General features: G+C 52.5%; 11 protein-coding genes, 1 non-coding gene and 1 pseudogene across 24 annotated transcripts; 7 read left to right on the top strand and 6 right to left on the bottom strand.

The window, feature by feature from the left end:
* Nucleotides 1-27,646: 27,646 nt before the first annotated feature.
* On the top strand, nt 27,647-32,443 carry RGS19 (regulator of G protein signaling 19). The gene is made up of 5 exons (XM_066561281.1): nt 27,647-28,613; nt 28,750-28,886; nt 30,300-30,374; nt 31,360-31,594; nt 32,135-32,443. The coding sequence occupies exons 1-5, from the start codon at nt 28,302-28,304 to the stop codon at nt 32,321-32,323; spliced, it is 948 nt and encodes a 315-aa protein (XP_066417378.1). The 5' UTR covers nt 27,647-28,301; the 3' UTR covers nt 32,324-32,443.
* Nucleotides 32,444-35,560: 3,117 nt separating this feature from the next.
* On the bottom strand, nt 35,561-50,697 carry TCEA2 (transcription elongation factor A2). Its single transcript, XM_066561282.1, has 10 exons — nt 50,517-50,697; nt 48,082-48,144; nt 47,369-47,474; nt 46,216-46,306; nt 41,107-41,240; nt 39,642-39,698; nt 38,826-38,980; nt 38,334-38,480; nt 36,419-36,490; nt 35,561-35,858 (listed from the first exon to the last, which is right to left on the bottom strand). Exons 1-10 carry the CDS (start codon nt 50,583-50,585, stop codon nt 35,850-35,852), a joined length of 903 nt encoding a protein of 300 aa, XP_066417379.1. The 5' UTR covers nt 50,586-50,697; the 3' UTR covers nt 35,561-35,849.
* A 15,296-nt stretch (nt 50,698-65,993) lies between these two features.
* Nucleotides 65,994-69,927, top strand: SOX18 (SRY-box transcription factor 18). Its single transcript, XM_066561550.1, has 2 exons — nt 65,994-66,574; nt 68,162-69,927. Exons 1-2 carry the CDS (start codon nt 66,172-66,174, stop codon nt 69,010-69,012), a joined length of 1,254 nt encoding a protein of 417 aa, XP_066417647.1. The 5' UTR covers nt 65,994-66,171; the 3' UTR covers nt 69,013-69,927.
* Nucleotides 69,928-86,442: 16,515 nt separating this feature from the next.
* On the top strand, nt 86,443-87,837 carry LOC136564050 (ammonium transporter Rh type A pseudogene; annotated as a pseudogene).
* A 5,560-nt stretch (nt 87,838-93,397) lies between these two features.
* Nucleotides 93,398-100,154, bottom strand: C17H20orf204 (chromosome 17 C20orf204 homolog). The gene is given in 7 exon segments (XM_066561871.1): nt 93,398-94,122; nt 94,931-95,083; nt 95,180-95,242; nt 95,484-95,632; nt 98,565-98,620; nt 98,622-98,954; nt 100,126-100,154. Coding segments are annotated over 7 exon segments (939 nt in total). The 3' UTR covers nt 93,398-93,966.
* A 314-nt stretch (nt 100,155-100,468) lies between these two features.
* PRPF6 (pre-mRNA processing factor 6) lies at nt 100,469-125,179 on the bottom strand. The gene is made up of 21 exons (XM_066561658.1): nt 125,017-125,179; nt 123,857-124,025; nt 122,624-122,742; nt 122,047-122,125; nt 121,226-121,402; nt 120,280-120,435; nt 119,563-119,657; nt 118,708-118,864; nt 118,334-118,496; nt 115,375-115,493; nt 114,522-114,740; nt 113,081-113,203; nt 112,110-112,231; nt 110,869-111,007; nt 109,627-109,746; nt 108,183-108,359; nt 107,259-107,392; nt 106,692-106,783; nt 104,590-104,704; nt 102,459-102,585; nt 100,469-101,726 (listed from the first exon to the last, which is right to left on the bottom strand). Exons 1-21 carry the CDS (start codon nt 125,085-125,087, stop codon nt 101,574-101,576), a joined length of 2,826 nt encoding a protein of 941 aa, XP_066417755.1. The 5' UTR covers nt 125,088-125,179; the 3' UTR covers nt 100,469-101,573.
* An 8,944-nt stretch (nt 125,180-134,123) lies between these two features.
* Nucleotides 134,124-146,476, top strand: SAMD10 (sterile alpha motif domain containing 10). Of its 4 annotated transcripts, none has more exons than XM_066561804.1 (5): nt 134,124-134,221; nt 139,515-139,711; nt 143,283-143,451; nt 144,789-144,929; nt 145,208-146,476. In XM_066561804.1, the coding sequence occupies exons 1-5, from the start codon at nt 134,191-134,193 to the stop codon at nt 145,270-145,272; spliced, it is 603 nt and encodes a 200-aa protein (XP_066417901.1). In that variant the 5' UTR covers nt 134,124-134,190; the 3' UTR covers nt 145,273-146,476. The 4 variants fall into 4 exon arrangements, with proteins under 4 accessions (XP_066417901.1, XP_066417900.1, XP_066417898.1 ...); XM_066561803.1 differs by lacking the exon at nt 134,124-134,221 and adding an exon at nt 137,197-137,266; XM_066561801.1 differs by lacking the exon at nt 134,124-134,221 and having other exon boundaries at nt 137,657-139,711.
* A 7,963-nt stretch (nt 146,477-154,439) lies between these two features.
* Nucleotides 154,440-184,167, top strand: ZNF512B (zinc finger protein 512B). 3 transcript variants are annotated; one of them, XM_066561483.1, is made up of 17 exons: nt 154,440-154,504; nt 158,352-158,474; nt 159,472-159,551; nt 160,313-160,441; nt 160,791-160,963; nt 161,128-161,381; nt 162,176-162,247; nt 163,817-163,951; nt 165,235-165,359; nt 167,778-167,870; nt 168,673-168,771; nt 169,510-169,680; nt 170,369-170,560; nt 176,767-176,868; nt 177,855-177,917; nt 179,864-179,962; nt 180,328-184,167. In XM_066561483.1, the coding sequence occupies exons 2-17, from the start codon at nt 158,354-158,356 to the stop codon at nt 180,619-180,621; spliced, it is 2,202 nt and encodes a 733-aa protein (XP_066417580.1). In that variant the 5' UTR covers nt 154,440-154,504; nt 158,352-158,353; the 3' UTR covers nt 180,622-184,167. The 3 variants fall into 3 exon arrangements, with proteins under 3 accessions (XP_066417580.1, XP_066417578.1, XP_066417579.1); XM_066561481.1 differs by having other exon boundaries at nt 169,510-169,797; XM_066561482.1 differs by lacking the exon at nt 168,673-168,771 and having other exon boundaries at nt 169,510-169,797.
* Nucleotides 184,168-185,212: 1,045 nt separating this feature from the next.
* Nucleotides 185,213-206,894, top strand: UCKL1 (uridine-cytidine kinase 1 like 1). Its single transcript, XM_066561585.1, has 15 exons — nt 185,213-185,294; nt 192,937-193,130; nt 193,629-193,735; nt 194,101-194,271; nt 194,512-194,583; nt 196,029-196,218; nt 196,456-196,517; nt 197,808-197,824; nt 203,919-204,017; nt 204,336-204,429; nt 204,728-204,790; nt 205,105-205,227; nt 205,543-205,650; nt 205,822-205,978; nt 206,523-206,894. The coding sequence occupies exons 1-15, from the start codon at nt 185,245-185,247 to the stop codon at nt 206,597-206,599; spliced, it is 1,584 nt and encodes a 527-aa protein (XP_066417682.1). The 5' UTR covers nt 185,213-185,244; the 3' UTR covers nt 206,600-206,894.
* Nucleotides 206,895-216,030: 9,136 nt separating this feature from the next.
* LOC136564006 (corticoliberin-like) lies at nt 216,031-217,096 on the top strand. The gene is made up of 2 exons (XM_066561735.1): nt 216,031-216,052; nt 216,492-217,096. Exon 2 carries the CDS (start codon nt 216,516-216,518, stop codon nt 216,906-216,908), a length of 393 nt encoding a protein of 130 aa, XP_066417832.1. The 5' UTR covers nt 216,031-216,052; nt 216,492-216,515; the 3' UTR covers nt 216,909-217,096.
* Nucleotides 217,097-218,720: 1,624 nt separating this feature from the next.
* Nucleotides 218,721-249,390, bottom strand: DNAJC5 (DnaJ heat shock protein family (Hsp40) member C5). 2 transcript variants are annotated; one of them, XM_066561892.1, is made up of 6 exons: nt 249,376-249,390; nt 234,810-234,877; nt 229,900-230,036; nt 227,470-227,683; nt 226,249-226,420; nt 218,721-225,526 (listed from the first exon to the last, which is right to left on the bottom strand). In XM_066561892.1, exons 3-6 carry the CDS (start codon nt 230,004-230,006, stop codon nt 225,423-225,425), a joined length of 597 nt encoding a protein of 198 aa, XP_066417989.1. In that variant the 5' UTR covers nt 230,007-230,036; nt 234,810-234,877; nt 249,376-249,390; the 3' UTR covers nt 218,721-225,422. The 2 variants fall into 2 exon arrangements, with proteins under 2 accessions (XP_066417989.1, XP_066417986.1); XM_066561889.1 differs by lacking the exon at nt 249,376-249,390 and adding an exon at nt 240,422-240,544.
* Nucleotides 249,391-249,753: 363 nt separating this feature from the next.
* On the bottom strand, nt 249,754-249,825 carry TRNAE-CUC (transfer RNA glutamic acid (anticodon CUC)). The gene has a single exon. It is a non-coding gene; the product is annotated as a tRNA-Glu (tRNA).
* Nucleotides 249,826-251,966: 2,141 nt separating this feature from the next.
* Nucleotides 251,967-267,876, bottom strand: TPD52L2 (TPD52 like 2). Of its 7 annotated transcripts, none has more exons than XM_066561316.1 (10): nt 267,772-267,876; nt 267,197-267,336; nt 265,999-266,147; nt 265,126-265,185; nt 263,601-263,660; nt 259,491-259,592; nt 255,589-255,615; nt 255,173-255,214; nt 253,903-253,951; nt 251,967-253,689 (listed from the first exon to the last, which is right to left on the bottom strand). In XM_066561316.1, the coding sequence occupies exons 1-10, from the start codon at nt 267,788-267,790 to the stop codon at nt 253,594-253,596; spliced, it is 744 nt and encodes a 247-aa protein (XP_066417413.1). In that variant the 5' UTR covers nt 267,791-267,876; the 3' UTR covers nt 251,967-253,593. The 7 variants fall into 7 exon arrangements, with proteins under 7 accessions (XP_066417413.1, XP_066417415.1, XP_066417416.1 ...); XM_066561318.1 differs by having other exon boundaries at nt 267,197-267,309; nt 267,772-267,850; XM_066561320.1 differs by lacking the exon at nt 251,967-253,689 and adding an exon at nt 253,700-253,821.
* Nucleotides 267,877-279,123: the final 11,247 nt, after the last annotated feature.

Genomic DNA, 279,123 nt, shown 5'->3' with positions numbered 1-279,123 from the left:
CTCTAGAGCAAGGATCTCACTTGTCTCATTCTTCCCATCATGAAAATCTGTGTTGTTTCACCTTGGACCACAGGAATACCAGGAGCTGACCTCCACTTGGGAAACTGGATAAACACTGAACCTCAATGTGCAACCATTTATGGAATTTAATTCTCACAAAGGCCACTTCCAGCAGCAAAGAGAAACCTTGAAACTAAGAGAGCCAAACAGCAGGTGGATCTTGTTTATTAGGCAAAGGTGCTTCTTTCTCCAGCATATTTTGAATTTTGTTGTGTTTTATAAATTACAGGTTTAAAATGTGACTACATTTATTCCTTCTTGTCTTGTCCAGAATATTTTCTCACTGATGAAAAAGCTGTCCCTTGCTTTGCTGCAGAAGTCAGGGGTTGAAGCCATGTTTTGCCTGGAAGACAGAGGCACACAGCACATTTCACATTTCACATTTATAAGGAGAGGTAGGACATGTGCCACTGAAGCAGGGACCCTTTGAGCCACACAGCTGAGAGCTGGGGCTTTTCTTTCTGATATTCATCCCTCCGGTGCTTGGGTGACAGCAGGAAAATTTATTTCAGTTTTGTAGCAGGAGCTGACAGAACTGATGCATTACTGTGTTAGGAGATTTAATACACACGAACAGGCACTGCTAGATCTGCACTGGATCTGATTAAATTAAATACTGTGGAGTCAGCCTCCTGAATTTCTGTTCACAAGTAACAAACAACGTGGAGGTGGGAACCTGCATTTTGTTATAGGCTCACCAATATGATGCTGTGATGAACCATTTATGAGCAAGCCTTATGAATAACTGGTTTACTCTGGGTTTGAATTTAAGGGCTCTGAGAGAAATTTAAGATTTTTCAGCTTCATGCAGCTACTGACCTGAACTCAACTGCTTAAAAGCCGTGTAGATTAGCTGAAAAGAATCTGAGCTACAGCAGCTACACAGGAAAAGAAGCACAGACTTAAACTCTGCAGAAATACACAGGCAGCTTCACTGAAAATATGCCAAATTGATACAGATGTAGATAGATAGATAGATAGATAGATAGATAGATAGATAAATATAAAATATATATGTATATAAATATATAGATAGATATATAAATATATAGATAAATATAGATAAAATATATAAATATATAGACTATTTATAATATATATTCTATATATAGAGAATATATATTAAATATATAGATAAAAATAAATATATATAAAATATAGATATTTAGATATATAGATAGATATATAAATACATAAATATATAGATACAGGTATAGACAGATATATAAATATATAGGTATGGATATATAGATATAGATATAGATATAGATAGCTATAGATATATAGAGACAGATTAGATAGATAGATAGATAGATAGATAGATAGATAGATAGATAGATAGATAGATAGATAGATGATAGATAGATATGGATATATACACTCACAAAAATTCTGTCAGTGCACCCCTATGTATTATTTTTGTGCACGGTTATTTTTAAGCATATTCAAATCTGTGGCAAATGAGTGTCTCGAACAGAAACTGTTTTCATTTGCAGCAGCACATGTGATGGCAGCAGTCACACGAGGCTGTCGGCTGACAAACCCCCCTGCACCTCCTGGGGAGCAAAGAGCTCTGCTGCTGCCTTTGAACCTGCACACCACATCAAGGAGGAGAGGAAAACAGCACGCCAAGGACCTCAATAAACATGGATTATCTTGTTTGCTGTGATCAGCCCAAAATGGCCCAGGCAGGCTGCAGTTCCCCAGGACTGGAGTGCTTTGCCCTGTTTCTATAATGACACCTCCTCCCACAAGTGTCCCCACGAGTGTCCCAGGACTCTCATGAGCTGGGGCCATCCTCAGACACCCCGGGAAGGCTCCACAAGTTTCAGTTCCTGAGCAGCTTTTGCAGCAGCCCAGCAGCGCCTGGAGCCAGAGGGGCTGGGGCTGTTTGGGCTTTGGCCCAGGGGGTGCTCACAGGGCCCCCCAGGCTCTCCATCCCCGCTCAGGGTGGGACTGGCAGGAGCACCAAACCCTCCATGGGAGCCCAGCACGGCTGGCAGGGCTCAGTGTCATCCCCAAAACCACTTCCTTCTGCTCGTCAGCACATCCTGTGCGATTTCCTGCGCTGTTTTGTAAGAGCAGCACAAATGAAAGGATTCCTCATTTATAGAAAGCCTTTCTCTGTCTTTAGCAGCTTTTCTTTCAAATCTACTTACAAAATCCCTCTTTAAAGCATTTTTCTACCAGGTTTTCTTGTTTCTTTTCTTCTTTTTTTTTTCTCTTCTTTTCCCTTGGAATTCAGAGTATTTTCTCCACAGTCAAAATCCTTTTCCTCACTTTTTTCAGTTTTATTTTTTTTAATATAATTACTGTTCAGGTAGAAGCCCCAAGATCCACAATTTCTGTTACAAAACATATTTACAGCACAGCAAAGCTTTTAGGTCATGCACAGGAACCAATTTTTCACTGAAATCACTTACTGGTCATAATAACCACAAACATTGTTGGCTCTATTTCAAATAGAAATTAATTTCCTTTCCATCTTCATCCCAAAATCCACTGTGAAAAGCTAATGTATTCTGAGTCATTTGCAGGCACCATGCACCACTCCCACTGTGGTTGGGATGCCGCTCCCTCCCACAGGAACATAAACTGCTGACTCAAAGGCCCAACTTGAACACTGCTTTGATGGATCCTAAACTGAGATAAGTTGGAATTTTCTGGCAGAAATTTAACCTCCTATACACTCAATTAGATTATTTTAGTCTCAGTTAAATCGCCATCCACCTTCCATTGTGTGTTATAAACCCTCCAAACACCCTAAACTTTTTTTTTTTTCTATTAATACACAAATTCAATCAATTTACCTCCCTGCTAGTCATGTTCATCAGGTTGCAGCTCTAAGGAGAGCCCAGCTGAGGCAAAGGCAGACTGTTTACACTCCACAATATTCCTCTGCTCACAACATGTTATTCTTCATGGCTTGTTGGCTTCTCTGCTCAGAGTCAAAGCCATTTACTCAGTCACTGTTGTTATTGAGAGCATTGCCCATGTAATAATCCCGAGGGTCTGTGAAGCACAGACAAATTCAAGGTTTGTTCACACCACGAGGATCCAACACGTTTGTTCCTCCTGACCCGCAGCGTTTCCTGTGATAATAATAGTTTCTGGTTACCACAGACTGCCACATCTTTACTACAAATTCCAGTTTCTGAGAACAAAATAAGAGCTGCCTTTGTGTGAAACTCGACAGGTTTGGTTCACATGACGTGGTGGAAACAACCCCAGCTCCCAGAGTTCATCCATGGGTTTGTACTGTTCCCCCTGTGTCTTTCACCTCGCCACATTTCAGCCATAATATCTGTGTTTTACCCACCCCGAGTATAATTTTCACCAGTGGCCACCTTGTTTTAACCTGCAGTCAGTTCTACCCTGAGGGCTGGAAGCAGGAGTGAACTGCAGGGTTTATTCTGGAACACTGCTGAGACTCCAAGGAACCTGTGTCAGGAGCAACAAGCTAAGTTCAACAGCAGCTTCTGTTTTACACAGCCTGTTCCAGAAGCTGGTGGCCTCACCCTGCCTGTCTGTGCTGTGATGACACCCTGCCTGTGCCTGTGTGACAGTGCCGTGCTCCAGAGCTGTGGTTGCCCGTGCTGGGATGGATTCAGGGCTCCCCAGCTGCTGTCCCTGCTGCAGGTGTGTGCCAGGCATGAGCAGAACTCCCTGAGCCCCAGGCTTAATGTGGGTGCTGACTTTGCACTCCTCAGTCAGCTAATTACTATTTGTGGCCTCAGTGAAATGAAGATTGAGTTATTTGGGATCTTCCCAGGCCTTTTACAACAATCCCGTGGTTAATGTTTGTGGAACCTTAGAATATGCATGATACTTTTTTAGCATCATACTTGTATAAACATATATGTATGATGCTAAAAAAACATATGTGAGTATATATATAAATATATAAAGATATATAAAGATATATAAATAAATAAATAAATATATATATGTGTGTGTGTATATATATAAAGAATATATGTTTGGTTTTGGGTTGGTTTTTTTTTTCCTTTTTAGGATCCTTCAATGCAGTATTGGGATTTCTTGAGCAGCAGATATGCAGTGGCTCATACCCTCTTTGCTGTTTCCAGCCAGAAGCAAAGCACACACAAGGCAGCATCTCTGTGCTTTTCATACTTGGCAAGACCATGGCAGCCCCTCGTGGCTTTGACTCATGCCCTCAGCTCACAGTGCAGCTGGGATGGCCACTGGCAACCTCAGCACGGGGCAGGGATGGGAGCACAGCTCCAGGAATGCTGCCTGGCCCAGCTTCCCACTGCTCTGGGCTGGGGAGCTGTGCTGACTTGCTCTGCCCAGCACCTGCACACCCAGTTCCTGCCTTGGATTTCGGGCTGGTTTCAATTCCTGCCTTGGAGCCGAGGAGGGCTGTGGATCTCTCAGGGTGCACTTGACAAGCTGACATGGTCTGAGCTAGCCAAACAACCCCAGCCATGGCAGACTTTCCCTGTGGTCCCTGAACATTTCCAATCTTCTTGCTTCACTGGGAGTGAAACGATTCCCTGTCAATTGTGCTTCTGCTGCAGATATTCTGCTTCCACCCAGAGAGAGCTTTTCCCAGAACTTGAAAGCATGGCTCTTTCACCAACCAGATTGGACTTTGAATCTCATGAGTGGCAGGGACTAAGTACACTGTGCCTGTAATGCCCCATCTGTCTTCTCTGAAGTTGCATAGTGCACAGCCAGAGGACCTTTGGGCTCATGAAAGCTGAACTAAAAATAGTAATTACTGGGAAACAAAGGGGACAACCTGACCCTGCAGCTGGCAGCCTCAGTACAACAGCAGTGAGCTGTAATTGCCTGCATATTTCTGAACTACACTGGGGAGCAGCTTCCAGGAGCTTCCAAGGAAAGCTCCACACACAGGTCTGACAGATGGTTCCTCCTTGCAGGAGAGAGGGCTCTCCAATCCCCATCCCAAATACAGACTAGGCTCTCTGGAATATTGCAGCTCAACTACCAGCAAAACATCCCAAGTGGGCCAGACCTGACTCTATGCCCTGACAGCAGAGGATTTGAAGAGAGCAGTGAAGCTCTAAATTACCCTGATGAAATAAGACTGGGTCACTGTAAGAGTAAAGCCCTATGTGGTGGAAGAAATCCCAGTGTAGATCAGGGTCCTGTATTATTTGGCAGTGAATGGATGTCCTGCAGTTCTTGCAGAGAAAATGGCATAGCCCAAGAAATGACAAAGATTTGAGTTTGTGAGGGCTGAAGGACAGATCAGCATCAAAGCCACAAGTGTTGTCCATCTTCTGAGCCTGACAGCAATACTTTAATTCACTGGCTGAATTGAAGAAGCTATTGACACCCTAAATTAGCACTAATGTCAGTTAACCTCTTCTATCCACTCCCTTGGCCAGATGACCTTTGTATTTTATCATGTAGTTCATACCAGATAATTCAAAAAACCTCTGTCCTCATACACAAATATCATTTTTCCATCTTCTTCCTCTCTTTTTCTCCTTTAGGAGAAAAACACATTCCTTTGCAATATACAGGTGCAATAAAGATGACTTCAAGACAGAGAATCTCACACACATAGAGGATTATTGCTAAACCAAAAGCATCCCTCTGTCTAATCCAAAACAAGGTATATGATGTTTGCAGAGCCCACTGGTGAGAAAATGAAAACCTTGCTGGCCTCCCACACCTTTGTGGTGGAGAACAGTTACTTCCCAAGTCAAGCCCAGAACAGGTAAAGAGCAAAAGAAAGAGGCTGGGGTTGTCAGGCTGCTCAGAGCTGCAGAAGCCCAAAATCTCCTTGAAAGCTGAGATTCTGCTCTCAGGATCTAAGTTAACCATCACAGGATCTCTCACCAGGGATGCAGCTGCAGCAGTGAGAGGCAGGGCTAATGAATGCACCAGACTGGTTCAGACTATCCCAAAATGTGACTTTTCTGATGTTGTCTGCATGAGCAGAACCAGGAAGAGCAGAAATAAAAAAGACATTTCATTTTTCACAGTGTGTTCAAGTTAATCCACTGCTTTCCATGTGGGGACTCCCTCTAATCCAACCCACTACACTGAGGGAAAACATCCCAATGGTTATCCCAGACATCTGCATGGGGCAAAACCCTCTTGCCTGGCGTTAGAGAAGAAAAAGAAATTTGAAATGGAATTTTATACCACAATTCTATGGTCCTTTCTGCCAGGTTTGAGCACGAGTGGATCATTTAGCAGGACAAATTCAATCCAGACTGTGCCTGGGCACACAAGGAGGTTTCTATTGGATCAGCCAGGGCTCACAACACAACATTTGTGCTGGCTGCATGCCGGCAGCAGGGAGAAAGACAATATCTAATCTGGCATACAGCCTACCAATACAGACCTCATGTCATAACTTCTTGAACAATTTTGAATGGGATCAGTGCTTTGGGTTGTGTGGTCTAGGATTTTGTACCCAGGAGCCCTAAAGCCAGGTTTCCTGTTTTATCAAACTATGACCACTTTTTGCTGTGCATAAAATTTTCTTGTTATGAGAGACCCTCATCTCATTTGAGTGCTTTCTCTAATTCATGACAGTGCTGTACTCTCTAAAACATATATTCAGGATGTCCCTCACAACAGCCTTTCCCAGTTGCTCCTGCAGATCTGTGTGTGTGTGTGTAATTGTGTGTAAATTTTGTAAAACAAACATCCCAGCTGTTTGCTCCACTGGGCCCATGGATGCCCACGAGCTGGGACTGCTTTGTGCAGTTCCTCCAGTGCTGCCCACACAGCCAGGGGAGCCGGCAGTGCTGGCCTCTGTCATGATCATTTCTGAAGAGCTGGGGTTGGAAAGGCTGAGCTTGCTCCCATTCCCGGAAGGTGCTGTTTTCTAAGAAAGCTGACAGAGTGCCAGGCTGTCATTCCCTGAGGAACTTGGAAGAATCTGCTCTCTGAGCAACATTTTACCTGCTGACACTTCTCATCCAGTCAGTTTTACCAGAGTAATCCTCCTAATTTACGGCCACAGGCTGGTGTTTGTGTAGTCTTTGGGAGAAAACTTATACTGGAAAAGTTGCTTATTTTAGAACCCACAGCCTCAAGGAAGATATTTTCCCCTAATCCTAAACTAAATGATATCATACTTGGCTAGTGCTGTAACCATGGTACTGCAGTTATTTATGACTCTGAAATTAATGCTATAGTTAGCAACACTGGAACAGGGTTTCTTCTATGCTACTGTCCAAGTGCTTTCCTCCCTCAGCCCAAGGCTGCACTGGAAAGCAAGACAGAATGTCTCCAAAGGGCCTTTAATTTGCAGTAAACAATGTCAGCCTCTGCTGATTTCCAAAACTTGGCAACACACGAGTGGATATGTACAAAGATGCGTCTTCTAAGCAAAACAAAGCACTTGGCTATGTTGTTATTGATCTTGTTTTGTGAGGAGATTTATTTGGGTTTTGTTTGTTTTTAGTTCTTAAAGTAAATGTTAATTTCTGTGAAAGGACCTGGAACTCCAGTGTGCAGAGCCAGGGCTGGCGGGAGCAGGGAGAGCTGGGCTGGACACTGCTCATCAGCTCCACATCAGGGAATCACCACGAGGGCAAAGAGGAGAGGTCAGCTCTTATGCCTGGGACACTCTGGAAATCACCTCCTGGAAATGGATAGCCTGGGTGTACAAAATATGTGTGTACAAAATCTGGGGACCAACCGACATTATTCCAGCCTGATCCCTCTGCAAAGAAATCCCAGAGAAAGTTGGGGAGAATCCAGCAAAGTAGAACAGAGGAAACACAGAAAACCACAAAATGCTGAATCCCTCCTGGTCAGAGATCAGGCAGTTCCCTGATTCCAGATCCCTGCCAGGAATACTCAGGGCCATATCCTGAGGGTCAGATGGCAGCCTGGGGACCCAGGCACCTCTCTCTGCTCTTGGAGGGGACTCGTGCCAGCAGCAGTAGCTCCTACATGCCTTACACAGTGCATCACCCCTCAGCCAGGGAATGAGGAGAGCCATAAAACAAAACTGCAATGAAAGCACTGAAATAGAAACAGAGAGGGCAAAATGCAAAAGGGAAAAAAAAAAAAAGGGAAGGAAAAGAAAACAAAGAAATGAGAGACAGAGCCAAGTGTGAAGATGTGATGGGTTTGTGCTGTGGGATGCAAAGGCAGCTCATTCTCTGATCCACACCTGGGGGCTGTTGGAGTGAATTTGAGGGAAGGAAGCTCAGGTCACAGTGCAGGGAAGTGCCCATCCTCAGTGCCTGCTCTGGGACAGCAGCCTGAGCTGGGGATACAGCACAGCATGGCTGCTCACCTGTGCCACTACCATTTGATGTAAGGGTCTGACTTCATGTCACTCTGCTACCTGGATTTACCTTTTTATGCTGCCTCTGAACAGCAGCTAACAGAGCATTCTGGTTCTGCTTATGCCAAGAATAAGGAGGATCCAAGTCATTACCCTCAGTTGAGGATTTTCCAGACTCTCTGGCCTTGGGCCCAATCTGATTTACAAGTTGGTGGAAGAAAGTCTCAGAGCCTTCACTGAGAAGCAGATAAGGCATTCTGGGAAAATTTATTGGGTGAGAAAGTAGCATTTATTTGGGGTTTCAGTTTTATTTTGGTTTACAGTCTAAACTTCCAATTCCCAGAGCCACAATTCTCCCATTGCCTTCATGGGATTTATAGTGGAGTCACTTGACCGGGTTCTGCTATGTCTAACATGTTTCTTTATTTTTTCCTTTTTAAATTTTTTCTCCTTTTGACCACAGGCAGAGCAAATAAATCATCTGACATCGTGCCAGCAAACTGCCACAGGCACTTTGAGATTGGAGGAGTTTCTCCTGTCCCAAAAGAGTATTAAAAAAAAAAAACTGGCTGATAACTTGGACGGGGTTCAGGTATGCTTGTGCACATACCAGCAGTTAAACTTATTTCTTTTACTATCTTATCTGTCCATTTCTGGTTTTAAAGGGGAGGAAATTTGGCAGGCAAGTTACTCTTGGAATGCACTCAGTAAACCATGGGCAAGAGAAGTGAAGAGCACAAACAGAAATAACCATAGGTACAGCAGCTGGGAGCCTGACTGCTGGCTTCTATTCCTGGCTTTACCCATGACTCAGTTGGTGACCTCAGACAGCCACTTCACCCCTCCATTCTCCAGCTTTCTCACAGGCAAAATCACCCAGCCCACAGGTCACCCCAGCCAGAGGGACCCTGTGAATTCCAGATGGGGGGGTAAAAGCACTGAAATAGGAAAATTCCTTTTTTTTTTTTTTTCAGGAAAAGCCCCATCCTACTCCCTCAGCTGGCCCCAGAGCCCTCCACACACAGGATCAGGACGTGGTGCCTCCCTCCCTGAGGGGAGCTGGCAACTTTACCCGAGTGCATTTTGTGAAGGAAAAGCACTATAACAAAATGTTGCTAATTTTAGCGTGACAGCATACAACACATTCCTGCTCTGGACAGAGCTCTGCTATCAGCCAACTTAATTATCCAGTACCTTTGCCCAGCTTCTTCCTTATTAATTGTGCCCAAAGCACTCAGCAAGGCCAATTTGCTGCTTGCTCTCCATTTCTCCTTATGCAAGACCAATTCCTTGACAGCCTGGGCCGTGGGACTGCTGTGCTGGGCAGTTCCTGTGCCTTTCCCCCCCACCCAGCAGCTGCAAACAGGGCTCTGCACTTTGTTCCTGCAGCAGATTCCTGGGATGTTAATGCCAGGCACAGCCCCGCTCCGGGATGAGCAGTCCCATGGCTGGGGCAGGATGGAGCTGTGCTGCAAGAAAATAAAAATAAAAAATTAAAAAAATAAAAGAAAAATTAAAAAAAAAAAATCGAAAAACAGCCTGGAATTCACCCCTGGAAAAGCAGACTCTGGTTTTGCAGGAAAAGCTTCTCCCTGGTGCTTGGGAACCTCCTGCACCGCTTGGTCGGAGGGATGGAGGGGAATGGAGGGATGGAGGGGGATGGAGGGATGGAGGGGAATGGAGGGATGGAGGGGGATGGAGGGATGGAGGGGAATGGAGGGATGGAGGGGAATGGAGGGATGGAGAGGGATGGAGGGATGGAGGGGGATGGAGGGATGGAGGGGAATGGAGGGATGGAGGGGGATGGAGGGATGGAGGGGGATGGAGGGATGGAGGGGAATGGAGGGATGGAGGGGAATGGAGGGATGGAGGGGAATGGAGGGATGGAGGGGGATGGAGGGATGGAGGGGGATGGAGGGATGGAGGGGAATGGAGGGATGGAGGGGAATGGAGGGATGTCCCTCCATCCTCAAACCCGAGGCCTGTCCATGGGATGCAGCCAGGAGCATCTCAAGCACCAGCAGCAAAGCCGAAATAACACAGAGAGAGCTCACGGACAGCCTGTGTGTGCATCGGGACCGGCAGCCGCACGGAGGCATCTGGATCTATCGAATTTCTGTATAAAAACAGGAAACTGCCCCTCCCTTCGCCACGGCAGAGGGAGAGCCGCGTGGCTCGCATCTGTCTGCCCGAGAAAAGGGGCGGGGAAGGAGCGAACTGCTCCCTTCCTCCTCCCTTCCTCTCCTCCCGGAGCGCGGCAGAAAGGGGATGATGTATCGGTCGGTTTGTTCCTGGGACAAGGAATTCTGTCCCCAGGACGGGCCTTAGAAAACAGCGAGAAGATTTCAGAGCTCAGACGAGACAGGCTCAGACCTCTCCTAACACCCATTTCCAGCAGGAGAAGCAGAGTGGGGGATTGGTACCGGCAGCAGGACAGGGGATGTCTCCCCAAAACAGCCTGGGAATTTCGGGTGGTTCAAGTTCAGTTTGGGCTTAGAGCAGCTGAACCCCAGTGTCACCTTATCTGAGGGCTTTAGTGACCTGCAGGAAATGAATCCTCACACACAAACCTGCCTGGCCTCCCCTCCTCCTCCTCGTCCTCCAGCCTCACAGCAGGGAAAGCCAAGATTGATTCAAGACTGAGCAAAAATAAACCCTTTCCCTTCAGAAACGGTGCTTCCCCCACTGAACCAGGCTTTGTGAGGCCCGGGGAAGGCTCTCACTTCTGACACTTAATTCTACAGAGAAAACATCTTAAGAGAGCAGGGATGTCAAATAATACCTGGCCTCTGCCCCACATCCACTGCAGAAAGAAGAGGGGAAAGTGAGAAAATATCTATATTCCTGTCATTATTCCCCTGGACTGAGGGAAATTTACTATCATAACTTGGGAACTCATGTATTTTCTCAGGGCACAGCACCCTGCTCTCCTTTACTCATCATCTCACCAGGTCTGAGTGATGTAAGACACCAATATAAATCCTGCAGCTCCACTGTTTGCTCTGGCATTGCAGGCAATGCAAATCAGGCTGAAATCAAAGCCTTACCCATTTCAGTGTCAATGAAATCAATGAGAAATAGGGATTGTATGGTGTTAAACCAAAAACCACATTCAAACATCATTGCTCTACATGTCAAAGTTGTTCTCAGCTTAGCATAAAAGTGAGAAACCTCAAAATCATGACCAGCTTTTCCTGACAATGACTCCTGGACGTTGCTGTGTTCAAAAGGAAATATCAGGGTGATATTTGTTCACACACTCATAACCATCAGTTGCTTTTTCTGCTGTCTTGCAGTCAGCAGGTCATGAACTCTGTGTACCAAATGATTTAGAGATGAGGAAGCAATGGGGAGATGCTTTTCATGCAAGGAGAATAAAAAAGGGAGAATGTAGATTCTTCTGGGGGTAGATTGTACAGCTGAGAGCATCTTTATCTTCCCCTTTTGGGCAAAGAATTTTCTTTTCATGATAGACACTTGGCTTCTCAAACCTTCCCCTCAAATACACTCTTCTCATCTCTAAGCATCACTTTTCCCCTGCAGCCAAAGACTGGAGACCTCCCATGGGCTCTCCACACATCCTCAGGATCAGCTCCACCTGCTTGGGAAATGTTATACAGGGACCAGACCAAACCATGCTCATTTTTACAGCTGGAAGAGCTCCAAAGTGTCTCTCAATTCCTGTCTGTTCCAATCTGCTGTGAAAATTCCAAAACATCTGTGACTTTTTCAAATGTGGTCCAGCTTTTCCCGCTGTCCATCTTGTAGTCAAGGAAAGGACACATCTGCTCAGATCTCCCCTGCCTGGCTCAATTTCAGAGGAGTCCAACCACCTCAGTTTTGTCCTTATTGTCACCAGTTCTCTCTGACATACCTCATAATGAGTGTTCAGCCACCTCCCAAACACTGATGAGAGTTTGAGAGAAGGTCTGTAGGTCACTGAGAGGCTCAGGTGACAACTGTGCCCTCTGCCCCACATCCACTACAGAAAGAAGAGGGGAAAGTGAGAAAATATCTACATTCCTACTGTCATTATTCCCCTGGATTGAGGGAAATTTACTATCACAGGGATTTCAGTGCCCTCCAAGGCCCTATCAGAGCTGGGCACTCCCCAGCAGCAGAGCTGATAGCTTGCAGTGACTCCTTCAAGGGCAGCATCTTTACACCAGCACAGGCAGGCTTTGGGGCCTTTAGCCCCAGCCTGGCACACCAGCACTGGCCCTTTTGGCCAAGATTTCTGCTAAGCTCCTTCTCCCTGCCCACCCCCTCCCAGCTTGGCACCAGAAAGCAAACAAAGAGCTCTGGGAGCTGCAGGATCTGCAGAGTCTGGCTTTCAGCAGGCTGGAGTCTCTGGGGGGACAGACCTGGGTGCCTGTGAGGGCACAAACCCTGACTGAAGCTTTTCCCACGGTTTGGGCATCAATCAAATGTCAGCTCCAGTGGATTCTCCAGTGTCTAATAAGGTCTGACAGCATGTGTTGGTTTTTCTCACAGCTGCAGCCCTGGCAGGGTCATTCTTTGCCCAGCTGTTTGTAATGGCAGGAGCTCAGTTCTAACCACTCTCAGTTTTTGATAGAACTGGACAAAGGGTTAAAAAGATATTGAAGAGAATAATTTTGAGGAACGTGAGTGGCCTGATATACAATGTGATTGCATAAGCCCTGTTACATTAGGAAATCAAAATAATCGACCCTTTTCGCTCTAAACGGGATAAAATTTAAAGACTAAATGCTGAGCCTGGTAGTGCAAAATCCTCTTTTAAACTTTGCTCCATGACCTCCAGACACACTCCAGAACTTCAAGTTGCTGCTTTATCGTCAGCAGCAACGTGAAGATTCAGTACAGGAGAGGCAATCTTTGCACTTCAGGTCCCTGTGGAAAAAACGTGGCCCCCACCAGAATGGCTCTTGAGTCAGGCTGCGAGCAGCCCTGGGGAGCCACAGAGATATGCAGGTTTGTAGCACACCTGATAGCCAAGGCAGGGACTGGGACTGGAAACGTGTCTCTGACATTCCACAGGAAGCTTTGAGGCCTTAACAGAGTAGAAAGGCTGTGAAGGCTGCACAGGTACTTCTCACAAGGAATAAATCAGCTGTGATGAGGCTGCACAGCTCAGACCGGGTATTCTGCAAACACAGCTCCACCACTGAGATTCACAGGGTGGATTTATGCCCTGGAGCGGGGCTGGTCCCCAGAGCAGCTCTGCTTCCTGCACCCTCACGTGCCAGCTCTGTGCACACACAGGAGCATCACCTCAGCGTGTCCCCAGCTGCCCCCAGCACAGGAGCTGCACGTTCAGGGACAGGGTGAATGTGACCTTTACAATCTCAGCTCTGACAAGCACTTCCTGCAGGGTGACAGCACAGAGCTGCTCCTCCTCTGCTTCTCACATGGGCCGTAGAAGATCAAGGACTGTTACTTCCTCAGAGCCCAGTGCCAGGAGCATCTCTTTTGGTCATTCCAGTCTGAACATGCTCTGCTGCTTGGAAAGCTTTAAAAAGCCCAGGTAGCTGGTGGGGGAAAGGCTTTCCTAAAGCAAAACCTCTCTGAAGCCTTCATCCATCCAGCTTCATCACCTGCCAGCCTCTCAAGGGACACACAAGCTGAAAACACTCTGGAAGGGATCAGCCCATTCTGCTGCTGCAGCCAGGCTGATCCTGCAGAGCACTTTGGACATGGCATTGAGCAACTGTTGAAGGATTTCTCCAGCAAATTGTGCTTTGCAGACCCACTGGGAACCTTGCTGTATCTCAGTCCTGACACAGGCTGGCTCATCTCACATATTCATCAAAGGAGACCTCCTGCTCCTGAGCATCCTGCCTGGAGTTACTGGAGTTCTCCTTGAAGAGGAACAGCAGCTCTGCAGGTGCTGCTGTTGTGCTGTATTCACAGCTCCCTGCAGCATATGGCAGAGCTCACCTCTGCTCACACAGCACCTTCCTAAAATCACAGAATCAGAACGAAACAGAATTGTTTGGGTTGGAAAAGCCCCCTAAGATCATCAAGTCCAACCATTACACCATGGCTGCCAAGCCCACCACTAAACCATGTCACCAAGTGCCACATCCACGGGGCTTTTAAATCCCCTCATGGATGGTGGCTCCACCACTGCTGGACAACCTTTTCTGTGAAGAAATTTTCCCTTATGTCCAACCTAAACCTCCCATGGTGCAACTTGAGGCTATTTCTTCTTGTCCTGTTGCTTGTCCCCAGGGAGAAGAGATCAATCCCCATCTGGCTACAACCTCAGGCAGATGTGGAGAGTGAGAAGGTCCTTCCTGAGCCTCCTTCTCTCCAGACTGAGGTCCCTCAGCTCCCTCAACAGCTCCTTGTGTTCCAGGCCCTTCCCCAGCTCCATTCCCTTCTGTGGACACCTCCAGCCCTTCAATGTCACCTTTTCAACCAAACACCGGTTTTGAGGTGTTACCTCAGCAGTTCCCAGCACAGGGAGGGCAGTTGCTGTCCTGGTCCCGCTGGCCAGGTCTGAGCCTACTTAGCAACAAAAGAATTAGCAGAAAATCAGGGGAAACACGGATGAAGTGCCCAGCTCTTGCTATCAGGACTTCCTTCCGATGTGTCCGTCGGGTACCCCAGGAACCGGCAGCAGCTCCGGGGGATGGTGCGCGGCTGCCCCGTGCTCCTGGGGCGCTGCAGTGAGTGCGCTCCCCGCTCCCCGCTCCGCACAGGCTCCTGCTCCCGGCGACCGCGGGGGGCAGGGAGCAGCCAGAGCCCCGCCGAGCCGCCGGGAACCCCCGCTCCACCGAGCTACGGAGACCCCCGAGCCTCCGGGGATGCCCGAACCGCCGGGACCTGCCGGGCTCCCGCAGCCTCCGGGGATGCCCGAACCGCCGGGACCTGCCGGGCTCCCGGAGCCTCCGGGGATGCCCGAACCGCCGGGACCTGCCGGGCTCCCGGAGCTCCGGGGATGCCCGAACCGCCGGGACCTGCCGGGCTCCCGGGCCCCCGAGCCGGCGCTCCCGGCGGAGTCGGGCGGCACCTGCGGGCAGGTCCCGCTACTGCAGCGGCGGCCGCGGGAACGGCACGGCCGGGACGGCTCCGGTGCGGGAACGGCCCCGGGCACCGGCACGGAGAGCTCCGGGCAGCGCCTCTGCCCCCCGGGTGCCACGGTTCAGCACCGACACGGCTCGACCGAGGATGCCGCTCTGTCCGCCGGTGCCTCCGGGTGCGGCAGGATGCTGCCAGTCCTTCCCCGGGAGCTCTCCAGGCTGGCACGGGGGCAGAGCAGCTTTCCAGCCCCCAGCAGTGTTCCTGGCTGTCGATGGCAGCGTTTCCGATTGATGGAAAAGCTGCGAGGCCGAGCTGCTGCACCCTGGGCAGCCAAGCGTGCGAGTCTGGCTGTTCACTGCCAGCCCCATGGAGCAGGGGGTTTGGAAGCTCCAAGCATTTCCTCACAATCCACACTTTTTAAAGAAAAGCCATGATTTCTCATCATCATCTGAAGGGATAGACTGGATGGAGAATCATAAAAAATCACAAGCCCAAATCATAGAATCCTGGAATGGCATGGATTGGAAGAGACCTCAAAGCTCATCTCATTCCAGCCTCCTGCCATGGGCAGGGACACCTTTCAGTAGAGCAGGTTGCTCCAAGCCCAGTCCAACTTGGCCTTGAATAATTCCAGGGATGGGGGGAAATATTCATGGAAATCTCTAAAAATCTCAAACACACACTACAAAGCAGTTCCTGAAGATGTGGGAGCCTTTATGGGCATTTGTGAGCTTCCAGTTAAATGAATTGCTAAAGAAAATCGTGAGGGCTGGTGGCCCGGTCACACAGCAGGAGGGAGCAGCCTGGCAGTCACAACTCCACACTGGAGCTGCTCTGAAGATTTGCACAAGTTGCAGGCAGAGGAAGGACCCTGCTTTGTCTGCAGAGGTCCTGGGGCAGGTCCCCCCTGGGTGAGAGCTGTGGAGATCCCACTGTCGTGAGGATGGGTGAAAAGAGGAAAATCCAAAGTGCTGGACAGGGCAGGCTGAAAATGTGGGAGGCACTTTGAGTCTGTCTAATCCCCCAGTGCAGAGGCAGAGGGATCAGCTCAGTGATGCTGCTCACATGGGTGGGGGTCAGGGTGGAGTTTTCACTGCAGGAGTCACATTTGGGGCCTATTTTAAACACGTCCCCCACGTCGCAGAGTGCACGTCTCGAGGATTGAAATAGATGGCGGTTTGATCATTGTCTCTCCCAGGGAAATGGTTTTTAATGAGGTTTTAAATAATAAAGTGGGATAATTTCCCTGGCTGGCAAGATCATGAAATTTTTATGCCTCCTTTCTCTCCCAAAGTTTTATCACCCTTTATTTTTAGTGATGTATAATCCCCACTTTTGAGAAAAGAAACGAATAAATAAAAAAAAAAAAAAAGCAGAGAAACCACTGACACAGGGAAAGCCACTCCTGGGCAGGGAGCCTTAGGTGGGAAACAGTCTGGGGGAAGCTTCACAGACAGCCCTTCCTCATCCCCTAGGGATGGGAGAACACCCCAGAGGGGCAGAGGGGATCCCCAGTGTTGGTGCAGGGTGCCAGTATTGGGTGCACGACGCTGGTGCTGGGTGTCAGTTTGGGGTGCAGGGTGTGAGTACTGGGAGCCAGTGCTGGGAGTGTGATGCTGATGCAGAGTACAGTACTGGCTGCATGGTTCTGGTACTGGGAGCCAGTGCTGGGTGTGTGATGCTGGTGCTGGGTGCCAATAGTGTGTGCATGGTGCTGGTACTGTACCAAGTGCTGGTACTGGTTATCAATAGTGGGAGCACAGTGCTTGTCCTGTGTGCCGATATTTAACACGGGGTGCTGGTGCAGGGTGCTGGTAATGGGTACCAGTGCTGGTACTGGGTGCCAGTGCTGGTTCTGTGATGCTGGTGCCGGGCACAGCCGTGGGTGCCTGGTGCTGGGGGCAGGAGCCGGGGCCGTGGGTGGGTGTCGGTGTGTGAGTGTGCGTGTGTGTGTGCCGTGAGGAAGTGCCAGGGCTGCAATCGCTTTCGGAAGTGGCCGGCGGGGCCGGGCCGGAGCCTGCGCAGTGCCGCCGCCGCCGCTCGGCTCCCGCTGCCGCTCCCTCTCCCTCCGGTGCCCAGCCCGGCGGCAGCGCAGCGGCGGCGGCCGGGGGCGGCGGCGGCGGCGGCGCGGATGCCCGGCCCGTGAGTACCCCGCGCCCCGGCCGGGGGCTGCCGCGGCTGGGGGGGACGCGCTGCCCTCGCCCCCTCCCTCGCCCGCTGCCCAGCCCAGCCCCGCTCCCCCGGCGGACCCCGCTTTGCCCACCCGCTCTCCCTCCCCCAGCCCCTCCGCACGCTCCCCCTGCATGGACCCCTGCCCCGAGCATCCTCCCTCCCGCACCGCTCCCCCCACACGCGCCGAGCCCCGCGGAGGATGGAGAGCCCTGCCCGTGCCTGTCTGTCCGTGCGTCCGTGTGTCCGGCTGCCGCCTGTCACCGGCCCCGTGTGCGAGCGCTGGGGCGGGGGGATGCTCCGTGGGGACCGGGCGGCGGGGCGGGGGGACCCCGGGCACCGAGCAGGAAGGGGGAACTCCCCGCCGCATCCCCCCAGGGGAGGGCAGGGCTCCTGCCAGGAGGAGGAGGAGGAGGATGGAGAGGGGGAAGGAGGGGGGCACCCTCCAGCCGCAGGGCCGGCTGCGCCGGGGTTTGCCCAGCCCGGGGCGGGGGTTGCAGGGAGGATCCCCCCCGGAGGCCTCCCCGGCTCTCCTGCACCCACAGGTGGGTGCCAGGGCGGTGCCGGAGCATCCCCGCAGCGGCTCGGCCGGGCAGAGCTCCCTGCCCGTGCAGCTCCCCGGGCACCGTGCGGAGGGTGCCGAGCCTCGCCCGGGCGAGGGGCAGCGCTGAGCCGGGCTCGGGCAGCGCCGGGGCTCGGGGAGGTTGCCTGAGGTCAGGGCAGCCTCGGGCTGCGGTGCCCGCGGGGTTCTCCAGCAGCGGCACGGCCAAGGGCCGGCTGAGGGACCTGCCTCGGGGGTGTCGAGGACGCGGCTGTCCCCAGAAGGGACGTGACATGCGACTGTCACCCAACGCGAGCCCGTCACGTGCGCGGCGTCGCGGGATGCCGCCGCTTGGCGCTGGGACTCGGTGGCCAAGGGATGGAGAGGGACAGCGCGGCCACCGCGCCCTGTGCGGGTCACCGCGCATCCCCCGGCACCCAGAGGCTCCCCGGGAAGCTCCCTCTCCCCGCTGCTTCCATGAGGCTGCTCTGGCACGGATCCATGGCCTTATTAAAGAAACTAAACAAAACGTGTGAAGCGAGTGGGAGGGATTCCCCTGCTGCGAGGGGAGTTCATTCCCCTCTGGATGCGTCTCCATCCCCGTCAGTGGAGATGCTCATCCCGTGTCGTGCTGGGTGAGCGGAGCTGTGGCGTTTGCTGGCCTGGTGCATGGCATTTTCTTTGAGAAAACGGGTCACCCCAGTGGGCACATACTTCAGAGTATCTCCCAAGGGAGAGCGCCACATCAGACTTCCCTACAAGGATTTTAGCTGCTCCGCGTCAGCCCTTCCCCACAAATGACTCAAGCCACTGATCAAAATACAGTCATGTTCTTCAGCAATTAAACAACCTCCACCTCACAGGATTGTAGTGGAGAAGCAGGAGTTTAGTGACACGAATATATCTCAGTCAGGGTGCAGGCACCCGTTTTGATATTATTATTTAAGAAAAGAAGGAACTGAAGGCAGATAAATAATTCAAATGAAACCCGGAAAGGGTAAGGGAGAAAAATACCTTGGCAGGGTTGTTGGTTCTGAGTCTGCCCAAGTCTGCTGGAGCGGCCCATCTCAGCCCATCTCCTGAAGTGCATCCTCTCCCATCTCGGCTGAGCTTTGGTTCTGGTCTTTGCTTTTAGGCTGGACCTGGGTTTCAGCTGGGCTGATGTGAAGTGAGTGGGTGAGCTCAGTGCTCAGAGCTCTTCCCTGTGAGCAACAGGTCAGGAGTAGCAAAGCAGCCACTGTGTCACTCCTCAGCCTCTGCAGAGCATGAGCTTGAGATGCTGAGGCTTTTCCTCTTTTTTTTTTCCCCAGATTTTTATCCTCTGGATAAAAATAATTTTGGAAAGCTCATGAGGAGGTAAGAGCCACTCTGCCTTTCCCCCCCAGCTCCTCCTGCTCCTCAGATCAGTTCATGCACCAACCCCTGGCCATGCCTGAGCGTCCCAAAAACGAACAGGCAGGGCACAGCAAGGCCAGCAGGCACCCTCACTGCCATGCCACACTCTCAGGGCTCAGCAATGGGCTCTTGCCTGGAATAACAGCAGGTTCTGAGTGATCTGGTGCCCACGGCCTTCACCCGAGACTTCCTATTGCTCAGTTCCTTATTCATCTGCACATCCCTCTCTGCATCTCCATTACAGAAGCTCTTCAGAGAGGGGGGGATCTAAATCCAGCTGGTTTTGTACATTATTTCATAGTTGTCACTTATTCTGGGAGAAGAAAAGATCCTGGACCTTATCAGTGATATTTTACATCCCCCCATGTGTTACAACCTGGGTTTCACCTGTGGGGAGGACAGGAGAGGGAAGTGTCTGACATCTTCCGTGGTGTGAGAGGGGAAGGAGCTGAACTCGCAGGGACTCCAAACACCCTGTCACAGAGGGGAAGCAGCTCTGTGGTGCCATCACTGCCCCAGCTCTGGCAGCTCAGGGAACGGGCATCCAGCCCCAGCATCTCCCTATTCACTGCCCATCCTGCACCAGCACCACTTGAGCCTCCTCCAGCTCATTCCCATCACTGCTGGGCTCAGCCTGCCCTTTTCCATTCCCAGTTGCCACTCCATGGGTTGCCCCATGCAGCACAGGGAGGGTGACCTGCAGAAAATCCTGAATCCTCACTGCCCTGACTATCCAATGGGTATGATGGTAACTCCAGTAACACCACTGGCCAGCTCTCCCCTCTGCTCCCACGGGTTTCAGGACTTCCAGAACTTCTCACAGGGATCAAACATCTTAAATCCAGCTGTGCATGCTCTGCAGGAGCTGTTGGCTGTGCCGGTTCACAAGCCCTGGGGTGAGTTCCCTCTGCAGCTGCCCAGCCTTCCTCAGGACCTGGGGACACAGGAGCTGGTGGCTTTGGGGTAAAACTTGTGAAGGCAGAATCCTGGCTCCATCCAGATCCTGAGCACCGTGTAAAACAAGGCAGCAACCCCAGAGTTTTGATCAACCTTTCACCCTTCTGCGAAAGCGCTCCCTGGGAGCATGGAGAATTATTTTATTTCTGTTATTTTTGGCTGGAAGTCCACTGGGTTCCTTCTTCAGAGTGGACCAGTAACAGAAACCTCCTGCCTGTGATTTTCCTCCTCCCCAGACACTGTGCAGGGCATGGAGGGTGATGCCTCAGCCCATCCCATCATATTTTCTGGATCCATAGGACCTCAGTCATTCTGAGTGAGTGCACCAGGAGAGGCAGGGAGTGCTCTGCCACTCACCCATCCTGCAAAACCTTCTGCCCTTGGCCATTTCATGAGAGCAAAATTTAACCAGCAGAAGGGTGGAGCAGCAATGAAAACAACAACAAAGTTCTTTGGGGTTCAGCTTCACCATTCATCTTAGACATGGAAAAAAGGGGGTTTCCTGACAGCAGGAAAATGTGTGGTCGAGTTTTCGAGCAAGCCGCCCTTCCAGTTCTCCGAGCACTTGGAACCAGCCTCGGTTGACCTTTTGAGGGCTCTCTGCTCCAGCTGTGGAAACACGCTGGGCTTGGGGGCCCAGGTTTGCCACACTCCACTCTCACTTGTCAGCACTTGCCCACTCTGGAGGCAGAAATGCTGTAAAGCCTCCAGGGGAGCAGCGGGGTGGGCACGGCAGAGCGGGGCTCGCGGCATTCCTGTGCATGGCTGTGGCTCCATGCAGGGGACAGGCTCTGGGTGCATTGGCACTGGAAGCACTGCTGGTTCAGCCTAAAGGGGGTCAGCAAAAGGGTTTGGGGCAAGAGTTTGGGTTTTCCAGCTGCTCCCCCTCCTGCTGGTTTAACCCAAGCAGGGCAGTAGCTTCCTCGACAGAAGGCGAATGCCCAAGCAGCGCTCCAGGGCAAAGGGCAGGAGAAGAACAAACAGGTACATATTGGCATTAGTGGGCAGAAAGCTTCAAGGTAGACTGGAAAAAACCCAACAAACCCAAGGGAAGATGCTGCCTGAGAGCCTGGTGTGGGTTTCACCAGGAGGAGAGAGCTGGCAAAGCAGATTTGGGGGTGCAGAAATGTATTGAGGTGACAGCAGCTTGTGTGCTGTGATGGGACCCGCACCCTGCAGCATCCTGGGGCTCAGCAAAGGGCATCACCATGGTCTGTCAAATCAGGGTCTCACTGAGATGCCCTGCAAGGCCCACTCCCACCATCTGAGCCTAGAATGCCTGCAATGGGCACTCACCATGGCCAGGGTCCTGCACCCCAGCTGTGCCTGCCCTGTCTGGCAGCAGGGGGATGCAGCAGCTGCACTGCCAGACAGTGTCCCAGGGCATGGGGCCACACAGGGTGACAGTGCTTCCTTCCTCCTCACACTGCCAGCTCCTCCCTGGGGTGATGGAGCTGAACCCAGCCATCAATCTTCCCCTTAGGTTGGGGTTTATACCACCAGGGCAGCTGGATTCAGAGGACAACAATTGCTCACCCTGATCCCTTCTGGTGGCTGGAGCAGGGCAGAGCCTCCCTGCTGCCCTGGCACCATGACCACACCACAGGGGTCGCCTGTCACCCTTGGGATTCTCCAGAACTTGGGCAAGGCATTGGGTCACCAGATCCCCTTTTCCATGTGTGTTTGCCTGCAGGATGAGTCCTGGGGGGCTCATTCCTCAGTCCCTCTGTTTTAATGCAGGACTGAAGTCTGATGTGGGAGGAAGTTTTGCTGGTACAAGTGACAGCCCAGCTCTGAAAGCTGTCATCCAGGGACCTGATGCTGGGGACATGTCCCAGCCCTGGTACATATCCAGCACAAAGTGACATCTGCCTGAAGCCGGGCCTCCAAAGGCATCTGTCATGGCTGGCAGTGTGCAGGCAGCAGCACTCACAGCTGAATAAACCATGCTGGGCAAATGCCCCTGTGTGCAGCATTTGGGGTGTGTTCCCAGCTGTCCCCAGCTGCTGGTGTGGCCCTGGCCTGGCTGGTCCCACTGCTGGTTGAGCCAGGCTCTGCCCTGCCCTGACCACATCAATGCCATGTGGGGCCATGCTTTGGGCAGGAAGTGTGGCTGGAGAGCAGGGCCAGACCTGTCCTCAGCATGGTCACACTCACCTCCTGCCTGTGCCAGCACAGGCTCCCAAACCTCCTCCTGCACCTCCTGGTGCCTCCCATGCAGGGCTCTGCATGCAGCCACTGGGGTTTGGTCTCATGCTGGGGCTGGAGGAAGAATCATCCCTCAGGTGTGTTGGGAGCTCTCAGAGCTGTGCTAAGCCAGCCCTTTGATCCAGCATTGCCCTGTGATGCAGTGTTCTTCCTTTTCATCCCAGTCCTGCCTTGGTTCTCTGTCTGGTTCCTCATTTCCTTGAAGGATGCTACTCTTCATCCCTCAAATTGCCACTGTCCTGTGGTCCCTGGCAGCTTGCTGTGAACAAGGAGCACCTCACCACCTGCCCAGCTCAGCTCTTCCCATGGTCATGCCAGTGCCTTATCCCCCTCCCTTTCCTCTGATCTTCCCTTCCATCAACCCACAGGCTCCTCCGTCCCTTTGGCCCCTGCTGAGTATTGATCACTGATCTGTCTCCTCCTCTCCCATGGATCATTACTGAGGTCAGAACAGGCTCCTGCCCTAACACCACAACACCTCTGGTAGTAGAAACAACTGTCAGGGCTTGCCTTACTAAATCCCCCAGCTGATTGGCATGGGGCTATTTTTATGCTATAAACAATTGACTCTGTTTCAGTGTTTCAGGGTCAGGGGGTGGGTGCTGGCAATGCTGTGCCTGTCCTGCTGTCCAGCAGCTGTGGTGCCAGGACAGAGCCATGGGCCTGTTCTCCTCTTCCCAGCAGGTGCTGGATGGGTTCATGTGGTCCTGTTGGGAGGGCTTATGGTGGGATTCAGCTTGGAGGATGCTCAAGCAGAAATACACTGGGAGCACAGGAGATAGCTGGTCTGGAGAAGGACCCTGGCATTGTCCTCATCCTGGCAGGAGAGGGGCTGTCAGCTCTTGTGGTGTCAAGGACTGGGGAGGTGTTCAGACACACTGAAGCATCTCACAGTTCCCATCAGCAGGATTTGCCTTTCCAGCCTCTGGGAATGGCAGAGAAATCACTGCAGGGCAGAGGATGTCCCCAGAGGTACCTGCTGGCCACCGCTGCCTCAGCCACGTGTGCGGGCACATCTGCGGCGTTATCAGTGCCCTGGGTTCCTTATCAGTGCCGTGGGCTCGCAGGGCAGCGAGGACACGGCAGGGTGCAGCCACATGGGCACAACCACGCCTTCATCCCAGCAGAGCCCACCCAGCCCCTGCCAGGCATCACTGGCACCTCTGTGCTGGTAGGATTGGGCTCAGCCCAGCCCCATCCCGCAGAGCCAGGGGGCTCAATCCCTCAACCTCTTTAATCTTTTTCTGAAAGATTGCTAAGGGGTGGGGTGGGGGGATTGAAAACCGAGTCTAAAAATAACTCCTAAAACTTCCTGTGCTGCTGGCAGGTGGCTGGGACAGGCTGCGGGGGCGGGAGGCAGCTGTGGGGCTCGGCGGCCGTGCCTCGGCTGCACCGTGGGGTAGCCCTGGCAGAGGGGTCCCGGGGGGTGCCAGCCCCCTGCCACCCACCCCAGCTGCCTGCTGGGCTGCCTCGCCTCTGGTTGCACTCCGTGGCTGGTTCCAGCCAAATTTGGCAGAGATCAGAGGTGCTGGGACCTCCTGGGAGAATGCCAGGGAGGGGGTGGGGAAGCTGCAAGGCTGTGCTGAGCCCTTATTAGACACTGGAGAATCCAGCAGCACGCCAGGGCTGCCAAGCTCTCCTTGTGCTGATCCAGCAGGGCTGGTCTAGCAGGTGATGGGTGTTTGCTGCTCCTCCAAGGCATGGAGAGGGCTCAGATCCGGTGCTGCTCCTGGCTGAGGCAACACTGGGCTATGACAGGGACTTGGACAGGGATGGTGTCTCCGTGGCCACTGGGGGTTTGTTCATTGCCCCCACCCAAGTGATCCTTGTGGGGTTCTGTGATGAGCAGCAAAGCTGCTATCCTGGTTTTGACCCATAAAATACGAAGGGAAGGTCCTTCCTGGGGTGGAGAGTGACAAGAAGTGGCCAGAGAATAAAAATACTCTCGGTGCCTGTGAGCTGGGGTGCCAGAGGCCGTGGGAGCATGGCTGCATCCTGACAGTGCCAGCTCTCTCCCTGCCTTGCAGCAGCAAAGAGAATCCTGGAAAACCATCTGGGGAATAAATGAGGTTCAGGTGCCCGGAGAAGCAGCGCCCGGCTGAGCCCCTGGAGCGCCCGGGGGTGACGGCAGAGGAAGGAGCTGCCCAGGCCGGTGGTGGCTTTTGGGTGACAGGAGGGTTTCCATCCGGATGCAGGGGCTGGGGGCAGCAGCAGCACAGCCGCGTGGGGTTTTGTGTGCCGGGTGTGCGGGCTCGGGAGGAGGGGAGGTGATAACGCGTGTCCGGGGAGGGCGGCGCTGGGATGAGCCGGTAACAGGCACATGGCGCTGCCCCAGGGGAGCGGCGGTGGCTGCCAGCATCCCTCCTCCCTCCTTCTCCCCTTCTGCCCTTCTTCACCTGCGGTGAGACCGTGCCACTGAGGGGCAGTGACCACAGCCAGCAGAGACCACAAGAGGTGTTGGTCGCTTGTGGGCTGGAGCCTCCTCTGCCCACAGCAGTGCCGAGGGTGAATTTAATCAAGAAAACGGAGGTTGGCGGCTGATTCCTCTGTCTCTCTCTCTCTCTCTCTCTCTCTCTTCTGTTTCTATTTTTCCTGAAGAGGAAAAAAATCAAACAACTTTGTTTGTGAGTCACTCTTGGCCGAGGGAGCAGGGCTGCGCTCCGTGCATCAGGCTGGCACATCCCACCTCGCACGGACGATGCTGCCGGGAGGCACCGCCGGCGGCTCTGACTCAGCCCACCCTCCGCACAGCCCCTTGCCGCACTGCCCACCTCGCTGCCGCTGTCTGTGCCCTGCGGGCAGTGCTGGAAGCCCGGGCACATCGGAAGCACAGCGTGGCAGAAAGCACTGTCGCTTTGAAGTGGCCTCGGCTGGTCACCGAGGACCTCGGTGCAGCCTGGGGACACATCCTGCCCTGTCACCCTCGGCACAGCCGCTTCCTCGGCCGCGGGGTGGTTCCAGCACCAGCGTGCCCGGGCTGTTTCCGAGGAGCTGCCATCAGTGCCAGTCCTGGCTGGGGAGCCCCATCTTGGTAGCCCTCGTGCTTGCATGGATCCAGCCCTCCTGGGAGGCAGGAGGCTGACCTGGCTCAGCCCCTGGTGGGACCCACTGTGCCCCTCCATGGGGCAGCTGGCCCCGTGATGGAGCAGCAAGGAGAGCGTCTGGGCCAGGCTGGGGCTTTCCCAAAAAAGGCCTGAACTCTTCAGTTGAGTTTGCCACTTCCCTTACCACTCCCTTTCCTGTGAGAGGATGTGTTCTGCCGCTTTCCTTTTCTCTTTCTCTCTTCTTTTCTCCCCCACCTCCCTGCCTGCAGAGCCGGCGGTCCTGGCGATGCCACGCACCCCCTGAGCCAGCCGGGGTCACCCTGGCTGGTGCCATGGCCAGGCTGCAGGTATGGACACAGCACAAGAGCTGCTCCCACACCCCCCAAGTCCTCCCAGCACCCACAGCACAGGTGGGCACGTTGAAGACAGCACAGGTTGTGCTGGGAGTGCCCCTGCACTGAGGTGGGTGCTGATTTGTGCCCCATGCTGCAGAACTGGGGGAGGCTGCTCTGCCCAGGGTGAGCAGGGCACAAGGAGCTTCATATGCAGGTGTGTGGGATAGGGCCAATGTCTCAGCAAGGCCTGCTAGAAGGGAAGGAGGTTCCCTTTTGAAAGAGATTTTGGGGAGAGCTCATCTTGTCTGGTTGCTTGGAGGGTCCCCGCTCCATTTGGCAAGAGGACAGTGCCAGACATCATGGGGACATCACAGGCATGTGATGCCACCTGGCACAGCTCAGGGACAGCCGGCACACGGGGACTCCCAGACTCACAGGGAGATTGGGGAGCTCAGGGAGGGTGGCTTCTGGGGTGTCTCTTCTCTCTGTGGGGAAATGTCCTCTTCTTGTCATCCTTCCTCTTTCTGCAGCCTCGAGCACACGCCCTCGCCTTCCCTCCAGCACTTCCCTATCCGCCAGCCCCGTGGGGAGGCCTGGCACTGGGGCAGCTGGTGACAGCCCCATGGCACCCAGTGCCTGCCAGCTGGGGAGGTGGGGGTGGCAGGGGCATTAAAGGGTGCTGGGAAATCATGTCTGCAAATCCAGATGATGGCAGTGCCCTTTGGTGTCCATCAGAGTGTGCTGGCATTGCCTTTTGGTGCCAATCCAGATGTGCTGAGCTTGGCTTTTGGTGCTAACCCAGATGTGCTGGCATTGCCTTTTGGTGCCAACGAGGATCACACAGCAGCACCTCTCGCTGCCATCAGACAGTGTTCCCTGTGGTCCCTGTGCAGGCCCACAGCTCCTTTCTCCCTGCTCCCCATGGCACAGCACACTCCTCCAGAATGGCCCTGGGTGTGTCCCACAGCACTCAGGGTGGGCAGTGACCTGATCCTGCTCCTGGCTGCGTGCTGAGCACACCCCTGGCATGGGAAGGGGGCGCTCCTGCCAGGGGATGCTGCTCCCTCCTGCTGCTTCTCCAGGGTGTGTTGGCTCAGCCACTTACGGGTCAGCTCTGGCCAACGAGCAAAGTGAAGTACCTGGATGTCCCCACAGAGCAAAGCCACATGCTGTCCCCACATCCCAGTCCCTCAGCCACCCCCAGTCCAATCATTCCATAGGCAGGGCTGTGGCAGAGCCAGGCTGAGCTGGGAGGGAGCTGGGTGCTCCCAGTCCTCAGGTTTTTGTCCTGCTCAGCCCATTCCCACAGCCTGGACCCCAGCTCCTGCTGGTGCCGCAGCCCCCAGCAGTGCTGGGTGCCATGGGATGGGCAGTGGGATGGGGGTGGGCAGTGGGAAGAAGGGTTCTGGGAGTGGAAGATGGTTGGGCCAGGGGAGGCAGAGGAAAGGGGGAAAGTGGGGGGTTAAGTGGACCCAAAGGCAGCGTGGTGTGAGAGGGAGCAGAGCTGCTGCTGAACCGGGTGACAAGGTCACAGCCACCCTGCCAGCACTTGGGGCTATAAATAGGGACAATTGGGAGTGAAACACAGACTCTCTCCTTTTTCGTTCCTGTGGGAGGGTTTGTGAGGGCCCAGGAAAGCACTGCTGTGTGATGGCTGTGCTGGGCACAGGGGGGCTCCACCCCAGGGCTCGTGGAGGGCTCTGGGGACAGTTGTGTCCCCAGCTGCATCCCACAGCCTTGCTCTGTGCCCTTGCTGAGTGGCAGCAAGACTCAGACGAGGCCTGGGGCTGCTCAAGGTGGGGATGCTGAGGCTGACATCTCTGGGGGCTCTCCCAGCCTGCTGCCTCTGCTCCCATTCCTTCCTTCTGGCAGGGGAAGGACCAGGATTGCTGCTCATCACCCTTGGCAAGGCACAGGGAGGTAGAGCCAGCTGTGGCCTGACATAACCAGTGCCCATGCTGAGCCCAGCATCTCTCCTTCTCAGGAGCATCCCTGCTCCAGGCTGAGCCAGTGGTGCAGGCAGGGACAGGCAGGTGGCCTGGGACCAGGTTTGGTTTAGCACTAGGAGCTGTGAAAACTCACCACCACCACCCTGTTTCCTTCCACTCACGTGATGCTGTGGAGCAGATCTGACTTCCCCATGCCATGCCTGAAGACACCAGGGATTTCAGCCACTCTTCCTCGTGGCACAGGGCGTGGCCAGGGGTGTGCAGGGCCAGCACTGAGCCCCTCACCCTGCCAAGCCCCACTGCTGCCTGCAGTGAGCCCCACAGCATCCCCAAAGTGTGGGATGGGATCCCAGGCAAAGCAGGGGGCTGACAGAGCATGTCCCAATGCATTTCCTCTTCTACTTTCCTTCTCACTTCCTTTTCTTGCACTTTCTGCCTGCTGCCGTGCCCTCGCTTGCCACCTGCCCAGGGCTTTCCCCAGCACAGAGCTGCCCCCGGAGCCGCTCCAGGCCGGGGCTGCTGTGCAGTAACGAGGTGCCACTCCTCTCCCTCCCCACAGGCTCCATCCAGGCGGCGGCAGGGACAGTAGCCAGGGGGTCTCGGAGCTCACCCGCGGGCTGGGAGGAGCCGAGAGTGGCAGAACAGCCCCTGAAACACGACCCAACGCCGTCCGCCGTGTATGAGGCTGGGACACAGGTGAGGCCGGGCTGGCAGGCAGGAGCCAAAACTAAATTACAGCAAGTCACTGCACAGGGGCTGCTCCTCCATTGCTGTGTGCTTGCACAGGTGGGGGTTGATCACTGGCAGCTCCCTGACCCTCTGCACCTTTCAGTGCGCAGGACCCGCGTCCACAGAGTCACTCCTTCCGATGTCCCGGCATGAGACCTCTCCGACCACGGTGCAACCTGCCAGCAACCACCGCCCCAACGCCTGCTGCTTCTGCTGGTGCTGCTGCTGCAGCTGCTCCTGGTACGTCCCACTGCCCCTGCCCTGGCTCCTGCAGGCTCCCCCACTGAGCGTCACCCACCCACCTCGTCAGGGGCAGGTGATAAGAGTCCTGGGTGCACTGTGATTCCTGTTCATGAGACAAATCTCTTAGAATACATACAGGGACTCCCCAGTGCTGCCCTGATGGTCTCCAGGGAAGGATGGCCCCATCCATATGAGCCCTCTGGGAAGCTCTGCTTTGGAGCAGCGGGCACAGAGTGCAGCCCTGCCCTCTCAAGACTGCCCAGAGCCAAGGATGGAAGCAGCTGCTTGCCTCCATCTGCATCTCCTGTCCTTACTGAGGATCTCCAGCTCCTTATTCTCTGGATAGCCCAGAATTTGGAGAGCCCATCTGCTCTTCCTCCTCAGCATCTGCTCACTCAGAGATTGCTGATGACTCCAGCTTTGCAGCAGCTTTGGTCTTTACAGCCACCAAGAGCAGCGAGCTTGGAGGAGTAAAAAACCCTGGAGCTGAGCCCCATGCGTCTCCCTCCTAGACACTGTCCTAGGCTTGGTGGCATTCCCTGTGTCTGTCCTTCATTTCTGCAAGAGCCTGCAAGCAGAGAGGGAGCAGAAATCCCAGAGATGGGACAGCTGTCCCTCCTGTATCCCGTTCCTGGAGCAAGCGGGGCTGGTTGCAGAGTGGGGCTCAGCCTGGCAGGCAGTGAGCCCTGGGGGTGGCACAGGCAGGGACATGCCCAGAGCTTTGCCCACCCAGCTGCCCACGCTGGGGCAGAGGTTTGCACAGCCAGTCCTGTGTGAGCAGCAAGGACAGTGTCGCAAGCAGGAAGGGCTGCGGTCAGTGCTGGGCACCGAAATTCACGGGCCCAGGGGAAGTTGGCTGATGGCTGCTCTCCACTTGTGCCACCAGCACCCCCGGGGACAAGGGGACACAGGGACAGGGAACACCACATCCCCAAGCCCCAGCACCTCTATCCCACTATCTGCCTCCAGGCTGGACCCATGCTGGCACATCACCAATAAACACTTGTTTATTTCTTGGTGATTGTTCGTGACACAACAGCTCGCAATTGTTGTGAACGCATCAGCTTCGCCTTGGGCTGGTCCAGCACTGACCTCTGCCGGCTGTTGTGGCCACTCCAGCTCAGCTCAGTCCTGGCACATGGCCCTGGCACATGGCCCTGGCACACAGCCCGAGTGGTGGAGCAGGACCAGAGCCACAGCAGCCCCCGAGCACAGGGACAGCACAGGGACACGCTCACATGGTGACAGCAAAACTGCATGAGGGAACCAGGGTGCCACCAGGCAGTGGGTGAGAGGAAGGCATGGCTGGGGGGTGCTGGTGCCCACAGAGGAGATTCAGTGGTCAGGAGTCAAGGTGGGGTCTGCATGTGTCCCCCAATGCCCCTGACTACCTTTCTGTCTCCCCGTTAGGAACGAGGACCGAGAGCGAGCATGGAGGGCATCCCGGGAGACCAAACTGGAGAGCATCCCAAACTGTGAAGCGTGGTGAGTGGAGGGCCAGTGCAGTGGGCTGGGGTCAACCACAGCATGGCACAGTATGGCACTGTCCCCTCTGCCACCCTCCATGGCAGCCAGGACTGTGTTCTGCCCTTGGGGTACACACCAGGGCTCAGGGGTTCCTGGTGATGTGTCCAGCTCATCCCCAGTTCTCACCAAGAAACAGGGAATCTGGAGCTGCGGGCTGAATCCTACTGTGATTCTGCCCTCAGGCCCATTGCAAAGGGAAACTGAGGCATAGAAGAACCTCAGCAGATTTTGGACCTCATTCTACCATTTAGACCCACTGCCAAGAGCATCTTGCAGCCACAGGGAGAGGAGGGGACAGGCCATTCCCAGGGGGTTTCAGCACTGAAGTGGAAGCAGCAGCAGTGTCCACATCCACTCAGGGAGGAGCAGGATGGGCCAGCAACCCACTCCAGGAATGCTTGGTGCCAAGCTGAGTGACAAATGTGACACACCCAGCTCTGGGGGCTCATGTGCAGTGCCTGGAACAGCTGGGTCAGGGTTAGATGTGCTAATTAGCCATGGATAATGAGTGTACCTGGCCTGCTTGAGCAGGTGCTGAGCATTTGCTGGGAAACAGCCTCCCCACCCCCTTCTCTCCCTCCCCAGCTGAGAGGGGTGATGGACCCATGTCAGTCTCTTGCCTCAGAGCTGCGTCTCCACGAACAGGCTTTTCCTCCTGTTGATATTTGTGCAGAGCCAGCACCAAAATGCATCCCAGTTTGGGAAATCCAGCCCAAAGCAAGGCCATGCTCCAGTCTAGCTGAGCAGAGTCAGGATAGACCCCAGGAGTGACCTCTGGAAGCTCCACACCACCGGAGCCTGAGCAGGAACATCTCCTCACGAGCATGGGGGATGCGGTCAGGCTCAGTTCCTCTGGGGTGGGACCAGGGATGAGCAGGAGGGACACAGTGGGATGTCTGGCTGGCTGTAACATCTTCCCCTTGCCTTGCCACGGACCTGTCAGTGCCAAACCCACGCCAGAGGAGGTGCAGGGCTGGGCACAGTCCTTTGACAAGCTGATGAAGAGCCCGGCGGGACGCAACGTCTTCCGGGAGTTTTTGCGGACTGAGTACAGCGAGGAGAACATGCTCTTCTGGCTGGCATGTGAGGAGCTCAAAACCGAGTGCAACAAGCACACCATCGACGAGAAGGCCAGGATGATCTACGAGGATTACATCTCCATCCTCTCTCCCAAGGAGGTAGGAGTCAGAGCCTTTGAGGGGAGGGCTCAGGCTAAAATGGGGAGGGCTCAGTTCCAGCTGCTGCCAGAGCCCTGTGACAGTTTGGGGGTGAGTTTGGCAGTGTGACGGCGGTGGCAAGGGGATATCCAGCCCCCCAAAACCCCCGGGACGCTGCTGGCAGTGGGACCGCGGGCCAGGTTGTGCTGCGGGGCCGAGACCTCACGAGGGCACCAGCGGGCCGGGAAAACGCTGCATCCCGACTTCCAGCATCCCTGGAGTGGGGTACCCAGGGCGGGACCACCCCAAACCACCTCCCCGTGCCCACCTGGGGAACACAGAGGGGACCCAGGGAAATCCCCACACCTCCCTGCAACCCTCCCCAACCACCAGGGCTCCAGTGCCAGTATCTTCTGGGATGGAGCACGCTGTGGTCGCCCCACATCTGGTGCTGCTGCATTGTTACCCAGTTTCCCTTGAGAGGGGTGCGGGGATGGGTGCTGGGCCGGGGGCTTGTCCTTGGGTGTCCCCCAGCCCCCACTTTCTCTCCGTGCCCCCCAGGTGAGCCTGGACTCGCGGGTGAGGGAGGTCATCAACCGGAAGATGCAGGAGCCGTCCTCGCACACCTTCGACGACGCACAGCTCCAGATCTACACGCTGATGCACAGAGACTCCTATCCCCGCTTCCTGAACTCTGCCATTTACAAATCGCTGCTCCAGACCGTCTCCCACTCCTCCTCGGAGTCCTAAGGGCACCCACTAGCCATGGGGACACCAGTGGGGACATGGTGGCCAGGGGCGGTCGGTGCCTCCTCCCCTCTACCGCCCTCCTTGCCAGACCTCACCAAGTTTTTAGCTTTTTACCTATGAACTGTCACCCCAGTGTCTGGGCCACGCTCCACGACTGTCCCCAGGACACAGCCTGGGCCAGTTCATACTACTGATTCTCTGCCCTGTCCCCAGTGCTGGCCAGAGCGAGCTGGGGGAGCACAGGACGGCGCCCAGGGCCTGGCTCCCCCCACACCCTGTTTGGAAGAGATCACTTTATCCCATCCTCACCACACCTGGGGACATGGGCCGTCCCCATTTGCCACCTGAGTCCCAGTTGGGAACTGGGTTGGGGTTTTTTTGAGGTGGGAGGGAGGTCAGCTGTTGTTGGTTTGGGTTTTTTTTAATTTTAAATGCTCTTTTGGTTGGCTTTTACTGGGGAACTTGAGGTGTGGGAGGGGGGTTGATGAGCATCTCTGTACATAAAAAAAACTTGTCAGGTTTACCTGGTTCCAGCTGTTTGAGGTGACCCAAAGGGCAGGGGGGTGGTGCTAGAAGCTGTTTGTATTCCTGGTGGGGCAGAGGGCAGAGCTCTGAGGTGCCATAAGAGACCATGGGCATGTGCTGGGGGGTGGGCAGGAGATGTCTTACAGCTCCCCGTGACACATCAGCACTGCTCCAGCCCCAGGACACCACACACTGTCACCCCAAACCCAGAGCTTCCTCCATCCTTGCTTCATGGACCTCAGAGAGGGGGAGAACACCTGCAGAACCCACAGGACGCCTGCATGAGAGCTCCCAGCTGGCCCAGGCCTGCTGTGCCAGCAGGGAGAAGCCCAGGGGTCTGCCCTGGTCCCTCACTGAGCAGGGACCTGGGCTCCATGCAGGATGGGAAGTGTCCCAGGGAGGATACAGAATTCCCATGTTTTTGCACAGCACAAGGAATGATTTACTGAAGGCTCAGTATTCAGGATTAAAACATGTCTGTCCCTGCCCTTTACACTGAAACAAAGCCAACACAGGGGTTTTGCTGCCAGTCTTTGCTTCTCCTGATCCACTACAGCAGTTTCTTATTTATCCATCCCTTCCCCTCCTCTCTTCAGCCCTTCCAAAAGAAAAAAAATGCTTTTTATTGAACATATTTTTTAAACAAACCAATTCTTTCAGCTTTTTTTTTTTTGTTTTGTTTTTGTTTCCTTCCTTCCTCATGGCATGACTATGTGGAAATTCATGTCAGAAAATTTAGTTTTCTTTGCCAAGCTGGAAATACAGTTCAAGAAAATGGTTTTTTTGAGAGAGACCAGCAATGGTTTATTAGGAATGTCGGTATTGTTATTATTGGCAGGTTTTTCCCCAGTCTGCAACCTTACAGCATCCCCACCCTGCACAGGGGAAGTTTTAGTTCTGGGTTCATTCTGTGAATAAAGGAAATACTCTCAAATGCGGCCCTAGCCTGAGGGTTGGAGGTTGAACATCCCTGAAGCTGTTCAAGAGCATGGCTGGGGGTCAGAACATCTCCACACACCACAGAACTCTCAGCACAGGGAAGACCCCACTGCCACGAGATAATCGAGTTTTTCTCTTGCTCCCACTCCCTTTTAAACACCTTACAAGTAAATCTTTACTTCTGAAACACCTCTTTATCCAATGTGCTTCCCCTCCCTGGCTCTCCTGAGAAATGGAACTGTAAAATGACATGGTAGTTTTCCTAAACTCCTGCTCGGGACTCTTGGTACCTAATTCAGGATTGTCAGAAGGCTGTACACAAGCTCAGCTCCGCTCCTCACAGGAACACAAGAAGAAAGGCAAGAGGCACTGGTAAAGAGCTGGCTCCCTTTCCCAGCACATGAGCCAGTGCTGTGGTCAGCGTGGGTTTTAGATCCTGAAGCTTTTTCAGCATCACTGCGAGGACACTGCTCCCTCCCAAGCCTGGCTTGAATAATCCCATTCACCACAAGACTCGTGAGGCTTAAAGGAGTTGTCAGCGTCTTTGAATATTTTCCTTCTTGGGAGACTTGGCTTCACCCTGTAAAGTGAAAGCCCTGAGCGAAGGATGCTGGTGGGATCCCTGCCTCCGGAGCAGCACAGCCCTCAAAGGGGCTGGGAGCACGTTTTCCGCTGCTTTCATGTGGCTGCTCACTCCTCTCCAAACATCTCCGAGGTCTCTGCTCAATGTCTGCTGTCTGGCATGCTGGGAAGCCAGTGGAAATACTTGTTTTTCACTCTGGAAGAGGGAAGCGATGCCATGAGAGATGTGACTGCAAATGCTCCTGCCCTGCCCGTCAGCACAAGAGCTGGAGGGCACAGCACTGCTCCTGGGCAGCCTCAGACCCACAGCTGGGGTCCCCCAGGTGCTGCATCACCTCAGCTAAAGGCTATGAAAAGGAAAGAAGAGGAATTTTAAGTCTGGCTGAAAGCTGTTGTGAGCTCAGATGGAATTTCCCCACCAGGTTTTAGTTAGCTCCCAGAAGGAGCCTGATTCTGTATCTCTCCTTCACAGGGTCACATCTGCAGATGTGGCACCTGGGACTGGCTTTGCTACAGGATCTTTTCCTTATCTGACCCCTTCCAAGCACCAGCTCTGAGCTCACTTCAAACCTCCTCCACTTCTACAGCTAAGTGCCAACAGCTCCCACCCATCCCTCTAGCCCTTACCTTGTCCAGATCCAAGCCTCTGGAAAAATTCCTGTATTTGCAGCATTTTCCCTCCTCCTGAGCCTCTCCAGCAAGCCCCTCTGAAACTCCAGGCTGTTTCTCAGCTGTCAAGCTACAATCAGAGCACAAACAGTAAAGTGCCTGGGACTCACTTTGAACCGTTTGGGGTGGAATTTTCTGTGGCTGGTGTCACCCTGCTCTCAGTCTGTTACAACCTGGGCAGTACATTCTGATCTTTGCAGCAGCCGATGCTGTTGGCATTTAAAGGCTCAAGATGACAAGGAATCAGTGCAAAATCCAGGGAATGCTGCCAAGATAGCAACATCTGATCTCTGCCCCAAAAGCTGTTTCCTGTCAACAGTACTGCCCACCCAGCTGCCCCAGGCCGTGGCCCAGTGGTTAAGATTCCATGAGGTGACAGAAACAAGCCTTCACACACCAAGGGTGTGCCTGCAAGTCACATCTCACTTTCTGCTGCTCCAGGCATTATTCAGTCCTCATCCACCTGGACATAGACCGCCTGTCAAGTTGCCATGCTGGAAAAACAAAGTGCTGCACACACAGTTGAAATAAAAGTCAGAAACTGACAAAAATGTTTAATATTAGTTTTGAAGAGAAAGTGACCGTACTCGCTTAGATGAGAAAGTAATGACTGGGTGTGTTTAGTGAGCTCTCCTGCCAACCTGTCAGCCCATGGCTGTGGCTCTCTGTGAGGCCCAGGCCTCCCCGCTGCTGCTCTCAGCATGTGACAATGCAAACTCACTGGGACACAAAACACAACTGCCATGGGAGCCGGCGTGTGGAGGCTGCGCTCGGGTCTGCGTTTGCCTGCCGCTCTGGGCCTTGGCACGTGTCAGCAGAACTGCAAGAGAAGGGAGTTTAAACCCCAATTAGAAACCTCACTGCCAAGGGGAGCTGCAGAAAAAGGTAAGGAGCCAGGTATGGGCTTGTTTCAGAAGCTGGCAAGGGCTTGGGGGTTCTCAGAAGCAGGGGCCAAAGGGAGCTCCCATGTGAATCTCTCACTGTGGCTCTTTGGCAACTTGTAGTGGCATCATTTCTGCTCACCACTGACCAGGAGATTTCTGCTCACCCCTGAGCTCTGTGCACAGCATGAAAGAGCCGTTCTGAAATCCTGAACATCATCACCACTACCCTCAGAGGCTGCATGGAAAGCACTGTGAAGCTGGTTATGGAAGAAGGGATATGAGAAGAGTGCAGGGAACGTGGAAATGAGACTCGACCCCAGCTGGTCTGCAGGGATGAACCCAGGAGCTCTTGCCTCTGTGCTGGGAGGGAAGATCACTCCCTAGAGCCAGTTGAGGGTTTGGCAAGCACCTCTGAGCAGCAGCCAAGTGCCTGCAGCATGCTGGGTGCAGCCCCCCAACACCCCTGGGTACCAGTAAAACAGCCCTGGTGCACTACCTTCCAGCGATTCCCACACTCATTGCACACGACGAAGGTGGTCATGGGCTCATCGGAGCTGCGGGTCTGCACCTGGGGGGACAGAAGGGAGGTGAGAGCTGAGCATCACACATGGCCCTGTCCCTCTGGCCTCCAGGGATTGGTGCTGGGCTCACAAAATCAATGAGAGACCGAGGTTTGGGATGGCAAAAGGAGCTTTCCAGTAAAATCAGTCTGGTGGTTGTGTTACAGACATACATACATCATCACCCCCTTCAGCCTGACATTACCTCAGTGACAAGTTTTGGGACAGTGTATTTCCCTCCTCACCCATTCTGCTGTCCATTTCTTGCAGGTGACTCTGGAAGTGGACATGCCCACAGCCAATCCCTCCCCAAACTGTCCCCCAGGAAGGGATGTGGCCAGCACTGCCATGACAAACCCATCAGTCCCAAGCACAAAAGCATTAAAAAAGCACTCAAGTCCTTCCCATTTACAGAGCAGTCCAACATCCTGGCCTCACAGGAACACACTCCGGGTTACCAGGTTCTGCACAGTTCCAGTCTGGTTTGTGTTTGAGCCATTAAGGAACTCTGATATTTAACCCAGATGTGATTGCTGCCTCTGACTGGCTCTTGCCAGAAACACATACTTTAGTAAAAACCAGATTTTCGTGGCATTTGAATACCACAAGGCAGATCTAGACTGAAAACACTGGTACTCCCCACACTAGTCAGGCAGAACTGTGTGAGGGGTGATTATGGTGATCTACGTGTGTAATTACCCAATGTGCAAGAGTCACAGTATTTGCATGGTGCAAATTAACCATTTTTGCAAGAATGCTGGATAGCTAAATTCTGTAATTCTCCCCCTTTACTGTCTGCTTCCAACATGCTCATAAATGCCAGCTCACCTACTTGAGATTTACATCTCATCACTCACTACTGATTTCACTAGAAAACAAATCAAAGTACAGAAAGCCCCCTGATATTGATATTTAGAGGACACTGCTGTCTCCTGCCTAAATTCCAGGCAGTCAAACTCCAGTCCACTCCAGGTGGAGACAGTGCTGGGAGTGTGCTGGGACAGCCCAGGAATGCTTACTGGGAGCACTGGCAGAGTGAGGCCCCTTGCCTGAGCCAGCCTGTGGGATGCAAGGCTGCTGCTGAGCCAAAGGAAACTCCCTGGTCAGATTCCTGGATCTCCTCCTCTTTCCATGTGTTTATATGTCAAGTCCAAGCAGATGCAGGAGTCTCAGCCGGCGCTTGCACACGCAGTTTGTGCGCAGTCACTCAGCAGCAATCTGGTGGCTGCTGGTGCATTTTTGGGTATCTGCACATTCTAAACCACTGACTCACAGCAAAGGCACATTTATCTCCAGATGCCTGGCACAAACATGGGAGCTAAAAAGCACTGGTAATGCACAAGGCTTCCAACAGCTGGCCACAGGGAAGAAAAATCCTCTGTCTGCTCACATCACAGCTTCGTTTATTCCTTTTGTTTCACTCATTTCATGCTATTTGATTTTAAATAAGTTGGGACTTATCCAGCTGCAGGTAATCTATATTCTTAATTTGTACTTTTAATACCATCAACATGTCTGAGTCAGTTTCTGCAGCCTCTCCTCTACACTACCCACTCCTTTCTTGTCTGAATCCCAGCATTCCCAGCACCTGCTCTCAGTGTAGAGCACTGCTGAACTTTTGAAAGCTTCTTCAGTGCTGCACAACTCCAGCTCTTGTACAAGTGAGCCAAAAAGTTACACAAGCTCACAGAAACATGTGCAGAAGTACATTTTAGACAGCCAGGAGTGTTTACTGTGCACCAGTAGCAAAATCTGTGCTGTGCTGCAGGGCCTATCACAGAGCAGTGCGAGCTCATGACCATGACAGATCCTGGCCTGTGCAGAGGCCAAGACAGGAGCAGGAAAACCAACCTGGGTGTAGGTGCAGTTCTTCTTCTTGCATTTCCCACAGGTGAAGAGGTCAGTCTGTGTCCCTCCTGTCTTGGCCATCTGATGCTCCCGGATTGCTTCTTTTGTCATGGCTTTCCTGATCTCTTTCAGCTCATTACTGGCCATTTCCTTTCAGAAGAAAAAAAAAGAAAATAAAAAAGAAGCAATAAAATCACATCTGCCCAGTTTTACCACCACACCCACTACAGTGGAAACAGCCAACAGGACAAGGCAGCCTGACAGATGGGCATTAACACAGAAAGCCTGTTCCAATTCTGGTTTCTGGTTCATACCCAGGGCCCCAGGATGATGGGAAGGCCCAACAAACCACTCTCCACACTGCAAACCCCACTGCAAGCTCACTCCATGCACTCTGGCAGCAGCTACAGAGAAAACTGCAACCCTTGCAGCAGCCCAGCTAAGCCTCAGGACATCCCCTGTGAGAAGCAAACCCTGCTCCCCAGGCTCCCTCACCTCCGAGGTCATCACTGCGATCTGCTCGGGGGTGATGGCCCCACACAGCACGTTCTTTTTCAGCTCAGGATTTTTGGAGTCCTTCAGGTTGGAGATGCGGCTCCTCACGCGGTTTTTGTATTTCATGTCGGTGTTCTTGACATCCTGGTAGATGCGTAAGGGCAGTCAAGGAGCCTGCAACCAACCCAGAGGCATCAAGCACTTCCCAGCCACCCATGAAGAGCAGAGATTGTCACCCTGGAGGTGCTGGGACACAACAGCAGCATCTGCTCTGGGAGGTCAGTGCTGGATTTGAGAGCAGGTTTATACAATCCCAAACTCCAGGGGCTTCCAGCTTGGGCTTTTTCACTGTGCTGGAAATATTCAGCTATGCTCAGGTTCTACAACCTCCCCTTTCTCTCAGCAAGGCAGCCACAAACCCCTCCACTGAGAGAGTCCAGCTGCTCCTCCAACCCCACAGCTCCTAAGCCAAGCAAACTCCTCTCATAAGGCTTATCTCACATCACCATGGAACTTGATCTTCAAGCTCCATCCTTTCCATTGCTTTTGTCTAGATCATTACAATCTCCTCAACAGGGAGCACAGGGAAGTTGCATGGATTTGGAAGCAAAATCAAAAGCAGGAAACAACACTCTGATGGGAAGGACAAACAAGGGACTACAATCTCTGAGCTCCAACTCCACACTGGTAGTTCCTTAGACCCAGACCCCTGACAAGCTGCAGCAGAACATTTATGCACAGAGAGTCCCATGTTTCCTTTGAGCACATGGATTTCACTGCTGGAGGCACGCAGGAAGCACAGTACAGCAAGGATATACTCTTCAATCTGGGCTGCTATGTGCTCGCAGTCGGCACCGATGGCGATGTAGTCGTCTGTAAGACAGCACAAACAGGAGCTCAGTGCCTTCCAACCAAGCCAGGGTTCCCCAGGCTCAGCATTTCTGAGCTACACATCTGGACAGTTTGCTGGTTTGATTCAAGTAATCTTCCCATCAAATGGCATCTTGGTCTTTGCTCTTGCTACTCTCTGACCCTTTGGAAAAGGGCAGTGATGAAAATGGATTCATCTAGCCAGTCTGTGCCCTGTGCCTCTCTAGGATATGGACTGCATGAGACAAAACTAACAACAGCCTTGGCCCAAGAACTTACTAGTTTTCCATTATATTTTTCATACAATTTAAATCAAATGTATATAGGCAGGAATTGAGTTTCATCAGATATTCACCTCAGTAAGTAACTCTACTCAGACCAACCACCTGGGAGGGCCTGGAGGTGTGCAGCATTGGGATCAAGCCTTCCTTTCTCATCTCACCTCAGGACTGTCTGCTCCTCCCCTCTTCTCCCACACACCAGCTAAACAGCATCATACAGAGTGCATAACTGCCATGGATTTGGACAGCCAGTATGATAAACACCATAAAGGAAGGAAGGTAAGGCACAGCTGAGCTTAGGGAAAGGCTCAAGGGAACTCTTTCCCAGATTTCATATGGAAAGGGTTTTTCTAAGAGCTGTGCAAAGCATTTAATGCAGCATACAAAGACATGCACGGGAAGGCTAGAAATAAAGACCTCATGAACTTCTCCATCTGTCATCTACATTCCTTGGCTCCAAATTAACAAGACTCTGCAGTGCTTAAACCCCATCTTTTTAAAGGGGTCTGCAATGTGGACACAACCAGATGCTCAAACTTCCAGACATGCTGAGTACCCGCCTCTCACTTGAGATGGCACAGTCTGAAGGCAAGAGGGATCTGTTCCACCCCAGATCCAGAGGACCACAATATTTAGGGAGCTCCTGTCTGCAAAGGCAGCAGAGTCTGACAGCAGATGCTGACTGGCATAAGCACCATTCCTACAAAGTCCATGTACTGAATAATAACTTCACCCCAAGGGTGACAGGAAGACAGCTTCACTTAACAGCAATCAGAAAAGATCTAGAAAATGAAGCAAATCCCTGCACACCTGAAAGATTAAACTTCAGCAAAGACCACCCCATGTTGAACCCTATGTGACAAACCCTGTGTTCTCAACAGCCATTGCTTTGCACATTGTCATGCCTCCAGCTCCAGCCAGGGCCCTGTGTAAGTGTCTGAAAACGCTGCAACAGCAGCCAGTTCATCAAAGGGGTGACCAGTGGCTAGACTGAGCTGCTGGCAATAATCCTTTGACAAGGCTGCTCTAGAACAGTATGTCTAAACTGAGCTGGCACTGAGAGGCTCTGTGAGAATGGTCCAGGAGCTGTGAAGTACTTGAGGCAATGCAGGGCTTCCCCCAGCACTTACCATCAGCCTGCAGAGCTGCTGTCAGCATCTCCCTGCATTTGTTGCGCACAGCGTCGCACGTGATGGGGGCCGGAGGGAAGGTGGTGATTTTGGGGGTGGTCGGAGTCTTTGGAGGCTCCTGCCTTTTGTTGGAGCTAAAAGAAAAACTTCACCTGTCAGAATGTCTCAGTTTGGGCCACTGAGAGCAGAGAAGGAAGCAGCAGGTATGTGGCCAAGCATCCTGTTAATCACAATACAGAACCAGTCAGAACACAGTGCAAAGTCATTGTCCCAAACCAGCACAGAGCACAACACAGCAGCCAACGCCCTCAGCCCTGACACGAGCTCTCCTGTGGACACTGCTGGCTGCCAGCAGAGGTTTAATCCATGAACAACCCTGCCAACCATCTTGTGTTATTCAACACACATCAGCTGCTGCACCACTGGGCATCAAGTGAAAACATCACTGCTGAACACCACCAGTAACCCAAATACACTCAGAACATCTGAGACCATCAGCACTCTCAGTTTGGCAGTGCAGTGCAGATTCATGGTACTTCTGTCCACTTTAACTTTGCAGGACACCAGGCCTATCACTGCTCTCAGCAGAAAGCAAGCAGAAAGCTCCAGAGGAAGGAGCTGTGCTAAGAAAAACAAAGAAAAAGAAAGAAAAATGGCTCCTTCAGCTTTGATATTTAAAAAACAACAACAAAGTGTAGCACATAAAAGGTTCTTCCTTTTTCCTGTAATCTGAGCAAGATACTGATTATTCATCTCACAGAAGAGCAACCCTACACAGCCACACACAGCTCATACAGGGGCCAGGCTAGCACAGGACTAAGAAATACTGCTTTGCTCTCAAAAATAACTCCATTTCCACCTGCAGGCAACCACGGGCACAGGCAAGGGAATGCAAACACCTGCCTGCTGTGGCTGACTCAGTCAGGTCACCTGCCAGGGGAGCAGGATGGAGACCTGCATGCACAATCAGCACATGATGTGGGCAGGCTGAGTCACTGCTGCGGGGTCTGCATGCAGAGAAGGAACCTCAATGAGCAGCTCAGCTGGTTGTGCACACAGAAAGCCTAACATCTGCACATGGTGTTAGTCAGCCCTGCAAATACTGCTGGTAAAAGATCTGGGTTAGTATGAATCACAGATGATTTTCTAGAGCTTTGTTCTCCCCCCTAAATCTAGGCAGCAGAACAGCAATTTTTTTTTTCAGCAGAGATTGCTCTGGCTTTGGTGATTTGGCTGTAAAATGCCTGGTACCATTATTGCACAAAGGGACAGAAAGGGAAAAAAAGAAACCTCAATATTCCACCCATGGCATGCCAGCAATATCTTCTTGAAGATCCAAGTGGCTTGACAAATTTTGTTAAGCTGGGTCACTACTGCCAGTTCTTTGCCATCAAAAATAAATTTGTTATGAACAAGCACTTCCACTACACTGTCCTGGAAGGGATTAGTCAGCCCACAAAAAAACAGCACTAAGCTGGAAACCTTCCGAATCTGCTGCCACACAAACTGAGCCAGACGACTTTAGGGGACTTATCCTGTGACTAAGGTCATATCCAGTCTGGCTCAAATCCCATAGATCATCACTGGGGCTACCAGATTTTCTCAGTTCAGAAGCTCACCAAGCCCTTTTCAGAAGCATCCATCAGTGAACCTTCAGCAAATGGCTCACATCAAACCAAAGCAGAACTTTGATTTCTTGCTTATATGAATGAGATGATGCACTCTGTGAGGGAGATTGTATTGTCAGCTCACTGTGTTTTACTGACCAGTAGCTGAATAAAACCCCTTTTTACCAGCTGGTTTTACTGGTCAGCACTGCAGGATCTTATTAAAGAGCAGATTTTGTCCAAGCAGCTCAAAACATTCAACAGGATTTACACTGCATGTGTTACAAAAAGAAGAAGCAACTTAGCCTGTAAATAATCCATTAGATGACGATGTTTTCCCATCTGGAATGTAGAAACTGCCATCAGGTACTTTTGTGCTTAAGAAGCTACACACAAATCATAGGCACCACTCATGGGGGTGTATATGCCAGAGCATACACTAAGGAATAACCCATAATTCAGGAATAACCCATCTAAAAAATCACAGCTTCTCATGTTACATAAAACAGTTTGGAAAAATTAGACTTCCCAAAGGACAAAGGCAAAGCATACTTACAGTAAGAGGAAGGACTGAAGGAATATGGGTGGTTTGTGGCAAGAGAAACTTAAAGGAGACAAGTCCTGAAATTCCTTACAAAGGAGGATGGTAGGAAAAAATCCACAGAAGAGTGTAGAAATGGGTTTTGTAAGACAGGTTTTGATTGAGAGCAAGTTTTAAACTGTAAAGGTGAGTTACGAATTGGAAATACTGCCAAGGGCAGCTGTGGAAATGCCTTACCCTGAGGTTTTCTAGGGCTGTCAAAGAGCTTGAAAAAAGCCTGTCAGGACAGCTTGGGCAGAGGTTGTGATGTGCTGAGAAGAGGCTGCAGGAGAAGTTTCCTGAGAGCTCTTCCAGATTTAAATTTTGTATCAATTTTCAATCAACAAACAAAGGTTTCCCAGAGCAAAATGCTGTGTGTGAACTCAGTGACCTCAGTGTGAACTCAGAACACCAACCTTCACTACAATGAGTCCTCAAACACAGGCCTTCAAACCTGTATTTGTAGAGGTAATATTTGATTTTCAGGAAGGTTCTAACTGCAATTGAATATTTAGATGTTTATTCCTTGGGGGTGGAAAAAAGCTCAACAAGATGCATGGTAAGTCCCACTTCTGTTAGCTGATGAGGAAAGATACATTTGCCTGCACACACACACATCAACCATGCACTGAGATGAGAGCTGATCCCTCAAGAATTAGATGAAACAGACTTCTCAGCCATTCCAAAGACAGAAAATTATTTATTAAGGTTTAGAGGTTAGTTTATAAATAGAATTGTTGGGAAATAGAGCTCAAACACACCTAGAAGACTTATTTCAGGAAATCCTTGTGGTTCACACTGTTCCTGTTGAACATGAGAAAGAGCTTGTAAATCTATCCAGGCAGCAAAAGTTTATACACAAAACAAGGGTATGCTGGAACAAAATGGTGGCAAAGCAACAGCCAGGGACTGCAAACAGATCTCAGGGCTGCACTGGAAGAAAATGCCACAGAAGAGCTAAATTCAGGCCACAGATCCAAAACCTCCTAATAAAGGCAGTTTAGAGAATCCCGGAAAAGAAAAACCTCATGCTGCCAGAGACAGAAACATTAGACACAGCCCATTAAAGTGTACTACACTATGGGTCTGAAAGTCTGCAGCACAACAGAGTATGCTTTGGATTAGAGTAATGCAGCATCTAAATTCACAGGTGCCAGCTCCACACTGGCTGGCTCAGAGCCTTCAGGTCTTGCAGTGATAGCTCCAGTCACCACACAGGGATTTCTACATCTGTGCTCCAGAAAGCAAGATGAGTTTCAGGCTAAGAGTTAGTCAAATATTTTTCCCTGACCAAAATGGAAGGCATAGCCAAAATCTAACAGACTAAGAGGCTGAAATATCTGAATGCAAACTGATTTCTTTGGTGTCTTGACAGCAGCCTCATCTGAACCAGCTATCACACACTGAGCAACCAGTCTGACTCCACTGCAGTCTCTGCTTCAAAGAACAGAGACTCTCCTCTGCCAATAAATTATTATTTTTTTAAGGCAGATTAGTAGTTTATTTTGCAGGACTGGAGAAAAAACATTCCTGTCTCTGGAAGAGAGCCTGGCTCAACAGACTAACACCAGAAGCTGGCCCCTGCTCCTGGTCTAATCCATTGGCTTCTGTTCATCCTTCACAGCCAAGGGGATGTTTTGCTAGTCAGAAGATGGAGGTTGAATACACGTAAAAAGCATCAAGGATTAAAAAACCCCATCAAACTGCAGCATCTGCAGCACACGAAGGCACAAGGGAACATCACCAGCACAAGACAGACAGACAGACAGACCCCATAAGTGACCAAAGCAAGGAGGCAGCAAGGAGGGATTTTGGCTCTGTGCTTACAGCCAAGATTCTGTTCTGAGTGAAATCCCACCCAGTTACACACAGATCTGGACAGCCCTGGCTCCCACTCTGCACTGCATCACTGAACTCCATCCTGGCTGTGAAGTCTCCCAAGTCCTTTCACTGCACTACTTAGCAAATCCTTTTTGCCATTTTATGGAAGTGAAATAACCAAAGATACCAATCATTTAAAGTCATGGAGCATCAGCAGCCTTCTCTCCATCAGCAGTTCTGGATCGAGCTGCAAAGGCTCACCCTGAAGTGCCAAGCCTTGAGAGAGCTGAGCAAAACCAAAGAAGTGACAAGAAAGTGACAAACAAAGGCTGCAAACATGGAAAATCCTGCAAGCCAGCAGGGCTACAGCCTGAATACTCTAAATCTTCTGTCAAACTTGGGAAATTGGCTAAATCACTTAAGAGCCAAATCTAGGAAGCACACACCCTCCTGGGATCTGAGGCTGGGAGAAATTTCTAGAAGAAAGCTTTAAATCCCATTTTTCCCCTCCCCTTTGATCACTGTCTGCACTCAACAACTGCAGTGACAGGCAGTGAAAACAGGATGCAGCATCCAAGGCATGGCAAGGAGCAAGCATGCAGCTGACCTGCCAGCTGGGGGACATCAGCCACAGGGAAAAGGGGACTTCTGCTGGGATTTGTCAAGGACAAAGAAATGGAAGTTTTACTTTAGTAATGTAATCAATCAATCCCATCCACTGCAAAGGCCAAAAATAATCTTCTTTAAAGTTAGAAATAAACAAAAATGCATAAAATGCAACATAAAAAAAGAATTGGGGTATGTTCTACTTCTAGAAAAAATAACTTATAACCAAGAGTAAAAAACTTTACATAAAATATGAGTAAAATTTAAAAACTCACTTAAGTCACTGTATTTTTAGATGTGTATTTCTGCATTATAGTTAATTATTAACACCACACAGATCAACCTTGAAAAAGAAACAATTCCAGCATCTCTGATAAGAATTTTGACTATACAAAATTCCTGACTCAGACACTTAAAAATAAAAATTAAAGTAAGATGCCTTAAGAAAACTTAAATTCTTTAACAGTGTCATCTTTGGTAAAAGGGAAATATTACCTTTGGTCTCTTGAGTTACCAGTCTCCCTGGAGGAAGATGTTGGCAAAGACAGGCTTTTCTTTTTGTCCTCATTTTTTTCCTCAGAAGCATCTATGTTCAAAAGAGGAATAAGTTCAGAACTGGTCTTTATGCTACAGCCCTGCCAATACTCCTCAGTGTTTTCACACTACCCACTGTTGGCCTTATTATTCTCCCAAAAAGAATCAGGAGAAAATGCCTTTATGGCCTTCCTGCTTCCCAACAGACCTTCTCCTTGCCTCCAAGTAGAAACTAATTCAAACAAAAGCTTTCCTCACCAAACTAGAGAGCAATCAGTTTCCCTACCTGGGAGATAAGCTTACTCACAAGACAAGCCTCTTCACAAAAGTTTCTTTCAGAGGCTGCTGAGCAGGCATTAGATCAAGTTCTCTCAAGCACAACTAAAAGCAGAATTTCCAGCCAACACCAGCTGAAGGGCCAGTCCAGGCTGGTCCTTGTGGAACTTCTTCTGCTTCCCAAGTGCTGCTGAAGGCCAACAGCACAACCCTGGAGAGGACCTTCTTGACACTGTAGAAGAAGTTTGACCCAGAGGTAAATTGTCTGAGTCTAGCCAATACACACCCAATTTCATGAGGAGGTAACAAACCAGGACAGGAAAAGAGCCCTTTTAACACTCATCCAGCCTGGCAAGAAATGGGAGCCCATAAAAGGGAAAGCCTCCCCAGCTGGACATGGTCCATGTGAGTTTATCTACAAGATGGTGAGCTCAGATCCTTCTCCACCTCACCACCCCAAATCCATTCCAGCTCTTCCCTTCCTGAGCTGCTGCACGAGGCTGACAGCACACATGGTGCTAATGGCATGCAGAGCCAAGCGGGAGCAGAGGGTTCAGAGCACAAATAACATTGCTAATTATTATGTGATGAGGTATAAGTTAATAGTCCTGAAGCTTTCAATGCTCTTCCAATGATGAGCTGGCTAAACAGGAGCTAAATCTAGAGGGATGCATGATAGGACACAAAACTCGCAAGACAGAGAGGGTGGAATTGTAAAGGCTGATTTGCTAGAATGTTTATTCGGATCAAGAGATAAGCTCTCCCAAAAAATTCAGCCTCCCACTGAAGGCAGCTTGTTCACAAGCTGAATCTGACAGGAACATGCTGATTTCCTTACCTAGAAGTTTCTTCCAAGATTTGATGAGGGATTTGGCAAGTGATATCACTTCTTCATCTGTGCTCTGCTTCCTCAGTGCGTTCACCGACATCCCAATGCGGGTGGACTGCAAGGGAACACCCCAGTGAACCACTCCAGAACAGACTCAGTATCTGTTACTAACTGAAATCTCAAATAACCACAACAAAGTCAAAGCCATGACCAAGACAGGAGTATCCAAAGGCTTGCAGAATGATTCTGTGAGCCTTACAATTTTGGAAGAGCAAGGAGACACTCTCCAGCTTGCACAACTGAACAGAAGACACATCCAATCCCCACAAATCCCTTCCCTACACACTTGTGAGTGACATTCAAGCTTTCAATGCATCACAACCTCCAAATTGTAATTCTGCTCACTCCTCCCCAGTGTTCTAAATATCAACATTACAAAGAACTTCTCCCACGACTGCCCCTCTGTGTTTGCTACTTCAACCCAGTCTTTCCTCTTTTTGCAGCCTACAAACAAGATTTGAGCAGTTACACACATGGTGACCCAGAGCTCTTTAATTGCCAGTCCAAAACCCAACTTCTGCACTATTTTGTTGGATTTATTGCTTATTTTTATTCTTTGCATGAAGCAAGAAGTGTGAGGAAATCTATTAAGTTTATTTAGACAACATTTTGAACTCATCCAGATGTAAACTCAAGCTTTTTACCATAACTGTGCAACTCACCTGCAGTAAATCCAAAGTCATAGGCATACTTTTCAGTTCTTTCAGTAAATCCATTGCACCTTCCTGGAGAGGAAAAGAGAAAGAGAATGAGTGCTTTTATTAAAGAAATTCAACAGCTTGGGAATAGATACAGAAAGTTGAATTCAAGGGGAAAAACACCAACAAGCATTCCCTGAAACATCAGCAAATGCACTGCTGGGTGCTGTTCCACAAGACAGTAGATTCTGCAACCTGAAGGCACCTGAATCATTGGAGTGGGCAAAACAGAAGATCAGTGGAGTGCTACAGGTCCTTGCTTGTGTATGGTGCAAGTGCAGCATTAGTTTATTATTCTTACCTGGTACACTGAGCATTTTTAACACCTGAAAACCACACTCTGAATTACAACTGTCAGTGACTCCATGTAGCTGTTTCCTGGTTTTCATATTAATACCCCACTCTGCTCAGAACAAAAGAGAGACCAGGAGCAAAGCCAGCAAGCTGTGATGCTGAAGAGTTGGTCATTTGAAACTTGCTCTGTGAAGTCTCCTTACATCATCTCTACATGCCAGAACCCAGGACCAGGAAAGATCTGACGAGGATTCTGTAGATACCTAAAACTGGCAGTCACTCAGAGAACTGGCAATCACTTGTCTCCCTCTAGCACATCCCAGCCTGGCCCAGGCCTGTCTCCATTCAGCTGGCTCTTTCCTCCCAACCCCCTTCGCTCAAACAAGGCTTCCAGTGTTCACATTTAGCAGCTCATTTGCAACAGCGACCACTCCAAGCCCAGTTGCAGCACAAGGCCTGCACAGCCACCATTGTAGAGGAGCCAGCCCTGTCGTCACATCCCGTCCTCCCTATGCAGAAGGGCTGCTTCCAACTCATCCCAGGAAGCAATCCAGCTGCAATCCACCCTACAGAACAGATGCTCGAATCAAAGCAGAGTCAAAGCTTTCAGCGTGCACACAAGCAACTCACACCAGCATAAACCACACACATTTACTGTACCCAGAACGACTGACTTGCCCCTCAGGTAGTTCCACACCTTCCTGTTCCTCCAGCCCCGAACACCCAAAGTGACCCGGTCTGACTCCAAATGGAGCCATTTGCCACAATGGCAGCAAATGAGGATCCACAAAAAAAACAGAGCAACAAACAGGTACTCCAGGAAACTGTCCTGCAGGAAGAGTTCTAAGATTAGCCAACATACAACATGCTGTAGTTCAGCACTGTCTCAAATGCCAGCCAAGAGGAAATGTTGCATACCCCCCCCTGTAAGAAGCTGCCTCTTTCCCAATGAAGCTGGAAGCAAATTCTGCAAAGCTGCTCCTTTCCTATTTCAAAACCTGCCACCAGCGAGAACAGACATCACAGGCTGTGCTTTAGCCCAAACACACTTCCCTGGGCTGTTCCAATAGTGACATAAGTGACAGCACCCGCCCTACCCACAGCTGGCAAGGTCAGTCCAACATCCAAAAGTTCATGTGATAACAGCACCCAGCATCCCACCACAGAATACCACACTCCTCTAATCCCTTCCCCTCCTCGCCCATCATCTCCCACTCCCCACAGCCCTTCCCAGCCCAAAATCCCTGTCCCCCACCCCAAACACAGATGTACAGCTTACCTCCATCACAAACCCTTGTCAGCTTTCTGCCTTAGCACTCGCATGACACTGTCCCTACAAGCACTGATATATCCCATCAAGCTGGAAAGCACCGGCTCCTGTCCCCCCAGGCTGTCACACGAGTCACAGCACACCCTGCGAGAGTCCCCGAGTGCAGACACCAGCTTGGCCAACCCTCCACACTCCAGAGGCCACAGCAGTGAGCAGTGGTGCCGGTGTGGGATGGAGATGCAGGAAGCAAATCCATCAGCACCGGGGCTTTCCCCGAGGGCAAACCGGAGCCCCAGCCTGGTGGGGACTCCCCTCCCAAAGGGCTCCCACCGGGACAGGGGAGCAGGGCTGGGGATGCTCTCCAGGAGGGGAAGACAGCACAGGGGGAGCCCCGGAGTGCTGAGATGCGGGCTGGGGATGCCGGAGGCCTGGGGTGCGGGGGCTCAGCATGGGGACTGGAGAGTGCCACAGCACCCAAAGGGGCACATAGGGCTGCCCACCCAATAAGTGCCAATGGGTGGATCCTACACCTCCGCAAAGGATGGGGACAGGAGAGGGCGACGACGCCTGGGGGAGGTAACCCCACTTTAAAGGGGGTCTGCTCCAGCATGATGTTATGACCGGGGTGGCACTGGAAGAGAGGCTCCCAAAATGGGGTCTCGGGGGAGGGAGGCTCCTGACAACGGGCACCGAAGGAGAGGCGGGAGTCCACCAGCGCGGCAGCGAGGAGGGGATCCTGCGGAAAGGAGGGGGCGCGTCCGCCAGACAAGAGCCCGGGGCAGGGGGCGGCTCCCCACGCCAACCGGGCTGCGGGGGCCCTGCCGCCGCCACTCACCGCGTTCTTCTTGGCCACCATCTTGTCCAGGCGCCTGGCAATGCGCACGATCTCGTCCTCCCCGCCCATCTCGCCGCTCCCCGGGATCGGTGCCGGGGTCGGACGGGGGTCCGGGCGGGGGGAGCTGCGGTCGGTGCCCGGTGCCCACCTCAGCCCCCGGTGCCGCAGTCAGGGCGGGCACACGCGGGGCACGACGGGAGTTGTAGTCCTCGGGACGCCAGCTCCACCCGCCGCCTGACGGAGCGCAGCCCACGGGCGGGACTTCATCTCCCAGCGTGTCCCGCGCCCGTCCCGCGCGGTGCCGCCCGGCCGCCGGGGGCGCTGTGGGGGCTGCGGTTCGCCCCGCGGAGGGGGCTCGGCGCGGAGCCGGGGCTGAGGGACCCCGGTCCCTCGTCCCCACCCGCGGGGCTGTGCCACAGCACGGCAGGAACAGCCGTGTCCCAAAGTGCTGTAGCGGGTCCGGACGAGGCCACGGAGATAATGAGCACCTCTGCAGGGGAGACAGGCTGAGAGCTGCGGGGTTCAGCCTGGAGAAGAGAAGGCTCCGGGCAGACCTTTAAAGCCCCTTCCCGTGCCTAAAGGCGCTTGAAGAGAGATGGAGGGAGGCTTTGGACAAGGGCCTGGAGTGACAGAGCAAGGGGGAACGGCTTCACACTGACTGAGGGCAGGGTTAGGGTTCCAATATCCAAATGGGATATTGGAAATAAATTCTTCCGTGTGAGGATGGTTACAGCACTGGACAGGGTGCCCAGAGTGGTTGCCCCTAAATCCCTGGAAGTGTTCGTGGCCAGGCTGGATGGGGCTTGGAGCATCCTGGGATAGTGGAAGGTGTCCCTGCCCATGACAGGGGGTTGGAACAAGATGAGCTTTACAGGCCCCTTCCACCCCAAACCATTCTGTGACTGTGACTGTTGTCCATGGCTGTGCTGAGCCTTCGGAGCAGTGCTGGATAAACTGCTGGATAAACTGGATAAAAGCTCCCAGGATGAACCGAAGCCGTGCCCCTCACACGGCCTTGGGGTCTGGACAGCAGTTACCGGTGGCGAGAGGATGGATGCTTTGGGGGGGCCCGGCTGGACCCCCTGTAGATGGCACTCGCACACTGTGCGAGGGCAGCGCATCCCCCGGGAGCTGCTGCTGAGGGCTGTCGCTCCCTCCAGCTGGTTCCTGGCAGAGGGACAACTTCCATGCACAGCCGCCTGCAGAGCCCTCGCCAAGCAGTGCTTCAGAGAGGGCCCTGACTGTGCTGGTGAGGAGCGGCCGTGTCCTGCCCCGGTGGAGCTGCAGATCATGTGGAAGCACGGGGATATGCTACGTGTGGCCTCGGGATGTACAGGCACGTCTTGGGAACCAGAATTCCCAGCACTCATCTCCAACTGCACTCTGTCCTGGGGCAGGCTGAGTCACTGAGGGCATGATCACAGACTCATGGAATTGGTAGGGTTCAAGGGCTTGGAGATCGTCCAGCCCCCCTTCAAAGTCAGAGTCATCTAAAGCAGGTGACACAGGAACTTGTCCAGATGGGTTTTGAATACCTCCAGAGAGAGAAGTATTGAACAAATCAGTGCTAAAGCTCTGATGGGTGCTTGACCCCCAGATCGGCCCACCACCAAGCTGCCAGCTTGCTGTGCTTTATAGCAATACCATGGAGATTTATAGAAATACCATGGAGCTCTGGGATCTCCTTGAGCAAGAACTGCGCCCTGGATGTGTAAGGCACATGTCAGTTCATCCCTAAAGCAGCAAAGGTGGTCCCAGACCAAAAGTGAGCCCTGGACCCTCTCCCTGGCATGACACCTTGAAACTTCTTGGCTTGGCCCCATGTTTGTGAACACAAGTTCCCTCCACCCCACAGTCTGGAGCCTGTGCAGCACCTGGAAATCCTCCAACCCTTGGCAGGGTCTGGCTGTGGAGTCAGGGGGTGCCATTTTGGAGAGGCCCACCTCTGTTAGGGATGAGGAAACAAGTCCCAGCAAGAGGACCTTGTGGAAATGAGCAGCTGCCTGTCCCGTGTGTGGGGTCGGGTCACGCCGGTCCTTGGCGTCAGAGACACGCTTGAGCAGCACTGCTGCCACTGTCAGTGTGGTTTGTGTCGCTGCAACGCAGAGATGCTTCCTGACCACAAGTATGGCCGGGGACGTGTCTGAGATTCCAGAGCACACAGTCACTGCTGCCATCACCCCGTCGCTCCCTGCCTCGAGCAGGAGCCATCACCCTGCCAGCGCTGGCCTCCTGCAGTGGCAGCCAGCCTCACCCAGGGCCCACCACTGCCTGCCTGGTCCCCGAGGACAGAATGGCACAAAATCCTCATGCCTGCAGCCGTATGTGCCTGCTGGGCACGTCCCCTGCCCCTGTGTGCCCGTGGGCACGGGCCAGCTCTGCAGCCCAACCCTGCTGGCCTGTGGTTCCGATCTTCCCAAGGGTTAACAGGACACCGCAAGCCAGGGGTTTGCAAAGCAGGGAGGGTTTCTGGCTGACCTTGGCTGGGAAGCAGCGGTGGCGTCGCTCAGCCCTGCCCCCCCAGGCGTGGAGCCGCTGGCCAGAGCGCTCCCCTAGCCTGGGTGGAGGTAGATCCAGAGGAAACTCCACCTCCGCGGGAGCCAACCTGCTATTGCAGGAATTCCCAGAGAAATTCCCGCTTGGGGTGATCTGTCAACGGATCCATGAACTTTCTTTTACCTCTTGTGAAAGCAGCTACTTGAATGTGCTAAAAACAGAGCAGGGGCGAGTCCGTCAGGGAGAGGCTGGGAAGGGGCTTTTGCTGACCCCTGCACACCAAGAGACTCCCTGAAAATCTCTGTTTGTGGTGCCTCGCTGGCAGCTGCCCTTGGCAGGCAAATCTGGGAGAGCCAGGAGAAGTTTCCTGCAAAATAAAAGCCCACAAAATCTCACCTGTTTTTTCCACTGGGCTACTGTATTTCCCAAGCAACTCTCAGCAGATTTGAACACAGCAAATGGGCTGGATCAAGTTGCTTGCACTATCCCCAGTAAGTTCAAGTCATTTGGAGATCAGCCATCAAACCCCACCCTTTCTCTGCTCCCAATCACCAGAGGCTTGGTCTGGTCCACTTTTGGAAAAAGCAGAGATGAGAGGCACTCCTGGGCCTGCCTTGTCCATCCACCCACCACAAAACCCACAGGGAAGCTCTTCCTGAGACACCCCCTAACTTCAGGGGTGCTCAGATCTCCTGGACCTCAGCCTTGGAGGACTGGTTGTCCTGGGTGACACACTGGGCTCTGAGCTGGTAATGAGTGACCCTATCCAGAGAACAACAGACAATCAGTAGCTGGCAGATGCTGAGGCAGGACATGGGAGCAGCTGCTGTAGGCTTTGCCAGAGCACCACTTATTTTGGGGAGGGGTTTTGATGTGTCTACCCTCCTTTTCACCCTCATGGTTTTGATGTGTTTCCCCTCGTTTTCACCCTCAGCCTTGGCTGGAGGGGTCCTGATTGATCCTCCAACCATGCACTTGTGTCAGGAAAGGAGGAAAGAGATCTGTCTTTTCTTCCCCTCCTAGCTGCAGCTGCTTGATGTCCTTAATCTCCTGGCCTTGGCACTGGGGACATTTGACCCAAGAGCAGACAAATCCTCCATTCAAACACTTAGGAAACCTGAAGAATGTGGCATGAATGACTTATATTTCTGTCTTACAGACCATCCTGTTTTCCTCCTTTGAGGAGCCAAGGGACCTCTCCACACCTCCTCTTATGGCACAGGCTCTCTAACACAAGAGAAAGCATAATGGTTCCCAGGAGATATTTTAGGATCCATCCATGCCATTCTGGAAGAGCAGCCCACAGAGGCTCTGTGTCCTCCACTCCCTACATCCCCCCACTGCATCTGTCCTGGAGCTTCAGGTGAGCACCCGTGCCTGGGGACACTGCCATCTGGACCTCCTGGGACAAGTCCTCCACCAAGAAAAGCTGCAGGATTTGGCTACAGTGGGCAGCAGCTGCAAGGGGAACGTGGCCAGGACCACCCTGTGTGCTAGCCCAGCCTCTGCCACCCTGAGAAACGGGGAGCATGGAAGGGAGGATGCAGAGGACATGATGGCTCCCATGGGCCCTGCTCATCGTGAGTGCCAGGGTGGAGTTTGGACCTCCAGCTTTGCAGATGCTCTTCTGAGACATTTTGGATTTTCCCTAAACCTCTTCCTCCTAACAATTTTAATTATACTGGCTGCTGTTCAAAACAATAATGACAGGGAGAGGAATAAATGCTAAGCAGCAGCCTGTCACGCTTCATGAGATGCCCCCAGGGGACACTGGGCCAGACAGGCAGCCAGCCCAGAGCCATGCCAGCCAAGTGGGTGCAGGCTGCCACTCCACATCAGCCACCAGCAGATGGTGGGTCTGGGCTGGCCTGTGTGAGCATGAGAGCCTGTGCAGGCACTCAGGTCTCCTTTCTCTCCCCCTCTCTGTCTCCTTTTATTCACCTCCATAAAACATAGGAAGTTCAAGCCATTCATTTTGCTATTTGTGTCTCCTTCCCCACGCCCCGGTTCCCTCCCTTGCCCCCTGCAGCCTCTCCTCTCACTGCTTGCCCAGCATCCTTGACCCCGAGAAGTCTGGTGTGTATGCACTTCCCTTTTGGCCCATGGAAAGCACCACTCTGAACTGGTGCCTTGATAAGTCTGCTGTGGGAAGGCAGGGGCTCCTGGGCTCCCACACAGGGCTTTCCCATGTAGCATTTCCTATGCTGTCCCTGCTCCCCCGTGCGATCTCCAGACCCGGGCAGTGGGAAGCTCTCTGGATGGCAGTGCCCCTCCGTGGCAGCAGGTCTGACCTCCTCAGGATCTCGTGACTTGCTCTGTGTCAAAAGTTACAGTGGAGGCATTCTCCTGAGGAGAAGGAGGAGGAAAACGGTTGACTTCTTATGGGGCATAACATGGCACCTCTCCATTCAGCAAAGGATTGCAAAGGGCTCGAACACCCCAGCCCCTTCCTCTCAGTGCCCTTGCAAGCAGAGCTCAGATATTGTCTCCCACAGAGTTTGGGATCAACAGGACCTGTGTCCTGTCAGCAAAGGAGCAAACACGTGGCAGAGCACACAGAATTGGGATGGAGACCTCAGAGGTGCTGGAGACAGGGACTGACTGGTAGAAAGGCAGGAAGGAGAGGCTCAGCGAGGAGGGCTGGAGCCTTTTCCATGAAATAACCTCAGCATTCAGCCGTGATTTGCCGGAGAGCAAAGGCAGCATGTTCCCTGCTCAGTGCCCTCATCGAGCAGAGCCAGGTCACCGCGGCTGTGCCGTGCCCTCTGCTCCCCGCGGCGATGGCAGCACAGATAAGGACCTTGTCCCGCTTATCGCCCCATCAGCGGCTCTGCAGCGGCTCCGCTGCCCCAGCTCCGAGCACCGAGCCCTGATCTCATCAGCGCGCCGCACACTTGCAGCCCGAACAATGACCAACACAATTCCCAGAAATGCACAGCCTCCTGCTAAAGCCTCCCTGGGGGAAAGCATGCCAGCCGGCCTGTCGGCACCAGCACGGCCATCGCTGCCAGCCGCTGGCAAACGCAGCCTGTGGAGGCACCCCCGAGAAAACAAGGGTGTGCTGGGTGGGGTGGAGGAAGAGTCCTTGGGGCCACCCATGAGCTCGCTGTCCTCAGGAAGTCGCTCTCCCTCTTGCTGTTTGTGACCAGGTGTCTCACCCTGTCCCAGCCACCCCGTTTGCAGCCCCTGCCCGCTCTGAATGCCTGCTCAGTTCACAAAGGGGCCGAGATGCAAAACTTAGCCACAGCTGCCTGGGCTGGGAGGATACAGGCAGGGCCATGGACATTCCTCACCTCAGTGGGGACCCTGGAGAGGCTTTTTCACATCTCACAGATGTGAGCTTCCCTAAGTGTCTCAGGCTCACAGAGCCTTTCCTGTCACATTTGAGTAATTGCTGTTTCCACTTCCAGATGGAATATCTGGACTCTGAAGCAGGCAAGGCTGGATGCTCAAAGCAGGTATGTGCCTTGTCTGAGCTGAGCTGGAAGTGGGAGAGGGCCAGCGGCTGGCATGGCCATCCTTTCTGCAAGCACTTCCTCTGGAGCTCACCAGCCTGTCTTCTCCCCACACAAGGCCAGATGTGCCAGGGAAGCAGCACAGTGCAGCAGCAGAGATGTCACCTGCAGACCTCACAGCGATGCAGCAGACACACCAAATCCCCCTGCAAAAGGTGCAACGCCAGCACCATCCCAGATCTCACATGAGCGAAGAGCATCACCTGGAACAGCACAACGGTGTTCCCAGAGCAGGAGGATGAACCTTGCAGTGCCCCAAGTGAAGGAGGACCTGCCTCCCAGCGTCCCTGACATGAGGTGCATTGTTCATGAAAACACATGGGGAAGTCCAAGGAGGACAGACTCGCTGGCTGCGTTGGGCTTCCTGCCTCCTGCCCCGGCCGCCGCCTGACATCATCGCTCCCGGTGGGAATGGCCACCCTGGCCCCACTCGGTCCCTGACATTAGCCAACAATTTCCTGACCTCCTGTCCGGCTTTTCAGCCTCCCACGGCCCCCCATGGTGGGGAGGCTTTTGTGCCTGAGATGATAGAAAGATGACAGATAGATTAGATTGATAGATAGATAGATAGATAGATACATACATACATACATACATACATACATAGAAAGATGATAGATAGATAGATAGATAGATAGATAGATAGATAGATAGATAGATAGATAGATAGATTGATAGATAGATAATAGATAGATGATAGATAGATAGATAGATAGATAGATAGATAGATAGATAGATGCTTGACTCCCGCCACCATGGCACGAGAGCTGGCAAACCTGCATCCTCTTCCTTACTACCATGGGTACAACCGAGATGATTATGCCCATCACCTCACCATCCTCATCTGAGGGTATGGGAGTGCGTGTTCTCCAAAAATGCCCTGTTCAAATTCACAGGGGAAATACAGAGCGGAAGGAATGTGGGGGTAAGCAACACAGGTGTTGGAAGGATGTGTGTGAAACACACAGGTACTGCCTGGCCTCCATGCACCAGCCCTGTGGAGGCACCCACCTTCTCCCCATCATCCTCAAATCTGCCCAAGTGACAGCAGGGTCTGGGTACAGTGTATGCCACATCACCCATCCACCCTGCAAACATTGGCTTTTCCAAACAAACACACTTTTTGGTGAAAATGTGGAGGATTGTGCAAGCCTCGGGCTGTTGCTGCACAGCCTCTCTTGCCTTGCAGCTGTGAGTTTTTCCCTGAGTGACTCCTCACGAGCAGAGCACAACCTTGGGCTGACGTGCTGCAAACCTGCCCTTGTCCAAACCCGCTGCCATCAGCACTTTGCTGCAGCTGCTTCCAGTGCTGCTCTAAGAGTTTTTCCTTGCAGCCTAAACCCCCACTGCTGGCTCCATCTTTCTGGCTCCAGCCCACTGGGGATGGAAGGTTTCTCCTTCCCGAATACAAATATAACTGTAATCTGCTAAACCCTGTGTTGATCCCGACTGCATCCTCCTGTCCTGAGCTTTCCTACAGTGCCTTTTATACCGGTAATAGCACCAGGCTCCTTCTCCCATCATTGTTGACTCGACAATGAAAACTGTTTGTATTATTGTGTCCCCGAAGCTTTGCCAATAGCACATGTGTCCCGAGCTGATAGCAACAGGCTTTGGCAAGGCTGCAGCTCCATCAGATAAGAGCCTTTAACCTTATTTCTGCAGCTCGAGCGCTCCTCGAAGGGCCATTCTGTCGTGAGCCTTTCCTTATCCTTCCCCTGAGCTTGCAGATCCACGGGCTCCATGGGCCAAGAAGAGGGGTCGCTGGCAGAGGGCAGAGGTGGAGGTGTTCAGGGCAAGCAGCCTGGGAAACAGCCTCAGCTTGGGTGAGGGAAGAGCCCTGGGGGGAGATGGAAAGACAGAGCTGCTTTCCCAGGCAATTTAAGGGCCAAATGCACGGCCGTCCCTTGTCCCCTGCCTTCCTCAGGGACCCTCTCCACCCCGCCGTGCTCCACCTTGGCTCGGCTCCCGCACGCAGCAGGAGCGAAGTGGAGGAGAAACGCTGGAGCCCGGAGGCCCTCGCACGCTCCCGGCTGGCCCGCGAACAAAGCCTTTCCCTTGGAGCCCTTCCCCGCCGCCTCCCTCCTGCCCCGGCCCCCTGCGCTCCGCCAGCCGCGGGGATCCCCGGCATCGGCACAGCCCCGGGGGTCCGCAGCACCCTCCCCATCCCACCCTGCATCCCTGTGCCAAACCCCTCCATGACTGCTCCCAGCACCCCCGAGCTCCAGCTCTGCTGCTGGGGGATTTCCTGAGCTGCAGCACAAAGGATGTTCTGAAATCAGAAAGCAAAGAAAACGATGCTGCCTGTAGCAAGCTTTAAAATCTCACTTTTAGGCCAATTTATGGCAGGGATGTCACAATTCTTGGGGTTTTGAGCTTCAAATGCAGCACATCCCCTTTCCCTTCCCTTACTGTCCCCAGTGCAGCACCTAAAAGCAAAAGTTGTTCCTCTGCTGGCAAGAGGGAATGCTCTCAGGTCTTTCTCTTTATTTTTAGTGTTATTATTGTAATTATTATTATTATTATTGTTGTAATTATAATAATCATTCTCTCAGAGGACAGAATCACTCAGTCAGAGATACATCCTGCCCTTTGCTGGGGACATTGTTGTCTCTAAAGGGCCTGAGGAGAGACTGGGTCACCCCATGCCCTGTACAAGATGTGGAGAAACTGAGGCACAGAGCCACAGCAGCATCTACCCCACTCTGAGCCAAAATTCCTCTCTTCCACATGCCTTTCCCTGTCTGTAAGAGGTGAGGTTCTCTCAGCAACATCCTCATTCTTTCTGCTGGGCAGTAAAAACCTTGGTGAAGCACAGAGGTGGCCACAAGATCCTGTGTGCAATGGGGTGGGCTGCAAGCTTTGGCAAAGGTTGTCACTTCCAGGGATGCTGCAAAGGGCTCCCCTCCTTCCAGGGATGCTGTAGTGTTCCTCTTCCTCCAGGGGTGCTGCAAAGGGCTCCCCTCCTTCCAGGTCTGGTTGTGGTGATGCTCAGAAATCAGGCAGCCACCTTTGCTGAACAAAAACCAGCCAGTGAATGGAAACCCTGGGCAGAAAGCACTGGGCTGGGGGCTGCAGGGGAAGTGGAGAGAGAGGGGAGGCGAGAGGAGAGAGGGAAAGGGAAGAGGGAAAAGGGAAGGGGGGCACATGGCACAGGCAGCAGCCATCTGCCATCTGCTGCTGCCTGTGGAGGTCATGCCTCATGCGAAGTTGAACCACGTCAGGAGCCACAGCAGCTCCTGAGAACAGCAAACCTTTCCTAGATGGAGATGTCCTGTGCTGCTGGATCCATCCCAGCGAGAGAGAGGATGGGTGACCCTTCTGCTGCCAGCCAGGGGGCTCGATGCCCACAGTGGTGCCACCACCCACTGTCTCACGTGGGCACAGAGGCTGGGAATGCACAGAGCAGAGCTCTGTGAGAAAGGTGTATTCAGAGGGGAGACTGCACTTCTCCTGGGCATCACATCCTGTCCTGGGAGTCCCCAGGGCTAAGGCCATGGAGAGGGGCCATACTGGAGCTGCAGATGGCTGTGGTTGTCATGGGCATGTGTGGCTGCAGGGCCACAGATGGGCAGCTCCAGCCTACCTCCCAAAAAATTCCAGGCTCAGAAATCATTCTAATTGCAGTTTTCCTTTCCTTAGCACCCAAAAGGAGGTCAGGCATCCCGAGGCAGCCAGCCTGGGCATGCAGAGGGAGCAGGATCCCAGTTCTTGGCTGCATCTCCTGCACAGACACCAGCAAGCAGCGTTCTCTGCCAACTGAAGCGATGGAAGCAGCGAATAACCCCGGCATGCCCAGGCTCTGCACAGCCCAACTGTCGGCCAGCTGCCTGTTCCTGGGAGGATGCAGTGCCACAGGCAGGGAGCATTTTCTTGCTATAATCAAGAAAAGAAATTGTGCAGATCGGAGCAGCTGAATGGCAGCCAAATCTGCTTCTCGGCGGCTTTTCTACACTCTGTATTCATGTATTTGGCATGAGTAGCTCTGCATTGAGGTAATTCATTAATGCTCAACCAAAAATGTGTTTATGGAAGTCTTGAAATAGTTGGTAGAAGTGTAAGACTTTCCTTCCTAAAAGCCTGGGCTCTCTCTGTGATGGGAACTGGGTATTAAAGCAACGAGTACTGCTGCAGTCAGCTGCCAGGGAAGCGACTGCAGGCAGCGTCTGCCCTGCGCATTCCTGCATGCTCTGATCTCCTTGTGCTGAAGCCTTTCCTGGGATTTAGTGCCCATAAGCACCATGGGTGGGATTTGCAACAGTTCTGCTCATGTATGGGGTGTGGGGACATCACCCCAGGTTTCACAGGGAGCAGCTTAGGAGCAAACTCAGGGTGATGTGGCTGGAAGTGCAGCACCCCGAGCTGATGGTGGGACCAGAGAGTCAGCTGTGCCAGAAGGGGCTGTGGCAGAGCAAAAGCAGGGGAAGGGGAGGCAGGACAGCCTTGGGGAGGCCCAAGGTCTCTGGCCATCACCCAGGAGGTGCAGTGGCTGCACCCATGCAGAGCAAACAGCTTTTTCAGGTTAGCTCTGGGTTTCGCTGCTCGCACAATGGATATCGCTGTTGTCGTTCCAGTTATAATCCTGTATAAACAAGGCTGACCTCTGGTTATTGAAAAGAGCTGAAAATAAAGACAACTTTCTCTGCTTCCTCAGATGCAGTGTCTGATTGCCAGGCTTGGCTGACACAGCCCACACCGTGCTCCCAGCTCAGCCCCTGCAGCTGTTGGGGACCTGCAGCACGGTTGGCAGCAGGGCAGAGTGGCAGTGAGCACACAGGCAGAGAGCCACTGTGGCCCAGGACACCTTCCCACTGTCCCTGATGCCCTTCGCTTGTCAGAGGGAGCTGGCAGCCCAAAAAAACAGCACATGAGCAGAAAACAGCTGAGCTGGGCATTCCCTGGACTGGGAGTGGCACAACCTCCCACTTTCCCCGACTTGGGTGGGAGTTTGATCCTGGCTGGGGACACTGGGGTTTGTCACCCTTGTACAGGCACATGGCTGCAGCCAGGATGCTCCTGACACAGATGCTGAACCCCAGCTGCCTCGCTCGGCACTTTCCAGCTCCACCTGACCCACTGAACTCTTTGTGCCCGAGGAAACCAGTCACTGAGCTGGGCCCTGGAGCAAGGGAGGCTCCGGTGAACACAGCATTTCCCAGGGATGACTTCAGCCTCCCAGCAGGGCTCACACACAGCCCCAGCCCTGAGTCCTTTGCTCTGCAGGAAGCGCCTTTCTTTGGGAAGCCTTTGTTCCAGCAAGGCTGGAGCAGCCCCAGCCCAGGGGAGCCCAGGGGACAGGGACACGGGGGCACCTCTCAGGGCACTGGGCGAGCTGCCAGCCTGGGCTGTGCTGCACAGGTCCCCAAAAACTGTGTGAGGAACAGCCCATGGTCACCCTGAGGATCTCCATCTCCTTTGGCAGGTGTCACGTCCATCCCACCTGGCTGCACTGCTCTGAGTGGCCTAACGATAATAATTCACTATAATTAATAACAAATCTCTCCCTGTGAAAAATCTCATTCATCCATATTGGACACACAGCAGCACCGGCCACACACGGCTGGTAATTGCATGGTGATTAATCAATTAGTGCTGTGAACACATCTAGAGGCAAGGCTGGTCTGTGTGAGCAAGGGAAGGCAGTGCTGGGCACCAGAGGAGGGTGCAGCACTTGCACCCAGGCCCAAGGACCCATCCTGCCCCTGCCCCTGAAAAGGGAGGATAAAAAGCGCCCTGCACCCTCTGAAAAGGAGGATAAAAAGCAATTTTCCTACTGCAGCTTGGAGCCTGGCCACTGCTGTGCTATAGGAACCTGCCAGCATCCACCCGCCACCTCTGTTACCTGGATGCAAATTTTGGGGACAAGTTCCTTGGATTTGGTTGCACAGCCTCAGCCTGGGGCTCCTGCACCAACCCACAGGCAGCAGCAGCAGAAATAACCACCAGGCTCAGTTGGCAAGAGGCTCTTCCCTCCTTGCCATCCCCACCAGCCCCTCTTTGAGCCCTCAAATCCCTGACACCCCTTGGGATGATCCAGGTGGTGCCACTTCTATTTTTAGCCGGGTGGGAGCTCGGCATTGGACCTGGCTGGGAGGAATAACCGGGAGCGGGCGGGCTGAGGCGGGGAGGGCAAATGCCTTTGTGCCGGGGAGCAGAGGCGGCCGTCCCGCCACGCTTCCTCTGCTAGGTGTGGCCTGGGATGCTCGGGAGGGAAGCCAGGGGCCGGGCTGGGGTCAGCCAGCTGCCAGCTCCATGAAACTGCGGAGGGAATGAAAAAAAAAATAAAATTAAAAACCACGCAACTCCAGAGGCTGTGTGCTGGACTGGGGTCCAGCTTGCCTGATTCCAAGAGAGGAGGGCACGGGGAGAGGTCACTGGGCTGGCACACACCGGTCCTGGCTCTGCCCGGGGATGCCCAGAGCTTCCTCCCTGCCTGCAGCTGCAGGTGTGGCTGGTGAGGAGCCGCTGGGCCAGCAGCACCCCAAGCTCCAGCCCTGCAGGCAGCAAGGAGAAAGGAGGGCTTTATCAAACCCCTCCCAGGAAGGCTGAGCCAGGCACAGACCCTGCATCTTCATCCCACACCTGGGTGAGGGGGCTTTCACTCCTGGAGTGAAGCTCTGTGGTGCTGGAGGGGAACAAAGCAGGGTGGCATTGTCCTTGAAGGCAGGCTCCTCCCGGGATATTCTGGGTGCTTTGCACACAGGCATTTCTGCATCCAGGCATTTCTGTGTGCTTTGTGTACTGCTCCATCCCCCTCTCAGCTCTCCTTCCCCTCTCTCTGTGCTTTGCCTCCTCCAAAACCATGCCACACTACATGGCTCTTCATCCCATTCCTTTTTTGCATTTTTTTTCCTTTTTTTTTTCCTTTTTTTTTTCCTTAATGATTTCCTAATGATGCAGAACCAACAGCAAATGCACTGTAAGACCAGGTTTGCAGACCCAGTGAAAGGCTGGGTTCCATGCAAGCTTGAGGGTCAAAGTGCCTGGCTTTGCTCCATGGTCAGGAGTTCTCAAACAATCCCATTATAACAGGGACAGCAGCACCACCCTGATCTCTGCCCCCTGCAACAGGGAGAACATCCTGAGCCCAGGCCTGCAGTGGCTGCACAGAGCAGTGTGGATGACATGAAGCTCTACCTCTCTTGGGGAGGGTTTGCCCCAGCTCTTCACATCATTCCAGGGCTAGGAAAATCAGAGCTGCCCCCACTCCCACCCTGCTGCAGCTCATCCCCACCACATCCCAAATGCCAGCTGGTGCCACCAGGTCCAACCCCAGCTCCAGAGCAGCTTGGAGCACCCCTGGAGGCCAAGGATTGTGCCAGGGCCATGGAGGAGGCACAGAGAGGATGTGATCAGGGAAAGCACCACATGCTTGGCTGAAGCCTGGGAGAAGGAGATGTCCCCATCAGCTGCCGAGACTGATTGCCCCCAAGGCTGCTCACTTCACTCCACAGGCAGCCACGGGTCGCAGCTTGAGAGTCCCCAGATCCCCCAGCACCCACCTTGCTTCTGCCAGAGCAGGGACAAAGAGCCAAAGCCTCGAGGGGCTCTGCTCTGGATGGCAGCAGGGACTGCTTCTCCACCAAAGCAGTGCTCCAGCTCCCTCTGGATGGGGGAGAGAGGAGAGGAGACTCCTTGCAGCTGTGTGGGCTCTCCTGTGGACTGGTGCTGATTTGCACTTTCAAAATTTTAATTAGAAGTTCGAGAAACATGAAGGAAATCTCGCCCGAAACCTCTGTCGCTCCTGGTTGATGATTGAAGAATAAGTGAGACATGATTTTTAATTTTTTTTTTATTATTTTTTAGAGGCCTTTGTTTTGTTTAGGGTTAACAGCAGATCGGCTTGTCCAAATCACTTCCAGACACACAGAAACCATGGCATGCAATACCCCACGGCTGTGAGAGGCTGGGGCTGGGCTCTTGCGCAACCCAGTGCCCCAAGTCTTCCTGAGGCTGAGGTTCACATTTCAGGCTGGGGTCCAGGGCATGTCCACAGCCAGAGAGGGCCTGGGGCAGGTACCCGGAGCTGGGACACCTCTTCCAAGTCAGCCCGATTGCCCCGGGGGTTTCAGGGGGCAGGCACAGTGTGCCAGACAATTGATTGCAAATGGGCCCCGCAGTAGCTCCCAGTGCTAAGGGCAGGAAGGTCCTTCAGACCACCTGAGCTGACCCTTGGCACTGCAAATCCCCTCTGGATGGCGGCCAAGCCGGCGGAGCAGTGACCTGGTGGCAGGGGACGTGCTGCTTTGCTGTGGCTGCCGGTGGCAGCGTGCTGCGGGCACCCAGCCGTGCCCAAGGCATGCAGCGATGGCACAGCCGCGCCAGCCCCGGCAGCCCTGCAGGCTGGGCTGAGCCACCATCACCTGGCTGACGCTGACCCCCCCGTTCCTCAACAGTCCCTAGAAAACACAATGCTTTCCGTGTAAAACTCAAGGAGCCGTTTCTTTGCCTGACACTGAAATTCCCACAGAAAAATGCCGGGGGAGAGAGGGCTCACCCCTGCCTTCACCCCAGGGCTGCTCCCAGCCCCGGATGGGGAATGCTGGCCAAAACACACACACGGAGTCAGCCGTAAGAAAAATAAACGCCGAGCCCTGAACATCCCTGTGCCCCTGCACACAGGCTGGCGGGCGAAGCTGAACGCTTCCCTGCTTCCCTGATTCCCTGCTTCCCTGCTTCCCTGCTTCGGCACCGCGGGTGGCGGGGGGCGAGGGCAGGGCACAGCGAGCAGAAAAGGGGCTCGCAAAGAGAAAGAAAAAAGAAAAGAAAAAAAGAAGAAGACATAAAGAAAGACAAGAAAGACAGAAAGAAAGACGGACAGAAAAAAAAGACAGAAAGAAAGACAAAAAAAACGGAAAGAGAGAGAGAGAAAGAAAGAGAGAGAGAGAGAAAGAGAGAAAGAGAGAAAGAAAGAGAGAAAGAAAGAGAGAGAGAAAAGAGAGAAAGAAAGAAAGAGAGAGAGAAAAGAGAGAAAGAAAGAGAGAGAGAGAGAGAAAGAAAGAAAGAAAGAAAGAAAGAAAGAAAGAAAGAAAGAAAGAAAGAAAGAAAGAAAGAAAGAAAGAAAGAAAGAAAGAAAGAAAGAAAGAAAGAAAGAAAGAAAGAAAGAAAGAAAGAAAGATTTAAAAAAAATAGAATGAGAGAAAAATGTAACAACCCTTCTCCTTGGACAGAAGGGAACGGGGCAGAAGCTTCCACACCGGTCCCAGCTCGGCCCTCCCCGGGTGGTTCTTCCTGCTGGTGCCTGGGGACGCCCCCCTTCCCTCCTCCTCCTCCTCCCCCTCATCTCCTCCTTCTCCTCCTCCCCCTCATCTCCTCCTCCTCTCCCTCTCCTCCTCCTCCTCCTCCTCCCCTCGCCCCGCTGATTGGTCCAGCCCGGCTATATTTTGCCCCTTCCAGCCCAGCATCATCCCAAAAGTTTTTTTTTGGGGGGAAAGGGGGGAAAAAACCAAAAAAAGATAGGAAAAAAAAAAGAAAAGAAAAGAAACCAAAACAAACGCAGGCGAGCCCGAGTCCCCCGAAGGCAGGCGAGGGAAGCGAGCTGCGGGCGGCTGCTCGGCGGTGCTGGACCCGGTGGGACGCGGCAGGAATCCCGATTCTCTCTCCGGCACCCGCTCGGGTCGGACACAAAGTGCTGTCTAGCTGGAATGAATATATCTGAGTCTAACTACTGCCGAGAGGAGATATCGCAACCCCGGGGCGACTGTTCATGGGTCACCGCCGCCGTGCCGGCCGCTGAGCCCGGGCTCGCCTTCCCGCGCCCCCCGGGAGCCGCCTCCCCCGCCAGCCGCACGCCCAGCCCCGAGCCCGGCTTCGCCTTCGGCCCCGGCCCCGGCGGAGCGGCCCCCGGCGCGGCCCCCAGCCGCACGCCCAGCCCCGAGCCGGGCTATGGATACAGCCCCCCGGCCGGCCGCCCCGAGGGCAAGGCCGCCGAGGACTCCCGCATCCGCCGGCCCATGAACGCCTTCATGGTCTGGGCGAAGGATGAGCGCAAGCGGCTGGCGCAGCAGAACCCCGACCTGCACAACGCCGTGCTCAGCAAGATGCTGGGTGAGCGGGAGCGGAGCGGGAGGAGGGCTGGGGGCGCGGGGATGCGGGAGCGGGGCTGGGGATGCGGGAGTATGGAGCTAGAGATGCGGGGATGCTGCATTACGGGGCTGGGGATGCGGGCTGCAAGAGTACAGGGCTATGGGATGCAGGTTTACAGAGCCAGGGACAGGGCGATGTGGGGCTGGGGATCCAGGCTGCAATAATACAGGGCTGTGGGATGGAGAGGATATCGAGCTGAGGGGACGAGGATGTGGGAGTATGGGGCTGGGAATACAGCAATACAGAGATACAGGTCTGTGGATGTGGGCTTCAAGAGTGCAGGGATGCAGGGGTACAGAGCTCAGAATGTTGGGGTACAGGGCTGGGGGTGTACAGGATAGGCAGGTTTGGTTCTGATAGTCCAAGGCAGTGGGATGCAGGGCTACAGAGCTGGAGATGTGAACTCCTGAGGTACAGGGATTCAGGGCTGGCAGTGTGGAATGGAGAAGTGCAGGGATTTGGGGTGTGTGCTGAGAGTCCAGGACCGTGGGATGCAGACTGCACAGATACAAGGTAGCAGGCTGTAGGATGCAAGGATATGGGGCTCTGCTAGCCAGGCTCCAAGGGTACAGGACTGCGGGATGCAGATTGCAAGAATATGGGGGTGCAGGAGTTGAGGTACAAGGATGGGGTGCTGTGAATACAGAACTGGGGGATGCAGGGCTATGGGCTGAAAGGGTAAAGAGCTGCAGGACACAAGCTTTAGGGATGTGGGATGAAGGGCTACGAGTTGCAGGTTGCAAGGATGCAGGGCTGCAGGGATGCGAGCTGTAAGGATGCAGGACTCTTGGATGGGACTCTTGGATGCAGGACTCAGGCTGTGGGATGTGATGTTATATGATGTGGGAATATGGGGCTGTGGGATGTGAGGATGTGAAGATACAGAGCTGCATGTACACAAGATGCAGGGAAATAGGGCTGCGGGATGCAGAGATCCAGGGCTGAGCGGTGCACAGCTGCAGGGATGCAGGATATGGGAATACAGGCTGCAGGATGCGGGATGCACGACTGTAGGATGCGGGATGTGGGAACACGGGAAGCAGGATATGGGTAAATGGAGCTGCAGGATGCGGGACTACGGGAAGCAGGATATGGCCAGACAGAGCAGCAGGATACAGAGACACGGGGCTGCGGGGTGTGGGGATGTGGCATCCAGGATATGGTGCTGTGAGTTTTTGGGATGGGTGATTTGCTCTGCAGAGGTGCAGGCTATGGATGCAAGATGCAGGGAAGCAGGGACTGTACCAAGGGGCAGTGGGAGGTAGAATCCCCAGCCCTGGCAGAGGGGCTCCCATTCCATGTAGCCCCATTCTCCCACAGCACTGAAGTGCTGGGCACTCCTGGAGCCTCCTTCTGGGACAAGGGAACAGCCTGGCTTGGGAACCCATTCCCCAGCCCTTCCTGCTGCCAGCAGTGAGACCCTTCTCAGGTGCCAAGCCATCTGCAGGAGCCCTTCACCCCTAGGCTGCCTCTCCCTGGGTGCCCCCGTGCCCTGGCCAGTGCCAGGTGGCTGAGCCACTCTTACAGAGCTTCTCTTTCCTCTTCCAGGCCAATCGTGGAAAGCGCTGAGCGCCAGCGACAAGCGTCCCTTCGTGGAAGAGGCAGAGCGACTGCGAATCCAGCATCTCCAGGATCACCCCAATTACAAATACCGCCCAAGGAGAAAGAAGCAAGCCAAGAAAATCAAGAGGATGGAACCCAATATCCTCCTGCATAACCTTTCCCAGCCTTGCAGTGACAACTTCAGCATGAGTCACCATGGCGGCAGCCAGCCGGGCCACCCCCAGCCTCCCCCACTTAACCACTTCAGAGAACTCCACTCCATGGGGTCGGATATTGAAAACTATGGCTTGCCAACTCCTGAGATGTCTCCCTTGGATGTCTTGGAACAGACCGAGCCGGCGTTTTTCCCCCCGCACATGCAGGATGACTGCAACATGATGCCCTTTCGCAGCTACCACCACCATCACCAGATGGAGTTTCCCCAGGAGAAGTGCATGGGGCGGGACGTGGCCGTGCCCTACACTCAGACCCCCTCACACTTGGCCGACGCCATGAGGACTCCCCATCCCTCCAGCCTTTACTACAACCAGATGTGCTCAGGAACTCAGAACGGGCTTTCCGCCCACCTGGGCCAGCTGTCGCCCCCGCCTGAAGCCCACCACATGGAGAGCGTGGATCACTTGAACCAAACCGAGCTCTGGACAGACGTTGACCGCAATGAGTTTGACCAGTATTTGAACATGAGCAGGACTCGTCCCGAAGCCTCGGGCCTCCCTTACCATGTCTCCCTGTCCAAAGTGACTCCTAGAAGCATCTCCTGCGAGGAGAGCAGTTTGATATCCGCCCTGTCCGATGCCAGCAGTGCTGTTTACTATAGCCCCTGCATCACTGGTTAGGTTGACCCCACCATCCAATGCGTGCACCAGGAGAGCCCTGACTCTCCTCTAAAAAACAAAAAGCCATCCTCCTTTAACCACGAGCTCCATCATATTTAGAGTATCTCATTAAATGCATCGCTTTCTTGTTTGTTCTTTTTTATTTTGATTTTTTTTTTATTTTTTTAGAGACAGACCATGCTGAACTCACTGATATACCGTATAACTATATAACACAGATAGACGCCTTTCCCCGCCGTGCTCCCCGCTCCAGCCCTCGGCAGGGCACATCTCCAGCTCTCACCAGCTCCAAGGGGCATTTTCAAGCCAATTCCAGTAAATCCTGCCTGAAACAATCACATCAGGATGAGCCAAAGTGTGACCTGTCCCCAGTATTTAACCCAAGGACAGGTGAACTTTTAGGGGGGAAAAAGCTTTTAGAAAGATTTGCCGGGGCTGTTAAAGAGTCAGCACCCATTAGGGGTGGGCTTTAGGACAGTTTTTACTGTATTCTCAGCAATATATTTTAATTGGGCAACAAAACTATATTTTTACTAAGCATTTTTATATATAAAATGGTATTTAATGTCTTTTGGGTTTTTTTATTAGACTTTTTAAAAAGAAATCAAGGGATATCCATGAGATCTAAAGCATTTATGTAGCAAAGCTGGATTTAAAGAAAAAAAAAAAAAGGAAGGGGGGAAAAAAGGAGATATTTTGTGAAAAGGGAATGCTAATGTAAATATTGAGGAACAACTGACTGGAATTTTGTACAAAAGAAAAATATGACTGCAAACACTTTTATTGTCTAGAACTGTATGGAGAGCAAACTGTTTTATTCTGGTTAATTATTAAAACATCTTCATATAATTGTTCCCATCTTGTGTGCTTGTTGTGTGAACACATATTTTCCGCAAATACATGTTGTCCCAACCATTTCCAGATTTTTGTATCCGTTGATTAATGTTTTGACAACCTGGCAAATGTATTAATTTCCAAGCTGCCGCCCGCCTGCCCTGTCAGCCGCCTCGGGCTCCTCGAGCACGGCTCTGCTCGGTTCGGCACAGGACGGTGGCTTGGGATGGGATGGGATGGGATGGGATGGGATGGGATGGGATGGGATGGGATGGGATGGGATGGGATGGGATTCTGGCGGCAGCCCCACAGCACCGCACCGTGCCGCCTGGAGATGCTCCCAGCAGGAAAAGCAGCTGTTCTCAGATTAAAATATAATAAAACATGTGATATCCTCCTCCGAAACGAGCCTTGGTGTGGTCATTGTTTTGGCATGATGGCAGCGCACCGATGCGTGGTGCCCATGGCTCACCTTGTTTTCCCATGAAACCCCCCAAAAATAGAGCCAGGCTTCTCCAATGCTTTCTCTCCAATCCTCGGAGCTGGAAGAAAACTCCGTGTACTGGAGCCTTTCCTCCTCCTGGCCTTCATTGGCTCCTTCCCGGCTCCAGCAGTGGCGGATCTTGCCGAGCCATCACCATGCCCAGCCGGATCCTGCTCGGAGCTGCTGGTGCTTTGCTGGAGCTTCATCCCCCTCCTGTGAATCACTGTATGATTTACAGGGAGCTTTTTTGTTCAATTTGAAAAGGAGGAACAACAATCTGTTGCTTAAAACCCGGTGGCATCCATTCCTTGAGCGCCAAGTGATTTAAACCAGGCTGATATTGCCAAAAAAGGCTGTTTTAAAAAAAAAAAATTAAAAATTGAATAGAAGAAGAGGTTTTTTGTTGTTGTTGTTGGCAAAGAATTGCCTTTTAGGGGAAATGGATATTTAACAAATGACATTAATTTTCAAGCTTCTCCTAAATTAAATTCACATTAGTGTTAACAGGACTCAATCCTGACTCACTTTTTTTTGTTGTTGTTGAATGTGAAGCGCTAATAAACGGGACCACTCTGGGGGCTGGCGGCGCGTTCCCATGGAACGCCACAAAGGCGCTTCATTGTCTTTCCATATACAGTATGTAAAAAGGGGGAATACATGGAAAAATGACCTCACTACCTACACGGGAGGGCTGGCGGGCGCCCGGCGGGTGCCAGAACCCGCGCTGCAGCAAACAAACACAACACCAAATGAGAAGCATCCTGTGCCGCCGCCGATGACTATGAAAGGAAGCAGCCGGCTATGGGCTCCATCCCCAAAGCGGCCTGGGAGGAAGGAGATGAGGGAGGGGGGAAAGAAGAAAGCCCTGAGTTATTTTCCAGCTCCCAGCTTCCAGGTACCTTCCAGGCATGGATGCAGTCACTTCCTGCGGTTCGAAGCAGCGGTGAGCAGGCCGGTCCTTGCCCAGCTGCTCGCCGTGCCGGGTAGAACCTCTGTCCATCACACCGTGGAGCAAACATGAAGTCACTTTTCTGCAGCAGAAATTCCCTTCTTTTCCCATGGTTCAGGCTGTGCCAGCTCACTGTGGTTTTTCAATCAAAGGAGGGTCAATTTAGATTAGATATGAGAAGCCGTTAGAATGAGGGTGGTGATGCAATGGCACAGGTTCCTGGAGAAGCTATGGATGCCCCATTCCTGGAAGTGTCCAAGGCCAGGCTGGATTGGGCTTGGAGCAGCCTGGTCTAGTGGACGGTGTCCCTGCCCATGGCAGAGGGTTAGAACTTGATGACCCTTAAGGTTCTCTCTAACCCAAACTACGCTGTGATTCATGTCCCAGATGCTGCTGTGGGGTTCAGCAGGTACTGAAAGCTGCAATGGATGGTCATTCCCATGCATAGCTGCACCAAGGACACACCACATTGAAGCCACAGCCGCTGTGAAAGCCCCACCTCGCTGGTCAGCCCTACCCCAGGTCACAGGGAAACAAAAGAGAAGGGAAAAAAGAGAGGAAAAAAATAACCTCCACCTCTCCAGTCACAGCTGCAGCCTCATGGTTTAGCCATGGCCAGGACAGGATTTTTCCCCCTCCAAATCCAGGGTTTGGTGAGACTGGTGGCACAGGGGCTGATCCAGCTCCATCAGGAAGGCAGAGGATTCAGCTGAACCTGGGAGGGGTGCTGGGTCCTTGGGAAAGGTGCTGGCTCCTTGATGGGCTTTAACCACACCACTTATTTTACATAATAATTTTTAATTTTATATCTTGTTTCATATCTTATATATTAGTTCTATATTTACCTGTATTATTTTTATACACTGGAATTTATTTTATATTTTTTATATTTAATATTTTAATTTTTTAAAATATTTTTATATCTTACTTTTATATATTTTTATCATATATATTATTTTTATCTTTTCCCTGCCCCTGTCCCTGTACAGCTGCTCTGGGGCCAGGAAACCATCCCCCAGTGTTTTCTTTCACTGCATGCCAATGGCTCAGGTGTGACATGGGACTGGAAATGGCTGGAGCTGACATAGTTTGGGGATGATTTCACTGCCGTTATGGCTCAGGCTGGGGCTGTTACTGCACAGCCCCTTCCGATTTTTATGACTTAATCTCTCCAAAGCTCAAGGCCGGATGGTTTTGGGCTGGGGAGGAGGAGTGAGGGGCTTTTAGCAGGTCGTTACAGCAGAAATATGGAGAAGGTACTTGACAGGTAAATGGAAAAACTGACAGCCCATCCTGCCGGCTTTCCCAGCATGCAGGGAGAGGGAGAGGTGATGCCAGGTCCTACCTGGGCTTTATTGGCAGGTGGCATCTGCTCTGTGTCCCCTGGGGGAGCGGGACAGTGGATTCTATCCGTGTGCAACTGTGCATGCATCCCAACACGTCCGTGTGCAAACCTGCGCGTGTGCAAGCATCGGTGTGCATCTGTGTGAATGGGTGTGCAAGCACCCGTGTGTACCTGCACCACTGCATGCATCCATGCTCACACCCATCCCTGTGTGCATTATCCATGTGTGCAGGCATTTGTGTGTGTGTGTGTGCACACTCCTGGATATCCATGTGCCTGCATCTGGGTGGGTTGTGTGTGTGTGTGCAAGTGTGAGCACACCTCTGTGTGTGCTGCTCCTTTTTGTGCATCTTTCTTCTTGTCCCTTTATGTGTCTGAGCCTGCACACACATCCACGTGTTCCTCCATGTGTATCCCTGCTTGCATCTCTCCATGGATATGTCTGTGCATGCATGTAGGTGTATCCACGTGTGTATGTCTATCTCCATGTATGCATCCCTCCATGTGCCCATGTGTTTGTCCATGTCCATGTGTCCATGTGCCTGTCCATGTGCACACACACGTGTGTGTGTGTGTGTGTGTGTGTGTGTGTGTGTGTGTGTGTGTGTGTGTTCTGCTGGAGGTTCACAGATCAGCTTTATAGACGTTCTGGATTTTTTACAGCGTTACGGAGCGCTCGATGACATCACCCACCCAAATATTAAAACCTCATGTGCCAGCCAGCCCAGCTCGGCAGCGTTCAGCTCCGGGCTCGCTGTTCCCAAGGCTGAAGCTGTGGCACAGCCAGGGGCAAACAGGATGCACAGGGTGGCAAGTGGCAGCTCCAGAGCAGCCCCAGCCATCCCAGCCCAGAGCTCACCGTTGGAGTGGGAACACTGACATAACAGCCTTGATGAAGTCATCCTGGCTGGGATGAACAGGGAATTAGAGCCTCTTGATCCCTGTATTTTGGGTGTTCAGCGTAAGGCTATCTTTAGGAAAAGGAAAATGCTGCCAATGCTGGTTCCTCACTGTGGCACCAGGCAGCTGCTTTACACCAAGTGATGGGATTTATATTTTCCCCCCTCTTCCAGGAAAAAAAAAATTTATCAAAACCAAACCTGTTTGTGGGAAACGGCTCCAAAACATTTCCTGACTAGAGAAAAAGTGCATTGGAAAAAAAAAAAAAAAGTTTCCAGGTTTTTTTAGATGGAAGGCAAAACCTTTTGAGAGGTAACAGCATTCTGTGGTGGGAGGTTAAGCAAAGGGAAAAGGTTGAAATGCAAAGAAAGGTTTCAAATGTTCCCAGAACAACCTTTCCTGGTCAAGCAGAAGCAAAGTTCCCAAGCCTTCCCCAACTTTCTTCTTTGCAGCTCAGTTTGGGAAAGGAAATGTTTGGAAATCTCAGTGCTCCTTGCAGACAGGAAAGGCCCCGTTTCCTCTGCGCCATGCCCAGAGCTGCCGGGCAGCAGGAACACTTGGGTGAGGCTGGGTGCCCGCCCCAGCTCTGCTTCCAGCAGCAGGAATTCTCTGCAGGCAGGGGAGGGCAGCTGCCTGCAGGGAACAGGAGTTGGGGTGTCATAAATATTACAGGTTTTGCAAAAGAAAATAAAAGAAGCCAGCAGGGACTGCCCTGGGAAATCTGTGCAGCCTGAAATGCTTCAGCACTTTTCTTGCTGTGAAATTCAGCCTCTACATCCCTTGTGGAGCTTTGGTTGTCTCCCCCCAGCTCCCAGCATTGCTCCCACCAGTCCTCACATCCCTTCCCCTGCCTTAGGGCCACCACAAGCCCCTGGACCCTCAGTCCCCAGCCCCACACCAACATCTGCTCACCCAGCACTGTGCTGGGGGCCCGTGAGGAGGACAGGTCCCTGTGAAGGAGGTGGGTTTGGGCCTCATTGTGTGAACCATGAAGGACTTTGGGGGCTTCTTCTCCTCACTGGTTCTGAGCTGACTGAGCCCCACAACACCTGTCAGAACCACTTTGTGCTTCTCTTCTGAGGTGATTCAGCAATGCTGTGAGGTACCAGGAGGCCAAAGGGTCATGGAAAGTTTGGGAGTGTTCTCCAGAGGTCACCTAGTCCAATCCAACACAGCACAACCCAGAGAGCACGACCTAACCCAGCCCACCCAATCCACCTAATGCAATACAGCCAAACCCAACCCAGGCCAGCACAGCCCAGCATAACCCAACCCAGCCAACCTAATCCCAAAGAACCCAACCGAAACCAACCCAACCAAACTAACCCATTCCAACCAATCTCAATCAAATGTAACCCATCCCAAGGAGCCAATCAACCTATCCCAACATAACCCAACACAACCCAAACAACCCAACTGGGCCTGCCTAACCCAACACAGCCCAACACAACCCAACTGAATGTCCCTAACCCAACACAACCCAACTGAATGTCCCTAACCCAACACAACCCAACTGAGCCTACCTAACCCAACACAACCCAACTGAGCCGGCCTAACCCAACGTGACCCAACCAACCTAACTCAACTTCCTACACAAGTTCCAAGACAAGTCTCCCCATCGCCTCCCACTCAGCTGAGCTCAATCCTTCCGGGATATCGCAGCGGTTTTGGTGGGAGCCTCTCCCTCCTCCTGTGCTCAGCAGCCCAGGGAGGTTGATCCCTTCAGGGAACTGAATCACGTCCCCCCCCACCATCGTGGGAGCGTCACAGAGCGTCTGAAGCTCGTCAGGAGAGTCAGGCCAGGCCGCGCGGGGCCGTTCTGGGAAGCCATCCAGCCATCCGCTGGAGAGAGGAGTCTGCCTAAAAATGCCTCTGCTGGCTCCTCTCCACGCTCCGACCGTCCCATATGGAACAAATGTACATTTTCCATCAATTGTTTGTATTTTGCATTTAAAGAAAGAAGGGGGAGGGAAAGAAAAGCCAGCAAGCGAGCGGGCTATACATATACGCAAAGCGCCGGTGACAGCAGATAGGCCCCATCGCGGAGAGGGAGAAACACTGGCCAGCATTCAAGAGACTCAAACGTATGGTATGAAACAATAATTTTAAGTGTGTTTTGACATATTTGGTGGTCTCTGCCTCATGCTTAATGAGCATTGGTCCACGTTGCGGGGGAACTGCGCAGCTCGGGTGGTTGGCAGGCTGTGCCGGGCGGGGGGTCGGTGGCCAGCGAGGCTGGAGACAGGCGTTGAGGAGGTCCTGGCATGTGTGTCCCAAGGGAATGGGGCATGGGGATGTGACACCATGGACTACTGCACTGGCATGCTCGGTGGAAGGGATGCTGCGGGTAGCCAGTGCCTTGGGGGGACAAGCGGTGATGCCAGCTTGCAGGAAGAAGCATCAAGAGGTAGAATGGTAGAATTGGGTTAAATTTGGTCAGGAGGGGACACACAAGATGGTGGAGATGTCCCAGAGCAGCATCCCTCATCTCTGCATGGCTTGGGCAACCTGTGCTCCCACCTCCAGGCTGGGTCCCAGCCAGGCAGAGCTGCTTTGCCTGCAGGAAGGGCTCCCACGTCCCATCACCACAGCAGAAAGCCCGAAGGGATGGGCAAAGCAGGAGGACAAGGGAGCGCAGCCCTCCTGCATCCCGCGCCTCTGTGCCAGGCTGCCCGGCTCCCCCCGTCTGGCAGGGCTTGATCAGAAAGATGGACATGAAAGTGGAGCTTGGCTCTGGTTTCTCTCTCATTCAGAACATTCAAAAACTATTAACTGTGGTGGGGGTAAGCAGGCAGCTGGTTTTAATATTGTGCTCTTCCAATTGTGTTGGGTTTTTTTTTTTTCCCTTGCTTTTCGCGAGCACTTTAAGTGACATGGTTACATGTATTTGATTAAAAAGCTGTAATTCAACGAGTGCATTTTCTTGTACTGTACAAAATGGCTTAAAGACACAGGATTTATTTACGGTGGTCTCCCAGTTTTCCAGCTCTGCCAAAAGACAAGATGACAGTGAATTCACAGGAGGGAGAACAGATAGCAGCAGAGGGGGACATGCAATCTCTCCTGGCTTTCCCACTGTGGGGAACACGACTGGGTCATTTCCTCTGCTATAAGGTCAGCCCACTGCCACCAGCCTGGTCCTAGGGGCCATCCACTGGTCCCAAAAGCACAATTTCCTTTTGGTGTCCCCAGGACTGGGTCTCAGCTTACAGGAGCTGGCAAAGGGGACAGCTAGGAGGGGACAGCTAGGTTTGTCCAAATTGGCCCCTATCCTGACTGCAGCAAGATGCTGCAGGACACAACTGGAGGCAAGAGGGAGAGATTTTTTCCAACCATGCCCATCCCCTGCCCGTGCAGAGATGCTGCCAGCACTGGGGAGCTCATCCCAATCCAGCAGCTCTATTTCCTAAGGAGGAAAAAGCTTTTATGAGATCCCAGCAAGGAGCCATTGCCTGATGCTGCTGAGAGCCCTGGATCATCTCCCATTAACCCCAACATCTCCCATGGCACAGCCACAGACTGGAGCCATGCTCACCCACACCTTTTTGGCTTCTCTGATTCCAAAGTGATGAATTTTAACCCAAAAAGGCTGGCATGGAGGTGAATAAAGAGTATAGGGCTGCGCTGCAATGCCTCAAGCATCAAAATTGCCATATCCCCCCAGTCCACTGGCCACCAGGGGCTGTGGCACGGTCCCTGCACTCCATCACATCCCTGGGCTTTTTGCATTCCTCTGGCCTGGAAAGGAGGTGTGCACCTGTGCGTGTGCGTGCAATGCTGACCCCACAAACCCACTCCGCCCAGCACAGCTTCACCTTTCTCACCCAGATGCATAATAAAAATATGTAATAAAAATAAATCCAGAAATGCTTGCACCTCACCTGCCTCAAAGTCCCTGATGTGCAGCCCCGGGGACATGGACACCGACCCCAGCATCACTCAGGACCACCCTGGGAAATCCCAGCTCCCCCATCCCTGCCTGGGGGGCCGGAGCCTGCCTGGCTGCTGGCCATGCCGAGCCGAGCCATGTCTCTTCCTCAGCTCTCTCCTGCCCAGGGATCACCTGCAGTTCAGTTGATTTATGAACGGAGAATTTTTTGAGCTCTGTTTCCTTTTCATTGTTGTTTCAGTTGCTGCGCTCGCTTCCGCCTGCCTTTGAATAACTCCTGCCACGCTGTGAGCGGTGAGAAAGGCACCGAGTAAACACTCACACTCAGCCCAGGAGCAAGGGCAGGAGCCCCAAAACCAGGGGGACACAGGGCTGCCCACTGGCTGGTCCTACCTGCAGCAGGTAGCTGAGCTCCGAGTGAGCAGAGCCCCGAAATGGATCTCTCTTGTCTCAGATCTGCAGTTTGGGATGGGGTAGCCACATCCTGACCTCCTGCCCTGTGACACAGCTGCTGGGAGGTGGCAGTCCCGTGGGCATGCTGCTCTCCCATGCTGTGGCTAGAGAGAAGAGGGGTGTGGTGGGTGATTTGACTGCAGGGACCCTAAAATGCAGTTTTCGGGGGGGCGATTCATTGCCCCATAGAGGGCAGGGTTCCCCCACCCAGGGCTGTGCTCCACCCGGCTTCATTCCTGTCCTCATGCCCAGCTGCAGCGGGGGCTCCCACTGCTGTACAGAGACAATGCTCTCTAGGGAGCTTGGGTTGAATTACAGCAAAGCCCTTGGAAAAAAAAGAAAAAAAGAAAAAAAAAAAAGAAATCAGGAAAGGAAAGAAACCCCATCCGCAATCTCAGCTCAGCCCAGGACCCACATCCCTGCTGCTGCCACCTGCCATCCGCCACCGAGGAGCCCCCATCCCGGGCGATGGGCAGCTGCCCGTCCCGACCTGCGCCCATTGTCCTGCCCTTCCTCCCCGCGCCCCTCGCCCCCCGCCGCCGCCCCGGGGCCGGGGGGAAAACAGGAAGCGCTCCCCAGCACGGTGCTGCGGAAATGAGACAAGCGGGCTGGAGCGGCGGCGAGGACGGCGGGAGGAAGCGGACGGGATATTTGGAACCGACGGCGAATTCTTGGGCTTATCTCTGCGCCGCAGAGGCCCAGGAGTCCTTACAAAACAGCGCCCAGCTGGAGCGAGGCCCGCGGCTGGGGACGCGTCCTCGTCCCAGCGCCACCCCTGGTGCCCGGCTGGGCGGCGGGATGCTGGTGGCAGGGAGGGGACACGCATCCAGGGTGGTGGGTGGCACCTGCGTCCCAGCAGTGCTCACAGAAGGGAACTGACGCCCCGCTGCACGGTGGGGATGGGCAGCCCCCGGGCTGAGTGGTGCCCAGATCGGATGTCCCATCCTTCCGCAGGAATTCGGGGATGAGGGCACTCCCCAGCATCCCTAAAGCCTGTCTAAAAATCCGGCTGTTTTATGAGCCCCCAGGCACGAGCTCCCCCTTTCCCATGGGAAACCATTCCCTGTCCTGCCCACAGTCTGCACTGGGGCGCTTTCAGCCCATCACCTTCCCTTCCATACCCGCAAGCACCAGCGGCAGGGCTGGGATGTGGATGCTGGTTCCCTGCCTGCCCTGCCCTCCCTGCCCACGAAGGGTTACAGCCAGCCCGGATTGCTCCGATTTCACCCTTCCATCTGCTGCTGGCCTTTTTGGTGGGTTCGAATTATTTTTCATAACAATGCTGTGATACTTTATATTCGGCACACCCCAGCTGGGGAATAGAAAGCGGGTCCGGGCTGGGAGCACCCGACCCAAAGGCAAAGGTCTCTGCAGTGCTTCCTAAAAGCTGGAAGCTGCCCGCTGGGAGAGGGGCCGGGGTGGTGCCATCATCCCGGGGAGCTGGGGCTTCTGCCAGCACCCAGGGCTCCCCACTTGGGCTTTGGTGGGGTCAGTCCTTCGTTTTATTAATTGGTAGTGAAAATTAAACAGGAGCCCCGCAGCGGGCAGGGAAGGCAGCGGGAGCACCCCAGGGGCAGCGCTGGGAGCGGCTGGAGGTGCGTGTCACCCTCCTGGAGTGTCCCTAACCTGGTGGAGACCCCGGCCGAGGGCACCCAGCTCGGCAAGGCTGCAAGGAGGCGCCTCTGGAGCCGGAGAGCGCTGGCGGAGGGGCGATGCCTGCAGCCGGGACCCGCCGAGGAGGGCTGCGGCGGCCAGGGGAGCCAAATTTGGTGGCTGGGGGCGGGGGGGGGGGGGGGCAGGGTGTGACGGGTCACCCTGGCAGAGGCTGAGACTCCTCCTCTGCGGGGAGGAGGACAAAGGATGGAAGCGGCTGCCCCGTTGCAACACATCCCCGGCGAGCACAATGGAAATGCCATCCTCCGTCTTGTGAAACAGGAACCTCATATGATCTCGCTGAAGGCTTGGGGACACTCTTGTAGGTCTGAGCGTGACGCTCCCCGGGCTCCTTTCTCTGCCCGCAGGGGAATAGGGAGAGCGGGGAGTCCCCCAGAGCATCCCTGCCCTGGTGAGGACCCAGCTGCCACCATTGTCCCCTGTGGCACGCTGGACCCGCTGGCAGGAGGAAGGTGATGCCTTGCCACTCACCCTGGGGCCAAAACACCCCCAGGTTCCCCCACCCAGCCCCACCAAAACACCGTCCTATGGTTCCCCACAGCCCTGCTGAGCATCCCCCTCCCGCCCTCCTCGAGGATTCCTAAATAAACTTCGTTCTCCCTTTATGTTCTTGACCCCAGATTTAATTAGACCCCCGTTTCCTGCCTATATGAAAAATCACTTCCCCGAGCAGGTGGCTGCGGTACCGCGGGGGCTGTTGTTGTTTTCTTCGGGGCGGGGGGAAGGTGGTAAATGGGGGGAAGATTTTGTTGTTTATTTTTATATTTACAAAGCGCAGCTTTTTCCTGGTGCCGGGCATCGGAAGAGTGGCAGGATGTGACCTTCATCCATCTCCTCCTCGCTCACACAATACGGCCCCGGGCTCCGCCGGCTCTGTCCCCCCGCGGGCGGCGGGCACCTCCCGCGCCGCCCCGCCGGCACCTGGCGCCCGCCGGCACCGGCATCGCTGCCCCCCAGCTGGGCCCCGCCGCTCACACCGCGAGAAAAAGGAAAATAGAAAAAAAAATCGAAAAAAGAATAATAGCAAGGTTGCCGGTTTCCTCTCTGGAAAACAAGCTGGAGCTGAGCGGGACAGCAGCGTGGGAAGGAGGGGGAGAGGGGTCCCCTGGAGCCCCTGGGGAGCCTCCCCTTGTCGGGGAGTGGCCTGGGCACGCTGCCGCCTCCCTCACTCCGTGTGTGGGGCAAAGCAGCCTTTTTCCACCAGGCCTGGGGCAAATGAGCTCTGTTCTCCCACGCAGAGGTCAAACACACCTTGGGCCCCGTCCAGACGCAGTCCTGGCATAACCGGGGTGGAAGGCAAGGAGGGGATGCAGAAAACATCTGGTTCCCTCACCCTGACACCGTGGGGAGCACCCAGCAGGCAGGAGCCCACCCAGACCCCAGCAGAGTCGCGGAACGGGTTCTGCTCTCTGTCCCCATCCCTCGGAGCATCCCGATCCCTGCCGGGATCGCTGCGGGGCTGATCAGCAGAGCCAGCCCAGGTGTGGAGCCGGCAGTGCCCGGCCTCCCTGTGCCCGGGCCGGGATGGAGGGAGACACAACGCAGCGAGGTCTCCTTGTTTTCCTTCTTCCCACGAAGCACCACGATCCCACAGCCCCTCGGTTGGGGAGGGACACACTCCGTGCCCGGCCCCACCGTTTGTGCAGAGCAGAGCCTGAGGTGACAAAGCTGCAGGGACAGACCTCTGATGTGACCCCAAACCAGCGCTGGCACCCACCGGTGGTACTTGCTGGTGGCAAAGGAATTGCTGCAGGATTTTACGGGGACAAGGGGTCCTTTACCCCAGAGCACCTTCCCCAGAGGATCCCTCAGTGTGGCTGAGCTCCCCTCAGAGCTGCCCGAGAGCCCAGGGCAGCTCTGTTCAGGGAGCTTGAACAGGGGCTGGCACAGCCAATGTGACCCCCAAACACCCTCCAGCACCACGGTGGCAAAGCTGGACACTGCCAGCTGGCACAGGGCTGGCATGTCCCAGCCCCCTGGTGACAGCCTGGATCCTGGAGCAGGGGTGGTGCTAGAGCATGGCACGCCACAGCAGGGAATGGAACAGCATGGAATAGCATGGAATGGTGTGGCACAGCTTGGTATGGCATGACAGCACAGTTTGGAGGGGTGTAGCATGGCAAGCATGGCACAGGATGGCACAGCGTGGCACAGCATGGCACAGCATGTCACAGCATGGCACAGCGTGGCACAGCGTGGCACATCACCAGGGCTGCCCTTGCTCTCACAGAAACACCACCCAGAGACACCAGCACCTCAGTCTGACCCTGGCCAAGCATCCAGCAGCAGAGAGGAGGGCTCATTAATTTCTCTTTAATTCCCCAGCACCCCCCATCCCATGAGCTGGTCAGTGCCCACCCAGCCCAGGCAGGAGCAGGTGCAGCCCCAACGGGGTACAGCACCCACCAGCCCAGAACAGAGCACCCTAAAACCCGCGGGACTCCCCCAGCACCCAGGGACCTCCAGGTGTGCTGGGCAGGGGGTGCCCACCTGGGCACAGGGCTGGGTGTGCTCACTCCAGCCCTGGCCAGCACCCTTGGTTATCCTTACATTTGGCATCAGCTGCTTCCATTGGGCTCCATAGGGGAGGGAGGGAGAAAAGGAAAACTCAGCTCAGGGCGATTTAATAAGTTCAGTGTTACGAGCTGGGGAAAAGCTGTGGAACACACAAGTGGTAACGCAGGATTAATCTTTCCTTTAGTCTTGGGAATTATGTTTTCATTAATCCTAATTTTTCCAGATGTTTCACTCCTTATACCATGTTCTTCAAAGCCTCTGTGGCTGCAAATTCTAATGAAGCCATGAGAACATTTTAAAGAGAAAGATTCAAAGCTTAAATTGCTTCCTTTTCTTTTTTTTTTTTGGACTTGGGTTTTTTTTTTTTTTTTTCTTTTTTTTTTTCCCCTCCCTCTTTTCCCCCCGGTTGGGCTGTCGGGGAGTGCATGCGTGTGCGGTCCCAGCGCCTCCACATATTGTGTTACACAATGTGCTAACAAGATGGAGAAGGCCACTCGGTCCGCGTGATGCCGGGGTGACGTCTGTGGGGCTTTGTGTCCCCCCCGGCCGGCAGGACCCGGCTGCGAGGGGCTGGGGAGGAGGGGGCTGGCCCGGAGCTCCTACAGCATTCCCGGTGATCACTCCGGGCTCCTGCAGGCAGCAGGAGGGTGGGTGTTGTAGGAGCCCCGGAGGGGATGGAGCAGAGCCGGAGCTGCGCAGGTAGCCCGGCTTTGTGGCAGGGTCTTTAGGGAACGGGGAATTTTGGGGTGCTCCAGGCTGGAGGGAGCTGGGGTTAGAGAGTGATGCCCAGGTCGGGGGTGTTGTCAGCAGTTTCCTCCCATCCCTGCAGGGATGAATTTGGAGCTCTCTCCCGCCCAGCAGCCATCTGGGTGCCAGTGCATCACCTCTGTGTGATGGGAGCACCCAGCCCCTCCGCTGCCACTGCAGCATTCCCGAGCCTTGCTCCCCTTCAGGCTTCTCTCTGCATCCATCCCCAGCCCGGCACAGGGGCAGGATCCGGCCGCCACCGCCCGGTGTCCCCTCCTGGCCGGGAGGGAGCCCTCGTCTGACGCAGGAGGTCAGGCAGGACGATCGTAACAACCCTGCCGGGCTCCAGCACCCGGGATTCAGATCCATGTACTTATATGGCCTGCAGAACGCGGTGGGAGCATGACCAACGTCTGGAAATCCAGATATGACTAGATCCCTTCATTAGTAATTTCTTGTACATGACTTTCTAGACCATGGGGATTTGTTAAATTTGCAGGAGTGTTTCTCACAGTGCCATGGACTGGCTGCTGCCAGCATATATTGGCTCAGATCTGTCAGATCCTGTTGCCTTATATGACCCTCGGTTAATTCAGCTTTTCTTTGTATCCAGCCCTCAGCGGGGAACTCCTCCAGCAGTCGCAGCGTGGATCCTGCTAAAATGGTTCCCCAGTCCTCCTGCCATAAAACAACTGCCCCCCCCCAGTGAAAGGGGGATGTGGGGGGTGGAATTCAATGCTCCCCTCCCTCCCCACTGCCCAGGCCCTCGCCAGATGCTTCCTCCATCCCTTGTCCTTCGGTGCCAAGAGAAAACTTGGTGTGCCTGAAAATGTTACTGGAGGGATTGGACCTTCTCCCCACAGGGACCGTGGCATCCCAGTGGTGCACCCTGCACTGTGGGGTTAATCATTCGCTGCCCTCAGGGGTGCTCCAGGGCTTGGGGGGGACTTTCACCATCCCAGCGACCTCTTGGAATTCTGACCTTCTTTTATGGGTGCCATAAAGGTTATTTTTTAATCTGCAACCTAGCAGGGTTTCCCCCCTCTCAGCTGCGGGGTCTTTGGTCCGGGGAGAACATGGCCATCACTGCTTTCTGTGCCTCATGTGGTTTGGGAGGTGGAAGGGCTCACAGGATGGGCTTTTCCCAAGGGAAGGGGATTGTGGTACCCAACAGCTCATCAAAGGAATGTGGTGTTGGTTGGCCCTGTGGATGTGGCAGAGCTGAGGGTGCTCCGGGTGGGGATGTGAGGTGCTGTGGGTCACAGGGAATCCCAGATACCCAGAGACACATCCCAAATCCCCAAGTGCTGCCAGAGCAAGATTTCCAAGTGGAAAAAGATTGTGTGTCCAAGGACATCCTGCAGACCCTGCAATTCCCTGTTGCCCACTGACTGAGCCGTGCCACCCCCTCAAGCATCCCTCCCCAGGCACTGAGTCCCTGCACAGGAGCTTTCCCTGTGTCCCCAGCATCTCCTGACCTGGCAGAGCCCAGGGAGTGACCCCGACCTCCTGGTGCCCTGTGCCTCTGTCCCTTGCCGGAGATGATGGCCAGATCCAGGAGATCCAGGAGAGCATTTACATCCCAAGCTTCCCAAAGTGCTCTTTGTCCTCTCCAGCAGTTCTGGCAGTGCTGGGATGCTCCACAAGGATGCATGCCTCTGGCATCTTCCTCCTCCTTCTTGCAGGAGGCAGTGAGCCATAAATTTGAAGCCTTCCAAGCACTGTGTTTCTTAAAAGACCTGATCTATAGCTTTTCCTTTTAGCATTTGATTTAACCACACCTTTAAAAAGCTGCATACTAAAGCAGGAAGAGGAAGGCTGAGATGCTGTGGGGAGCAGGAGAGGAGCAAGAGGGCAGCACCCACCTCTAGCCACCCTGAGAGGAGCCCAACCCCTGCTGACCCAGAGCCAAAGTGCTTCCTCAGCTCTGTAAGAGCAGCCCAGCTCCTCCATCACAGGAGCACAACCTGCTCCATGCATCTCTCTGGGTTTGTATCTCACCCACAGTCAACCAAAGAGGTTTCACTGTACCAGGCCGGCTCCTTGAGAATCCCCTTGATGGGCTGGTGTGGTGTGCAAAGGGACACAGGTGAGGCGTTGGGGGCTGAAATCCCCTTACTTTGCCTTTTTTATACCAGCAGCCAGGGGAGGCTTTTCCTGCATCCCTTTGTCCTTCATGCCACTGCCTGGTGGAGCTGGGGGCTGGCAGCAGCCACGGGAGGTGGGTCAGGCTGTGCCCCTGTGCAGGCAGAGGCAGGAGCAATGGGAGCATCCTGCCTACTCACCCCATCCCATCCCATCCCATCCCATCCCATCCCATCCCATCCCATCCCATCCCATCCCATCCCCAGCCACCTCAGGGACAGCAAAGATCCGAATGCCACCATGAAGACCCCAGCTCCCCATTTCCTTGGGTGAGGGAACCCCATGGGAGCATCCACTGCCGTTAGCACCACAAGCCATGTGGTAGGGACATGTTAGGGGCAGACAAAGCATCCCAACTCCCATCCCAAAACCCCCAGAGCTCCCACCACCCCTCTTTGCTGTTGGCCATGGCTTGGGCGCAACACAGCCCCATCTCACCCATCAAAGGCACTGCCTTCAAAGCACCACCTCCTCCTCTCTGTTGCCCCCATTTCCAGCATCTTTGGGTTGAAAAATGGCCGGGGAGGGTTTGGCAGAGGAGCCTCGTGCAGATTATTCAACAATTGTTTCCCATTTTGCGCCCTCGCCTGCCTCATCCTCCAGTAACAATGACGAAGAGCGGCGCGGAGCCAGCGCCCGCGGCAGGGGTGTTGAGATCAGGGACAGCACAAAAATATCTCCTCTCTGGAACAAATATTTACCAACCCTTCTGCCTTTTGTTCTTGTGGTTCTCATATATTTTTTTTTTAATTTCTTTTTTTCCAGACATTCACTGGCAAAATGTCACACTAAGCAGCAACCCAGAAACTTCGGGGTAGCTGCTTGGCTGCTCTGGGCTTTGTTTTTCTCGCGCACTAATTGTTAATGAATATCCAGCCATTTAAGCCAATGCAAACCTGTGAGAAAACGATCTTTGCAGCCCTGGCTTTAAAGCTTTATGGGGCTTTGCAAAATCCAAGTGGTGGATAAGGAAAACGTGCATCATCCTGCAGAATGGGGTGGTGGCGGTGCCAGAGCCAACCTGGAGTGGAACGTGGCAGAGCCAGAGCAGGAGCTGGCGTTGTCTGAGCTGCCAGCATCACTCCAGGGCTGCAGCAGGGAGGTCCCATTCCTGGATGGGGATAAGTTCAATGGGGATGAGTGCCGTGGTACCCTCATCCCTGGCCAGCTCCTCACCAAACTCCTTCTCCCTCATCTACCCCACCACAGGATTTTCTTGTTTCCCTTCAAAATCATAATGCCTCTCATGTCCACTTTTATGGCGGCCAAACAAGAACATGTGGTTATTTTATGGGTGCTGTGTTTAAAGAAGGGAAGGGCAAACCCCTCCTCTTCTGGAACATAAACCTGGATCTTTGGTTAATAATTAACCGTGGCCATAAAACCCTCAATGTAGGAGCAAGTGGAGCTCACCCCAGAAGCACTGCTGGGCTGTCACCTCACCCCAGTGCCCTGCTGACCACTGACCACCATCCCCTCCTGTCTGCTCCAGGATGGCTGTGCCACCCTCCACCTATCCCCATCGCCTCCTGCCCCTCTTCCTGGGGCTTTTCCAGGGTGCCCTGCTCCTCTTCTTTGCCCTCTTCGTCACCTATGATGAGCCTTCGGCGCAGGTGGAGGATACCAGCTTGGTGGCCAACCAGGTCTACAGCACCTTCCCCTTCTTCCAGGACATCCAGGTGATGCTGGTGGTGGGGCTGGGACTCCTGCTGACCTTCCTGCCCCGCTACGGGTTCAGCGCCCTCACCCACAACTTCCTCCTGCTCAACTTCTCCGTGCAGTGGGCACTGGTGCTGCAGGGCCTGCTCCACCACTTCCACCACGGCCAGATCCACCTGGACCTCCACAAACTCCTCCTCTCTGAGTTCGCTGCTGTGACAGTGCTTATCTCCGTGGGGGCCATCCTGGGGAGGGCCAGCCCCTGCCAGCTGCTGGTCATGGCCACCTGTGAGATCCCCTTCTACCTGGCCAGCGAGTGGGTCATTGTCACCTGCCTGGGCGTTCTGGATGTGGGTGGCACCATCACCATCCATGTTTTCTCCTGCTATTTCGGCCTTGGCGTGTCCAAGGCTCTGTTCAGGGCAACACAGCAGCCACTGCACCCCAAGGAGACCCCAACAACCAGCTCTGACCTCATGTCCCTGGTGGGGACGCTCATCCTCTGGGTTTTCTGGCCCAGCTTTGTGGCTGTCCTGTGCCAGCCGGGTGATGCCCAGCACCGTGCCATCCTAAACACCCTGCTGGCCATGAGTGCCAGTGCCATAACCACCGTGGTGGCCTCCAGCCTGCTGGACAGGGACGGCAAGCTCAGCCCCGGCCACCTGCAGAACGGCAGCCTGGCCGGCGGGGTGGCCATCGGCGTGGTGGCCGACATGGCCGTGCCCCCAGTGGCCGCCCTGGCCCTGGGCAGCCTCTCGGCCGTGCTGTGTGTCCTCGGCTTCAGGTTCCTCACCCCGCTCCTGGCGAGGAAACTCACACTCCACGACCAGTGCGGCATCCACAACCTCCACGGCTTGCCCGGCATCCTCGGCGCCGCAGCCAGCATCGTGGCCGTCCTGGTGGCGCCCAAGGACGCCTCCGGGTCCCATCCCTCTCAGCTGTCCCCTGCTGGGGGCAATGCCAGCGAGGCGGTGGAGGGGCAGGGCGGGTCCCGCGGGGTGGGCGGGCAGGCGCTGTGCCAGGCAGCGGGGCTGGCGGTGGCCGTGGGTGCCTCGCTGCTGGCCGGGCTGCTCACCGGGAGCGCCCTCCGGCTGCCCTGCCTGGCCCGGCCGCCCGAGCGCCTCTGCTTCGATGATTTGCTGTATTTTAAAATCCACGATCAGGCTGAGAGCCCGGGGCCAGACAGCAGCGCTGAGGAAGGAGCCCTGGCTCTGAAGGAGCAGGTTTAGGCAGTGGCGTTCGTGCAGCAGTAGGGAGGGTCGGGGAATGTTACAGACAGGATCAGCAGGCGAGAGATGCTGCCTGCTCTCACTCCTGCCCCATGTCTGGAGCCAGCTGTGGAGGATGCCGGCACAGCTGGGTCAGCACCGTAGCACTGGTCACCTCTCTGTCCTCCCACCCTGCAGCTGCAGCCCCTCTCCTGTGTCCCAGTGGCTCCCAGCGTCCGTTCACTCCCGGCAGCAGCCAGAGAAACGACCTGCTCAGGGTGTCTCCCCAGGATGGTTAATAGCCCCCGAGGAGCCCAGACGGCCGCTCTGCAGGGCACTGGCCTCGGCTGTTTCACTCCCAGCGAGCGGCATCACCCTCAGTGCTCACCCCGACCCTCCGCTCCAGATTCCCCTGCCCACGACGGGCGGCACCTGGAGGAGGCTGCCAGCTCAGGCCACAGCTACAGGAAAGGAACTCAGCATCCACTGCCCGGAACGTGGAACTGCAGCAGCAGGGAGATGGCCCCAAGCAAAGGACTTTACAGGGATCTGATAACCTGAGCTGGGCAATTCACCCTCCAGGAGAGTTTGCAAAGGGAAGCGCCAACCCTTTTGACAACTGGTGCAGCAATGAGGATGCAACCCAAGCACGGAGAGGAGCCTCGGAGAGAGAGCCAGGATGCAGGAGGCACCCGCAGCCCGCAGCACCCTCATCCCACCCCGAAGCTGGAGCTGGGAAAGCTGCGCCAGCATCCCAGGAAGAGCAGCGGCCCCATCCCATCCCAGCACGGGCAGCGAGCCGCTTCCACCCTGCGGAGGACAAAGGCTGCGGTCCATGGCTGGCATGCGGCAAGCTGGGAGCGCGGGGCCGCATCCTGCCCGGGGAGCGAGGGCTGTGATTCACATCCCCCCCGCCGTGAATCACCGCTGCCCCTGCGCCCCCACCGATCCCGCTGCTGCCGAGACGATGCGGGCCATGCTCCCGAGGGGGTCGAGGCCACCGAGCCCCCCAGCGCTGGCTGCAGGACTGGGGAGCTGCTGGCGAGGTTGGGGGTCCCCATCCCTGAGCGGGTGGGAGAGGGGCTGGATCCCTTCCACCCGGTGCAGCCCCAGGCGGAGCCAACACCAAGAGGGAGAGAGGCTGGGGAATTCGCCCTCCAATAATCACAAACAGGCTTGGGGGGCCGGGCGTGTTTGGTTAATTGTTAGAATAAAATATTGCCGAGCTCTGACAAAGAAATCCTGCCCCGCAGCCCGGCGCGGCCGAACAATGGGCCCCGGCGCAGGATGCTGCGGGCTGAGCAGTGGGGCCAGGGGCCTTGGGGGCGGGAGGCAGCTCGGTTCCCCCTTCCCCAAACGAGCCCCAGAGCCCCTCATCTCCTTGGCAGCTCGGTGTGGATGGGCCCCATGACAGCGTGGAGCCATCGGAGCGGGGACCAGCCCTGCCCATCAGTGCCTGGATCCCGCTGGGCGCCGAGAGCCGCCGGGACCGGGGAGCCGCGATCCCACCGGGGCCGGATGGGCAGCACCAGCCCCCGTGCGAGCCCTCCCGTGAGAGCCCGGCAGGCCAGGCCCCGTGCGAGCCCTCCCGTGAGAGCCCGGCAGGTCAGGCCCTGCATCGAGGCCTGCCGGGTCTGATGGCAGCTCCAGCACCGGGAGAGGGACACGGGGTCAGCGGCACCGGGGCTCAGACACCCTGTGGGGAAGGTGGAGGGGAGCCACGTGCACAGGCGTTTACACACCTGTAATCACACACACGTGTGTGCACAGCCCTGCACTCACAACAGCCCAGGCCTGTGCCCAGACACACGGGCACACACACATGCACACACACATGTACACACACATATGTGCACACACATCTGCGCACACACATCTGTGTACACACACACACATGTACACACCTGCATCATGCGATGCACAGACACACATGCACACACACATCTGTGCACACACACATGTACACACACATATGTGCACACACATCTGTGCACACACACAGTGTACACACCTGCATGTAATGCATGGACACATGCACACACACACATGCACACACACATCTGTGCACACACACATGCACACACACACATGCATGTAATGCATGGGCACATGCACACACACATCTGTGCACACACACACATGTACACACACATGTGCCCACACATCTGTGCACACACACATGCACACACACACATGCATGTAATGCATGGACACATGCACACACACACATGCACACACACATCTGTGCTCACACACCCAGCACCCACTCACATCCACATGCAGGCACAGCCCCGAGGCTGTGAACCTCTTGCTGTCGGGGACAGTGGAGCAGCAGCCGCTTTCCAGCATCTCCCGGCCCTTCCCGGCGAGGATGAGGACGCAGGCTCCCGCTGAGCAGCCCGCGGCAGCCAGCGGGGGAGCGAGCAGAGCAGCGAGGGCGCAGGGAGGGGAGCACACCCGGAGCCGGGGCTGGGCACACCCCGCCTCCCGGCTGGCATGTCCTGGCACGGGCACCCTGGCACGCCGCGGCACAATCTGGTCGGCAGATGCTCCAAAAACCAGCAAGAGGCCCAAGAAATGATGGGGGGGTCAGCGCTTTCCCACTGCCCACAGGGGCTTAGGCACCCGGTGACCCACGGCCAGGACCCACCTGGGTCATGGCACAGCTCCATCAGCCTGGCCATCCCTCCTCCCTGGGACCCGCTGTGCTGTTCTGCCTCTGGGTGTGCTGCCCAGAGCTCCCTGCTCCTCCAAACCAGTCTCTCTCCAAAGGATGGAGCAGTCAGATATTTTGCAGAGCCTCCAGCGTTTATCACACTGTAAATCTGGGCTTTCAGCAGCTTCACGAAGCTGCAGGGAGATGGGAGAGAACAAAACGCTGCTCTGCTCCATCAGACACAGCCTGCGTGTGCCAGGGCTGCCAGGGGCTGGGCCCCCAGCCCCGCTGCAGAGGGAGTGAGTATTGAAGCAGAGGGTTTATGTGGGCAAGGGTCCCCTGGAGCCAAGAGGGGCTGCTGGCACCCCAAGATGGTGATGGCTCAGGGACAGCTGCGTTTTGGGGGACAGTGGTGGTGAGGAGGGCTGAAACGTGCCTCTGTGGAACCACAGCAGCCCCTGTCCCCCAGGCATGGTCCCCCAGTGTGGCAAAGCTCCCCACGCACAGAGCCTGGGCACAGTACCCCGGTGTGGACCCAGAGCACAGCAGCTGGGCACTGCCCCCCTGTATGGGCCCCGGGCATGGTGCCCCACTCTGGTCCCCCAGAGCAGTGCCCCCCTCACTGGGCTCTGCTGCTGCCTCTGAGCTTAGCCCCGAGCCGGGTTGGGATGCAGCCCAGTGATCCTGGCAAGGAGCACCAGCCCCCATCCTCGCCCCCATCCCTGTCCCTGCAGCCACTCCACCAACCCCCACCCCCCAGGGGACCCTGCTGTGATTGCAAAACAAGCGGGGAGGGGAGGAAGCCGGGGCTGTGCTGCTCGCACAGCGCTCGGATGCAGCTGGCAAAGCGAGCCGGGCACAGGGCACGAGGTGGGGCTGTGGGCACGGCCAGGAGCCCCCAGCCCCTGCGTGCCCTCGGCTCCAGCACCCTGTGCAGCCCCTGCCACGTCCCTGCAGGGCCTGCACGAGGGCACACAGGGACCCCGGGCGAGGCAGGGGCTGGCTGGGCCCTGAGCTGCTGCCGCCGAGTGCCTGGCACAGCACAGGGGGACTGGGGGGCCGTGGCAGCGGCTGGAGCCACATCAGAGCAGCCCCCCTGGAGCAGATAGGAGCACACAGAGCTGCCCTCGAAGGAAATGTGCTCACTCCCATGTGCTGCACACTTGGGTTCGCTTCGCTGCTATTTTTATTTGACTTTTCAGGGCCTGTTTCCTTTTTCCGGCTGTTTTTGCTGTGATTCCACCATCACAACGACCTCGTTTTTCCCCCTCCCTCCCTGTTGCTTCTTCCTTCACTCTTTCCTTCCTTTCCATGCACTCATTCCCACTGCCACACCAGGCTCCCAGCAGCAGCTGCCTGTGAGGGAAGGGTAGTAAAGGGAGGTGGTTTTTGCTCTGGTTTATCTGGGAAGGTGCTGACAGGTCACTGAAGGGGGGACTTTGCTCCAGCCTTGATAAAGAGAAAGGTTGGGAGTCACCCTGTCCCAAGCCACCGTCCCCATCCTGTTGGTGCCTGAGCTATCAGGTCCTGCCGTGGCCCCCAGCCTCATCCATGGGATATCAAGTGTCAGTAGGGCTATTTTGGGATGCTTGTGGTTTGTGGAGGGACCCTGGTTGGGATAAGGGAGGAGGAATAAGAAAAAAAACCTAGGAACTGAACCAGTGCAAAAGCTCCTGTGGGGGCAGCAGAAATGGCAGTACTGGCTCCCGAGGAGGAGGAGGATGGAGCTGAGAGGAAGGAGCCCAGGCATTGTGGGGCCAGCTGGGGAGGAGCATGGCTCCAGGAGGGCTCTGGCATTGGGATGAGCTGAGCTGTGGCTCCCTGGCCAGCCCCTGGTGCCAGCCTGCCCCGTGCCAGGGACACAGCATCTTCCAGGGACCCCACAAGAGCAGCATTCCCAGGCTGCACCCCCTGCTCTGACCCCCAGCCAGGGTCCCTGTCCTGCCCCATCAAATCCACGAGTCCTGCCTGCACCCTGCTGCACCCCAGGGACTCTGCTGTGCCCAGGGCAGGGAGGGCTCTCCCCCACCCACCCCTGGTCATGAAGCCCTTCCAGCTCCTCCCAGCCCAATTCCCAGGGGGAATTGCAGGGTGTGGGCAAGGACCCCTGAGCACCCCTTGCCTTTCCCTCCCTGAATCCCCCCTTCCCAGTTTGAACCCCCAGAAACCCCCAGGGAGAGCCGCCCCCACCTCCTCCAGAGCATGTGGGGTACCCCCCTCCCTGCAGCGCTCAGTGCCCCCCTGGGCACGGCCCTGCCCGGCCCAGGGTCGGTGGCCGAGCTCGGTGGGGACGAGGGCCGGCGATGCTGGAGTGGCCATGGGAAGAGCCGGCGTGGGCAGCGCCCGGCTCCGCTCAGCACACGCAGCCCGCTGCTGCCATCTCGTGTCCTGCTCAGCCCCTCGGGGCTGGGACAGCAGCACACGGCCGGAGACGGGCTGGGGAAACTGAGGCACGGGCACGCTGGGGTGGGGGAACTGAGGCAGACCCTCCCGGCTGTTGCTCCAGGGGAAACGTCCTTCCAAAAAAGCAGCTCCTGGTTTCCATCTCCCCACACCAGGGATGCAGAGAGAGTGAGCAGAGAGTGTGTCCTCCCCTGCTGTGGGCTTCTGCCTGGGCTTCCATGGCCAGAGCCAGCACTGTGCCGGCTCCATCCACAGCACAAGAGCCCCTGGATCACCAGATAAAGCACCCAAAGTACTTCCAGGGAAGGAGAGGTTTTATTTCTGGCTTCCCAGAGGCTGTTTGCTACCCAACAAAGCAGTGGAGGCCACAGGCAGGGTGCTGGCAGAGCACAGTGACAAGGGAGGATGCCCTTCACCTCACCCCACCCCAACCCCACCATCCCTCCCTGCTGGGGCACCCACAGTGCCAAGCACACCCCGGTCCCTCCACAGTGGTGCCTGTCACTGAGGCTGAGCCTCGCCCTCAAGCCCCCACACTGCCTGGCAGTTTTGGATATCAGAACCCCCCAGGCTTCCCCAGTGATGCACCTTTACCTCCCTGTTCACTGAGGGTGCCCGGCTGCTCTGCACATCCCAGCAGTGCCTCAGGGACACCTGTCCCCATGCACAGCGCTGGTAACCTCAGAGCCTTGCAGATCACTGTGGCCTCACCTGCAGCAGAGCCCCCAGAGCAGAGCCATGGCCCCACATGTCCTCTTTCTGCCCCAAAACACACCCATTGTCCTCAAGAGAGCAGCAGGTTCTGCAGGGCTGGGAGCAACTAAGAATCCACACCTCACCTTCTTCTTTTGGTTCTTTCCCTTCTTCTTCCCAGTGTTTCTGGTGCTCCAGGTGTCTGCCACAGCCATCCCACAGCAAACCAACCTGCCAGCCCCAGCCAGGAGTGGTGGATCGGGTGCCTGGGCACGGCTTGGAGCAGGAGGATGAATCCAGCCCTCAGGGCTGAGTCTGTCCCAGCTTCCCAAGCGAGCCGCAGGCAGCCCCGGGGCTGGAGCAGCGCATCCATCCCCCGGCGGGCGCCCAGGGCGTCCCTACGAGTCCCAGGAGGTCTGGCGGGGAGCGTGCAGGGCGTTGAGCTTCTCCCAGCAGGTCGCCAGCCTCTCCGCCCTCCTGCCGATGTCCCGCAGCCGCTGCTGCCTCCTGCGGGCCGGCTGCCGCCGCGGGGCCGGGGCCGTGTGCGCCGGGCTCTGTGGTCCGTGCGCCCGGGGAGGGACAGAACCCCCCCCACATCACAGAGACATTAGTCAGGGGACAAAAGGCACCACACACACGGCTGAGCTGGCCAAACTGCCTATGGCCATGGCAAGGACATGGTCTCAGGTCCCCAAGATCCCCCCAAAGGTGGCTGTCCCTGCCTGAGCTGGCAGCATGCACCCCAGAGCACACCCATGGACACCAGAGCAGATCTCCAGAGCAGCTGCAGCTCCATCCCACACCAGCAGACCCCAGGCAGGGAGGACAGTCCCAGCCCCGTGCCAGGTCAGGCAGAGCTGGGAGCTGGCATCCACTGCCCTTGGTTTTCCCTGCTGGTTGATGAACTGCTGGTGCTGCCATAGGGATCCCCTGCATGGAGATTCCCCAGCAGAGCCTCGGAGATGCCAGAGGAACCCAGACCAGCCCTTAGGGGAGAAATGCCAATTCTTGCCTATGAGCACTCAGGAGCAAGAGCAGGACAGGGTGAGCATCCCACCAGGACAAGGCCCTGCGTTCCCCTCAGCCGTGGCATCGTGGCACATGTGGAAAAACCCACTTGGGAGCCAGTGGTAAAACCCCACCAGCCTGGCACACACTGCCACAACTGAACCCCCCTCCCTTGGTTATTCTGAAGCTCCCAGGGATGGATGTGCCATCAGCTTTCCCCAGCTCCCAGAGCGAAGCAGGCAGAGCCTGGAGACTCCTCATGGGCAGCCAGGAGAGCACAAACAAGGCAAGCTCTGCCCACAGCCCTGGGAACTGGGAGCCACTGACATGGCTGGGAAGTAGAGGGCTTCCTACCTTGCTGATTTTCCTGCAGTTCTCCCGGAGCACAGTGTTGGTGTTCCTGGCCACCCTCCAGACCGCCAGCTCCTGGGGGCCCTGCAGGGTGCCGGCCCCCACCTCCCGCAGGGACATGCTGATGTTGTAGATGGACAGCAGGATCTTGTGGTCCTGCAGAGGAGAAGCACAGGGCAGGGAGGGAGGCTCCGTGGCTCCCTGGGGGCTCAGCCCACGCCATGCCCCAGCCCCGGGTCCCTCCATGCTCACCTTGTCTGAACGACAAGCAGGCCCAGCCCTCCCGCTCCTGTACACCGACCCAGTCAGGTTCCTCTGCAGAAACAAAGCAAAAACATCCAGCAGCTCTCAGGATCAGTGCCTCCCACTTGGAACAAGGATCCCCTATTTTATCACAACCACAATCCCCCATTTAAACAACAAACCCCAACCCTGCTGGCAAAGCAGCCAGCTCCACATTAAGGTTCCCTCCCCACGTCCCTGCTCAGGGCTGCACCCAGCCCAGCAGCATCCCCGGGCCAGGGCTGGCCCCAGGCAGAGCCCTGCCTTGGCTCACCAGGTTCTGGAGCTCATGGAAGATGACTGCACGGTACTGCCGCAGGATCTTGGCAATGCTGCACCTCCTGCCTCTGCTCAGCACGGCCACCAGCAGGAGCAGCAGAACAGCACAGGACAGCACCCGGGGGAAAATCTGCCAGGGAAGGGCTCACAGTCAGCTGGGGATTAAAGGATGTCCTGGGCTCTGCCTTCAGCCCTTGGCAGAATCTCTATTGGACCTGTACCTGAAGATGCAACATGTGATGGAGGAGCCTCAACCGTCTTCTCTCCCAAAGAATATCCTCCCTGATGAGCCATCTCCCCTTGGGGCAAAGCCCTTGGGAAACTGCTCCAGCCTGAGCCCAGCCCAGCAGCGCTGCCCATGGCACACACAGAGCTCTCTCTGATGCCAGCAGGTGGGTTCTTGGCACAGAGCTATGCCAGGGGCCTGTGGCAGTCTGTGGGGCTCACCCCTGAGCTCTCTGCCCCAACATGGTTCCACTAGATCCCCACCTTGTGCCATTTCAAGGCCAGAGAACCTCGAGTGCCAAAACCCAAGGGGAGCAGAGAGGGAGGTGCTGGGCTCCTTGGAGAGGAGCTGGAGGCAGGAGCTGCCTGCTCCCCACCAGCAACATCCACAGCACAGCTCAAACTGATCGAAACACCTCAAAGGGATGCTCCCACACCTCTGTAATACAGCATTTTTCCAGCTTCCCTGCAGCTCAGGCTCATCCCAGGCTTGGGGGCCCTCACCACAAGCAGCACAAGCATCTGCTCTCACCAGCACATCCCAGCTGCTGCTGAGCTCCTGGCTCCAAACCTCCAACAGCCCCAGGCTGGCCCCTGCAGAGCGGGGAACCCCAAGGGCTGACACCTGAGCTGGCAGAGGGGCACAGGGAGGGGTGGATGGACCCTCCAAGGCAGGGATGAATCCCACAGCTTTGAAGAAAAGCCAGCACAAGCTCAAGTGACCAGGACTGGGGATATTTGAGCAGCCCAGCAGCAGCAGAGTGAGGATGAGGAGCTCAAAGTTTGTTCCAGGAAAGGAACCCAACAGCTCAACACATCTCCACATTCTGAGCGAGGGCACAGCCCTGGGGCCCCAGCCTGGCATTTCTGTCATTTCGCATTTTCAGGAAAAGTCCCCCCCAAACACAACCCCCTCCCAAACAACCTCATGCTGCAGGTGTCAGGTCTGGGCAGGCAGAAAGCAGCTCAGCTCCTTCCAACTATGCAACCCCTGTGCTGCAGCCAAAGCGAGGGGGAAGGGGCCACAGCTCTGCCTGCTGCTCCCCACCTCAGCTCAGGGGTCACTGCCTTCCCCAGCACCTCTGCACTTGCTCTTCTGCTCCAAGAAACCATAAGTATTTCCATCACTGAATTCCAAGCCCAGGCACACTCCATCTGTCCTCATCTGACGAGAACCTGGGGGTTTTTTTTGTAAAATCCACACCTGCTCTGTGTTCCCTACTCAATCCTGGGCTAGACCTGGTTCCAAAAGGGTGAGGAAACGAAACCTTTTCCCATCCTCTTGCAGCTCAGTGGGAGTGATGGAGGCTTAACATGTGGCAAAATTCAACACAGCACAGCTCTGGACACCTGGACACAACCATCACCTTGGAGCACGTGTGAAGAGAGGAGCAAACCCCGGTGTAACCTGTAGAAATCCCATTGGGCTCTTCAGCATCCCTAATCACCACAGATCTTCCAGCAGAGCTGTGCTGAGCTCTACCTGGGAGCTGGGAAGGGCAGGGAAAAGCCTCCTTGTGCTGCTGGCTTTGCTCCCTGCAAACCACTGAGAGATCTTGCCCCAGAGGTGATTAAGCAGAGACCTGAGGGTATAATCAAAGGAGAGCACTGCTCCCATGAGGACACCCTGACCAAAGTCTAAGGGTTGCTCTCCAGAGGTCTCCTCTGCCAGGAAGGCAAGGCTGTGCAATTTTACCAAGAATAGGGGAATTACTTCCCTGAAGTGGTGTATTAAACAACTGGGACCCAGTTTTAGGAGAAAGCACACCATTTCCAGCATTCCAACCCAGCCAAGGCTGGGCTCAGTGCTCAGCCCAGAAGGAAGTGCAGAGTAGTCCAGGGAACAGCCACGGCAGGAGGTCAGCAGGTGCGGTAGGTGCTTCCCCCCACCATGGAAAGCAGGAAAGCAGCAGTGACAAGAGAGGGATGCAGGGAGCCTGAGGTGGCAAATCCTGCTCCCTTCAGGATGGAGGAGACCAAGTTCAGCAGCTGATTTAGGGTTATTCCTTCTGCCTTCACCCCCATCCCACAGCAGCAAGCTACAGGCAGGTGGCACATCCCTTCCTAGGGGAGAGCTGGCAGTGAAGGAGCAGCCTTGGGAAGCACGGGTGCAGGACAGGCACAGCTAATCTCATCCTCACTCTAATCCTCCAGCAAATACAAAGAGATAAGGGGAATCACCATTGTTGATAGAGCAGCTCCTGCTGGCACTCCTGCCAGTCCCAGCCAGCAAAGCAGCAAGGGGCAATTCCTGCTGCCAGCCTGGGAATCCCACCAGGTCCTTCCAGCCAGCCAGACTCTGTCCCTGGGTCCCTCCTACCCAAAGGGACTCTGTCACCTCCCAGAGCCCCAAGGCAGGGATAAACCCTCCATTCTCTTCCTCAGGACCAGCCAGATCCAAGCCCCATCCCAGCGAGGTCTCAGCCTCATCCCAGACCCAGCAGCCTGATCCCAGCTGGACCAGCTTCCCCGGCCAGACCCCAGCCCTTCCTCACAGACTCCCAGCTCAGATCCTTAGAGGGGTCGCGATGGAACAAAGTCCCATTTGGACCCAGCCCAGTCCCATTCCAACTGCTCCAAGCCCTTTCCCAAGTGCTCTGGCCCCATCCCGACCAGTGCGAGCCCCTCTCCCGGTGGATCCAAGCCTCATTCCCGGAGAAGCAGTCACCTCCCGACAGGTCCCAAGCCCCACCGCGGGTGCTGCGAGTCCCACTCCGGCCGAGCCGACCCCATCCCGGCAGCGCGGCGGGCTCCGGTCCGTCAGAGGCTCCAGGGAGGGGTGTCCGGAGAAGAGGAAGGGGGTGCCGGGGACAAGGGGGGGTGTCCCGGGGACAAGGGGGTGTCCCGGCGCACTCACCATGGAGCCCCGCGGGCGCGGCGGTCCCGGGGAGCCCGGTCCGGCCCCGTCCCGCTGCGCCGGGGCCCGCGGTTTGAACTTGGCTCCACGGTGGGAGGGGAGGGGACGGGCCCGGCCGCCGCGGGGGGGACGGGACACGGCACCGCCGCCGGCCCAGCCCCGGCCCCGCGGGGGAGCCCGCCCGGCCCCCCCGGCCGCAGGGAGCAGCGGCGGTGCCCGGGGTGCGAGAGGGTCCCTCTGGGCCGGAGGGGCCGGCAGGGCAGGAGCCCCTGCTCGCAGCCACCCGGGGATTCCAACCCACGCGTGTCCCCAGCCCGGAGCTGCACGCTCTGCTGCAAACCCCCGCGGTTTCGATTTCTGTTGGCGTGGGGCGATTCTTTCACTCTGCGTTCACAGACCGCAGTGGGTGAACACTGACAACGGCACCAAGTGACTGTCCAGGGTGAGACCCCCAAAATATCAACGCGAGGAATGTCCTCGTGCTTCCCACCAAAGCCCTCTCCTCCTTCCCCTCTGCATTTTGTACCTCACCCCCAGCCCAGGCACAGAAATTGCCCTGACTCAATTTGTATCAATTTTGGGACAAACCGAACTGACTGCAACAAGGCTCCGCTGAGGAGCTGAATGTGGGTGATTGAGTAAGAAATAGAACAAATGGTGAATAATCCAGCTCTGCTCAGCTTGGTGAGAACGTCCCTCCCCAGGAAGTGGGACCCACAGCACACTGCAGCATTCCACTGGGACAGGACCCATATAACTTCTTTATTGAGCTCTATATATAGCTAAAATTCATGGGTGCCATAATCCATTTAAAAACCACCAGGACATCTACAAACATTAAAAGGCTCTAAGATTGATGGCCCCTTTTAAGTAAGAAAAAATAATCTCCAAGCTAAGGAATGTAGCCCAAAGGAAAGCTGCAGGTACCAGGAGCAGGTGGCCAAAGGAGCCTGATGTTGTGAGAAGGTGGCACAGTGTCCAGCAAAAGGCCCCGTCCTTGGGGCTTCCACATCCCAAAAATTCCTTGCAAGATGAGGTAGTGCCACCTAAGCAAGGGGCAGGGGTAGCATGAGGATCCCATCAGTGGGTTCCACCTGTGTTACCTGGCTCAAGGGAAATGCTCCCAAAATAGGTCAGCAATCTCCCCAGCAGGAAAAGCCACACCACTGCAATTCCCACTGCCCCTTCCCATCCCAATTCTGCAGCACCAACTGGGCAGAGGGACTTATGCACCACAAGCAGCCAGCTTACCCCAGTACATCACTACACCAGGAATCAGAATGCCACATTCCTTGCCCAGAAAAGCAGGATATAGCCCCCATGGGAGCACAGGAGGCTGAAAGACAGCACACATTGAAAACTACTTTTCAAGTTGTTTTCATCCTGCACTTTCTGCCTCAGTCTTGAATTCTTGTCCAGCCAGGTTCCCTTGCCATGTCTACCCTCTCCTTCGAATATCATCTCCATTCCCCTTCCCAAACTCTTCCACTCTCTTCCAGCAATGGCACAAAATCCCTAAGCAAGAGCCTCTCAACTCCCAGTGCCTCTCACTCACCTTTGGGAAACGACAATTCCATGGGACATCCGTGGAATGTCTACACCCTTTCATCAGCTATTCCAGAGAATGCACATGAGTTTCCATTATGAACCCAAAGAAACAAAGGCTTTTGCTCCCAGACCAACCTGGAAGCAAAAGCCTTTCTGCTCCAGGGTTAAAAGATCCGTTTTTGGCTTCTCATCCGTTTTGGCAAGAGGCTGTAGCCCAGCTTGGTGCAGCCAGCACTGGCAGGCAACTTCCCAGAGTGCTGGGAGCCTGATAAGTCCAAAGGTTTCTGCTATCAGACCCCCTCTTCCCAGTCAGAATCAAAGGACAAGACCACACTCAAAGACAACAGAAGGAAACAAAAAAAAGAAGCTGTATTTTATACATATTCTCCAACAAGTAATAAGGGAGTTTCTCCTCCAACTAAATACATGGGATAATGCACATCCACAGACCTGGATACAGCTGCTATAGCCTCAGGTGTAAGACAGTACAGCTTCTCATTCTATGATCACAAGAAAGTCAGGAGGTTGGGGTAAAAATAGTACACATCACAAGTGTAGAAAATTGAAGACAGTGTACAAAGGGTCCCAAACACAGAGCTTTCCCTCTCTTGAGTTTGCTTTTTTCTATCTGCACTTGGAGGGAGCTATCCCAAACCTCCCAGCCACAGGCAGTCACAGCTGTGTAACAGCACGGTCTCCCAACAACTCTAAATAAATGTTCTTCCTTCAAAAGGGCTTTCAGGGATTGCTGAGTTTTGCCTTGTTACTTCAAACCACCACTGTGCTTAATGAACTCAGATACCTAAAATAATAAGCTTTACTATATACATTTAAAAATTGAGGAAAAGTTCTCTAAAAATATGCTTTTGAATTTGACAAAATGCTCCAGCTGCTCAGGTTGGAGGAAGACCTCCAAGCTGTGCAGCAGCTTGTTAGCAGAGACCAAAGTAAAGCACCTGAAGAAGAGGAGCAAGCCCAGAGCTTTCCCTGTGCTGCTGGGCTGCTCCCAAAACTCCACCCATCTCCTTCAAGGACACTCAGCGTATTCCAACAGCAACAATCCAGACAAGGAACCAACATCAGATGGGCCAAACACTAAAGGGGGACAGGGAACACATGCCAGGGCCAAGAACAGAGGGACTGCCACATGTCAGAACCCATACAAGCGCTAATTAAAGCTTGTGTTTGCAGGGGGAACCAGGAATCAACATGGAAATGCCAACATAGCCTCACAAGACTGCTCCTGTTTCCTGTGTGACACCAGCTACAATGTTCCCATGTGCTGCAGAAGCTGATGGCCATGCTGGGGAAAGAAGGAAGCAGCTTTTCCTTTTGGGAGAAAGCTCCTTCCTATCATCATCCATGTCCTGTCCTTCGAAATCTGTGCCACTGAAAGGGCACCACAAGCAGGTTGAGTCCTACAGGGACCTCTGAGGCAGCTGAGGCCAGCACACTCTAGAAGGTATTTTTCAGCTTGGCTGCCACAAGCACAAGAATCTCTCCAATCTTTTTCTGCCAGTTCTCTATGTCCTTGGAGACATCACACCAGAGCTCTCCGTGGCGAGGTTCAGCATTCTCACAGCGCTTCCTCACCTCTTCTTGTTGCTCCTACAGGGAAGAGAAATTACAGTTTGTCCTGGTTTGTTCCAGAACACAGCTAAAAATTGAACTCTCTCTGATTCAAAAATTCTTCCAAAGATTATGGTGGGGTTTGGGGTCTGTTATTTTCAAAGGAAGTCCATGTCAAAATTCAGAAGCAGCAAGTCTCCTGCCTGGCTGAGCTGCAGGTAAGCAAGATTGCAGAGAAACTGCAACAGAAACTTCCTGTGCATTACCACCTGCAGGAGCTGTGTCAAGTGAAAGGTCTCTCTGAAGTCAGAAGATAAACACCCCCATCATTTCAGCAGTAAAAACTGCTGTAAGAGATTAGAGTTGGCTGTTCCTCTGGCTGTGTTCACATGCAACCTGTACTCAACACTGGGAAGAAACAGCCCCAGTTACACAAACCCAGCACCACAATTCCAGCACAATCCCCTCTGAGCAAGCTTGAGTTTTACAAGAGGAAGATTCATTTCAGAGATTTTTGCATGAACCAGCAGAACTGTGGACAGCAAAGCGGCCTGAAACACAGCTCAGCTAATGACAGCACCTTTGAAAAGCCACCACACAGGCCTGTTCATGCTCCTTCATGACCAGGCGTGACACCCGGCCTCCCCTGTGACCACACAGGCAGGAGCAGTGGCAGCGTGCTCAGCCCAGCACTGCAGCAATCCCAGGACTGGGCAACCCCTGCCAGCCAGGCATTGCTGCTGCCTCCCCTGTTCCCAGGCACACACTCACCTCTGTGCCGTGCTGGAGCTCAAATTTGTAGAAGAAGGCCCAGGCATCCCCCAGGTCAGAGTCGATCTTCACCGTGCGGTGGAACCACTCTCTGGCCTTGGTTATTTTCCGCTCGCTCCAGAACAGCCTGGTGGGAAGAGCAGAGGGGAGCTGACAAACAGCCTCACTTTAGAGGAACAGGGCAACCCACAAGAGCTCCAGCTTAAAGGCTCTGCAGGTGTTCCAGTTCTCTGCTCTCCCAGGAAGTAAGCAGCAGATTTTTAGGCAATTTGCAGACCATTCTGCCCCTGGGAAGGGAAGGGAGTGAGAGGACTGAAAAGAACATCCAGCACTTCCTATTCACTGCCCCACACTGAGGCAGGACAACTTAGAGGATAACTCAGCCCCAGGCACAGACAGGCTCTGCTGAGAGGGGAAGCATTACTGAGCTCCACCTTTGCTGCCTCAATTGCTTTAATTTTGCTGTTCTAGATTGGTGTTGAAGAGACAGGATTACATGCCTACATCTATTCCCAATCCTTCAATTTCTTTACATTTCAAGTCAATTTTAGCATCTAATAATTAAATAACTTCTAAAAGCTGGTAACTGACTGCTGTATGGTCACATGCTCATATATACAAAGCCTGCTGGAGTGAAGTGGAGCAGACCTGCCCTATCAGCCCCATTTTCCAAGGAAAAACAAGTATGGAAGCTTCTGCAGTCAAATCCCAGCCTGGCACAGCCCCACTGCTGCCATTTCATCCAAGCACTGGTCAATGCTGAAATTTCTCCCCAGTAATGAACAAGCTGAGTCAAGAGTCTCTTGGTTTCACTCCTTTGCATTAAAGAGTTCATTTGAGCTATAAGGTCTTTATCAAATCAGCCACCCCTCATAAAGAGCTTAGCCTGTCATAAAATTATACAGCTTATGTGATTGTTTTTAAGCCCTATAATACTCTTGATTGTTCTGTGTTAAATAAACTGTGATTTACAAGAGCACGAACAATGATAGCAGAGGTTTAACACCTGCAAGTAGTGGCCATTTTCAGGAACATATTTAACAAAAGTTTGTCACAGATGTGAGACACTCTGTACCTACAGAGGCAAGTCCTGATGGGTGGTGGAAGCTGTTTATGTTGGGATTAGCTGTTAAACAGCCTGAGGTTGCACCAGAAGGGGCCTGGGAGCAGTTGCCATAAAGCGAAAGTTAACATTTTTCTCACTTGCTGCTAAAGCTGAACAAGTCAGCTGTCAGGATCTGGCAGAACCCAGTGTTGCAGTCACTGGAGTGTATCCTACAGTTTTCTTTGGCTTATAAAGTAGAGTTGTGAAAGAATTGGGCAACTTTGAGCAAAATGTCTCCTGTATTAACCTCTTCTGCTATTCACAGAGGGAGAAAAGTAAGTTTGTTTCCATCACAGCTGCTATAAGGCTGCTCACACATCAGAGCAGGATATGGCACATGTCAATTCTAACAGTCAGTTTTAATCACTGCAATCCTCACAACTCAACCTGGACAAGAAAACAATTCCTAGTAGATTATCTTCCCATTTCAGAGAAGCAAACTACAGAACGGCTGGTGGTTTGCATTCTGGCAAAGGGCACAGCTGAAGAACACTGACATAGGAGACATTCAGGAGCAGAATATCTAGCTCAGAATTTAAAAAGACACCTGACAGAATCTAGGATAGAGAGAAAAGATGAAAACTACAGTCAGCCACATAAAACCTGAAAAATAGCTAAAAAAAAAGTTCCTATGTTCACAGATACTTAAAACATATCCTGAACCACTTAATAAAGCCTAGTTCACCTGACAGCACAGTGAGACCCTCTTCAAGGGACAGAAAGCAAGCAGTTTGCAGGGTGCCAATACCCACCACTGGCAAAGGGCTTTGTGTGAGTGTATTGCTGCCTGTGCCAGTCCCAGACCCACCAGAACAGCTCGAGGGCAGGCTGACATTCCTCACTTGGAATCAAGGGAGAGATTTGCACAGTTACCAGGAGACAGCTGGAGAGCTGCTCCTTGCTTTGGGACTTATTAGAGCTGCTGCAGCCAGAATCACACGGCTGTACTGGAGTGCAGTGTTCCATACTGGAAGCAGCCACACAGAGACAAGGATTATTTTTACTGCATCAAGCACAGAAACTCACTTGGCCACAGCCAGCAGGACATGTGGGTCATGTTCACACTTCTTGAGAGCATCCACACTCTTGGTCTTTCGTTGCGGTCGTGCTTCAAGGAAAATTGCTTCTGACCACAGGATTCCTTAATCAAATCAAGCAGGAAGATTGTTTAGTGTTATTTTGAGGTTAGCCCTCCCCACCCTGGCATCAGGCTGGTGCTGTGCATCACAAGCAGCAGTACAGGCCCCACCCTGGTGGTTATTCACCCCCAACCTCATCCCAGACCACTCTTCCCACACAGATACTTCATTCAGTACTATGAATTTTTAGCTACTGTGTGAACCACACTGGAGTTTCAGCTCTGGGGGTTTCTGTACCACAATTCCTGCAGCTCCAGTACCTCCTAACCCAGAGCTCAGGCTTTTCAGATGACACACTGCAAACTCTGGGACAGAGAGGGAAAATCAGCATTTCCAAAGGGAAAGGTATCTGGCTGTTTGAACAGGCAACTGCAGTGGCAGAAGTCTCAAAAAGTGCAAAGTACAGTCTGGGAGCAGTTTCAAGGCTGCTGGAGAGCACCACAGTCTTATTGATGCTGGCTCCACACACACTGATGAAGGACACAGTAGATCCAGGAAAGCTGGGTTTAATCCCTAGCTCCTCTCACTGCCAAAAGCAAGGCAGGAAATAAGCTCAGGGGAGCATGAAATCTGCAGTTTCTCATGTCAGCCAGGCACACCTGATCACTTCAAAGCAAAGCCTGAGAGCTGGTGTCTGCCAGGACTCCATCAAAGCACTCTTGCTTCTCATAAATGGCACCACAGGAACACACACGAGCTTTGATAACTGCAGTGAGGACAGGAGAGAGACTCTCTTCTTGCTCTTTACATATAGGACCACAAACACCAGAATATTTCTATTTTATTCTTTGTGCAGCCTGCCACCCATAAGGAATCAATTCAGCAATTGATGGACCCAAACTTCTGGTTTGCATGACTGCAGGTGGCCAACCAGCCAAGTCCTGCAGGCTTTGATTATGGTTTGTTGAGGTCTAAGATAAAGTTGGAAGCAATTGGTTAAACAAAAACTGAGATCCTGCTGCCCATTTCCATAGCAACAGGCAGATCTGTAAAACAGCCTGTGATGACAAACACTCATTAGGTCATTCACAAAAACAAAGCAGGATTTTGGGTGGTGCTGCTTTGGTGACCCACTTGCATGGAGAGTACCTTGCAATGAGTTTATCATGTCATAAAAGTAACTTAATTCCCAATTATTTTACTGAGACTTAAACAGCCACCAATTAAACACTCTTCAAAACCTAGCCTGAAGGAAAGCCAAGCCTTGCCCTGAAGTAAGTTACTACAATTTGGAGTTATGTGACATCTTCTCCCCAAAGACGTCAACATGTTTAAATAATTAAGTCTTCGTGCAATTCTGTCCCAAAATAGGGATGTGATAGGCACTTTATCCTCCCATCCCAAGAGGCAAATGTTTCCACTGCTGGTTAGAACTAACTGACTTACATCATATGACCTCTTAGCCTTTTCTAACATGAGCTAAAATAATCAAAAACCAGGACTGAACATTTACGGTTCATGATCCTCTAATCACGACTGTGGTGGAAATTCGCTGCCAGCACAAGTTATTAAACTCACAGTGGTGCAACCAGTGCAGGTAAACCAGTAACTGGGAATCTCCTAAGGCCAACTGTACTCCAGAGGGACAGGGAAAGCACCATTCTTTTTCCACTGAACTTCCTAACTACAAACACTTCTTTAATTTTAAACCTTGGCAGACGTCTACCAGCTTCCGAGAAAGCCCACCCATATTCAACATGCTTTTTCAGGAAGCCTGGGCACAAACTGTGGACCACAGACCCAATAACATAGTGGGTACTGCAGAAAAATTGAACAACACCAACTCATGATCCCTCAGGTGTGAGAGAGCACAAAGTAACTTAGATTGTTCTCAAAGACCCTCAACATTTCCTTTGCAGAAGGATGGCTGCCACCTCTCCAAAACACCACATTCTGAGACCTGGCCAGAAAGGATATCTTGGGAAAAAATGTGCTTCTATCAACTGGGCAAAACAATTGTGTTTAAGGTAGAACTGAGACCCAGCTCACCTGAATTGGGGCACTCTTGCAGTGCCTTGGCCATCAGTGTGTTTGCAATGTTCTTCAGCCCAGCTCGGTACTCCAAGCGCACAGACTCCAACCTGGTAGGGAAGAGACTCTGATGATATTTATGACAACATTCACCAGGCTGAAACAAACACTGGTGAAGGTCACTGGAAACTGAAAACATCTGCCCGTATTCTGAATATGTGTAGGTGACTGACATCTTCCCATTCCTCTCCATCTAAAAATAAATGTGACTTTTATTCCATAATGGCCCAGATAAAAAACAATCTGAAACCAGCAGTAACAGCAAGGAAAGAGTTCTGTGCATGCTGCATGCTCTGTGCACTACACCTATCAGTAAAGAAATAACTACTTCCCAGATCCTTACAGTAGCTAGCCAGGACCACCAAAGCATTTCTGCTATTCAGGGAAGTTATTAGTCCAGAAGAAACTCCAGGATGGGCATGGTCTTAAGTCCCAGGATCAAATGGCTGAGATTATGTGAAATAGCTGTCCTGAAGAGCAGATTGAATTTGTAGCCCAAATTCAGTTTAACTACACACAACTCACCAGAGATCTGGATTCTTTGGATTCTTCAGGCGAGACTTTTCCAAGATGGCTCTTGCTCTAGTCAGCTGCCCAACTTTCTCCTCCAGCCTGGACAGCAAAAGCCACAGGGGTATGGAATGGGGGCACTTCTTCAACTGTTTAAAAAAAAAAAAAAAATTATGCTCATAGGTAAATTTGGAAAAAAATCTTCTAATTCCTATAGAAAATAATTTCCCTCCCTATATCCTCCTGGAGAGTTTAGCAGAAGAGAGACTGAGTTGAATACGTCTCTCAAATTTCTCCAGTTAATCTTATAGCACAAAAGTTTAGGTTTTCCTGTACCCAAAATAGTCAGGTACCTCAGGTATGACTGAGCTATCCCAGAAGCAAGAGAAAGAACACACCTCCCTTAACACAGCCACAATTTGTGCTCCTTCTGCAGATGGAGGACTCTCACACATCCCCAAACCACAGCAGAGTGTGCAGGGAGTCATTAGGATATGGACCCTGGCAGAAACCTGTGCCCAAATGACTTTGATGGCTGTGGACTTTGAGCATTCATACCCAAGGACACCAATTACCATTTAAAAGAGAGAGTAGTGCTCTGTAGGCCACCTCCTTTCACAGTGTGCATCTAAGAGCTGCTGAGAAAGATTTTCTTTTAAGAGTTCTGGTCTTAGTCTTTACAGGTCTTAGAGAATTACTGTGCAAAGCCTTTTTTCCTGCCTGTGAGGAGTCAGGCATACAGAGAACTCTCTCAAGCAAGAAAGTCAATCTTGCATATGGGTAATGGGTAAAAGAAATTCTTGCTTATTTCACTTTTTTTTTCTTTTGCTGTTTTAACCAATGATAGAAATCATGTCTTTGGCTGTCCATTTTGATTCAAAGACAGACATCTCTCCATGCCAGCAGCACAAAGCAAACCTGCAGTAACATCCATCTTACCCCTTGATTATAAGCCTCCCGTGCTTTCTCTACCAGCTCTTTTTGTTCCTCAATTTGTCCTTTCATCATCCACAATTTGGGGAAGTCCTCATAGTGCTTCAGGGCTTCCTCACAGAGCTCCTGGGCTGCAGCAATGTTCCCAAGCACCCACTCCAACTTCACAGACTTCATGAAGACCTGGGAACAAAGCAGAGCTGTTTACCACCAGCAGCCATTAGAAAACCATTTATCTGCCAAAGCAGCAGGTTCCCACTTTCATGTATCCTTTAATGTATCATATTAGTGTTATTGATTAGCTACAGTTTGAAGTAAAATAAAAATTAAAATATCAGTGTTAAATAATAGCAGGAACAAGTAACAATAAGAAAGGTAAGTGAAAATACTAAAGGAGTTAGAACAGTCTGGTCCTCACCTATTATCTCACCTGTATCTCACCTATTTACATAATTATTAACATAGATCTGGCATTTGCATTATCACAGAATCATAGAATGGCTTGCATTGGAAAAGTAGTATTTGCATAAAGAGCACAGCTTTAACAGCACAACCAATTAACAAATCTGAGCCTCCTTCACCAGCACAATCTGATCTCCTCAGATCCAAGCTACCAAGACAACCTTTTCTTACTTATGGCTTCAGGCTCTGTTGTCTTGCTCATTAGAAACTGGTACATGTACTTTTCTGTCCCCCAAGTCCTTCCTTCTGGCTATGCAGGGAAGTCACAGCTATGAGAAATACATGACAAACCAAAGGCTCTCTCACTGCTCTCTGATCCCCATCCTCCCCATTCCCAAACTCCCCCAGCTGTGACCTCACAAGAGAGGCACCAAGTCTGGAAGCAGAGCTTCAGCCCCAGCTGCAGAAGCTCCCTGACTCAGGGAGGAAGAGGACAGTTAAAAAGATGTAGGATGTAACAACAACTGAGGGGGAGGAACAGAGGACAGAGATCAAACTAACTTTTCATTTACTTGGACAAGTTAAAATGTTTTTGTATGAAGAGCTGAAAACGGACAGTTTATCATACCAGAGGTAACTGGAGATAAACACAGGAGTGTGACTTTAAGCACCAAACCACCCCAGAGCTGTCTTTAGTAGAAGCATAAGTGAGTCTTCTGTGAAAGCATTTTCTCTTTTTTCCAAGACGTGCTTTTATGCAAAACAAACATTACACAAACAGCTGTACACTGGGAATTTCCTGACTTTTGCCATTTGTGTAAAAAACCAATTGAAACCCTTCACTTGATCCTGGCCTTTTTTTCCCATCATGCCACGACTTCGTGTCGCAATTCAAAGCGCTTGCAAAGCGGCCCCATGCCCCGGAAGGCAATGGCAGGGAGCCACAGGGTCAATCCCCACGGCCACAGCACTGAAGGAACTCCTCCTTCCGTCCCAAATCCCCTGTGGCCAAGAGGCCTGAGCCTCTCCACCCTCCCCACGTCCTTACCCTTGCTGTGGGGGCACTGCTGCGAGCCTTTGCCAGCAGCCTCCTCGCTCTTTCATACTCATTGTTCTCCGACTCGAGCTTCACGGCAGCCAGCCAGATCTCCTCGCTGTTGGGGTTGGCCTGCAAGAACACAAAGTGACAGACAAATGCACACAGTGAATCAACAGCAGATTTAATCCTCTGTTTGATCCAGATTAAAACTGAAATCAGAGCTTTGTCAATCCACAGTAGGATTTTTTTTCAGCGCAAGCTCCTCCCAGTCTTCTTTGACCTTTGAAGTTTATAGAAATCCTCCAAAACAGATGAGCAACACAAAGATATATGCCAGTTTAGAAGTTGGATGCTTCTCAATTGTTGAAAAGCAGTAATGCTTGATCTTCTGAACTTCCAGTTTAAATACTGAAAACATCACAGGGTCTGCCACAATGAGACCCTCATTTTATTACCCTCAAGCAAAAAAGCTGCAGCTTTAATTCCCCACTGAGGTCTGTGAAAACTCTTCCAATAAAAGTCATTTCAGTCAAGAACTTTTCAGCCTAGTAACAAAGAGCACTGAGAACAGATTAAGGAAGTATCTTTTACCTTCCATTTCAGGACCTGTCTTTTTTTTTCTCACTTAGCTTTTAAGCCTAATTCCCAGTGTTAGAAGCACTCTGCCTATCTTTGCTACAGCATCCAGCAGGCAATTCCCTTCATTAGTGGGTTTGATGCAAGACATAAGTAATGCAGTGTCCTCATTAGGGCAGACCACAATCCTTCCCTTGAGGTGACCCAAGACAATAGGATTTTGATCCATGACTGGGATTGGTGGGAGTCATGCTAGTAAAACTGAGGGTTTGCAAATTCATAGAATCACAGGCTGGTTTGGGTTGGAAGGGACATTAAAGATCATCTCATCCCAATCCCAAGGGTAGGGATGCCATGCACCAGACCAGGTTGCTCAGAGCCCCATCTAACCTGGCTTTCAACACCTCCAGGGATGGGGCAGCCACAACCTCTCTGGACAACTTGTTCCAGCTCAGAACCTGGTGTAGAACTACTAAAAAAAGAGCAGTAGCACAGCCTTGCTTCCAGCTTGCTGCTATTTTACAGGAGAACATTTCGTCACACAAAGCAACCAAAGAACAGCGGAAGTCTCCATCACTCTGAAAGGCAGCAGGAATCCGGTGTTGACAGAAAAAGCCTGCTCTGTATTCTTTACCTGTCACATTTAACACCCTCTGACAAGTGTAACAGACCCACCTGGAAAGCCAGGGCCAAGATGCTTCTGGCTGCTGGCACATCTCCTGCCAGCCACTTGGATTTGGCTCCCATGAGCCACAGCACCTCGGCTTTGGGACAGTGAGCAACAGCTCTCTGCAAAAGAGCCTCCAAGGATTCTCTGAGGACAAGAAACAGCAAGTTACAATCCCTCCAGGTACTGCCAAAGGCGAGCTCTCTCACACCATTTCCACTATCACTCAGTGCTATAAATATTGTTGCAAAGTCCAGTGTTGTAAACCTTGATAAGTTGTTTCATAACAAGGAAAGGGTGGGGTCTTTTTCCACAAGGGTTCTGAAATCAGCATTCCACAAACGGCTCATTGTTCAGACACCTTTGATAGCCTCTGTGGAAAGAGCCCTCACACAAACAGCTCCTTTCTCTTAGAAAGTCATTCTGCTTAACAAACCTTTCTAGAAGCTGAGACAGGACGGTTTTCAGAATTGTTAGATGAGGTTGGCTTGATCTTATGCAATTTATTTTTTTCTCCTCTGGCAAATACACTTTTCAGGTAGAACATGGGGCTTAAAAGCCAGCCACCACTGGGAAACATGGGAAAACAACATCAAAAGAGAAGGTATATTTGTTCCAAATAAAAAAAAAAGGCTTGAATGAGGAAGAACTCAGCATCTGCAGTCACTTCCACATCATAGCCTTGTTGGACTTAATAAGGATGGTTCCACGTGTATAAGTGGCCTACTGCAGATTGTTTGCTTTAGTCTAAGCTGTGGGCAGAAAGTTTCTGATATGTAAAGCTTTGTGAATAAACTTTAAAAAGAGCCTGAGCTGTAACAGTATAACACCAATCTTAATTCAGAATGTGATACACATTCACAGTGTTTAATCAGAAAATACCAGAGATGCTTGGACACATTGAGCTATGAAGTCGTTTATCTATGAAAACTAAATAAAACACATTTTAGGTGATTTGTAGCCCTATATTTTTCCAGAGGTGCCTTCTCAAAGACAATTGTTCCTACCTTGTCTCTTCACAGCTATTTTTACCACGTAACCCCTATTGCCAAGAACCATTTTATGACTTCATAAAACTTAAGGATGTTCTGAGCACAACAATAACAAAGAAGGTCAGACCTGCAAAACACGGCAGTGAGTTTCATCCAGCTGCACTAACTCTGCACTTGCACCACACCAGGGAACATGCTGCAGTTTTCCTTCATCCCCAGCCTGTCCCCCTGTCACAGGGATTGTGCAGCACACCCACCTGGTTCCATGGTTCTTTTCAAAGTAGGCTGCTCTCAGCCACACGCTCTTCTTGCTTGGGAACACTTGCAAGGCATAGGCATAAATGGCTCGGGCACACTCCAGGGCATTATGAGCAACACACTGAGGGAAGACAGATCAGGACTAAGTCAGCTTAAGGGAGCACAGGAATCGAGAGCAAGCAGGAATTACACATGCACAATTCAACCCAGAACTCAGTAACTCGGTGTAATCCATGAATTGAGGCATTAATAGAGAACAGAACACTTACAATCAGCTTTTTAAAAGGAAGCAGGGAAGGAATTTCCAAGTATCCCTCTACAGAGCACAAGAATCCCTGGCCTTTCAATGGGACTGACACTCACAGGCCAGCTTGAAACATCAGCAAGGCATTGGAAAGGATCTCATGTTAGCACTTCATTTTGTTATTTCACAGGCAAAACCCTAAGCACCACAGCATGTGCCCCCCACTGCTCTGAGCCCAATTTAAGGCCAGTGAAGTTGGACATTTCTCAGGCTGAAATATGATTTAGTTCTTAGCACATGTTCAAACTATTCCCCTAAAGCAAAAAAAGCCTGGTAAAACTTTTACCCACTCCATTGTCCAGTCTTACATTAACTCCTGAGCTACAATGGTTATGCCTTGAAACTCAACTCCCAGCTCCTTTACTCATAACTCAATCTCTGTTGATGTCTCACACTCACCAAAAAAAAAAAAAAAATCCACACCAAGTTAGCACACAAGCTATACCAATATCAACTTTTTGTTTAGTAAAAACTCAAATCTGAATAAAGCTCTGTAATAACCTCCTGAGGCAGAGAGTGGCCAAAGGCAGGCAGGTGGTGTGGGAATCACATCCACTTTCACTGACAAAACCATTTCCCAAGCACCAGTGCAATTTCCTCTAACAAAAAACCCCAATCCTGCAATAAAGCAAACCCAACAAAAAGCAGCATCCCAGCTGGACATACACTGTCTGCATCTTCCATCCAGGTGTGTTTCCGATCTTCTTCCTCGATCCCAATCCCAATCACAGCTCTCATGATCGCCTGGCACGTGGCCACACTTCCAGCTTTATCACATTCCTCGGCATCCTAGGAGCAACAGGAAAGCCCTGCTCATTCTGAGAGCTCAGCACAAGAGGTTAAAGTCTGCAATGGCAACTCCTCGTGCACAAACACAGAGACACCGTGGTCACTGTTCACAGCACAAACATCTCATTGCTCCAACACACCCTGACACTGAGCAGGAGCCTGCAGCCACCAGGAAGGTGCTGCAGCTGTACACAGAACCTTTCACAAGCTGCTTAAGAAACAGATCACATCAATTCCATCCACTGAAAAGGTGACAATGTGTGATCTTTCCAGACCCAGAAGTCTTTTCCTACAGCTCCATAACCCTGGCCTGACCCAAGCAGGGACTTGGCCAATAAGAAAACCAAAAATTTCACAATGAAGAACTGTAACATCAAAACTACTGACCTTCTTTTATCTTTGAGATGATTATGTCTCAATAAGGGCTTAGCAATAACTAAATTTAAAGTCAAAGGTGCAAAGACTCTCTCACCAGACCATGTATGGAAAAGTGAAGTTTCCTGACACTCAAAGCTTTCAGAAAGCCAAGCATGTCTTGCTTAAACTTGTTGAAAAGCCCTCTGATCAGATAACAGAAATGGAGCAGTTCTAGTACTGAGAAGGAACTCGAGAACACAATGATGCAGATGCTGTGCTCATGGATTTTTTTAGAGAGAAGTTGAAATTAACCTTTAATTCTTTTACTGCTGTAAAGAAGTCAGAATTCTTTTAGATGTTAACAAGAATATCCATTTAATATTAAATACTTCATTCATTATCAATGCTCTTAAGCAGTGTAAGATTTTGCTGCCTTGACCCACTGTAAATTATTTCAGTAGGAAACTGCTTTAAAGACTTATGATCAAACAAAGCATAGAACATATTCAGGAGGAAAGAGTTTCAGTACAGGACTAACAGAGTATTTCCTACACGCTGCAAATGCAGTATTTGTACTGATTTCTCATAATGCCATTTGACAAAGACTTGTGGGGCAAACAAATACCCGTCAAGCCAAAAGAGACATATGCAAAAAAGTACATAAATCCTTCACTGAAGGCTTTAAGCCTCCATCCTACTTAAGGCAGCAGCTGCTTCAACTTGAAGCTATTTATCATCCATGACAGAAGCAAACCAGACATTTCTCAGCAAAACACATGATGTTACCCCAGGGTATCACTTATGGCCTTGACCCTACTCAGCGTTTTAGTCTCATCTCTTGTCTCTTCACAGAGACCTCCACTGATAAGCCAGATGCAAAATGACACTGTCCTGTAACCACCAGCAGCCTTCAGACCAGAACCTGAAGAGTCTCCCTGGGCCTTCAAGACCAAGCACATACCTGTATCCACTGCTCCCTGTTGATTTCCACCCCGTTAGCCCTGAGAGATGTGATGGCTCTGTCAATGATTTTCTCCACCATCTGGGTGTTTCCATTGGCTTCCTCCAGTTTGGCAGCAGTGATCCAGATGTGCCGATCCGTGGGGATGTTCTCGCGGGCTTTGTTTAGGACTTTACGAGCGTTCTCATATGTCTCCAGCCTTGCCAGCGCCAGCCACAGCTGCAGAGCAACAAAAGATGGACTGGAGATGAGAACAAGGAGATGACAAGGCTGCTGTATGGCAGTGTCAGCCCACAGAGATAAGCAGCTTCACGCTGCTTGCTACTGGTTGGCAACAGTCCTCAGGCACTGCAAGGAGGCTGTGGAATACCAATGGAGGAGAGGAGAAACAGGCTGCTACTGCCTTGATCATCCCAGGGTATCATCCCCATCTGCTGGGCTGTTATTCTCCTATTTCTGTTCACATCAACTCTCAAACAGCTGAATTGAACACTCTGGTTTGGTCTTTCAGAAATTCACCAGGTTAAATGTTCACTTGTTTTCCCAACTGTCAAGGCACCACACATGGATACAAACATGGCTCAGTGCCTACAGCAGGCACAGCTGTGCACTGCCATGACTAACCTAACAATTACACACCAAAATGAGGCATGTAATGACCACCAGACAATTAACTCCAAAGGGAAAAAAAAACACATTCCACTACTCATCATATCCTTCCCATTGTGGGAGAAAACCTCCCATTGTGAGAGAAACACAGCTCATCCTGCCTTTTGCCTGCAAAGCTCTACTGCCAGCCTGAAGTGGGGTGTAGGGTTTTTTTTTATTTCACTTTTTTTTTTTTTAAACTCACTTCAACACTGGTTGGACAGCACTCCACAGCCCGGCTCAGCATGATCCTGGCATCCTCAGGTTCCTCCAGCTCCACGGCTGCTTTCCACAAACGCACCGAGTTTGGAACATGCTCAAGGGCTAGAGAGGCAAAACAATTATGTCAATAATGATAAAATAGTTTACCAATGAGATCTGTATTTTCTAAACATGATACAATAAAGTATTTGTGCTATTACAAGGAAATGTCCTGACGGAGGGAAAGGAGGGAATTTACTTATTTGGGCTGTTGCTTCAACAATGAGAATTTAAAATCAGAAAATAAAACACTTAATCATTTTAATTGGAAACAGGTTTTGGAGAGCCAAGGGCTTTTTTTTTGTTGTTGTTCTACATGCTGCAATTGCATCCTCCTCAGTAAAACACCTGGCTGAACAAAGCCTCCAGTCTCAGCATATGAGCAGATGAAGATCTTCAAAACTGGGCAGCTTAAATCTCGCCAGGTCTGCCTTTATAGAAAAGGAGCATCTTCAACACTAACTAATAATACAGCCTTGTTCCTTACATGTTGAAACTGTCCCTTCACAATGTTTTCCTGTAAGCCTCTCCTGACAGCTCAATGGACCCCAGCTTCACTTCCCAAAAAGCTGTTGTCCTGCCATGCAAATATAAAACAGGGATGCATAAAAACTTAAAAGGTCTCGCTGACAGCAAGCCATGAGCACCAAGAGTGCTTCCAGCAATCCAATATGGACTCCACCTGATTAGGATTCTTCAAGGCTTCCTTAATCTTGTCCCAGAGTTAGCTGCTGCTGGTAGAACTGCATTCTCTGCAGCCTGTCCTACAAGTGCTGTCTGAAACATTAAATACTAAACAACAACTTTCCTCAGCCCTCGTTAAGAGAGATTGAGAAACCAAAGGGGTTTTTTAGCCTTTTGTCACTCCAATTTGCACCCCAGACTGCTGAAATCAGCTGCATTGCAGCATTACTTCCACTGCTTCCAGGGTGACTGTACACAAATGTGCCATAGTTACAGAGGACTGAGCACATCCCTATTCAATAAAGCAAGCACAATCACAGGGACACAAAAATGAGTGGGAAAAGGCATCTAAAACCACTTTGGAACTAGCTGGCCTTCCAGGCAAGGCTGTTTTTGAGGCATTGCTGCAGAGGTACAGTGCTGAGCCTCAACTCAGAACACATCCTACCCTGACACACACAGAGATTTACAATAAACATTAACCATTTGTCTCCAAGTCTACAGCTGCAGGAGATTTTCCTGAAGAATTTAAGTGAGTAATGTCAGCCTCCAAGATCTGAAAGCATCACTCTGCAGGACAGAGCATGTTTTCATAAACACAGAATTTGATTTTTAGACCTCAAGCTGTATTTCAGCCACTCAGCTTGCTGAGTCTCCAGTCAGACCGAGGCTTTAAAAACTCCAGAGGTTCTGCTGGATGGTAGGAATGCACACAGAGCGGAGAAATGCATTATGGAAGGTCACACTTCAGTGACATTACCTGGCACTCAGGCTTTTTTATTTTGGAGAAATAATGGGTTATGCTGCCACTTAAGGCTCCAAGCTCCTTATTACTGATGCTCCCTAGGCAGCAGAGGAGCACTGTGAAGCTGTTAACAGGCAGAAACTGGGAAGAGAACAATAAATCCAGTTCCATTCCACTAACAGCTTTGTACCACGAGATTAGGTAGGTGGTTCCAAAAACTGAATGTTTTTCTCTTCATAAATACAGCTTTTAAAGCAAAGCTCAGTACTTAGTGGGTAAGTCACTACTCTCACACAAGACCCTCCCCTACCTGAGCTGGGCTCACAGATCTATTTCTGCTCCTTTAAAAGTGTTTTTCTGTTCAACATCTGTGATTGTTCCTGAGAAGGACACGCAGTGTCACAGGAGCAGCACTTCACACCATGCTGTACTGCAGAGCCAATGGAAATTAAAAAAGCTAATGAATAGTTAATATCCGAACTCATTAGAACTTCAAATCCAGCAACTTTGAGATGCCTTTCGTCCAGATGTAGTAAGAGGTCATCTCACTAGAGATCTGCAATTTTACATGCAAGAGGTAAGAGGTGGGAGGCAACTAGTTCCTTTGAACCTAAATCACTCAATACTGCAGACTGCTTCACAATGATTCAGTAAATGTATCAAATCCAGACCCTTTTCCCTGTCTAGATTAAAGGCAGGAGATGTAACTAATACAATTCAGTAGTCATCAAGGAACTAATCTCTACTGATACAGGCCCAACTACTTAAACTAATCAAAGAATTCATATTTTGAACTTCTGAGGAAGACCTGGACTCAGGACAATACAACAAACTGCTGTTGAAGAGATCATTGTTTGGAACAGACAGTAATTCCATGAAAGAGGAAAACCTCCAAGTGCAATCAATCCAAGAAAATGTAAGGTTTCAGGTAAGCACCACAAAGAAAGGCTTTTTGTCCTTTTGTCAAGGACAAAACTTGCTACACTATAGCAAATCCTGCAGCTCAACAAGCTGAATGATAAGAGAACCCCAAGACCTCTAAAGCTCCTCCAGCAGCAGCCACTGTGGCGTCTGAAGGGCTACAAGCAAATAAGAACAATCAATTCCAGTATCTTTTCCAAAAAGTATCACAAGGTGACATCTAGAGCACCTTTTTTATCCTTAGAACATAATTTTTTAATTGCGTCCATCTACTTATCTAATTGTGATCAAGCTGGAACCGGCTTAGGTAAGTGAAATACCATTTTGGAATTGTTCACTACCAGCAGCTTTCTGCTGAAGGATATTTTACAAACACTTCAACACTTTTGTTCTTTGGCTCAACAGCAGCAAGTTCCACCATTAGTACACAAATTGTAATTTCAACAAGGAAGCTAAAAAAAAGCAGCTGAACTTATGGCCACATCTTGAACAACTTACAACACAATACAAAGAGTGCAATGCCTTCACTCCCTGAGCCCCCAGGAGCTCTCACCTTTCCTAAGGACACGTTTCTTGGCCCGGATGTCAGTCTCCAGCTCTGCTGCTCTGATATAGATGCGCACCGACTGCGGCAGGTGCCGCACAGCCTGGGCCACAACTGCCTTGGCTGTATCTCCAGGCTGAAGCCGGGCAGCTTCCAACCAAACATCTTCACTCTGTCAGGAAAAACAACCCAGCATCCTTTATATCAGAACAAGAATGTAAAGATCACAGCTCCTGGCTAAGCAGGTGTTTTGTAATACAGTGGACAGTGAAGCTGTATCGGGCAGAGCTTCAATCAACCTTAACAGAGATTCTGCTGCTCATGAACCACAACTTTTTCCTACTATGCCACAAGGATCAGCAGGGAAGCAAAGCAATTCTGACCTTAGGGCACATCTCTGTGCCTTTCATGATGAGGTTTCGGGCCACCTGGAGTTTGCCAGTGACCTCCTCCAGTCGGGCTGATGCTATCCAGGCTGGGGGATGATGGGGATTGGTCTCTCGGACGGATTTCAGGAGCAAACGGGCTTTTTTGATATCACTGAAGGAGGAGGGAAAAACAGGAAGGAACATTTTAAGCACATTGGGAAACAATTCTCCTGAACCAGGATGTGCTCAGATCCACAGTAACTGTGATCTCAAATTTTTCCATATTGGAGACACAAACTACTTTCTACTAAAACAAGCTCACATATACACACCAACACAGCCAGATCACAGTGAAAACCAGTTAAGTATTTAAGCAAGATTTTTGGGAATTACAGCTGGGCACTTGCAGCCAGAAGCTGATAAGCCCAAGCACTGATGTAAATCAAGAATTAGCATCAATATTTGCACATACTGCTCGATTTAAAGAGCAAGTCTTTATGAAATGTCAAGCTCCAGGCTAAAGAGGTTCTCAGAGGTCGTCAATCAAGCCTAAATTAGCAGCACAAAGGTAACAATTAACCAGGTTATTTCCTGGCTGGCAGGCAGCCACACACTGCCATCACTCTGGCATGGAAATAGGGATGGAATGGAAACAATCTCCACAATTGATGCATCCAGGTCAGATGCTAATACCTCAGCTGAAAGACTAGACCAGATCTCATGTTAAAAGAATTCATCCTCAAAAACTCACCTGCCATTTCTTACAAACTAAATGCCAGCTGAAAGCCTCCACCCAGACAGATTTCCATTTACATGTAGGATCAGTGCCATTGCTAAGAGGATAAATCTGTTAATCCTTCTTAAACTTACTTGATATCTCCTCCATGTGTGGGAATCATGGAATTCAAGTCTGTTAAATATCCTTTTGGGTCCACTACAGTCTGGCCACTCACAGAGTCCGACACCTGGGAAAGTCAAGTCACAGCTGCTGAAATGACCACTCACAGCCCCTGAATGCCTAAAAACACACTGTGGCTCTACAAAAATCCTAAATATTCATCTGTTTCCAAAAGCAAGAAAGGAAGAAAACACAGGGCCTTGCTGATTAGTTTTTTTCTATTTCTAAAATACACAATTTTAACATTAAAATCCAGACAAGAAGCAGGCTGGTGATAAGCAGTCACCCAAGGTCTTACAGGCCTGTCAGCTAAAGGAAGTCTTTTTAAAATAACCAGATTTAGATGAGAAAATCAATGATAAAGAAGACAAAAATCAGAATTTTTCAGCAGTTTGTCCTGCATCCTCACATAGGACAGAAGAGATGCTTCCATTGGTAGCACTATCTGTGCTGCTTGCCTGAAGGGCACCTCTGCTATAACCAGGCAGTCTGTTCTTCCATAATGACCAAGAATTCCAGGGACAAACCAGTATTTCTCAGGAAATTCTATTCATTTTGAGGGCATGAAATCTGGGGAGAGGGACTACAAAGTTATTTCACAGCTCAGCTGTCCTTGGATCTTCTAACACCCAAGAGAATTTAACACTTTTCTCAAACCAGTGACAGATCCTGCCTTACCACATCCTTACCTGGCTTAGCCTCATATCCATCAAGGTGTTCCTGGCCTGGCCAATCTTCCTCATATCCAATTCACCTGTCCCAGGTGTCATCAAGCCTGGTGTCATTCCTCCTGGGTATGGAGTATTCAAACCCCCTGGATATGGAGTATTCAGTCCACCAAATTGCTATTAAAAAAAAATAGAGTGAGAAATTTCCTAAAACCTCTTCTGAGATTTCAAAAATTATTCAGACTATTGGCTGATTTGCACTTCCCCAGAAGCTGCAGGACACAGATGCCCAACCCCCACAAGTACTTCTGATATGGCTTCCCTGGATCCCAAAACGTTTCTCATACACGATTTTCAAATCTATAGGTAATAACTAAAGTCCAGTCAAGTCAGTGAAATAAGCAGTGAGAAAGTGAAAAATTCAAGCTCAGGCATCTGAATGTGGCACATTTAAATAAGAATATTTGCAAAGAAGTCCCATGGACACCTGGAGCTAGTCCAGGGCCAGTCAGCTGCTCCTATAATTCTATGACCACAGTAGACTCTGGCCACAGAGAAGCAAGCTAAATTACCTCATTTTTAGTTGACTGAAAGGCAAACACTTTTTAACACAATTGCCCCAGAATTAGGCAAACCATTAAATGAAAGCAAACTTTATTTTCTGTTCATTTTTTGCAAGATGTTATTGTAACAGAAATGGTTTTGTTCACTAAAACTATCACCACCTTGCATTCAGCAAATAAGAAAAGAAACACTTTCTTCCATCTCTAAAACAAGAACCAGGTTTTTTCTGCTTATCCCCATGTTTTCTCTGGTAATGGCTGTGAATTGAAAGTCTCCAGCAAGCACACAAGTTTAACATCCAGAATTCCTTTGGCAGACTCACAAACCACACCAAGTTTTTTGGTCAAATCCCAACCTCTAACCCAGTTTGGCCACAGCTTGCCCAGGTTTGCTGTGTACTCACTGTCTGGCGTGGATCCACTGAAGTGTGATTCTCCCCTGACTGCAAATGCTTTGCAAAGAAGCTGTCGGGGACAGGAGTCAGCTTCTCATAGCGAGGATTCCTCTGCCGCTTGTTCCTGGCATCCCCGACCTCAGGAATACTCAGCCACTCCTCCTCAGTCACCTCTGCTAATTTCCGCTGTTCACACAGGAGCTGTCATCAGTATTTGCTGCAGAAATGGCTTTTGAAGTGCTCTAACTCCTTAACAGATTTATTTTCTTGAAATAATTCAAGATCAATTAAAAATTTAAGGGTCAGACTTTTTTCCTAATCCAATGTACAAAAGAATCAGATGCGTTTAATTGGAATTTGGTTTTAGTCCAGACTGAGATTCCAAATCAATTTTGTTATTAGATTCAGTGCTACAAACATTCAGATTAATCCTAGTGCCTGGAGCATTGAGTGGTTTACTACTAATGATTAGACAACAGCTTAAACAATCCATTTTAGTTAAAAGAAGATTTAGAGTCAGGAGATTCTGCTCAGCTACTCCTGCAAAGCCAACAAGTTATCAGTTTCCCTCAAAGACAGAAGTGTAGCCTCTTCCACAAAGCACAAAACAAAAATTACCAATATCAAAACTTGCAGAAATTTCACTGCCTTGTGTACCCACAAGAACAGTGTTTATTCTTCCAACAGAAAGTAATTCTAATCTGGAGAAGATCAAAGTACTCCTTTGCCAATACACAAAATCAGAGCAAAGAAACAAACACACACAAAAGAACACACAGCCACCTCTTGTATTTCACAAAAAGTCACACTTCAGACATTTTTTTCCTTACTTTCAAGTCTGAGAACTGCTGCTGAATTTTGGGTCGTTCCATACGGTATTTTTCTATTTCCTCTTTTTCTCGTTGTTCCCTTAGGAAAAGGAATACTGAGGTTATGCTCAAAGCAACACTTGGAAAGTCTTTGATTAAAGTGTTGACATAACAGAAAAATGTGTTTGATAAGAGTTAGGGCATTAAAAAAAGTCATTTTTTCCAAGCTTAGATTATCAACATAATAACAAGAGATCCTTTATCAAATAAGAGAGTATTATAGTGTAAAAACAGACATCTCCAAGTGAACTTCAGTCTCTGACCTCCTCTTAATGAGAAGTGAATTTAACAAGTAACACACACTGTTTACAAGCATCAGGTGACTTCTCTAACAATTTCCAGTCTACTGTGCAGTCTGTGATGCATCAATATCAGTTGCTCAGCATCTCCCCACACCATCTTAATGAACTACAGCAACTCTTAATTAACTACAGTGAAGTAATTTAACCACATTCACTACCAAAGCAAGTGGTGCAAAATACCTGTCATCCTCAATTAACCAGAAAACACCCCCTGCCAGTGCTGTAGCTTATCCTACCTCCTCTCCTTCCTGCGTTCATCCATCCTCTTATCCAAAGCTGCATAAATGGCATCTGCTTCTTCATCATCTTTTTCATAGGGGCCACTTGAGAACAGGCTCCCAGCGTAGCCATTGAACTGGGAAATTGGAGAGAGAGAAAAAAAAATAAAGAGGGAAAAAAAGGCATTTTTTTAAAGTTGTGTTCCTGCAACAGCCAACAATCACCTGAAAAGGCACTCACAGGCTGCTGCTGACAACATTACATCAGACTAACACATCCCTAAATAAAAACATCCTTCTTCTACCACCCCATGGTGGTGTTTATTCTCCCACACCATTTGAAGCAAAACTGCTTCAAAATTGCTTCTTTCAAAATTGCTTCTCTCTCTGAACCACTTCTATTCAGTAATAAATGAGATCCCAGGACAGAAAAGCCATTTTCTTCCATTAACCACTTTCACTTTTTACACCAGTGAAAGCAAGCAGAAAGAATATCACAACATTCAACCAACCAAAGTGGGACTTAAACACAAGAGACTACACAGGCCACCTAAGGACAATATATGGCACAGAATCACAGAGTCATTTAGGTTGGAAAAGACCTCCAAGATCATCGAGTCAAATCTTGTCAAAGCACACGAGCTTTCATTTGAATAAAAAAAAATACAGAAAAATTAAAAAAATTACAACCCCTGAAATGCTTAAACTGATTTTTATTTATAGATATTTTATCAAGACTCTCAGGGCTCTGTATCAGTAATTAAACCACAATCCACAAAGCAAGGCCACAAGAGAAATCTGTAAGCACCATGCCATTGTGCATACTGAGGTCTCAAACAATAAACAAAAAAGGAAATGCTGCCTGCAAACTACAGGAAATTCTGGGTTTGAAGCCCCAGCTAAGAGTGGGGCTCTTACTGACTGAACCAGAGGACACAGTCTCAAGCTGCTTTAAGGGAATATAGGCTGGATATTAGGAAAAAGGTTTTTACAGAGAGGATGTTAACGTTCTGGAACAGTCTGCCTGGGGAGGTGGTGGAGTCACCATCCCTGGGTGTATTTAAAACAAGCCTGGATGTGGCACTGGGTGCCATGGCTTAGTTGAGGTGCTTGGGCTGGGTTGGATTCAATGATCTTGGAGGTCTCCTCCAACCTGATCATTCTGTGAATTTGTAGCAGGGAGCTCAGGGACTCTTGTTCCACCTGGGAAAAAACCTTTCATCATCTGCAGGATGATGAAAACCTTCTCACCTCATCGTAGTTGGTGTCATTCAAATCCTCATCATCATCATCTGCAGTCTGGTTCTTCTTCATCTGGTCGCCCACGGTTCTCTTGCCCGGCGGCGCGTGCCGGTCGTCCACGGGGTCGTTGGCATCGCGGGCAGGGCCGATGTCGGAGCGGGTGGTGAAGCCCGTGGCTCTGCAGGGACAAACCAGGGGCTGCTCAGCTCACTGCACCCCAGCCTGCCACTGTCACTGCTCAGGACAGGCAGGGGAAATGTCATTTGGCATCAGGAACTCCCCACGACCAGCATTCGTAAAGCCAGGGGGGAAAACGGCCTTGGAATCATGGAATGGTTTGGGTTGGGAGGCACCTCTGGGCTCACCCCATTCCAACCTCCTGCCACAGGCAGAGACATCTTCCACCATCCCAGATTGCTCCAAGCCCCATCCAACCTGGCCTCAGACATTTCCAGGGATTAGGAAGCCACAGCTTCTCTGGGCACCATTTTACAGGGAGAACTTTTCCCACAAACACACTGCAACCAGCCAGCTCATGGCTCTGCCACCTATCCTGTGCATGGCCTCCTTTCTAAACTCTGTCTCTGGCTCTCTCAGCTGACCCTGCAGGCTGTGGGGCTCCACGGGCTGAGGGTCTGGGCAAAAGGATGGGGCAGCTGGAGCTCTTCTGAACCCCCACACTCGGCTGGCAGCACCTCGAGGGGCACAGCCAGCAGGATCTCCCCAGGGAAGGCAGTAGCAAATCAGTGGGGGACGAACACAACTCACACCCAGCAAAAAACACCCTAAAAATGGTTTCAGCCGTTACCAAACCCTCTCACTGTTCCCTCAACAAAAGCCCTGAAGTTTGATCATTTTTCAGACGGTCCCATGCACACAGAGGCACAAGATCAGTAGGGACATAATCCCAGTCTGAGGCACCCGGGAACTCATCCTCGGAGCCAGGCTCGCTTTTAAACACAAACCTCCCCAACGCGAACCATCAGGAAGGGACAACATTGAAATGCCTCGAGGCCACCCCGAGGGGACAGGGATGACTGGGGCAGGGAAGTGGGACCCAGCCGGCAGCGAAAGGGCTCGGGAGAGCCCCGGGGCCCGGCGGAGCGACCGGGCCGGGAAGGGACGGGGGTGGGGGGGGGTGGGCCAGGCCTGGCCTGGCAGCGTCTCACCCGCGGCCCAACCCCGGCACGTAGCCCAGGGGCGCGGGCATGCCCAGGAACGGCTTCTTCTTCTTGTTCATGATGGCGGTGGCGGCGAAGCGACACCGAGGCGAGACCGAAGAGGAACCGGAGCAGAACCGGGAGAGGCGGCCGAGAAAGCGGCGGCGGCGGCGGAAGCGGCAGCGGGAGCAGGCGGGGCTGCACGCGAGGGCAGAGCGGCGCTTCCGCCCCCGCCGGGGAGAGCGCGCCCCCTGGCGGGGCGGAGGACCTGGGGCGAGGGGAGGGGGACGGGGAAGATGGGGATGGTGGGGATGAAGGTGATGGGGATGGGGATGGGAAAATGGGAATGAGGGTGGTGGGGATGAAGGTCATGGGGATGGGTAAAGTGGGAATGAGGGTGGTGGGGATGAAGGTGATGGGGATGGGGATGGGAAAAGCAGGAATGAGGACGGTGGGGATGGGTACGGGAAAATGGAAATGAGGGTGGTGGGGATGAAGGTCGTGGGGATGGGGATGTTGAGCTGTGCTGTCATGGAGTTTAACATTTATAGCAATTTATTATTTTTATTGTGATAGGAAACGATTAACATATAAGGGACATCCCAGGCAGCGAGCAGCCCTGCAGGGAGCAAAGCTGATAATTTTGAGCTGTGTTAAACAAACCCCGGGCAGAATGGGGCAGAAAAGGGAGAAAAAGGGCCAGAATCATCCCAGGAGGGCCTGGAACTGGACAAAGCCCCTGTGCTGCTCACCCTTGTGTCCCCCAGCCTTTGCTTGCAGGGCTGTAAGCTGCAAGCCTCGCTTCCCCCTTCCCTCCTACTAAAAATTTCCAAGCCAAATTATCTCTGGGAGCAGAAGATTTCTGCTCATTTCACCTCATGAGCAGGTTTTCTGCTCATCCCTTCTGAGGGGTCTCACTTCCAACCCTGCTGTGTCCTATGGGGACAGGGTTGATGTCCTGATGGGGACAGGGCTGGGAGGGGATGGGGCTGATGTCCCGATGGGGATGGGGCTGGGCAGGGGATGGGGCTGATGTCCCGATGGGGATGGGGCTGGGAGGGGATGGGGCTGATGTCCCGATGGGGATGGGGCTGGGCAGGGGATGGGGCTGATGTCCCGATGGGGATAGGGCTGGGCAGGGGATGGGGCTGATGTCCCGATGGGGATGGGGCTGGGAGGGGATGGGGCTGATGTCCCGATGGGGATGGGGCTGGGAGGGGATGGGGCTGGGCAGGGGATGGGGCTGGGCAGGGGACGGGGCTGTCCTGGGGACGGTGCCATCCCGCAGCCCCCTGGCAGCAGCAGCAGGCTCCCTGCCAGCTCTGGGAGCAGAACCCAGCTGCAGGGAAGATAAATAGCCCCATTTTGCATGCTAATGGCATCCCAGCCCCCAGCCGCTTCCCATCAATCTATTTTTGGTTTTCGCTGGAGAAAAAAAAAAAAATAAAAAAAAATTAAAAAATAAAATCCCTTTTGCCAAATGGTTGGGGTGGCAGAGAGGGAGGGAGGCTGCAGTGTCCCAGCTCTGCTGTCCACCCTGGGGTGAGGGCAGAGCATCCTCAGCACCAGGGAGGGGTGTGGGACCCCCTGCCTCCCCAGCCTGTCCAGTGAGCCTGGATCCCTCTGAATACCCAGGGCTGCATCCATGTTCTAGCACATCCAACATCATGGAGCTCCAGTGGGTCTTCCCTGTGGGCTGGGTGTGGTAAATTTGGGGGTTTTGGAGGTAAATTGGGTTCCCCCATCCTGGCAGAGGATGCAGGACTGGGGGAGCCCATCAGGAGCCTCCCTGAGCCATGGATGGATGGGGACAGCAGGGAAGTGCCCAATCTCTGCTGAGGCCCTGAAAGCTGCAGGAATTTCACTTTTGGGACAATCTCCTGAAAAACAGAGCTGAGGTGAGGGATGGCAGCAGGGTGACCCCAGAATGGGACTGGTGTTAGGGCTCTAAATCTTCTCTCTTTACACAGCAACTCTTACACACCAAAAAAAACCCTCAGAATAATTTATAGGTTAAGTAAAATCAACCCTAAATGAGCTTTAATTGTCTCTGGGGGTGGTTGGTATGTCCTGGTGAGTGCAGGGCTGTGCGTCCCACTGAGCCTGGGCAGCTCAGTGGGACAGAAGAGGCACTGGCAGCTCTGGGCTGACCTTCCCACAGTGCTGGACACAGCAGGGATGAGCTGGTCAGGATCCAGCCCTCAGGCATCCTCTCCAGCCCAGCTCGACTTTTTTGGGCACTCCAGGCTTTCTCCTTGGGTTTCATTTTGCTACCAAAGCCTGGCACTGGGTTGCTGCAGGAGCGTGGCCAACAGCCCAACAGGGTAATTAATCAACAATTATTCTGATTAATGCAACTGGGGGGTGGTGGGGTGGGAAGTGAGGTGGGGAGAAATCCCTGAGCTGCTCCTGGGATCATCAGGATCAGGAGGTGGCCCATCGCCATGGTGGGAAGGAGTGAGGCATCTGCACTGTACACTGCTCTGTCCTCCCAAAACACCTTAGAGCAGGGTGTGAAGCAGGAAGAAAAGATGTTTTCTCCCTGGTGCAACAAAATCTGAAGGGCTGAAGGGGCAGCAGCCCCTGTTAAAGTTGCAAATGTGCTGCACTTTAACCTGCAGGGAGCTGCTGTCGGGTCTGCATGTTGGCAGAGTGCTTCTTACCACCCTCAGCAGCGTTTTTGGGGAGGGAATAAAACCCCAGAGGGATGAGAACACCCACAGCAGGTCACTCCCCTCTCCTGGGTGCACAGAGTCATCCCACCTCTGCTTTGGGACTTCCCAAGCTCTGTTTGTGTGTGTGTGTGGCTGAGGAAAGCCAGGTGGGAGGGGGATGCTGGGCACATCAATGTTGAGAATCACTCACAAAGGTTTGAAAAAAATCACTTGGATGAGCACAAGGACGAGCTCACCAAGGCAGATCCTGCCAGGGACTGCGATCAGGGTCAGCCCAAAGCCCCGCAAGGAGCAGCCCAGCCCAGGGCAGGGTCACCGCGGCCCCTCGGCCGCACAAAGCCGCCTCTGTGTCCCCGGGGAGAGCAGAGGAGGCGGCGGCTTCTCCCGGGACAACGGGAAAACAAACCCCGGGGCTCTCCCGAGGCTGGGAATCCGTGGTTTTAAATATCACACAGCGCTGCAAGAATGCATCCGCGGGGCAGGAGCAGCGCTGGGACTCTTCCCAAGCGCTGTTTCCTGCTGCCTGCCTCTGGCAATCAGAGACGGGGAAACGGCTTTAAACTAAAAGAGGGGAGATTTAGGTTAAATATAAATATAATTTATTACAGCAGGGGTGGTAAAACAGTGGTTCAGGAAGCTGTGGATGCCCCATCCCTGCAAGTGTCCAAGGTTAGGCTGGACAGGTTTTGGATCAGCCTTGCCTAGTGGAAGGTGCCCCTGCAAAAGCCAAGATGGGATGGACTTTAAAGGTTCATTCCAACCCAAATTATTCCACAATTCTATAAAAATCCCTGTTGCAAAACACCTGCCTGCAAGTCCTGAGCAGAAATCCAACCCCTTCCTGTGTGCCAGTGCCAGGCACGGGGACAGGACATCCCAGAGGTGCCAGGAATAGCTGGGGCAGTGTGAGCTCCTCAGCTGAGCCCTGAGAGGGCAAAGAGCCCAAATTCGGCCACTGAAGCCCCACATTGCACCTTCAGCCAGTGTGGTGCTTGCTGGGTGGTGGTGCCATTGCTTTGCACTCCCAAATGGGATGATTACTTGGATTTCAGATGTGGAAGTGCAAGAGAAGAACAAAACGGGGCTTATTTTTAATCCCTGTTGTCTCAGTTCCTAAATTAACACTTTTGGAGCCTGTTCTCACTTGATTATCACCCGATGCCGTGAAATCCTCTGAAGACAGGATGTCCTACTTAACAAATCAACTCCCTATTAGGTAAATATACATTCTGAAGTTTTAATTAGTCCCATGCTATGATACAGAGGTGCCCTGAGGACTCATCTGCAGCATCTGCCCCCCTGTGCACCCCAAGCCCAGCTCTGGTGTGCGGTGGGGATTTTGCCAGGGCCAGCAGCAGCAGGTGCCAAGATCCCGCAGCAGCTGGGGGGGAGGGAGGCGCCTTTGAGAGTCACCTCCAAGCCATTGGAGGTCTCAGTGACAATTAGCAGAGATTCCTAAAGGGTCTTCAACACAAGGCTCACACTCTCAGCGATCCAGAGAGCAGAGCTGGCACCAGCCACGAGTTTGCTGGGAAGAATCCCCACGTGGGAGAGAGCTCAAGGGCACAGTGTCTTGCCAGGAGAATGTTAATGATGCTGCCCAAATGGGATTCCTTAAAATTGTCTTTTCATCTGGGAATGTCCAGAGTCAAGAGCTCTGGCAGATGGACAAATATTTCCCAAGGTGCTCGGTGATTTGGGCTGCTGGATGAGCAGGGGGAGGAGGGTCCCTGTGCCAAGGGCAGCATGTCCATGGTCCTGCCCTCCACTGCTCCAGGTTCATCTCCCACAGCTGAGCCATCAGCAAAGCCTCTGGGCATCACTGCTCCAGAGTAAGAGTCTGGGGGATTTTCACTCGTTCCTGACCCCAAGGTAGTGCAGCTCCCACCCTGGGCAGGGTAAGGAGTGAAGGTGAAGGCAAAAATGAAGGTGAAGGTGATGATGAAGCTGAAGGCAAAGGTGAAGGTGATGATGAAAGTAAAGGTGAAGTGGTGATGAATCCTCCAACTGCTAAATCCCCCAAAAAGCAAGGTCTCCCATTTGCTTCCCATTCTATTACTCCCTATCCTTTCTGCTCTCTCCATCTGTCCTGCACTCCCGTCCATGGCTCCTTCCTAAAAACCATTTAGGAATGGTTGCCCTCTCCATTCCCCAAACCTTTCTTCTTCAGTAAGGGGTGCCATTAAAATCATCTGATCTCTGCAGCACTGGGGTGACAACCTTTGGGAGCCACCAGTGACTCCATCCCACCGCCCCCACTGGGACCAGCACTCCCTGCACCCTGAGAGACGCAGCCAAAGGCGAGAGCAGAACACAGAGCACTGGGCAGTTTGAACTCTGGCATTCCCTAATTTCTGATTTTGCAGCCTGGCTGCATGAGCAGCCAGCTCCCAGATCCCAGAGCAGCATGCAGTGGCAATCAGAGCACGGCAAATCAATTCATGCCAGGCTGTACCTTGCAATGTAAATAATAAATCGGATTCAGTAGCAATTGAATGCAGCCCAGAGCCCTGAAATCGGGCTTGGGGAAAATAAGAACTTGAGGCTGTTAAGATGCAGCAGGGTGGTGTATGGTCATTAGCTGTGAGATGCTGGAAGACTCTGCTTGGATAATGGTTTTCATTTGTGCTCATTCTGGGCACTGGAATAACAAGTGCAGCACTGGGATGGTGGCAGAGCCCAGCCTGGGGGGAGCCCTGGTGAGGATGGGAGGATCTGTCCTGCCGGAGCTTCAGTTCCCTAATGGAGAGCAGAGGGAGCTGGATGAAATTATTTTGGCCCCAAAAAATTACAACACATGTAAAAATAAAACCCTGTAATTAGTGGGAATTTCATCAGGTTTCACTTGGGACAGAAAAAGCCAGAGAGTTCAGATGCTGTAGAGTTGCAGCTGGACACGAGACAGTCTCAGCACAGGGTGGGCTGAGCTACTGCAGAACCAGCAAAACCTCCCCACCCCATCAAGGACCTACCCATGATCTTCTTAAAACACTTTCTTTTTTTTTTTTTTTTTTTTAATACAAAAAAAAATTTAAAGTATTCTTACGTGTTGTGCCCTTGCTGGGAATCGATTAGGAACCTGGCAGAGGTGGATCCTGCCGTCCTGCCGTGTCCTTGCAGAGTTACATCATGTGTGTCTTCTGATTGGATTAAGTTGCAAATTCACAATTTCACTTGGGGAAGCAATATTAAAAAGAAAAAAGCCAGTCCTCTGTTTTGAGGGAAAGGAGGTGATCAGGCTCTCAAATAATTACAGACTGCCTTGAAAATAACCGTGACGTGCCAAAATCCAATTAGAAATATATCTATATAAACCTCCAAATGGAAGAGTTTTCATTGTTTCAACCCCTCTCTGTGTGCCAGAGAGCAGCAAAGAGGGAGCAATGCCTTGGATGTCCTCTGCCAGTGAATCATGAACCTTGGGAAGGTGTGGATGTCTCACTCACGCTGTGAGTGACAAGAGGGTCACCTGCCCAGCCAGGGGCCAGAGGACAGCACAGGTTCCTCCTGGGCTCTGTAAGCCAGAGCCTGATGTGACCTGCAGCATCCCCACCCTCCAATGCTGAGCTTTGGTTCTTTTATTATCAGCATGAAAATAAATTCTTTTCAGGGAGAGATTTTCATAACACTAAACATTTCCATGCCTGGTTGAGATAAGCACCATCCATCAGCCTGCACCAGGCAGGAGGCTTCAGCACGAAGCTGTTTTCGATTCTATCTCCCTGCAAGGGCCTCAACAAATTCATTTTGAAGTCTTTGCACAAAAAATTTTAGGGAGGCAGGTAGGGGAGGGGTGTTGGGATTTAGGAAAACCTTTCCATGGTGTTTAACTTGGGAGTGTCTGTTCCCAGCCCACGGGGCTGCAGTCAGGGGGGGTCCCCAATACCCAGCTGCATTCCCAGCCCCCAGGCCTGTGGTTGGGTGCCATGGGAGGCTTTGTGGAGGTGACATCCCAACAGAGCAGGATGTCCCAAGGCCACCAAGACCACGTGCCCAGCCACTGGTGGATGTGTGGTTCTGGTTCCTCCCCCTCGCTGGGTGCTCCCTTTTCCTGCTGATGAGCGGTTTTCATTAACGAGCAGACAAGCAAAGCACCAGAGAAATTAGCCACTTTTCTCCTTGGACAAATAACTTCCGTCTGAAGGCTTTTCATCTCCTCCCTCTCATCCTCGCGGGGCGCGGCGGGAGGAAAGCTGATGTTTAATTACTTCCTTTATTCTCTGAAAAACGAACGTGCTGAATCATCCCAGCCTCACACCCTCTGCAGAGCCGGGTGCTGGCGAGGGGTGGGACCCACGGGAACACTGGTGCTCTCCCTACCCAAATCCATGTGCATGTGCAGGGGAAGCCTGTTGGTCTAGAGATCACTGCAGCCACTGTCCCCAGCTTGGCCCCTTCCCACATCATCACTGCCTTGGGAAATGGAGCCCTGGCTTTGAGTGCTTTGAGTGCCCCAAGCTGTGTCTTAGTTTAGGGCTTTCCCTAAAAAACTGTTTAAGTCCTGCTGTTTGACTCCTGTTTAACTGTGAAAGTCCTTAACCAGGCATTAAAAGACCCAAAGTCAGACCAAACCCAAAGCAGAGTTGCTGGGGCTGTTTAAAAGATGCTCCATCATGGGAGGGATTGAGTGAGCCCAAGGGTGAAGCTGGATGCTGTAAAACCAAGGATGGCTGGAGCATGAAGCAGGTGTGGGGACCGTACCACCTCCCCAGCCCTTCCTATACAGCCTCAAGCTCAAGGTTTTTCTGAAAATCCTTTGGAATTTCAGATGGATGAGCAGTCTGAACTTGCCCAGGCACCCAAACCCCACCATGGTATCCCCAGGCATTGGGATACTGGGCTGGCACCAGGCTCACTTGCAGATGAGGAGGAAACAAATTCCATCCCCTGGACATGTGAACCCTTTACTGGAGAAGTGCAATTGCTACCAGAAAAATCACAGAAAGCAAAGGCTGGAAGCAGCACAGCACTTATTTTTAATAACAGCTTGGTGTAATCTGCACACATTTCTCAAGCGACATCAGCCTTTTCCTGCCAAGGCCCCTTTTTAACCATATTTCTCTTGGAAAATTTCTGCCATGGCTCAAAAGCTCTGTGTGCAGACAAAGGCTGAGGGAGAAATGGGAAATTCAAAGGGATGGAGAACACGTTCTTTCTTTATCTGCCTGCAACAAGCAGCATTGCCCTGCCCGCTCTCTTGAAGCCAGAGGAGGAATGCCAACTCCCCCCAGGAATTCTCAAAGGATTTTTGCAGGCTACAGACAGGGTTTGGGGCCTGATGTCCCTACTAAACACACGGTTTGTGACTCGATGTCCCTGCTCCCTGCCTGGCAGCATGGTTGGCTGGCTGAATGTGTCAGCCCTGGCCAGCTCCCAGCGCAGAGCTGAGCCAGCATCCAGCCTTGTCAGGGGCTTGAGCCTCATCCAGAGCAGCTCCTGATTGAGCATCCAAAATTTTGGAAAGCTCCTATTGATTTGGGGAGCTGAATTTAGTTTTGGCAAGTGCTGCACTCTCACACACACAGCTGCACAGCCCCGATCCAAGAGGGTTTTATGCCTATGTAGCTATGCAAGGCTGATGAGCAGGCACACAAACCCTGCCCCAGGCTGTGCAAGGTCACTGCCACCTGCTGCACCTTCCCAGCCCACAGGCCAGTGATCCTCACTCAGTGTGATTAAGCTGAATGTTCTTCCTCTTAAAACAAGGGTGAGGATGCTGCTCTGTGCTGCAGTGGGTCTGTGACAGGGGACCCTTGGCAAGGTGGAATATCACAGCCCAGGTATCTGCTTGTCCTTGTTCTGGGCAGCCAGAGGTGCTCCCAGCCTGGGGCAGGATGAACACAGGGTGCACAGCCAGGCCCTGCTCCCTTGGTGCTGCAGGGGCTGGCAGTGACAGTCCCTGGCTGGGTCAGATGTGACAGCTGAATGCAGGCACCTAAAAAAATACCTGTGGGATTGTCACCTGGGGTAGAGGTGGGTGCTGGTGACACCCTTTAGCTCCATGCTGGTGTGCCAAGCCCCAGTGAGGTTCGGTGGGTACCCACTCATGCCCACCAGAGCTCATGCAGCAGCCACGGGGGTGAGCACCTTCCTCTGCCTCCCCCATCCAGGGAGCTGGAGATCGGGGACACCAGAGACATTTGGGGTGGAAGGAACAACCAGATGTTTTCCGCTCTATACCCACTGCAAACATGACCAAAAACCTGTCCATGGTGCCCACTGCACCCTGCTGTCCCCAGGGACCCGCTCCCCCAGCTGGAGAGCGACAGCGGGGATGACGCCCGGGGCAGGGATCGGGGGGTGCTGCAGGAGCGGGGCGATGCTCGGGGATGCTCGCGGCGGGCGGCAGCGCGGGGCCGGCGGCGGGCGGAGCCCCCGGGGGTGGCGGATGGCGGCGCCGCCCCCGGCGCGGACACCGGGGCGGGGCGGGCGGGAGCGCCCGGTGCCGCCGGCGGCGCGGGGGGCGCGGGGCTCCGTCCCCGCCCGAGCGCGGCGCCGCTGCCGGAGGATGAGCTGCGGCCGGCCCAAGGACATGGAAGGTACCGGGCGCGGGCGGGGGGGCTCAGGTGCGCGGCGGGACGCGCTTCCCTCAGCCGCCAACGCGGCGGGCACGGACCTGGCTGTCCACTCCATCCCGGGGGCCGCCCTCCATCTCCCCCCGATGCCGTCCCCTCCATCCTGGGGCTCTGTCCGTCCTCCATCCCCCGGTGCTGCCCCTCCGTGCCGGGGGTCTGTTCTTCGTCCCTCCCCCGGCGCTGCCCCCTCCATCCCGGGGTCTGCCTGCCCTCCGTCCCCAGTGCTGTCCTCTCCATCCCGGGAGTCAGTCCCTCCACATTCCCCTTTACTGCCCCATTCCGGGGAGAGGCTGTCCCCGTGCCCTACCCTTGGAATTGTGGTGTGCCAATGAAATGGGCTGGAAAATTTGGATAGAGCAAAGGGATGCAGGTGTGAGGACAGGGCAGGCAGGCCTGGGGGTGCAGGAGCAGGGCAGGACCCCCAGGAAGAGCATGTCAAGGTGGAAGGGAGCTCACTGGAGGCAGGGGTGTCTGTGCCTGTGGGCTCCCACACCTGCCAGGAGAACCTGGAGTCCTGCCCACTGCCCTCACCCCACACTCTCACACTGTCCAACCCTACAGAAGTCCTCAGTCAAAGGGTGTTCAGGGACCTCCTGGCAGTACCCCTGGCAGTCTCAGGAGCACAGATATCCTAAAGGCATGAACATTTCCCCCAAACACTGTGCCCACTCCATCAGCGTGTGCCCAGGGCACCCATCCTGCTGCACAGGGAGGACAGAAAGGACATTTGCCTTTTGTTCCCTTCCTCCTCTGTCCTCGGGAGGCACCAGCAGTGGGCAGCCACCAGCCTGAGCTCTGGCCGGGGCTCTTATCTCATCTCTGCAAGCTGAGAATTCAGAGGGAAGCGCTGGGGTGACACTCACCACACCCAGGGCCTGAGCCAAGTACACTCCAGGGGAAGCTGGAGGGGCTGGAGGAGGTGCCAGTCCTCTTTGGGTCTGGTTTCATCTTCCTCAGATCTTTGGGAATAGCTCAGGACAGGACCTGGTCCACCCTGTAGGCACAGCTTCAAAGATGGGATGTGTTCGGGGATTCCAGAGAGCATCACTGGAGTGACCATCCCTGGAGGCTCCACCGGCTCCTGCACCAGGGTGAAGCCACATGGAAGGGGCAGAGGGGACCAGGGCAATGGCAATGCCAGCTGAGCTCATGGCTCATGCCACTAAAAGCAGGATGAGTTCTTCACAAAGCTGCTCCCTGAACTGAGCAAATTCTCTGGGTCCTCAGAGAGTCCTAGGCGTCCTCAGAGACTTCTGCTCCCATCCACCCTTCCTTCACCTGCCTGCAGGATCACAAGAAAGATGACCAGCTCCCCAAATCCACCTCCAGTTATAAGTAAATCCCTCGTTTTATTTGGTGCTACACATCTCTTTCCCTCCCAAATGCCGTGTGAGGACCCACCCTTAAGGGTCATCACACACAGGCAGCCAGGCAAGCCAACAGAGTGATTTCATTCCTTGAGGAGCTTGTCTCAAGATTCTCCCATTAATCCCGGGAAGCCTGTCTGACCCCGGGAAGCCTGGCTGCCCCCACCGCAGCTGCCTGCAGACACGGCCCCATCTGCAGGGCAGGTCTGTGGGACAGCCACGATGGCATCAAAGACACGGGGATGTTCCTGAGGCCGTGATGAGAAGTGATGGCAGAGGACAGAACAGGAGTCTGTGCCTGCCCAGGCTCCCCTGTGCCCCTGCCTGCTCCTCCTGCAGCTTGGCTGTCTGCCACCGTGTCCCCTGGGCAGTCCTGGTCACCTGCGAGCAGGAAGCATCGGCGGGAAGTCCCCTGGCCGCCGCTTTGCTGGTAGTGATCAGCCCGGGGCAGCTCGGCACCCACACGGAAATGCTTTTGCCGGGGAATGCTGCCACATCCTGCCCCGAGGTGCCCAGCCCCGGGAGGCTTCCCGTCCCTGTCCCCACCAGCAGCTGCTGCTGCTCTGAGCCTCTCCAGCGCTCACGTTTCACCAGCCATAAAAGTGTCTGGAGAGGGAATGGGAGCGGGAGCAGCGCCGTGCCTGGGGAGGGGACGGAGCCGTGGCTGTCCCTGTCCCACCGCTGCTGGTCCCCCTGCGGTGACCCGGACCTGGCCTTCCCCTCCTGCGAGGCTGGAGAGGTGCCCAAAATGGATCAAAGAGCCATGGAAACAAGCCGGCAGCGATTCCCCGGCGGCGAGCAGGCAGTGGGGTGTCACTCACGGGGGCAGGCAGAGGGGCACAGGGACCCGAGACCAGCAGGCAGAGACTTGCAGTAGTGGGGTCACAGTGGCTGTTTGGGGAGCTGAGCTGAGCTCTCCCCTCCCCACTCCAGCTCGGGCTCAGCCAGCCTGGAGGTTCCTGCATTCCCGTGTCAGGATCCAGCACAGCCTCTGCTCTGTGGGAGCCCCACTTCGGCCGGGACCCCAACACGACCATGGCCATGAGAGCTCTGCCGGGAGCAGGTGCAGCCCGCACCGAGCCCTGCAGCCCCTTCCCCTTAAGGCTGTTCCTCACCACGCTCCTTCTTCCCTTTCCTCCTTCACCCGGCCGCCCTAAGCCAGCGGCGCCCCCGGTGCTGCCACACTCGTGCCACGGCTCGCTTGTGCCCTTTGGTGCCCGGTGGGCGCAGTGTCCCCTGCAGCAGCTCCCCAGGCTCCCTGCCCACCCCGGTGCCAGCTGGCCCTGCCGCGGGATTAGGGGGGAGCACGGGAGGAAAGCCCGAGCATCGCCCGGATCAAACGCCCACGGGGCAGCGGGGAGGGGGTGTCGGTGTCATTCCCCCCCTGTCCGTGTGAGAGCGGCTCTGGCCGCCCGGAGCTGGGATGAGCGTGCAGCCGGGGCTCAGAGGCAGCGGGAGGGAGGCGCTCGGGGGAATCAGTCAGGTGTGGACGAGGTATGAGAGGAGGCAGGGATGGAGCCGCACTCGTGACAGCGGTGCCGAGCGCTCACGCGCATCCCTCCTCCCGCCGAGATGCAGCAGGGCCGGCCATCCCTCTGCTGCGTCTCCACCATCCGCAGCTCGCAGGGACCACCCGAGCCAGGTGAGGCGTCTTCAGGGCATGGCCGGGGGGCTGTGGGGCCGGCGGGCCTGGGGGGAGATGCTGCATGAGCGTTCCTGGCCGGAGGGCACAGCCTCCAGGCTCAGCGGAGAGGGGCGGAGGGGATGGAGGGCGGCTGGTAGCTGCTGGGGATGCTGTGGCTACTCCCTGTGCAGGGCACGGAAAGGAGAGCCCGTGCTGGATGTCACCCCCATGTCCCTACGTGGAGTCAGCCCAGGGCTGTCCTGACACGGGGCTCCTCCGTCCCCATCCTTTCCTTGCTCCAAAACGCTCCCACATGCCCTGCTCACCTTCCCTACCGTCCCATGTCGGGTGCTGCCAGTTGATTGGAAAGTTGGGATGCAAGGGCTGGGCTGGGGAAACTGAGACTGTGGAGGAGCTGCTGGCCAGGGCCTCTGGGCTGCAGGGCAGCCACTGCCTGCTCCAATGGACAGCCATGCCCCCAAAGCTCCTGGGGCTGCCTTTCTTCCTGGTTCGTTTTTCCTTTCCACTTTCACCCCTCTTTCCCATCTGCTCCCGCTCCTGGTGTTGCCTCCAGCAGAGTTTGCTGCAGGAGCAGAGATGCCCATGTCCTGCTGCTGGAGGCAGCTGCTCCATAGCTCCCTATGGATTTGGGTCCTGCTGATGGCCAGATCCCTCTGTAGCAAGTCCTGGGGAAGCCCTGGCACAGCTGAAGGACACAACTCTGGCAGCAGCCCCTCCAGACCTGCCAGGGTTCTATCTGCCACAGCACCCAGTGGGATGGGCAGGTTCCAGCTCAGTGGTATCCCAGCAGAGCTGCAGTGCTCAGGGTGATAGGGACAGGATGGTGGCATCTCAGACATCCTTGGCTGGATGGAGCACAGCCCACTCTGGTCCTCACCCAACAGGCCCAGGGTGTCTGAGACTGTTGGAAGTCACCCAGGACAGGTGCAGAGACCACCCCTACCAGTCCTGCCTCTGTTCCCCACTGAGCCTCTCCATGCATCTCCCTCCACCTTGTTTTCTCTCAAATCACTTCCCCAGCCATCACACAGGTTCCCTGCCTCAGTTTCCCCATGGCAATGCTTCCTGCTGGGTGTGTTTAAGAAACAACACTGTGTGATGTGGTCTGGGTATCCTGGGACAATCCTTTTTTGCTCTATTTTGACTTTTTTTGGCCAGTTGTTCTCCTGTTGCATAAAGGTGTACTTGAATGGTCTCTTTGAAACCTCTTCCCTCTTAAAACCTGCTAATTAGGAAATTGAGCTGCATCAGGATTTCTCCAGCCCTCCTGCTCTCCCAGGGTGGTTTGTCCTGGAAGTGAGTCACCTTTGGGTGCTGCTCTGCTCTTGGAGGTGGTTCATGGCTTGCCTGGCTCCCCGTGGTGGGAGCAGGTGAGCTGGGGGATGCTCCAGTCTTTGCTTCTGCAGATCAGAGCTGCTTATGTCAAGCTGTCTGGCTTTTATCTGGAGCAGACAGAGCGTGAGCCCCTAATACCCACTCACCCTCCTCCTGTGGCAGCTGGGTCCCTTCAGCCCCCCTCAAAGGAAAGCTTTGCAACCTCATTGTAACCCCAACACCCCCAGCTTGTTAAAACACAAGGAATTGGACTTTGATGACCTTTGTGGGTCCCTTCCAACTCAGGATATCCTATGATTCTGTGAATAAGGGACAAAAAGCACTCGTTGTGGGTAAATGTCTCTTTGTGGTCATTATTGAAGGGCTGGTGTGTGTTTGGCCATCACTGGAGTGCACAGTAGCTGTCCCCAGGCACCCATGGTCTGTGCTGGGGGACCAGCCTGCATTCCCTTCTCCACCAGGCTGCCCAGGGAGGGTTTCTCTGCTCCCCTTCCCTCGGTGGTGGCTGTTTGCTGTCAGCCTGGACCATGGGAAGCAGCTGCCCTGGGCCTCCTCCCGGTCCCTGTCCCAGCAGGGTGGCAGTGACAAGCAGGAGGTTCTCACCACGTGTTGGGGATCAGCTGCAGGTCCTGAGTCTGCTCGGCTGGCAGGTGTCAAAACAAACGTCGCTCATGAGGGGTTTGTGTGGGCAAACATCTTGTCGGGTGCCTGCTGGATCCCAGCGCCAGCTGGCGGTTCCTGGGCTGATGGATTTCCTTCTTGGCAATGGGGAAGGAAGGCAGGAACGGGGAGATTTTGGAGAGAAGGGCCCACAGCCCGAGTAGAAAAAGGGTAGAAAAGGCACTTTTGTGTGCCCCGGCATGGGGTGGATGGGCACCATGGCCATCTCTCACCCCCCTTCCCTCTGCAGCCGCCGCTGCCGCCTCTGCTCACTTCAGCTTCTGCCGCAGCCTCCTGGAGCACACGGTGTCGGCCGAGAACCTCAGCTACCGCCTGCAGCGCGCCGCGGGCAGCAGCCTCACCTGGCACGACGGCCGCAGCCAGCGCCCCGACGGCACCGGGCGCACCGTCAAACTCCTGCGGCAGCCGGGCACTGAGGGCTCGCAGGTACCCCAGACCCCACGGGCGTGCCCAGGGAGCACAGTGTGTGCCAGACCCCCTGCAGGTACCCACAGCCACCCCGGGCATGCCCAGGGAGCACAGTGTGTGCCAGACCCCCTGCAGGTACCCCAGACCCCATGGGCGTGCCCAGGGAGCACAGTGTGTGCCAGACCCCCTGCAGGTACCCACACCCACCCAGGGCGTGCCCAGGGAGCACAGTGTGTGCCAGACCCCCTGCAGGTACCCACAGCCACCCCGGGCATGCCCAGGGAGCACAGTGTGTGCCAGACCCCCTGCAGGAGCATCCCCTCTTTCCCTGCGGGATCAGGCCTTCAGGTCTTGTTTTGCTGGAAGTTCTGGGTGTTTAGTTATAGTGACATGTAAACATCATCATGTGTTTCCATCAGGCCTCGTGCTGTGCGGGGGTGAGCTCTCTGTGTCACCTCCCCTCTGTGCATTACCTGCCCTCCCACCTGCAGATGAGACTTAAAACCATTTTGCATTAAATATGCCACAACCAAATTCCTTATAATGCCTTAAAATCGCTTGTGTGTGTGTCTCTTAGCCAGGTTTGGACCATTGTCTTCCTGAAATCTGAAACTTTATTGTACTGTGGAGGCTGTGAGCCAAAGGTTTCCCTCTATTCACTGCTGCACAGACAGAGGAAGGAATATCAGCCCTGCAGGTGGCTCCTGGTGCTTCCCAGCCCCTCCATAACACCCTGGGAGTCAGGTTCAGAGTGGCACATCCAGACAGTGAATGCTGGAAAGAAAAGAGGGGAAATCCAACTGCCTGGCTTCCAGCTGCCAGCATGGAGATGCTTTTGTGTCACAGGGCCTCCGTTCTGGTTTGGCTTCAGAAGGGAGCAGGGACCCCACAGGGATGGATATGGTTGTGATGCTCTCAGGAGCAGCAGCTCCAGGGCAGACAATGTCCCATGTGCTGGTGGCACTGTCTCATCACCTCCAGGTGACTCCTGCATGGGGACACACCAGCCACCCTCCAGCTGTGGCTTATCATGATTCTCCCTCCTCCACCTCTATGTGCTGCCCAGGAGGATTTAGTGAAAGGCTTTTAATTTGCCATAAGCAAAGGAAAATGCCGGAGTGAAGGGAAGTGATGCAAGTTGCTCCTCGCAGTGCCCCCGGTTCCCCCATCCACCTCCTGCCTTCCTGCCAGAGCAGCCTCCCAGCCTTCCTGCCTGCTCTCCTCCACACCGGCGCTCGATATTCACGGCTGAGAGTTTATCAGAGAGACAGCGCGGCTCAGCCGGCTGGAAAACAAACCCATGATCCCTTTACACCTCCCCTGCCCCTCTGGGGAGTGCAGGGGCTCACTTGGGGACCCTCCGTGGGGAGGGGGAATGCACGCCGAGCAGGCAGCCGGGGGTTTGGGGATGCTGGGACGGTGCCCGGCGCAGGGCTGTGCGTGCAGCCGTGTGCGTGCCCAGGGAAATTGCCGGTTGTTTGTCACCTCTTCCCCCGTGCCTCGGAGGGTTACTTGGATAATAGCTGTGGGAAGCCCGCGGTAAGCTCCCGGGAAGCTGGTTGCTATTCCCCCCAGCCCCTCCGCTTCTCATCATCGCTCGTTAGTGAATCCAGAGCAAATCGCCGCCTCCTCCTCCTCCTCCTCCTCCCCACGGCACACTCTCGGGCGCGCTCAGCCGAGTGTGAAGGAGCCGCGCAGCTGGCGTTGGGCTGGGGCTGCTCCCGCAGGCAGGCGACTCCCGGGATGCGTCTGCTGGAGCCGGGCAGCTGCCGGGGTGTCCCCCAAAGGTGAGGGTTTGGTTCAGAAACGGAATCCTGTGCATTGTCTATTGGATTTTCCATCTGCTTTGGAAACGGACTCCTTGCTTATTAATGCACAGCCTCCCAACTTTGCCTTATTCCCTCTTGCTTGGATGTTCCCAACGAGACCTGCTTGAGGAACAGCTCTTTTCCAAGCTCAAAGGCTCCCCTGGGCACAGGCAGCAGTCCCACCAGGCTGGCCATGCTCCATGGCAGTGCCCGGCACGGGGCAGGGAGCACATCCAGCCCAGCTGCCCTCCACTGCCTCCTCCGCAGCATCTCTCAGGAATGTGTCATTAGTTTCAGTGACTGCGGGATGTCTGGAGTCCCTCTTACACTAATTATCCTGCTCCTCTATTAGACATGCTTAATTAGCCAGCGTTCACGGCAGAGGTCGGTGTTGGCACACCGTGGGCCACACGCTGCCGACCTTTGCCGTGCCCGTGTGTTGTGCATCAGCTGCTGTTCCTGCCCTGTCCCTGCCGTGCCTGGGGCGTGGGTGAGCCCTGGCAGTCCAGTACCCTTGTGCTGTGGGAAGCAGGGATGCCTTTTCCACCCCAATTTGCTGTGATCCAGCCCAGGACAGTCCCAGCAGCTTGGCCACAAGCTTTGGAGCAGTGATGTTTGCTGGTGCTGCTCAAGGATGGAGTCTCAGCATCACCAGCAGTGGAGAGCTCACCAATTTCTCCTGGGTGCTAAAAGCAGGGAAAGGGAGATTCCTGCATCCTCCAGCCCCATTTCCCAGCCAACCTGGAAGATTCCCTAGGAGAAGCAGGCTTGCTCCCTGTGCAGTCACAGCTCAAGATGAGTGATTTGCTCTGTGTCAGATAAGTCCAGGCTGCAACAACCTTGTGAGGCCAGAGTAGCTGTGATGAGGGAGAGAAAATGGAGCTGCCAAGTGGCTCAGGGTGAGACTGGGTGGCTCAGAGTGAGACTGGCCAGTGCAGCAGACAGCTGGAGGAAGGGAAGGTGGGGTGGAGGGATGCTGTCAGGGAAGCCCCCTCTCCCTGTGGGCATAGCTTGGTACTGTGAGTGGCATAGCTCAGCAGGTGGTGGAGGTGGCCAGGGCACACTGGGGTGCTGGGGACTGTGGCCCTGCTTTATCCTGGGTGTCTCTGAGCATAGCAGCACCCCAGGAACAGCTGCAGGATTGAGAGGTGGCCTTGGACACCTGCAAGGTTGCAGGACCTTGTTGTGACCAGTCAGCTCAGGGTTGAAGGAGGTTGACAGGGAGAGTCCTTCCTACTCCAGGGCACCAGCTGGCTGCTGGCTGCTTTCCTGGGGAATTCTGGTGGGGATGAGTTTGCACCAGCACCAACATCTGGTGGGAATGGCTTTGCACCAGTTCCTACTCCCCTCCAGGATCCCACTGGCTTCATCCCCACTGAGAGCTTCCAGCAAATGCCCATCTCTGCCTGGTGAGGTGGGGACCCCGAGGACCCCAGGACATCTCCTGAGCCTGTGCAATGCTCTGCTGGGCTGGGAGATGCATAGGGGAGGGGAGTTGGGTCTCTTGTCTGCAGCAGGAGGGCTGGGAAGTTTAAAGTGTTGGGTCTATATATGGCAGGACACCAACTCAACCTCCCATCCCCACTCTCTGTGCCCCCTTTACTGGTTCCTCTGATTTCAGGGTGAGCCCAGAGACTCCAGAGGGTGTGGAGCCAAAGTCTGCAGCATCACCACAATCCTATGCAGCCAACCAGCATCTCCCCCATCCCCAGGGACTGATTTCTGTTTTCCTTCTCCCAGGGTTGAATCCCACTAACACTCTCCCCTCCCACTCCCCTCAGGTCCGTGGCTGTGACCATTATGGCATCTACCACACCAGCCCCACGCTGGGCAGCCTGGTCAAGCCAGTGGTGCTGTGGACCCAGCAGGATGTGTGCAAATGGCTGAAGAAGCACTGCCCACACAACTATCTCATCTACGTGGAGGCATTCTCCCACCACGCCATCACAGGTACAGAGTGTCCTCTGGACTGTGCAGAGCGTGTGCTCCTGGGAAAGGCTGTTTGGACATTGGTGGTTCATAAGATGGACATACCCCTCATTTCTGTCCCCTCTCCCCATGAGATGCAGCCAGGGTGAGAGCAGGGGACACAGTGACACTGACCCAGGCTGGGCAGGAGGCATCTGCCACCAGGGTGAGCTCCAGGACAGGCTGGAGGTTCTTTAGAATGATTAAATTGGTTTATGAGACAGGGAAGAGTCTTCTCATCACCTAGCTTAATGTAATAATACTATTATAAAAGCTTTTTCAATACTGAAAATTTTTGCATAAGAGAAAAATCTCTGCCCAGTTGGAGTTCCAGTTTCAAAGGTCTTTGTCCAGGTCCAAATCCAACTCCCAGTCAAGTCCTTCAAGCAGACTCACCTCTAGGATCTGCTCCCTCCCCTTTGCTCCCTGTGGACAGTGGCTTTGACCTCTGTGTAAGAGCATCATTCCAGTCCAACTTCAATATGTGCAAGGCCAGACTGAGCTCTGCCAGGGCCAGGGGACGGTGTCAGGGAAGTGAGGGCAGGAGCTGCCTGGGGGGGATGAGAAATCCTAATGCATAAGCTCTGCCAGCCCTTGCTCAGGCAACAAAGGCAGCATTAGTGAGTGTATGCTGTAAAGCAAGGACAAAAGCTGGTTTAAAATCCCTCCTGTAATAGCCCCAGACTGGAGGGAAGTGGCTCGGTGGGGACTGGAGCACTAATGCGTTGTGATGGGCACCGCCATTCATAGCCCCGGGATGAGCAGCCCTGTGTGGGGACTCTGTGCTCAAAAAACATCTCCTCATCTGGGAGGTGGAGCAGAGAATAAAAAGCTGCTGCCTGCGGGGATGGGTTGCAGGATTGTGCTGCTGATACCTGGCAGAGGCTGGGGACATGAGCTGCCACCCGGTGCTCTCTGAAAGGGAGGTCACAAACCAGAATGGAAGGGACCTGAAAGCTCATCTCATTCCACACCCTTGCCATGGGCAGGGACAGCCTCTGCTAGAACAGGTTTCTCTAAGCCTTGTCCAGCCTGGTCTTGGACACTTCCAGGAGTGGGGCAGCCGCAGCTTCTCTGGGTAACATGTGCCAGAGCCTCTCCACCCTCACAGGGATGAATTTCTTCCCAGCATCCAGTTTAACCCTATCCTCTGCCAGTCATTCCCCCTCATCCTACCCCTCCACGCACAACTGCAGGCAGTGAGAGAGCGCTCCCTCCTCCTTCCTCCATGCTGATGGGTTCCCCTTTGTGCTGCCCTTTCCTGGGCTCATCCCCCACTCTTTGTGCTGGTGGGGCACTGAGCCATCCTGTGTCTGCAGGCCGGGCGCTGCTGCGGCTGAACGGGGAGAAGCTGCAGCGCATGGGGATCGCGCTGGAGGCGCAGCGCCAGGAGCTCCTGCAGCAGGTCCTGCAGCTCCAGGTGCGCGAGGAGGTGCGGAACCTGCAGCTGCTCAGCCAAGGTAGGGCCTACGGGGCAGCCCACAGCTGGCTGTGGCACACAGGGATGGGTTGTGGGGCCGTTCAGGGAGAACAGGGGGGAGTTGTGATGCACAGGGACAGGCTGCCACACGCAGCCCAAAATCCATCAGTGGCTCTCTGCATGGAAGGGAGGAGATTCTCTGGGGATGGTAGTGGGTGAGCTGCGACGTGCCACCCTGCAGGCTGTTTATTCCTTCCTCTCCCACCTTGTTCCAGCTTCTTTTGGAAATGTCTCCTAGCTGATCCGTCTGTTTGGCAGATTGCACCAACACTGTGAACCGAGCTCCGCTGGGATGGGCTGTGCATCGCCGATACGAGACCTGAGCCACACGTTTGGAATAAGAAGAGACAGCTTCCCAGACACTCCAGGGCTCCTCTCCTGCTTCTTCCTTCTCTTTCTTTTAAAGGAACACATTCCTGTGCAGGGATGGAAGGTTTCTTCCAGCAGACATGGCTCTTGGCTGGAGGAAAATCAGCAAACCAGCTGCTGGGACAGATGATGAACTTCCATCCACCTGAGCCTGACAGTTCACAGGGAAAGAGATGGAAAAAAGGAGATGGCAAAAGGCAGGGCTCAGCACTGTGGAGAAAGGGAATGCAGTGATTCCAGGGACAGCTCGGAGCCATGTGCAGGACACTGAAGCATTATGCACTTGGGCAACATCCCAGCACCCAGCAACTCGTGTCCATGCCTCGGAGCTTATTTAGGCGGCTTTGGTTTCCTCATCAGACTGGGCTGCCTTCCAGTGGCCAGGGAGGTGACGTTATCGGTAGCAAATAAGATGATACAAGCAGCCAAAAAATTCAAAACGGGGCCAAGACCCCAGCAGCCAGCTCCACTTGGTGAGTTAAAAAGGGAGCTGAGTCATCAGAGCTGGAAAATCTGCAAGTAAAAGCAGGTTGGATGCACCAGGAGGGTGCCATGGCCGGGAGGAAGCTGTGCCAAGAGCTCATCCTTCATCCACAGGCAGGCAGGGGAGCCCGTGCAGGGCTGGGGGCAGCAGGCAGGGGTGCTGCTGTGGGGTTGTGGGGCTGGGGGAACACTGGGTGCCAGGTCCTCCCCTGCTCCCATGCCTGATCCTGCTCTGCTCCATGCTCCCACCAGCTCTGCAGAGCTCTGCTCATCCAGACATTGGCAGGTTCCTGTCCTGACCTCCTGCCAAGAGCTGGCGATGGTGCCACCAAAGCCAGGCACCTTCCTGATGACCTTCACCATCATTACAGTAAAAGTGTTTGCTGTCAGGTCCCCATCTCCCAAACTCTCCCATACAGAGCTACAGAATGCCCCTGTGGGCAGATAAGGAAAATCCATGTGTAAATCAGGATTTTTGGCCAGGGTGGATGCTGTCACCTCCCCACATTCCACCTCAAGTGATGAGGGTAGGGCTGTGGGTCATGGGGGTCCGAAAACAGCAGCACCCCAAACCCCCTGGGGCACTGGGATGTGGAGGCAGGTCACGGTGCTCCCTGGCTGGGCATCCTCCTGCCTGCTTCTGTGCTGGTAATAAATTAGAGACTGTTATTTTAACTCACTGCTCTTCTGACTCTTCCCACACCTGAACCCGCCCTGTGAGTTTGGTCCCTCCAGTCCTTCCTGGGGATGCTCAGGAGATGTCTACAGCCCTAAATCCCTCCATGCTAGGCTGAACATCTTCCCTCTCTGCCTGTGAGTCAGGAGTTTGTGACCCTCAGCTCTGTCTGCAGGGAAGCAGCTCCAGGGCTTTGCTGTGTGTACCCCAGAACACAGGAATTAGAATTTCCTCCTCATTCCATACTGACCTTTTCTAATATGCAGCAAAATTTGCTCTTCTCGCCTCACCGGAGACTCATGAGCAACAGAGCTGGGAGAATTTACTGAGTTTAAAGAAAAGGAAAAAGAAGCCTGGGAAAAGCCCATCTTCCCCTGGTGGGGTTTGTTGCTGTCCTGGTGGGGCAGTGGGAGCTGTGGGGAGGCACGGGGAGCTGCAGGGTGACGAGGGGCCAGGAGCCCAAAGAGCAGATCACGGCTGCAGGTGTGTGCACATCGTTAGAGGGAGACGCTGAGCTTCTCTCCAGAGCCTGGGAGCTGCACGGGGAGAAATGCCTTCTCCAGGCTCCGGCTGGGCTCATGCAGAAAGCTGATGGAGATCAGGCTTGGAATGCAGCTGGGGTGCACAGAACAGTGCTGGGGCTGCCCTAGACCCTCTGGAAAAGGCAGGGTTCCCCCCAGATCCTGCCCCAAAGCCTGGCTGCCCCTTGCTGTGATCCTGAGGATGCTCTGGCTCTCTCCAGCTCCTCAGCATGAAAGAAAGCAGAAACCCGACCAACTGCATTCAGCCAGGGCCCCAGCCATAGGGCTCAGGTATCTCTGAGACCCACCAGCACAAGATGAGGTAGAGGAGCAGTGTGAAAAAATGTTCCCAGGGCTGGCAGGATGATGCTGTCCTGCTCCCAGTCCCCTGCTCTGTGTCTTTGTTCTGATGAGGGTGGTGATAGTGAGAGCAGAGCATCTTGGCAGGCTGGGTCTGAACTACTGCTCTGGCAGTGTCTGGTGCCACCTAATGCCCATGGCTTGTCCAAGGGGCACCCAGGACTCTGCCCAAGGCAGCAGGGATGCATCCAGGACAGCCCCAACATGGTTTTGACTTCAGTAGCTCTGGGCATACAGCAAAATGCATCTGCAAGGTGGATCCAAGGAAGGACAGTCCTCCTCATGGGTGAGAGTTTGGTGGTGAGTATTGCACCAGGACCCTGAGAACTGGGGGCAGATGCTGCTCAGGATCCTCTCGGACTGAGGCACAGCTTGGTCACTCCTCATCTTTGGCTGAGCAAGAAAAATACCTTCTATTTGTCCAGCACTTATCTGCCAGTGATATTCCAGGCACTGCCCCAAAACAAACAGGGCCGACAATGAAACACAGATGAATCAATTCATGCAATATTAAAACCAGACAACAATTAAAGTAAACAGAAAACACCAGCAAGCATCAGTCAGTCCCCTGCAGCAGGCAGGAGGATACAGGCAGCAGCACTGGGGAACAGGGACAGGCAATGGCCACACAACTCCTGGCTCTGATAATTTTTTTTTGCCATTTTATTTGGTGGAAAATCTTTTGAATAAGGGAGCCAATGTGTCACCAGCATCAGGAGTTATGTTCAGCACCTTCTTAGAAAGGAACAATCCAGCAACTCCCTCCCAGTGGCAGAGGCAGTTTGCAGATTCCAGCAAGGTTTTCAAGCAGAAAATAAAAAAGCCAGCAGAAATGCCCATAGAAAATGCATGCAAATTTGTCTGAGTAATTACTGAGCTTGATGATGTAAACACCTCCAGCTCCGAAGCACTGCTGATTGTGGCTCTGATGCAGGGAATGCTCCCCATCCCTCCAACCCTGAAATTCACAGTGGGTGCTGGAATTCCCAGCCTGTGCTGTCCTGGCAGAGCAGAGTGGGAGGACACGGTGTGCTGGGCACAGGGGTGGTGGTGCCTACCACTGGCTCTGCTGAGGTGCAGCTGGTTCAAATTGGAATGCCTGTCCTCAGTGGTTTGTATTCTCCATCTAATTAGGACCTGTCATCCCACCAGTGCACAGGGAGGATTACAAACCACCCCAAGGCATTGGGGAAGTTTGACATGAGCAACAAGTGCTGGCAGCCCAGTAAGCCAACCCTGCCCTGGGCTGCATCCCCAGCACCATGGCAGCAGAGAGGGGGGGTTTGTCCTCCCCTTCTCGGCTCAGGAGGGACCCCACATGCAGCACTGCCTCGAGCTCTGGGGATCCCAACATCAGAAGGTTGTGGAGCTGCTGGAGTGAGTCCAGAGTGTGAACCCAAAGGTGCTCCAAGGGCTGGAGCACTGCTGCAGTGAAGACAGGCTGAGAAATCTGGGGTTGATAAACCTGGAAAAGAGAAGGTTCTGGTGAGATCTTAGAGCCACTTTCAGTGCCTAAAGGAGCTGAATGACTTTGAACAAGGGTCTGAAGTGACAGGACAAGGGGGAATGGCTTTAAACCAGCAGAAGACAGGGTTAGGTTGGATATTAGGAATAAATCCTTCCCTGTGAGAGTGGTGAGGCACTGGCACAGGCTGCCCAGAGTAGCTGTGGCTGCCTCATCCCTGGAAGGGCTGCCTGGGTGCTGCCCCAAGTCAGAGCATCCCAGGGAAGAGTGAGGTGCCAGCGTGTGGCAGGGGCACAGTGAAACAGCCACTCCTGGGATGCTCCAACAGCTACACCCCAGCTCTGGCACACCTGCCTCTGCCTCATCCCATAGCCCTGCTCCCCATCCCGCTGCCTGGTGCTGGAGGACAAGACAGGGCTTGGGAATACACACAGAGTCTCACAGTGATGGCAGCAGAAGTCTTCTGCTCCTGTATGTTCTTGCTGCACATCCAGGACTAATCAATCTTGATTTATTGCTAATGAACTTGAAAACAGTGTTGGGATGGATCAGGTGCCACTCAGGGTGAGATGGATAATATAATTAAGATTTCCTCAAAGGTCCCGTTTTTCTTACCTTGTTAATTAAGCTGATGTGGGGCCCTCCATGCAGAATACGTAATGAGAGGCTGCCAAGACAGAGCTGGCTGTTAATGGGAGGTGATGCAGGAGGAAATGCTGGTCTTGACCGCAGGGCTGGAGACATTTGAGCAGCTCTTTGGTGGCTTGGTCCCCCAGAGCAGCCAAGAGTTGATCTCTGCTGAGAACTCAGCACATGCTTTGCACAAATCCAGTTGGAGCCCACAGGGCAGAGCGTGCAGTCACAGGTGGAGGTGGATGGGCTCATCCCTGTTTGGGATAGGCTGAGCATTGTGGCAGAGCACACCAAGGCACAGCCCAGGGTGTGGGGACGGGGCATTTCCTGCAGGAATCCATGAGCAGCCCCAAGCAGCAGCTCGCTCTCAGGGCTGGAGCCTGTGGTGCAAGGAGGAGGGGAAGCTGCTCACTCCCCGTGGCCCAGGCACGTTTTTGGTGCTTGCACTGGTGGTGACTTATGACAATGAATTAATGGCCTCTTAATAAGGGAGACACTTTCCTTAATTAGAAAGTATCAGAGCAGGGATAATTGCTTCATTTCATTTTGCTCCCCTGTATTACTTCCTTCATTTTTGGTCCTCATTCTCAGCTGCTGGATGCCCTCTGAATGCTCTGCTTTCCCAGAGCCAGAAACACTCCCAGGGACTGTGGGCATGACACAGAGACAGGAAAGAGGGAGAGAAGTAGGTGTGGGTATGGCTGTAGAGCTTTTACTGGGACAAGGATGAAGAGGGGTGGGTGCAGATGCAGCTACAGTGCTGCTGCTTCCACCAGGGGGGTCCCAGGTTTGCAGCAGTGCCAGGTGCTGGCAGCACCTGGGCAGGGTCAGAGCAGGGATCTGCCTGTTTGCACTGGAGTTGGTGGCACATGGGACCACCTGGCAAGGCTGGAGTAAGGGGGAGGCAGCATCCACAGGCTGGAAGCCACCAGAGGGAAGGCAGCAAGTGGTGGGAGTCAGGCAGCCCAGGGAAGGCAACAGGACTAAAATAAAGAATTGATCCAAAACAAGTATCATTTGGGTTGACCAGAGCTGTTCCCCAGCCTGGATGCACCGGTAGATTTGCTGCAAAACCAAGTTGAACATCCACAGCATTTCACTCGGGCCTTTTTTGGAAAGGCAATTTTGGGGTTTGGTTTCGGGACATTCCCAGGCAGCCATTTGCACAGGCTGTTACTGGGGCCTCCAGGAAAATCCTTCACAGCCCCCCCAGAAAATTAGCTGCTTCACTTCCCATCAGAGGAGGCACTTTCTAAAACTAGGAAGGATTTGATGAAGCCACATAACTTCATCACCAGCTGCACCCCCACAGCTCCCACTGCCTCTATGGGGCTGATGGGTCCCCATGGGACATGCCCCCCATGTCACCACAACCCTGTAAGTTATAAAAAGCAGTCTCAGGGCTGCTGGGAGCTTTACAGCTCCAGCTCCTCCTTGAGGCAGGAGCTTTTCCCCCCTTAGCCTTCCCTCTTTGCACTGCAACCATTTTGCTTTGTCGCCGTATCTAAAATTGAATCTGTTTGGATTTTCTCTCGCTCTTCTTTTTTTTTTTTTTTCCTTTTGCTTATATTTGCTGAGTGCATTCAAGCACAGGGAGGGGGAAAAAATAATAAAAAATCCATCAGCATAATTCCTGGCTGCGGGAGTGATGGCAGGCTCGGGTTTCCAATCAGCGGCCCGGGCTGCGGAGCAGCGAGCGGGAGGAGGCTGGGGCTGCCCCGGATGCTGCGGCACAAATCAGCTGCAAATCCCTCTTTGTTCGGGAATCACTCTCTTTCAGCCGGGCCAGCCTCTGCACAGCCCGTCCCGTGGATGTGTGAGCATGTGGCTGCTCCAAGGGGCTTTGTCCCCCTGCCACTCCAAGGATAAAGGGGATGCAGCAGCCGGCTGGGATCCTTTATCCCAGGATAATGCCTTGGGATACAGGGGATGCAGAGTCTCCCATCATGGGTCTGGGCATCAGTCATGCCCTTTCCCTCACCTGTCTCTGTGCATGGTGCACGAGGCTCAGCAGACATGGGCTCCCAGTGCTCCCAGTGCTCCCAGTGCTCCCAGTGCTCCCAGTGCTCCCAGTGCTCCCAGTCCCATGCATTAAGCATCTCACCATCCCACTAGTGGAGATGCTGGCCCTGCACAGCCATTAGTGGGAGATTTTGGGATGCCTCCAGAGCAGCGACATGTGCAAGAGGCTCTGCAGACCCAGCATACATTTCATTATAACAGACTTAAGGGTCTGAAGGGTGCTGCTGCAGCCCATGGATCAGACACTGCCACAGGCTGCCCAGAGAAGCTGTGGCTGCCCCATTCCTGGAAGTGTTCAAGGCCAGGCTGGACAGGACTTGGAGCAGCCTGGTGTAGTGGAAGGTGTCTAATTGTGATTCTAAAACGTGCCTTTAAGTTACTTTTTAAAGTGTAAATGCCCCATGAGCCCGGCCCATTCTGGGCAAGGAGCATTGTCCCAGCTCCAGGTCCCAACATCCCAATAGGATCTGCATCCAGAAAACCAGATTATTTCCTGCCTTTCCTTAAAGGGTGGTTTTTACATTTGTGGAGTTTTAAACTCTTGGCCAGGTGGGATACAAGCCAGAACTGACCCTTGTAGGGGGATACCCAAATTGCTGCTGGGTTGGGGTGGAGGTCACTGTGCTGGCTGCATCCTGGCAGGCACAGGCCAGCTCCAGGGAGATCTGCTCAGCACAAGAGGCTGGGGAAGTAATATCAGGACTGCATGGAGGGTGGCAGCACCTCGCTGATACAGGCTATGTAATTGTTTTTTCCCTCATCACCTCTTCCTGGGGTCCGTATCAATTTAATTTACATGCTCAATGGCTTGGACTGTTTAATCCCTGCTGCCAAGCACCTTCTCCAGCATCTACAGCTGCAGTGTGTGCCTGGGTGCTGCTCCTTGGCCTCCTCCTGCCTCGAGTGGTGGGAACAGTGGGGACAGTGGGAGCAGTGACCAGGGGTCAGAGCACTGGGGAATCACCATGTGGCGCCTCCACAGCATCGTGCTGGTTTGCAGGGATGAGCTCTCATCCACAACCCACCTCTGCAACAAAGCCACAGTGCAAGAGGGGATGTGATGTTTGCCTGTGAGCACAAGGAGGAGGAGGAAGGCAGCACCACTGCCCCTGTTGCTCTTCCTCCTCCTCCTCCTCCTGCCTTTCCCAGCACAGCTCTGCCTGTGAAACAAAGCACTCCTCAGCATCTGCTTAACATTTGCTGCTCTTTTCAAGTCCATCCCTTGGCCTGCTCTGCTAAGCAGAGCCTGAAAATAACAACAGTGGGTGCCTTTATATTGCATAATTTCAGGGGTTTGTTCCTCACCCAGCCTGTAGCTGCCTGCTCTCCCTGCCCCTGTCTAACCCATCGTGGCCAAACTCCCTATCTCCCCTCACCCTCATCCCTTTCCTGGAGATGCAAAACTGTCCTTTCTGGATACAGAAAATGGACATTGTGGCACCTTCGCACATGTGGAACAGCTGCCAGGGTGAGCGATGGGCACCGTTTACAGCGAGGAGGGGACCTCGAAGGTGCTGAAGGCACTGCCTGGTCTCAGCGAGCACGTGGAGCTGCCCGACAGCCACCCCAGCTCTCCCGGGAGGCAGCTCCTTGTCTGGGAAGCGAGCCCGCCTCGGATATGCCTCATTTTATACAAAGAAGGTGGGCTGTGCCTGTCCCTCCCACCCTGCTGAGCACCCTCCGCTCCACCGATAACCATACCTAGCAATTACACCGAGCTTTCCCTGCTCTCTGCAGACGTTAATTAAGCTCTTTTCCCCGCAATGGAGACAAAGACGGGAAAACCGCGGGGAAACTCCCGGCTTGGGTTGGGCTTTTTTTTTTTTTTTTGCACAACTGTGCCACAGGGCCTCCCAGTTCCCGGCAGCACCACAGGATCACGCACTGGTAATGGCAGCAGGATGGCCCTGACAGCGATGGTTGCTCTGGGTTCTGCTCTCACCTGGCAAAATTTATGTGGTTTTCCCTAATTTCTTGGCTACTGCTGGGTCCTGGTGTGGCTGTGCATTCCTGCAGCCGGTAACCAAGGCTGGCTGTGTCCTGCAGCCCCTCCCCAGGTGCCCCCGGCTCTGCCGAGGTGACATCCCAAGCCTGGGAGCTGGGAAAGTGTCCCATGGGCATTGCAACAGGCTCACGCTCAGCATCATTCCCGGAGGTTGGGGTGGCTTTACAAGGGGACCTGGAGCGCCCTGGGTTTAGATGTATTGATGGATGGGGAGGGCATCCTACCCGCACTTTTGCAGGCAGGATGATGAACAGGACACCCTGAAGACAACAGTGACATACAGGACACTGCCAACACCTTGGGAGGTAGGATGATGGGCAGGACACCCTGGAGGAAAGGATAACGGGCAGGGCACCTTGCCGGGCAGAATGACAGGCAGGTCATCCTGTCTGCACCTTGGAGAATCGGGTAAAGGGAAAGGCGTCTTGCCTACGACCTGGAAGGCAGGAAGGAGGGGAAGATGACAGGCAGGACACTCAGCGCCTGCACCCTGAGGGCAGGACGGCGGGCAGGACACGCTGCCCGCACCCCGGGGTGTGACAGAGGCCAAACAGCCTGGAGGTGCGGAGGGCAGCTCGGCAGCCTGCCCGCATCCCGCGGAGGCAGCGCAACGCAACCCTGCCCGCACCGGGCTCCGGCCGCACCTGCCCAGGTCAGCCCGGTGCGGGGGGCGCTGCCCCGTCCCGCCCTCCCGGGGCGGCGCCCCCGCCCGTCCTCCCGGTGCCGATCCCGGTGCCGGTCCCGGAACCAGGCGAGGCCGGAGCGGCCCGGTGGCGGCGGTGAGGGGCGCGGGGCGGGCCGGGCCGGGCCGGGCGGGGCGGGGAGCGCGCATGAGCCGCGGCGGCGGCGGCGGCGGCGGCTGCGAGGGGCGGGCGGGAGCGCGGCAGCGGAGCGCGGCGCCGCCGCGGGTGTGGGCGCGCCGGGAGCCCCGCACGGCGGCCCGGGGGCGGCGGGCGGCACCGCCTGGCCGGCCGGGGGGTGCCGGCCCAGCGCGCCCCGCACCGCGGCCCGGCCCGCCGAGGTAAGCACCGAGCGGCCCCCGGCCCGCCCGGCCCCGCGGCGGGGACCCCCGCGCCCCGCTCCGCTCCGCTCCGCCCGCCGCCGCGTCGCCATTTTGCCGCTCGCTCTTCCCCTCCCGGAGCGCGGCCGGGCCGGGCCGGGCCCTCCGTCCCCTCCCTGCCGGGCCCGGCCCGCGGGGAAGCCCCGGCCGCCTCCCGGGGATGGGGCGCGGGCCCGCGGGGTGACAGGCCCGGGCGGCGCTGCCCGCGGGGTGACAGCGGGGAGGGGCAGCGAGGGGACGCGGGCGGCACGGCCGGGCCGGGAGGTGACAGCACAGAGGTCCCCCTGCTCGGGAGGTGACAGCGGCAGCGGGCAGGGCAGAGCTCCCCGCGCCCAGGAGGTGACAGCGGCAGCGGGCAGAGCTCCCCGCACCCGCTGACCCCCGGGACAGGGGGCACACCGGTCCTCGCGGCTCGGTGCGGACTCATTGTCTGCCAGGCATGTGCGGGCGCTTTTCCCTTCGTGTCAGTGCCCGGGGACGGCGAGGGGAGGGACGGGATAACGCGCCTCGAACAGAAACTTTACACCCTCAAAAGCCTCGTCTGCGCCTGGCCAGAGCCATGTGCGGCAGGAGCGGGGTGTGCGTGCCTCGGGTGAGGTTCTCCCTCCTGGAGAGCCTCGATGGGTGTCACTCGGTTTGGGTGATAGCGGCGGGATGTGCCGTGTCCCTCCGGGGCTGCCCGGCTGTCTGCCGTGCCCAGCGAGGCAGCGGCTCGCAGGGCTTCATCCGCCACGTGCTTCCCTCCCGGGGAAACCTCCAGCGAGGGCGATTCTTCGACAGGAAGCCTCTCCCTCCGCTGCCTTGTCTTTATTCCCTGCAAGTTTTTCCCAGCATCTCTGGTTCTGCCAGGAGTTCATGGGAGGGAGCACAGCTCCTCCGACAGCGACAGGGATGGCAGTGCCCTTTGGCATCCATCATCTGTGCTGGCACACGGCTTGTCCTGGGACAGGCAGCTCCCTTGGCTTTTGGTGTTCCGTACTTCTAGAGCTGTTGGTAGATTATTGATGATAGGTAGAGCAGATTGACAGGTGACCAGGCAGTTGTCATGCAGCAAAGCCCATCTGTAGGGATGTGACTGAGGTGGGAATCCTGGCAGGAGAGCCTGGGGTCATGGTCTGCAGGTGACTTTCCACTGGTAACCATAACGATGTTGTGAGAGGGTCACAGCCAGCCCTGGCTATGTACATGCTCCTTCAGGCCTTATCCAAATTAATGAGCAGGAATTTCTGCATAGAATTATTTCCCCTTTCCCATTCTATGTCAAATTTCCAGCTGCATAGGGCTGCCAGTGGCTTGGGAACAGTGCCTTTTGTTCCCAAATGTCACTTTCCCCTTCCCACAGCCATGGGTTTCCTCCTTACCCTTGCTCCCAGCAATACCAGTTTAGCCTTCACTCATCACATTTTGGTGCTTGCGTTCACAGGAGCTTTTTTTTCCTGGAGCTGGGGTGAGATGTTTCAAAAATGTTGCCACAAAGTTCTAAAAAGTTACCTGGAAAGAGCTGGAGACCTCATAAGATGCTACTCGGCCCAGCCTTCCCACACCACATCCCGTCCCTGGCTCATGGCTGGAACCTGTGGATACCTTCTCTTCCCATTACCAGTTGCAAAAGAGTTTTCAACAAAACCTTAAGGAAAGTGTGGAAGAGCACACACTGCCTATTTTCAGTGTGTGTTACTCAAACATGAGTGAGAAATTTGAACGTTACCAAAAAACCCCACAATGGGCTGATTTTTGCTCTGTGTCTCCTGGACAATTCCTCTGTGATCCCTGGGGTTGTTTCAGTGGCCAGGGAGCAGATTTTGGCTCTTGCTGACAGGTTTATGAGATTTTTATTTTTCATTTGGTTAAAAAATAATGAGAAAAATGCAAAGGAGTATTTGGTGTGGAAAAACAGAAGATTCAGAACCTCTCAAGCTGGGCAGAGAGGATTCCTTTGAGGGACAGGTGTGTTCAGGGCGGTGAGAGGTGTCCAGCTGCTGGAGCAGGGCTGAGCTGGGCACTTTGGATGTTTTGGGAAGGGAGAGTTGGGAGGATGCTCAGTGGTGTGCAATGTCATGAGGTGCAGGAGGAGAGCACCAGAGATGTCAACAGGGTCTGTCCTGGCTGTCACTCTTTGCGTGTCACCTCGAGCTGGCCAGTGAGGCAGGCAAGGAGGTTCTGTACTCCATCCCCCATGGCATTTTGGCACTAGCCCTGGCTGGATAGAGGTGTCGGTTGTGTGGGTTTCCCCTCGGTTTTCACACCATTGTAAGCACAGAAATCTTGTCTTTGGCTTTCACTTCACTGGTTTTTGGTGAGTCTGCTTTTTCCCCTTTTTCCTTTGAGCAGCTTGAGTGAGGGTTGCTCAGAGGTACCAGACAGCAGAATGGGAAGAAAGGGGACTGCCACATTTGCCTGTGGAGGACTGGGGACAGTAGCAGTGCCCACACTGATGGGAGTGGAGCAGCAATTTGGGAAGGAACCACAGGGTCCCCTCTCCGTGCCTGCTCCAGAAAGGAGCTGCTGTCAGGCAGACTACAAACTCCTACCCAGCTCTCCCACCAAAAGAGCCCAAATTAGTTGAATCAGCGATCCCCATGTTCAGCACCAAATGCCACAGAACCAGTTGCCAAGCTGGAATTTCTCACTTGATCCGATTAACCTTTGTGCCCATGCAAACAACCACATATGTGTCACCAGCCAAGCACATGCTGGAAGCTTTTGCCAGCTCTTGGAGCATGTGGGCTGCATCCCACATGGAAAGTCCCAGATCCTACACAGAAAGTCCCTGGGGACACCTCAGAAAGAACTGCTGGACCCTCGTGTCCTGCATGTTGGTGGCATGGCTGGCAATCTGGCCACACAGGAGATGCTCCTCCATCCTCTGGGCATGAGGACAGACAGGATGAGTGTGGATGCTCTTGGGAATCAGCTCCTTTGAGTTGAATGATGCTAAACATGTGGGAGGAATTGCAGGTGATGAGTCAAATCCATGTTTTAAAAAACGCATGGGTGAACATCAGCATCCCGTCCCAGCCAAGGTCTCAAAGTCGTGGTGGTCCAAGGAATCTCTTCCCAAGGGCCTGATGCTCTCGTTGTGGAGGCATGGAGGACTTCTTTTCCCCAAATCCATATATGGCATCTCCCAGAGCAGCCCCCATCCTCAGATGTGCCTTTGCTTGTGCTGTCGGGAGGGGAAGAAGGAACTTGAAGCCGGAGGCAGAGCCAGTCATGCCGTGGGCTTCCTCTTGGCACTGCTGAATGGAGGGGTGTCCTACTGCCCACTTCCATCAGGAGTGAGAGTGGGCCTTGTGCGATAATTCCTGACGTTCATTATTTATAGAGAAGCCAAATTGAATTATTAATACAGAAAATTCAGATAGCATTAACAATTCTCAGTTTATAACAGTTTCCCATTAATAAGGAAAATTGGAAATTTATCATTACATCTGTTCATTAAAACTCACTTTTTTTTTTTTGCTTTTGGTGTCTTAAATGAAAGCGGAGAAATAAACGAAGAGGAAAAGCCATTTATTCACTACTTCTCTGGGCAAAGTCAGCCCATAATTTTTAATAAAGTCTTTGCCATTGTATGTGAAGGGGAAGCCAGGCTGTAATGAAAGCAGCTTTCCAGCCATGTCTGTGGCGTTCCTCAACTGTAGAACAAATACTCGGAAGCACGTCCCATTTCTTCTCTTTGTGGGAATCTTGAAGCTGCGTGATGGTTTTCTCATTTCCCTCCCTCCCCAGCAGCTCTCCTTGCTTTCACCATGTGTTGTTCCCAGCTCCGAGGAGTGAATTTTAACGCCTCCCCTGCTTCTTTCAGAGATGGCGGATTCCTATACCTGTAAAGGTGGAAGGAAAACTGCAGGCTCTAACAAACCCACTGCCAGCAAAGAAAGCAGGACGGAGACAAGGATAAACCCACCGGCAGAGCTGCCCAAGCTGGGTAAGGAGCTGATTTGTCCTTTCAGTGGAGGTGGATGGGGCAGAGAGGGTGAGCCCAGAGGCAGGAGTTGGGGGGTGGCTGCCAAAACAAGTGGCCTGGTCTCGATGTGTCTGCTCCTCACTTTGACTCAGCAGTGAGGGCTGTGCTGGCCAAAAAGCCCCAGCTCTGAGAGCTCGGTGCTGGGAGCAGGAGGGGAGGGATGGAGATGATCTCTCCCTTCGGAGAGGCGTGTGTCTGGCTTAACGAGATGGGTGTCTCGCCGCCCATTTATCGTGTTGGTAGCTAAGTGTTACATCAAAGGATGGAAAGGCTTAAATGAGTTCAGGCCATCTGCTGCCTCCCATGTTGCGGCCCCCGGGATGGAGGCTTGCTGGCGTACAAGCCCCAGGGGACCCTCACACTGAGGGCTGTCACGCTGATGGATGGCTGATTTCTCTATCCAGGAATCTCCAGGCCCAAGGAGATTTTTCCTCCTGTCTCTTTATGCTGAGCAGATCCCCTCTATGAGAGAGGGTCCCGCTGCCTTTACCTTGGTAAGGGCAGCTCTGGATGCTGAGGGGTGCCTGCACCCCTGGAGAGGGTTGGACCCCAGCGATGCAGCTCAGATGGGGCTTCCAAAATCAGTGGCTTTGTGGGGAAATGCGTGTGCCCTAAATGTTTCCCAGATGCCACTGTTACCTTGAGGGGATTAAAGCCATAATTGCAAACAGAGGAGGATAAGTTATTGCTAAAGGGAATGAACTCCAGCTGTCTGCAATATGAACACGCCTGTGTTCAGGAGACTGTTTCTCCCTGTGTCACGTCTTATCAGCACCTCATTTGCAGGGGAGCTGGCATTGCCTTCCAGAGGGGCATCTCCATCCTTGCTAGGACAGAGAATGGCCAGCCTAGAGCTGAGGGCACAAGGCAGGCAGCAGGGAGCTGGGGCTGGGCAGCAGAATTACTGGGACAGTGGCTCCTCTGGCACAGCTGGTGATTGTGCTGTGTCTGTTTGCAGGAAATGCAACCAGTGACAAAACTGAAGGCAGGAAGAAAGGAAGACCCAAGGCTGAGAACCAGGCGCTGAAAGATATCCCTGTAAGACCTCACACACTCCAGTCCCTGAGCCCTCCCTGCTTCACTCTGACTTATGTGCCCTGCACTGTGCACTCCAGCCAGCCCTATTCCACTGTGGTTTAATCTTCAGAACAGCCTTGTCTTGGGCTGAGCAAGATCTTGGTCCCTCAACCCCTACGTGCAGGCATCCATTACTTTCCAAAACCCTGGTTAAGGAACTGTACCCCTTTCCAGCCTTGCTTTCCCAGAGCAATGTCCAGATGACTGGATCCTGTCACAGCCATGTCAGGCTTGGCTAATGAGCCAGCAGCAATGGCAAGGGGGTGATTTATTCCCTGTAGAGCTGTGCAGTTTAATTCATGCCTGGTAGCATGGACAACACATGGAGTAGTTTGTCACGAGAGCAGGGACATGGGGTGATTTACGGACTAGATGAAATGTGGGGTGATTAAATCAGCCAGGTGACTTCAGACCTGATTTATTCCCCAGCCTGGTAGGGAGCGTGTGTGCGCTCTGGGAAGCACATCAAGGTAAAGCCTCAGCAGGAATCATTAGCCTGTGGAGTCTGCAGCATCTGTCCCAGCAGCTCTCACTGGAGTGAGCACTGATACCCTGAAATACACCCCTGGGGTCCCCTTCATGACTGGTGGTGGAAGGTGGAAAGGATGGATGGGAATGATCAGATTTCCCATATGCTCTCCCAGCTCCCTTGGGATGTATCAGCACACAGCCAGGCACAGGGTGCTCTTCACTCAGCTATCTCTTGTTTCTCCTGTTCCCAGCTTCCCCTGATGAACCAGTGGAAGGACGAATTCAAAGCCCACTCTAGGGTGAAATGTCCCAATTCAGGCTGCTGGCTGGAGTTCCCCAGCATTTATGGCTTGAAGTACCACTATCAGCGCTGCCAAGGGGTAAGGAAACTGGAGAACTGTCTGTCCTTTCCAGTGGCTGGCTCTTCCATTACCATCTGCAGGGTAAAGCTGCTCTCAGGCCTTAAACACCAGGAAAAACATGAGGTTAAAATGAGGAAATGGGGAGGGCAGAGGTGGGCCAGGAGCAGTTTGTGAGGTGTGTGTGTGAGAGGGACTGAGATCTCTCAGCTCAGTGTGAGGTCTGGCCCAGGGGGATCATGGACTTCGGGTAATCGTTTGGAAGGGCAGAAGGGTATTACACATGATTTATGTTCATGCCTGTGTCAGAAAAAGCCTCTCTTTTGTGATCTAACATCTGTGCTCACCTACTTCTCCCTGCTTCACTCAGGGTGCAATCTCAGAGAAGCTGACATACTCATGCTCGTACTGCGAAGCTGCCTTCACCTCCAAAACCCAGCTGGAAAAGCATCGGCTCTGGAATCACTTGGACCGGCCAGTGCCAACCAGCAAAGCAGAAAACAAAGTGCCCAAGGCCATTGGGAAGAGCAGTGGAAAGAAAAGGTACCAGGCTGTGGCTGGGCTGCATGGCAGTGGCACAGGGATGGTTGGGAGAAGGGGAACATGCCTGCCTCCATTCCTACAACCTGGGCTGGCGAGGGGGGAGAGGTGTCAGGACACTTGTCTAACAAGCCCTCTTTAAACAAGCCCTCTGTGCTTTGCCCTAGACCTGCTGAGAGTTCAGCTTGCCCCACCATCCATCCCAAACAGGCAAAGACGGAAAAAGCCGTGGCCCAGGAGCACGCGGAGAACGGCGAGTGCCTGGCAGAGAGCCGGGAGAGCAAGGAGTTCCAGATTGCAGCAGCTGAGGCCATGGCAGCTGCCACCCCCACGGCCAAATCCTCCAGTGGCAAGGACGTCGGGCAGCAGCGGGGCAGCCAGGCCTCCCTGCAGGAGGAAGACCCCGAGAGGATGAAGCACAGTAAGATTAGAGCCCAGGGCTACGCTGGTTCAGAAGGTGTCCCATGGGAAGGGGATCTGCTGCAGCCAACACTGCTGAGAGTGTCTCTGAATCCAAGGGATGGCCAAGCCTTTTTTCCAGACCTTGATAACTTGCCCTGCTCTCCAGTTTCTTGCAGCTTCAGTGGGAGTTTAAACTCCACAGTTGTAGCTGTGGTGGAAGTATTTCCAAAGGACCTGTGTGATGGTTGGATTCAATGATCTTAGAGATCTTTCCAACCTTAACAATCCTATGATAGGATTGGAAATGGGTTGAATTCCTGGCAGCACAGCAAGCTGCCGTGTCAGCCTGTCTGTCCTCTCTGAGTGTGTGAGGTTAAACCAGAATGGTTCTGGCAAACTCATCTTCCTGAAGGATTGGGACAGGATGAGGAGTCTCTGTCTGTCCATGGTCACTGCTGAGCTGGTGTAGGACAGTGGTTGTCCCCATCATGATTTCCACTGCTTGCAACACCAAAGCAAACCACCACAGCCACATAGCCACATAGCCACATGTGGGAGCTGCTTAGCTTTTGCACTAGGCAGAGCCACCACTTTCACTCATTGAATTAATCCTGAATAACAGATTTATCCTGGTTTTGTGGAGTGGGAAGCAGCAGTCTGTTGGTGTTTAGTGGGTGGGTGCTTCATTTGACAGCCTTTGACCCACTCCTAACATGGACTGTGTGCCCACCCCATGCCCCAGGACTGATGAATCCCCCTGGCAGTACAGTTATTTGACCAAATCTCTCTCTCTGTTTCTCTCTTTTGAGTCAGGAAGGAAACAGAAAACTCCTAAGAAGTTTACGGGGGAGCAGCCGTCCATCTCGGGGACATTTGGACTGAAAGGTAATACAGGACAACTCTGGGCAGCTGTAGGTTGTACCTTCTCCCCAGGGCATTGCAGGGAAGTCCCTTTCCCAAGGGAAGGGCTCCCTGTGGTGGAGTCAGACAAAGCCCGAGGATCTCACACTGGAGGAGCTGGCACCTTTTACCACGGGAGAGCCATAAAGAGAGTGAAAAGCAGCAGCAGAGCTGGGACTGATTAACCCTGTCCACTCTGCTCTGGAGCCTGGTGCTGGGAAACGAGGGGACAGAGGAAAGGATCCGGGTGTGTGCTCATCTGTAACACAAGAGTAACGAGCTGCTGACACCAGTGAGATATGAGAAACATCCTCTCATCAGCATCCCACCATGCTGCGTGCCGCAGCGCTTCCAGCGGCATCGGAAGGAACTCTGCTGCCTAGAGAGGCTCGTGACGCACCCATCCCTCATCCTCCATCTCCTGGGCTGGTCGCCCACGTTCGGGAGAATGAATCCAAGGGAGAGGAGACATGTTGCCGGGATGTTTGCTGAGAGGAGGCCCAGGAATTGGCTGCTGCAGCCTGACAAAGCAAGAGCAAGTGGGACTTTGGTCATGCTCCATAAATACACCCAAATGGGCTTGGGAAGGAGGGGGAAATCCTGGAGCATCCCTGGAATGAGAGCAACTGGATTCAGGCTGACTATGAGATACGTTCAGCCAGAGAAATAGGAAGCAGATTTCCAGGCACTGCAGGAGGCAGCACCTTCCAGGATGAGGCACTCGGGGGAGAGGCACTAATGGCTTTGAAGGAATTGAACACTGACAAGCAGGCTGGATGTGGTCTCTGTGATTTCCTTTCCTCTGGCTCCTGGGAAGTCTGGGCTTGTTTCCCTTATCTTCCCCACAGAGGCGCTGCTGGAGACTGAACCATCTGCTGTGGGTTCCTGGAGAACAAGGTGTCCCCATGACCCAGTGCCTCAGATGGAAGGTGCAGATGGGGCAGGGGTTTGTCTACGCTCCCCAAGCTCCATGTGGCAGTCACTGCCCCAGCATATCATGGGGTGCTGTCTCCATTCAGACCCTGGGTTTGCAAGAGTCACAGCCCCCAGGTTTAGGGGGATGTGGATCTGACCTGGTAGTCACCTCATTACCTCCAGCACCTTCTGTGGAAGCACGGGCACAGGGCTGAGCTACGCATGGATTTGGGGATCCAGGGGAGTTAAGCAGCATTTCCAGTGCAGGAACATCAGCAGGAACATCCCTTTTACAAACTGAACTTGCTGTTCCAATTCCCTCCTTCAGTTTCTTGCAAAACACCTTATTCCCTTCACCCCATCCTGTCTGCCTGGCTGGAGGCATCCTACCTCACTTTGCCATGGAGTTTCCATAGTTCATTTTCCCCAACACAAGTTTATGATGCTGTTTGTGAAACACCACAAGCTGTTAGAATATTGCTTGTCATAATTATGGACCCGAGCCTACATGTACAGCCTTGGCAGACACGCAGCCAGCTCAGTGTCCCTGGCTTAGAGGGAGATTTTTTTACCTGTTAAATGTGAATTGCTCAGAAGGCATTAAAGCAAGTAGTGAATAAAAATCCTCTTTCCTTACAGGTCTTGTCAAAGCAGAGGACAAAGCAAAAGCTCATCGAGCCAAGAAGCTGGAGGGAAATGCCAACATGGAGGAGCTGAAAAAGAAACCTCCAGGAGCTGGTGTGAAGAAGGAAACACCTGTGCATCCACCAGCAGGTGAGGCTGGTGGGGGCAAAGCACAGGCAGCAGCTCTGTGTGCAGTTTAGCTCCTTTTCTGTGCACTACCCCAAGCCTGCATGGCCCCTACCTTCATGCCTCCATCCCCACACCCCTCTTGCCCCAGCAGGTTGTTTGCTGGGTGAATTTTCCGGCAGGTTTGTCAGGAGAAGCAGCACAAAGTCAGAGGTAGGAGCACACAACTCCTGACCTTTTGAGATATAACACAGATGTGGAAACAGCCACTGCTGCTAAAATATTGGTGCCGCCACAACTGACATCCTGAGGGGTGCCTTACCCTCAGTTCACTGCCAGGTCAACGTGATGAAAGTGCTGGGAGTTGAGAGCCAAGTTCCACTGTGAGTCAGCATGTGACCCATGTGATGATGGCATTTTTCTAACCTCATTCCCATGAATGACAGCAGTGCATAACTCTGGGCATAATTACGCCTTCCCTGAGCCTTGAGGTGCAGCCTACACCCAGCACAGGTTGCTTCCTTTCCCTGAGAGCTCTGACAGCAGGAGGAACGCAGGATGTGCAAGATAAACACAGCTGCAGTGCCTTGCACTGCTTTCAAATTCAAATAAACGACTCTCTGATCTCACAGCCATGCAAGAGCATCCAAATAAACAGACTTGGCAGATTTTATTCAGCCCAGGCTTCCCTTGCTGGAAGGCCAGCGCTGCTCTGCTGAGAACACGGCATGAACTCTGGACCTGGGAACTGCTTTTGGCCCCACATATCTCTTATTTTGGGTTTTTTTAAGACCAGTCACAGCCATTCAAATAAACAGATGCCTGGAAGCCAGCAGTCCCCCAGCTTCCTCCGTGTCTGTCGGGAAGAGGATTGCCAGGGAAGCTTTCCAGGCACACGTCCGGATGGAGCTGAGACGCTCACCTTTGTTTCACTCCCGCTAATTGTTTCACTTGGCAGGGGGAAGTTATTCCAAGCAGGGCAGGATCAGGTGGCTGGGGGCACCATCATCTTCTTATAACTCCCAGTGTGCAAGATACCAGAGTGGTTGGAAAAGACCTGGGTCTTTCCCCAGGTCACCAGGTCTGGTAACTCTACATAAAATTGACCCAGTGACCCAGTTTATTTGGGCAGCTGCAGGAGAGTGGGACAGGGGGAGCTGCATGCTTCATGTCCAGTTTTGGCTTTGCCTGGGAGAGTGTATCTCTTTTTTTAATATCAGGAACTTCCCCCTTCACTGCTTTTCAACTTAGCAAATCAAGCAGCCGAGGCAGGTTGGATGCAACACCTCTCTTCTCTCCCTCACCAGCAAACCCCGAGGACCAGTGGCAGCGGGAGATCAGCGAGAAGGGGGAAGTTTCCTGTCCAACCTGCAGTGTTATAACCAGGAAAACTATTGTAGGACTCAAGAAACACATGGATGTCTGCCAGAAAGTAAGGCCTTGCTTTATTCAGTCAAACACATGGATTTTGGGGGGAATGGATGTGTATATGTGCCTCTCATAAATGTGCAGTGATGCTCCTAAAACCTTTCTCAACTGTATTTGATAGAACACTTGTTGGTCATCTTCAGCTTGCTGGCTGGCTTGCATTGACCCAGAGGGATTTGGACACTAATTCTCAGCAATTCTGAATCCCTTTGCCCCAGTGTCTCAACAGAGTCAGGTATTTCTAGTAGCTAAACAAATAGTTTTAAGGCTGGAGAGATTGTTGGGGTTGTCTCTAATCTGGCCTCCTCTGGAGCCCTGGCTGTGGGGTTTCACTGTGTGTTGTGCCTTGTATCAGATCAGATAAACTGGTTGCATGAGAGTGTGTCTCAGGGAGACTCTGAGCCTGGATGTGCTCAGGCAGGCTGTCAGGATGCAGGAGTTCAGTAATGGTGCAGTGAAAAATTGTCTCTGTGCCACTCCACCATCCATCAGAGCACAGGATTACATCTTCATCCGTCACCTGGCGGAGCCGTCGCCACAGAAAGCCAACGTGGGATCGATGCCTCCTGCTTTGAAAATATGTGGCTGGGCTTTGATTCCACATTCGTTTGCTGTAAATGCTTCCCCAGCCATTGCCTTGCTGTTTATACAGCAGTGGGAGGCTGCTCTCCCTCCCAAACCCCATCCTACAGCAATGCTGGGCAGGATCCTGCCGCCTCCAATATCCGCCTGGCCTCAGTGGAGTGGGGATCCTGGCCATCACTGGTCATATTTCCTCCACTTTGGAGCATCTCCCAAGCCAGGCTGGCTGTGTGCAGCCTGCACAGCCAGATGACCTGCTGAGCAGGGCTCTGCTGGAGCACTCAGCAGTGTCTTCCCTGCTGGAAATATGCCAGCCCTATATTCAGCTGAAGATTTCGGGCTCCAGCCCTTGGAGTGGGTGTTCTGTCACAGTTCCTGAGAGGGAGAGTCCTTGCCAGAGCTGGCTGTGCTGCTCTGGGAGCTGGGATGCTTCATGGAAACACAGACAGGACAGTCCCTGAGCTCCAGGTGTGTGACCAGAGGTTCAGCTCTCAGCATTCCATCTCTGAGATGAACCTGTGGCACAGCCTTAGTGAGACCCTGCTGCTACAGCCACGTGGGATCCCTATCAGAGCCAGCCTGGGGTTGAGGCACCCCCTCTTTTTAATGACTGATTTATTCCTTAGCTGGACAATGGGAAGAGGATGTGCAGGCTCCCAAAACTCTTATTAAAAAAAAAAAAGAGCAGTCTGCACTAAGCAGTCTGCTTAGTGACTTGTTTCCTTTGGTTTTGGAAAGGAAATAAGGGATGGAGAGGGTTGCAACATGCTTGGGCCTGAAGGAGGCAAGGGCAGTTATATCATCCTGGAATCCCAGCTGGGAGGGCTTGTTGGAATGTGGACATGGTATGTTTTTAAGTGTTGACCTGAGGAGTAAATCCCAAGTTTGCTGCTAGTGGCATCTAATGAGTCAAGGAGCTGTTAGAATCCACCTTGTTAGGATGAAGTGCTTGGGTCTGGGACAAGATTAACTGATGGGAGTGCAGGTACCATGAGTCACTCCCAATTGACTGCAGTGAGTCTATTCTTCATTTTCCCAGAGTTCCATAATGAGGAGAGATTTGCAGATCCATCTTCATTGCCTCTTCAGCTTTTATTTCAGTCTTGCTTCACCTTCACCACCCTCCCTTCAATCATCTGGCAGGAGAAGCAGGAATGACCACGGCTGGCCAGGCACTGGCTCCCTGTCGAGATACTCTGTCTCTTGGTGCCCAGAGCATGAACCTCCTGAATCAGTAATCTCTGGTCCCTGCCCCAGCAAAAGTCAAGATCTGTTCACCCACTGTGCAAATGCCCCTTGTACCTCGGGGTGTGCAGTTAATGCATCTCCCCACACACTCAGGAGGCTGAGTTGGGTCAAACAGCAGGGCAATGAGAGGTAGAAAATATCCTCCTCTGATTGTGCCCTTAATTTCACACAGCCCAGGCACCCAGAAATTGCACTGTATGCCAGCATCTGTCTTACTTAACAGGACTGCAGAGTACTGTCCACTGGCATTGGTAGATCAAAGCTTCTTCTCTCTCTAACCCTTTAACAGGAAGAGTAAGATGCCAGATCCAGATGTTTTCAGCCACTGAGGCTTTAAATCTAAACCCAAAATGGAATGTTTTCCAAAAATTGGGGCATGTGGGTTTGATAACAGTATCCAGGACAAGAGAGAGAAAGCTCTGAGCTGCAGGCAGGGCCTGGGATAGAAAGCAGGGGTGCTGTGTTGCCTGCTGGGTCCCACCATTGGCTACTGCTGCAGCAACAGCCACCCATGGGGTTATTGACCAGCAGCAGCAGCAGCAGCCCTTGGAAGGATGTGGCCTATCTGGTGACTTGCCTTTAATTCCTTCAGCTGCAGGATGCCTTGAAGTGTCAGCACTGCAAAAAGCAGTTCAAGTCCAAAGCTGGGCTGAATTACCACACCATGGCTGAACACGTCAGCAAGGTAAGGGAGCTGGGCTGTGCTCGTCTTGTGCCTCCTTTCTCCATGCAGGTGAGGAAGCCATCCATCAAAACTCCTCTCTCCATGATCTTTGTAAAGGAGGGATCCACCTTTGGAGCATTTCACACACTGCTCAGCCTGGGAAGGTGGCCTTCCCCTTCCTGCCAAGGAAAGCATTTCCTCCTTAGGTAGTGAGTTAGGCTCCTGTTGATCCTGATAAGTAGAGCAGAGAGCTGAAAAAATAAATCAGGGTTTCAGACCCCAACATGGGGAAGGTCTGGTGAGTATGGTGAGGTGGATTTTGAGTGGCAAAGCTCTGCCTCCAAAACTGTGCCTGCAAATCTGGGACTGATGGGTTCTGCCTTGCACGAATCTCAAAATCTGATCTTTAGCTCTTCAATGTGCATGGGAGAAGCAGCCACAAAATTTATCATGAATAAATTTTGTACATCTCTGAGAGATACCAGGGCAAGGCATAACTACATTTCTACATGTCCCATGCTTACCAGTTGTGACTTGTCTTTTACCTGTGCCTTAATCTCCTGCTCTTCAGTCTTGCTGGTGAATCCTCTGTGCAGGAACTGCTCCTGGGTTTCTCAGCCGGCCCTTTGGGTGCAATCACAAGAAAGGCCTGAGCAGATCCAGCACATACCAACGCAGCAGTGGGAGATCCAGCTCTCCTAATGAGAGGTTCCCTCCAGCCCAGGGCAGCTCCCTGCAAGGCAGGGCTTTACCATCCACTCCTGGCACAGAGGACATGAGTAAATGGTTGACTCTGTCGCTTCTGTTACTTCCTTGTTTCCAGCCTGTTCCTGTGGAAACCGCTGGACTTGGTGAACAGGAAGAGCGGGAAAGGCTGAGGAAAGTGCTAAAGCAGATGGGAAAACTGAAATGCCCCAATGAGGTACGAGAACAATTCTTGTTTCTCGTTCTGTGAAAAAGTGGAAGGAGAGAGTCCCATGCAGAAGGGGACATGTACTCTCCAGGCATCCCTTGGCATGTGCTCAACGTTTCCACATTAGCTCAGCCATCCCAATCCCTGTCCCAGTGGCTCTGTGCACTCCAGCAACAGGACAGCCCTGCAGGAGGGTGGGCACAGGGCAGACTGAGGAGCGCTGGAGGGCAGGTTCTGCCTCCTGAGCTCAGGAAGGAGCACAGCCTGTCCTGGGCACAGCATAAAACCAAACCAAACCACACCAAAACCAGAGCCAGCGGGTTGCAGACAAGTCACGAACAGGTAAGGGAGGCGTGTGGCAGAGGTTTGTCCCGCGGGTGCTTTGCTGTCTGTGCAGGCAGCGCCTCCCCAGTGCCTTCCCCTCCCGCTGCCTGCTGTGTGTCTGTCCAGAGAGCTCTGTCCGTGTGTTTGGGCAGGGAGTGCCGGGGCGGGGACAGCTCCTCCCATCCCTCCAGGGCATTGTCTGTTGCGCTTGTGCCTGGCTCTTTGGGAACCGTCAAATTCCCCAACACTTGGACAGAATGGGTTGGCAGAGCTGCTCTTCAGAGTGGGCTCCTCAGGAATGCTGCTCTTCAAAGCAGGCTCCTCGGGAATGTTCCTCCCTGGAGAAACGGCACCCCAACCTTTTACACGTGGCCACGTGAAACCCCAGCCCTCCTTAACCCTCCCTTCTCCCCATCTCCATAGGGCTGCGTGGCCAACTTCTCCAGCCTGATGGGCTACCAGTACCACCAGAAGCGGTGTGGCAAGCAGCTTGCCGAGGCCGACAAGCCCGTGTTCAGCTGCCCACACTGTGGCAAGAAGTACAAATCCAAGGCTGGCCACGACTATCACGTGCGGTCAGAACACACGGCCTCGGTGAGCCCCCCGGAGGCCCCTGCAGCCCGAGGAGCGGGGCCATCCCCCCCCGGGGGGGACTGCAGAGCTGCGGAGCCCGTGGGCAGGACAGAGCCGGGCAGGGCCGGGCCGGGCAAGGCAGGTGCAGACGTCGGGCCGGTGTTGTTTTCTCCCTCAAATCACCATGCACGTGTGTTGTACCATGCAGTGCTGGGGGGAACAGGGTGCACCCTCCTCCACCCCTCCAAAAATGCTGTTTTATGGGAGTGGTCAGCAGCATTCCCTTTCCCCAGTGCCCACAGGGCTTTGCTCCAGCCCACCCTGCATCTATGCCGTGCAGGAAAAAAAAAGCAGACCTCAGGCCGCTCCTTCACAAGCGCCGGCTGCTTGCCAGTGCTGGGGTGGCAGGATCTATCCCTGGGGAGCATCCCTTTCTGTTCTCTTGATCCCTACTGACAGTGCATCTGACACTAATCACTCCCTAAATCTAATAACTGGAGACATTTATACATGTGGGAGCACAGAGGGACACAGCCTATGGCTGCTGCTGGGCTGAGGGAGGCGGGTGCTCCCCTTGCTCCCATGCTCCAGGGCAGAGGCACAAAGCAAGCCTGGAAACACACAGCCCAAATCCCAGCATCCCCATCCTGGGGCCAGAGAGCTCACTTGCTCTCTTGTCATGCCCTCCCTGACTCTGTCTCTCTTGCAGCCTCCAGAGGAGCCAGAGGTGAAGCCAGAGCCTGCTCCTGTAGAAGATTTTGAGAGGACCCCGAGCGGCCGCATCCGCCGGACGTCGGCCCAAGTCGCCGTCTTCCACCTCCAGGAGATAGCAGAGGATGAGCTGGCCAGGGATTGGACCAAAAGGAGGATGAAGGATGACCTGGTGCCTGAAACAAAGCGGGTGAGCAGCCTTTAGTTCTCCTTTTGGTTTTGCACAGAAATCCCAGGATTCTAGCCTGGCTCCAGCTGCACACGGAGATTCCAGGATTCCAGCCTGGCCCCAGCTGGTTGAGGGCTCACATGTCTCACTTACTGTGCCTTAAATTAATTAGCTGTGATGGCAGATTTATTGCTGAAGAGCCCACCCAGCACAGGCTGAGCCGCTGTGGTCTGGAGGCTCCCAGCAGCAGGCAGCTGTGCCCTTTGGAGAAAGAGGTGCACTGGGACGAGATCAAGGTCTGGCCCCGAGAGTGTTGGGGTGGGAGGTCATTTCTGGTCCATGCTGAGCAGGGAAGTAGAGGCTGGCAGCCAAGAGGAGCACGTGAAGAGAGCAGATGAGATCTGAAACCATCTCCCTTGTGCTGTCAGAGAGCAAAGATGCCCCAGGCAGAATTCCCTCCCTTCCACGTCTCTTCCTTAACTTCTGGGAGATGCTTTCCTGGAGGTAAAAGGCCTGGAGCATCCCAGAGCAGTGGTGCTGGGAGCAGAGGAAGGCAATGAGTGGAGACAGAACTGAGCCCCCCGAGCTCCAGCAGCAGTGCTGTGGGGTTTGCACAGGGCCCCAAAGGCTTGAGCTTTTTGTAGGCATTGGAGTGAGTACACATTAAACCAAACCTCCCTTCTGCCTGTGGGAAGGCTTGATTATTCCTGGGGATGTACTAAAGCTGAAATTCCCTCAGGTATGCTCCGTCTGGACTGTAAAAGGAATGAAGCAGCAGTAAATCATAAACCATTTCAGCATAAAGGAAAAAAAGAGAGGGAATAGGAGTTCTTTTTGTTTGCCAGGACTCAATGCAGAGTCTCTGCATGAGGTGCAGCCTGTTTCCTGAGCAGGTGACTCTGCAGGTAGGTGCCAGGCCTGTTCCCTGCTCTGAAGAGTTGGGCATCTCTTGTCCAGTGCTCTGAAATTCACTCTGGCAAGATACTGGGCACATTGCAAAGATGAAAGTGAGGATCAGAGTGCATCAAGAGAGTGTGAACAGTCCCAGCCCATAGGACCTACCTCAAGCCATAAGACCAGCCCAAGTCTCAGAGCCAGCTTGGAGAAGTGATGGTGGTCACCCCAGGAAAAGGGGTGGCAGGAGAGCAGAGCTTGCACCAAAATGCCTTCCTGCTCCCACAGGCTGTCTCATGCTGTCCTGGCACCTGTGTGTGCTCAGCAGAAGTGCCACCATCCAGAGACCCAGAGAAGCCAAGGCTGGCTCACCTCTGGTCTGCATGTGGTGGACAGCTGGAAAACCAGCACAGAAACAAACCAGCAGTTTCTTTACCCCCATTGGCATCCTAGTGAGGCACTGGCACAGAAGGGGATCCAGCTGCAGCACTGCTATCCACCTTGGGGCAGAGCTGGGTATTTCAGGGCCAGACCTGCTTGCAAACGTTTTATTTCCCCAGTGCTTGGTGTTGCCATTGTTGGTTTCCAGATGACTTCAGCTGCAATGCATTAATAACTTTAAAAAACCCAGCCCAAAGTAGCTGTTTCATTTCAGATACTGTGAGAGAAGAGGTGTGCTGCTCTCTTTTTCCCTCTCCTATCTCAGCTCTTGCATTCTTCTCTTTCCACTTGGAATTGTTCCCTTTACTCATGACTTTGGGTATTTTCTTTTTGAATTGAGGGAGCAGCCAGGACCCCAGGCCTGGAGCAGGGGCACATGCTCAGGCTGACAAAGGCATCGTAAAGGTCCCAGCACTGGTGTAATTGCTCCATGAAGTGCTGGTGGGCTTTTTTAATGAGACATTTCTTGTGTTCAGAGCCTGATTGTTTAAGTTTAACTGAACCCCATCTCAGTGCTAAAAAGCAAAGAATTGCTGTGAGGTTGGCAGAAGCAGTTTTGCATTAAAGATGGGAAAGGGGGGAATTGGATCAGCTCCCAGATGGCAAAACAAGGCTCTTGAGTTGGAGGATCAAGAGACCTCAGGCCCTGCATGAAATCCCACATGGATTTTGGAGGAAGTCAGTGTAGTGGGTGAATCCGTACATAGCCGTGCTTGTGCCTCTGGGTACGTCTTGCAGTGACTGTCACGTTCCCTTGACAACACTTTATAATCTGTTCAGTCTATGACATTTTTTCTTGATGAGCGATGCTGGGAGGAGGTGGGAGGCAGGTTCTGCCCAGGCAGGCTGGTGGGAGTTTGCTGACTTCAGCACGCTCTGAGCTGCTCTGCTCAGCCACAGTTTGCATTGCTCAGGACTGCTCTGCCTTTACAAGTTGGTTCAGTTCAGGGTGTAGAAAGAAACCTCCCAGCAAGTGCCCAATTGGACCTCATAATGGCCCCAAAACAGAACTGCCTGTGAGGCAGCCTTGTGCCACATGGGAGGCACAGAGCACCCAGCAGCATCCCCGTGTCCCTGTGCCACCACCCCACCAAGTGTGTGTGGTGGCCCTCCCTGAGGGAACTGACAGCCCAGAGCCACTGGAGCAGCAGGAAGATAAACACCAGTTCACCTTGACCAGGGCACTGGGACTCGTGGGAAATGGATGGAATTCCCAGAAAAGCCACCACACCACCACCACCTCTCCTTCCCTGAGTCATGCCCAGCCATTGGGAGTACACTGCTGGGCCTGCAGACCCTGTACTGGATGTGGAGAGAAGTGGGATGTCAGGGATCAGCAGCAGATTGCAGCTGCTCCTTCACTTTTCAGCAAGCTGTAGGGATCTCCAGGATACCAGAGGGATAGATGCTTCCCAGCTCAGGTCTGTAGCCAGAGGTGGATGGATACACCCAGACTTGCTGCAACACAGGGGAAGCTCCATCCCTGAACTCTCCAGTTCCCCACCATGGTCCCAGCAGTCAGTGTTGATTTCAAGGAAGCTGATGAAGAAAGCCACCCCTCTCCATCCCTTTTCCAGGCAGAAAAACCTTTTCCCAGGGGAAGGCACAAGCCCATGGGACACAGTGGTTCTCAGCCCCACTGCAGCCCCTGCTCTGTGGCCACGTGGCAGCCGGTCCCAGCCGGGGGCAGGGACAGAGGGATGCTGGCTTTGGATGCCGTTGGTGGCCTGTGGTGGGATGTGTTCGCCTTTCCCCGGGAGGATGGATTCCTTCACACCAAAGCAATGGCAGCAGAATAAACGATTGCTGCTCCATCCCAGGCCCTGCGCTGCCTTCGGTCTCTGCTAACCAAATCCAGCATTTCTAAATATACACTGGAGTCTTATTTTCTCGCTCCGATCTTTATTTGCCTCCAGATAAGCTGAAACAGATGGGGTGTTTCACAACAGCCGCTTGCTGGGGATGTCAGATGGGGAAGGGCACACCCCTGCTGCTTTTCTGGGAAAAATCCCCTCTGCAGAAGCTCCATGAAGATGATGCCGACCCTCCTCTGGCCTTTGCTGGGGTTGTCGCCTTCCATGAGCAGCCTTGAGGCTGCAGGTTCCCAGCTCATGGCAGTGGGCTCTGGGGTGCAGTGGGGAATGAGAAACAACCTCCTTGAGGATAGGGAAGAGGAATCTAAGAGGCAGAAGGGGAGAAAATGCTGTGGGTAGTCCATTGTTTAGGAGTGTGACACTTTCTTGGTAGAGCGTGAGGTGGGTTCCTTGCTTCAAGGTGCTGGAGGTTGTGCTGGGCTCCTGCAGCCCAGGCAGGAGCTGTGCCACACAGGGAGGATGCAGAGCTCCACTGTGGGATACATGGATACTCCACTTGCCTCCCCACAGCTTGGGGTCTCAGTGTCAGTAGGGGCAGCCATGGAATCTGCACATCCTTGTGGAGTTTGGTGCCGTGGGGTGTCAGGGATCTGGAGCAAGGGACAGCCATAGGCCAGTCATAAAGCTAAAGGGGAAAAGTCATCTCCAGGCTTGAGGTTTTATACTGGAACCAGGATAAATTCCAGAGCAGAAGAGGCTGGCTTGGGTTTGTCCCCCAAAACAATGGCCCTGCAATGCAGGCAGGAACCAGGCTGAGCCCTGCAGATTCGTGGCACTGGGGGCCAAACCGGATCCCAGCTCCAGCTGTGGGGCCGAGTCCATCCTTCCTCCCCTTGCTCTGCAGACCCTCCAGTGGGACCTGGCTGCTGCCCAGCACCCCTGGGTGCATTTTGCATTCACAGCATCACCCACAGCTTCCGCAGGATGAAGGGAGAACTGTACCTTGTGCTGGGGACCTGGTGAGGATTCAGGGGTGCTCGTCAGCTGAGACATCCTGCATGGTTCTCATTTACTGTGATATATTTTGGGGAAGGGGAGAGCTGTCTAGGGAGCAGAGAGGATTGAAATATGAAAGTTAATTAAATAAAACCGTCAGTCAAAGGAAACAAACCTTCCCAGCCCAGCATCCTTCGACTGTTCACAAGAGATGGGCTGTAGCCAAAACCAGTTGTAGTCGTTTAATGATTTGGCCATGAAAATTTTCACTTACAGGCTGTTTGAGGAAAATAAATGGAAAAGAAAAAAAATATAAAATATTCCATGCCTGGGGCTCCCTCTTAATAGAGACATAAAGATGACTTTGACATTCCCAGAACCGCAGCGCCCTGGGAAGACATGGGATTTGCATGTTATTGTGCAGGACTGTTGGAGGAGAGCAGGGAGGGATTTTTCTCTGGAGTGGGAAAGCAGAGCAGCAGAGTCCACATCTCTGAACATCCCCCCTCGCCTCCTCCCTGGGGACAGGCAGAGGGAGAGGTTGTTGCTGGGGCTGTGTGCGGTTACCGTTAATGTTTGCTCATTCATGGGATTGATTGGGTTTTAATTATGGAGACTGTTTGGCATCCTGGCTCTCAGTATCAATGGCAAAAAGGGACTCCTGTGTTCTACCCTGGAGGTGGCATTGCCTTCCCTGGGCTGGGGACCAAGCTCTTGGTAGATGCACCATCCCAGAGCTTCAAAGAGCTCTGCTGGCATCTCCCCCAGCCACGAAGCACGACAGAATTGCAGCACTGGGGCTCGGGGGAGTTTTCCACATCCACATCCGTCCTTAGCAGTGTTCACAGCACTGTTTCACAAGGCCCTGTGCCCCTGCCTCTCACATGGAGCCCAGTGCTCCCTGACCCAGCCATGCCCTGCCACGTGCCAAGGGGAGGGCTGCAGGGGCACATGGATCACTTCAATTTGAGCAGAAAGGAGGGGCTGGCATCTGAGCCTTCAGCATCCCGAGCTTCCCTTTGCAGGGAGGTTTGGGAACAGCTGGGGCGAGCTGGCCAAATGCAGATTTGCAGCTTTATCAGCATGTTCAGGAAAAGTCACAGCTGGAAAAGAAATCCAGCCAGCCTCCTTTTGACTCCAAACCACCAGCTTTGGGACCTCGGGGAATGTTTGGCCTGGGTTTGCACCTCTGCAAGCACCTTTTGGCCATGCATCCTCTCCATCCAGCAGGGATGCAGGGATGCAGTTGGGTCCCGTGTTCAGAGGTGCCCATGGAGAGTGGCAGGTGCTCAGGTACCCACACCTGCACCATGCATTGCTCCCACTCAGAAGGTTTGGGGCTCAGAATGAAACAACATCCACTGGCTTTAGCAGAGCTCACCAGGCTGGGCTGGCAGCTGTGCTGGTGTGGTTGTGCAGCCCAGTGTCCCCTGCAGACCTTGGCACAGTGGCTCAGTGTCAGGCTGGGAGCAGCCCTGCAGGTAGGGCCAGGCACAGTGGCTGGGAGGCCCGGAGATGCCTGGAGCTGCCACAGCTGCCTTGGCTTGTGCTGAACAGGCAGAACTGGAGTTGGGAAGGCCAGGCTGCTATGCTAACCCTCAAAGTCGCTAATAAAGCGCTAATTAAAAGCACTTGGAAGGAGCAGCTCTGCCAGAAGGAGAGGCAGAGACACAAGAGCCTTTCATTGTTTAACGGGCTGTGCCCATTCATCCATGGAAGGCAGCCATGGAGGCCCCTGGCCCCTCTGCCCAGTGAGCAGGGTTGTTTATTCCCCTGGTTATAAAACATGGCAGAAGGGCTGGGCACCAAAAAGGCCGGGTCCAGTCCTGGCCCTGTGGGCATGGACCCGGGAGCAGGAGCCTCCTCTCCTGTTTGCCAGGGACTCCTCGCTGGTGGCAGGGCACTGGGCAGAGCCACCTCCCTGCTCTGCGGTGCCCAGGGGGAGAATGGCATCTCAGGAAGCCTCCCAAGTAGTTTTCAGCTCCTATTCCCTTCAGAGCAGGGCAAGACCCATGTGAAGAGGCAGGACCATGGACCGGGCTGGGGCGTGCAGCTCTGCTAATCAACTGCTATTGTTCACAGCTCAATTACACCCGGCCAGGGCTTCCAAAACTCAATCCCAGGCTGCTGGAAAACTGGAAGAATGAAGTGAAGGAGAAGGGCCGCATCAACTGTCCTAACAACGTAAGGATTGTCTCTTCTTCTGTGGGCTGGCTGGTCTCCATCTGCAGGAAGAAGGGGGAGTTTTTGGGGCAGAAACCCACCAAAATGGTTCTTATTGGGCCCCTGATCACAGTGATGCTCAGACACTCATTTCACCTCCTTTCCCTCAGCTTGCTGCTGTGTGTGGTTAAAGCATGTCCCACCTTTGTGATCCTCCTTGTGTGCTCAAGCCACCAGGCTTGGGGACAGGGCCACCCTTGGGCTGAAGGTGCAGCATTGCCCAGTTTGAGCTCTGGAGCTGCCTTTGGGAAGATCCTGACAGGGTGAAGGCTGCATATCCTGCACAGCCTTTTGATGCAGAGAACCTGCTTTTCCCAGAGTTAAGCGAAGATAGATTTAAGCCAAGCTTTTTAAAGCCCTGTGACAAGCACAGACCTCAGGGCATGGTGCATGTGCCTCATCTCCCTGTGAAACACAGCCTTGGCCCGAGCTGACAGAGAGGTGAACCCCACCCTGGTGCTGAGCCTGGATTTATCGTCCCAAACAAAGCCTTGCTAATGGGAGTTCTGAAGGAGGCAGTTCCCACAAGGCCAGGGGAGCCGGGCTGGCTAATTAATGTCATACACAGGCACTTGGAAAAGACGTTGCTCAGAAACTGGTCATGCTGCTGCCTGGGTGATTTCTCCTCTCTGTTAAGCCTCTGCTGTGGCTCCAAGAGCTCCTGTAGCCCAGCAGGACCTCCCGACAGCTCACAAATATAGGTTTTCCACGGAGACATTCAGGGGAGACGTTTCTCAGCCCGTTGCAGAGGGATGTGGCCACATGACTCCCATTAGCACTAATGGGAAACGTGTGACCAGAGCCCCAGGCGCCTCGCAGAGCATTAACCTCACACTGCTCAGCCTGGGCCGGTGGCCGTGCTGGCTCAGCAGGCTCCTGGCCACAGCTCAGAGGAAGGCAGGGGATGAGGGGGATCATGTCTAACCCTGCTTTGTTTTGTCCTGCAGTGCTGTGAAGCCATTTACTCCAGTGTCTCGGGGCTGAAAGCTCACCTGGCCAACTGCAACAAGGTAGGTCCTGCCTTTTACACCCTTTTCTCAGAGGTGGCTTTGGTGTTGGGTTTTCTTTTCCCCCCCAAGCTGGTTTGGAAGGAACAAGGCAAGGGACAATGGCACAGGTTAAAGGATGGTGGCTGCTGGAGGTCTGGCTAGCAATGCTGCTCCAAGTGAGTTATCCCCAGGCAAATGGAGGCAGAGAGGCTCGAGCTGAGTAGATGGGATGGAGGGGATGTAGCTGCTATTCCAGTTACACAGAGTAGGTCCCACAATACAGGCTTCTCACCCAAGCCCAGACCTCTGACACACAAAGTGTCACAGGGAGCTGCAGACACACTTGGACCCACAGCAGTGCTCCTGCCTCATGTCCTCCTGTCCCACAGCAGCCCCTGCCCAGCTGCTCCCTGGGACAGATCACTCACACACCCTTGGCTAAGCATGGCCAGCATGTCACACAACCACACATCAGCCACAGCGGCTCAGAGCCAAGGGGCTGGGTACTTGAAACTGAATGTTTCCTGAGGCAGGTGGGAATCAGGAGTCTTCTTCCATCAATTTGGGCAGCCCTACAGCCCCTCTGGAAGCCCAGCTAGAGGGATGCTGCTCCTGGGATAAGCTGAGTCTGGAAGAAGCAGCAGAGACCAGTGCCCTCCCACTGGATGGATGGAGCACCCCTGAGCTCCAGTGCCCTGCAGCTGCCCCAGGGGAGGGATCAGGAGCTCTGTGTAGGTCCCTCAAATTGGAACCAAGTAAGAGCTGCTAAAGCTTTATACCCTGAAACATTTCCAGCTGCAGCTTCCATTGAATGGAGCTTCCAGGAGGCAGCTCCAATACATACCCCGTGGTTATTAAAAACACCAACTCCTGCACTCCTCCAGCGCTAGCTAGAACAGCAGCTCTTGATGAGATCATTTAGAAAATGGGCTGCAGAGATCCGGCAGGAGAAGCTGGATTTATGCAGGATAAAAGAACAAACACAGAAGACTAGGACAGCTACTTCTCTGAGAGAAAATGGAGCTGGTTTCTGGTTGGTTCCATGCACGGGAAGCAGCCAGGATCTGCATGAACGTTTCCATGAACCACAGAGCTGCATCCTCTGGATCTGGCCCAGCTGGGGCCAGGTACTGGGTGTCAGCAATGGGGAGTTGCTCTGTGATCCCCACACTGCCATCAGCAGGATTCTTCCCCTTAGGGGAGAGGATTTACTTTGAATACATGTGCCAACAAATTTGGCATAAATACATCACAGCCCCTCCAGGACTGGTCTGTGATTCTCACTGTAAAATCCTGTAGAATTGGTTGGAATACTCAGAGCCTTAGCAGGAGCAGAGGCTGCTCCCAGGCAGCACCCCATCCTCAGTGGGGATTGATGCACCAGCATGATTTTGCACAAGGATTCTTGAAGCCAGACCTGTCTGACTCAAGATTTACAGCTATGGAGAAATTCCCAGGGAGGAAATATATGGCCCAGAGGGGCCCATCCATAACCCCCTCGTCAATAGAGAGCCCATTATCTCCCACGTGCCATGACCTGCAGCAGAGCCAGGAGATCTGTCATCCCACCAGGGCGCTGGTGACAGGAATCCAGCACTCACCCTGGCTCTTTGACAATCTAACAGGAAAATGAGGTGAGTGTTGGACATAAATCTGGTGGTGGCTCAGTCCCAGGGGATCACAGATCTGCTGATAGCGAGGACAGGGGGCAATGGCCCCATCACCTGATGTTGGGAACACACAGGCAGCAGCACGAGTGGCATGGACTGAAACTCAGAAAGAGGATGTGGCTGTGAGCTCCTGGCCCAGCACCGAGGCTGGCAGAGATCTGGTGGTTCAGACATGAGTGTCTGAACCACCTGTGTCTGTTTATTTTGTGTCACTTTGAGGTTACGGGAGGGTCAGGGCCAAGGGAGGGCCACCCCTTGGGGCGCTTTGGGCTCTGCAGGAGCCGCTGTGTCTTGCAGGGGGAGCACTCAGTGGGCAAGTACCGCTGCCTCCTGTGCCAGAAGGAGTTCAGCTCCGAGAGTGGCGTCAAGTACCACATCATCAAGGCTCACTCAGAGGTAAGGAAACAGCTGGAGCTGGCCTGGGCTGGTCCCTGCTGTGACACACACATCCTTGGGCTGTCCCTATCCATCCATCCATCCATCCATCCATCCATCCATCCATCCATCCATCCATCCATCCATCCATGTCTGTTAAGAGCAGAGCTGAGTAACAGCTCCCAGTCAGCCTGGGGGGTTCTTCCCTGTCCCCCTTGGTGTCCCTGACACCCCCAGGCTCATTGCAGCAGCTCAGCCTGAGCAGTTTGACCTCAGACAGGTGATGGCAGTGGGGTGAGGGGTGGGCCAGGCTCGGGGTGTGTGTGCTGGTGCCAGTGCCTGCCCCCAGGACTGTCACTAACCCCCGTGTCACCCCACGGACACAGAACTGGTTCCGAACCTCCTCAGAGGCCAGCCGGAAAAAGAAAAACAGGGAACAGCTTTCTTCCAGCAAAGAGGAGAAAAAGAAAAGCACAAATGGGAAGAAAAGGGGGAGAAAACCCAAGGAGAGGCCTCCGGAAATGTCCCCGAAGAGCAGAGAGAGCGTGGCAGCAAAGACTAATCACAAGAAAACCCTCGAGCACTGGGAAGGCTCCCGGGGCGGCCCCGAGGGGGACGAGCTCGCCCTGAAGCCCCCGAGCCAGCGGAAGGGAGGAGCCAGCAAGATGCCCGAGAAATGAGCAGCTCAGAGACTCGTCTCCGAGGATTCGTTTACAGCCCAGGGTAACAGGGTGGGGGTCTCTCCCAGTTTTATGTCCCCTCCTTCCCATCCCACCTCCTCTTGCCCCACCCTCCTCTCACCCTCTTTTTACAAAAAGAAAGGAAAAAAAAAAAAGAAGAAGAAAAAAAAAAAAGAGACAGAAAATACCAGTTAACCACTTTAAACAGATCACGGACCTTGTTTCACACTGGAAAACAAACAGGATCAAGGAAGCTGGGACGTTCTCCACCCCCTGCCCATGTACATAGCCCTTGGTGGGGCCCCGCTGCCTCCCCCGGCCCGTGGTTCCCCTCCCCTGCGCCAACCTGGTGCCGCTTGAGCGAAAGAGAAGTGCAATAGCAGCGGGGTCCTGCGGGCAGGGACCCTCCCCAGCGGCTCCGTGCCGCTCCGGGGGGAGCTGCCCAGCGGCCCCCCAGCTCCGGGTGATGTTTCCAAAGATGTTTGGGCCGGCTGGGCGGGGGATGCTGCGGTGCGGGGGAGTCGGCAGCGCTTCCCCGGCAGCCGCGGGTCCGGGGGAAGGTGCTGGGCAGGGAGCGGCTCTGAGGGCTCGGCAGGGTTGGTTTGTTTGTCTGCGAGGCGCGGGCAGGGCAGGGAGCGGGACGCGCTGGCGGTGTGAGCAGGAGAGGGGGTGCTCTGCGGCTGGTCAGGCTATAAAGGGTTTAATGGGACGTTGTGGGAATGCTGTGCGCACCGTGGAGAGTGGCAGTGCAGCCGTGGAGGGGGTGCAGTGAGGGAGCTGTGCCTCGGTGCTGGGGCTGTGTTTGCCGGGCCCGGAGTGCTGTGATGGCAGAGATACGATGGCAGTGCAGGGTCAGGGGGAGATGGCAGCCAAGGAGCTGCCCCCCGGCCTGGGGGCATCCAAGGGTGATTCAGGGTCTCACTGTGCTCCATCCCGACGGTGCTGATCACCCAGGAGGGAGGAATGGAGTCTTGGTTCCCCAGCTGTGGCTGCAGGGACGGGGGCAGCATTGAGAGACAATCATGGGTCCTGCTGTAGGATGAGCCCAGTTGCTGCCCAGGCACCTCACATTCACCTTGTCCTTTTGGGCTGGGACCCACCATAGGAGGAGTCTCTGCTTCCAAAGATGCACCTGAGCCCCTGACCACCCTCCTCAGGGTGGCAGGTCCCTGTGGTGCCATCCCTGCTTGTGCTCTTCCCTGGAGCTGTTCTTTGCTCCTGTGCTGACACTGTCATCACACCTTGCTCCAGCCCGGGGGAGCCATCCCTGGACCGGGATGTGCCCGTCTCCAGACAAAACCAGGCTACCTCGGTCCTTGGGAAATGGGCACGTTTCCTCTCAGTAGCACAACAGAAAACCTTAAATTGATTTTTCCCCTATGCAGAGCCAGGAAAGAGGCATCAGAGGGGGAGCTTCTGCTTTTGCTTTAATCAATTCAAACCTCAGTCCTTGCTTTCCTTCACTGCTCCTTGTCACCCACCAGAGGCTCGGTATCATTCTCTGCTGCGAGCAGCAGCTCAGTCACAATTAACATCCTCCACTGGCAGGTCATTCCAGCCAGGGAGGGGGGACAGTGGTGGCTGAAGCCAGGGTGGCTTCTCAGGGGTCCAGGGCTCCTGCTCTGTCCATGGCTCTGGCACCTGGATCCACCCTCTGCATTGCCCAGCGAGCTGGGCACGTGCCTGCGGCTGAGGGAACTGCCTGAGCATTGCTGGCTGTGCGGGGCCTCGAGGCAATTAGTGAGAAAGCTTAATTAGTCACTGCCTGGTCGCTGCTTGCACTTCATCAGATCGTGTTTGGATGGTGTCACTGGGGTAGATCCTGCCTCCCCGGGGAACAGGGAGAGCTTTGGGAGCTGTAGGACAGCTTGGAACAGCTCACAGGCAGCAGCAGGAAGGGGAGCACAGGCAGAGCTCTGGGCCTGGCACTGAAATCTCTGTGAGGGTGCAGAGGGAGCCTCTGGATCCTAAAATCATGTCCTGCCATGGAGGGAAGCCCCCAGGAGAGCTCCATGTCCTGGCTTAGGGAAGGGAGATCTGGGTAGCCCAGGCTGCTGGCTTGGATGGTCACCACACAATCCTCAGTGTCTCCCCTTGGGTATGGCCTGGGACTCTGTTCTCATTAACATGCAATTAATTGGCTTCCATTGATTAAATTAACTGGCAGCACTGTGCTCCACAGGCAGGGAGCCCTGGGAGCTGCTCAGGGCAGGGTAGACATGGGAAAGGGCCAGCTGAGGGGGTCATTGTGAGGTCCAGATCAAAATCCACCTCTGCTTCCATAATGAGTGTCTGGCAGGAGCAGGGACACGAGCAGGGACAGCTGCAGTGGCCTCGCAGAGTGACACCAGCCTGGAGGGGACCCCAGGGACCATCTGGGGTCTCAGGGCAGGCAGTGGGAGCAGTGGTCCTGGTGCTGGGGCTGTCCCTGTCACCCTCAGAGCACTCACAGCCCCAGTGAGGGCAGCACCATGGTCAGGAGGGATCTATGAGAAAGTGAAATCTTCAGGGCTTTTTCTCCCCCAAAAAAGGTGTTTTCCCCACTAGTCATCACTCAAAGAGGAACATGTTCCCCCCACACACCTTCTCCATGAGGCATCCTTTACTCCTGCTTGTCCAGAGAAGGTTCCAGAGCAATTCTGGGATCCCCAGCACCTGCCAGTGCCACAACAGGTGAGCAGGCAGGGCCAAGTGACACCTCAGTGTCACTGCTGGGGCCAGTAGGTTGTGCCCCTTCAGGTGCTCCCAGTGAGGCAGTGCCAGAGGGGAAACCACCTTGATCCAGAGGGACAGGCTGTGGGACCAGATGGGGGACAAGTTGTCCTGTCCCCTTCCGTCCCATCACCCGTGGGATTTGGGGATTTTGTCACCCTGGGCACTGTGACACTGTGGTCCTGCGCCTCCACTGTTGGGGAAACCCACCACCCCATCACCCATGTCCTCAAGGAAAGGGTTAAACCTCCATGGGAGCAGGCATGGGCTGCAAGCCTGTGGGAAGTCATGGAAAGCTTGGATTGTGGGGAAGTGGGGAACCCTTGGCCCAGGCCCAACACCTGCCCTGGTGAGGTTGGCTGTGTCACACCAGTGGCTGGAGCTGCCCGAGCCTGGAGCATCTCCCACCCCCAGGAACCTTGAGAGCATTTTGTTCTTTTCTTTCTCTCCTCGTGACACCCATCCCATGGCATATCCAAATGTTTCTCGTCGATGCCAGTTATTAGTGCATAAGTGTATTTTGGGGAAAAAATTAAAACAGAAAAAAAAAAAAACAAAAAGGAAAAAAAATTTTCAATTTATCACTTGTAACCATATATATAAATATATAAATATATATATTAAAAAGTGTTTATTTGCAAAAAATAAAATTGTTTTAAGGGTAAACTATCTTATAATAAACTCCCGATTTGTGATGATCTGTTCTTTTGTTAATCATTGACAAATCCTCAGTTGGAGAGTACTGTCCGAGCAGCTCCGAGCAGCGCCGAGGCGCTCCCTGTACTGTATGTATGAAACAGCTGTATCGAATAAATGGTTATTGATTTTTTATTAGCACTGTCAGCCCCGTTATTGGGCACTTTGGTGGGAGGGTTGGACATGGGATCCAGGGGGTTTGGATTTGTCCTTCCCGGCAGTGGCTGCTGAGGATGGAGTGTGTGCTCAGCAGCCCAGGGGTGCCCCAAAACCAGGATGGGGAAGGTGAGGAGTGGTGGTGCTTGGCACAGCCAGCACTCCTGGTGCCAGGGGCATCCCAATGCCCACAGCCCCCAGCTCCCATGGTAGAAATCCCCCTAAAGCTGTTTCCAATCCACCCATCCCATCAGCGGCATCCAGCGTGTCCTGGCCACATCCAGCCCAGGACTTCTCCACCCTGGGGAGCTCTGCGGGACCCGGGGCCACCCCCCGGCTCTCCCAGCGTGGGAATAAATCCTCTTCTGCTCCCTAATGGCTTTTTTGGCACGGAACCCAAGGCAGGGACAGATTTAGACTGATCTCTCTGCTGGCTGGGAGCGCTGCCTTTCCCCGCGGGCGCTCTCGCCTCCCCAGGGACGGGTGGGGACCCCGGGAGCGCTGCTCGCCCCCCAGCCCCGAACATTCGACACCACAAACCTCAGCCCCGGGATGGTGCTGAGTCAAACCAGATCCCAGCCAGCGCCCCGGGACCCCCACGGGGCCAGGGTCCTCCCAGCTGTCCCCAGTGCCCAGCGACATTGTCAGAGCCCGGGTCACCCAAACCGCGCTTCCCCCAGCTGCAGGATGGTGGGGGATGCTCTGTGCTGCATCCCTCAGCGTCTTAGGCAGGGATGCTACTGCGGAGCCACCCACAGGTATCCACAGCATCACTCTGAGCCCCACAACACCCAGCCATGCCCAAAACACCCACCTATACCCCAAACACCCACCCGCACCCCACAACCTACCCCTGTGCCCTACAGCACCCAGCCGTGCCCACACGGACCCATCTCCCCGCACAGCTCTCACCCATGAGCACAGCACCCCTCCGTGCCCCCCAGAGTCCCCATCGGTGCCCGGATCCCCCCAAACCCCACCCCTCCATCCCGCACTACAAGTCCCGGGGATCCCCGCGGCAGCGCCGCCCCCGCCGCTCCCGCCTCTCCCCGCAGCACCATGGCCGCGGCCCCGGTGCCCGAGGGGGCTCCGGTGGACCCGCAGGACAGGTAGGACCCCGCTTTCCTTTCCCCGGGGTGATCGCTCCGGGACGGGACCGGCCCCGCGGCGCCCCGGGGCCCCCGGCTCGGGTTCGCCGCCGGTTCGGGGCTTGCGGTGCCGGTCCCGTCCCCCACGGTGCCACTTCCGCGAGTGGGGCCTCCCCGAGCCCATCGCTCCACGAAATCCCTGAGCTTTTCCCACCAACCGTTTCTTCCCACCACCGCTTTATCCGTTGTTTATTTGCATCCTATTTCCCCCCTCCCTTTCGTGTTGTTACCTTTTCCCTTATTTACCTTATTTTATGGTTTTTGCCCTGAATTTCCCAGCTGATAAACCACAGCCTCCCATTTTCCAAGCTTGCTCGCACATGCATCCTCTCCATCAAGATGAAGAGTGGTACAACCTAAACTTTTCCACCCAAAACCCCCATACAGGGTGACTGCCCTCAGTCCCCCCCCCCCCCACACACACACACTCATGTTTCCCCTCTATTTTCCAGCCCCTTTTTCCAGCACAAACCTCAGGGGACTGACTGCTCCCAAACATCAAATATCTGGGAATTGCATTTGGAGCATGACTGGTGCTCCAGGAATGTGGCAAAGCTTACAGGGATGGAGCATCCCTGTATCCCTGCTTGTAGGGTACCAAGACCCCACCAACCCTGGAGTAAGTGCCAAAGCATCCCTTGTGTTCCCGTCCCTCCTGTTCCCGTCCCTCCTGTTCCCATCCCTCCTGTTCCCATCCCTCGTGTTCCCATTCCTCCTGTTCCCATCCCTCCTGTTCCTGTCCCTCCTGTTCCCATCCTGCATGTTCCAGCAGCTAAGCCCATTGCTGGCAGCTGCCTGTGCCCTTCCTCTGAGTGGGTGGTGGATAGCAGGGAGGGTGAGGATGAGGATGAGGATGAGGATGAGGATGGGAGGAAGGAGTCTCCCTGAGTTGTGCTGGTCGAGTGAGGGATGAGTAACTGTGTTGTGTAACAGAGCCCGTCCACCGTGGCTCCCACTTGGTATAAATAGCAACAGATAATTGGGTTTGCAGAGGGAAATGTTTGTCCTTTTGTGGCGAGGGAGCAGAGACCATAACAGAGCTGGAAGCTCTGAGCGTGGAGCTGCTGAGATGAACCATCAGCTCCAGTGGCTCTCGCCAGGACAGAGCTTGGCACAAGGCTGGGTAAACTGGAAATGACGTTCTGTGGGTTCCAGGATGGGCATGGGCCTGACATGTGGCAGTGGGATGGCAGCCAGGTCCCTCCATCCCTTGTGTGGGTTCCTCCACCCCTCAGGCAGGTTCATCCATCCCATGGGCAGGTTCCTTGATCCCTTGGACATGTTCCTCCATTCTTTGGCTGTGTTCCCTCATCCCTTGGGATGGTTTCTTGGACAGGGAAGGCCCAGCCAAGAGCTGGCACTCATGGATCCAGCCCAACTCAGCAATGGAGGAAGCAGGTTTGACCTCCACGCTCCTGTGAGTGCTGCTCCCAGGATGGGATCTGGGAGCAGGATCCTCTCCTGGGAACAGGCATCCTTCCACTGGGGGCTTGGTGTGTCTGCAGCTCTTACACCAATCCAGTGACAGTACTTGTGACCAAATGAGGAAAATCCACATACAGTCCAGCTTCCATCCTTAAATCCCAGGGGAAACCCACCCAGCAGCTGCCAGCACCAGAAGGAAAAGGAGATCCTGGCCTTTGTGCCTGCTTTCCTCTTTTGCCATATTTTAAGTCTGCCATTAGAGGAGGGATTTGCTTAAAAATCACCAGGAAAACCCAGGAATTTCAACTTGTGCAAGAGCTCAGAGGGTGGGAAGGGGCTTGGGAAGCAGAGATTTGTACCAGCAGGAAGGCTCGGTCCCAGCTGGCCTTTGGAGCCAGTGTGCCCCACCTGGGAGCCCAGTGGGAATGGTGGGTGGGATGCTGGGAGAGTTGCTCCTGTGGCCTGGACATTTAACAAAGGCAGGAAAAGTGGCAGCAGGAGCAGGCGATAAGGAACAATATCCCTGGGCCAGGGCTCCTCGCCTGTGTCCCGCATCCCTTTGCTTTTTTGCTTCTTTAATGAGAAGGAACAGAAGTGGCTCCGGAAGAGAATTTTATTTTTAAACTTCTGAGAGAGCTTTTACAGCGAGAAGGGAATCCAGGCAGAGACCAGGGGTGGAAAAGTTCCTTTGATCATCGCTCCCTTCCCTGACTTTGGGACAGCAGCTGCAGCTCATGCTGGGGACAGGTTACCCCAAAACCCTCCTGTCCCTGTCCCATGCCTCAGGACCAGCCCCTCATTTCTGGTTCCCATCAGGTTTCCATCTTTTGAGATGATGCTCTGCAGGTCCCACGGGTGAGCAAGAGCAGGAGGGGTGTCCTGCCAAGTCTGGGAGGCAGTGTGTTTCACCTGCCTCTGGAATAACCTTGATGGCTCGAGGAGGAGGAGGAAAGGGACTTTTTCCATGCTGGCGTCTCACTTGGTGGCCATGGGACTTTGTCTGGGTGCTCTGTGCCCCTGGCAGAGCCTGGCTGCCCTCCTGTGTGCCCTGTGCCACCTCCTCCCTTCCTTGGCAGCCAGAGGCTGTGTGCTGAGGGCAGCTCTGCCCCAGTCTCTGCTTCAGGGTTGGCCTGGACCCCCCCTTGCCATGGTGCCCAACATCTCCCACCTTTGGCTCATGTCCTGCCCTTCAGCAGCCTCCTGGCTCCCTGGCCTTCCTGCAGCTTGCCCAGGCTCCCTGTCCTCCCTGGAGAGGCTGATGCTGGAAGAGGAGCTGGCTGGCCCGGGGGGGCAAGGGCAGCTGGCAGGGAGGGGGTGGCGGGCACAGCCCATGGGATGTTATTCTTAGCCACCGGCAGCCCCGGGGTGTTGAGTTTCACCCACTTGTTTACTCCAGGGCTGAGGGGCAACTCTTGGGGAAACTGAGTGACCGGGGGGACCCTCAGCAAGACCCCCCACCGATGGGAGCCAGGGGAGAGGGGTGAGGGATGGGAGTCCTGGATCAAAAAGCCCTACATGGCCAGCAGCCCCTGGCCCCCAGCCCCAGCTGCTCCACCAGCTGCATCAGGGGTGCTGGCTGGCTGGGTGCCCCCTGCCCTGGGCTCATCCCCCCTGCCCCCTGCAGCCCCCTCCCCAGTGGTGTGGAGAAGTCCCTGGGAACTCACCAGTGCCGGGGGACGTGGATGTCACTGTCCAGGTGCCCTCCCTGCTGAGCCCACAGCCCAGGGCGGCCGAGCACCCTCAGTGCCAGGAGCAGAGGCACTGGGGCTGGTGTTTATTGCCTGTGCTGGGGCAGTGAGGGGAGGTGTCACCTCATCCCCAGCCCCCCTCTTTTTCTTTAATCAAGCCAGTGCTATTAATATCAGGTAATGAACGTAATCTGGAGGTTAAGCTATCCTCTTATGCTGCTGACCGCCCGCAGCTCCCAGAACAGACACTCCCCCTGCTCTGCTCCCTTCTCCTGCCGCCATCTTCCAGCCCCCAGCTCTGCTGGGGCTCTGCCTCACCCCGGCCTTGTGGGACCCTTCAGTGCCCATTCCAGGGGGACACTCCCTCCATGGCTCTGTGCCCCAAGAATCACCCTGGGAGCCCCTCTGGCACAGCCCCTTCCTCACCCTGCTAGTGCCAGAGGCTGCGGGACAGGGGCTGAAGTCTGGGCAGGGACAGGGGGTGACAGCCTCAGTCCAGGATCAGCCCTGGACTGGCAGCAGGGGGACATGAGCAGCCCCCCAGCCTTCTCCAGCGTCCGCATCTCCGGCTGCTGGGCCCTTGGGCCAGATGGAGGGTGAGTTTTGCTTTGGTTTTGGGTGGAATTTGCTGGTTTCCATCTGTTTGTTTGCTGGAGTGAACTCTTGGTGGCTCCTGTCCCAGTCCCTCAGCCCCAATTCCTGTCTGAAAAGATTGGCTTCCCATGGGCTGGGCTGCAGCCAGCTGGGCACCTTAGCAGGCTGTGGGGGGCTGCTGGGGGGTCCATAGGGTGGGAGCTCAGTCAGTGGGGTTGTTTACAGGGTGCAGAGCCCAGGACATGCTCTCCTGTCTGCTGCCAAGTTCAGGTTTGGGGCTGTGCCATCTTTCCTTGCTGCTGTGGGTGCTTTTGGGACCTGCTGCCTTTGCTCTGCCAGCCCAGCATGGATCCAGGGTGGTCAGGGGTCTCTGAAGGCAGTGGGATGCAGAGAGCCTGGGCACAGGACACAGGGATGGTGATGGGAGCACAGTGGGAAGGAGAGGGGTGTCAGTAAATCTGTGCTTGCACTAAGCAGGAGCAAAATTCTTCCTTCATTTGTGCTGGCACAACAGCAGAGCTGGAGAGCCCTTCTCAGGAGCAGGACCCCCCCAGGCTTCCTCTGGGACACTCTGTCACAGCAAAACCCACATTAGAGATAGAAGTGAGCCAAGACACACACTCTGGTTCATCAGCCAAGGTCCAGGTTTATTCTTCCTCACAGCTCAGCCAACAGACTTCAACTGCTCACAGCCTCTGACTACAGCAGGCTCCCACTGTGGGGCTCCCTTGCAGGCTCAAACTGAGCCCACAGCAGACCCCTCACAGCAGCAATTCTCCCTCCCGTTTGGTCAGACCTCCCCCAGCCAGCTCATCCTTATTGGTCACAGCTGTGACCCACTAAGGGCAAGGCTGGTTTTGGTAATTAGCGCAGCTGTGGCTTATCCAGGTGAAGGTTGCCTGTAATTCATTCTCCTACAATGCTCCAGCAAGGATGCAGCACCTGCAAGGAAGGCAAAAAGCATCCCCAAAAGCTGGGGACAGCCTGGAGAAAGCTGGTGGCAGCCAAGGCCTCCAGGAAGGCTTGGCAGGAGAGGGGTTGCCAAGCCCAGGTGATGTTTCCTTTCCTGTTTGTGTGGCTTTGGCACCCCAGGGGTTTGCTCTGCTGGGAGGGGTCCATGTGGGACAAGGACCCTCCTCTGGGCAGAGCAATGGCATTGGCTCCAGCTCTAAACAGAGTCCCATTCTCTGGGGGCTTCACCTTGTGGGTACAGGGCATTGCAGGGGCTTCAGCACTGCTGCAGGGAATTTCTGTAAAGGAGTAGGGAGGAATGGCCAGTGGGGATGGCTGAGATCAGCCAAACCTTTGGAGCAAGAAGAGCCCCTTCCTGGCAAAGGCAGCCGTGGAAAATATCTACAAATCTTGAAGTGTAACATTAGGAGAAAAGGCATGACCTTTGGAGAACTCCAGAACAGCCCTACAGTCCCACAGCCATACTTCTCCCAAATAAATCATGGGAATTGTGGATTTGAGAGGTGTAGAATATCATCTGCCTGTAGAGGATACAGATGTAGATGAGGCGTAGATGTACAGGTTTAGATTATACTGAGAGAAATGTGTAGAATTTTGGTGAAAGTCCAGAATTATTTGGATGAGATAAGGCAGAACACCAACTCTTGGGATGGGATTCAGGTGTTGCATCCCAGAGGAGCCTCAGGTGTGCAGGGGGAGGATGGCTCCACTCGTCTCCCAGGGGTGTGTCCCTGCATCCTGCAGCAATGTCCCTCTCTGGGGGTGCTGCAGGCACCCTGGAGGGCAGAGTGGAGAGATGATGGCAAAGCAAGGTGGGGCTGTGGCTGTAATTCTGGGCACTGGTGGAGTCCAAGCCTCTTCCTGCCTGCCAGGAGCTGGGTGATGTTGATGCTGGTGGGAGCAGAGCTCAGCCTTGCTCCAGCTCCAAAAAACAGAGCTTCATCCAACTCAGAGTCACTTTGGGAATGGTGGCCTGGGTCAGGGTGTGCAGGCTGGCACAGCAGGGCTTGGTGCTGTGTGACACCGAGCAAGGGGCAGAGCAGCCCCACGGGCTCTCCTGTCTCATGGAGGCTGACGTGCAGTCCCACAGGAGGAGCAGCCGAGCTCAGGCTCTGGAGCAGCGCGGTCCCAGGGGAGGGGCTGGGATGTGGATGAAAGGAGCCGCTTTCTGCTGTGGTAAACAACTGTGTTTGTGTCACCTCTGCTTTTATCCAGCTGAAGTGACGTCGTTTGTGCCCCAGCACCAGCCTCTGCTGGCAGCCCCGCTCTGGGAGTAGCAGCACTGGTGGGCAGCAGCTGCTGCAGCATCACCCGTGGGACAGGAGACCCAAACATCCTGCCTGGGTTTGCTTCTCCTCGTGGAAGGAGCCATTTTTCACAGGGAGACACCCCAAAAGGTTTCCTGATGGGTGTCATCTCCTGAGGTTACTTTTAAAGAGTCGTAGTTGGGGTGTCTTGGGCTCCTGGTTGAGCCTGAGCCTGGCAGTGCTTGGAGCTGGCTGTGTGTGCCAGGGATGGGGTGTTGGTGTCCTGAGCTCTTGTGGGGAGCTCCATGAGTGCCCAGCTTAGGGTGGACGTCGGTGGGAGAGCTCCTGTCTCAGGGGCAGGAGCTGCAGCCTCCCTTTTGTCAGCAGGAGTTCAGCAAAGCCAGGCAAATCCCTGTCCCCTTGCCTGCCCCACAGGGATGTGCCAGGGGTAGGGATGGTGTGCTCTGGGCATCCTGCCATGCCCAGGGGGTTTGCCAGGGGGATCCTGCTGTGCCCAGGGGGTTTGTTTGCCATGCAGGGTTGGGGGTTGCCATATCACTTAACACACAGATGGCCCTTCTGAAATTTTGAGCTTTATCTAAAATTGTTCTAAAAAGGCCTGGGGGAGGGAAGGGAATTAATCTTCATACCAAAACAGCTTAAAATCAACCCAAAATCTGTAAAGCCCTGCAGTTTAAGCCCTTTCAAGAGCAAGCCATAACAGAGCAGCAGCAAAGCCCTGCTGGCTGGGCTGGGCTGTACCAAACAGTGATGGCTTGGAGCCAGTGGTGCTCAGATCTATTGATTTCCCTTCCAGCCCAGTCATGGCTGGGGAGAGGAACAGCAGGAGCCAGGAGAGCCCTTTGCACTTTCTCCCAGGGAGCAGACATCCCTCTGGGGCAGCAGAACAGGAGCAGGGAGGAGCAGGCACTGGTATAAATAATCCTCCCTGTCCCTGAGCTGGCCAGGCAGCGGCTGCAGCTTATCTCCTGGCCAGAGGCCACTTATCACCTCCAGGCCACAGCTCTCCTCCTGCCAAGCTGGAAAGGGCTCTGGAGGGTGCCTTGTTCCTCTCCAGCAGGGAAGATAAAGGAGAGTGTTCAGCAGCTCCAGGGCTTTGGGTGAGCTCAAAGCTCTCTCAGCTCCCAAGGCAAAGCTGATGGCTCTGCCCAGCTTGAAGGCTTGTCCCTGGGGGCTCCAGAAGCTTGGGAGAATTATGTCTAGGGTGTGAGTGGAGCACTCAAAGTGGGGAGAGGAAATGGATTGGGGATGGGGGGATGAGGATGGTTGTGCTGTAACCCGTGTGTTTGACTGCTATCCCCAAGAATGGTCCCTGGGTACAGCAGGATGGGTTATTGTCCCCTGGAACACACCCCTCAATGCTTTGAGAGCTCACTGGGGGATTTTTTTCATGCAGACATTCCTCAGACAGCAGGACTTTAGGCATGGATGTTTGCATGGCACCTCTTCCAGTTTAAAATTGCTTCTGTGTGAGAATTCCTGGGTGTTGTCTGTGGCTGTGGGTCACAGAGATGTGGGTGCTGGTAGTGCTGCAGCGGGGCTGCGCTTGGCTGACTTCACCTGTGTGACTCGGGATCCCCAAAGACCCCGCTCCCACACCCCAGGCAGGTGTGTCCTTCCCCACCAGGGTAATTTTTCCCCTCTCTCCCCACGCAGCAGCAGCAGTGCAGAGTCCCTGGACAGGCTGTACCCCGCCGTGGGCTCCTCCAAGCCCCCGCGCAAGCGCACCACCAGCCAGTGCAAGTCGGAGCCGCCGCTGCTGCGCACCAGCAAGAGAACCATCTACACTGCAGGCCGGCCCCCCTGGTACAACGAGCACGGCACGCAGTCCAAGGAGGCCTTTGTCATAGGTGGGTCCCCTCTGCACCCTGCCACCGCTCCCACGGCTCTCCTGGAGATACCAGTGCGAGTCCTGCCCCACCGCATCCTTGGGAATTGGAGGTTGGCTCCAGCCTGGAGAGGAGCAGGGGGACTGCCTGTGGTTAGACTGGGCTGGCTGAACCTCAGAGTGTGCATGGGTTGTAGGAGACCGCGCTCTGCTTCTTTTCCCTCAGCTCCTGCTGCCTGAGCTGTCCCAGGTTCCTAGAGATCCTGGACTGGTTCCCATGCCAGCACTCCCCATGTTACATAACCACCTAACAATGGGTTTCCCAGCTTTTGCTGGGCATGTTGCTGGCAGTTCCAGTACATGCCATTTGACATTTTCCAGGATAATCTCTTGGAGTGCCTGTGACTTCCCTCTTTGGAGGCCCCTCCAGCTTAGTGCAACGGTGCAGGACCTGGGCTCCAGCCTGTGGTGGGAAGGGCTGTGCCTGGGCTTGGTGGCTTCATCACCTTTTCCCTGGCAGGCCTGGGAGGAGGCAGCGCCTCTGGGAAGACCACGGTGGCCACCATGATCATTGAAGCTCTTGATGTGCCATGGGTGGTTCTGCTGTCCATGGACTCCTTCTACAAGGTGAGGCTGCACCCCTGTTGGCCTGGCCAGACTCCTCAATTTGCCATTGCCCAGAGAAGCTGTGGCTGCCCCATCCCTGGAAGCATTCAAGACCATGTTGGACAGGGCTTGGAGCAACCTGTCCTAGTGGAAGGTGTCCCTGCCTATAGCAGGGGGTTGGAATGAGATGAGTTTTAAGGTCCCTTCCAACCCATACCAATCTGGGATTATGTGGTAACCCCTGGTAAGGAAAAACGTTGTAGATTTAGGGACAGCCATGTGGTTTTTCCCTTCCAGTGGCTCTTGAGGGGCAGGGAAGAGTGACTGGGCACAGCAGAGGGGAGGGAAGTGCCCAGCCATGTGCCCTAAGCTGTGCTCTGTGGCAGGTGCTAACCAAGCAGCAGCAGGAGCAGGCAGCCAGCAACGACTTCAACTTTGACCACCCCGACGCCTTCGACTTTGACCTCATCATCGCCACCCTGAAGAAGCTGAAGCAAGGCAAGAGTGTCAAGATCCCCATCTACGACTTCACCACCCACAGCCGGAAGAAGGAATGGGTATGGGACACCGAGGGGGGTGGGACAAGGTGGGGATGGCCAGGGCAGGACAGGGGGGGAGCCAAGTGCACCCCTCCAGCCCCTGCTCTGTGCAGTCTGATTGGTGCTGTCACCCCCTGCTCTGTGCCTGGGTGCGTTTTTTGGGTGAGCTGTCACAGTCACAACCCAGAGAGATCTCCTGGGACAGGGCACCTCTGACCAGATGTTCTGTGCCTAACCACATCCATTTTGACTCCACAGAAAACCCTCTATGGCGCCAATGTGATTATCTTTGAAGGCATCATGGCATTTGCAGACAAGGAGCTCCTGAAGGTGAGGAAAGGTTTTGAAGCAGATCCAGGGAGAGATGGTGGGAGGATGCTCTCTCCTGAGGTCCTGCAGCAGGGAGGTTACCTTCTCTTCCAGGTTACACCAGATGCTGCAGCACTTCCCCAGGTAGGAGGAATAGGGTTTGACTCTCAGCAGCCGGGGAAGAGCCCCTGGCAGAGGTCAAGTGTTTCAGCAAATAGCTCAGTCTCAGCTGGTGCATAAACACAACTAGAAATAGCCCACCTCCACACTGCATGCTGCAGTTTCCACAGCCAGGGGCAAAGTCTGCTGAACTTCTACTGCACAGAGCCTGGTGTTCCTAGCATGGAATCATCCAGCACTTCAGGCTCTCTTGGGGATTATTTGGATATATCATAGGATCACAGAATGGTTTGGGTTGGAAGGGACCTTAAAGCTCATCTTGTTCCACCCCCTGCCATGGGCAGGGACACCTTCCATGAGACCAGGTTGCTCCAAGCCCTGTCCAGTCTAGCCATGAACATTTTCAGGAATGGGGCACCCACAGCTTCTCTGGGCACCCTGTGCTAGGGCCTCACCACTCTCACAGGGGCAAATTTCTTCTCAATATCTCATCTAACCCTTTCCTCTGGCATTGTGAAGCCACTTCCCCTTGTTCTGTAACTTAAAGCCCTTTTCCAAAGTCCCTCTCCACCTCTCTTGGAGCTTCTTTGGATACTGGAAGGGGCTTTGAGGTCTCTCCAGAGCCTTCTCTTCTCCAGACTGTACAGCTCTCTCAGCCTGTCTCCATCCCTCAGAGCATCTTTGCAGCCCTGACAAATGCTGCAGCAGGCAGTGAGCCATACACAGACTTAGCCAAGCTCTGTCTGAAAAGTTTCCTCCCCGGCCAAGTGAGAGCTTGGGTTGCACTTTCCTGGAGCAAGGATGACCTCCAGTGGACAGCTGGGTGAGAATCTCCCAGGAGACTCCACTCAGCATCCCCACTCCTGCCTCTTGCAGTTAAGGACAGTCATGAGCTGCCCTGCTGTGCTGGGCTCCTTTCCAGCATTAATTCCCTGCCTGTGGGAGAGGCTTGGAATGAAATGATCTTTAAAGTCCTTTCTGATTCAAACCATCCAAGGATTCTTTGATTAAGAAGCCAGTGCTTGGTGTGTGTCACAGACAGTCACTCCTCATCTCCTCCTTGCTCTTAAATAACATCCAGCAAGGTGTTGGAGCTGGTTAGCAGTAGGGGCAGAGTTTGGAGCAGGACAGGTCTCAGGGGACACGAGAATAAGGTGGCAGCAGGGGGCTCACAGCAGCACCAGCCAGGTTCCAGGGAAAAGCTCCGCTCAGGCTGGAGCAGAGCAGAGCCAGGCCCTGTTAAACACATACTGGGCTGGGCTCAGCCCCACTTGGGGCAACAGGCGAAGGTGGGTTGAGTCCCACACCTGACCAGGTGGGATTTATCCCCTCCCCTCTCCTTTCAGCTCTTGGATCTGAAGATATTTGTGGACACGGACTCGGACATCCGCCTGGTGCGCCGCCTGCGCAGGGACATCAGCGAGCGGGGCCGCGACATCGAGGGCGTCATCAAGCAGTACAACAAGTTTGTCAAGCCTGCCTTTGACCAGTACATCCAGCCCACCATGAGGCTGGCTGACATCGTTGTGCCCCGAGGTACCTGCCCAGGACCGTCCTCAGGGGCACCCCTGACAGCACTCAGAGACCCCAGCCCCCTGCCCTCAGCTCTGGCCTTTGTGGTTTCCTGAACCCTAACCCCAAGTGTAACCCTAATGGACATGGTTTAGTGATGGGCTTGGCAGTGCTGATTTAGTGGTTGGACTCAATCTTAGAGGGCTTTTCCAATCTTTACAATTCTGATTCTGTGATTCTTTTGCTTTTTGGTCACCTCAGGGAGTGGAAACACTGTGGCCATCGACCTGATTGTTCAGCACGTCCACAGCCAGCTGGAAGAGGTGAGAGCTGCCTGGTGTGTGGGTGGTGAGGGGGGTTCACAGCCTTGCTGTGCTCTGGGTGCCCAGGTGGGAATGGCCTGCCTTCTCCTGTGCTCCAGGTGTGGGAGTTCCTGTGAACTCCTCTCAGCCCTCTCCCGCAGCCCAGTGAAGGAAACTGCCTTCTCCCTGTGCTCTGGTTGGTCCTGGCTCCTCTGCCAGCTGTGGTCCAGCTGCAGCTTCCTTCCCTCCCTGGGACAGCAAGTCATGAGGGGACAAACCATCCACCCTTCCATGATCCAAGGGATGTGTCCCCCTGCCTGCAGCCCTCCCAGGGCCAGCATTGCCCCAAACCCTCCACTGCTCTTGGGCTTCTCCTCTTCCCCCCATGCAGACACTGCTGCACAGTCTTTCCAGTCAGGAGCACACTTCTCCTCTTCTGTGCTGTGTGCAGCTCCTGGGTTCCAAAACTCAAAGTCTTGTCATGTTTGAGCCCCAATCCAGGCACATGCTCCATCACTTCCCCACTGCTGGCTTTAAGTCTTCTCCTGTTTGTCCTGGGCCAGTCCTTACCTGTGGTTTGGGACTCTGCAATGAACTGATGGCATTTTGTGTTGCTGTCCCCGAGCAGCAGAGTCTCCTCCCACCCCATAGCTTTGGTGATGTTTCAGTCATGGAAATGCTCAGAGTGATGTCCTGGGAAGTGCAGGGAGTGTGACCTGGGTATAGACGCACTGGAAAGTAAAGGGCTTGATTCTTTCAAGTCTTTTTTTGGAGCTCCCAGGTGGCAGGAGCTGCTCAGCCCTAGGATGGGAGCTGGCATGCCTTGGCATCCAGCTTCCTGTGCCTGCTCAGGAGGGACTGCCCTTGCAAAGGTGTCTTGACACTTTCCTCCTCCTGGAGTACCTGGCTGCCTGAACTCCCAGCACCAAACTCTGGTTGGGAGGGTGGTTTCTAAACCCTCGGTCACAGGAAGAAGGCTGGAAGCCCCAGCATCTCTGCTGGTGCCAGGCTGAGAAGGGCACCCAGCCCTGAGGCAGAGTCCAGGAAAGGGGAATGGCTGTTTCCCCCAGCTCCTGGGATCCAGCCAGGGAATACCACAGCAAACCCAGCACCCCCAGGGTGCCACTGTGAGCCAGGCAAGGGGTTGGCTTGGGGAGGGCTTTCCTAACCTGGGGAGGGGAAGAAGGGCAAAAAGGCTGCATGTGAATTCAGGAAAATACTCCTATTTTTCCTTTTCTTTTATCTTGAAACGACCCTGGTGTTGACAATGCTTAATACCGGTTGCGTTGTGTCTTTGTGTTGCTGCCGCAGCGTGAACTCAGTGTCAGGTAAGAGCCCTCACTGTGTCCTGTGTGTGCAGCCCAGGCATTTCCAATGCCAGGCACTGCTTGGCCTCACCCCACCCACAGCAGGACCAGCAGAGTGCATGGCCTTGTCACCCCCATGGTGACAAAGGCCACTTGCCCTTAGCTTTGGGATGGCAGGGACAGGGCTGCTCCCCAGGGAGGTACTGCCAGCCTGAGTGCAGACCCCTGAGGCTGGGACAGGGACAGGTTTGTAGCTGGGGATCTCCAGTCTCTGCTTTTATCCTGAGATTCTCTTTTGCTTCTCTTCATCCTCTAAAATGAACGATTTTCAGAGCCCCTTTCCATCCCTGATGATTAAAGATCATTAAACATCAATTATTAGATTAGTCAAAGCATCTTGAAAAAAGGGTGGAGAGTGACTTTTTAAATGGGCAGATAGTGATAGGATGAGGGGGAACAGTTTCAAACTAAAGGGAGGACAAATTTAGATTGGGTAATAGGAAGAAGTTCTTCTTGTGAGGGTGCTGAGGCCCTGGCACAGGTTGCCCAGTGGTGATGTGGCTGCCCCATCCCTGGAAGTGTCCAAGGCCAGGTTGGATGGGGCTTGGAGCAGCCTGGGATAGTGGAAGGTGTCCCTGCCTTTGGCATGGAGTTGATGTAAGATGCTCTTTGAGGGTGGTGGGAGCCCTGGGCCCCTCACTGCACACAGGAATCTGCCTGGAGGCACCCAAAGGAGCGTGGCACCTTCACATGGCCAGAGGTACCAACTTTCCCACAGATTTGGAGGATGCAGAACCTTTTCTGGAGGACTGAGAAAATCCTGCTGCCTAAGTCCAGCAGTATTTCTAAATTCTCAGTATCTGCAGGCGATGCCATAACATATATGCTGAATTACTTAACCTCTTCAGCATGGGGCCCCAGATGGGACTTCAGCTCTCCTGCTTCCATTAAGAAGCCACCTAGGCTTTCAGGTATTCTTTCAGGGAGCAGAGGGAATGCATTACTGAGGAGGGGTTTCCATTTAGATCTCCATCATTGCATGGAGATACTCAACTCAAGTAACCTTATGATTTACATTTGGCATACAATGAGCTTTTAAAATAACTGAGATGAACATGGAAAAGGCTCTGCTTTACTTATTTCTGCCTCAGCCAGGCACTTCCTAGACTAGACAAGTGGATGTTTTATTTTATTTCCCTTTGCTTGTTTAACACCCTGGGGCCTGATATTTCCATACAGACACGTAAGCTTCCCTCTGTGTCTGGAGGTCCAGGTGGGAAAGTGCTCTTTAGTATGAAGAGAAATTTGTGGCTTTAATAATGGCAGGAATAACATCAGAGAGGAGACTAATATGTGTGCAAATAGGAATGTGTATATAGAGACAGATAGATTCTTAAACACACATAAAATTTCCTTTCTCCTCCTTAATCAAAGGGTTGCTCAGTACAAGTGATATTCTTCTGCGCTTAAAAATTGGGTATTTAATATATCCATACAGTATTAGAGATTTTATGATAGCAAGTTTGGAAAGGTAACTCTGACCTCCAGAAACACCTCTGTGATCACCACACTCACAGGTGGTTTTATGTTCTGATTAAAGCTTCCATTTATGCCTTTGACTGAAAATCTGGAAAAAAATTCCTGCAAAAACCCAAATCTGTTGCTGCTGCTGGAGGCCCAGTGCTTTACTGCTGCTGTGGTTTCCCCCAGCGCTGCTGTCTCTGCAAGAGGAGTGGGGTGGACGGAGAGTCACATTGAGTGAGATGTGCCTGGCAAACACAGGCTTTTCATCACATCACAACAGAAACAATTCCCCATCCTCTTGTCTGGAATGGCTCCATCTAAATGTCACGGTTGTTCTGAAGTCACTGCTGTTTGGCAGTGGTGGGGACACAGGGAGGGCTTTGTGCTGGTAGGATAAAACCTGAATGCTCAGATCTGGCCCCAGTCCCAGGTGTCTCTGTGGCCCTTGTGCTCCAGGGCTGCCTCTCCTGGCCAAGCGACCGTCTGGGACAGGCAGGGAGTGCCTTTCCCCACTCAGGTGGGTGAATTCTGGGGGGTTTAAAGCAAGTGATGCCTTCCTTGGACATGCAAGGCTTGTTTTCATTCTGAAACCACTGGCTCCTGAGGAGCATGCTTGCCTTTCCAGTTAATCCCTCAGAGCACAGCTTGGACCTTAGCATTCTTAGGATATTTCCTGTCCAGCTTCCCCCCTGTTTGACTGTGCTCACGCTGGAGATGTGGTTCCATCCCAGCACTCCCAGGTGGGTGTTCCTCCTGGAGCCTGGCAGCAGGAGCTGGAGCAGCCAGCCCATGCTGAGGCTCAGTGCTCCCAGCCCAGCCTGTTCTCCATCCCTCCTGCCACGCTCTCAGCATCCAGCCCCGCTCCTGGAGCCGCCGCTCTTCCCAGCCCGTTCCCCTGGCCAATCAATATTCCCCACCCCCAAGGTCCCGATCAGCTTGGCGTGCCCTTTGCCAATTGTGTCTTTAAATATCAACCCGTGGCGCAGTTTAATAGCCCTTGTTTGAAATGTCAGCCCTGAAAGGCAGCCGTGTACGTGTTTGAAATGCCTTGACTGCATCATCTCCTTTGTAGCTGGATGTCTCTTGTCTGCTTCCTGCTCGATAGCATGTTCCACAAAGAGCCAAGGATGCTCCCTGAAGCCTTCCTGGGAGATGGTCACCCCTTTCTCTCTCTCTGTCTCTCTCTCTTTCTTCTTCTTTCTATTTTATTTTCTCTTTAAAGCCTTTGTTCTCAGGGGGAAAAAATAAGTTTCCAAAATAAGACGTTTTCTTGACGTGCTCATGGCTGCCCGTCTGGATGTTCCGTCACAGTCCGGTGTTGGCAGGGAGGGACAGGAGGCATCACAGTCCCTCCTTCCCTCCCAGGATGGGCAGGGAGTGACACAGAGGATGGCTGCTGGAAGGGCTGAGCTCTTTCCTCAGCCTGCAGGCCCTCTCCAGTCATGGTGAGCCCAGGGCAGGTCCAGGTGAGCCCAGGGGAAGGAAAGTCGTCCCTGCAGGTGGTGTTCTGTTCAGAGCCTGGTTTCTCTCCACATTTCCAGTGGTTTTGGCTTTCAGTGTTCTCCAAGACTTGGAGATCATCATCAGGCAGGAGGGGGACACCCCTGGAAGCCCACAAGCATTTTGCCTGGGAGCAGGGCAGGTTGGATGAAGGATTTTTAGATTGGGCAAAGGTTTTTGGCCTTGAGTGCCTGTGTTTGCTCTGAGCTTGCATTGGAGCCCTCAGTGAGGGTTTGGCATGAGCCCTGGAAGTGTTGAGAACAAGGTTGGATGGGGCTTGGAGCAACCTGGTCTATTGGAAGCTGTCCCTGCCTGTGGCAGGGAGGATGGAATGAGCTGATCTTGAAGGCTCCTTCTCATCCAAATCATTCTAGCATTCTATCGTTGTATGTCCCTCCAAACTCCAAGAGCCACCATTGCAGTGTGGTACTACCTGGGACCCAGGTGGGACAGTGTCCCCGCTGTGGCTCCAGGACAGTGAGAGCTGACAGTTCTTTTCCCCCATGGAGCCAGGAGTGAAGCCAGTGCTGTGGAGAGCAGTGGTGACATGCCTTGGTCACCAGGGGAGGAGTGCTGTGTCTGCACAGTGCAGGTCCAAGAGCCGTTGATCAATTAGGGGATTTTTTCCCCCTCTGACTAATGACAGTGCTTTCTCCTCTGTTTCATGTCATGTTTGTCCCTCTCCTCTTAAACTCTGGGTGTCTCCTGTCTTGTCTCCCCTGAACATCCCTCCCACCGGGTGACCAGAGGAAGCTGCGCTGGGATATGTGAGGAGACAAATGCTTATGGCAGTGTTTGGTTGTGACTAACAGCAGGGATGGGCGAGGGCTGTGCAGGGTGAGCTGCCTCACTAACCCTGCCAGGGCACCTTGGGGCACACAGCTCATGGGGTCCTGCTTTGCTGGGGCTATGTGTGGGCCAGACAGAGGTAGGGGCACTGGAAAGAGAAGCTTTATCCCAAAAATGGGAGCTGTTTCCCCAGAAAGCACCATGGGGAGACCCTCACAACACTGAGTGGCTTCCGAGCAGGGTGGTATCCAGACCTCCCTGTCCCCACACTGCGTGGGTGTTGAAGGAAGGTGGGCAAAACTTGGTGACAGAATGCTGACAGCATTTCTTGGGGGTCTCCAAGTTGACAGCTTGGGATGCCGGGGAGGAGTTCCCACTGCTCATGGAGGTTGGAAAACCCTTGGTATCTCTGGCAGGGAGCAGGAGTCAGGTCACACTGTGACAGGAGAGGGGCTGCCCATTCCGCTGGCATGGTGGGATGCTGTGACATGGACCTGGCAGCAATGGAGGGGAAAAGTGCCAGTAGCAAGCTCAGTCCTGTGCTCCTTGGTGAGCTGTGGTGATTGGAGATGACCCAAACAGCTCCTCTGGTTTAGGTGACAGCAGTTTTTCACCCGGGCAAACCCAGCCAGGGCCATGTGCAGGTGTGTGGCTCTGTGTTGGGGGCCTGTCTCTGCCCCATAAAGCAGGTGAGCTGGCAGCCCCCATGCCAGCACTAGTGTTTTCCCAAGGGCCTCACCACCACATGTTGGCATCCCAGGAGTGAGAGGGGTTTAGGCAGGGCTGTGCCCCCAGGATCTGTCTCCAGGCCAGCTCTGGCACGAGAGGGAAGGGAGGGCTGTGGGTGCTGCCAGCAGGGAGCGTCTCCAAGGGCTTCTAACCCATGGGACAGCGACTAACAGAGTGAGCTCGCTTCACTGACAGCAGGGCTGGGGCCTTGAGGGCTGCTTGTCCCAACCTGCAATGGGGTCTGCACACAGCAGGCAAGCCCACGAAGGAACCATAACCCATCCATGCTCTCTGCATGGCTGCCAGCTCTCCTGGAGTGTTCCCTGCATGGGGCTCTTGGCTGCTACAGAGGAGTGGAGCTGGTAAAGCAAGAAGGAGCCCTTAAGTACCCACAGACCTTGGGAATGTCTCATTTGGTGTTGGTTGGCCAAGACCAGGAGATGGCTGTGTGGATGGAGGCCTCAAGCTCTGCCCTCCTCCATGCCTATCCATCTTCTCTGTCTTCCTCTCTGCTTGCGTGCCTTTGTGTGCCATTAATCCAGGTTTCTGCTTGATTTGAAATCTTAATCATGCAGTGCTTTCATTTGCTCTCTTCTCTGCCTCCCTGACATCTCTGTGTTTTTTGCTGGATGCAGCCACTGGCACGTGTGTGATCTGACGTGTGGCTTTCCAACCCCAGCCCTCCTCCCAGACAAAGTTGCTTGTCCATCCTGCCCAGCCTTGTGGAAGCCAAATGTGACCTTCTTCTCATTACTGCCACTCTCACAGGGAGAAGTGACTAATGGGGCTCCATTGTGCACTTCCCTGTGAATGGTGTTCCCTTGATCCCAGAATAGCTCCCAGCCCTATTCGTTATGTGGAATGAGTCACACAGAGCCAGTCCTGTCCAGCCATAAAGTCTTGAAGCTGTTCCCAATTTGGAATGGCCCAAGTGGTCTCTAAAATAGTCACATTCCAGATATGTGCCAGCCTGGCTGCCTGTCCAATTCCTTGTGGCATCTGGCACTTGTAGGTCAGAGACAGCTACAACAGCCCCTCCTCACCCCATGAGTCCAAGATCCATCAATAGATAACTGACTCTGGAACAGGAGAAGGTTCTGATTTTATTTTCTACTTTCTTCCCAAACAATGGAAACCAAGACGGGCCAGACACCTTCAGAGAAGCTGTGGCTGCCCCATCCCTGGAAGTGCTTAAGGCCAGGTTGGATGAGGCTTGGATTAACCTGGTCTAGTGGAAGGTGTCCCTGCCCACGGCACAGGGCTGGAACAAGATGGTCTTTAAAGTCCTTTCCAACCCAAACCACTCTATGATCCTGGGTGAGCTGTCCAGCAGGAAGGGCAGGCCCTTGTGCTGCAAGGTCACCCTAACTCCAGTGGCCCTGGTTTGTGGGTGCAGGTCCCTTTGCCATGGCAGGGACCAGGCGAGGCTAGCTGCTCACTCAGTTCAGCTGGATGGCCTGTGTGTGTGTTTGCAGTGAGAGATGACATCTGGGAGGATGGCTCTGGCCATGTTATGTGCTCCACCCTTTGGGCAGCCTTCCCCAGACCTTCTGACCATGTGTTTGGTTTTCAGGGCTGCCCTGGCCTCTGCCCACCAGTGCCACCCCCTTCCTCAGACCCTCAGTGTGCTGAAGAGCACCCCTCAGGTGAGGGGCATGCACACCATCATCAGGTAAAGCCCCTGCTGTGGCTCTTGGGGTGGGATGGGGCTCAGCTGCTGATGGGATGGGCTGGCCTGTCTTTGGGCTTCCCAATCCCACTTTTGCCTATCAGTATGGCTTGGAGACAGAATAGGGCAGATGGTGGTGTCCCCTGCATAGAGGAGCTTGCCAACAGTTTTTCTGCTTTTTACCTTGAAACAGACAGCACAGTTTCAGGCTCAGATGGTGCAAACAAGAACCAGGAAAGGGCAGGGACTGCCAGACCTCTGCCAGCATCTCCTGGGACATGTTTTGGTCCAGAGCTGATGTTGCCTTTCCCTCCCCTCTAGAAACAAGGAGACCAGCAGAGACGAGTTCATTTTCTACTCCAAAAGGTTGATGCGGTTGCTGATTGAGCACGCGCTCTCCCTGCTCCCGTTCCAGGTGGGTTCATGGCTGTAGGTGCTGGGTTTCCTCTCTGATTCCTAACCCTCAACTGCTGGGGAGCCAGGACAGTCCTGGTGCTGCTCATCCAACTTTCCCCATGAACCAGTCCTTTCAACCCTCGGATTAAAACGCACCAGGACTCCCCAAGGCCATGGAGCAATGCTGTAGCCCTGGGTGATAATTCTTTATTCAGCCTTGGTGTCCAAGGCTCCAGCCCCTGCAGCTTGCTGACTCCAGGGCTCCTGTGAGAGCCACATCAGAGCCCCCGGTAACTCTTCTCACATGTTTTTTGTAGAGTTGCACAGTCCAGACCCCTCAGGGACATGACTACGAAGGGAGGACATACAGTGGGAAGCAAGTAAGTGGAAGCCATTGAGACCTGCCTCATGGGGGTTCACTGGAAGCCCTGGCTGCCATCAGGCTGGGTTTGGTGCCTGCTATCATGAGTATGACACCCTGTACCACCAGGAAAGGCAGACTGGTGACCAAGGGTGCCATCAGCAGTGTCACTGTGCCACTCATGCCCTCTCACTGAGAGTAGCCTGGGAGAAGCACAGCCCTCTTGGAATGGATGTGCTTTTAGTTTGCCCATTAGAGTTCCCTGCTGCTGAGACCCAGTGTGGGGTGGTGGCAGCTCCTACCCCGTGTAACCACCCTGTGCATGTGCTGCAGATCACCGGGGTGTCCATCCTGCGGGCGGGAGAGACCATGGAGCCGGCGCTGCGCGCGGTGTGCAAGGACGTCCGCATCGGCACCATCCTCATCCAGACCAACTGCAACACCGGCGAGCCAGAGGTAAGGCCCTGGGCTGCTCAGGACATCTCTTGGTGTTAACCTGTGTGCAGGCTGGGGCCGTGGCTCAGGTGTTCCCTGTCAGCCCTTCAGTGAGCCAGCAGTTTGTCTTGGCAGAGGTTGAGTGCTGTGGAAGCTGCTCAGGTGGGTTTTGCCAGCAGGCTTGTACACACAGGGGCTGGTTTGTGCTGGCTCCGAGCTGACAGCCAGGGTCCAGAGACAGAGAGGGAGGAGGGATCCTTCACTCCTCAAAGGGAAGGGCTCAGGTTGTTCCATTTGCCTGCAGCCTCTAAGCTGCTCTCTCTCTCCTGCACCCAGCTCCACTACCTGCGGCTGCCGAAGGACATCAGCGAAGACCACGTCATCCTGATGGACTGCACGGTGTCCACGGGCGCTGCGGCCATGATGGCAGTGAGGGTGCTGCTGGTACGGACGGGTCAGGCAGGGGGTTTGCTCTGGAGCAGCCTGCAGAGCACCAGCCACAGCCATGCTGAGGGGATGTGCCTGGAACTGACTCCTCTGCGGGAACAAGGGTGTCAGGGCACACGGCACAGGCTGGGGTAGTCACCCTGAGCTATCCCTGTGCATTTCCTGTAGGATCATGATGTCCCAGAGGACAAGATCTTCCTGCTGTCCCTGCTCATGGCAGAGATGGGTGTCCACTCGGTGGCCTATGCGTTCCCCCGGGTGAAGATCATCACCACGGCTGTGGACAAGAAGGTGAACGACCTCTTTCGGATAATCCCTGGCATTGGTGAGTATCCTGCTAGGAAGGACTTGTGCTGAGGGGATTTTTAGTGCTTCTGGTGGGGAGAGCACATGGTTGTCAGCAGCAGTTTAGGTCTGGCCTCAAATTACCCAGAGCCCCACTGCCCTCATGGGTCCTGCTGCCAGCTGGGTGTCAGGATCACCATGCTGGGTCTGGGAGCTGCAGGGCAGCCATTGCCTTGTCAGCAGCAGGAGCCATTCCACATGCCATGACCCCTAGGCAGAGAAGTCAGGCTGGGACAGCTGGAGCAGTCTTGTGCCCACCTCTTTCCCTAAACTGCCACCTTCCACAAGTTCACCCAAAATAAGCTCACTGTGTTCTGTCCTCACCTCTACTGTGCCAGGAAACACCTTCCACCGGGTGGTAAACCAGCCTACAGGCTGCTCCACTTTTGCTGCCACTCAAGTTTTCCTGCTGTTCAAGCCGTCAGATAAACCTGTTCTGGTCCCCTTGCTGTGATGAGGACAGGCAGCAGGATGGGTCTCAAGGCTCCCCCAGTGCTGCACTCTGACTCTGTGTCTCCCCACAGGGAATTTTGGAGATCGGTACTTCGGGACGGATGCTCCTCCTGACTGGAGCGACGATGAGGATGCTCTCAGCACTTAGCTGGATGTGGAGGTGCCTCTGGCACCAGGCAGCTTCAGCACCGCACCTTAACCCCTCTGTCCAGTGCAGATTTCTCCTTCCTCTCACCAAGCATAGATATTTTTTTCAAATCTTACATTGGAGATCTAGGGCATATTTTTTCAGAGAAACGTAAATCCTAGTTTGACTTTATGGGCAGTTGCGTGTCCCAGCATAGAGCGGAGTTAATTTATTTTAATTTAAATATTTGCCTATATAACTTATTGGAGATATTTTATAAAGAACAATAATAAATTTTTTCTCTGGTTTTCTTGAACTGAGCCATTCTTTGTCATTTCCCATGGGTGCCTAGAAGGATTTGTGACCCTTTAAGACTACAGTCCTGGGAGGGGAGATGCCATGAGCAGTGGTGGGAGGTCAAGAGTACCACACCTTCAATCCAAATGAAGACTTGGTACCAGAGTACAGGTTTCCCTCCTGCCTGAAGGGAGACCAAAGCTATTATAGAGTGTCCAAATGAGCTACACAAGGATGATGAAGGATCTGGAGGGAAAGCCATATGGGGAGCAGCTGAGGTCACTTGGTTTGTTCAGCCTGGAGGAGACTGAGGGGAGAAACCGTCAGGATCTGCAGCTTCCTCCTGAAGGAGGTGGAGGGGCAGTCACTGATCTCTGTATATGACCAGGGACAGGGCCTGAGGGAACATCTGGAGCTGTGTCATGGGATGTTTTACGTTGGATATTAGGAAAACATTCTTCCCCCCCGCCCAGAGGGTGCTTGGGCACTAAAACAAGCTCCTCATGGCAGTGGTCACAGTCCCAAGGCTCCCAGAGCTCAAGGAGCATTTGGACAACAATCTCAGGCACATGATGGGATTGTTGGGGTGTCCTGTACAGGGCCAGGAGTTGGACTCAAAGATCCTTGTGGGTGTCTTCCTACTCAGGTGATTCTGTGAGGTTCAGCTTGGATCACAAAGAAGCCCCAAGTGCCTGTTGTGAGTTCAGCAGCCAAAGTGAAACAGAGCTCACCCCAACCACAGCTCTTACTCAATCAGAGCTGCTCGAGGCATGGTGAGAAGCAGGTCCTGTGTCTGACCAGGGCACAGCGAACAGGATGTGACCTGTCACAGAGCAGGGTCACCTCAATGGAAGGGGAGCTGGCCCCACATGAGGGGGGGTTCAGCCAGAGGAGGCTGTGACCTCCAGCGCTGAACATGGAGCATTTTCCTTTCCTGCAGGATTCAAAGTTCCAACCCAACACCTTTGTGCAGGAGATGAACATCCCAAGAGGAGCAAACCTACCTCTTGTCTGGGTAGCCCTAGCCTGGAGCTGGCTCCTGAAAGGTCAGGCAAGGCCAGCAGGTGCTGCTGGCAGCGCGGGATCGGGAGGGGGATGCTCTGCCAAGCCCTCACCAAAATGGAGAATCACCTGGTGATCTCTCAGTGTGGGCGTGGATGTGACCAGCCCAAAATAACCGCCACTGCTCTGCAGCACATTGTGCAAATTCTCTACCAGATTTAAAAGAAAACACACCCGAGTTCCTGCCAGCACTTGGTGAAAGAAGGAGCCCTCCACTGAAAGCCACACTCAGAGCCAACACTGACACTTGATTAGTGTCTGCTAAAAATAGTTCCCTGTGTGGGTGGAAGGAGAGCTCATGAGCACAAACACGAGGACAGGCAGGCATGGGGGGGCTTCAGCTGGAGCAGCAGGTCAGCAGCAGTGGGTCACCGGGTCCATGGTATGGACAGGGACATCTTCACTAGACCAGGTTGCTCCCAGCCCCATTCAACCTGGCCTTGAATGCTTCCAGGGATGGGATATCCACGTGTCACTTACTCTGGGGGGCACCTTCTCTCCCCCAGACTCTGTTGGTGTCTGCCTTCAGGTAACATGCGACAGGACAAGAGGAAACAATTGTGTAGGGGAAGTTTAGAATGCATATTAGGGAAAATTTCTTCGTTGAAAGGATGCCAGACATTGCAACAGGCAGCCCAGAGCAGTGGTCAAGTCACCATTTTTCTTTAGCAGATCCTTCTTTTGCCTCAGATCTACACTTTCCCCAATAGAGCCACGTTTTTACTCAGATTTGCACAACCCAGTCTGTCTGAATTCGAGAAGGGTTTGGATAAGGCACTTGGGCACATGGTGGGACTTTGTGTCCTGTGCATGGCCAGGAGTTGGACTCAGTGATCCTGATGGGTCCCTTCAGCATATTCTATGGGTCAATTCAGCATATTCTGTGCTTCTGTGATTATTTTGCTTCAGCAAACCAGCCCTGTGCTCATGCCAGCAGCTCCCACTGGGCAACTGCTCCCACCACTGGCAAACATGGAGCCACCACCTCCCTTCCTACCCTGTGGGCTGCTGCTGCCACTGAAATATATAGAGCCATCCTCTCTGCTCCCACACTGCACCTGCTTGAGGCAACCATGGCTGATTCATCCTCAAACGCCGTTTCTGGCAAGTTCCGTCCCCGTTGCCGCCATTGCCCTCACGCCACGCCGCCATCTTGGATCCCTAACGCTCCCTGTCAGCCCGCCATCTTCCTCTCCCTCACGCCGCCATCACCAGCGCTGCCAGACCTAATTTAGTTTCAGGGCTACAAGACAGAATTTGTTTTGTTTGTGACAAACTGCTGGTAGCAAATGCCACGTCGGAAACGCTGCGTGGGCGGCAGGCGGCTCCCTCCCTCCCCTCTGCCTGTGCCTCACTGCCCCCCCAGCCGCAGGCTCTGAGGCCATGCTGGCCACAGGCTGGGGTGGTGGAACACAGCAGAAACCACTCTGTTCTCGCCAAACTATTGGTCTAAGGCTTTCTGAGCAGCCCCAGCCATGAGGCTTCATCACAGCAGCGTGGTGGATGCAGCAGGTGTCTGCACCAGCGCAAACCTCCCCGCCAGGGCCGCACCATGTTTTCGAGCTGAAAAAAGGGCAAAAGTGGGGAGTTTTGAGCATGGCTGAGCCCAGCACTGCACAGACCCTGACTGGGACGGGCACCGCTCCAGCTCCCACCTGCTGTTGGACAGCCCAGCCAGGACCGTGTGGCACATGGTGACATTCCCTAATGCCTCCTCCATAACATGGAGACACTGGAAAAAGAAAAAGAAAAAAATAGCCTTTTTTCTCATTGCAAACCACAGTTCCAGGTGTCTCATTAAATCAGACCAAAAAAAAAAAAGTATTAGATTTATTGCTATCACGAGGTGCCCATGGGCTCAGCTGCAGCACCCTGCTATCGCTGGGTTCCACCTCCCATGGCAGGAGCCCCACTTCATCCACCTGCTATCATCACAATCCCAAACCCCCAGTGTGGGATCCCTGCTCTTAGCAGCACCTGCAGCCCCCCCCATCTTCAGGGTCCCACTGCCCATGGCAGGGCCACCAGGAGCGGCTGTGCTTCATTTCCTGCCTGGCATGCAGAGTGACCCAAACCCACACTGAGGTGACCCATGGCAGAGCCTCCTGAGCACCATCCCCTCATGGCTAAAAATAGATCCGAGCGGTTAAAAAAAAAAAGCCAACAGAAAAAAAAAGCCAACAGGAAAAAAAAAGCCAACAGAAAAAAGGAGAACAATGTCTGCTTGACCATCAAAGAGCAACCACAGTCATTTCGAGCAGGAACACCTGAGACGAGGACTTTCGGGTTGTGTTTTCTCTTTCTGCAGCAGATGGGCTCAGTTTTCTCTGAAATAGATTAAATCTCTCCTTGCCTGAGGTAATGGCATGCGAAGCTCCAGTGCTGGAGGCTGCCACCCTTGTGGGCTTCTCGGGGCTGGAAAGGAGCCAGGGGAACAATGGGTCAGAAGAAAAATTCAATTTCCTTTTGAGCTCGTTACCTGCTTGATTCCTATTTGTACAGAAAGACACAGATCTTGTGGGCTGAAACCTGTGTGCCGGTCCCAGTATTCATCTGAGAACTTGGCAATTCATTGCAGGAGTGGGCTGTGCCGTGAAGGTCACCTCCCAGACCTGGTCTGGGTGAGCAGTGAAGCTCTCCGGACCTTCAAGAGCTGGCATGACCAGCCCATGGCTCTGTAGGGCACAGTCTTTGCCAATTGTTAAAAAAATGCTGAATTTCTGTGTATTATAAACGAGGAGATTTGTCAGGGCTGGCATCAAACACCCTGCTCTGTTAGCAGAGGCGGTTTTCAGAAGTCGATATTGAAACAGTGGTAAAAAATGGGGCATTTTGAAGCTGTTGAACGAGCAGTGTTGTGCACAGAGATCAGCCGATATATCCGACGGGCCACACATGAAAGTGTCTGCCTGGTGCCACTGGAAACTTTTTCAGCAGCACCTTAAATCAAACTCATCTAAGCCATCTGCTGCTTAGAGTGATCCTTGGCCAAACTCACTCACAGAGACATCCAGAAACATCAAAGATATTTAAAAGTCTTCATTTGACCTCAGTGCCTTTGAACAAGGGCATGAGACGACAGGACCAAGTGAGAATGGCTCCAAACTGACAGAGGGCAGGGTTCGATTGGACATTGGGAAGAAATTCTTCCTTGTCACAGTGGCAAGGCCCTGGCACAGGCTGCCCAGAGAAGCTGTGGCTGCCCCATAACTGGAAGTGTTCACGGCCAGGTTGGGTGGGGCTTGGAGCAACCTGGGATAGTGGAAGATGTCCCTGCTGATTGCAGTGAATTTTCAGTTTATGTTTGTTGAATTATAGACTCCCACAAGGAGCTGGAAGGGACGTTAAAGCTCATCTCATTCCAGCCATGGAGTCTTTCCCCTCCAGACCAAGAGACACTGTTCCAGATGGGCGTGGATCCTTTGACAGGTTCCATATTTTCATGGCAGGCAGTTTTCTTCTTTTCCCTTTGGCCTCCTCTATTTTACAGCCAAAATGGTTCTTCTGCACACTGGGGATAAATGAAAGATTTAAATTAATTGTCTCATCCAGATCTTTCCTCTTGGGTTATGCATCGCTGGAGGATCTGCTGGCTGAGACAGAGTGAAGGGGGACACAGAGAGTCCCACAACCTCTGGTCAGAGCAGGACAGAGCTTTGTCTTGTGGCTCCATTCAGTGAGGCAGCATTTGGGAAGCACTTTTTTGGGGTGGAGGATGGGAAGGCGGATCTTCTTGCTGAACTGAGGAGCAGAACTTCTCTATCCCCTTGGGGGCAGGGAGGGGGAACCCAGAGCAGCTGGACCGAGACTGCAGGATGGCTTTCAGTTCCCACTGAGCCAGGACACCCCTTTTCACCTCTGCCTCCATCTAACAGAACTTTCTCATTTTCAAAAGAGTTGAGGGAACCACTGAAACACAGATACGTGTTGGGGTTCCATTTCTTGCCTCACTGCTCTCTGCCACCCTGCCTGTCCAGCGTGTAATGGAAATTTTACCGCAGGCGCTCGATGAGCAAACAGGAAGCCAGCAGAGAGCGTGGCAGCTCGCTGTGGCCCAGCTCAGCTCAGCTGGGGGACAAGAAAGGCTATAAAAGACAGCACGGGGGTGGCAGGGGGAGGAGAGCAGGCCAGAGGGGCCAGGGCTGCCAGCAGTGCAGGGGACCTCGTCCTGGGTTCACAGGTAAGGCAGGCAGTGCCCTGCACCCTCTTTTTATTCCTTCTGCAAATGATTCCTGACTATTTTTGGAAGTATTTTCCACTTTTCTTGGGGCCAATTGAGAGGATTCTGCCATACTTTATTCTCTGTACAAAACTTACTAAAACTTCACCTTCCTTGGAAAAAACTAATTCTAATTGGCTTTTACCTCTTCTTTTTCATCTTTGCAAGCACACAGGACAAACTTTAAAATCCCCCAAAGCTGCTCAGATTTCCAATGGAGGTATCAGAGAAGGTAAAGCTGGGCAGCGGTTCTGCAGTTCCCTTGCTCCTGTCAGAAAGATTTTTCTTCCTTTTCTCTGAAGGAAATCCAGAGTCCCTCTATTGAATAGTCTTGGCTGTGTGTGGAGTACTCAGAGCTGCATCTGGCTCAGTCCCCACCACAGAAGTGGGAGGTTGTTTGGACCCAAAGAAATCCAGAAAGGAGCTGAAAACAGGTTACAGATTCCTTTCACTGTGATTTTTGTGACAGCTTTCCAGGCTCGCTCACTTCTTGCACGGAGCTTGTCAGTGGGAAAACACTTCCTTTCAGTTTCATACTAAGTTCATTCATTTAGATTGATAAGCTTTTAATAGGTTTTTAATATTCATTTTTCCTTCAACTCCCTGAAAGGAGGCTGTAGTCAGGTGGGGTGGTCCCTTCTCCAAGTAACAAGTGACAGGATGAGAGGAAACAACCTCCAATTGCACCTGGGAAGGGTTTGCGTTGGATATTAGGGAAAACTTCTTCGCCAAAACAGTTGTCCAGCACTGGATCAGGCTGCACAGGACAGTAGTGGGGTCACCATCTCTGAAGGGATTTAAAAGTGTGGCTGTGGCCTTTGGGGACATGGTTCAGTGATGTTTTTGGCCATGCTGAGGGAATGGTTTGTCTTGGTGATCTCAGAGGGCCCAAATGGTTCTGAGATTCCTTGATTCCCTGGGAGCATGCAGGGCAATGTGAGGATGTTTGGGTGGGTCCCACAGGCAACCCCACCATAAAAACAGAGCCAAGGGGCTGCTTCTTTGTTGTCTCCAAATTCTTCAGAGGTTGGGAGACCTGGGCAAGCACACGGTGTGAGGCACAAGGCACAAGGCACAAGGCAGGGGGTTCGGCAGCTGCCCCAGCGAGGGGCACCTCGAGGACTGTCTAACCTGAGAATGGTGAAACATCAGGGTCAATCTCAGGTTCGTCAGCCCATGAGATGCCTTCTCCAGAGCAGGACGGGCAGCACTGACCCCCACCAGCCCCACGGCTGCCACCTCCACCCAGCTCATGGAGAAACACAGCAGGGAGACACCAGAGCTTCGTCTGCACCCTGGCACGGCTGTTTGTGAGGCTGGGCAAGGACCAAAGTGGGTGTGAGCCCCCAAGGAGCAAAGGGAGGAAAGTGGCTGGCAAATCCCACCTGTCCCTCAGGAGAAGCTGCTGGAAGCTCGGCCACACCTCAGTGCTGGAGCTGCCAGGGCCGGCGATGCAGCCGCTGCCGCGTGTGAGCTGCTGCTCATGTGACAGGAGGCTCCGAGCATCAAAAGCACCTAATTAGGAACCTCTCCGACTCCCTCCCGGATCTGTGCCTCTGTGTGCAGCCAGCGCAGCCCAGGGGTAGGTTTGGCATCCCTGAAAGCATCATTAACACTTCGCTCCTCACATTCCTGACTAGAGGAGGAGAGAGTGACAGCCCTAAAAGTGACGATAATGAATCCCCAGGCAGTGCACAGGGCCCATCAGCGCTGGATTTGTCAGTAATTTATGAAGGGAGCAGAGAAAAAAAGAGTATTTTTAATTTTTCAAGTTGAACTTCCTAAATAAAACACAAGTCCAAGATACACTTGTCAGAATCGTTGTCTTTGCTACAATTCAATGACTAATGCTAAAGGCAAATGGTGTAAAACATGACCAGCCACAGAGCAGGCCACGGGGGCAGGGGCTGGGCTGAGCTGCCTCTCTCTGCGCCTGCTCCTGGCCGTGCCTGTGGCGGTGCAGGAGCGGAAATCTCTGCCCAGAGCCACGGGCTCACTCTTCTGAGACAAGGTGGCCCCCAAAGCCTCCTGAGTGATGCTCTGGGCACAGCCCCTCCTGCTGCATCTCCCCCTACTGCAGCCCCTGGCCCCTCCAAGCACTGCTTCCGCAGGGCAGCCCAGGAGATGGGCTAGGAAGAATTTTTCAGAGACAGCCCAACCCCACATGCAGGGGAGGAGACAAAATTGCTGAGCTGGACCCCCTGGACCCGCCAAGTCCTAGCACAACTTCAAGAAGATTTAAAATCATGCTGGGAGCCCCCATGAGCAGCCAGGCAGCACAGGGGAGGCAACTCCATTCCCCATGCTGGCATCCAGTCTCTGCTGGAGCTGCTTTCATCTCCTCATGGGATTTTGGGGTCTCATTGCCCTGAGCCCCCAGCAGGTGTGGGGATGCCCTGGGAGCTGCAGGCAGCATTCCTGGCAATGCAGCAGGGCCAGGCCCAGCACTGGTAACAGGATAGGGGACAACACGGGGTCAGGCATGGGGCACAGGGAGAAAAGCAGCCTCAGGGGAAGCACTGGAAATGAGAGAGGATCTCGATGATTCAGCGAAGAAAAAGACTTTAAAAGCTCACAAAGCCAGCAGGAGGCAGCTGCTCCCCCTTCCTGCCCACCCAGTTCTTGCTCTGCTGCTGCTGGGAGTTATTCTGCAGCTGGGGTTGGTGAGGGCCCCCCTGGCCTACCACCTCCACAAACCTTTTGAGCCCTTTGCTGTGACCCTCAGAACTCTGCAGAGCCCTTGTTTTCCATGTGGTTCTTGCCACGGAGGAGGATGGGAGGGGTTCTTGCCATTCATCCAAGTTCTACATAATGTGGGCTGGTTTGCTTTTTCCCCTTCTCTTAAGTTTGTTCCTCAGGAGGGAATTTTAATTTTAGAGACAGCAGTGCTTCTGCAAGGTGAAGGAAGCAATTGCTGAGCTCTGAGGGGCAGGCAATGGAGACTCCGGCAGGGAGGCAGGGAAAGGCAAATGAATCCCTCCCATGGCTCCCATGGATCCCAGGATGCACCCCCAGGTGTGTGTCTGTGCTAGGATCAGGCCGGGAGAAGAACATATCTTTGTGCTGTGTCAAATTGTGCTCCAGAAGTGCATTTTGCTTCTGCAGTGAAGTTTTCATCTGTGTGATAGCAGCAGAGGGATCCCTGGGAGGAGCCGGGGCTGCCTTCACCAAACAACCGCCCAAGGAGCCATCGGGAAAACTTTCCCTGCGACGTGAAACGCTGCAGAGCTCGGGGCCAAGCCCGCACACAGGTGTGTGCCCGGTGTGCCCCTCTGCCATGGGCACATCTGGCCCCGAGAGAAGCGGGGGCTCCATGCGGTGCCCAGGAGCAGCACCCGGAGCAATGGGGGAGTGCGGGGCTTGGCTGGCGGGTCCTGCTGCAGCCCCAGGCTCCCCGTCACACACAGAGGGTCTGTGGTGCACACTCATGAACTCACACTCACCTCACACCCCTCCCACACCCTCAGCTCCCCCTCACCTCTCCAACACACCGAAAACGCCCCTGAACACATCTGTGCCCGCTTGCACACACAGCCCCGCACGCCCCACACCCCCACAGCCCCCAAAACACTCCCCCGGCCTCGCCCCACGTACCACCCGGACCCACATGCCCATGAACCGCCCCTGCCAGGCTCTCCCCCTGACAGGCTCTCCCCCTGACAGGCTCTCCCCCTGACAGGCTCTCCCCCTGACAGACTCTCCCCCTCCCACGTCCCCCCCAGCCTGTCCCCCCAGCCCGTCCCCTCCCGGCCCGTGTCCCCCCGCTCTCCCCCCGTTCAGAACCGCGGACAGATCTCGGCCCCGCTCCCATCACGTGGCTCCCCCGCCCGTATAAAGCGCGGGGCCGGAGCGCGCGTCCTGCGGGAGGCGCGGAGCCGGCGGAGCGCCCGAGAGCGGTGAGACGCGCACGGGGACCGGGACGGCCACCGCCACCCCCGGCACAAGGAGGGGGATCCCGAGCTTGGGGGCGCCTGGTCCCGGGGGGAGGAGGGAGGGTCCTGTCCCGGGGTGCAGGGGTGTCCCCTCGTGGGGGTCCCAGGTCCTGGAGGATCCCGTCCCGGCTGCCGAGGGTGTCTCATGCTCAGGGGGAGCCCCATCCAGGGGTAGGGGGGGATCCCAGCCCACGGAGGGTCCCGTCCCCAGAAAGGTCCTGTCCCAGGGACGAGGGGTGGGATTCCCATCGGCGGGGGTAGGGATACCGTCCCGGGGGGTTTCATCCCTAGGGGATTTCATCCCTGGGGAGGGGGTCCCCAACGGGGTGAAGCCCCTCGAGTGACCCCTGACCGCAGCGGGGGGGATGTGGGGGTCCGGGGTGGGGGGGGGCTGCTCTTGCAGGCTTCTGGCCCCGGAGTGGCTGCGATGCGGGTCAGGATGATTTCAGCTGCCTCCGTCCTCGTCCTGCTCTTCCTGCCCTCGGAGACCTGCTCCCCGCTGCAGTGGCCCCGGGGTCCGTCCCGCAGGCTGACCCTGGCCCCCCAGCTCACCTGGGAGCCCTGGATGGGAGCCCCGAGAGCCCCGGCCCCCGCCACCGATGCCCTGCCCCACAGACTGTGCCTGTTCCACGGGGCAGAGCTCGCCCCGGCCCCCCGAGCCCGGCGGGCGCTGCAAACCGGCAAGAGGCGAGACGGAAAACCCAACTCGCTGGATCTCACCTTCCACCTCCTGCGCGAGTTCCTGGAAATGTCCCGGGAGGAGAGACTGGCCCAGAAGGCGCTCAGCAATAAGCTCTTGCTGCAGAGTATAGGGAAATGAGGGAGGGTCGCTGGAGGTGGGGGAATGAAGGAGACCGACCCCGTAACAAGACACCACAGCGGAGCGGAGAATTGGGGGGATGCTGTGGGCTGCAGCCGTGCCCCGGGAGTCCCCGCCTTGCCTGGCAGTGCTGCTGTCACTGCGTCCCGCGTGTCACTGTTGTGCATTAAAGTCACAGTCGTACCTGCCCTGCTGCTGTGCTCTTATGCTTTCCTGCTGTCATAAACCTGTGGACCTGATCCAGGTCTCCCCAAAAACACCAGAGCAATCCCAGATGCTTCCTTGGGTGAGAAAAAATATCTCCATAAAGAGCTCTGAATGATGCAGGTAGTGCAACCCCGGCTGGAAGCTGCACCCTGAGACCCAGCCAGGGCTTCTCCAGTGCCCCTGCGAATGGCTCCAAAAGCTGCTGCTTCCCAACTTCACAGCAAGTCTGCACCTTTTTGTGTCACAGCTGGGGATTTGGGACAAGGTTTAGTGACGCTTGATCTTGGCGGTTCGTGGAGAAAGGTGAGCATCTGTGTAAGATATTGGCAGCAAGGGCATTGCAGCCCCCCCAGAGGCCCCCTCCCTTCCAAGCTGTGTCCTCTCTGGGGCATGGAGCCCCCCGTCAGCTCAGTCCCACTCCTGCAATCACAGCCCCAAGCTTGGAGCAGCCATTCCCACCCCAGGCTGTGCACAGTCCACTGCCAGGCTTGACGGGGCTGAGCTGGGTTTGGGAAGGCTCCCAGGCACTGACAGTCGTGGTGGAAGGAGGAAAATTGTCCCAGGGCCCTTCACTCTGCAGACCAGGGAAGGGGTCAATATCCTTCCCCCAGGCCAGCTTGGCCATCCCAGGCTTGGGTGATTGACTGGGGTGGGCACAGGGCTGGACAGGACCTCTGGCACCCTGGGGACATCAGAGGGGACAGTGAGGGAGCAGAGACTTGTGGGGTTGGGACAGAAATCACGGTAAAGATCAGACTGTGATAAGACAGGAGTGCAGGGAAGTGGTGAGGAGCATGTGCCTGAGTTGAGCAGCTTGGTCTCAGCTTTGAACCCAACCTGGCCTGACCCTGCACTCCATTCCTGCCTCTCCTGAGGGGCTGCTCGGTCCCAGCAGCTTTTGGTGTTGCCAGGGCAACATGAGCCATGGGCAGGGACACCTCCCTCTAGGTCAGGCTACTTAAAGCCCTGTCCAACCTGACAACCTCAAATTAAACCCCAATTTTATGCTCGCCTCCATCAAATGCAGAACCTTTCCAAAATGAACAATCCCAGGGTCAGAACAGCCGCTGGTGGCACCTGCAGCAGGGACAGCCCCACAGTCACCACAGGCTTGGGAGCAAGACAGATTTGTGCTGCCTTGGTCCCCACCTTGGCTTGGATCAGTCTTGTAGCTCCTTCAGCACATCTTCCACTCATCTTGGTTCTCTCCATCAGCAACAGCAGGAGCAAACCCAGTGTCAATAACCTGAGTTTCTCCAGAAAAGGCTGTTTTTACTGCAGGGACAGCTCCTGTTGCCTCCCTCAGCCCTGCATACAATTCCCACCCCACCAACAACTCTAACCTGCATTTGTACCCCAAATACCTGCCAGGGTCCAGCATCACATAAATGAAGATCTTTGGACTTCCAGGCTCCAAACCAGCCCAGACCCCACGGTGGGTACAGGAGGGGTACAGGGGAGTGGCTACAGTTCCTGCCCCAGAGACCCTGCACCCAGTGCCCATCCCAGGGATGGGTGACCTCTCCCACCTCCCACTTCCCAGCCAGCCCCACCCTGTCCCACAGCCCCTCCCTCTTGCGCAAATAAACAAAGAAACATCGGATGGGCATTTCTGCATTGAAAACATTTATTTTACAACAGTGGTTTCCGATAACTTAGCAATCTTTATTTTAGTTTATATTCGGACATACAAGACACAAATTACCATGCTAAAACAGAAAATAATTCCTTCTGCCGTCGCCGCGGGTATGTACAGGAGCTCAGTAGTATCGAGTGTTACAATCCACGAAGTTCAGACAGCCACGTCTACTTACAGACAACTCAAAGTATGGTCCTTTAGTAACATAACAAAATAGATATATGTCTATATTATAATTGCTTCTCAGATGCATTTATACTTCGATTGTGGTGGGTTTGGTTTGGGGTTTTTTTTACTATTTTTTTTCTTTTTTTAAAGATGGGCTCCCTCTATCCCCCACCCCCGCCTGAGTTGAAGTGCAGTGCAAATGCAGGCGAGTCTCTCCCGGCATCCTCAGCTCCCTCTGGCTCCATAAAGGGGCCAGGAAACCAAACCCCATGAGGAATTACACAGTTCAGGGCCTTGCTCACATGCAAAATGAACATAAACCGCCTGGGATGTCAGCAGTGACACCAACCAACCCATCCACACCCCACCCCAGCAAGGCAGGCAACGGTGGGATGAGAGGGAGGAAGGAATGACAGCGATCAGCTCAGCATCCAGCATGGAAACAGCACGTTTGGAATTGGCAAACCTGGAGTTCATCAGTCATGATGGTCACAAACAGAACTTCAGTGGTGCCAGCAGTAAAAATCTCCCCAATATTCCCCCATTTCTGCCATGAAGGAACCCCTGGTGTGCTGCGTGTCAGGAACAGCCTGAGGAGGAGGGGGGCGATGGTGACTCTATCCAGCATGGCTAGAGGGGACATGGTGGGACTCACATGTGCATCAGCCACAACCATTGTGCCTTCACATGGATCACTGCCAGCTTCAGGAGTAGGAATTTCAGTAACTCCAAGTCCTTATGGAACCCACCTGCAAGAGGAGGGACAGCACCTGGCCGTGCAAACCCCATGCTGCTCACGTGGGAACTCCCCGAGCAGGGTGTGGGGAGCAGGAGAAGCATCTTCTCCTGCTCCTAGGACCCATTTATTTATACAACAGGCTCCTTCACCATGTCCTCACCAGTCCCTCAACCCCACAGGTCGGGTTTGGGTTTTCCTGCAGCTGAGAGCAAAGAAGCACAAATTTGTGGCCACACAAAACTCACACCTTCCCCCTGTCTGGCTGAGTTCAGGGCACTACTTGGAGCCAAATCTCACGTTTTTACCACCAAAGAAAAACCCAAGGTGCACACCTGTTGTATAAATATATACATATGTGCATATATACATACATACACACACGTGATGCTGCAGCCCACGCCCTCAGCACAGGGTGGACCTTGCTCTGTGAGCTCACCCAGCCCCATTCTGGGGAGTCCAATGTGGTGAAAACTAGGGAAAAACCCCAAATCCATGTGTTCTATCACAGCTTCAGTGATGAGCACATTAACCACATCTAAACACCCCATGTGCCAGTTGCAGAAGTTCCAGTCACTCCAGAGCTGCCTCTGTGCCCTCTGCCAGCTCTCCCTTCTCTCCTCCTAAGGAAAGCTGGAGCAGGCAGAGCTCTGTTCTATCCAGAGGAGCTGGGACAAGGGGCAGCTCATGGAATTCAAGTAGATTGTTCAATTTTTGGAATGGTTTGACAAGCAACCGCTCACAGACTGCAAGAGAACACCCACAGGGCTGGGAGAGGGAGCAGAGAAGACAACGGCACTCGGGAATGAACAGCCAGTTTATATAAGAGCTTCCTCTATACATATACATACATATATATATATAACCACTAGAAATTCCCAGCATCTATCCTTTTAACACCAAAATGAACTGTGCATGTAACATTGGCATAATGAAAGTTCATCTTCCAGATTTCTGGCATTTGGCTTGTGCAAACATCAGACAGCCAGCTTCCCTCCCGCGGTTTCTCCTCGTAAAGGAAGTGTCTTCTTGGAAGAACACAGGAATTGCAGTCTTGCTGAGTCCCAGACAGTCCCAGAAAGCCTCCAAAGGCAGCTCGTGGAGGGGACCATGGATCTTGCAGGAGCTGAACACTGACAAATTTCCTGCCACCTGGTGAGCTACTGGCTACGATTCTTTCGAGAGATTTTAAGCAGCTGTTGGTGCAATGAGACACTACAAACTAGATGATCTCCACTAAGAATACAGAGAAGCAGCACCAGATGCTGAAGCATGTGAAGTTTATATCGACCTGACACTATAAACTATAACTGGGGGTTCAGTGCTCCAAGATTAATGCATTTAAACACCATTTGGAATTACTGACACGAGGTGGGGACTGCAAACTGCCCAGACCACCCTGCCAGAGTGACCTGTTAAACATGATGCCAAGATACAGGTGCACTGGGTACAAAAAACCTGCAGCATAAATTTCCTATATTATCCAGAACTTGGCAAAAAGATCAAAGGGCACCAGAGGAAGGGCACAAAGTAGTTGAGAGAAGCAGGTGCCTCTCTCAAGGAGTGGTACAAATGCTCTGGAGCAGCCCCTCAGAGTGCACAGGTGTCCCTCCCACACCACTAAACTGCCTCACAGATGGGACAAGAATAGTTTTTCTGTCAGGCTCCTGCCCTGGTTACACCTGTGTGAGGTGTTTACAGGCTGACAGGAAGAGTTTGGAGAGCTGCACTCCCCCGACCACAGCCTTGCTGCAGGACTGAGTGTTTCTGTGCCATGCCCAAGCCCTCCTCCTCTGTTCTGCCCCTCCAAACCTCCAAGAGGATCCCACTTTAATAACACTAGGAGTGCTAATATCTAAAGCAGTTTTAAAAGACTACAAATATAAAAAGAAGACTAAAAAGGGACCATGGCTCTAAAACATCACTGCATGGGACCAGCAAAAACCGACACCCTATGGGATGCCATGAGGTCTTACATAAATTTATATACAGATAAATATTTAAGAATTTCCTACAAATATCACTAACAAAATGAGACTGGCATTTAAGGGGTGCAATGCCCCTTCAGTACAGTGCGTTTAGGATGTTTCCATCCCTAGGGAGGATGGGCAGGACAGATCCAGCACCTCCTTTTCCAGCAGCTCCATGTGCCAGGATGGACAGCTGGCACCTGAGTGCTCTCAGCAGCAGCTTTCCCATCTCACCTAAGCTAGGAATGGCTCTCCGTGCAACACAGGGATAAATCAGTATCCTGAACACCAAACTCTCCAGCTGGGATTCGCCCTTAGCTACAAGTGCTAAGGAAATCAGTGCTGGAGAGTTTGGAGGAGCTGGATGGAGGCGGCCGAACAACTGGAATGGAGGACTCAGGCAACTTGTACAAATGATACAACTTTAAAGAAAGAAAGAAAGAAATAAAATCCAAGCTCAAGTTTTAATTCTGGCAAAACACTGGACTGAGATGGACAGTGGTAAGGTTTGATTTTGGAGGGAAACATTCTGCACTAAGCCAGGTCAGGCTGCAGCACTGGGATGCTGCGACTCCCCTTGACCAAGCTCAGAATTCCTGAGCTTCTCTGCCAGATTTAAACCATTATTCCCAACTTTGCATTTACTAGGATTCTACTTGGCCATTATGAAGTGCAACTCGTGTTAGAGCCCAGGGTACCCTTGCACCTTCCCTCCAAGAGGGGAAAAGTGGGCATTAATGTACCTATGTGCCATGACACGGTTTTGGCTTCAAAGAAGGAATGTTTAAATCACTTCCTTACATAGTTCAAGAAGAACTTCACTAATACACAACGATCCCAAACTCAGAGATTAAGCAGTAACATGGGCAAACTTGAAAGAGCTTCCAAAAACATGAATATTCCTCTAGAATTATGTTTTCCCATCATTCCCTGTAAGTGAGATCTCGGAACGGTTTCCCTTGGAGCATCTAACATCACTCTGGCATGTAACAGAGTAATTTCCTATTCACACACCACCCACAGACAGAACCAAGAGGAAAGCAGTCTCTCTCCAAACTCATCCCTTGCTAAGCAAAGATCTAAAACTGCAAACTTATCCTGGATGTCATCTTTCCCCACAGATAACTGTTCTGCCTCTGGTCCTCATGTGCTGCCCACACTTCAGTTCCCTTATCAGGAGCCTGCAGAGTGACTCCAGGTGTGTCACACACCTCCCTGGAGCCACAACTTCCCACCAGCCTCTCTACTTCTCTGGAAACAGCCCAGAGAGGGTAAGAAACAAGAGCATTATTCCAGATTAACAGTGACAACCAGCCCCCAGCACTGGGGGCAAAGCTGCTCTGCAGCAGAGCAACACCCAACCACCATCTCTGTATTATCCACTGAGATGAACACAGGGACAGGGAATGGAACAGCTCCCAGGGAAGAGCCTCTCCCTCATTCACTGACTTGCCCTGATCAGCCACACTCATTTACAAAGCCAAAAAACCTCAATACCTTTTTTTTTTTTTTTTTTACTAAGAACACAATTTGCAGATACAGGCAATTTTAACCAGTGAATGTGGAGAGGACAAAGTCTGCACATGCCCCACCATATTCCAGAGTGCAATTTTACACCAAGAACAGGCTTCAGGCAAAATCTACTGGACAGACAAAATTATATTGGGTTCAAGCCTAAAAATGGCTTTTTGTTCCAAGGGGTCAAAGAAAGACATTAACTAAATAAGGACCTCAAGCCAAATCATACACAAATGTCCTCAAGACCATCCAAGTCAGGAAAAGATAAAAGTATCTTGCACTAAACCACCACATTTCAGGTCTGTAAGGAACTATGGGCAAAGAAGAAATGACTTAAGGAGTGTGCTGCTGAAATTGAGCCATTAATTAAAAGGAACAGATTTTTTGGGGAATTTTGGGGGCTGGATATGGTACTAAAATCATGCTGATCTGCAGCAAGCTCCCATGCAGGCAAATATGTGCTTGTACCAACAGCCACAGCAAAGTCTGGGTGTGCAAACACTCCTCACTGAGCACTGAGACCTTGGGGAGAACATGTTCTCCTAGCCAGCACGTTTAACATGGTTTCATGGCAGATTTCATGTTGCTCATGCAAAGACAGCAGGAAAATATATTCAGAATAGTTCTCTGGGTCCCTGTCCTTGCCTGGCAGTCTTTGTGCAGACCAGGGGATCTTTACCCTGCTTCAAAGCACCACCTGGAGCTGGTGAGGGAGCAGCAGACACGGGGGGAAGGTGCCAACAGCCCCTCCACAGAAAGAGGGGAAAACAGATCAGGGGGATGGGGGTACAAGGGCCAGTAGAGGCATTGTGATATAAAACCGTAACCATTCAAATTAACGAGGCCGTAATTACCCACTGAAAGTGCCAAGTGTGGGTTTTCTGGAGCTGTTCTAGATCTGACTCTGGATCACCTAAACAGGACTATTGACAACAATATACACCAGTAATTCAGCAGCTGCCTAAAATGCCTTTTTAACAGTTAAACTTCAGTAAACCACAGTTTCTAGAACAGAATTCGGACTTGATTTGGTTTCAAAATAGTACAGGAAACCTTTCAGTGGTTTCCACATAGTTGTTCCAAAGAAAAGAGAAACAATGGTGTAAACAAATCTAAATGCAAGACAATGTGCAAATTATACAATATAAACACAAAGAATGGTGGTTTGTTCTTTAAAACCCATTTAAGTACTCCACAAAGATGTTCATTAAATTAAAGGGTTAGTGTATTATAAAAGCTTTTAAAAAAGATATGTAATACCCCATTTGCCTATTAAAGTCTCAAATTATTAGAACAAATTTTTAAACATCAATTGTTTTTAAACATTTCTGCTGTTGCCTACTGTCTGCATTTTACCATTTGCTCAGTGAGAGCCAGTCAACCAGTTTCACTTTAAGATTCTCATGCATTCAGAAACAAAGCTGCACTATTTGGTCTTTAGCATTACAGGAAAACAACGGAACTCAAATCAAAACAGAATTGTGCTTGGAGTTAAAATCCCACTGCCACCACCACAGGAGCCCATTCCCAGTTGGTTTTGGTTCCATTGTCATTGGAGATCGCCTCATACACAATGAGCTGTTCAATTTACTGTTCAAAGATTGGCAACTCTCCCTTTTTATTTTTCAAGGTAGATTTATTTAAGCTGAAAACCAGCATTAGAGAGGACTCCAGCTCTGCAGGACTGGCATTTTTTGGTTCTTGGCTTTGTAAACTTGCTTAGATAATAATGCAGGAATAGAAGGAGGAATGAAAGAATTGGTTTGTTGCACTCAAATGAAAATCCTCAACTTCTAAAGGTCTTCAACAGCTCAGCTGTACAGAAGAACAGTGGCTTCTGTGACACTTTTTAAATCTCATTTTTAGGCCAGTACTGCTGCTTAAAATGCAGAATGTCTCCACCGCACTGATATTGTGACAACTCAATACATTACACCACAGACATTTAACATAACTCCATACATGCTATAAAAAAAACAAAAAACAAAACAAAACAGGAGAAAAAAAAACAAAAGAAAGGAAACAAATAAGACCGTAGCTAAACTGCTTTAAATACTGCATGCTACAGCACTTCACGTATCGTCGAGATACGACACTGAAAGGTGACAAAAGGCTGAAGGGATTACAAAATATTTTCGGCAGGTTGGAAAGCTGCCCTCTTACTGTGGCAGAATTATTCCCCCTCCCCATTCTCTACTTCTAATGTTCATGATTCTAGTGTTGAGTTGGCCATGTATTTGTTTTTTTATCCATTCTAATGACAGTGTTTCCTTAACTTAATTAAATCCATCAGTGTGGTAGCTGGGGTGAGAGTCAGCTGTGAGCTGGGTTGTCTCTGTGGCTGATGCTGGCTGTATCACAATAGGTGCATCTGAGGCCTCTGAAAAGTGAAGACAAAGGGCTTAGCACACCAAGGAACAAACACAGCACTCTATGTTTTGGTAATCACATCTCCCTACAACCCTCTGATAACACCATTTTATCATTTATCATTTACCATTTAGGAGCATGATATTAATTCCCTGATTTTCAGCGTGCACACAACAGCGTTCACCTCAACTCTACATGTGGAATGTTTATTACCATTTCCTTTTTCCTGTAAAAGCTGCTGATCCTCACCCACCGTTCAGCAGTGCCCATTAAAAATATCATCAGAGCACACACAAGGCTCTACAATATTTTAAATTATTGGTTCAATCCTGCAGAAATAGCTTCACAAACAGTATTAGAGCTACAAGGGTAGCAGGGCCACTTCCTCTACACCTGACACAATTAAAGCTGCCTTGACACCCCAACCTTTGGGTACAAGAGCCCCTTGCTGCAATCCCACATGGCTGGTCCATATGTTACCCCAGGATGTGGAAGGAACACAATGATGGTCATTGAGTGCTCTGAAGCTGAACCCAGCTAGGTTCAGTGAAGACCCTCCAGGTGTTTTTAGCAACTTTATCTCTGGTGTCATCATCACCCATGTAACTTGTGGCACAAACATTCCCTGCTCATCATCCACACCCCAGGACCTTATTTTTTCTCAACCAGCTCACTGAGCACTCCAGCAGGGACTGATGTTCATTCTAGAGAGCTCACAGCATTTTCACCTACCCCTTTCATCTGACTGCAACTGTGCCTCCAAGTCCTCTGGAGAGACGTAGAATTCCTGCTCTTCGCCTTCGGGAGGTTTCGGTTTACACTTCCCACAGCAACAATTACAGCAGCAGCACAGACAGCAGCAGCAGTAGCAGCCTGTGATGAGCCCACAGAACACAAACAAGGCCTGCAGAGGACAGAAAACACAGAAATAGTCATAACCTGTGTCTACTGTGCCATGACCACAGAGTTTGTGAGACTTGGATACAGAATCAGAGAGCAAAACCACAGCAGTCCAGAGACAGAACTTAGTAGCTACAGCTTTGTACTTTATCACTGAGAAATACTTCAAATTATGTGCAAAAGTGGCTATGGTTGTCCACATTTTACACCGAGGTGAATACTGCCAGCCTGGTTTGCTTGAGTAATTTCTACCATTTAAGTTAAGTGGACTATTTTGCTGCATCTGGAAGAAGGTACAGGTCTAATAAGCACATCTGTACTAAAATCCAGGAGTACAACAGTTCAGGACAGGCTGTAACTTGCATAAATAACCCTGGAAATGACTGAGCTGTAACAGCTGATGCACAGGCCATGATGTACCTACAGCAGGGACTTGGAGCAGCCCAAGGCTGTGGGCATGGCTGAGGATTGATGCTCCCAGCATGTGAGCAGGGCAGCTCCATACAAGCCAGGCCTGCCAGGTGCTTATCACAGTGACAATGGGCTAAATTAAAGTCTTCCTATAGGTCACTGTGCAATTGTTTGAAAAAAAATAATCTTACAGATAGCAAACCCGCATGGTGATATAATTATTGTCTTCCTTAGGGGATCAAGAGATGCAGGCAATGCTGGCAAAGGGTAGAAAAATGGACCCATGCAAGGAAATGCAAGGAGATTTTCTGTAAGCCAAAGTTCACAGTCAGGACTCATTCTGCAAAAATATTGACCAGATATTATCAGAGAATACACCCCAAATTCTTATCTCTTTTAAATCCACTAGAAGAATCCAAGCTTCAATTAGTAACCCAGGTCTTGCTTATTAGACCTGTCTCACTAGAAGTTCCTAGAAAAATACTCCTGAACTCAAGATCACGATACAGTAAGAGAAGTTTAATTAACCCAGTGTCATAAATTCCTCAATTTTCAAAGATAAAACCAAGAACAATTATCAAATAGAACTCTCTAAGAGTTTCCAATACCAATCGAGAATAACTCCTGTGCCCTTTTATTTACCTTTGCCCACCAGCTGGACAGCACGAAGTATGTGTTCACATTTTCTTCACCAAACTGCTCGGCTACATAGAGCCCCAGAGACCCATACTTATCGTAAATGTTCCGCTTTGTGGCATCCGTCAATATTGCGTGGGCATTATTGATCTCTTTAAATTTTTCTGCTGCCTCTGGATTATCAGGGTTTTTATCAGGATGATATTTCAATGCCAGTTTCCTGCAGAAAGAAAAAAGATAATAAAACCTGGGGTTTGGGTTCCTGCTTTTTTGATTCATTTTTTTTCTAATTCTGTAGCCTGCCACTCAAGGGAGACTTTTAAGTTGCATCTGTTTTCCTTCATCTGTGATTCAACTTCCCTGATGATTCTTCCTTAGATGATAATAAAAGGCTACAGCTGTGTCTAGCTTAGTTCACAGGACTGACTTCAGACTGTTGGATTTGACCCTCAGAAATCCAATGGAAAAAAAAATAAGAGACACTGAATAAAAAAAGGTTTGGGTTTTTTTATCCTCAGCTCCAGCAATTTCCATCAGTAAGTTTTGCTCCTGCTACAGAAAAGACACACCACAAGTCTAAGGTATAGCACCGAAGAGTAAATAAAAGCAAGTTGCCACAGCTGCTTGAAGAGTGCCTGAACTGCTGCTTCTGCAGTGTCTGAACACAAAAATAGAACACACCATCACTTGTGGTTAATTCACCAATTCCTGTGCAGGAACAAAGTACTTTTCAGTTCAAGCTTTGCTAGAATAGAAAACACTTCTGAGTTTCGAGACATCAGGAAGTCACAATGTACCCCCTCCTAATCAGGCCAGATCTCTTACAAATAACAAAAAAATCAGATAAAGCATTGATAAATGTGCTAGTTCTCACATGGCCCAGGCTATTTACAGACACCAGTAGAAATAACTGGCTAAACACCTCCTTATGCAGAGAAAATACGTGCTCCCAAGTAGAAAAATGACACAGAGCCACATGCTGGCAGTTCTCCTGCACCACAAAAGGTACTTGTCCTCCTACAGAAAATGACCACAAAGTCACGTATATGAGAAGGACAGGAGGAGTCTGCAGACAATTACATGTCAGCTTTGCAGTGGGGAAACGTTTAGACAAACATAAAACAAAGATGTGTGCAAGCACTTGGATGTGCCTGCAAGTATCTCAGAGCATTTAGAAACCAGCCTGAGTGTGCCCCTGGGACACTCCACTGTGCCTGATGCTGCTCCAGTAAATCACGTCCACAGCTGCCACTTGTGCCCCAGCCTCAGTGAGGGCTGAAATAATCACAGCAAGTTTTATAAACCTGGAAAGGACTTAGTCAGGCTGCAATAATCAAATATTTCTATTTCCCATTTCCTACATGTACACAAACCCCACAGCCCCAGGCCAGCAAAGGACTGAACATGATGAAGGAGCAGCATAGGAAATAAGATCAGCTGAAGGTTCAGGGAAGTGTGAAGCAGCTACATTTCACCCCAGGATCTTGTAGTGTTGTTCCTCCGAAGGAAAAACTCACAGTATTTTCCCCAGGAAAGTAAAATTATTTTCCAGTTGCTTGAAGATAACCTATTCAAATTTCCACTTAAAGCTTTTAGGAAGATAAAGCTAATTTTTGAGAATCTGTGGACCTGGCTTATTCCTAGACTTCACCATGTAGTTGCCATCATGTAACTTTGGAAGGGAAAAAGCCTTGGTAAAAGTTAGAGACTAAAGGAAAACAAATTTGACAATGAGTATCCTCATGGAAAGATGATGCTGACCCCTAGTGTAATCCAAACACATTGCCACTGAGCACAGCAGCAATTGCCTTTAAGCAGATTTATGGGAAAGGAAGATGTCACAAAACTCCTTTTTTGTAGTTGTTATTTGGTAATATGAAGCCATTTCATGTGTCCAACTTTTAAGGAAAGGGATACAGAAAAAAAAATAATATATTTTACAACTAATATCTCCACAAAAAAATAAGAACTTTTGAACAGAATTCCAGGAAAAACTAATCATTCATGCTCTGTTTTCATCCTTATTTGTATCTTTAATCTCCATCTCCCTGTGCCAGAAGTGGAAATGATGGACAGCAGGGCAGTTCTGCACATCTGTGGTACCCCTAAGATAGATAAAAGGCTACATAACAGGACAATTTTAACTCTGATTACAGTCCTAAAATTCTGCTGAAACTTAGGCAAGGACCTTTCAGAATGACACTGCATTTTAGAATTTAACTTACTAGACAGAAGATGGAAAAATTTAAAGCCTAGGCATGTTTTCACACCCTGTTTTGCAAGAAGCAACCACATTTTCACCTATTTTTCCCACATATCTTTCTTGCAAAAGGTCTAAATAAACTAACTGAGGCTCCTACATAAATGGACTATTTGCTGAACACTGAATTAAAGCCATCTGTGTTACTGGGACAGGTGTAACACTCAAAGCTTTACCTGTAAGACTTTTTGATATCATCTGAAGTGGCATTTTTGTCCAGCCCCAGCACGTGGTACAAGGACTCCCCAGAGGTAGAGAGCGAGCGTTGCCTCTGGTCTGCCATCTTGAGCTAACCTGAGGAGAGAACTGGCCCCTGCAAAAATATAAAGATTAAGAAATTATTAAGCCAAGGAAAAACCAGACCTCTTTAAGCAAACTGTCCTCAAAAACAGAATCTACACATCAAGATTCAGCTTTGATAAAATGTGTTTAGAAAAGGTTCTTTACACGCATGGAAGGTAAAAAGTTTTAAAATTCAGTGAAAACAGCTATGACATTGTTGGCACAACAGCAGCCACCCTGAATCCCTGCTGTATAGACTCAACTCTTTCCAAAAACCCCAAATCAAGAGCTGAGGTGCAGCTATAGCTATGTACTGCATAACACATCTCTCAAGTCACTTCATCTCCTTTCTTAGTCTTAATACTAAGATCATTTATTTGTGATAATACCTATAAAAACCAGATGGCAATAGAGAAGTTGCTGTTGAGGCTGCCTTTTTGCACCACATTAGCATAGGAGTAATTGACTTTATTTGTATTTTCTATTTCAGAAATTACATTAAAAAAACCCAAAAAACCAACCTTCCCCACAACTCCCAAATTCCAGTCTCCCATCTTATCACCAGCACCAGGTCAAACAGAATCCTTAGACAGGACAAATCCAGTGTGACCAACCCTGTGCATTCCACAAGCAAAGAGGGAATGTCTGCCCAGAGAGGAGATCCCCTCTCTCATAATTTAAAGTTATGGATCCAACATTTAACATGCATTCTATTTAAAATCAGGCTACTTGAACATGGATTAACCTCCTGCTCCAGATCCAAATGTGACAGACCCCAGAGGTGCCCCCTTGTGCCATGCCAGGTCCAGATCTGGTTCTGCCCTCTCCCACCCTGAGGAGATCAGCTTTGCTGTTCTTTAGCTGCAGAACTGCAGCCAGGATGAGCATCCAAGAAAAGACTATTGGCTATTTTTGGATTATGTCATTACAATTAGCCCACACCAGATTATGCAGCCTTTGAAAAAGATATTTAAAGCAGCAGACTTTTCTAATTTAACCCTATGTCTTATATAACAAATTAATAACCTCAGCTTTCACAAGGCTGGCTGAAAGCAACACCCTCAGCCCTCAGGCCCTGCACTGCCTGGGAGGAGCTGTGACCACACCTCTGCTCCTCCCAGCACAAGAGAACTGTCACACCCACACAAGGGGGACCAAGTGACAAGGACGTGGACAGACACATCACCCTGCTGTTGATTCCCTGCCTTTACATCCATTTAACACTGCTCACCAGGCCCAGCTGTTTAACTGGAGTACACTGGCTCAACCAAACTCTCGTCTAATCACCTTCAAGAAGCCTCTGGCAATTCTACCCAGTTTAATTGAATGCTTCCTATAGGGTGCTATAAATGATTACTATTCATAATAATTTGTCCAAACTCTAATTCTCTGGCTAAAAATTCAATCTACACCCCAAATCTGGAAGGTGAATGTGTGGGTAGGGAGAGAAAATATTTTCTTTTCAAGGACACTGTTCAGTACCAAAAGCTTTCTGTATGGGAAGAAAATTACTGAGTGCTGCAAGACACAACACAAACAACTCACTTATTGGGGCATAATCTGATTCAGGGAAAGGAAAACCATATTTCAGGAAAGAAACCCTCCGGGCCAGCCTTTCCCAAAGGCAGCTCCCAGCCCCCTCTGCCCCAGAGCTGAGGTCAAACACTGATGATCCTGACGTGTCTCTGATAATCTACCTAATCACAGCAGCCTGCTCCTGCTGCTTCCCAGGCTCCCTGCTCAGCTCCTCCTGCTCTGTGCCCATCATCACTCCCTCCCACCCTCCCAGGAAGCTCCTGCAGCTCCAGCACACCAGTCCCTGCCAGCAGCTCCCTGCCAAGGAGTGTCTGTCACTACTGCTCCTGGACAGGGACCTGACAAGTCAGGAGAGGGGGAAAAAAAAGCATCCTGATTGGAATTTTACATGTTGATTTAGCCCTTCTGGAGAAGGTACTGCTTCAAACAGGAGCTTCCAGGGCATTATGGACATTTTTGCTAAAAGCTGCAGCTCTACTTAAGCATAACAAGCTTCCTGTAACATCAATCCAGCGTGGCCTTGGTGACAGATGCTGCAGATCACAGCCATACACCATGTTCTGCTTAACAAAATCTGCACTGCTCAATTAGGGCCAATTTGTTTAATAAAAATGAATTCAGTTTGACCCAGGCAGTCAGTCTGCAGGCACAGGGATACAATTCCACACTGCTGCATCCTTAATTGCTTCCATCTGAACAGTGCTGGGGATCCACAGCTTGGTGTAATGGGATGTTAACATTTATTTCTCCAAACTGGTATGAAATGGACACATTGGCCTTGGCAGAAGAGTGGAGGACAAGGCAGGGATGGGAATTCATCTCAGAAGCTTTTTACTTAAGGGAACAGAGGAGTATTATCACTAGGAATGTAACCTTTGGCTTTTTAAATATCAGACAGTAAAGGTGCACGTTATTTAAGTTCCAATTTTCCTAAACTCAGGTAGCATTTCTGTTGTTTTCACACGTGGCTCTAATTCACAATCCTGAAAGCTGCCCTGTATTTTTAAAAACTGTTGTGTTCAGCAGCAACAAACCATCTGCTCCCTCTTCTAACCAAGCAGGATGCCCTGAAGAGGTTTCCCTGGGAAGGCTCTGGAGAAAGGTAATCTCCTGGATTAACCAGCAGAGTGTTTAACCATCTGAGTACCACAATATCCTGCTTCAGTCAGCTCTACCACAACAGGCAACTGCATTCAGCACCACCTTGCTGAGAAGACTCAGATTAAACTTGGCAGGTTATTTATGGAAGTCAGCCTTAATGTTTCTAAGTACACCCATGGAAAATTCAACCTTAGAAACACTAATTTGCTTTTCAGCTTCCCAAAAGAAGCTGAAAACCCCATCAAGTTTCATGAAACTGGTGATACCTTAGTTTCTGCCAGGTCTGCTGACCCTTTTGGAAGTTGTATTTAACTCCTTAAAATGGCAAAGAGTTATTACAGCCAAGGGAAAAAAAAAATCAATAGTTCTCTGCCAGTTTAGGGAATTAAATACTCACAGAACATCCCAAATAATGTCTGCACTAAAAAGGGTGACAGCAGATCTGGTGGCCAGAAGCAGGTAAGGAGGAATTAAACTCCATCTGATCTGCTGCAAGATGCTGCAAGAATTTCAGTGGAAGCTGGCAGTAAGGGGGATACATTTTTCCAAGAAAACATGCTGGGCTGTGTGGCAGAATGGAGGGTGGAGGTCCTGACCCTGCTCACACAGACAGCAGGTGCTTGGGACAACACTGAACCACCACTGCTGGATCTAGGAAGGGCTACCTTGAAATGAAGGGATGGAAGGCTCATTCCATGGACAACAGCCACAATATGTGGGTGTCATCAGCCCCTGGAAGCAGACTAACAGCAGCTCTTCTCATCTCCCTCCAGGGCTGAAGCACTGGGTATTTATTCCAGAACAAACCTCTGGAAACTGTAAACTCAACTACCACTTTCCCCATCTCCCCCTGAGTAAGTGACACAGGCACTGCTGTCCCTTGCATTTCCTTGCTGGAGGAAAGGCTGCTCCAGGAAGGAGTTGTGGCTGTTCACCTGCACTGATCAAAACCAAAAGGGGCACAGGACCCAAACAAGGTTAGCTTTAAAGATCTCCAGCTGGAGCACAAGCTCCAGAATTCTAATTTTCTCCATGCCTGTATACTCTTCAGTTTAAGTTCCTAAAAATTAAATAAAATAATGGAATCACTCCCTGAATGGATGTGCCAACACACAGACCTGTACACAGGTAAAAACTGCATTACAGTGAACTGTCTGCACACAGTGTGGGGAATCTGGTTGGAAACAGCTGTTCCAGAAAGTGAAATCCCACTGTGAAGGAGAAAATCCACCTCCTGCTGACACAGTGAATGATACCCACTAGACACAGGATAATGGGAGGTTGTTAACCTTAATGGATAGTTTGCAAAAGTTTGGTTAAAACCAGCACACAACATCCTCCCAGTCTTCCAAAATATCACCAGTAACACAGGGAACAGAGGAATCCCCAAAAGGGAAGGTAAGAACCAGAAGGAATGACAGACAGACTCAGGGAAGTGCTGGACAGGAGGAGATGCTTCTGTCCCAGCTCAGCCCAACCCTGCACATGTCTGTAACACAAACTATCAGGAATGCTGTCAAGCCCTCTACTATTACAGTTTTAAGAGCATATTAAAAGATGATTAAAGAGTCCAGTTTGGAAATGATGTTTTGCCAGCTCTTATAAAAATAATGTCTAGTTGATATTTTATTTTATGACTTTAGGAAGCACTTGAGTATTTTAGGAAAGATTTGGATTCTACAAAGCATTGCTGCTAAGTGGTAAAATAAAATGTTGGTTAAAGCTAAGATTCCAGCTTTGCAAAGATTTCCAGTGCAGAAAATCAACTATTACTAACACCTAACTTTAGATGTTAATCTAAAACTGAATTATTCTATACCAACCAGTATTTATCAGTAGAAATCTAAATAAAAATAACAAGCCTGAAAGCACTTCAGTAAATATTGATTTGACACAGAAAGGAAAAAGCACCACTGGCCTCCACATCCTGTCCATCTGTCTCAGAGACACTGAGAGTTGTCCTCACAATCTGGTATTTTTCAAGGGAGAAAAAAAAAATTAAAGGGGAGATGAGAGAAACATACACAAGATTGTGTTACCACAAAAATATGAGGTGTGTTTGCCTTGGCTTCCTGAAGTAGTAAGAGATTTTTGTAGGAAACTTTGTTTCCTCAGCAATATTTTGCATTTAAATGAGATACAAGAAATAAAAAAATCCAGAACTCACCTGGTGTCTATTTTGAATATTCTAAGGTAAGTGATAGCAAGCTTCACACACTGCTAAAACTGATTCTCCTAAAGACAAAACAAAAGCAAATTAGTTGTCCACCAATTCTGAAGTTGTGGATTCATTGATAAATTATCATCACATTACTGGGCAGTAAAAACACAGAAGTGTTTTATAAATATTTATACCACAAGTACCAAACAAGTCCCCACGATGTAAATATTTGTCTTTAGAATTGATAAACGGTGACAAATATTTAAAAGCACAGAATCAAGTTTGAACCAGAGCTTCAGTCTCTTCTCTCCAACTTTTATCATGAGAAAGACACACACCTACCCACTTGCATGGAAACTCTAATAACCATTATCTGTTTAAGGCTTTGGACTTTTTCAACTTAGGCCTTTGTGAATATATGTACTGAGAACATGAGAAGCATGTTTTTCAAGTCTTGCAAATCTGTTGTGCTGTTAGAGAGAGACTGTAAAGCAGCTCAGCCAACACAGCAGAGCCCAAGCTCCAGCACTGGAGCAGAAGGCACAGCCTGCTCTGGGGAGCAGCACCAGCTCCTCCTGCCAGGACACATTTCCATCAAGAAAACCATGGTGTCATCCAATTTGGATTCCCTCATCCTGATGCAGATGAAAAGCAGTCTCATTTTGGTGTACAAGGAGGGAGAGAACCTGAGATGACCCAGCAGCACACACTTGGTCTCTCAGCAGTCAAGCTCCAGATCAGCCATCCCATGGAAATACCAGAGCAAAGGGGCAAGAACAGCCCAGGAAATGCTACATAGTGCTATGGAAAAATGCAGGGAAACTCACAGCAACAGATTAAAATGCCTTTCTGATTAAGCAGGTGCAGGACACATCTAACCCACATCACCAATCACAAAGTCATTTATGCATTAGATGACTGAACAATTTAAACCTCGTGAGCGGAACTTCAGAGCAGCTTTTACCTGGCAAGTCATCACTTAATTGTCATACAAACCCTTTCAACAGCTTTCAGAGAACAGGCCCTGAATGCACTTGAGAAATAAACTCCTCATTGAATTAATAATTATGCCTTTCATGGGCTGGAAGGTTCCAGCATGGCAAACAGAGATGTTGGGAATACACCCAGGGAGCTGCTGGCATTGCTGCCCACAGCAGTTGCTTGGTGCCATCTGTAAGAAGCTGCTTGATCCAGCAAGTGGGTATGAATGAACCAAGCAACAACTCAATAATCAGCTTATTGTTAATGGATCTGTTTAGTTCCTTTGATAGGAACCAGCAAAGGACTTTTTCTGAATAAAGAAAGGCAGGGAGTTAAACTTTCCCACTCAGAGCCTGTGTAATACTAGGGGCTGGACTAACTCCCCAAGGAAAAATGTGCTATTTTGTGAAGCTATAGAAGCTCCCAGGTTCTCTGCCCACAGCTTTCTTTATTAAAAATAATCCACAAGAATATTATTTAAGCATTTATAGAAAGGTGCAGATTGTTAATGGTGTTGGCAACCAGAATTATGGCTCCCTGCTCAGATGAAGACCACCTCTAATTGTGCCACTCACTCTGTTTCAGACAGCAAGCCCAGATCCAAGTATGTTGACAGTCAAACTATGTTCAATTTATGGAAATAATATGAGTAGAACAGGGGAAAAAACCAAAGTCCAAATGTAATTTGGAAGCAAATGTGCTTTGAAAAAATGAGCTACCCTGCTAAGGTCAGAACTGGGCATATAATGATGTAAATATCAGACTATGATGTGTGGATAGAGGGTTCAAATATAAGATCCTGGCCCAGGCCTCATCAAAACTCCATCAGCAGAAAAGTTAGTATTTTTTACAGCACTTGTATATAATAACCAGCCATGTAGAGACTCAAAATACACAGTCAAGTGTTGTCTTAATCTGGATGCAAGCAGCAATATTTCCTTCAGTCTCACAGCTATGCCAATACCAACTTTCATTAAGAGCAGGCAGCCTGATTTACAGCTGAAAATAACCAAACAAGACAAAAATAAATTCCCAAGGAAACTGCTTCTTATAAAAATCAAAGTACATGAGAAACCCATGCCAGGTACTTCTCATCCTCCCTTCCCCAGTGCATCCTCCCTGCCAGCACTGAGCCAGCCCAGCACCTCCCAGGGGGTCACTCCCTCAGTTTCTGTTGCAATTCCAATTTAGTGACTCAGGAATGTTTTGATCTCCCCATCCAATCTCATTATTCAGCAGGCCAGATCCACCGACCCAGAGCTCTACATAATACCCTGCTTGTAATTACTTGTAAATATCTCCCCTCCTTATTACATGATATTCACAATCCAAACAAAAGCAGAGAAGATGAAAGGACAGATGCTGGAAAAGGAATGGGAGTGTTCAAAATCCACATCAGTGCATGACACCCAGTTCGACAACACACTTGAGAAAGGAGGAAGTCTGGGGACAGGAATATATAACTGTTGAAGAATCAGAAAATACAGAAATGAGTATGAAAATTAGAAGAAAAAAGATTAAAGAATGACAAAGATAAAAACAAGAAAAGCTACACAAATGCAAACTGAATTCAGCAACACATCAAAACTGTGGTAAATTTTGTAACACAGAGGAAGAAATTTGCTTGGGGAGGTTGCATGCTCTCACAACCATTTTGCTCATAGCAAAACCAGCTCTTCCAGCCTTATTTCTCCTGCAAATTTGAATCCAATTTATGTACAGTTCTATCTTCCCCATATACTGGAACCATAAATCTGCTCAGCACTCTTTTCTCCTCTACCCAAGAGACAGATACTGCCTTCTCCTTGCAGAAATCAGACATGTTCTCAGCTCTACTGGACAAACAGCATATGTGTTTCTTGAGAACCCAAACCTCCTCTGAGTGATGCAGAAGAACCCTTTTTACTGAATAATTCTACTGACAGAATTGTCCTCATCCTGCTCCATATGTTGTTACCAGAAAGGGGAAATTATCTTCAGCATACATGGCTTCATAATAAATACATCCCCAGGATGTACAGGAGCTGTATCACGGTTAGCAAGTATTTAAAGAATTAAGGCTTCAATTAAGGTAAATAAAATGAAGTAAATCAATACACAAAATAGAAACTCCAGAGTCTTTATTTTCACATCCCTTCTTGCTTACATGACTTGCAAAATGAATCATTACTGGAAAAACAATGTGAAACAGCTGAAGGGAAAGCACTCTGGCTAACAAGTGCCTGCAGAAGACCACTACTATTTTAAAGCACTTTTCTTTGCCCTTAGCTGTCCTGAAATAAAGGTTTTTAACCTATTAATCAGAGCACTAGCACTTTATATTCCATTAAAGCATCCAAGAGTGTGTTTTGGCATTGCTTATATTTTTATATCACAGCACAAAAGCCTTTCAGCTGAATTTTGCTATTCAGTTTGTGACCTTTTGATAAAGATCATGTGAGAGATCTCATATCCATAAAAACATTCTGTTTTAACATATAAGCCCTGATGGAAAGCTGAGTACCCAAGGAATTGATGTAAATGCATATATCTCCTGAAAAAAAAGAAACTTTAGTGTCCAAATCCATCTGCCTTGGGAACAGAGGACAGGTCTCCTATACTGAAAGACTGTGACACTAAAAACTTCATTAAATTCTCTTGAGTTCTTTAAAAAAAATAGAAAAACACATCTTTTAAGTAATTGAAACCTGGAGCAATACCATTTTTCTGCTAAATTCAAGTTTGAAATTACTAACATCCACCACGGCTGACTGCAGGAGAGGTTCCACTGAAACTTGTGACAAACTTAACTACAGCGACACAGAGTTGTTTCTCTAATGAGCTTAGCAGATTAAAATGTAACAATTTAAGTCTGATTGACCAACCTGTTATAAAGACTTGTGACCTTTTACCCTACACAAGAGTAAGATTCAAACCTACCAAAGAAGGCTTTCCATAGTAGGGAGAAAATACGAAGTAATGGATTTGCATTTTCTATCCTCTCTCCTCAATTAAAATAATTACTCTAAAAACCTGGGGGGGATGGGGTCAGTGGATTCCCTACTTAGGATTTCATTGCTCCTATTTAATCTTTCAGTAATAATGAATTATTCTTTATGACTGACATCACAGTAGTTTCTGTGCAGACTGCAAGCATCACAAACTGCACATGGCAATAAAAAACCCCACATCTGCTTACTCAGTTAGTTAAAAATCTCTGAAAAATCAACAGCTGTGTTTGCTTTGTTCATTATTACTTTTAATTTTTCCTCCCTAAAATAGTTTTTGAATCACTGTGACTACTCACTGCAAGTTCACTAGAACAAATCAGCCAACCCACAACATTCCCTGCTGTGATGAGTGATGCTGATGCCACTTTTCTGAAGAAATATCTTCAACTTCTTCATAGACATAAAGCCCTACTTCTGCCAAGTGGGTTGTATAAACTACATCAATAAAAAACCCTCATATTGTTAATGACTATATCGATATAGCCTAACCTTTAAAATATAAAAGAACTCTTGGAACAGATGGGTCTACTCACATAAAAATGAGATTCACATTATTATGTCACACCTGTAGGTAAGACAACTAAAGGCTTTTAAAAGAAGTCTATTGTCTTGTGTAAGAAAAGGTTGAGAAAATCACTCAGTTGTCAAAACATGAATCTCTTGGCAGACTGTTACAAAAAGAGAATTTAAGGAGACAACATTGATCCAAGCAGCTCCTTTTTACAGCACAGGAGGCTTTTGCCTGGTCAAAAAGAAGAAACAAAGAACAGCAAAAAAGCCAGATAAGCAGTTTGAGACACAAAAGGAACAGAAAGGAACACATCTTTCAAATTACAACTTGGTTGGCGAAGGGCAAGAAAAAGATGTATCGAAAATTAACTTGGAAGGGCAGGGGAAGGTGGTTCCTCTCTGTGCTCATGGACAGCTGTAAGAGATGGAGGGGAAAAAAGTTCATTCCTATTTTCTTTTCCTACCAATTGTGAGGCAGGTGAAAAGGTAAATGAGGGTTTCCCCATACACACAATTTAAATAATGTGAAAGTATGGCCTTACAAACTGCAAAACATATACAAAAATTATTTTACACCTAATTTGGTGTTAGAATTGCTTTGTCATCAAATAAACACTATAAACACTCCTGGCAGTTTCAGTCATGAGCAGCTTTTGTTAAAGACTTGGAAATGAAGACTTTATTTTAATAAGTAAAAAAAAGCAAAAAGGAAAACCAGTTTATGGCAACAACTGAAGGCAATACTCGTATCTTCACCCTGATCTAAAATGATCCACTCTGGTGCTTCCCTGTTGAGAAACTTCACCTATTTTCAGATTATTAATCTCTTCTCTTTAATGGCTCTTTCCCACCAAGCACACAAATCTTCCACTTAAAAAGTTATGAATAAAAAGGCAAAATAAGCAGAATTGAGCAGCAGAACTTATAAAGATTTTATATTTTCCAGAAACAATCACGCAGAAAGCTCAGGAACAGAAAAGCCAAAAGCCTTCATGTGATTACCAGGAACCCAACATCACTGCCTCTGTCAGAGCCTTTCTATTTCACAGGATATTAGGTTTTATTCTAAAAATTAAGCTTATTTATTTAATAATACAGGCAGAAAATAAACTTCCCCTCTCCCCCATTTACTTTTACCTCTTGTATCCAATCAGGTCCTCCAGCCCAAGGTGAAGCATAATTATTCAAGCAGCACATGTATCCACTCAGTTAAGGTCCAAAGGCTTTAATTCCCGAGATTATTTCCACTGCAAAGTTAAAAAATTAAGCATATCTAAAGATCCTCACTTCTCCTAATTGCTCAACTGGATTTCCCCAGTTTTTGTGGAGGGTGGGGAAGAGACTATTTGATTATTTCACTTCCTCACTGAAACTGAGCAACTGGTGTTGTAAAAGATATTTTAGGCTTGAAAAAACAACTATAAAAACCTAAATAAAAACAAAACCAATAAAACATCAGCAGGAGCAAGGGGTGCTCTGATTAGAAGTGGGGCACAGGGTGTAGGTAAAACCCCTCTGACCACTGGGAGGGGTGAGCAAAACCCAAACAAACCAATACCCCCAGAGATTATCTCCAGGAAATAGATATATATAGATATATATGTCATGGAAGACATTCTTCACTTCATGCCACAGATTTCTCCCCTCTGGGTGGTGTCAGGTGTTACAGAAAATGGTCTAAAAGCCACAATGAGTTTCATATCTGCCCCATTCAAATTACCAGCACGTGGACATTCAGAAGCATGAAAGGGCTTAAAACCACAGAATTCCACAATGAAATCTGAACTGACCAGCACAACTTGTATTACCCAAAACTTCTACTTGCTGTTTTGGCAGGAAAATTCAACCAAGTTCCTTTTGAAGGCTGGATGATGCCAGAGGTGATGCTTTCACTGCAAATATTTCTGTTTCTTCTCAGGTGAATTAAACCAGAGCATATGTCAAGGGGCAAACACACAGTAAATCACAGAAGAAAGCACCTTGGGGTAGAGAACACATTTATTCCCTAGTGATCCCAAATTCATCCTTATGAATACAATGCTAATGTCACAATATTCTTATATTATCCCCAGAATGATACCCAGTACAGCCCCTGCATGTTGGAGTCAGCTCTTTCAGCTACAAATACCCTAACAAATCACAGGGCTGTATTAAAACCAGCTTTAATTTAAACTGGCATTCTCTCACAGAAGACAAACTCTTTGGTATTTTCTAACCATACAGTGTGGTTTCACCAACAAAAAGATTTATTTTATACTACTCCCCCACAAACCATAATGATATTTATTTCCCCTGTTCTCTCACTCTGCATACATTTAATCTGCAGACTGCCTGATGAAGGATGTCCTCAGTTCCACCACTCAGTCTAGCAACAGTATTTCATGGCTGCTTAAAAAGAAAAAAAAAAGCCAGTCCATAATTTAGAAATAATAGGGCAACAAAGCATGTATCTGTCCTACTGATTTTCCCACTAACTCACTGGTGATTTAATAAGCAAAGACACAGCTTGAATTTCAGACCACAGACTTAGGTTGAAATCCTGACACGTCAGGAAAAACCATGTTCAGACTTTATTTGCAATTGAGTTTTCTAACACTGTAATTGGGCAAGAATTAGAACACATGTACATTTTATACACTAGGTTTTCAGACAGGGGTCATATTTCAGAGGGCTTAGAACCAAAAGGCCACTTTTGGTTATACTGGGGCATAATTTAATCACTTAATCAAAGGCCATTCCCAAGGCCTTTCGGTTTCAGCACAAAGTATGGAATGATCACATTTAGTCTTTTTTCCACCTAAATAACTGGTAATAAAGTCAGAAACCCCTATGCATAGTTTTTGACTGATGTTTTTATTGCTCCCTCTGATTTTCACCAACACTGGAGCATGACAGATGTCTCTTCACTCTGCCTGTACCCCTGTTGTGATGCCATCAGTACAATGTTAAACCAGGGTCATTTCTACATGTATTCCCCAAACCAAGGGTATGTCCCTCCTGGAGATCCTTAACAGGAACAAAATTAGTTGTAAAATAGCACCTTTCCTCATTTAGGGTTATTTAAAAATAATATTTCATACATCTACACATTTAAACAGCCTCAAAACAGCAAGAGGAGTGAAAGTCATCACAGATCTTTTTTAACAGCAAGAAGGACTCCCTGGCCTTTATATGGAAAACATCAAAAAACCAAGACACAGGAAGAAATGTGGTTTTTAGATAAGCTGCAGGAAGCCAGGGTAAGGAGTTGTGCATTACAGGACAAGCACAGGAGATGCTGGGTTTTCATCATCCAGGATGTTGCACACAACGTATATTCCATGCCAGGCCCAAGAACAAAGTCATGTTGGCTGCTGGCCCTGTTATCCAAAGCACTCAGGGAAACAGTAAGGTAGGCTTGGGAAATTACCCTGTGCACCTTCCAAACACCTTCTGATTAATTCTGACTGCCTGGTTTTCCCAAATCAATTGTGAAGAGCCAATGCTGTGCCAATTTAAAAGTGCAACAAGAATGAAGCGAGCTAGTATGGAAATCAGGAACTTTGTAGGAAAAGAAGAAGTGAGACTTCATTGAGGAAAATAAATATTTTCACTAGTTAATGTCTAGATAAAAATACTTCTATGGAACATGCAATTATTTTGCTCTGTGATAAAAATGGTGTACTCCAAGCAAGAATGTTATTTCCCAGCATTACCATGAGAGCCTTCAGAAGGACTGACTGACCAGTGATTTGTCAAACCAAACACCAAAATGATAAAATAAGATTTCTAAAGAAAAGACAGGCTTCAGACCCTATTTTTCCTTCACTACTCAGAGCAGAAGAACTCCAAGACACATCTCAGAATTGTACACGTGGAGAAAGCAGGGTCCCTGTGCAACAGAGCTTGTTAGGAATCACATGGAAAATATTCCTCAAGTTCTCAAAGAACAACAATTCAGAATGGACCTGGAACTTAAATCTATTCACTGCTCTGAACAGTAACTGAATCTGGCTTTTAAATTCAATTTAAAACAGGAATATTTCTGGTTATAGCTTCCCAGAAACAGGTCACCTCAGATTTCAGTGGATTTCATGGTCCCTTCCCTCCTCCTCAAGAACAGTAGGTGAGGAGATGCCAGGGAGTGCTGGGGGGAGTGGAGGATCCAGGACCTCCAACCAAGGTCCCACCAACCACTCCAAACCTCTTCCCCTCTTTGGGGACCTCTTTGTCAGATCACAGCTGTCACCAGTCTGACCTGGAACTGCATTGGGATAACTCCAGTCCCTGTGGAGTTTTAAAGACCAGATCTTTAAAAAACCAAACCCACCACTGCTTCAATTCCCTGTCCAGATGATTTCACAGGGATCCCATTTGGCCTTTGTGAAAGCACAGGAACACTTATTAATTTTATTCCCCTTCCACCTGCTTTTATCACAATGTCACATGTCTCCCAAAGGCAGACTGCAGTCTAGGCTCAGGATCTTACACATCCCATTTTGTCTGCTCATTCCCTTCCTGTACTTCTAACTATCAGAAGCAAGAGCATCAGCTTCCATGATGACCTTTGAACTACAGAGAAGAAAAATTAAGACATTACTTAAAAGATTTTTAACAATAGATTCTTTATTGCTTACCCTCAGGAAACTCCAGAAGCAACTTGAAATTACAAATATCTCATTTGGTGGGGCCTTGCCTTGGTGGAAGGAATTTCCTGCACCTGGCACATTGAAGATTATGGGAGATATTACCACTAGAAACTGCCCACAACATCTGGAGTTTGGATCCCAAATTCCCCTCCTCTCTACAAGCAGCTTTAAACCTAATCATGTAAATGTCCATTTAGGGACATTCCAGTAAATGTCCCTAAATCCTCAAGACATGAGAAGGAGATATGTAAAGAAAATTCTCCGACAACTGACCCAGGCAAAGGCCTACATAAATAAAACTGCACAGCAACAGAAAAACCTGCTAAGATATAAAATAAGTAATGGCAGATGGAATGGAAAAGAATATTTTCATTTGAAGTACAGCCAAAAAATTAAAGACATAAAAGGGGAAATGCAAAGAGAAGACCTCTGTGAGTTTCTGCTTTTTGGAACTGCATAATAGGTCACTGTAATGACATCAGAGAACTCTGGGCTTCTCCTGTCCCCACTGCAAAACATGAGCAATCTGTACATTCACTTTTTCTACAGATTGTTCCTTAAAATCACAAAGGTTCAGAATTCCTGACACCGAACACAACTTTAGTAAGACCCAGATGAAACCAAGGGAGGACTGTGAAGTTCCCTGTGACCAAAGCAGAAGCAGGATGGTGTAAGTGCTCACATATATACATAAATATTCTCAGAGGGAAGAGGAAGCCCCAGTGGCAGGAGGGGAAAATGTGGGGTGCTGGTGGAGATCCCTGGTTTGTGCTTTTCTGTCACTGGTATTAGATACTGCCTGTCATTGCAACCAGATCCACTGAACTGTTTACTTGCATCATCCACTGGTCAGAAGCCATCACCACAAAAATACCAGTTAATGAATGCAGACTTATGTCACAAAACAGAAAAAAAGGTTCCTTAGTGATGCTTTGGTAACAGGTAACAAAATGCTGCTGGGGTTTTTTGTTTCTTCAACCATTTGCCCAACAAAGTTTAGATGATGGCATTGAAGTATATTTAAAAATATACAAAAATATATTAAAAAAAAAAAAAAACCAACAAATAAAGAGCCCCAATCTTTCATTGAGAAACTATTCTCATTTACAAAAGCTTTGGGCAGATTATGAAAGAGGAGATGGCAGCTGCTAATTTAACTCGGGCCTAGAGGACTCATTCTGTTTGCACCCCTGTGCACCACAAAGCTTCAATTTTCTCCTTTCAATACTTGCACAAGAAGATGAGAAACTTGCACCCAGAGGAAAAAGGCAGTTAGATTTTACTGAATTTGGCCCTACAACACACTGGCACTGAAAACATTTCACCATTAATGAAAGAGGCAGAAAAAGGCTTTAAAAAGGCACATTTCAGTGCAATGCAGATACAATGTAAGAGGAATTAGAAGGAGTTGCCAGGACATAAGAAATTTTAACATATGATAAAACAATCTTATTATTTAAGCAATCTTGATGCACCTTCTGGAACACAGGTCTCTCTATCAGTTTGCAAGGCCTGAAATAGGAAGCAAAGTGCCTCTGAAGGTAAAACATGCACTTTCCAACCACTGTGCTTTGTATGTTTTTATTAAGACAATATTTCAACCGAGTCTCTAAGGAAATCCTAAGATATCACAACATTCAAACTCCTTTCTTTCAAGACCAAAAGCAGCCACTGGTTAACCAACCAACATCACCACAGAGCACCAGTACTGCTTAATTCAAACTACTTCAATTATCAGAGCACCTGGAAACCAACTTCTTCAGGTGAAAAGAATCAGTGCAATCCTTCACATTGGTCCTGGGCATTGGTGATGTTCCTCATCCCTCCCTCTGGGTTCTGCCATGACCCAGCTGTCCCAAGGCCCAGGTGGGCACACCTGAGACAGGGGACAGGCCCACTGCAGGACTCTGTGCCTTCTGCTGAGAAGGTGGGGGCCACCTCACAGAACCGCAGTGACTCCCAGGCTGCACATTCCTGCTCCTGGAAAACATCCTTCTCCTCAGGCCAGTGGAGAGCAACAGAAGATCCTCATCTTCCCAGGCAGAGGCAAAGCCAAACAAAGAGGACTTGCACAGCTCGAGAGCAAACTGTGAGGGAAATCAATGTAGTAAAACTACCTTAAATGAATCCCTGTTTGTGGTTTGACAGGAGAGCAGTGAAGTTGCCAGCAGATGCCAGTTTGCATGCTCTGGGGAGGTACTGGAGTGCTCAGTCTGGGCATAAGCTCTGCAGAAAAGTTCTGGCAACCCATTTCCAGACATACTGAAAAATATTTTGATCTGGTTATTAACATTAATAATACTTACAAAAAGATTACAAACTGGAAAGCTGATAAAAGAGGGAAATGTGACAAATATCAGAGGCAGTTACAGCACTGTTGTTCTAAGTCAAGTTATTCAGTGGATAGACAGGATTGGCTGAAGGCCCTTCCAGCCTTCAGTTGTGCCTGCTTTCCCAGGCAGGATATTCTGGCAATGGAGTTCATAAATTCAAAAAAGTAGAGTCAGAACAGCAGCTTTTATATTTAACCTAAACCATGATTTCTTAAGTAATCCAGTTAGGTTCCCATTCATACTCCTTATCACACTGTTCAACACAGACAAAAATCCTTCTTGAAGCTCACCACGAGAGGAACTACACTGAATAACAGCATCAGTGCTGACAACCACCACCTGCCAAACACAGAACCTGTGAGGGCAGGGATCTCAACATCAACTCTTGTGCTGTTGGGCTCCTGGAATCCCAGACTGCTTTGGTTTGGAAGGGACCTTGCAGATGATTTAGTTCCACTCCCCTGCCATGGGCCAGGACACCTTCCACAAGACCAGGCTGCTCCAATCCAGTCTGGCCTTGAACACTCCAGGGATGGAGCAGCCACAGCCTCTCTGGGCAACCTGTGCCAGGGCCCCACCATCCTCACAGGGAAGAATTCCTCCCAATATCCAGTGTAACCCTGTCCTCTGTCAGTGAAGCCATTCCCCCTCCTTGTCCTGTCACTCCAGGGGCTGGAGTCACTTTGGTACTGGAAGGGGCTCTAAGGTTTCCCTGGAGCCTTCTCTTCTCCAGGCTGTAGAACCCCAACTCTTTTAGTCTCTCCCCATAGCAGAGCTGCTCCAGCCCTGGGAGCATCTTCATGCCCTCCTCTGGACTCTCTCCAGCATGCAAGTTCTTAAGCCACACTCTGGTACTGCTCCATGTTTTCCAAAGTATGAGGATCCAAAGTCCCTCGCTGACTCCATGGATGCCTTCACACGGTGTGAGAAGCTTGTCCATACCCCAGCTGCATCCCAAGCCCTGTTCCCATCATCTGCTGCACAACAAGCCTCTGGCAGGCTCCAATCATCCTGAGCAACTTCCCTGCTGCAGCCAGGTCAGTGATGGTGCCACCTCAGCCACAAACCACATCAGCTGCCTACAACCCACTGCAAACTGGGACAGGGTACCAACAGAGCAGGAGGTGGGTCCCTGGGCACTGGGAAAGACTGAAACTGTGTTTATACTTCCTGGGAATAATCAACACGAACTATGGTCTACACCAGGAGCCAAAACACGCTACAAAACATTACTTTTTTCAGGCACTCACTAATAAAAGATGGTTAAATATAGCACAAAGCCACTCTGGGAAGGAGGGGAATCTTCCACTTGAGTCTCCAGCCTACAATTTATCAGTGCAACACATCCAAAAATTAGGAGGAACATGACCACGTTGCAGCATCTCCCCTTTCATTTAAATGCTGTGGACAATCCCTAAGACAAAATAAATTTAGGGAGGAAGAGAAGTATTTATTTATGCTTACAAAAAGCTGTTTGGATGAAAATCCCATCTCCAAAGCCTGAGTTCTCCACAAAGCAGATTCTGCACTGCCAGCAACATGATGAATTTCTCCAAAGCCCTTAGAGCATGGCGAGAAAACCACAGGAAGCTGCTCAATAAAAATAAACTTCTTTTCATCTCACACTCTATATATTAATGTCAATTTCTCTTCCACTCCAGCTTCTGTTTCCCTTCTTGTCTCCCTCCCAGCACATGGCATACTTGATTTATTACAGCTAATTCATTAAAGCAAATTAATTTGGCATCTATTTCTCAGGATCCCTTAGTCAGATTAGGATTCTACCATATTCTATCAAAAGCAAACAAAAATGCAAACACTGATCCTAGGCAACCTGAAACCAACAGATGCCTGAGAAGCTGAAAACGCCTCTAATGAAACTGCAGTCAAAAGAATAAATTCCACTTCAAGGAGGCTGCTACAATTCAAGAATTTAAATAGGTCCAATCCTGACGCATTTCCAAAGGAAATCCTTGCAGCTCTGCATACTTTGGAGAGCTTAATTTACCCAGAGAAATGGGTGAACCACCACTGCTCAGCCACTGGGTGACTGCGGCCTGCAAGTTTTGGCTTCAAAAGCAGCAAACCAGCACAGTATTTAAGCACACACACAGCATTTCCCTTTCCTGATGATAAGCTGGCACGAGGCAAACATCACCAAGGAGAATTAGATTATTTCACACCGGTCTGAGATGATGTACCAAATTTATGCCTTTTTTTTTTTAAGCCTTACAGCAGCGCAGACAGCTCAACAGCAATGTCTCACAGTGCACAAAAATTAACGCCCCAATGAAAACAAGCCTAGAAAAGATAAAACCCTTCGTATTTCCCTCTTATGTCAGACAGGATGGCCTTCACCTTGCTCCCCAGGGAGCACCGGCTCCATCAGTGCCCACACTCCACTAATAAACTCAAGGCTTTGTGTCACCGGTGTGGAACAGGCAGGTATTGATACAGCACAAAAGCAGCAGCGAGGCGCTATCAGGGAATCCGCTGTCTCCGTTCGGTCCACTCGCATTCCGTATCTCCAAAATTACCTGACTGGAATTCTTAATTTGAGAGCCAGAAGACACTGCACGAATAAACAGAAATATGCTGCCTTTGCAAGTTTCACGTTATAAAGGCTGGATTTGCTTCCCGCCGCCGGTACGTCATTCATTAAGCACCTCATCAGCCGAGCGGCTACTAATTATTTCGATAAAAATTAAGCAGGATAATGTAAGGAAAGGGAAAGGAAAATCACCCCGGCTTCTGGAGCGAGCCGGAGTGATTCACGGCTCCCACACACAGAGATGACTTTCATTTAGAATTCACCTTCCCAGGCCTTTTGTTCGGGGTTCTTCCCCCCTGCTCCGAGGAGCGGGGGGGGCGCGGGCCCCGCACGGGCACCGCGGACCGGGGCGGGGGCTCCCGGGGCGGGGGGGCTCCCGGGGCGGGGATGCTCGGCGGGCGATGCCCCCGGGCAGGGGGATGCCGGCGGGTAGGGAGATGCCGGCGGACAGGGAGATCCCGGCGGGCACATCCCACCTTTCCCCGGTCCTCCCGTCTCGCCTCGCCGCGCCCCCCCCACCCGCCACCGCCACCAGCTCCATCTTGGCCTCCGCCCGCGGCCCGGCCCCGCCGCGCTCACCTGCGGCCCGCGGGCGGGCGGGCGGGGGCCGCACAGCCCCGGGCAGGCGGGGGCGGCCCCGCGGGGCGGGGGCGGCTCCTCGGGGGCCTCGCGCGGGGCCCGGTCGCGGCGGCGCGCGCGCTCCGTCCTCAGCGCCGGTGCCGCCGCCGCCGCCAGACACCGACCGGGACCCGGCCACGGGAGGGGGCGGCGCTGGCGCACTGCGCATGCGCGCCCCCGGCACGCAGCGCCGCCGCCGCCGCCGCCGTCGCGCGCGCGCGCGCGCTCGCGGGCACGCGGCCGCAGCGCCGGGAGCGCGCGTCGGGGATCCCGATGGGAATGCAGGGGGCGGAGACGGGAGGGGGAAAAGCGGGAAGAGAGCGCGGCAAAAAACGGAACTTCCCTGACCGGGAATCGAACCCGGGCCGCGGCGGTGAGAGCGCCGAATCCTAACCACTAGACCACCAGGGAACGATACAGTGTAGCTCTCACTCGTGATATTTCACGCACTGTCTCCGCGGCCAGGCAGGGACAGTGACACGGTGAGACCGGGGACTGCGGTACAGGGGGCGGGGGCTGCATCCATCACAGCAGCCGGTGACTGTGGCACAGGAACCGGGATCTGCACTGGGGTTGGCGGCTGCGGCACGGGGATCAGTGAGGCCGGGGGCTGCAGCTCCCCACAGGAGCTGGTGACCGTGGCACAGGGAGCGCTGGGTCCGGGGCTGTGACACGGGGATCGGCGAGGCTGGGGATAGAGGTACGGGGCTGCAGGGACAGTGGAGGAGCCGGAGGTACGGGATGCAGCAACACACAGAACACGGCCAGGACATCACCGTGTGCCGCAGGCTGAGGGTTCACTGCCTTTAGGGCACTGTCACTCAGCCCATGCCCGCACGCCGACCCGCAGTGTGCCTGGGCAGCACCTTCCGAGCATCCCATCCTGCCATCCCCACCCACCCAGCCCCACACCGGCCTTGGGCTCCTCAGGAGCTCAGTGCAGAGCCGGTTCCCTTTAATGAAAACGAGTGCTTACAATAAGGGCAAATGAGGGTTTTAAGCTCATGAGTCTGTTTTTCCTAGTTGCTCAAGTTTCCTGGCTGTTTCCTGGGAAACACAGCTATTTCCCAGTGTTAGGTAAAAACACAATTTCCACCCATCCAGTGCATCCTGGAGCAGGTGTGGCTGGGGTGGTGACCTCAGGAACACTGGTTCCAGTTATCCCTCCCACCACTCCTGCTGCTGTGTGTCTTCTCTGTGAGGCTCTAATGGCCTTTCCCGTCTGCTGCCTCTGACTCACGTTTTAAAGAAATGAATGATGATGGATCCTATTTGCCAACAGAGTCATCACCATGAATCACACACCCACACCACCTCCTTGCTTCAGCTCCATCTCCAGCCCAGCTCCTGCAGCTTTCCCTGTCCAAAACACCAGCCACTTGCAGGGCTCCCCAGCGCTGACCTTGGATCTTGCAGAGTCTGCACCCAAGAAGAGATGCTGAGCCCACCCCAGCACCCATGGGGGTGCAGCAAGTGGGCCCAGGCTGGCAGCTTGGCTCCGGACGCTGCCCGCTCAGCCAGGATGAGCACAGGCTGCTGGAGTGGTTGTGCAACCCCTCTCAGACCATAAATCTCAAATTCCTTAAGAAACACTTGCTGTGGTTTTGGCTGAGGGTCGGGACACGGTGCCAGCAGGGAAAAGTGACTCCTTCCTGCTTTTTGCAGTTACTTACTTTTCGATTCTGCTGTTTATCTGCTTTGTGGGATGGAGCCATCTGCCCTCATCTCAGCCTGGGTGCTCCCAGCAGCATCTCTCCTCCGGGATCAGGTCTCACACCAACCTGTTTGTCCTTAGCCTCACTTGGAGAGATGTAGTTTTACCTAATGAAGTGATGTAGGAAAAATATCCCCAACTTTCAAAACAAACACCCAAACCCCACAAATCCAAAACCAAACCCTCATCACCAAGGAGATGTCCCAAGCCTAGCTGGGCATCCTTCCTCTGAAAACAGCACACTGAGGATCTCTGCTGGCCTCTCCACAACCTATTTGCCTGCTCTGCACTGCCCTTTTAAGCTTGGAGACAGCAGCTCCCAGCTCCAGCCATCCATCCACAACTCCCCCATGCTGTGCTGTTTGACTGCCAGAGCTTCCATGGAGGTGACTGATTCCCTGAGGTACCACAGTGTCAGGCCATGCCAGCACCCCAGCTGCAGCTTTTCCACATTAGAAATTTCTCCAGCCTCAGCTCCCACCGCCAAGGTTACTGCTGGGATTGCAGTTCCATGCTCCCAGCTCAGGAAAAGGGCAAGAGGAAGTTTGGAATTCACCTGCAGCACCAGCCATGAAGTTTGCAGCTCCCCAGCCCAGAGGAAACAGCTTGGGAACAGTGTCCAGTATCTTGAAAACATCAGACTGTAAATATTATTTAGCACATTCCTTCATGAGAGAGCATCCAAAGAGCCAGCAGATAAGCCAGAGGGATATGATGGAATATTTCACTTGCTTCTTGCCTCAGGCTGCTGCAGCAGTTGGTATTTATCTCATGAGTTCATAACAACCACTTGAGAGGATTTCAGTGCTGTTAGAACAAGACAAAGACATTCACCCCATTTTCTCCCAAAGGAATTCTTTATTGACACGTTTCTTCAGTCTTTATCTTAAAGAGAAACAGTTCCATACCCAAGCTCCTGCAGTCCCCATTTCACTGGCCCTGTTCCTCACAGTTCCAGTCAAGCGAGGAGTGCCTGTGAACGACACTCTAACTCCACCTATGGCCTAGTACATCTGCCCACTAACATCTCATCCCACATCCCCAGGTCTGCAGAGGGAGGGGAGCAGGGGTGGGGGAAATGGAGATTTATCAAATCAGTGTCAAAACTTGCTTCTCTAAAGGGTCAGAGGCAGTTCAGTCCCTCCAGGGTGATTAGCCACTAAAACTACCCAGATATGTACATAAGTTTAAAGACCTGAGTAAGTCCCACTTCGCCTCTAAGGCACAGAATTGCTCACTCTAGGTATTTCTACGTGGAGGCACCTTGCCTAGAATAAGATCAGGCCTCTAGGAGAAAACTTGGAATTTGTCAGCTCCTGAGCAATGAAGTTGGACATCAAAAGAGCAAAACATCCAGCCCCTGGAGGGACTGGGTGAGCTCCAAGACTCTCTGCCAGTTTTGTAAACTAAAATTTGAGCTGGGGCTTTCAGCTGAGAAACCCATCCAGTCACAGCCAGATGTACCAGCTGGAGGAGCCCTCAGAGAGCAGAGCAGAGTCCCTCCAATGGTATCCATATTCCAGCCTTCAGAAATTCCTCCTCCAAGAATGAAGGGATAAGCTGAGAAGGGAGAAGCAAGTTTCATACACTCGGGAAACAGAGTGCACCACTGAATTTAACACAAGAACTGGCTTTATAAACATGCTGCTATGACTGCATGATGCAAAACTCCAGTGCTCAACAACCAGCTTTAGAACCCTTGCAGTCTCCTCTACAGAAAATAAACCATAAACAAGTAAAGCATAAGTGATGTAAGGCTTGCAGTTCAGCTTCAGAGTCCAAGGGAGCTTTGCCCTAATATGCGAAAGCTTTTTTGTTTGTTTGTTTTTATGCTTTATTTCTTTAAAGTTCATTGCATTTAAAAATAAAGATTCTTAGTTTTGTTAAAGCTAGAGCATTAGTGTAACAACGAGGCAGCTGCTAAGTGAAGTTTACCTTTTAGGAGCCCAGAAAAAACCCCAACTGTTTACCCCATCTACCCAACAGCTCCAGTGAGAGCCAGAGAAAACAGTAACAGGAGAAGCCTGGGAGCTCCCAGAGTAGCCCACACAGAGAACAGAGCCAGAAGCTGAAGCTAAGGTGCCCATGCACTTGGCTTCTCCAGTTACTGCCCTCCTCATGCTGCTCAGGGCCATGTATCTGCTCCAAGCCATGTCAGACAAAGGAAAACTGTTTTCATCCACAGCAGTGGCATTTCTGAGCTACTTTAAGGAAACTCCAGCTTACACGCTCTCCCAAAAGGACAGCAGTGATACATTTAATCTACAAACTTTAGTGTAAAATATTATTTGTGTACAAAACTTTGCATTCTCTTTATTTGACTTGGATCCAGCAGCAGTGTCTATGAATGAAGGATGGATCTCTCCAGAGTGGCTCTCAGCCCCTTCTTGGATTCGCATGTTGTTGCTGTGGTGAAGGTTTGGGAGGGAGGGGGCTCTTCCAGTTGTGCAAAGCCACATCCAGGCCTAGAAGGGAGCGTTGTCTTGTGGAGGCTTGTCCCCAGCTCCAGAGGGGGAGTGGAGGCCGTCAGTGCTGTTTTCCCTGCTGCCCACCACTCGGGACTGGAAGGAGAGAAGAGAGTGAGGACACCAAGAAAGCAGCACTGGGAATACCAAGTCAATTCCCCCTTGTCGAGGTCACCTACTGTAGCCAAGACTTCACATATCTGAGAGGCCATTTGCCCGAATACTAGTCTACAAGAAAAACATTGCAGAAATTAAAGTTTCTGCACAAGGCTTCACTCTCTGTGTTTACAAGACAAAGCAGACTGTTACCTTTATGGTCCCAACTCTATCTTCAAAGGACTTGAAGGTTGCAGAATTCCTTGAAGAAAGAAGAGGGGAGAAAAAAAACAACAAATCAAGACAAGTTAGCTCTTAACCATATCAAATGGCACGGTGTGACTGGGCTCTGTGGCCATTCCCCTGCAGTGACACCATCACCCAGAGCACTCCCAGCTCCTCACAGCCTTTGGCACAAATCTCTCAGGCACATTAGGCATGAACACCACATCCAAACTCTGAAGGAAAACATTTATACCACATGCAGTCCACTTAATTGCTCAAGCTAAAGTGTTGAGGGAAACAAGTCCTAGTTTACTGGGGAATCAAGGCCCATTTAAGTAGAGAAGAAATCAGCTCTTAGCTTTAAAAAACTTCCAACTAAAAACATTTTGTTTTAAATAGTGGAAAGGGAAAGGTTTAAAACAAAGGCTTCATTTTCCTGTATCACATCCCATGGAGAGGAAGGGGAGGGCCACATACCTGCACCTATCAGCAGTTTTATTTCTACAGGGGTGATCATTTGCATCAGGAAATGCTCACAAAAATCACAGCTTAATAAATTAATCAGAGCATTTCATATTTCTAGCAAAGAAAACCAGGTCAGCTGTTTGACAGCCCAACAAGCTGCTTGGCTGGCGAAGGATTTCAGGGAGTGCTCTGTGCTGAGCATCCAGACCAGGCAATTACTCATCGAGCTGCTCCCCCGGGCCAGGCTGCGGGAGCGCTGGGAGATGACTCGCCTCATCTCAGTTATTTTTGTTCCAAGGCATTGCTTGAGATTTGCAGCCATAGAACAACCTCTGCTGATCTGGAAAGAGGATGAACAGAGAGAGTTCTGTGGGCTTGTCCAGCCCTAGCAATTATTTCTCCTGCAAGGAAATCACCAGCTAAGGCACAATGAGGGAAGGCTGAGAGGGTTCCTGTTAAGATTCACCTCAGTGTCAGCAATGGCTGTGCCATACATTGTGGCAGAACTGTAATTCTGCCCTTCAGGGACCTCTGAAAGCTGCAAGCTTCAACCAGACTTTGGTACAGGTGCAACACTGCACTTAGTCCAAGAAAAGACAGGTGCTAATGACCTCAAGAGATATTAAAAAACCCTTTAAATAGTCAAACTGCAGGCTGTGCTTAATCCATGCTCAGAGAGGGGCCTGCTCGAGGAAGGAGCTGGTTGTCCAAGTCAGAACAAACCCCCCAGCAGTGATGGAGGCAGCTGTTCCCCCCAGCCCCACTCAGGAGACACAGGCATGTGCTACATTACCTCATGGCTGGCATACTTATCGAGTGGCGGATGGAGTAGCCGCTGCTCGGAAGCGTTTGGGACAAGGAGGAAAAAGTTAACAACAATTTGACACCGTGCAAAAGCAGCCTAACCCCGGCTCTGAAGCACTCACTGTCCACACACAGATTGCTGTGGACAGCCCAAGTGGTAGGAGCCAGCCCTCTCTCCCCTTATTTAACAGCTGCAGCCCCAAGTTTAGTTTCCCAGACACAGGACAGCCAGTATTTAACTGCAACTGTGATACAAAAGTCAATCCCAGGGCATTGGTTTGCGGTAGATTTCTCAATCTGTGTCAAAAGTTTAGGCAAGGCTTAAATAACCAGCTTCCCCTTTAAGGTCTGCAAGGGCCTGGCATAGAAACAAATGCTCTTTTAGAGCCTTGAAGAGTATCTTACCTAAGGGAATGTGAGATGGAGTGAGCCCTGGGAGAGGCCACAGGCAGCACAGAGAAAAAGGAAGGAATGGTCAGAAACTTGCACAGAAACTTGCACCAAACGCAGGGACACGGTCACAGAATCATGGGACAGCAAAGTCAACTACCCAGGAGGAAGCCTCTCAAAATAAATCACAAGAGCAAGCAAAAAAAAATGCTTTTCATTAACTCCAGACAAGCTGTTTCTCAAGGAGCAGTAACAGCACCTACATCAACTTAGAACCCAGCTGGGGAGGGGAAGGAGTTGATGTGCAACAGAAAACCAAAACATTTTTGCAACATCTATTGCTTTCACACATTTTTTTAAGCATTTTTTCTAAACTGAAGGTTTTACCAAGCCCCAGCTATATTGGTAGAGATACCTCCTTCCCCCATTTCCCCCTGTGATCCCTCATACAAAGACAGCATTGCTCAGACTTCTGGTGAGGACTTGAGTAAGGGCAAGCTGCAATGGATACCTGCACTTTATCTTGCCAAGCCTGCAAATCTCAAAGTTACAGTTCAGAGAACAAATGCACTGCAGGTTATCACAGAGAAGATTAAAGGTATCATGTTTACCCTGTAACTTGGTTGCCCATTTTTAGGATGGGACTTTGCAATGCAGTAGCATCTCAGCAGTCTGAAACAACAGACTGAGGTTTCCTACTTCTATTAGGAAGATTACCAGGATGCTCTAAAGGAGCTTCTCCTGCCAGAGCAGTGTTTTATTCCACTTAAATATAATTCTTCTGCAGTAGGAAGCAGTCATGGCAAGCTGGATGTGAAGTACTTGGCAATGAGTACAAGGGCTTTTCCTGACAGCCAGAGTGAAGATGTTGGGCTCTGTGGTTTCATTTCCCCATATATCCAAGTCAGCTCTTTTTGGCAGGGCAGATGCCTTGAAATGCTGCCTTTGCATGTGAAATAAATTAACTTTCTACTTACTCTTGCTTAAAGGAGAACAACACAGACAACACATCCATGCACCATGCTGCTCCACACGGAATACCACAAGCACTGGTTCCTTGTTCAGTATCTTGGCCTGGGCCTAGCAGTAACCCTTTTCCTCCTTCCATAAGGATTGAAAGTTTACATAAATTCCAGAATCTGCAGGCACTTTGGGTTCAGACTAACATTTCATAATGAATTTGCTCGTAGCATTATGTACAGCAGCAAATTTCATCAGACACCACGAAGTGCACAGGTGGACACAAACCCACAAAGCAACAAAAAGGAAACACTTCCAATTTTGCAGTTTACTGGCATCAGTAAAATGCAGGAACAGAATGTCTAAAAGCCAATTTACTTTTTAACTGTAGGTGGAGATAACAGAGACATCTGAACCGGCCAAGATTTGAAAAAATCCCACCCACTAAATACATTTCCTCTCCTCAGAGCAATCCAGTAGAGCATTAATGCAGTGAGCACACAGTTACAGCATTAACTTCCCAAGGTTACAATCCACACATCAAAATTATTTTGACCAGAACACAGCATGTCTAAAGATTTAACATGTTACTTGTATTTAAAACAATTTGACCCAAGCATTTTTAATGGAATTAGGCCCACACCCTTGGTGTATTGGAGGCTCTGTCCCATTCATCAGGCCTTCCTTGCATTTATCAGCCAGTGAAGGCTGACTAAACAAGGAAATCCCCTCTGTTATCTCAACACTTCCAGTGCTGGAAAATAAACTCGCTTTGCAAGTGAATTTGTAGTGTAAGAAGGAAAAAACCAGAGTACAGTAATGGAGGTCAGTGTAGGCTACAAGGCCTGTAAGAGAGATTCTCTGGGAACAGAGGTCATCCCACTGGTTCAGAGCAGTGATCACAGCAATACAACAGACTTCACTCCTTGTCAGCTCTGATCACATACCAGAACACCAGAGTTCACCTGGCAAGGGTGAAAAGTGGGACAGCTCCTGCAAAACCTTATGCTCAGAGTTAAACCTTCTTCAGTATCAGAAACAGGAAGACTTGGATGCAGCACAGGAGATAGAAGTCTGTTTATATATGCAGAGAAAAACTAGAAGTCTTAAAAAAAAAATCATTACTGTGTTCCCCCGCAGGGCCACATATACAAATCCTGCTGAAATAATTTTGGCAGGGATTCCCAAATGATAAAACAGAAGCTGCCTGTATTTCATAACACCTCACCCAAGGTATTAGCTATAAAAAGGAATGCAGATGTTGAAGCTGAGGAAAACCATTGCTGCAAAGGCCTGGCATGTGCCTGGGCCACCTGATTACGTGGCCAGCTGTGACAGTGACTGTGCCAGGCCAGCTCTGCCACCAGGAAAGCATCCCAGTATCCCCTCCCTCCATCCCCTGCTCCTGGGATGGCACAAGCATTTCAGCAGCTGCATGACCTGCATTCTCCCAGCTCAAAAACAACAGGCAGGACCAAACCTGTCCAAACAGCTTCTGCCTGTGGCAACCCCAGTTCAGGAGTTCCCCATGTGGTCCCAAAAAAAGCACAGTTCCCATTCCTTTGCTGCAATAGCCCAGCCAGACTGCAGAAACCAGGCTCCAAGTTCGTTTATCAGTTTGGCAAAATGTGCTCCCACCACATCTCGTGCCAGTATCTGTAATCTGCTGTGATTACATGAAAGTCTCTTTTTCCATCAGACCAGGGAGTTTCCAGGAAAGAAAAATTACAACTTGAATGCTGGAAAGGGTAGGAAGCCAGCTAGTTCTCTGCCAAATTCAGAGATATGAGCTTCTGAAAACACCAAAAAACACCCTCCAGGAACACAGTAACTAACTGACTGAGGACAGAACCAGAATAAATCAGTACTATGTGATCAGAGGCCAACAAGTTCTTACCACTCAGATACTCCCAGCCACAGTGGAATAGGAAATTCCCTACAAAGAATGACAGCTACCCATTCAATCCAAGGTCTGAGACAGCATGTTAAATACAAGCCCCAGAAATCCTTCCTTAGTAACCTAGACAGGCTGTACACCCAGAATTAGCTCTCAAATCCAAGAAAAACATGGTCAAGGGATTCTGCATGAAAAATGTGGATGTTACCATCAGTGGGGGAGAAATCTTTAGCTTAAAGTTCTGTAGAAATCTTTAGCTTAAATCTTTAATCTTTAGCTTTAAGTTTACCCGAGGAGCAGGTAAATCACCAATTCTAACCTTGAGCTTTGTACAGCTGAGAATCTCACAGGGCAAGAACCTCAGCCAGGAGAGCCTGTCCCTCTTGCCAGTTTGGAGAGGTTGAAATTTGCAATTATTTCAGCGGCCATCTACTTAAGGAATGGAGATAACCCCAACCACAGAAAAAAATTTTAATGTGGTCATAATCTTCTGAATCAATTGATATTTTCCAACCAACATGACCTAACTGTGCCTGGAAGACACGCTACCCTTCTCCATGGAATGTCAACACCCAGGGCTTGAAACCACATGGAATGCAGCAAACAGACATTTCCCTTTTTGTTTTTAATCATAACAGAGCACAGGGGGGATGACCCCTCTCTAATCCAAAGCAGTTACACTGAGAAAACACACCTCTATAATCCAGTAAGAAATAGAAAAGGGAAATTTTAATTCTAATTTCTTACATATGATATAAAAGCTGCAGTGAATCCACATGATGGTAAAAGGGGAAAAGCTGCTAAAAACGTTTGGTCAGCTCTCCTAAACCAAACCAAACTTAAATGCCTTAGAACAGGCTTATCCCCTCAGTAAGTCTTCAATAAGAGTTCAATCTGTCCTAAGCTACAATGCACAGGGCCACACAGAAGGTGGCAGTCCATCAACAGCAGCGTGCTGCCAGCAAAGCAGAAAAACGGAAGAAAGCCTGGTTATTGTCTAAAGTCCCATTCCTGTTTGAAACCAAGATCAAAGCCCTGGAGTGCAAAGCAGAAATCTTACCTCATGTCACCAAGCTTCCTGCTGATAACAGAACCTACATTGGAAAGGGCTGCTGAAGTCTTCTGTCCTGCCTGGGAAAGGGTTTCCTGGGTCTTCTTATAACTATATGGAAAAAAAATCATAAATTGAACTAATGAGTTGGATCCAAAAGTGTCCCCCCGCCCCCATTTTGAAAAAGGACCCCATATTAAAGGAAAGAAGCTGGGTTAGTGAACTGCACTGACTTCACTGAAAGAGCCACTTCCAGATTTGCATATACTCAAATACTTGAAGTTTTACAAAAGCAGCAAGTGTAGGATTAACCTTTCATTAACCTTTTCTCACCTTCTACTTTTGACCATATATTCTTAAATCTAACAAATATTTGCTAAAAACCAAAGCAAATCCAATTTTCCACAAAGAAGCTCTAACACCTCAGCACTGCAGCCTAATTGCTCTGCAATCATCTTCTCATGTTCTGGAGAAAATAAATCTAGGAACCTATTCCAAACTGTCCTTTCAGCCTTGAGGAAGCCATAGCACTTGATGTGGAGTTATGTTTTGGAGGAAAGAGGCAAGAAGCAAGATCATCATCCCCATATAGAAAAGAAATGCAGGAATCAGCATTAGCTCTACAGCAGCAGTTTAGAAATAAATTAGTAGAGAAGTTTCCTATCAGTTACCATTAACCACAATAGGTAAAAAGTCTGACAGTTTTTATTTGTCAGCTGATTATTTGAGTTTATACCTGAGCTACAGACACATGAGAACCTTTGTTTCCTCCAGATGAGACTAATCTCAGGAACAAAGATTCTTTGTGTCACTTTTATTAATTCATTCTCTCTAAACTATTCTACAGTTGATGATTAACATCTAGATTTATGTCATTCTTCAGACTACAAAGAAAAGACTCAGGCTGGAAAACAAGTTCAACGTTTTAAACTTTTCTTATTCCAAATATTTCAGCTTGAGATTATTTTTTTGCCTGGTGAGGACATTCAGGAGAAGGGTTTTATAAACAGCCTAATGTTCTCTCATGCCTGAGCTGCCCTGGCTACAAACACCACGGTGACAGATGACTTACTCACATCTCCTTCTCTCCAGGCAGAAATGCATGGGCAGCACCACAGCACCAGAACTGGATTTGAGCAATTCCAATTACAACATTACAACATGTTGGGTTTTGTTGTTTTTTTGTTTTTTTTGAATACCACAGCCAAGTATTTCTGAATCACGAATACACACGAGATTTAGGCAGAACAGGGCAAAACTGCATCAGCTTTTCCTTCCTTCTTCCTGCTTCTCAAGAGAGAATTCCTGTAACTCCTATAATTCCTGTAATTCCATTTTTCAGACCAATTCTTCTTGAAGTCAGGAGCTCCAGAAGAACCTGAGCATACCCCAACAGCAAGGCCTCAACACTGCCTCTGCACAGCACAATTTTCTGCACCTCAGCACAATTCAGGAGTGAACTGATCAGCACCAAGGCTGCTTGATCTCATATAAGGATTGCCTTCCTACTGCAACCACTGTGTCTGAGGAGGATCTCAAGCCCTGCCTTCAGCAGCCAGGCTCCTCCCTGGCTGAGCCCTGTCATGGGGTTTGATTTACAGCTGCCTAACAAGCATTGAAGACCTCGTGCTCACCAAAGCATGCAGTGCTGACTCCAGGTCTGCTTGGCACTCAGAGCTCAGCACTGAGAAATGGTTTACAGCCTCAAAAGACACCATCATGCCATTCATACTGCAAAATTCCAGGTGTTATGCCCAGCTTCAGCAGGCCAGAGATTTTCCAATCATGTTTTCCACACCTGACAGCAGGATTTTTAATATAACCAAAGAACAAGCACTTGGGTGCTGCTCCTTTTTCCTGAGTGTGCTCCTTCCCCCAGCACAACTGCTTGTGCTGGCACAGCAATCTAGATCAAGGCAACGATCTGGATTAAATATAAACTTGGAAGCACAAAAAAGCAGCAGCTGGATCAGGTGGCCAGCCCAGTCCTGCACCCACAGCTCCCACAGACACATACACACCTCACTGCTGCCAGGCAGAGCCAGGGAAGCACAGGGAGATGAGCAGCTCTGTAACCCAGAACTGCCACCACACACATGTGCAGCTGCAGCTGTGACAGCAAGGGATCAGCTTATACAAGGCTTTAATGCAACTGAGCTACACCCAGCCCTGACCTAGACGTTGCAATTCTTCTCCTGCAAGTGCCACAGTCTGGTTTTCCATGAGTGTAAATTCACAAGTACTCTCTTCTCTTAGCCCCAGCACAAAGCACAATGGAATAATCCAAATCTGGGAGTAATAAATATAAGCTCTGGCTAATACCCCACTTTACTCACAGGCAATTGGCTGCAGCAGAAGCTGCAGAGATGATCTCTGCCCTGTGCTGTTCATCCTGTGATATTCAAACATTTCACTGCACCCCTTTCCTATAAACCCTGACAGGAAGGAGTGAAACCTCCATCCTCAAATGCTCCTTTATCCATTAACACCAGCTTCCTCTCACTTGCTTTCATCCAGCAATCACCATTTGAGCTGTCTGGCTAAAGACACAAACTGTGTAAGTCACCTCACATTCTGCTTACAGTGAAGCTGGCTCTAGGAACAGACTGGGATGGGTTTTTCCCTGTTTATGAACTGCTTGCAGAGGGAAAGTCTGTGGCCAGGAATGGCAAACACCAGGAAATTCCACAGCATGCAAAAGCACCATAAGGTCAGGAGTCAGGTCCATTCCCAGCTCACTCAAGAGCCTTGTTAGTTACAGAGCAGAGCAGCATTGAAACAGGAAAGACAATTTATTTGCATAAAAAACCCCAAAATATATGAATGAAACCTCACCCTTGGACTTCTTGAACTTGCCTTTTTGCACTCACTAAACTTTCAAGAAGTAGAAACTCTGATTGATTTCTGAAATGTTGCTGTTTCAATCCCCTTCATGTCCCTGTTTCAGTCTCTACCTTGCCAGCACCAATTGTCACTGTGTCCAGTGCCAAAGCAAGCAGGAAAGCAAAGGTGCCACAGCTCTTCAGCCCCCAAGTGCTCCACAAAAGCACATTTCCTCCACATTTCTGTGCTTATGAAATACAAGGAAACAGATCTAACTAGAAGCTTTCTGCTCTTGCAGGCACACCCAGGGAGGGACTCTGAACTCTGCTGGAGTCAGCCACTGACAGCAAGCACAAAAACCAAGCTTACTCTACTTGGCAAGTGAAATGGTGACAGTTTACAGCTTCTTAATCTAGAAAACACAGCTGAAAGTCGACCTGCATACTTTAAAGTTCTTTCTGCTACTTCTACACTTTATCTCTGCTCCTCTTTCACCCGTGTTAGGAAGAAAACCGTGCATTCACACATGGTGCTTGATAACCAGCCAGCTCCAAGGACTGCACCCTATACCCACTCCAGGGAACAGGAAAAGCTGGCTCATATCTAAGACCTACCTCCCCAGTTAAATCAGCTCAGAAAATAATGACAAAACCTACCTGCACCCACTCCAGCACTGCAAGGGATCGCCCTAGATGCTGTGGGAAATGCACAGTGAGAAGGACAAAGGCCAACCTCCATAATATCCCTCCATAATTTAGTCCAGATGAGAATTTAATTTCAGGCATTTAGTAAGAGCATGTCTAAGAGAGATTTGCATTCAACAACTGGAGTAGAACAGCTGTGAGGTTTAAGCTGGTTGAGTCTACTTGTGGCCCCAACATGACAGGAAGCTGCCCTGGACCCTACAGCTCTATTCTCATCAGGTACCACAGCAGAAAGCAAAGCTCCTGCTCCTTGCAGAGCACGTTGGGGTAACAAGAAAGGCAGTCTGGCTATTCCACAGCTCCTCAGCTGAAGGTGTAATGTGTGGCACACAGGTCTCAGCTAGCCAGGGGTTCCAGCCAGTTCCTGAGACCAGGCAGGCATTCATAGAGTATCCCTTGGATACTGACCTGAGGAAAAGCTTCCTCTCCCAGCAGAGGCATTTATTGGGTTAAAAAAGTTAAAAGCTAGGAAAGATAAATGTCCAGGTAGATCTGGTGAAAGCAGAGGACTGGGAGAAGAGGCACAGCACAGTTAGTGGCAGCAGACTGGCAGAGGAAAGCATTTGTTAAGGCTGAAGGTTAAGACACTCACGCTTCTGATTGAGTTAATTTTTCATTCCAGTCCTCCAGTGTGCTGCTGGCTGAAAGATATCTACAAACACAACTGAGGTTAGAGACAGCTCCAAGATTCACTACAGATGCTTCTTCTGACACTTTCCACATTATTAGTGACTCTTTACACTTACAGTATCAGAGGCTCTATTTCTCTGACAACAGCTTCAGCCTTTCTGGTACAGCCAGAGGGAAAAGAACTGCTTGAGAGGCAGGGAGACACCTAAGCCCCAGTTTCTTTTGTTTAAGCATGTTCAAACACTGAGCACAAAGGAACAAAGCCTGCAGTTTAAAAGGTGTCAGGAAATGAAAAACTTTGCATCTTCTGCTCCCTTCCTACATGCTCTGTTGCTGGTCTGTTTTAAAAGCACAGAGCAGTGAACTGATCTTAAAGCCAAAAAAATCAAACAGCCACACCCAAAGATGTATTTTACCAATACAGCAGGAACCAGACAAACAATTAAACTTTTGTTTTTCCAATCTTTAAAAATCATGTTTCTCTATACAAAAACAGTACCTTAAGGGCTGTGACAACTAACTCTGGAGGTACAGAACACACACTGCAGAAGGTGGCTGCTCCCACCTCAGACAGAACACAGAGGTGCTCAAAGGAGGGGACTTATCACCCAGAATTCACTTGCCCCAATTAGATCAGTGCCACCTTGCCTAATGATGTGATGCTCCCAATTCATGTTTTCCTCTTAGCTAAATCATCTCCTTCAACACAAGACAAAGAGAGAGAAGCTTCAGCACAGAATGCACCCAAGGGCTCCTTAAGTTCAGCTATGCAGCAGGAATCAATGATTTGTGTCTAATATCAGTGGAGCTCTAATATAATTAAAGAATATATTCCAGAAGCAAAAGTAGCCAGATGCTCTTTGTCTGCATTTGTCACCTGCTTGGATACACAGCAAAGATTAAAATTCATGGATTTCTAGTGCTGACACTGGGAAAGGGTCACACACCAATGCAGCAGATTCAGAAGCCCATGAACACATTGGCAGTTGCACAGCCCCTAATTCCAGCTATGGGGAAGCACCTCCAGCCACTTCTCTCCCAGGTGGCCATACAGAAAGGCAGTAGTCAAACTGATTCCTACCACATTCATGATGAGAAATAGTTTCACAGAAAAGGTAGAGTTCACTAATAAGACAACTGAAACAACAGACTAACCTACTAATTACCAGCTGAAGGGAAATTGTGGCTACATTTTTGTCCCCTCGTTTTTTTTTTTTTTATTCAAAATGTGGTCTGGTAACTGATTGGAATTTTTCTCCTGCAATTGCAAGACCATGACAGAGATGATGGCAGTAACATTTACTCATCTCCTCTGCAACTGGGGGATGTTTCTAGCTGGAAGCCAGGCATGCTGGAAGTAACAATCCTGCTTCACCCTGCCTCCAGCTCCCAAGCAAACCCTGATGCCTGGGAGAACAAGGAGCAGCACAAATCAGGAAAGGCAGCAAGGAACAAGGAGGTGATGCTGAGGAGCCCAAGGCACTCACAAGTCAGACTGTGTCACTTTGTCATTCCACTCTCCAAGTTTCTCAGATGTTTTCACATAACTAGAAACAGAAAGTGTTAATGAATATAACCTTAATATTCATTTTTTAGAAGACAATGACACAGATTCCAGTGACAAAGGAATAACAGAAATAGGGCAGGGACAGAGGAGGGAAGATGAGGAAAAAGGGAAAAGAATAAACAGCAAGATGAACAGCTCAACAATCTGCTCTGCAGTATCATTAACTCCAAACCCCAGTTAAGTTACAGGAGACTTTTTAGCCTGAATGATGTCCATGGGCACCCAGAGTCTCTGACACCCAGTGCAGGGACAAACTTACCTCAGGGACCCTCCTTTTGGCACTGTCAAGCATGGCAGGAACCATACCCTTAATGCCTGCTCAGGAACAGTCTCACTTCATATATTTAGGACAAGATGACTCTGGTGAAGCACATCAATATCACAGATTTTTATCCTAGGAAGTGCAGGCTTTTAATTCAGGCTATACAACCCAGGGAATGCTTCTGAACTGGCACAAGCTGTGAAACTGCTTGCACTTCTCTTTGAGCCTGAGTTCAGAAGAAGGCAGCAGCTGCCTGTGCCTCAAAGAACAGGCAGAAATGGGCAAACTGAACCAGTAAGTGTGATCCAGATTTTTAACACCATGGCAAAGAGCAGCCAGCAACAATTTATCCTGATCACAGATATGGAAATCCAGCTTATGCAGACATAAAAAGGATTTTTTAAGGTGTCTTTTACTCCATAAACCCATCAGAAGAGAAACCTCCAGGCACTGAACAGAGCTCTGGAATACCCAGCTGGGAAGTGTCACACAGAGCCCTGGTTAAACACAGGTGGCACAAGCAACACTCACGCGTTGGAGACTTGGACATCGTGCCAGCTTTTGGACAGGTTCTGCTTCAGCCCATCCAAGGGAGTCAGACCCAGCTTCCTCTTCAGCTCCCCACAGTGCCTCTCTTTGGCAGCTAGAACTTGTCTGAGAGTACCAATTTCTTCTTCAACCTTAGAGAAAGGCAGAGGTTTGTCTCAAATCCCAGTTTAGTTAAAAACTAAATTAAAACAGATTTTTACCTCCCTTGAAACTATCAACAATTTCATTAACATTAATTTTACAAATTGGGAAGAACATCAGATGAATTATTCGACTCAACATGAACTGTGTTGGAATGGGAGGCCACTCAGACTTCACCTCCATACAAGTCACTGTGACTTAGTGACACTGAGATGAACAGAACCCATTCCTTGTATTGTAATTTCAACTGTAAACACCATTCAGTCGCCAAACCTTATTAACTAAGATTTTATCTTATGTTTCTTTTCCTCTGATGTCTTTAAAGCAAAGAGCATTTCCTCAGAGATCTTTCTTACAACACTTTCAAAGCACTGTGGAGCTGTTTCCAGGCAGAGTGGGTTCATTTCTGCCTTAGCTGCAGCTCAGCAAGCCCTGCATGAGCACCCAGAGCAGCAAAGTCCTCCCCTGCCACAACCTGCAAGTCAAAGAATTACCACACAGGATTCTCACATGAAGGAAAGGACCACGGAGAAACAGCTGCAATTATGCTACCTTGTAAACCCTCAGCTCTTTGAAATTGTATAGGCACCAAAAATAGTTGCCTGTAAAGTGCAATAAATATTAAAGAGAAAAAGGTAGGAAGAAAAGCTCATTAAGTGCACCAATGTTTCAGTTTCCTAAGGAAAAATTGTTTTATTTCGCTTAGTATTTGCCTGAACTGTTTTCTGGCTTCACATGGAACTAAAATCCTACACTGAGCTCCTGATATCAAAAGCCACTTATTTCCTTAGAGCTCTAAATTAGGCTGTTCTGGGAAAGAGCAAACAACACACGGCAGCGTTTGAAGTATCTGCCAGCTTTGTGCATTTCAACAATTACCTCCGAGACCCCAAGGTAACACTGCAAAATTAAAAAAAAAAAAAAAACAAACCAAAAAAACCCAACAACAAAACACCCAGTCCTGCCCCTGCGGCTCCTGCTTATTCCTTCCCAGCAGAACACAAGCGGGGCACAGGCTGCCCAGGCGAGCCCCCCGTACCTTGGCGAGCTCGGCTCTCAGCTCCTCCTCCTCGGCCAGAGTCAATCCCTCGGGCGCAGCGCCCCGGGCCGCGTTATCCACGGGAACATCTGTCATGGCATCCGCCAGCAGACCTTTGTTGGGAGAGTTAAGGTTGATATCTGTCGCAGACAAGGAGCAGAGGGCACGGAATAAGCAAGCGGCAGGCGAGGCGCGTTATGCAAAGCAGGGCGGGGGGCGGCGGAGCTGCGGGAAGGGGACGGGAACAGAAACCTCGGCCGGAGTTTCCTCCGCGAGCATCCATCGGAACCGGGGGCAGAGCCGGGCATTCCGCGGCCTCACAGCCCCTGTGCCCGGCTCCGCGGGTGGGCACGGGGCGCGGTGAGGGAAGCGGAGCCAAGGAGAGACCCCCGGGGCCGCTCCCCATCCTCGGGGCCGCTCCCCATCCTCGGGGCCGCTCCCCACGCCCGGGGCCGCTCCCCACGCCCGGGGCCGCTCCCCCATCACAGCAGCGGCAGCTCCCGCACCGCCGTCCCCGGGCTCCCCCCGTGCCCGGCACTCCCCGGCCCATGCCCGCAGCAGCCCCCGGGCCCTACCCTGGTTCGCGCTCTCCATGGCGGCGCCCCGGGCCCGTCCAGCCGCCGCCGCCGCCGCCGCCCCCGGTGACGCGCTCAGCGCGCGCCGCCCGCCCGTTCCGGGGAGGGTCGCGGGCACAGCGCGTCAGCGCCGCGTCGCCACGGTGACGGTGACACGTGTGTCACTGCCCCCCGCACCGGACACCGGGGTGACGTCATGGGGGGGGCAGCGCGGCCGGGCGGGGCCGGGCGGTGCCGTGAGCGCGGCCGGAGGGCAGGGGGCAGCACCGGCACGGGGCACCGGGACAGCGGGCACGGCACGGCACACGGGGCGGCACCGGAACGGGGCACCGGGACAGCGGGCACGGCACGGCACACCGGGCAGCACCGGGACAGCGGGCAGCGGGACAGTGGGCACGGCCCCACACACCAGGCGGCACCGGGACACCGGGCACGACCCGACACACCGGGCAGCACCGGGACAGCGGGCAGCGGGACAGTGGGCACGGCCCGACACACCGGGCGGCACCGGCACGGGGCACTGTGGTCATGGGGCAGCACCGGCGGAGGGCACCGGGGAATTCCCTGCCCTGTACGATCCCCGAGCTCCGTTCCCGCCCCAGCCTCCCACCGTTCATTAGCGCCGATCACTCAGAACGGTGACGCCCTGCCTGTCCCCGCACCTTCGGGGTTCGGGGCTCCCGTTGGGTCCGGCGGTGGCTGCGGTGCCCGGAGCCCTCCCGGAACCCCCAGCCCGCCCCGGGTGCCCGGTCACAGGGACCCCCCGCCTGCTCCCGGTGTGCAGCTGCAGGGATCAGGCTCCAAATGTGCCTCAAAAACCGGATCGCCGCGGTGCCACCTGCAGTGACATCGAAGGGGAAGCAGTGGCAGGAGGGGGAGGTCTGGCCCGTGCCTGTTGCAGCAGAGCCCGGCTCTGGTGACAATCTGCTGCTCCCTTTGCAGGGGCTGGGTGTGCACATGGCAGCACAACCTGCAGTCCCACCTGGGTCTGAGACCTGCGGCAGGGCACAGGGAAGCCCTGGGCTGCTCCGCTCCCAACTGTTTTGCAATCCCTTCCTTGAAAATCCCTCTGGGTTGGGGCCTCGTTTCATTTTCAGAGCCTTTTCCCCTGTCTCTTTGGGTTCCCCAGGATGAGGCATGAAAAGGGAAGTGAATATAGATAGGGAAATGGAATTTGTCAGAGCCCTTTCCATCAGCACCTTGGCCACCCGAGCAGAGGGTTAGCACCCACAAGAGCTCTTGGAAATGCCCTTCCTGGAGCAGAGCACATGACACCCATCCGCCTGCTTGGCCTTGCAAGGACAGGGAGCACTTAACAGCTTAACTTTTTATTTGGGGGATTTTTTAAGGGGTTATTGTGAATTTTGGAGCCTTGGTGCACACCTCATTTCAAAGCTGAGCTCAGTGGAAACCCAGGGAGTGGCCGAATGCTGAGCCCATGAGAAAAATCTGGATTTTTCCAAGCTCACCGGAGCCCGAGTTCCTGAAAAATCTGGCCCTGAGGTGGCAGTAGCAGGAGGGGCCAGGGGGGCTGCGGCTCCCAGGGACTGCTGTGGCCTCTGCCAGCTCTGCCAGGCACAAAGCCCTGCCAAGTCCAGCCTCCCTGAACAGCCAGGGATCGGGCTGTGCCTCACGGGATTGCCCTCCAAAAATCCCCTGCTCCAGCAGCTGATTTCCCTCCACCTTCAGGCGCTGGCTTTTAATTAAATGCATCGTGGTGCCAACTTAATCATCCCCCAATTCCAAGACCTTGAAAGGTGTTGGGAAGTGCAGAGCAATCTTGAATTTGGGGAGAGGGGAAAAATAAAATCCCTTTTGTGTTTTCGGATCTGCTGGGGCTCTGCCAGAGCTGGGCAGTTATTTGGGGGACAAAATGTGGAGGCGTTTGTTCACCCTGGCAGCCACAGCTCTGCACCCTCCACCTCTCCCCGGTTCCCTTTTTGCTGCCACCGGGATTTTTGCTCGGTTGGGGCTTTTTTTTTTTTGGCCGTTTGCTGGCGAATGCAGAAATGTCAGGCATGGGGTGAGTTCCCTGCGCTGACGCCCTTCCAGCCGTGTGGAGGCGGAGGGGAAGGAGGGGGCCATTTGACCCTCTCGTTTGGGAGGTGAGCGGCATCTCCCTGTGTCCATGTCTCTGGAAAGGGCATGTCCCCGGGCACCACGCTGTTTTCCAGCCCTGAGCTACAAATCCCCGTTCCCCGACAAAGCAAGGAATTGCGTGAACGGCCACGCACACGAGGAGCAGCGCCGGGATGGGGATGCTCCCGGTGGGTGAGCACCGACATTCCTCAGCTCCAGCTCCCGGTGTCTGCGCCGGGCTCGGGCAGGCGCTGCTGCTCCGTGGCTTCGCTGGAAGCCGCCGCGTTCTGGGCTCTGTGCCCCCTTTTAAAGCAAGCCCTGACCTAGATTCCCTCCCTGCCCGTGCACAGCCGCCGGGCTCTGCTCTCCCGCCGCTCCTCCCCGCGGCTGGAAGGGGCCCAGCGGAGCCAGCTCCTGCTCCTTGTGCCAGTGGAGCCTGCGCCGGCTGATACAGCCCCTATCGCCCTGCCCCGGCCCGGAGCCATCCCCAGGCGCCAGGTGTTGATGGAGCATCCCCCGAGCAGGAGGGGCGGCCGGTGGGGCTATCTCTGCTCGGCAGAGAGGCGGCGGTGATGGCCCGCGGCCAGCCTTTGGCTCCTCTTGTCCTCCCCCCACGGCAGTGCCCCCGTTCCCACTGGGCCCCAGGCATGTCCCACCCTTCGGGCTAACACTGGGGACAGCATCAGCCGGGGGTGCAACAGGAAAGGAGCACAGCTGGATGGCCTCATGCAGAGTGTGCAGAGTGTGGGTGCAACAGGACCCTGTCCGTCCATCCCTGTGTCCATCTGCCCATCGGTTTGTCCGTCCATTCCTTCCTTCCTTCCTTCCTTCCTTCCTTCCTTCCTTCCTTCCTTCCTTCCTTCCTTCCTTCCTTCCTTCCTTCCTTCCTTCCTTCCTTCCTTCCTTCCTTCCTTCCTTCCTTCCTTCCTTCCTTCCATCCATCCCTCCATCCCTCCATCCCTCCATCCCTCCATCCCTCCATCCCTCCATCCCTCCATCCATATCCACCCCATCAGCATCAGCCCCCACTCATGGTTATATCCCTGACCTTTCCTTGGGTCACCCACAAACGCAGCCTCAAGAGCTAACATTTACCATTTACATGGGGACTGGTGGCAAAACACACGTTTAAGAGCAAAAACCAGCATTTAAAAACAGGGTGTGCACCAGCACCCTGCCCCTGGTTCACAAAGGCAGGAATGGGGAGCTGGACACATTGGAGGATCCCTTGCAATCACCCTGGGAACCACCCAAGCCACCAAAAACCTTTAATGCTTCAGGTGAGACAGATCCTCTTTCCTCATCCCACAGGTGGGAAGGGGGTGAGGGGCGATGTTGGGGTTCCTCTTTCCCCACCCACCACTGGCCCCTGTGTGCTGCAGGGCATCGCCCGCCCGGTGCTGCCTTCCGCTTTTCTCCAGACCCAAAATAGCCCCGGACACGGCGGGGGGATGCTGGGGGTGACACTTCCTCTTTCTGAGACACCACCGTGGCTGCTGGGGAAGGTACAGGGACTCTCAAGTGGGGATGAGCTGAGGGGATGTGGGTGCAGCTGCTGGGGCTGACATCAGGCATGGATCCGGAGCATCCTCAGGGTGCTCAGTTCCCTGCCTGGATCACCCCCACATCCCCCTCTTTGCCACCTCCCTGCCAGTGTCAGGGGTTGGTGAGAGCACCTGGACCATGTGGCTGCATCCCATGGAGCAGTCTGGGGTGGGCTGGGGTCCCACCATCCCCAGGGTTTCCCCATGCCCACCTCTCCACCCCAAGCAGAAAGCTGCACCCACGGGCTGCCCGAGGGGTTCCTGTTCACGTCTTGCCCTTTCCCAGAAAATGTCAGTGACTCCCTGACTGGGATTTCCCACCGTCAGCTGGAGTCCCCCTGTTCCCACCACAAACGCCCTCAGGAGCCATGGGGACAATCTCAGCTGGAGCAACTCAGACCCTTCTCCTCTAAGGCCACTCTTGAAGATCACACCCCTCTGCTGGAAATGGGTCCCTTAATTTCTGCTTTGTTATCCCAGCTTGTTTTGCTGCTCTCAGCTCTGAAACAGCTCCTGAGGGCACTGGGGCACTCTGTGTCAGCCACCAGTGCTGCCCTGGCTGTGGGGTTTCTCTCTGGGCCCCATCTCGTCATCTCTTGTTTCCACCCTCATCACTGGGAATTCCCCCAGCAGAATTTGGGGTGAAGTTCCTCATCTCTGCAGTCACAGCAGAGTCCAGGGAGCCACCAGCGCTGTGGGGCAGGAGGGGCTGTCCCATTCCAGCCCCACAGCAGCACCCTGCTGCCCACAAACCCATCCCTGTGCCCAAGAACATCTCAGGGGCATGCAGGGGACATGGAGGGACATCTAGGGCTTCCCATGCACCCCCAGAATGACATGCACACCTCGGAGCATGTACTCCTGTTGATGCCTTAGGATTTTAGCTTTTATATTTTTCATATATTTGTAATCCTTCAATTCTTTAGTGTATAACTCTAGACTCCATAGGAAGTGTTAGCTACTGCTTTCCCATTTTGGTCAGACAAAACAATTCCTCTCCAGGCCTGGGAATCAAGGACACCTCACTGTCTCAGGCCCCAAGAAATGTAAACAAAAGTGAGTTTCGGGGGGGGGGGGGAACTTGAGGTAAATTACTTCATAACCTGAAGGTGTAATTGGAAGATTAACCTCCAATATACAAAAGGACCAAACTTATAAAAGTGTGAAAACCCATCATCTATTTTGGGTGTAGTCCCTGGAGGGCTTTGTCTGCCCAAAACATACCTGCAGGCCCTTCAACAAATATAATCACTCTTTATTCCCTTAATTTTGTCTGGCCTCTGTTTTTAGATAGCCCAAAAAGGCATCCCTGTGGCCAAGACCATCTCAGGGGGATGCAGGGGATGTGGAGGAACATGGGATGAAGCCTCTGGTCTTGGGGCTTCCCACGCACTCCCAGAATGATGAGCACACCCGGGAGCGTGTACTCCTGTGGAGACACCCACACACGTGGGGACAAGGGACATGTGCAGCTGAAGGAGCCCCGTGGGTGATGGAGCCACGTCCCGAAACCGGGACCTTGAACCCCGCAGCTGGGCTGGGGTACAAGGGAAACTTCGCGGGGACAAAAGCCACGCTGCTGTCACTGCAGCTGTGACCGGCTCTGGGCGTCAGCTGCCATTTCTGGGAGCCGGGGCAAGGATCCGTCCCTGCAGCCCTCCCTCGCGCTCCGGAAACGGGCTGGGCAAAAACCCTCCTCCTCCTCCTCCTCCTCCTCCCTGCTTCTGCCTGATTTCCCCTGCCCTGCCCAGGGTTGCTCTGGGACCTGCTTCCCACCCCTCTAACCCTGCCCTGGGATCCATCCAGCACCATCTGCCGCTTGGAAGAGCCCTGTTCCCTAAGCTGCTCTAATCCCTGAATCCTATCTGCGCCCCGCAGTCGGTGTGAGCTGCCGGCAGCGAGCATCTCCCCGGCTTCCGCAGCCCACGGCCCCGCTCCCTGCGGCTCTCCCGGCTTTTCCCTGCCCGTGATGGGCTGGTCGGGCTCTGAGCAGTCCCTGCGCTGCGGGAAAATGGGAAATGCTGGGAGAGGCGAGAGAAGAAAAGCAATAAGTGATGCTCGACGCTTCTGCCTCCTGCCTTGCTTTGCCTTGGGAGCGAGGCGAGCTCTGAGCCAGGAGCGCAGGAGGCAGCCCCAGCATCGGGAGGCGGGAGAGGGGAGAGATCCCCCGGGATCGGGAGCTGGCAGCAGAAGAAAAGGAGCGAGGGGCCGCGGAGAGGTGGGCGGAGGGTGGGGGGCGGTGAGCCCGAGGGTGAAGGAGTGAACGCTGGAGCGGACAGAGCCGGCGGCTCAGGAAGCCGGGGCCGGAGGAGCGGGGGGCTGGGGAGGTCTCCCTCTCTTTCCCCGCCGAGGAAGCGCAGGGAAGAGCTTCCCGAAGGATGCGGGGCATGGAGGGAGAGGAAGCGCCGGAGACAGCTGCACAACATCTGGCAGCGGCGCGGCCCCCCGGGACCCCGAGGCAGCCGAGCCCGGGGGAGCCGGGCCAGCGCGGCGCTTCCTGCCACCCCTCCGCTGCCAGATGTGCACCCCGCTCCCCCCGGCCCGCACCCCCAGCCTTCCTCCCGCCGGGACGTGCCCAACACCTGCTTCCAGCTCAGTCCCAGCTCGCCGGCGCTCCCAGGACCCCGCGGTCCCCGTCACGCCCAGGGGACACGCGGCCCCGTCACCTTTGGCATCCCCATCCTCTGATGGCCTTCCCGGCTCCCGCGGGGCGGGCGGGGGAGCGATCAGTGCGTGGCCGCAAATGCGGCGCCTTCCCCTCCGTGGCACCGCGGTGCCCTGGCCCAGGTCAAGGCCGGGCGTTCAGCAGCCCCGGGCCCGGCAGAGCAGGGCAGGGGATGCAGGACCACCCCATCCCCATCCCGGCCGGCGCTTCCCACCCCATCCCTCCTGCTCAAATCCCTCTGGATGCAGCTGCCCGGGGCAGGGAGCTGCCCATTGCGTGGCCCCGGCAAATAGCTGGGTAAGGTTGAACGGCAAGACAGGATTAGCCGCGGGCAGGGAAAATAGCCTCTCCCTTCAAAAATAGCTTCCTGGGATTAAAAATAGCCAGAGGTCCCGGAGCCGTGGCTGCGGGGGACACAGGCACCAGCTGGGCCGGGCCACCCGCTCCCGCGCCGGGGGACAATTAGGGGTATTATGGAGAGCTTAGGGCTGCTCGGAGCCATCTGGTCACAGGCAGAGCCCCTCGGCACCGTCCCTGCAGCTGGGTCAGGCCCCTCCAGGTGATCCTGTGAGTCCTGTGGTGGGGATGGTCCCCAAATCCTGCTTATTCCCCTTTCCAGGCAAGCCATGTGGTGCAGCTGACATGCTGGAGGGAAGGGATGATATCCAGAGGAACCTGGACAGGCTGCAGAAGTGAGCTTGTGCTGCCCAGAGGAACCTATAGAGATAGTCCAAAAGCTGGAGCACCTCTGCTCTGGAGACATGTTGAGAGAGCTGTGGGCATTCAGCCTAAAAAAAACAAAAAAGCTCTGGGGAGACCTTAAAGCCACTTCCAGCACCTAAAGGGGCTCCAAGAGAGCTGGGGCCTTTTGACAAGTGCCTGGAGTGACAGGACAAGGGGCAATGGCTTCAACCGGACAGAGGGCAGGGATAGAGGGGACATTGGGAAGAAATTCTTCCCTGTGAGGGTGGTGAGACATTGACTCTGGTTGCCCAGTGATGCTGTGGCTGCCCCGTACCTGTGAATGCCCAAGACCAGGTTGGATGGGGCTTGGAGCAATCTGGGACAGAGGAAGGTGTCCCTGCCTGTGGCAAGGGGTTGGAACGAGATGAGCTTTAATGTCCTATTTAATCCAGCCCATTCTGTGAAGTCCCCAGGGATGTTTTAGGCTGTTCCAGGGCACAGAGCAGGGGTTTCCCTGTGGCTTGAATGGGGCTGGGGCAGGTGAAGTCCAGCTTAGAGTTCTGTGGGTGTCCCACGACATGGGGACTGCCCCACACCCCTGGCACTGGAAACCCCCAGCCTGGGGTGGTGCTGGGGCCAGGCACCCCAAACTCCAGCCAGCCCTGGGGGTTTTTCCCCTATGTCACAGGAAGGTGCCATCAAAGGTGGCCAGAAGTTCCAGGCTGGGAATGTGGAGCTCAGATTTTGCCTGAAAACTCCACAGCACTGGCAGGGAGGTGGCTGCAGTATCACCACCACGTTGGGGACCAGAGGCAAAGGTGGTCTCAGTGATTCCTTGAGGGACAAAGCCACCAGCGAGCACTCTGTCCCCACACAGCCAGTCCTGGGAGGTTTGACATTTTCACCTCCACCTCCTGTTTTCTGCTCTCCTCCCACCGAGCCCTTGGAAACAGCTCCTCTTTCTCTCCCTGCTTTTCTTCCCGCATTTCCGCTGCCTGTGGGCTTTACACAACATCTCCCGCTAGGAGAAGGAGAGCAGAGACCTCCTCCCACTCCGATGGGAGCGCTGGGTGTGCTGGGGCTGGTGGGAGTCTCTCAGGTGGAGAGATTTTAGCAGGAGCCTTGTAAGGAATAAATCCCCAGTCCCTGGAGTCCCAGGAAAGGGCGAGTCCTTGGATCGTGTCGCTGCAGCCAGAAAGATGCGTGCGGAGTGACAGTGGGGACAGTTGGCAGGGAACGGCAGTGTCGCAGTCTGGAGCGGGGACAGCCACGCTCGGGGAGCAACGGGGTGGGGTGGCCTGTCCGTGCCCCCCCGTTATCACCAGCCCCCCTCTGCCCCCGCCAGCATTATCCAGCTGATCCCGCCCGCAGCCTCCCTAAGGCACTTACAGGGGTTAAAAACAGCAACTGGCCCAGCCCTGACCCCAGGGGACCCTCCGAGTCCCCAGCTCCCTTGGTGCTGGCACTGACCCAATGCGGGGTGGGCACTGTGTGTGTGTGTGCGGCCCTCCCCATTCCAGGACACCTCCTGGTCACCCCATGCCAGCTGGGGTGGTGGGAGCACACCCCTCCTATCACTCTGTCCCTGCCTGCCCAGGCACAGAGATGATGGGTGACATTAATGGGTGCTGGGGGTGCTGTGGCTGTTTGTCTCCTTCAAAGGGGGGCAAGGGGGTGCCACAGCACCCAACTGGTGCCCCCTTCCCGGAGCCCTTCTCCCTGCTTTCCCCAAAATCCCGCCCGAAGGCAGGGAGATGAAAGCGGGGTCACGCTGCCCTGCCTACCCACATCCTTCCCGCACATTCCTCTCCCTCCTTCATCTCTCCGGGGGTGCCCATCCGTGCTCGGCTCCGCAGCAGCCCAGGCTGGAGGAGACCTTGGCGTTTTCCCCTCTGTTAAAAATAGCCTGAGATTTATTTTCTGGCAGCATGGAAAGCCCCCGGGGCGGCCGAGAGGAAGCAGCCGGGCTGGGGCAGGCAGGGGCGGCGGGGGGAGAGCGCGGAGGGCAGGAAATAACCCCCGGCAGCGGCTGCCCTGGACGGGGAGAAGGCTCAGATGTGAACAGTGTGTGGTTCATGTGGAAACTCCCAGGACAGCAGCCATAGCTCTGGCCCTGAGCATCCTGAGCTCTGGCCAGCTGCCTCCGCCTGCTCCCCACAGCCAAGGTCGGACAGGGCTGGGAACAACCTGGTCTAGTGGAAGGTGTCCCTGCCCATGGCAGGGGGTTGGAACGACATGAGCTTTATGGTCCCTTCCAACTCAAACCATTCCATGACTACACAGCAGGGCTACAGCACCTCCAGATTGTCCCTAGCACCCCAGTCACCCTGCCCAAATCCCCGGGTTTGTCCTAACCCCAGGCCCATGTCCCCACACCCTTCCTGACACCATCCTTCCCACCTGTGACATACAGAGGGCAGATGGGATGCTGTGGAAGTCCCCAGAGATGCTGGCAGCCAGCAGGCAGAGAGGGCAGGGAAGTGCCATGCTGAGGGAGGACTTTGCTTGCCACCACTCCCTGCCTCGTTCCCCTTGGGTCCATCCCAAACCTCTCCTAGAGTGCTGGGCACTTGCTTTGGTCTCTGTCCCCCTCCGTGACCCTTCTTGGCCATGCCTGGAGTGGAGGTGGCAGCTGTGTGCACACAAAACACACAGAGCTCTGTGCTGCTCTCCTCCTCCTGGCATCTCCCTCCAGGGGTTCCCTCCCACCCTCCGAGGATGCTCAGGGTGCCTCTGTGCTCGTCTGCCTCCCACTGTCCCCCTGCCCAAAGCAGGATGTGGGGACGGGGCTGCCCCCACTCCTGGCTGGTACTTCCCACGTTGCTGAAGCATTCTGTCCATCCCTCTCCTGCACTCCCACTCTCCGGGAGCTCAGAACCCCCTCCTGTGCTGTGACCTCCCTTTGCTTCCCAGAGGGACCAGTTCCCATTTCCTGGGGACCTTTTGGTTCTTGTCCCCCTTCCCCAGCCCATTCCTTATCAGCCTCACTATCATTTCCTCCCTGTCCACCCACCTGCTTATTTTAGCTGCTTCTTCCTTCCTCTCAGCTGCTTTTGGAGCAGGTTCCGTCCCCTCTCCCCTCTGGCAGCCCCCAGCCCGGCCGCACCACCCCTGCAGTGTCCCCTCCGCAGCCCGAGGGGCCCGGCGGGCGATGCCCGGTGCCGGCAGCGCGGGGTGCCAGGCCGTGCTGCCCACGGGCACAGTTCCCTGCCCGCCGGCCGGGGATGGAGGCTCTAATTGAGGCAGGATCCTGCCGTCTCTCCTCGGCTAATTGCAGCCTGCGCTGCCCTGCCAGGCTCCCTAGCTCGCCCCGGTCCCTCCCCGCGCTGCCTGCGCTCCCTGGCCTCTGCCTGAACCCTGCCTGCGGGCTCTGCCCGCGCCCGGCCTGCCTCCCCCGGCCGCCAGTGCCTTCTGGAACGCTCCACCCTGCAAACGGGTTTGCAAGGAAGCATCTTCCAGCAGGGAAAAACCGACGGGTCACATCCCCGCTGCCCCGCCCGCGCCCTGCCTGCGTTCCCGCATCCCTCCCTCATCCCCACGCCCTGCCCGCATTCCTGCATCCTTCCTGCATCGCCACATCCCCGCATCCATCACAGCTTCCCAGGAAGCACCAAGTGCTTCTCTCCCAGCCGACCCTGAGTCATTAAATCCCATTCCCAAAGCAAGGCTGTGATGCTCCATCACAAAGAGCTTTAAGGGGAGGGTTGGCAGAGCCATCAGCCAGCGCTGACCCCGCCAGGGGCTCCGCCAGCCCTTTTCCCTGGATCATTCCCACCCCCCGGGCCGAGCTCCCAGCAGCACTGTCCCCATTCCCGCCGTGTTCCGGAGTGCGGGGGCTGCCAGCGAGGGCTCCCAGCGTGGCGCTGCCAGCGGAGCCGGGAGATGTCGGCAGCTCGTTATTTATTTAAAGCTCCATCTTTGCGGGGAGTGCCTGTCCTGCAGGAGGGATCCGGCTGCCAGGGACGGATTCGGCTGCCAGGGAGGGATCCGGCTGCCGAGGAGGGATCCAGCTGCCAGGAGGAACGCTGGCCAACAGCCACCCTTGCAGGGGCTTTTCTCCCTGCCCAGGGCTGGGCGATGCCCCCTGCCCCGGGGGAGGACACGGCCGCCCTTGCAGCCACCTCTGCCCCTGCCTGGCACCAGCCATCGAGCGGGATTGGGGAACGCGCTTCCCAATGCTCCTGCTGTCACCCTGAGCCTGCGAGTGGGGCTTGGCCTCGCCACCGCAGTGGCTCAGTCCCTCAGTGGTGACAGGGATGTGTGGCTCGGGCGCCGTTTCCAAGGTAACCCTGGATGAGCTCGGCCTCCGCATCTCTCCATGTCCCCGCATCCCTCTGAGCCCCTGCATCCCCCAATCCCCCGCACCGAGGAGTCTCACAC

This window comes from Molothrus aeneus, chromosome 17 (assembly GCF_037042795.1).
Source record: "Molothrus aeneus isolate 106 chromosome 17, BPBGC_Maene_1.0, whole genome shotgun sequence".
NCBI lineage: Eukaryota > Metazoa > Chordata > Aves > Passeriformes > Icteridae > Molothrus > Molothrus aeneus.
The sequence above is the reverse complement of the archived record's forward strand: the minus strand, read 5'-3'. Positions and strand labels throughout refer to the sequence as shown.

Bases quoted from the DNA above. Each gene is read 5' to 3' on its own strand.
- RGS19 (XM_066561281.1), top strand. From the start codon at position 28,302: ATGCATTTCCTCTTCTACTTTCCTTCTCACTTCCTTTTCTTGCACTTT. The intron at 30,375-31,359 runs GTGAGTGGAGGG...CGGACCTGTCAG, and splicing joins ATCCCAAACTGTGAAGCGTG to TGCCAAACCCACGCCAGAGG. The intron at 31,595-32,134 runs GTAGGAGTCAGA...CGTGCCCCCCAG, and splicing joins CCATCCTCTCTCCCAAGGAG to GTGAGCCTGGACTCGCGGGT.
- TCEA2 (XM_066561282.1), bottom strand. From the start codon at position 50,585: ATGGGCGGGGAGGACGAGATCGTGCGCATTGCCAGGCGCCTGGACAAG. The intron at 48,145-50,516 runs GTGAGTGGCGGC...TTTCCTCTCCAG, and splicing joins TGGTGGCCAAGAAGAACGCG to GAAGGTGCAATGGATTTACT. The intron at 47,475-48,081 runs GTGAGTTGCACA...GTTCCCTTGCAG, and splicing joins TGACTTTGGATTTACTGCAG to TCCACCCGCATTGGGATGTC.
- SOX18 (XM_066561550.1), top strand. From the start codon at position 66,172: ATGAATATATCTGAGTCTAACTACTGCCGAGAGGAGATATCGCAACCC. The intron at 66,575-68,161 runs GTGAGCGGGAGC...TTCCTCTTCCAG, and splicing joins CGTGCTCAGCAAGATGCTGG to GCCAATCGTGGAAAGCGCTG.
- PRPF6 (XM_066561658.1), bottom strand. From the start codon at position 125,087: ATGAACAAGAAGAAGAAGCCGTTCCTGGGCATGCCCGCGCCCCTGGGC. The intron at 108,360-109,626 runs GTAAGGACGTGG...CTTTGTTCCCAG, and splicing joins GCAGTGCCCCCACAGCAAGG to GTCTTCATGAAGTCTGTGAA. The intron at 101,727-102,458 runs GTGAGTGTGTGC...TCTTCCCTGTAG, and splicing joins AGCTCCAGCACGGCACAGAG to GAGCAACAAGAAGAGGTGAG.
- SAMD10 (XM_066561801.1), top strand. From the start codon at position 139,370: ATGGGGAAGGAAGGCAGGAACGGGGAGATTTTGGAGAGAAGGGCCCAC. The intron at 143,452-144,788 runs GTACAGAGTGTC...CTGTGTCTGCAG, and splicing joins CTCCCACCACGCCATCACAG to GCCGGGCGCTGCTGCGGCTG. The intron at 144,930-145,207 runs GTAGGGCCTACG...TCTGTTTGGCAG, and splicing joins CCTGCAGCTGCTCAGCCAAG to ATTGCACCAACACTGTGAAC.
- ZNF512B (XM_066561481.1), top strand. From the start codon at position 158,354: ATGGCGGATTCCTATACCTGTAAAGGTGGAAGGAAAACTGCAGGCTCT. The intron at 168,772-169,509 runs GTACGAGAACAA...CCATCTCCATAG, and splicing joins AACTGAAATGCCCCAATGAG to GGCTGCGTGGCCAACTTCTC. The intron at 177,918-179,863 runs GTAGGTCCTGCC...TGTGTCTTGCAG, and splicing joins ACCTGGCCAACTGCAACAAG to GGGGAGCACTCAGTGGGCAA.
- UCKL1 (XM_066561585.1), top strand. From the start codon at position 185,245: ATGGCCGCGGCCCCGGTGCCCGAGGGGGCTCCGGTGGACCCGCAGGAC. The intron at 204,018-204,335 runs GTAAAGCCCCTG...CCTCCCCTCTAG, and splicing joins GGCATGCACACCATCATCAG to AAACAAGGAGACCAGCAGAG. The intron at 204,791-205,104 runs GTAAGTGGAAGC...CATGTGCTGCAG, and splicing joins GGACATACAGTGGGAAGCAA to ATCACCGGGGTGTCCATCCT.
- LOC136564006 (XM_066561735.1), top strand. From the start codon at position 216,516: ATGCGGGTCAGGATGATTTCAGCTGCCTCCGTCCTCGTCCTGCTCTTC.
- DNAJC5 (XM_066561892.1), bottom strand. From the start codon at position 230,006: ATGGCAGACCAGAGGCAACGCTCGCTCTCTACCTCTGGGGAGTCCTTG. The intron at 227,684-229,899 runs GTAAAGCTTTGA...TTCTTTCTGCAG, and splicing joins GATATCAAAAAGTCTTACAG to GAAACTGGCATTGAAATATC. The intron at 225,527-226,248 runs GTAGGTGAAAAT...TTCACTTTTCAG, and splicing joins GTTGCAGTCAGATGAAAGGG to AGGCCTCAGATGCACCTATT.
- TPD52L2 (XM_066561316.1), bottom strand. The intron at 266,148-267,196 runs GTACGGGGGGCT...CCTTTCTCTAAG, and splicing joins TGAGAGCCGAGCTCGCCAAG to GTTGAAGAAGAAATTGGTAC. The intron at 255,215-255,588 runs GTAAGATACTCT...GCTTCCGAGCAG, and splicing joins TCCATCTCACATTCCCTTAG to CGGCTACTCCATCCGCCACT.